Source organism: Epithele typhae (assembly GCF_022376455.1).
Source record: "Epithele typhae strain CBS 203.58 chromosome Unknown BXZ73scaffold_27, whole genome shotgun sequence".
NCBI lineage: Eukaryota > Fungi > Basidiomycota > Agaricomycetes > Polyporales > Epitheliaceae > Epithele > Epithele typhae.
The window spans coordinates 141,220-401,979 of NW_025954218.1; the positions used below are offsets into that span (position 1 = coordinate 141,220).

A 260,760-nucleotide genomic window follows, 5' to 3' on the forward strand; every position below is an offset into this window, starting at 1 on the left:
TCCCTCTGCTCAGGAACACTTTGACCTCGACCGCGGCGACGAAGACCGCAGTCACCTCCAGCCGACCATCATGTCTGCTGTCCTCAACCAACACCCCAACCTCTCCAACTTCCACGACCCAAAGGATGTCCCCTTCCCCCAAGACAGCCCGCCGCCATCGCCCTCGAAATTCGGCAGCAAGAGAGCACTCTTCAAGCGGTGGGAGAAGGCTGATGGCGAGGAGCATGGTTCCCTGGCTCTGAAGCTGTCCATCCCTCGACTGAAAAAGGTAAAGTCGTCGATGCACACTAGTTCAAGTGAGTACATCCTTCTTTCTATTTCACGACGGGAGCTTCGAGTGAGGGGACAATGGTTTTTCGACGGCGTGGAGGTTCCGACGATTCGAGACGACACAATTGTATGCGTATTCGTGACGTACGCAAGCTTCTGGCGGCTATGTCGGCTACCTTGTACCTCATTCCACACGTTTTGGATGCCAAGTTGACGTTGAGATGCTGACCATCCACCCGTATAGGTTCTGATGCGTCTTCCATAAGCCGCGCCTCCACAGACTCGAACCTACCTCGCGAGTCGCAAGAATCTATCCGCCCTCTCCAGGATTTCATGCCGACGCCGGTCACGCCCTCCGCCGATAGCCATTACAAGTCCATCCTCCGCGACGGGACCACGCCGGGGACTGGGGCTAGTGTGCGGTTCTTCTCTCGCGACATAGTGAGGGATATCACACCGGACGTCTCGAATATGAGCGAGACTCCGAGCGAGCCCTCCCCAGCGTCGTTTGCGGCGAGGCTGAAAGGGAACAGCACCAGTACACCTATCCGGCCCCCCCTCCAAGATGTGTTCTCCCCTCCGCCGCCCTCGTCTCTCAAGCCCCTTCCCCCTCCGAACGACACCAACATCTTCGACCTTTCGTCTGACTTTGAGCTGCCTCCGATCCCTATCAGCAAGGACGCCCATTTCCTCAACAACGCCATCGAGCTAACCTCGGACGACACAGACGCTACTGCCGCCCGCATCGTACCCGAGGAGGAGTTAAGGTCGAGCACACCTACCAGGGGGCACGACCGCAGTCAGTCCTTTAGTTTCGGTCAGAGCGTCTTTCAATCTCTCTCCGGTGGCGGTCGTGACTCCCCGAAACCCTCCCCGATCCTCGGCCCCGACATATCCAAGTCTCGCCGCGGCTCGCTTCGCCCGAAGAACCGCAACCGCGCATACAGCGACACGGTGTTCCACTCGATGCTCCAGAGCCCGCCTACGCAGAAGGAGAGCTCTCCTCCTGAGGCCGACATCGACGACCGTTCGAACAGGGCGGTCGTCGTGTACGCCGGGCCCGAGTCGCCGAAGAAGGAGAAGGACCCGTTCGGGGCGCACGCGACCGCGTACTACACCCCCGGCACCGGGGTGCCCACGACGCCCCCTCAAGCGCCTGCGTCGCACGCGCGCAAGGCATCGCGCGAGGAGGACATCATCCTGCACCTGCGCACGCAGCTCGCGCTCCAGACGGAGCTCTGCGCGCAGTACGAGATCGACCTGCGCGGGCGCGACGAGCTCGCGCGGATGGCGAACTCGCGGCTGGAGGAGGCGCTCCGGGAATGCGACCGGCGCAAGAACGTGATCCGGAGCTGGCGGAAGCGCGTCGCGGAGCTCGAGCGGTGCGTGCACACGCTGCAGGACGAGGTGGACCGGAGCCGGGAGGAGAACGTGGAGCGGAGCGTGATGGACGAAGCAAGTGGAATGGCGCTCCGGAAGCTGCACTGGCGCATCGAGGAGCTCGAGCGCGAGAAGGCCGCTCTGGAGAAGCGCGGACGGGACGCCAGTTTGAGCTCAAGTGCGAGCTCGGACAGCAGCGAGCTCGACGCTGCCCGTGCGGAGCTCATTGCGGCTAAGGAGGAGCTCGCAAACCGCGACCAGGCGGAGCGGGAGCTCCAGGCAGGCATTGCGCGCGCGCAGGAGCAGATGCAGTCGATGGAGGTTAGCCTAATCATGGAGGAGGCGGAACGGTCCCGGAACTTCTCGACGGCGGCCTGGGATGAAGAACGCAAGGCACTCCGGGCGGCCAACGAAGCTCTTCGGGCGGAACACCTACAAGCGGAGACCCAGCTCGCCGACGCGCGCGACGAGGTCGTCCAGAAGGACGGGGAGCTTGGCGTACTCAAGGCGGAGCTCGAGGCGCAGTGGAAGAGCACGGAGGCGCAGACGGAGAAAATCACCGAGCTGGAGAAGGAAAGGGACACGTTGCAGGACGATCTCGACGCGCTCAACGCTCGCATCTCGGACATGGAGGTCGAGTGGACGCAGTCGGAAAACCGCAAGAACGAGCTCGAGATGGAGATGCAGGAGGTGTGGGCTGCGAAGGAGGAGTTCGAGCGGGAGTACACCGAGGTACGTGGTTCATTGCCCTTTTTAGGGTTAGGGCTTATTTTGGCTGCAGCTCCAGCAGCAGCTCGATGCCGAGCAAGAACACGCCGAGCAGCTTACCATCTCCCTCCGCGAACGCGAAGACAAGGTCAGCGCACTCGAGCAGGAGCACAAGTACGCACTCGACCGCGCCACGCGCGTTGAAGCCCGCCTCCACGAACGTGAAGACGAACTCGCGCAGCTGATGAAGCGCCAGTCGGAGCAAGAGAACGACGTGGATGCGGCACAGAGCGAGCTTGCCCAGGCGAAGCGCGAGCACGCGCGCATTGTCAACGAGCAGAGTCGCAAGCTGCAAGATGTCGTCGCGCGCGAGGTCGAGGCCCGCGCGGCCATGGAGGTCATGGTTCGTGAGAAGGCCGAAAGCGATGTGCACGCATCGAGCCTCCGTGAGCGTGCAGAGAGCCTCGACGCGGAGTTGGATAAGTTGAGGAGACAAGTGCACGAGCTTCAACAGGAGAGCGCGGACAAAGAGGTCAAGCTCGTCCAACTCCAGAAGCAGCGCAGCCAGGACAAGGAGGACATCACTGGCCTCAACATCGCTCTCGACTCGAAGCAGCAGGAGCTAGAACTGGTGAGTGCCGCCCCGTCTTACTCATGAGCTCTCTGCTGACCCTGTGTACTCTAGCTCAAGCGGCGCATCAGCGTCCGTGGCACGGCCGGCAGCACCCCTGCCTCTACTGCGAAGGTTCCCACTCAACGCCGCGAATCCTCCATCTTCGGCACGCCCAGCGTGGCCTCTCGCCCTCCGTCTGTTCTCTCCGACACCGGCAGCGTCATGAAGGAACGCCGTGGCAGCGAAACGCCCTCTACCGTTAGCAAGGCACCCCTCAGCCGCAGCACTGTTCTCCGCACGACTGCACCCGTGACAAAGGCCTCGGTGACTGGGGCGATGGGCCCGCCGTCTGCGCGCAACTCCACCTCTGGCATGTCGTCCGCAACCCCCACACGCATTCCTGCGGGACCCTCGGCTCGCGGTACTCCCAGCACCATCAAAGCCCCCGCCAGTCAGCGGAGAATGTCGGCATCAATCCTCGAGCCGTCAAAGCTGCGCTCTTCGACGTCGAGCAAGGAAACGCTGCTGAAGCTGCAGAGGCTGCCGTCGCTCTCGTCGGCGAGCGAGACCGATGAGAAGGAGAACTCGGTGCCTTCACCCGCGTCAAGCACGAGCTCGACGTCGACGAAGATCACGCGGAGGATGAGCGCGATGCCTGCGTAGGTCGCCGTTGTACCGATGCTGCTACCACTATGCCACTATGCAAAAAACACATACCCGCCTTCCATCACACCTGCCTTTGTACTATACATCTCGCCTGCATCTGATCGTAGCATCTTGCATCTTGCATCCTCCACATCTACCATCACATCCTATCATCGCCCACACACGACCCAATACGTCTCATGCGCCTCGTCTCAACCCTGAGTTATGCACTTAGTTATGCACTTCGCTTTCGCTTTGTACCTGCTCTCGTCCCCGTCCCCCGTCCCCTTCCATTCCCCTCGTCCCGTTCCCCATCCCCCCGCCGCCCGTAATCGCTTTCAGATGTTGGAAGATGGGACGCTGCTCGCCGCCCGCCTGATCGTGGACAGTACTTGACTGAATGAGATGTGATCACTTTAGACCGCCGCGCCCGGTTTGCTTCGGCCTGCTTCCCACTGCAGTCTGCGCTGGATTGCACCTACCTTATCATCACCTCGTCTTGTCGTGGCTTTGGTCGATCCTCTGATGCTGTTCCTGTGAACATATTGTACAACGTTAAAAATATCTATCGTATCATCCGCCCACTGTGTCTCGGCGTGTTCAAAGTGCGCTCTAATCCTACACACAATAAAGAGAATGAGGCTTGACGCCAAGTCGACTGCGACCGCACTGAGGCCTGGAGAACAATCTCGCGTTTGAGACTCGTCGTCGAGGCTTCAGGACGTCGATGGTATACGCCGTCAACGCAGCCGTCCGAGTAGATGGAAGGTAAAGAAACATCGTTGCGTTGGTCGTGTGGTCTACAATACATGTCACTACTACTACCCATACAATGACAGATCCAGAAGCCGAAGTACATCAGTCGGGGTATGCGTCCACATCCACCATCCACCCAGCGCCCCGCGCGCGGCGCTCAGCAGCCCGAGGGGAGCGTGCTGTCGTCGTTGTAGCTCGCGGCCTTGGTGCCGAGGCCCTTGCTCGCGAACGCCTTCCAGAGCGTGCACTTGTTCGCGCCCGCGTACCGGTTCGCGTCCGCCTGGATCCACGCGTCGCGCGCGGTGACGAACGTCGGGTTGCACGGCTGGAGCGCGAGCTGGTCGATGAAGAGGTGCATGAACACGACGTTGCCCGCGCTGCCGCTCGGGTCCGTGCGCGCGGCGGCCGAGAAGCCGTGGGCGGCGACGAGCGCGGCGTAGACGTTGTGGAGCAGGTTCGCCCAGACCTCGCCGATGTTGTGCACCTCGTTCAGCGTCTTGATCGACGAGTACCGGAGCGGGTTCGTCGACGCCGAGGTCGAGTACGGGTAGTTGCGGATCCCGGCCGAGTCGTCGATCACGTACTGGCCCATCACGAAGTCGGGCACGGACGAGGACGTCTTGTGGAACCAGCTGCGGGAGGGGAGCGGGTTAGCGTCGGGCGCGGTCACGATATGGGGAGGGACGTACTCTGCCATCGAGTCGGACCAGCCCTCGCCCATACCGCCGGCTTCGGTGCTCTGGAGGCAGCGGCCGGTGCCGCCACCGTGAGGCGGTTCGAGACGCCGTGCGTGTTCTCGTGGATGACGATGTCGTTCTCGAGCGCGCCGTCGCGGCGCGGGCTCGTGTACGTCCACGTGAACATGCGCATCGCGCCGGACTGGCCGTCGGGCGGGGTCGAGAAGTCGGCGTTGTTCGTGCCGGCGGAGTCCTGGACGGAGACGGTGACGCGGTCGCCGGCCTTGCCGCCCTTGCCGAGGTTGTCCGCCTGGAAGTTGTACGCGGCCTCGGTGAACCCGTACTTGTACGTCATGTCGTGCACCGAGTTGACGATGTAGAACGCGTTCACGCGCGCCGCGTTCACGTTGCCCGTCGTCGTCGGCTGCGAGCTCGTGCTGACCGCGTAGTCGAAGACGAGGCCGGAGCCGGACTGGGACGTCGTCTGGCTCTGCGAGGACTTGTAGGCGATGGCGTTGTTGCCCTGGGTGTCCGTGCCCGTGTGCCAGCCGTTGGGCGAGGCAGAGGTGTCCTGGGGGTCGGTGACGAGCTCGAGGCCCTCAGTGAGGACCTCCTTGGTGATAGGGAGGACGCGGTACTGCCAACGCATGTGAGCTTCCTACAACGATGCACGGATGACGCAGAACCCACGGAAGCCTTGGCCACGAAGTCGGTGACGGAGACGAGGTCGCCGGAGTGCGCGTCGACGAACGCCTCGTACCACGTGCCGGCCTCCTCGTTGCGGACCTGGAAGACGTGGGTGAGGACGATCGAGCCGTCGTCCTTGGCGAACCACTCGAGCGTGGGCTCGGGGAACTCCTCCGCGTTGAACGCGCCCGACAGCGCGTCCTCGGCGCTGGAGATGGCGTCCGCGGCGGGCACCGAGGGCTCGGTCGAGATCTTGGCGAACGAGCTCGGGGTCGAGACGAAGGAGGAGCCGAACGCGACGACCTTGCCCTCCTTGTTGAAGGCGACGTTGGCGACCGCGTTCGCGAAGGGGATGCCCGCGAGCGTCTGCTTGACGTAGACGTGGCCCGCCGCGTCGCTCTCGTGCGACGACTTGACGGTGATCGCGTCGGCGGCGAGGCCGCTGATGCGCGACTGGATGAAGGCGACCGCGGAGTCCTCGATCGAGGCGTCGGCGCGCTTGGACAGAGGGTGGTCGACACCAGCACCGAAGGTCTGGGGAGAGCGCGACATGAGTGACTGACGAGGGCGGGGCGGCGGCATGGGGCGGACGCACCTCGTAGGAGGACTCGGGGTGGTAAGTCTCAAGCTTGAAGTCCCGGGAGATCTCACGGGTGCGGTGGGTCGCGAACTTGGAGCTCGCGGGGAAAGGGACCGCGGAGGCAGATCCGGCGCAGAGGACCGCGAGGAAGACGGACGCGAAGACCTTCTTGAAAGCGAACATGGTTCAAAGAGGGGGTCGGGGAAGTGCCGTGGGCTGGGTAGCGGTGGCTGCGGGGAGAAGCGGAAGAGACTGAGACTGGTGAAAGTCTGTCTGGAGCGAAGACGGGATGTCGAAGTCGCCTGGGGTCCAAGGGGGGTGCGGGGTAAGGCTTTATACACCCGCGCTATCGACAAGGGGACCTGACGTTCCAGAGGATTCGTGTGCTCGAGTCGGTCGACGCCCGTAACCGCGTGGCTGCCCGGTGCAAGCGCAGGGGAGGTGCGTGGTTTGTGAGCGACCCTCGACTTCTCGAGGATGCGTCACAAGGGCGAGCATGATAGTGTCCCTGTGCAGGTCGTCTGGTCTCCATGAGACGCTGGCTACATTTCATCCTAGTCTGCTTCTGAACCAACTCTGATGATTAGCATGCAATCTAGGTGTCAACAGGGGCCCCGCACACCTGCATTCCATCGCATGCACAAATTCAGCCGGGTGATGAGCCCCCGAACTCTTTGACACCCTCAAATGAGCTCATTATCGTCCAGGAGCAGCTTTCAGGAGAGTCAGCGAGTAGATAGCGGACGAGAGGGACGCTGTGAACGCACCCAGAACACAACGGTTTGCAGATACACTCGGCCTCCGAAGCTGCCGGTAGGACAACACGCATACGCCCAGACGTGGCTGATGGATTCTCCAACGGCGCGTGAGAGACAGAGCCACATGGGTTCTTGCAGGTGAGCAGCTTGGCGGCATGGCCATCGTCGCTTCCTTGAAGCACAGCAACTGAATACAGCACGACTGAGCCGCCGGCATACACACCCCGCCGGCGTTCTCCGCCGCGATCTTGATATGGAGGCCTGGGCAAAGAATCCCGTGAATATAAGCCTATGGGTAGTGAAGGAGCTTGTAGTTACCCAGCGGGAACGAAGGCGGCGGGACAACTCTCTCCGCAGCCAACATGTGTCGGGTCCTATCGAAGGAAATTGAAGGGAAGAGAGACCCGATCGGAGGCTGGACGTTGGCCCAGAGGTTGCCAAGACAGCCGGCGGCCCCGCCAAGGCCATGTAGCACACTACTCCGAGTCCCGACTGATAGACCCGGAAGAACCTTGATCACCTCTGGGGGGAGATAAGTCAACATCCGGGCATGTGGTTCTGTCTCCATGCGCATGCGAGTGTGTTCCCGGTGGCAAATGATTCATGGTATAGTCTACTAGCATTGGCATGCTCGTTCAGCGCCGCACTCTTCAGCGTCAAAGGACGACTTACCACTTCATTCCCGTAATTTCATCTTCAACATCTGGCTCTTCAACAATCATGCGGGGGGAGTGCGCACCACAAAGGGCTGATGGATGTATCAGTTGTGTGGTTCAGCAAAGAAAGACCTCAGACAGACGACGGCAATCAATCCCGATCGGCATATACGCAATGGGTATGTTCACGCACCAGCTCAACCAACTCTATTTCTCCCGGCCGGTCCTTGCTCGGTGCGTGTTGCATAACGAAGCTAGGCCTTGACGGTCGGAAACACCTGAGTCGTGACACTCGCCACATTCCACGCCTATTGCAGCTGCGAACTTGAAGACGGGGGAATCGCGACGCGACGAGTGGGTGTATGTCGACCCGTACAGCCACATGAGCGGGCGCCTACTCACCATGTTGCGCTGTGGTCCAAAAATAAGTAGCGTCAACGGACGAGCGTTCAGCGGACCTGCCGCGGACGTTGCACCTGTGTTCTCACAGCGGGCAATTTTCAGCCGAGAAAGGAACGAGGGCCGGCTGCGACTGCGGCACTAAGACCACCTTCTCTGTTTCGTATTATCCCTATAACTCAACACCCTCCACCCATTCCTGCCTCCTTCTCTTCCCATCCTCCCTCCTCCCTCCCCGTCCCCCTCGACGGCCCCGATGCTCATCAAATTCACCGCAACTGCGCGCTATATCGCCCTTTCGGTGTTTATCATCGTAAGCCTCCTCTCTAATCTTTCTTCACTCCGCCTGCTCCAACCCCGTACTTCCCTCCAGTTCGGCTTGCACGCAATCCTCAGCGTCACCATGAAGACTACGGCCGCGCGACCTCACCAAGCAACATCGCCGCCCAAATGCCGTGGAGAAAAGCAAAGCCCGGATACGTCTACCCTCACGAAGGCTACATACCCCTCCCCGAGTCCGACGCCGCCACACCGGCCGACCAACACCTGAGGCGCCGTGCCAACGCGACCCTGCTCATGCTCGCGCGCAACACGGATTTGGAGATGGCGCTGCGGAGCGTGCGGAGGCTGGAGGATCGATTCAACCGCCGCGCGCGGTACCCCTGGACGTTCATGAACGAGGAGCCGTTCACAGACGACTTCAAGACGTGAGTAGCTGCCTCGTTGTATGCGCATGTGCCCTTCGCGTCCCCTGTCCGCCCGTGCGACGAGCTGAGGGGACAGCCTTGCACTGCATTCTGCGGGCGTTCTCGCGCTCGTCCGCGCCTGCCGAGAACACCGCCGGAGTGTGCCGGGCCGGGTATATGAGGCGAGCGCTCGAACGAGAAGAGGGCGCAGGCGTGGGGGTCAGAGAGCATTTCATTGAAGCGTGCCCACACGCCCCTCTTGTCCGATCTATGCACTCTCGCTCACACGCACCCCCAGCCGCATGCGAAACATCATCTACGGCGAGGTGACATTCCTGCAGGTCCCGAGGGACCACTGGTTCCAGCCAGACAGGATCGATGAGGAGAAGGCTCAGGCTCATCGCCAGCAGATGGAGAAAGACAACGTCCCCTACGGCGGATCCCTCTCGTACCGGAACATGTGCCGTTTAACTCAGGTGTCAGTGCCGTTTTCCATTGCCATTCGACGTCGCTCACGTTCCACGCCTGTGCGCCAGTTCTTCTTCCGGCACCCGGAGGTGCAGAAGTACAGGTGGTACTGGCGCGTAGAGCCCGATGTGCACTTCCACTGCGACATCACCTACGACCCCTTCGTCTTCATGGAAGATCACAACAAGACGTATTGTGAGTGCCCCGTCTCCGCGCCGTCTCACCGCAATCTGACGCGTTATAGCGTTCACTATTGCGCTGTACGAGTACGTCGCGACGATTCCGACGCTGTGGGACACGGTGAAGGAGTTCACAAAGAAGAACCCCCAGTACGTCGCGAAGAACAACGCGATGGGCTTCATCTCCGACGATAACGGCAATTCCTACAACAACTGTCATTGTGCGTATCTCCCTCCCCTCTCTGTTTATCCCCCTCCCATCTCGCTGATCTTACCACGCATACAGTCTGGTCGAACTTTGAGATCGCAGACATGGACTTCTGGCGCTCAGAGGCGTACACCAAATTCTTCGAATACCTCGACAGCAAGGGCGGCTTCTACTACGAGCGTTGGGGCGACGCGCCGGTGCACTCGATCGCGGCCTCGCTTTTCCTAGACCGGAACCAGATCCACTTCTTCAATGACATCGCTTACGAGCATTTCCCGCTCACGCACTGCCCGCGCGGCACGGTCGCGTACCAGATGGGCAAGTGCGGATGCGATATGGCGCGCAACTTTGGTGCGTGTCGTTCCACTCTGCACCGAGCGGGGGCGATCGGTCCAAGTCGCTGACATTGTTTGTTTTTTTAGATTACGACGGGATTTCGTGCATGCGCCAGTGGGACCGCATCCAGGACGGTCCGATCCCCGTGTAGAGTACCATTAATGCCCGCGGTTACGATTCATGCTCAGCATCTCGCTCTAAATTATCACCTTCTATTCTTTCTCTCCCGATTCCACACTGTCACATACATACCATCGATCCATATCCACCAAGATCACTTCAAACCCTACTTTTGCACACCTTATGCTCCTTACCCCGTGGCTCTAGCCCATCCCATAGAAACTTACCTATAGATGTTGTTTGGGGTATCACTTGCTAATCCCGCCACGAAAATTGGGCTCCCTACCAAGACCCTACGCTCGTTTCCGCAATGCCACGGGTGTTGAACGTTGATTGATGCTGTGGGTCTTTTCTTGAACCGAACGTGCTGCAAAATGCCCAGTTTGATGTGGAATCTCGTACTGAGATGAGAGCAATATCGTGGTTACGCGCTAGCGCTAGCGCTCTCGTACGTGCTTCGGCAGTGGTGACACACTAGGTTGTGACGAGACCTATTGCGTGACCAGCTAGTCTTGGCCACCCCATCTCCCTGCCCTCCTACGCACACAGGATCCCTCCCACTTTTCGCTGCACTCGCTTGGGATAAACATCGCACTCGTTCCCACAAATGCCTCCATCTCGCAGTGCAAGACGCACGAACGCCCAGTCAATTGGTTGGTACCACCCACCTTTTGCCACGATGGGATCCCCTGTTGTTCGCGCGATGCGTAGGAGTGTAAGCTGTAGTGAGCGGGCACTCAATTTTTATTGGCACGCGGACGACTTCGTACACATGTCTTCTAAACTCCACGCCATACCCTCGTGAATACATGCGTCGGTGTATGCGGATATATCTGAGCCCGTTTGTTTACAATTATCGTACGACGCTCCTATACTTATTTTTCTGTGATCTAGACTCTAGAGATACGGCAACATCACGACGAGGCGTATCTCCACACACAGCGCCGACGTCCGTCAAGCTCTCGCCGACCGCATCTACTACTCCAGGTCCGCCTCGAGCAGGTCCCACCCCTCGTCCTCCTCCACGATCCGCTCCGTGCGCACCTCCCGCCCGACGCCCTTCCCGCGCGCCCTCGCCCGCGCAGGCGCCGCCGCCGCCGTCTGCAGCAGCTGTGCAAAGTCGGGCGGGAACTCGGGCGGCGTCGGCGGCGGGAGTGTCGGGCGCTTCGCGTCCGCGCGGCGACCGAGCTCCGGCGAGCAGCAGACGGCCCACAGGTTGGCCACCCGAGCGCGTCGCCGGCGTGCGCGAGCGGGACGTCGACGGCCTGGGTGTGCGCGAGGGAGCAGACGTCGCCGCCCGCCCTCGGGGGCATTTGTTCTGATGACGCCATTTCGAGGGCGGTCAACGAGGACGACCAAAAAAACGCGCTCCCGGGCGAGGAGGCGCTCGGGGGCGGGCCGTCCGCGAGGTGCGAGTCCGCGAGCGAGGCGCTGAGCGCGGAGGGGCGTGTGGAGGAAGTGGGGGAGGTGGGCGCGCCGGAGGAGGCTGCGGAGGTTGCTGAGCGGGTGGGGGATCGACGAGACGACGAGGGGGAGGACGTGGGTGAGGGTACTGGTGCGGCGGGAGGTGCGGAGGTAACGTGTAACGGCGTTTGGTGGACCATCTACGGACGATTCAGGACATGGGACGTGGGGGAGACTGTGGTGCTCGCCTAATCACCATTTAGAGAGGCCGTTGAACCACTCGCACGATAGCCCGTCGTGGATCTGGATGCCTAGCCCTTCACTCTCAGGCGGCGTGTGGGAGTGGAGAGTGCACAATCAAGCGTCGTGTAGGCCTGACGAGGTAGTGCAGTGATAGTTACACGACTCGTGCGCGTCATCGGCACAAAACGACATGTGGTAGCATTTTGAGCGGGTGGGTGGGTAGATATCGCTATACATCAAGTGCCGTCAGATTGTGAGGGGACGAGCTTATTGATCGCTGCTCACTCGAAGAGACGGAAGACACCAAGTTATCCCCAACAAATAGCGGTAAAGAGTGCAGCTCTCTCATCCTGTATGTCTCCATCTCGTATGAATACATGTGCATATACCCACCGAAAAGAGCAGTTTACCCGATTTTGAACGTTGCTGGACGTCACGTCGCCAATGGAACCGCGTCCAGGAACCGCGTTGCAAAGCGAAGGGGACTGTCGGGACACGTTGTTTGTGGCTTCACTCTGGATGGATATGCCCTTGTCCTATTGGCGGCAAAGGATTTCCGAACGGGCTGATAAATAATCGCGCAGGAGTAGAGACTGTGTAGAGAGTACCTTCAGCGTGGTCCAACAATCTCCACCGCCATCGGAACCGCCTCCTCCACGTCCCACTCCACGATCTCCTCGTGTGCCCGCGCCGTCTTTAGCAGCACCGAAATTTTGAATGACACACCCACGAAGGCGGGTACGGTCCAGTGTGCGAATGAGTTGTCCGCCGTCAGTCCTGCGGTCTTGGATGAACCCGCACTCAAGGAGGATGAAGAGCAAGAGCGTGTTTTACGGGGAGCGCTGCAAAATAGTTAGTACGGGACGAGGCTGGCCCAAGAGTGCTGAGAACCGAAGAGTCCCGTACCGTGAATGCGCTTCAAGATCTGGCAAGCCATCCTCAGCGCTCAATGTTGGGTGGAAGTGAGGAAGGGATAGCAGCGGTTGACGTAGGGCAGTGAGGGCACGTAAAAGCGGTCAAGTTCGGTAGGGCTTGGCGGAGCGCTCGCTGGGGTCGAATCAAATCGACCGTCTATGACAGGCTATTATGTAATAGGGCCACCGCGCGCGTATGTGTATGTCGCCGTGCGTTGTCTACCATCGGAATGGTCCACGTGCGCCAAGAAGGAGGCAGCGGAATTTCATGGATGTGATGGCTATGTGGTTTCATAACTGATCGCGGTTCTATGTCCAAGATGGCCACGTTCGAAATGCTGACCAATTATCTGCGCCATCATCTCGGTTGACGACGATGTCGTACAACGTCGCCTCTCCGCACGCAATGCACCCGCGCCGTACTTAGGAGAAGCTAAGTTGCCTGACCGATGCGCTCGAAACGCCGCGCCACTGTGGCAGCGTGGCTTTGGGCAGACAGCTCCATCCGTGAAGACGACCACAGCGCGTTTGTCCGCCATTACTCTTCGAGGTGTGGTTTCAGCTGACCTTCGACCCAGGCCTCAAGCTCATCCGAGCTCTTCCTCAGGTGCTCAAGGTGCCACTTGAGTCGTCCGTCAAACAGGTCTACCACCCGCGCGCCCGGGCGTACCTCCGTGTGGAGCGGGGCAAAATCCAGGACCGAGAGGTGAGTCCTCCGACTGTCCCTGTATTGAAATTGAATTCTCAGTATGAGCAAGGACTGGGCCGTGCTTGCTGCGCGCGCGCCGTACACGCACACGTGGTGATGGAAGGTTAGCTTGTGGTCCAGATAGAAGCCCAGGTGCGGCAGCACTTCGACCGGTCGCAAAGGTGAGTCCGACCCGGTGAAGGGTGCCAGGTCGAGGGGCGGAATTGCATCCGTCCTTTTCTTCGTGAATGGCACACTTCTTTCATTCTCGATCACGAGTCCCACACGCGTGAACTCACGCAGCGTCTGTTTGTATAGGTACACTAGCAACTGCGTGTTGCTGTGAAAGCTGCTCGACGAGATTGACCACATCCCGTCGTCCACGAAGAACTGCGGGAATGGGTATCCCCCGCTCTGCATTGATTCACCGGGCAGAGCCGATGGATCACGGGTCCGATGTACAGGTTCGCGAGGGGCGGCGACAGTGCTGAACGTGAACCTTGCACTACTACCCCGGCGGCGTCGGAGGCTCCCGAGGCGTGCGCGCCCCAGCGGTACGCCGTTGTTCGTCCGTGTACGTAATGCTCCAAAACGTTTATCAGTCGTGTGCTGAAGCCCTGTTTGCGCAGGATTCCAAGCAGCATCCAGGGGTTTATCGAGGGGCAGAATTGCGCTACGTCGAAGCCCAAGACAGACGTGTCGAGGCCGTGCTTGCACCCCTGTCGAATGCGATGCGCGAGCACCATGCCCGAGGCCTTGGTCGAGTGCTTAGCGCTTCTTATTGCACCCGAACTGCACCAGGTGAAATGCGCCCGACTTCTGATCTTCGTACTGAGTGCATCCGCGCCGCGAGCATTATCTCGCAGAGCTTGCCGACAACGGAGGGTTTTTGTAGGGGCGTGGGTGCGTGTTGCATAAAGAAGCTAGGCCTTGACGGTTGGAAACACCTGATTCGTGACACTCACCACATTCCACACCTATTGCAGTTGCGAACTTGAAGACGGGGGAATCGCGACGCCACGAGTGGGTGTATGTCGACTCGTACAGCCGCACGATCGATCGCCTACGCACCATGTTGCGCCATGTTCCAGAAATAGTGTCACAGGACGAGCGTTTAGCGGACCTGCCGCGAAGCAGCCAAGATGGAGGAAGTGCGCGCACGTCGCACCTGCAGTGTTCTCACAGTGGGCAGTTTTCGGCGAGGGAGGGAACGAGGGCCGGTGGCTGCGGAGGGACGACGACTGCGGCACTAAGAGCACCTTCTCTGTCTCGTATTATCCCCATGCCCATAACGCAATGCCCTCCCCCCAATATTCCTGCTTCCTTGCCTTCCTATCCCCCCTCCTTCCTCCTCGTCGCCCTCCTCGACGGCCCAGATGCTCATCAAATTCACCACAACCAGGCGCTATATCGCGCTTTCGGTGCTTATCATCGTAAGCCTCTCTCATCTTTCTTCACTCCACCTGCTCCAACCCCGTACTTTCCTCCAGTTCGGCTTGCACGCAATCCTCAGTATCACCCATGAGGGCTACGGCCGCGCAACCTCACTAAGCAACATCGCCTCACAAATGCCGTGGAGAAGAGCAAAGTCCGGATACGTCTACCCTCTCGAAGACTACATACCCCTCCCCGAGTCCGACGCCGCCACACCGGCCGACCAACACCTGAGGCGCCATGCCAACGCCACGCTCTTCATGCTCGCGCGCAACTCGGATTTGGAGATGGCGCTGCGGAGCGTGCGGAGGCTGGAGGATCGATTCAACAGCCACGCGCGGTACCCCTGGACGTTCATGAACGAGGAGCCGTTCACAAAAGAGTTCAAGACGTGAGTGCCTCTCTCGCCGTCGTGCATATACGCTTCGCGTCCCTGTCCGCCCGCCGACGAGCTGAGGGGACCGCTGGTCTCGCGAGCGGCCAGGGCAATCGCCCAGCCCCGCACTGCATTCTGCGGGCGTGCTCGCTCTCCGCGCCTGCTGAGAACACCGCCGGAGTGAGCCGAGCCGGGTATTTGAGCCAATCGGCGGGTGGTGACCGCGCGGGCGAGAAGAGGGCGCAGGCGTAGGGCTGGAGAGGCTGGAGCGCACTCGTGTGCGCCCCTACGGTCCGGTCGCCGTCTGAGGGTCAGAGAGCATGTCATTGAAGCGCGCCCACACCCCCTCTTGTGTGACGCACGCACTCTCGGAATGTTCGCTGACACGCACCCCCAGCCGCATGCGGAACATCATCTATGGCGAGGTGGCATTCCTGCAGGTCCCGAGGGACCACTGGTTCCACCAGCCTGGATTGATGAGAAGAAGGCGAAGGCTGGTCGCGAGCAGATGGAGAAAGACGGCGTCATCTACGGCGGATCCGTTTCATACCGGAACATGTGCCGTTTCAACTCAGGTGTTAGTGCCACCTCTCGTTGCCATCTGACGTCGCTCACGTTCCACGCCTGTGCGCCAGTTCTTCTTCCGGCACCCGGAGATGCAAAAGTACAGGTGGTACTGGCGCGTAGAGCCCGATGTACACTTCCACTGCGACATCACCTACGACCCTTTCATCTTCATGGAAGATCACAACAAGACGTACTGTGAGTTCTCCGTCTCCGCGCCGCCCCATCTCAATCTGAAACTTGATGCTGAAGCGTTCACCATTACGCTGTACGAGTTCGGCGAGACGATTCCGACGCTATGGGACGCGGTAAAGGAGTTCACAAAGGAGAACCCACAGTACGTCGCTAAGAACAACGCGATGGGCTACATCTCCGACGACAACGGCAATTCCTACAACAATTGTCATTGTGCGTGTCTCCCTCCCCTCCCCTCTCATCCCGCTGATCGTATCACGCAAGTCTGGTCAAACTTTGAGATTGCAGACATGGACTTCTGGCGCTCAGAGGCGTACACCAAGTTCTTCGAACACCTCGACAGCAAGGGCGGCTTCTACTACGAGCGCTGGGGCGACGCGCCGGTGCACTCGCTCGCGGCGTCGCTCTTCCTGGACCGGAACCAGATCCACTTCTTCAATGACATCGGTTACGAGCACAACCCGCTCACACACTGCCCGCGCGGCACGGTCGCGTTCCAGAAGGGCAAGTGCAAATGCGATATGGCGGGTACCTTCGGTGCGTGTCGTTCCACTCTGCGCCGAGTGGTGGCGTGCTGTCCGAGTCGCTGACCTGGTCTGGCTTTCTAGACTACGACTGGCGCTCGTGCATGCCTCAGTGGGACCGCATCCAGGACGGTCTGATCCCCGGGTAGAGTGCCCTTAGCTCCCGCGGTTTCGATTAGCTCTTGCTAACCATCTCGCTCTAACTTATCACCTCTATTCTTACTCTCACGATTTAACACTGTCACATACATACCCTCGTTCATCTCCACCAAGATCACTCGAAGCCCTACTTTTGCATACCTTATGCCCCCTACCCGCGGCCCTGGCCCATCCCACGGAACTTACCTATAGATGTTGTTTGGGATATCACTTGCTAATCCCGCCACGAAAATTGGGCTCCCTACCAAGACCCTATGCTCGTTTCCGCAATGCCACGGGCGTTGAACGTTGACTGATGTTGTGGGTCTTGTCTTGAACCGAACGTGCTGCACAATGCAAGGGTAATCCCCGTTTGATGTGGAATCTCGTACTGCGATGAGATGATAGCAATATCGGGGTTACGCGCTAGCGCTAGCGCCCTCGTGCTTCGGCAGTGACACACTAGGTTGTGACGAGACCTATTGCGTGACTAGCTAGTGACGGCCACCTTTTCTCTCTGCCCTCCTATGCACACAGGATCCCTCCCACTTTCCGCGCACGCCCGAGATACGCATCGCACCCCTTCCCAGAAATGCCTCCACCTCGCAGTGCAAGACGCACTCGCGCCCAGTCACTTGGTTGATATTACCTACCATTTGCAACGATGGGATTCCCTGTTGTTCGCGCGATGCGTAGGAGTGTAAGTTGTAGTGAGTGGGCACTCAATTGTTTATAGGCACGCGAACGGCTCCGTACACATGGTCCTATAAACTGGACCGCCGTACCCTCGTGGATACATGCGTCGGTGTATGCGGATATAACCTAGCCTTCCATCTAAACGTTGGTTTACAATTATTGTACAGCGCTCTTACATCTGTTGGTCCGGGATCCCAAAAGCTAGAGATACAGCAATGTCACGACGACGCGTATCTCCACGCACAGCGCCGACGTCCATCAACCTCTCCCCGACCAGCATCGCACCTAATCCTCCAAGTCCGCCTCGAGCATATCCCACCACTCCACGACCCGCTCCGTGCGCACCTTCCGCTCGTCCCATGCGCCAGCGCCCGCGCCCGCGCGGGCGTCGCCGCCGTCGCCTGCAGCAGCTGCGCGAAGTCGAGCGGCGTCGGCGGCGGGAGGAGCGGCCGCGTCGCGTGCGCGCGCCGGCCGAGCTCCGGCGAGCAGCAGACGGCCCGCAGGTTGCCGAGCGCGTCGCCAGCGTGCGCGAGCGGGACGTCGACGGCCTGGGTGTGCACGAGGTAGCAGACGTCGTAGAGGAGCATCGCGGACGCGCGCGGGGGCGGGCCGTCCGCGAGGTGCGAGTCCGCGAGCGAGGCGCTGAGCGCGGAGGGGCGTGTGGAGGAAGTGGGGGAGGTGGGCGCGCCGGAGGAGGCTGCGGAGGTTGCTGAGCGGGTGGGGGATCGACGAGACGACGAGGGGGAGGACGTGGGTGAGGGTACTGGTGCGGCGGGAGGTGCGGAGGTAACGTGTAACGGCGTTTGGTGGACCATCTACGGACGATTCAGGACATGGGACGTGGGGGAGACTGTGGTGCTCGCCTAATCACCATTTAGAGAGGCCGTTGAACCACTCGCACGATAGCCCGTCGTGGATCTGGATGCCTAGCCCTTCACTCTCAGGCGGCGTGTGGGAGTGGAGAGTGCACAATCAAGCGTCGTGTAGGCCTGACGAGGTAGTGCAGTGATAGTTACACGACTCGTGCGCGTCATCGGCACAAAACGACATGTGGTAGCATTTTGAGCGGGTGGGTGGGTAGATATCGCTATACATCAAGTGCCGTCAGATTGTGGGGGGACGAGCTTGGTTATCGCTGCTCACTCGAAGAGACGGAAGACACCAAGTTGTCCCCAACCAGCAGCGGCGAGGACTGCAGCTCTATCATCCTGTATGTCTCCATCTCGCACGAATATATGTGCATATACCCACCGAAAAGACCAGCTTACCCGATTTTGAACATCGCTGGACGTCACGTCGCCAATGGAACCGCGTCCAGGAACCGCGTCGCAAAACGGACGGGACTGTCGGGACACGTTGTTTGTGGCTCCACTCTGGATGGATATGCCCTCGTCCTATTGGCGGCAAAGGATTTCCGAACGGGCTGAGGAATAATCGTGCAGGAGTAGAGACTGTGAAGAGAGTACCTTCAGCGTGGTCCAACAATCTCCACCGCCATCGGAACCGCCTCCTCCAGGTCCTACTCCACGATCTCCTCGTGTGCCCGCGCCGTCTTTAGCAGCACCGAAACTTTGAATGGTACGCCCCACGAAGGCGGGTACCGTCTAGTGTGGGAATGAGTTTTCCACCGTCAGTCCTGCGGCCTTGGATGAACTCGCACTCAAGGAGGATGAAGAGCAAGAGGGTGTTTTACGGGGAGCGCTGCAAAATAGTTAGTACTGGACGAGGCCAGCCCAAGAGTGCTGAGAACCGAAGAGCCCCATACCGGGAATGTGCTTCAAGATCTGGCAAGCCATCCTCAGCGCTCAATGTTGGGTGGAAGTGAGGAAGAGATAGCGTAGGGCAGTGAGGTCATGTAAAAGCGGTCAAGTTCGATGAGGCTTTGCGGAGCGCTAGCGGTCCGGAGAGTCCGGGGAATCAAATTGACCGTTTACATATGACAGGCTATTAATAGGGCCACCGCGCGCGGATGTTTTCAAATGGTTCTTACAATTGCAAACGTCGTGCGCCGTTTGCAAAAAATGGTCATCGGAACGGTTCAAGTGCGCCAAGACGGAGGCAGCGGAGTTTCATGGAATGTGAATAACTGATCCCAGTTATAGTAATTCCTATCAATCGGAGTCCGAGTTGTCACCGAGACTGACAAACAACGGAGAGGTTCCTATAAGATGCGCGTTGCATAAAGAAGTTCACCTGTGGAGCTGGAGCCGGCGTTCACCGTTGTTGAGGCCTTGGCGGTTGCCAGCAACACTTGATTCGTGGCACTCACCGCATTCCACACGGGTTGGAGCTGCGAACTTGAAGACGGAGGAATCGCAACGCCACGGGTGGGTGCATGTCGACTCGTACAGCCGCACGATCGATCTCCTCAGCACGTCGCGGAGGGACGAGCGTTTGGAGGACCTGCTGCGCAGCAGCCAAGACGGAGGGACTGCGCGCACGGTGCACCTGTGTTCTCACAGCGGGCAGTTTACAGCGAAGACATGATCCATATGGTGTCTGCCAGCTCCCCGAGTCCCGATTCCAGGTCCCATGGAACAGATGGCTACCCGAAAAGGAGCGAGGGCCGGTGGCTGCGGCGGATGTCCGACGACTGCGCACCTCCGGAGAAGGTTTGACACTAGAGCGCACCAACAGCGCCTTCCGTCTCATTTATCCCCGTGCCCCTAACGCAATGCCCTCCTTACTGCAGTCTGCCACCCACTCCTACCTCGAGCCCCTTGTCTTCCTCTCCTCCCTCCCTCCCCGTCGCCCTCCTCGACGGCCCCGATGCTCATCAAATTCACCACAACTACGCGCTATATCGCCCTTTCGGTGTTTATCATCGTAAGCCTCTCTCATCTTTCTTCACTCCGCCTGCTCCAACCCCGTACTTCCCTCCAGTTCGGCTTGCACGCAATTCTCAGCGTCACCCATGAAGACTACGGCCGCGCAACCTCACTAGGCAACATCGCCTCGCAAATGCCGTGGAGAAAAGCAAAGTCCGGATACGTCTACCCTCTCGAAGACTACATACCCCTCCCCGAGTCGGACGCCGCCACACCGCCCGACCAACACCTGAGGCGCCATGCCAACGCGACCCTGCTCATGCTCGCGCGCAACACGGATTTGGAGATGGCGCTGCGGAGCGTGCGGAGGCTGGAGGATCGATTCAACCGCCGCGCGCGGTACCCCTGGACGTTCATGAATGAAGAGCCGTTCACAGACGAGTTCAAGACGTGAGTACATCTCTCGCTGTATGCGCATGTGCACTCCGCGTCCCCTGTCCGCCCGCGCGACGGGCTGAGGGGACCGCTGGTCTCGCGAGCGGCCGGGGCAATCTTTCGGCCCCGCGATATCCGCGCGCGTTCTCGCGCTCGTTCGCCCCCGTGCTGACCCAGACACGTCGGGAACGGGCCGCGATTGTGAGCCAATCAAGCGTTCTGGTGGCTGTGATCCCAGTCCTTGGTAGCCGCCCCGCGCGAGAACGGGCACGCTGATCCGTGCTTGGCACGGGCACGGGTGGGGACGCGCGAGACCGTCGTCCGTTGCACGCTGAGCTGTTCGCCCCGTGCACTCTCGGACCGATCGCTAACACGTACCCTCAGCCTCATGCGAAACATTATCCATGGCGAGGTGACATTCCTACAGATCCCGAGGGACCACTGGTTCCAGCCATCCTGGATCGATGAGGATAAGGCGAAGGCTGGTCGCGAGCAGATGGAGAAAGACAACATCATCTACGGCGGATCCGTTTCATACCGGAACATGTGCCGTTTCAACTCAGGTGTCAGTACCACCTCTCGTTGCCATCTGACGTCGCTCATGTTCCACACCTGTGCACCAGTTCTTCTTCCGGCACCCGGAGATGCAGAAGTACAGATGGTACTGGCGTGTGGAGCCCGATGTACACTTTCACTGCGACATCACCTACGACCCTTTCATCTTCATGGAAGATCACAACAAGACGTACTGTGAGTTCTCCGTCTCCGCGCCGCCCCATCTCAATCTGATGCCTGATGTTGAAGCGTTCACCATTACGATGTACGAGTTCGGCGCGACGATTCCGACGCTATGGGACGCGGTGAAGGAGTTCACAAAGGAGAACCCACAGTACGTCGCGAAGAACAACGCGATGGGCTACATCTCCGACGACAACGGCAATTCCTACAACAATTGTCATTGTACGTGTCTCCCTCCCCTCTTCCTTACTCCCTGTTCATCCGACTGATCCCGCACGTATAGTCTGGTCGAACTTTGAGATTGCAGACATGGACTTCTGGCGCTCAGAGGCGTACACCAAGTTCTTCGAACACCTCGACAGCAAGGGCGGCTTCTACTATGAGCGTTGGGGCGACGCGCCAGTGCACTCGCTCGCGGCCTCGCTCTTCCTGGACCGGAACCAGATCCACTTCTTCAATGACATCGGTTACGAGCACAACCCGTTCACGCACTGCCCGCGCGGCACGCTCGCGTTCCAGAAGGGCAAGTGCAAATGCGATGTGGCGCGCAACTTTGGTGCGTGGCGTTCCACTCTGCGCCGAGCGAGCGTGTTGTCCGGGTCGCTGACCTGGTCTGGCCCTCTAGACTACGACGGGTACTCGTGCATGCGTCAGTGGGACCGCATCCAGGACGGCCTGATCCCCGGGTAGAGTGTCCTTCGCGCCTGTGTTTAGAACTCCACTCGCTCGCTGAGCGTCCGCATCGCCCGTGCGCTGTATTACCATCTCACCCTAACTTATCAGCTTCTATTCTTGCTATCAGTATCACATACCCTCGCTTCATCTCCACTCAGATCACCGTTCCAAGCCATACGCTCCCCATATGCACGTCTAAATATCGCCCGTCCCACAGACACTTACCCATAGATGTTGTCTAGCACGTCGCTTGCTGATCCCGCTACGAAAATTGCGCTCACTACCAAGACCCTACGCAGTATCGATGCACTTGTAATTTATCTCGTCTCGTTCCGTAATGCTACGTCGGGCGCTGAACGTTGATTATTATTGTGTGTTTTTTCATGCGAAGATGCTCCAACATGCAAGGACGATCGCCGTTGAACGTGGACTGTTATCATCTCGCTTTACTCCGCATACTGGGATGAGATGAGATACATAAGCAGACTACACTACACAGGGATCGATCCGAGTCCGATAGCGTCACGCTGCGACAATTCGGCCGTGACGCAGTAGGCTGTGACGAGACCCATTGGGTGGTCACGGCCACATCTTCTCTCAGGGTATCCTCGACACACGCTTGAGATACACATGCAACGTCTTTCCACTATCTCGCACTGCAAGACGCACGCCGCATCATGAACGCTCAGTCAATTGGTTGATATCTTCTACCTTTACAACGATGGGATCCGGTGTTGTGCGCGCGGTGCGTAGGAAGGTGCTATGGACGGGACGTCTCCTCCCTCATTCGCCCGTTTGGTGCGCACAAGAGGGCACCTCGAGGAGTGCGAGCGCGAACCCGGTATGCCTACACTATGAGTTTCTCGTCTGGCATGTCCACATCCCACTCCCCCGTTCCCACACTGCGCAAGGTTGACCGACGAGTGACGAGACTTGGAGCCTGCTGCAATCCCATCGTCGGTAGTGCGGCTTGCGAATGGCGATAGCGAGGGTGCGTGTGTCGTCCCACCCATGGGCATTGAAGCTTATACTGACCGCGCCGTTGATGGTGTTGTCTTCGACAGATCACCAGACGGCAGCTATTGCTACCGTCGTTTTCAAACGCCCATCACTGCGTTCCTTCGACGCATTTACCCCGCTTGCACCGCATGCCCCTCTCCTCGATCTGGCCAGCGCGACACTTGGGAGAGTGATTGGGGAGCTGTGAGGACTCAATCTTCTATTGCAATACGTCGACATACTGACATCAGACTTTCAGAAACCCTTCACTACTTCTGGCAGCTCGGTGGGGGCGATTCTGCGGCATTGAAAATTCGGACAAAATTGACGCAGGTTGAGACCAGTAGACGTCCGTACATGATAGGATCTTCTGAGGTGAGCGATCCGCCCAAAATGACCGGTCTCTGTGGGAGCCCGGAGATGTCGGGGTGCTACTTACGTGAATGCACAGGTCAGTCTAAGCCGCATGGAGCCCAGTCGATTGACATCGCTGATCTATGCGTAGGTGGGAAACAAAACCTGTCATATGTATACAGTGGGTAAAGTTCCGCGCATTCAGCGCTCCTCTCCCCTCGTCGTCGTCCCTCTCAGGCTCAAGCCTGGGCTAGTCGATCATGTCTTCCCGCCCGGCGCATAGCCTGACGCTCAGCGAGTAAGTATCAGTGGAGTCACTACATTGGCCGTGCTTGACCGATGTCACTTGCAGCCTCCAGGACTCGTGGCTCTCTGTCGCATCGCTAGGTGTGTCACCTCATCTCAGTAGCTTATCGGCGTACTGACTTGTTTACATGCCTGTTAGTTTTGGTTCTTTACGACTACCTTCTCACTCTCGACCGAGAGATCCACTACATTTGGCGTCGGAGTGTCTCCAGCGCGAGCATACTCTATCTCGTCTTGCGATATGTGTCGCTCGCGGCAGTGGTGGTCACCATGCTCAACTTATTCCCTTTCCCGGGGAAGGCGTCTGCTGTGCGTACCTCCATCTCTTCGAAGCGACGAGCAAGCGACGAGGCTGGACTTTTGGTTGATGTTGATCTTAGTTTGCCAGGGGTACGAGGTTGGCGCCGTCATGCGAATGATGTCCCTACTGACCGGCGACCCCCAACAGATGCAACGTGATCACTCGATTGGACTCGGTGCTAGACGCCAGTGTTTTAACGGCAGCTGCAGGTGACCTATCACTGTTCGTTCTCACAGGGCACACCCTCTGACAAATGGCGTAGTGTTTTCCGCCTTGAGGGCTTTCGCGCTATGTAGCAAGAAGTGGATTACTGGGATGGTCGGCTTCCTCGCCATTTTGAACGCCATTCCTTCACTGGTGAGCAGCTCTCGGGTCTGATCTGATACTCTTCTAACGCCCTTTTCAGTATGGGGCAATTGCAGTGAGCTCCGCATATCATCCGTCTCCTTTTCATAATATATGCGATTCCACTGCGACATCGACGGGTCCCTTGCAAGCGTGCGTCCGTCTTTGTTTTTGGCTCGGAGGTTCAGATGCTGATACGCCCGTGAAGTGGTTCGTTGCAGGTCCTTGATTTCTCCCTCAACCAAACTCTGACCTCGCTGGGACGCGTCCAGGCATCTCCGTCGGGCGTGCAGGCGGCATCCTCGCCGATCTCATCGTGCTCATCCTGACTTGGCAGCGAGCTTGGCCCGTGCGTGTACGTGGCAGGGTGTCGCACCAGTTCGCCCTTACGTCCGTCCTCTTCAACGACGGTGAGCCGCGTTCTGCCTCATTCAACCGTCTCGACTCTCCGTTTCTGATCGACACACCCCCGCCCAGGCACAACATACTTTTCGTGCGTACCGAGCTCTCTCGAGCGGCCGCGAGGTCCCTAATGCCCGCCTGGGACCGCAGCGCGCTCCTCGTCGCCAACCTGATGAGCCTCGTGTTCATCAACAACATCCAAGTGCGTCCATCCACTGTGCAGCTCCCCAGTCTTTGCTCACGAGCCATCGCAGCTCGTCTTCGTCCTAATCGGATGGACCAGCGCGTGCGTCTTTCGTCCTTTTTTCGCCCTTGCCGCATTGCGCCTCTCCTGAGCCGACGTGCCCAGCGCGACCGTCATCTTCACTTGTCGATTCATCCTCGACCTCCACGAAGCCGGGGCGTCCGCGCTCAGCAACCGCACGTCCGCGGGCGGGCCCTCGCCGTACTTGACGACGGTCCCGAGCCCGAACCGGGCCGTGGCGCGGTCGATGGAGTTCCGCATGCCGCGGGGAGGGCCGGCGCGCGGATTGGTGGACACACAGATCACTTGGTCGACGGGCAGCTTTTCGGACGGCGACCCAAGAGGGGCCGATGTGTGCGCAGGTTCTAGTCGTCCTTCAAGTTCAAGCGAGATGCATGTGGAAGGGGGGTTAGCCTTGTAGTGAGCGTGCACGTAATTGTTTATTACGGCTTCGCGCACGTAGCCGCATGAAGTCAATGTTCATACCCTCGTGGATACCTGCGTGTTTCCATCGTGTTTATTTCCCAAGAATAAAGGAAGCAAGGCGATAGTCGGACGGGCTTGACAAATGAGCTCAGTGTAACCGGATATAAATGAGCCTTCCATCTGAACGTTTGTTTACAATTATTGTACAACGCTCTTGTATCTATTGGTCCCGGATTCACAAAGCTAGAGATACAGCAATACCACGACCGGGCGTATCTCCACACACAGCGCCGACGTCCGTCACCGACCGCACCTACTATTCCAAGTCCGCCTCGAGCAGGTCCCACCCTTCGTCCTCCTCCACGATCCGCTCCGTGCGCACCTCCCGCCCGACGCCCTTCCCGCTCGTCCCGCGCGCCCTCGCCCGCGCGGGCGTCGCCGCCGTCGCCTGCAGCAGCTGCGCGAAGTCGAGCGGGAACCCGGGCGGCGTCGGCGGCGGGAGGAGCGGCCGCGTCGCGTGCGCGCGCCGGCCGAGCTCCGGCGAGCAGCAGACGGCCCACAGGTTGCCGAGCGCGTCGCCGGCGTGCGCGAGCGGGACGTCGACGGCCTGGGTGTGCGCGAGGTAGCAGACGTCGTAGAGGAGCATCGCGAGCGCGCTCGTGAACGCGCTCCCGGGCGAGGACGCGCTCGGGGGCGGGCCGTCGGCGAGGTGCGAGTCTGCGAGCGACGCGCTGAGCGCGGAGGGGCGTGTGGGGGAGGCGGGGGAGGTGGGCGCGCCGGAGGAGGCTGGCGAGGTTGCTGAGCGGGTGGGGGACGGACGAGATGGTGAGGGGGAGGACGTGGGTGAGGGTGCTGGTGCGGGTGGTGCGGAGGTGACGTGTAAGGGCTGTTTGGAGGACCATCTGCGGACGATTCAGGACGTGGGACGCGGGGGAAGACTATGGCGCTCACCTCGCCCAACCACCATTTTCCGCACCTCGAATCGCACCAATCCATGGGATTCCCACTCCGAGTAGTCCGCTGCCTTTGCCCGTAGTCGGCGGGATGGACGATCTACTCCACACGATCTCAAAGGGAAGCTTGATGCCCAAGTAAAACGCAAGCAGCGTTACGAAGTGGATTGTATGCGTCAACACCGCGTTGATGTGGTCGGGAGGATATCCTACGCAACAAGATCAAGAACTGAGCAGGCACGTATGATCTGCACTCACGTCGGATATCTCCCGGCACGGGGAGGACAAGCCCCCCGATGGTCCACTCTCCCTTTGTCCCCGCCTTCCCGCCCAGAGGAGGGCGCCCGCCGACCTCCACGACGCTGAACACCTCGACGAGCTCCTGCACGAGCCCCGACCGCGCACGAGCGATCGTGTCCGAGAGCGCGGTCATCTGCGCTTGCAGCTCCTCGATCTGCCGTGCGACCGGGTCGATGCCCCGCGTCGAGATCGGTGTGCCATACGGCGCGCTCCCAGAGATCGTCCGTCCCTGTGCGAAGCCGTACGGGTTTGTGTGTGCCCCGGAGAGAAACGAGGGGCGCGAGAAGTTCTGCGGGGGGCTGGTTCCGATGGAGAGGGGTGATCGTGCGGATTGCGGGGACGACGCGGTGAAGAAGTTGGAGCTCAGCGGGCGAGAGATGGACGTGGGCCGTGTTGCGGATGGCGGGGGAGTGGAGGAGTGGGAGGATGAACTCGCCCTGCGAATCTGAGGAGAGCTGGACAAAGCATGCGGTGGGGACGCAGATGAAGATGTTGAAGAGGCGGAAGAGGATTGAGTGTTGCAGAGGGATGAAGCATTCGCAAGAGTCCGACGACGAGTGGCAAGAGAACCCCTTAAATTATGGATCCGTTCTCGAACTGTGTAACACCGAGATGAAGGTTGGGAGCGGGGGGAGGAAGGAGAATGCTCACGTTGATCGTTTGTGGACCTCAGCCCGTTCACTCCATCCCAAACCTCCTGGACACGCTCTTCGAGACTCTTCAGTTCAGCACGTCTCAACCGTGCGGGCTCGACTGCGGTGGCCAGGGATCTCTGTGCATCGGCAATGCGAGCATCTCGGTCCGTTGCGGCATGCTGGGTCTGTAGGCGGAAGGAAAGCAAACTGCAAGATGTCATCCATCGAGTACCCCGAGGAGAATTATTAGGTGCTCACTGCTGTCTGAGACAGTTCTCGCAATAGAATTGTCGCTGCCTGAGTTCACAGTTGGCACACTCCATTCACCGCGAAGGGGGCAAGTCGAGCTTCTCCACTAACACCCGGCGCGGCAGTCGAAATAATCACACAACAGAGAGGAGAGGGGGATGTGGAGAGAACGCGGCCGTGATTACTCTCCAAGACAAGGGCAAGGGTAAGATCGGGGGAAGAACGTCGGCTCGTCCAAAGCCTTCGCAAGCCAAAGTCACACTCAGGCGCAGAGCCGCGTGCCGTCACGAGCCGTCACTTTGTAATGCGACGCGTCTCCAGAGTCACGATGACGACATTGATCACCATGTACACAACTATCTATGTTGGTCTGCTGTTGGAGATCGTTCCCATACGGCGGCTGTAATAAGACTTTTAGAGTAGCAATATATGGCAAGAGGTCATCAAGAAAGTCCTTCAATCACCAATCAAATCTCGGTTGTAGTACGTAGCACAGAACGACTATCCGTTGGCCTGCAGCGCAACTCCAGCCACAAGTTGGTGCAAGGGTCACCACGACGCGACCTGAGCGTCCCATTCTATCAACTCTATAGGCGGCCGTCCCGGCGTCGAAGTCTCCGCCACGGCCGTCCACCCAGCGTCTGCCGCGATGGTCCTCCCCCAAACGCACGGCGCGGCCACGACCACCCGTCTAACCTCGCGCGCCTCCCCACGCGTGTTCTCGACGATGAGTTCGGCGACCGGCCCGGCGAGTGGAGGATGCCCGACGAAGGTGTGGGTGAGGACGCGGATGCCGACGACGGTTCCCTCGACCTTCGCGTCGTACGCGGAGTACTTGTACCCCTTCGAGGGACAGGCGCAGGGCTTGCGTCGGTATTCCGCGTCCGAATGCTCGGGGCACGGCCCGGGGAGCTTATGGCCGATGCCTAAGACGCGGATAGAGGAGCCGATGCGGAGAGGTGTGGCAGGGGGGAGTATGAGGTCGTAGACGTCCAGCACGACGGAGCGTTTGCCTTGCGCGTCGACCACCTTGTTTGTGTAGCGGAACCTCCATTTGGCGTAGAGCGCAATAGGAGGGGCATGCTTGGGTAGGCGTGCGGGGGTAGTTACAGGAAGGGTGGTCGAGGTAGACATGGGGGACCAAGTGTCAGTCCGATGTGGCTCTTGGGGCCGATCGCGACTTATGACTTGGGATCGAAAGGGAACAGTGGTCGATACGAATGCACGACATGACTACATTTGTTGTTGTGGTAGGACAAAGCGAAACTTTTTCCTGCTGGAATTGTCAGTGGTCGCGGAGTGGCGTCCCATTGATGCATAGTGGTCGACTAAGCTGTGACACTGGTACCGAATGCATGATACCACCCATTCGATGGACATTATGTAGCTGGGCCTTTGATTGACATAGTGAGATGCATGAGAGACCATACGCCCATAATACTGTACACACCTGGTTAACGAACGGGACAAGCCTGATAGGGACGTGCGCCCCCCACCGCTCTCCAAACATCCACGCCGACTTCGCTTGACTTGAACAGTGGCACAAGCCCATTCGGAGGCAACGAAGTATGGGGCCGGACCGAGTCGAGGAGGTACGCGAGGTTTCCGGCGGCGACAAGGAGCCAAGCGGGTACTGAACGACGGCATACGGTGACGAGCCCGTGGGTGACTTGCGCCGCGAACTTCCACGTGAAGTGCCCGTTAACACCACACACGGACTTGTCCACCGAGAGTCGCACAGACAAGGCCGGCGACAGAGGGTGAGAGAGAAGATCCCTTCTGCACAAGATAGGAATGTCGAGATGAGCCCCCCAGGCTGACACTTACTTGATCGGCCATGGTATCGGTGGTATGACCTGTTCAAGTCAGGCGGACCGCGAGCATAGCCTCCAGTGCGGGGACACGCCGACTGGTCGCGAGTAAGGAAGTGCCATACGACGAGGGTTAGGGTTGGCTTACCATTCTGCTCGGCCGTGACAAACTTTAGGCGCTTTTGAGGCCGAGGTTTTCAACCGTTCTTCGGGCTGAACAACCACCAGTACTGGTCTTGGCACTCCCTCGACTCTCTTCCCAACCCCCTACGCCGCCCATCTCTTCTACATCCGACGATGAAAGCAGGGGTGGTGGTTTTTCTGAGTTCCATGCAGATGTTCAACGTGAACACCGTGGCTGCGCTACTGCACCTTGACAGATAATCCTCCAAATCTTCGTCTGTCGACGTCGGACGGGAGATTTCCGGGGAGCTGGGAAACATAATTGCTGAACAAGCATGTTGCTGACGTGCCTTCGTTCCAGAGGCATTCATGATGTTGATCCGCAGTCCCGCACGGTGCTGACGCATACTATAAGACGTCCCATCATGCGCCGTCTTAGGCCGTGCACGTCTCCTCGAGATTCTATCTTGACCTCCTTCCAAATGCCTGAGCAAATCACTCTTTACGGCCATGGGGTACGTCTCACCGTGGTTCCGACAAGTTTGACGAAGACTGGCTAATGCAGATGCTCAGTACTCGCCTTACTGTATAAGCGCATATATCGCATTCGATGAGGCGGGTGTGGATTACACGCACCATGTGATCGATGTCACCAACAAGCCGGCGTGGTTCATCGAGTCCGTCAATCCCGTAGGCAAGGTGGATGCGCCCTCTCTCTTCAATCATCTCCGCCCCGCGCCCCAGCTCACTCCACACGCAGATCCCCGCCATCACCTACGGCGGCCCGTCCGTGCCCCCCGACCAGCCCTCGCCCGAGTCGCGCAAGATCTCCGAGTCGCGCGTGATCGCAGACTTCGTCGCGGACCTCAACCCCGCCGCGCACCTCGTCCCCGCCGACCTGCTCGCGCGCGTCGACATGCGCCTCGCCATCCTCGACTGGGTGCACCATGGGCTCGGCGTGTGGAGCGGCGTGTTCTCCGGCCCCCGGCCCACGGAGGACCTCTTCGTCTGGCTCGAGGACCTGCAGCGGCGGCTGCCCCCGACCGGGTTCGTGGCGGGGACGTTCTCGCTCGCGGACATCGTCATGGTGCCGTTCTTGAAGCTGCCGGTGTGGTTTTGGGAGAACGGCCTTGCGAAGGGAGACGGCAAGAAGTACTTGGAAATGCTTCAAGAGCCTAAGTTCGCGCGGCTGAGAAAATACCTTGAGGACCTGGACGCGCGGCCGAGCGTGCAGAGGTCGTGGGATGTGGTACGTCAAGAATTGCTTGACGAGTTATAACGAGCCTGTTCTGACTCGAAATCTTCCAGGAGGCTCTTCTTGAGAGGTGGCCGGATATTCTGAAGGGCAACTAAATACGAGTTGAGCCAAATGAATGTTGTCGACTCGCGGAGAACATGCTTACTTGCAGCCAAATTTGAGTCAAATGTGCGTTCTAGAACATGTTAGCATCATTTCCCATAGCTTCATGAGCGCACAAAGTTTTGATCGGACGAGCTGGTAACGCGTCTTCGTGTTTGTTAGTTGGATAAATCGTCTTTCTGCCGGAGCACTGCCATTGAGAACACGAGTCGAGGTGAAGAATACGGTTAGGGTCAATTCCCCAGTCGCGGGCCGACGCGTCCCTCCCTCCCTCCATCATCCATTATGTGGGATGACTGGTTTCCCTGCCGAAACGCTTGATGTCCCGGGCAGGTATGAGGTTCCTGCGCGCGGGTGGAGGCTGGGGAGGCGGCAAAGGTAGCACAGACGCCGGAGTCCGAGTTCGCTCCCCGGGCCCGAGGACCTTGAATGATTATTTGCAATCGCGATGAGACAGTCCAAGCTTGTGGAGCAAAGGTTGCGGACGGTGTGATGCCCCAGCCCAACAGCCTGGGATCACCCACGATTGGCTGTGACGGTCACCCCGACATTCAGAATGATCGATCAACTGCGACTCAACTCCTGACCTGGCCTCCCTCGCTGGCGGTATACGCGACGAGCACCGGGGACTCCACCGCGCCGGTCGACGCTCATGCCGCGACGTCAGTCCGAGCCAGGCTGGCGTGGATACCACCGAACAGCCGCGTTAATATGTCACCAGCTGCTGAGGGCAGATGCGCAGCCTTTGCAGGTTGATCCTGCATGAGGCTGAGGAAGACGTGAGCGCGCGATAGTCGCCTGCGGCACATCCATTGAAGCGAAGGCAGAGCACGACTAGATATGTTACATGATATCTTCTCGAGCTTCGAAAATACGCATCGGGGGAACTGGAAACCATCCCGTGCGACCTCGACACTTTGAGGCAGCGCGTCGGCGCAGTCAGATCGTAGACCATAATTCGAAAGCTCGCACGCACCTAATAGATGAAAGGAATGACGCTGTAAGGAACACGCTCAGCCCACGCGTCCCATCGGTCCCCAAACGTCTCCCTCATCTTCTCGTCTTCCCGGTCCATCCTCGCCATCAGACCCGGAGTCACAAGCCCGGCCTGGAACACCAAAACCGCGATCGCCGCCCTTCCCAAGGTCGTCTTCGCCCATCCCGAGGCGATCAAGTACGAGGACCGGTCGAGAAGGTACGTGAGGTTTCCGGCGACCATGAGGAGCCAACCGAGATAGCTCGGGTGGCGGACGACGGCGTAAGGGCCGGAGGTGATCAGCTCGTGGTCGTCCTGTACGGTGACGGTCCACGTGAAGAACTTTCCGAGGGAGCGGTGGCACCATATGCGTATCTGTCCTCCGAGCGTCGCGCAGGCGAGACCGACGACGGACACGTAGGAGGGCCGGAAGGACGATACGGAAAGACCTTGTCCGAGGAGAGAAATGACGCTGTCAGAGATGGCGTTGGGGGGAGTGCTGTGGGCCACGAGGAGCGCCGCTTCTGCGAGAGCTAGTCCTCCGACGATGCACTGTGACGTGAATGAGCGGGGTGTACGGCTGTGGACTCGGGCGATGGCACACACCTTGCATGTCGTCGCGAGGGCGTAACTTAATTGAACACTCCGGGTGATGAAGTCCGTCTGTGAGGTACTTGATGGCTCTTTCTCTGGCGACGGCTTTGCTGGAGGGGTCATTCCTCCGTACACAGACGTGGCATAAGTAACTAGGAGGGGTATCTTGAGCAGCGGCGTGTTAATGACCAAAGGTTGTAAGATCAGCATGAAGGAGAGACGACGAGGAGGGAGCGTGCGTGCAACGGAAGCTGGGGGAGGGGAGAGGCGCGAGGGCGATGCGAGGGACTTCTGCGCTGCGAACGGGGGCGGATGAGGCTGTAGGGAGGGCACGAAGACGAGTCGAATAAGTACAGGAGCTGAAAATGCGAAGTCCGGACGAGGGAGACAGGGCCGAGGCGGAAAGGAGGAAAATGGGGTAAAACAAAGCAAGATACGGGGCGCGAAATCATACTGCAAAAAGTTACAGCAGCGCGGTGGGCATGCGGGCCAGAGATGGAGGAAAGGTAGCCATGATCGACAGAAGGTCGGGCGAAGCTTAATTATAGGACTAGGGCGCGTCATTGGTCGAGCTCGCGGCGCGACGTCGGTCGGCGGTGGAAGGGTAGGGTGCGCGTGATGCGCGGGGGACGCGTGCGGCGGGGTGCTGATGGTGCGCTGGGCGGGGCGGCTGTGCGTCGGCGGAGGTGGTTTGGTACAAGGCGCATCAGCTCCCACGACTGGTCGCAACCGCGTGACACATGACGGTCCAAAAGCGTGCTGCCAGTGGGAGAATATAAATCAATATAGCTTCCAGAACACACCTCCACCGAGCCGCACGCACCTAATACACGAACGGAACGACGCTGTAAGGAACGTGCGCAGCGTATGCTCTCCACTGGTCTCCAAACGTCTCCTTCAGCTTCCTGTCTTCCTGATCCATCCTCCCCAACAGACCCACTGTCAACTGCACGGCCTGCAGCACCACAAACGTTGCCGTCGCCCTTCCTGCTGTCGTTCCGGCGAACCCTGAAGCGGCGAAGTACGAAGCTGGGTCGAAGAGGTACGTGAGGTTCCCGGCGGCCACAAGGAGCCAGCCTAGATAACTCGGGTGGCGGACGATGGCGTAGGGGCCGTCGGTGATGAGCTTGTGGTCGTCATGTACGGAGACCTTCCACGTGAAGTACTTCCCGAGGGCTTGATGGCACCATATGCGGATTTGTGCTCCGAACGTAGCGCAGGCCAAGCCAACGAAGGAGATGGGGGATGGTTGAAGGGAGGATGCCGTGAGGCCCCGGCCGAAGAGTGCGATGATATTGTCCGAAACAAAGTTCTGGGGAGCATGGTACGACACGAGGAGGCACGCCTCAACCACGGCTAAGCCGCAGAGGAGGTAGTGCGACGTGGATGAGCGAGGCGTGGGGCTGCGGGGGGAGATGAGACGAACCTTGCAGGGTGTCGCGAGGGCGACCTGCACTCTCATGCTCCGGGTTATAAAATCCGTCTGAGTGACATCAGATTGAACCATCTCTGGCAACGCTTTTGTCTTTGGAGGGGTCCACGCAGTGTACATGGATGTGGCGTAAGCGACTAGAAGGGGTATCTTGAGCAGTGGAGTGCTGACGACTAAAGGTTGGAAGATCAGCATGTTCAAAGGCAGGCGGTGCAAGGGGGCATGGGGTGAACAGCACCTATCCTTTATATACATAGGAAGGGCCTGCTGGCAGATCCATTGCAGGGAAGAGCATCGCCTCACTTAAACGATGTCCTCTCACGACAGCGGCCATCTAACAACACGATAGCTCTTTTCGGACTTCACAGCGTCTGGAGGCTTCTCGAGGGCATGTGTACAGGGCTGCAAAGCTTATCTGTCGGCCAAACAAGGACATCGGGTCTAAGCAAGCGGGGCAGCAATGAATCCACCAGTCACTCACGGTACGTAGCGCCAGGATAAGTACAGCAGCCACATGTCTTGATGGTTCCTGACCCTTAGTAAGCTTACTCCGTAAACCAAACACGATGGTTTGAGAGACCTTCCCGCCGTAATCTCAGGAGATGCAGAGACATAGCATAAGTTAATCCGTGTTGTACATAAGCGCAATTGAGCTTCTGGACTCCAAAACCTCTTACCGCAGCCATCACCGCGTGGAAGTCAATGCAGCATCTCACCAGCCCCATCCAGCCTGCTGGAGGAGGGTGTTGGTCAACTTCTCCTGCGGCGGAGGCATGGGTAGACTGCTCGTTCCACCACTATGAATGAGGTGAGTCGTTGTCATGTGACACAACTCAGAGGGGAACACACGTGTAAAAGCCCTTGATGAGTGCTTCGACGTCCTCTGGAGGCATCTTGATGTCTAAGATAATCAACAGGACTGTCAGTAAAAGCCTGGGTCTTCTGCCGAATATACGACACACATTTCTGCGGATCTGGACGAGGTGCACATCAGCACTACACATAAAGACGACGATACAGAACGTACTCTTGCTGAACTCCTTCCCGAGATTACGCTGGATGAACCGCTGAAGAGACGGCACGACGAGCTTCCCGGCCTCGTCCGCGACCGTCGCGCGACCCTCCGGATCGTCAACGAGCACCCGTGCAACCATGTGCCGCTCCGAGACTTCGTCGAGCAGGTCGAAAAAGCGCGTGAACTTCTCCTTGACCGCACTCTTGCCCTTGTCGCGCTCATCGACAAGCGTCTGGAGGAGGGGCGAGAAGTTGGCGTCGAAGTAGCCGGCCTTGGCGGTTCGGAAGTTGGTGTTTAGAAACTCCACCGACGGGCGCGAGAGGATCTGCGTGATGGAATTGCGCTCGACGAGCAGCTGGGTGCGCAGGAAGGAGACGTTGTTGAGCAAGAATATCGCGCCGTATGCTGGGCGTTTGTTCATGCGTGAAAGCGCGAGGAGAGCTTGGATCGTCGACTGCACGACGTCGACTGGGGGGAGGGTTGGTGGGGACGCGGTAGAGAGGCCCGAGGACGTACACGTGAAGTGCTCGAGCACCATCTTCTCATCGACCTCTCCTGGTTTTGTCTTCCCAATCTGAGTACCCTGCCCCATCTTCCAATTTCCGTCACCTAGTGTTAAAAGCGCCGCGGAAGCACCCTCCTGGACGACCAAGAGCTGCTCGAGGTATATTACAGTCTGTAAAGCAGTGGCTGTCAGCTTCCAGGCAAAGTCGTCATTAATGGGCGGCATACTGTGATTGTGAACTCGGCAAGCCCGGTTCCCACTTCCCCTCCCTTGGGTCCCATTCCCGCCACCTTGATGTCAGCCAGGAACTCCGGGAAGCTTCGCAAACATGACGCGCGAATCGAGTGAAGGCCTTCTTTCAGCTCGTTCTCTTTCCGGTCCGCGCGTCGGCACATGGAATCATTCCAACGCAGCTGGAGGGCAGTAAGGGAAGAGTAGGCGGAGAGAGCGAGGAATGTGTTCTTGTTTAGATTGCGCTTGATCAGCGAACCGAGCGAACCGAGGGTAGAAGTGAACAGCAACGTTAACGGGGAGATAAGCGCCGCATATGTTGAGGCGAGCATGTTGGGTGTGTTGAGAGAGGCGAGTTCGAGAAGAAGACTGTACTCCTCCTGCGTCCGTCGAGATCAGACACTGTCAGGCTGCGCAGGGGTAAGCACTCACCTCGGCGACCGTAAGCATGTTCTCTGTCCAGACGCCAACCTCGCGCCCGGCCGCCACACCCTCAATAGTCTCTGCCCTGTCCACCACACGCTTCCCGAATGTTTCCAGGCATTTCCGCACCCACGACCCACGCATATCTCCATATCCCTTTTGCGCATCTTTCAGTGCCGACTGGATTCCTGGTGCTGCCGGATGGGAGGGGTGCGTGGCAGGTAAGGGGAGTGTGCGGAGGAAAACGACGAGAGGCTTGAGAGTCACGAGGAGTTGTGCTGGGAAGGGAACGGAGGTAAACTCGGTGCCGCCTGGAGGTACGCCGGAGGAGCCCTCGGCGACGATCTTGGTGTACATTTGTATAAGCTTCTTAGCACCAGTCTCCACCAGACGAGCCTAGAGAACAGATATCAGAGCAATGCAGCACGGTAGAACATGAGACATACCTTGTCGCGAGAATCTGTACTGTTGAACGCGACACTAGCGTTCATGCGTTCAAGAACCTCGGTATATGCGTTCAGCTGACCGGGCTGTGGTCTGTGTGAAGGAATGATGAGGCGTTGTGCTGTATCAGGTAGCATGAGACGTGGTCACCCTCGCAAGATCAATGCTTCTTCTGCAGCGACACCCTCATGGTAACTTGCGATCTCGTCTATCTTCTGCAAAGTGTTCTCAATGTCTGAGATGCAGATTGTGTAAACGCATGAGAGAAGTGTTGACGACGTGATTTGCTTACTATTTGACCGCCTTGTGAGAAGTTGTGTGGAAGTGTACAAGGGCAGAATAGACTTCTCGAGTTTCACGAGACGAGTGTCGAAACTAGACAGGATTGCTACCCAATGATTCGTATGGGTATCATCGATGTCGTAATAAACGCGCTCACAGGTCATGCGTTGAGATATTTGTCTCGTCTTGTTGAGGTTCTGCTCAAGCTATGCAGGGCAATGTCATAATAGTCCATGGCTGAGGACCGTGAAGCGCATACCAGCTCAATCTCTGCGGTCTCATCATCCATCACAGCACGCTATAGCACAACCAAAAACAATCGAGGACAACGTATGCGCCTGGCCAGGCCCAAGTCGGCGGCAGGGTGAAGAGAGGAATCGGAAGGTTCGATGGCAAGGCAACTAGGCCGTGCGGCGACTGCTGCAGCGCTGGAAGAAGCTGGCAGGTGTACGAAAGCTTAGGGATGCCGTGGTTTTGAATTGCGCGCGCTGTGCAAGTTGGGATGGAGGGAGAGGTGAGGTGGTGACCGGTGATGGGTGGAAGGCAGGAGAGTAAGTCGGATTCCGAGAATCCCGGACCGACGCTTTCGCCCTGAGGCGCCCGGTGCCGCTGAGCAGAGCCTCGACGTCGCTTCGTAACCGCCACCACCACAACATGACAATGAAGTGACTCCCTTTCGACCGCCGTGAGTCAGAGCAAAGACGCATATAATCACCACAACCACGCTTTCATCCTTCCACATCACCACTCTTGTATATCTAAGACGTCTCTTTGCTCTCGCTCTCCCAACATCCTCCATACGCAAGAGCTCAGCAAAATCCGTTAGGTCTGCTCACCACTTGTCTCATCTGTGCAAGATGGCCGCAGTTACCCAAGACGCCACCCCAGCCGCTTCCCCGCCCGCTATCTCAGGTTCAGAGACTGCCGACGAGTTCTCTGAGCTCCTCTTCGACGAAGATGACTCGGATCTCGTCGAAAAGCTCAAGCAGATCTCGAAGGAGGACCCGAAGCTTGTCAAAGCTAGCGACTACCAAGCCCCTGCCGACCCCGGCATCATCATTCGAAGCTGGAAGATGAACGAATTCAAGTACTACAACGTTCCGACCCCCTTCCCCACTCTCGCTCGCGGGCTCTTCACTCAGGATATCAAGAAGGGAAAGAAGATGATGCATCGGATAGTGGTGAGGGGATACGACAAGTTCTTCAACATTGGCGAGGTGCCTTGGAACACGGTACGTCCCTCACCTCTCATAGCGCCGTTAACGAGACGTGCTTATTGCGTTGTATGTAGTGGAATGTCCTCGAAGAACATACTGCTCCACCCTATACCCTCACTCTCAAGTCCAATGGCTGCATCATCTTCATCGCCGCGCTCACACCCACCAAGCTTGTCGTGACGTCCAAGCACTCGCTCGGCGCTGTACCCAGTGGCCAGGCCCCGACAAACGAAAGTCATGCGCAGGTCGGACAACGTTGGCTTCACACGCACCTCCAGTCGGTGGGCAAGTCCGAGGAGGACCTTGCGCATACGCTGTGGGAGAAGGATTGGACGGCAGTGGCAGAGGTGAGTTTTCGCGCACCTTCGGCATCCATCAGTCTATTGCTCTCTTTTTCTTGCCCATACTCCTCTAGTGGGGGATACGCTGCATAGGCGCATCTCGTCTATGGACTATGGGTGAATATGGGCGAAGGTTGCCACACCTACCTATGCAATACATCTTTCTTCTCCTGATAACCTGTTGATCACTTTTATCCCAGCTTTGCGACGACTCGTTCGAAGAGCACGTGCTACCCTATACCGCTGAGAAGACGGGTTTGCACTTGCACGGCTTGAACGCTTGCACTGGTGCATTCCAGACCCAGCCCCAAGACGTTGTCGATGCCTTTGCGCAAACCTGGGGTTTCATCGTCACGGCGTCCACTGTCCTGCCCACCATCCCTGCCGTCAAATCCTTCACCGAGGAGATCTCGCGCGCCGGAAGCTGGAACGGCGAACCTCTTGAAGGCTTCGTCGTCCGCACACGCGTCACCACCCCGCTGCCCAACGGTCCGTACCCCGCCGGCGCGTCGTTCTTCTTCAAGGTCAAGTTCGACGAGCCGTACCTGATGTACCGGGAGTGGCGCGAGGTCACGAAGTCCCTCCTGACGCACAGCCCCGACTCGCAGAACGTGCCGAAGCACAGGATGAGGCGGCCCGAAACACGGCTGTACGTCGACTGGGTGTGCCGGGAGATCAAGGCGAACAAGTCACAGTTCGACAACTTCACGAAGGGCAAGGGGATCATCAAGACTCGGGAGCGCTTTCTCGCGTGGCTGGAGACCGAGGAGGGCCAGAAGGCGAAGGCTAACGGTGGGCTCGGCGGGGAGGCGCAGGAGAAGAGGCCGAAGGAAAAGGAAAAGAAGGTGATCATCGTGCCTATCGCCATCCCCGGCCTTGGTGAGTCTTCCGCCTGCCTCGCTGCCTGCACCGAGGCTGACGCTGCACAGGCAAGACGACTGTCGCCGTCGCGCTCCAGGCGCTCTTCGGGTTTGGACACGTCCAGGCCGACGACATCCCGGGCAAGAAGTCGAAGTCTAAGGCCGGCGCGTTCGTGAAGGAAGTGGAGAAGGCCTTCAAGTCGCACGACGTCGTCATCGCAGACCGCAACAACCACCTGATGCAACACCGCGAGCAGCTGCTCGGCACCGCGAAGAAGCAGCGCGCGCGCCTCGTCGCGCTCTACTGGCCGCTCGACGACGACATCGACGGCACTGGCGCCGAGTCCGCGCGCGACGCCGTCTTCCACATATGCGCGGAGCGCATAGATGCCCGCGGCGCGAACCACCAGTTGCTCATCCCTGGGGACCCCGGCGCGCACGAGGCTGTCCTCCACCAGTTCATGCGGCAGCACGAGCCGCTGGCATCCGCACGAGAGGGCATCGACTCGGACGACGTCGTGTACATGGACGTGCGGGACACGCTGGAAGACGCAGTCGCGCGCGCGGCCGGGGCGATCGCAGACAACCTTGGGCTCGAGAAGCCGGACGCGGAGAAGATGGGTGCGGCGCTCGCCAAAGCGCGCGCGTACGCCCCGAAGGTCACCGCGGGCGCGCCGGCCGCTCGGCCCCACCAAGCAGAGGGGCAAGGTGCGCTACTACGCGATCTCTGGCGAGTTCGAGCCGCAGCCAATCGTCGAGGCGGCGTTGGCGGCGGTGCGTGCGGGCGACGTGCCGCGGGCTGCGCGCACGATGTGGACGAAGCTCGTTGAGAACGGACGGGTTCAGGACGAGCCGCATGTGACGCTAGCGCACACCAAGAACCTCCCCGGGGACCAGCCGCTGTGGGACGCGTGCGCGGCGTTCGTGAGCGAGATAGCGGCGGGGGGCGGTGCGGTGCCGCTGGAGTTCAAGCTCGGTGAGCTCGTGTGGGACGATCGCGTCATGGCGTTTACCGTCGAGGATCTGAAGGCGGCTGAGGGGTTGCCGAATGCGGAGGTCCTGGCCGCGACACGTCGGTTTGCGTCTGGGCTGGGACCAGAGCTGAAGCAGAGGCTGCACGTCACGGTGGGGACAAGGGACCGCAGCGTGCCTCCTGTGGAGGCGATGAGCTTGGTGCAGCGGTGGAGGAAAGGGGAGTCGGGGATCTGGTCTGTCCCGGTGGGTGAGACGGTCAGAGGGAGAGTTGAGGGATTAACCAGCTGAACGGCTTGAGTGCCTGCTGAAACCCATCGCATCACTATCCACACATCGAATTTGTTAAAGGTCAATGTATGTATCAATAGCTAGAAATCCCCATTCATATCTTTGAGACAACGCACGATACGAGACGCTATATGGCGCACGGCCAACTCACGAGCAAATTTGTAGTAGGTCAACAAGACCTGCGGTTTCAAACGCCGCAGCAGCAGACAAGTCAACCACAGGCCTTGATATGTCCCTTCCAAGCTGTTTTAATGGTTGTACCACAGCCGACTTTCGCTTTTTTCCTCAGAGACAAGGCGCTGAAGGCTGCTGCCACACCACTCTCCTTGGTGTTGCTTCCGCTGGCGACGAGAGAGCTTGCCGTGGCGGTTCCCCCTACACAAGTGCAAGTATAAATCAGGACGGCCCGTCTTGAGGAAAAACTGCATACTCACCCTCCGCCATGTCTACTTTAACCACTTCTCAGGCTCTGGCCATTCAGGCGCCTCTGCCGTCGCCCCCATCCGCCGTCGTGCTCTTCGCACGAATGCAGTTCCGCTACGAAAACAAAATCCTCGACGCCCAGGGAAAACGCTCGGTTTTCTGCGACGTCTACGACCTCATCATCCCGCCCACGTCGCCCCTCAAAGTGGGCACCTTCGTCCACATCTGCGGCGTTGGGCCCAAGGTCCCTCATCCCTGCCCCGTCCATCCGGGGCCCCACCGCCGCCGGGGTGCCGCGTGCGCCTGCGCCGTCACAGAGCAATTCTGCTACACCGCCTACGACGCCAAGATCTCTGGGTTCGTCAAGCTCGTCAACGTCCTTGACCAGACATGCATCGGGGATCAGCACAACAACGGGCCGATCGTTGAGTTTATGGTCGAGAACACGCACCCTGAGGCGAGCCAGGTGAAGCATGTCGTCGTCGCCGCGACGTGCATTCACGGGAAGACCGTCGCGGCAGACGCAGAGTGGGGCAGTGGGGCGGACACTCTGACGCCACAGCGGAACCCGATGCAGTTTATGGATTGGGAGATCAATATCGCTGTGCTCCCCGACTGGTGACTGGTGATGCTCGAACTGCTCAGCTCGTGGCGACAGAAGTTACTATGAGATCGACGGTAGAGACGATGGTGGAATCAGATGAGATGTTCAGTTCCGTCCGTGTACGCTAGACCTGCAGATTCAGTCAGCAACAGAGACAAGAACCTCACATAGCACACTATTCTATTCAAATACTGTACAACTGGTATGTGAACACTGCCTTCAAATCCTTCATTCAGTCAAAGATAGGCTCGATGACGACGCCCTTCGAGAACACCTTCTTGGGGTCATATTTCGCCTTAAGCCTCCGCAGACGCTCCAGGTGATCGCCCCACACGTCCTCCGGCCGTTCGCTTCCGTGGCACATGCTATACATCCACGGGAGCTTCTCGCCCGACAGCTCTGCGTTCCGCTCGCGCATGAACTCAGACAGCTCATCCGCAAACTTGCGCGCAGCTGGGACGGACTCGTCCGTGGTGGACCTAGATCGGCTTCAACACACGGGACCAGAGGAGGAAAACATGAACACGCACCTTCCCTGAACCGCAGCCCAGTAGTGCGGTGTCCGTACTCCGAGCGCGGCGTCATTTTTCGGCACTTTCACCAGAGCCGCGGGGCTCGTGATGTCGAAGATGACTCCAGACGCGCGGACGTCCTCGGTCTCGGTGAACTCCGCCCAGCGCTTGAAGGTCTCCACGAAAAGGGTTGGGTCGAGACGTGAGAGGAACGCGCCGCGAATGACAAGTCGCTTCGGTGCTTTCGCCATTCCAGCGTCTGCGGCATGCGAGAGAGTGTTCATGTCCGGGGTGGGGCCGACCTTTGCGACCACAGGCGCGACCCGGGTGCCGTTCATAAGGGGTTCAAGGACGGTGGTAGCGCGGGAGCCGTCGGTATCGTGGAAGACCTGGGGAATGACTACGACGCCGGGCTAGGAACACAAGAGGGCGTCAGGAAGACGAGATGCGAGAGAACGCACATGAATATCTACCTTAAAGTGTGGTGGTGCGCGAGAAAATTGGACCATCAACCTCTCTGCACCGGACTGAGTGCTCTGCCATTCCTGTAGAGCGCAAGCTTGACGTCAACTGCCGGAACGCACGGATCAACAAGAGGAACGGACATACGCTGAGTGTCTTGGCGAGGCTCTCCACGGCCGAGCCGGGGAACGCCATGAAGCCCGCCGAGATTGGCCCGACGGAAGGAAGGACTTTGAAAACGAACTCGACGACAATGCCGAACTGTCCACCACCGCCTACCCAGCGAATATAGGCAGCGTTCAGTCTTGGCGCGCGGGCAGGAGAGAGACACAAGTGATCCAGACTCGAAGTGGAGACTCACCGCGAATGGCCCAAAACAGGTCCGGCTCCTCCTCCCGACTCGTCTTGACGATGCGCCCATCCGCGAGCACGACCGTCGCGGCGAGCATGTTGTCGATCGTGAGCCCATACTCGCCGCTCAACGGGCCATAGCCCCCTCCCAGCGTGAACCCTCCGACCCCAACGAACCAGAGCGGTGATCCGACCACATCAACCTCCTCCTTTGCGGTGACCTCGTATACGTCGCCCCAAAGCGCGCCGCCCTGCACGGTGATGCTCTTCTTGTCTTCCGCGAGCGTGACGGCCTTCAGTTTACCGAGGTCGATGACAATGCCGCCCGCGGTGCTTGCCCAGGTGGACGAGTGCGCGCCGCCGCACTTGACCGCGATCTCGAGGGGTGGAGACTGGGATGCAGCGTGGGCGAGAACTGGGGGGATGTCGGCGTATGTTTCGGGCTGAATGATGTATCCAGCTGGGAGCGAAGAGAGGTCGGAAAGCCGTTTGAGGGCGTCGGTGTATGTCTCCCCGGATGCCGGGGTAAGGACGGTGGCTTGAATGCCCAGGTGTTCCATGGTGTTGGTGTAGCTTAGAGCAGTGAATAGGCTGAGATAGGCTGAGATGGAGGGAAATATCAGTATATAAGCACGTGAATAGGGCTGGATAACGAAGACCAGATGCGTGGGGCTAGCGTGGGCGGAAATGGTCTAGGGCATGCGAGAGCGTTCTACGCAGGCTTTTCGCACATCTTAGCGTCACCTTGACGTAGCCGTTCATGAACGGTCTATGCAGCTGTTATACAAGGCAAAAAAAGCTACCATCACCTGTAGTAGTGGTCCGAACCAAAGACGAAAGGCGGGAGTATGTCGGGGAAACGAGACGTTGGATGCAAAGTCTGAGGCACTCACTACAAAATTTCAGACAAGCAATATTTCTAGCGTTTTGCCGCTATCCTGATGATTGGATAGTGGCATATTGGAGACATAGAGAGTTTGCATGGTGGCAGTAGCAGAAAGAGGGGTGTCTGTATGCTTGGTACCAGGCGCCGGTACATGGCGTCGCCCATGACAGCTAAACGCCCGCTTGGGACTTGCTCTCAACGTCCATGTGTCCGTTGTCGACCAATCCATCTTCATCATCTCCTCTCTCGCACAAAAATTCCTCCCCAGAAGCTCACCCAACACACCAGTCATGCATCATGTCTGGAATTAGCTGCGTCCATGGCAACAGCTGCAGTACTTGGGTAATCAGGAGATGTATGTGGGTCGGTGATGATGTCAGCGATGTCAGCGATAGGAGCGTTTACCCACACTGCGTCTAGTATAAGATGCCCTTAATCCGTAGTCTTTGCACCTATCCTGTTCTCGCTCTCCTCAAACAACATGTCAAGGCTGATGATTGACTCGACTGTACACCTTCCTCGTTCCGGTGAGCCCAGTACATGCATGCGACTTCCAAGAGCCTGAAATGCTGACAAACCGATATCTAGGAATCGAGCTTCCTTTACTGGGACTTGGTGTGTTCCGCAATGAAGACCCCCAGACCGCGTGCCTTGCGGCTTTGAAGCGCGGGTACAGGTAGGTTGATCGGCATGCAAACCAATGCATTTCGACTGATTGTTTTGTGTACATAGGCACATTGACTCTGCGCGCATGTACTACAACGAAGCGCAGGTCGGTGAAGCCGTCCGCAATAGTGGTTTGCCCCGCGAGGAGGTGTTTATCAGTACGTGTGCATCCTCCGACCCGAGCCGAAACGAACCACCTAGCTGACGCCGTCCTACAGCCTCCAAAATAGGAAACTCAGAGCACGGTTACGAGCGCACCAAGGCCGCAGTCGTATCATCGCTCGGCAACTTCAAGTTCGCATATATCGACCTCATGCTCATGCACAGTGCCATGTCTGACAAGGAGCGCCGGCTCGGGTCCTGGCGCGCGTTGGTGGAGGCTAAGGCGGCCGGCCAGCTACGCTCCATCGGAGTCTCGAACTAGTGCGCGCCCATGTTCAGTCGATGTTCTTCTCGAGGCTTGCTTACAGCCTATTTCAGCAACGTGAAACATATGGAGGAGATCCGCATTGCAGGATACGAGATGCCAGACGTCAACCAAATTGAGGTAGGCGTCGTTTGGTATATTGGCCATGCTCCCTCTACTAACGCCGCTTCAGCTCCACCCTTTGTGCCAACAGAAGGAGATTGTAGACTACTGCAACCAGCACGGTATCGTGATTGAGGCGTACACCCCCCTCATTCGTGCAAGGTGGGACTATCCTGTGATCCTCGAAACTGCCGCCAAGGTGAGTGATAGTACAGTCTAAACAGTCATTCATTCCACCTCATGTTCGCACTCCTATTTTCAGCTCAACAAGGGTCCGGCTGAAGTGCTCGTTCGCTGGTCTCTACAGCGCGGGTATGTACTTCAATGGTCATCCCTCATGAGCTGTTTTCCGACGCGCATATTTGGCAGGTTCGTGCCCCTACCTAAGTCCTCAAACCCTGACCGCGTGGTTTCGAACGCCGACGTCTACGACTTCGAGCTCAGTGACGAAGACATGAAGCGCCTCGACGCGCTCGACCGCGGCCAGGCCGGCGCAGTCACCTGGAACCCCATCAACGTAGATTAGAAGCCTTTCCCATGTCCGTGTAGCAGGGTTCTGCAAATGTATAACAACCATTCCTACGCAATCTATTCGAGCCCCCTCCCCTTTGTGGTCCATATACACGCCTTCCGTTCACCTCCACTCAGTACACCCAAGGCACAAGCCTATACGGCGTCCTCCTCGCCCACCGCCCCCACTCCTCCCCGAACTCCTCCCGCATCATCCGATCCTCCTTCCCCGCCCGCCCACACAGCGCCACCGACACGGCCGTCATGTGCACCGCCAACGCCCGCGCGCCCCACCTCCCCGCCGCCGACCTCCCCACCGCGGTCCGCGCGAAGTACGAGCCCGGCCCGAAGAGATACAGCACGTTGCCCAGCGCGATGAGCGCCCACCCGGTGTAGCTCGGGTGCCGGGCGAGCGCGTACGGGCCCCCTGTGACGAGCTGGTGCCCGTCGCGGACCGCGAGCTGCCAGGTGAAGGACGCGCCGAGCGTGCGGTGGCACCACACGCGCGTGAGGCCGCCCGCGGCGGCGAGCAGCGAGGCGGCGAGGGAAGCGGCCGACGCTGCGCCACGCACGGATGGAGGCGGGAGCGGGGAGGATCCGCGGCCGCCGCGGCCGAGGGCGTGGAGGAGGATGGAAGCGGCCTCGGCGGCCGGGGTCGTGCACAGGAGGATCTGTGTGGGTGCGATAAGAGATGCGGGTGATGGGCGCGTGGAGGGTTTTGGGCGCGGTTCACGGGACGGGCACGCACCTTCACAATCACTGCGACAGCGGCAAAGAGGCGTGGGGCTTTGGTGAAGAAGTCGCCGGGGGCGAGGTACTTGAACTTGGCTGGTTGAGGGTCGGCTGCTTCGCTCTTGGGGGTTGGGGGTGTCATGCCTTGCCAGGTGTAGACGACGTGGCAAAGCAAGAGGGCGAACTTGGCGGTGAGGACAGTGGACGATGGAGGGATCAATGGCAGGGACATGGTACGTATGCTGTGGAATGTCTTCCTGGGGCACAGTTGAGCATCTCACTCATGTTATGGCCGCGGGGATGCGGAAGTAATATGGGCATAGCAGTGTCCCTAACCAACAGGACAAGGGTGACATACTGTGAGATTCGAAGCCTGTACTCTCAGGACCGTGAGTGCGCACTCGGCCTCATGCTTCCCTCCATCTCTGAATACCTGTTCCGGTACACTTCTGGAGGTATCCCGGTCAGTATGAGGGCTTTGAATCGGGCCATTAGTGGGTCGCCGGCTCACCGTCTTTCTCCCGAACTCGCACCTGTCAGTATACCCCAGGTATAAGGACATACGGCGTCTTCTTCGCCCACGCGTCCCATTGCGCCCCGAACTCCCTCCTCAGCACATCGTCCTCCACCTTCATCCTCGCCAGAAGCCGGTTGCAGAGCCATGCCAGGTACACCACGCTCGTGGCGGCGAACGCGCGCCCCACGAAGCCGTCGGCCGCGCCGGAAGCGATGAAGAGCGAACGCGGGCTGGCGAGGAGCGCGACGTTGCCCAGGCTCATGAGGACGAAGCCGAGGTAGCTGGGGTGGCGAGCAAGGGAGTACGGCCCGTCGGTGACAAGCTGGTGGCCTTCGCGGACGGCGATATTCCAGGTGAAGAAGCGGCCGAGGGTCTGGTGGCACCACGACCGGATCCCGCCGCCTGCAATGGCCAGCAGGCAGCCTCCAAGGGCGAGCCCGTCGATGCCGAGCGGCAGGGCGTCTGGGAAGGAATCCGCAAGGCTTGATGGGACGTATGAAGGGAAGGCGTGCACGAGGATCGCGGCCGCCTCGGCAACCGCGAGGCTGCACAAGCCGTACTGTATGTGGAGTCCATGAGACTGGCGCAGGACGGAGTAGGGACTGCAACTTACCTTGACACCAGCAAGAATTGGGGCGGTGATGGGCGTGTTCTCCGTCTTACTCATCCGTTCCATCTCCTCCTTGGCCGGCGGTTGCGTAGGAGGGGTCATGCCGTAGTACGAATATGTTGCGGTGGCTAGGAGGAGAGGGACCTTCATCAGAGGCGTCACGACGATTGGAGTGATCAGGATAGACATGACGATTGAAGGGAATGAGAGGTTGCGAGGAGAAGTGCAAACTCTCGCACACCGAGGATGCACCTTATGTAAAAGCCAAGTACATACAAACGGTACGGGGACCTCGGGGCTTACCTCACTGTCTGGCTCGTGTACGTCCAGCCGATGGCATTTGGCGTCGACTCTCTGATGAATGAATGGAAGATACAAGTCCCAGGGGCCATTCTTGCTTCTTAGAAGCCAACAGAACAACCAGAGGCGTGGATCAAGCCTGGGAAGAGTACACACAGTAAGTACTAGCAGAGCTATTACTTCGACAATTCGACGACAGTACCTTGGCAAATGATTCGACGATGATCGGGGCGCGCGCTCCATTTATTCGACAATGCAGTGAGTGTTCCTGGAAGTGCACCTCACCTGCCTGGACGCCTCTATAGTTTTGGGTCTCATATGTTGTTGAACGGAAGTAGAGTAATTGATGTGCAAGCTGTTAATGGAGAGGTGGACGAAGTTGGCTGCTAGTCTATCTGTTTGTTCATGTTTACGCACCACGTGGATCGGCCGACGAAAGTGAAACGCCGACCACTGTGGCAAGCTACCACCGTTCTGACCACACGCCGAGGCGACCATCTCTCTACATAGTGCCACATTAAAGCCGAGAGAAATACAAGTAAGGGTTTCTCTCGCCCATAGAAACCCATAGAAGTGCTTTTTCTGACTGCACGTGGAATTTTAATCCTTATAGCCTAACGGCTCCCAGAAAAGCCTGCTCCCAGAAAGATGGTGGCTCCGACGCACCACTGTTAATTGTCTGCTATTCGATTGTGTACGTCTGCTTCCTGCTTGTTTATCCCACAACTTGTTGCTTGGTGCTTCCTTTTGAAAGCTCTTCCAATCAGCAGAACTCCTCATACATGCGCGCATGCGCACGCAAGGGCGCTCTAGAACACCTATTACGCAACTCACGGATTACAATCCGCTCCAATTCCGCGCGGCGCGCACACCCACGGCAAGGGATTGCTTCGATTGGGGGAACTTGGCCCGCGCACGTGCATACCCACGCCCTCGTACGTCGGGCAAGGGATTGAATAAATGTGAGCAAACATACCGCCGATAGAGTCACGAGTCGCTCAAATTCTCCTACTACAGAGTGCAGTAAGTTTCAACGGCAGGGAGCGTCACCATTTTTGACGTCGTCTTTTTTAGAAGCGTTCACACGAACAATACACCCCGTCGTAGTGAATGGGAGCGTCTTGAGTTCCTCGAAGACTTGACTGTCCCAAACTATAAATCGCTCTTATCGGGGGCGCGACCTTCCCGTCCATGTGGACATGCAATCAACGCCATTCATTTGTATTCGCACTTAAACTCTGTGGTTGTCACCAGTGAGTTGACGGGTGGCCTGCTTAAAGCCGCCGACCGCTGACAAAGGGCCACCTCGCCTGCCGCCATTTGTATACACCGGATTCATCGACCACAGCATTTCAGGCGGGCCAGTGCGCTTGGATCCTGTTTTGAAATACGCAGAGTCCGTGCCTTTTGCGTCTGCTTCGACAAAAGCCTTCACAAAAGCCATCAGGCCTCAGGACCAGCAGAGGCAGCCCCACTCCGGGTCGGGGAACAGGACGAAGGAGGTATAAATACCTGTCATGAGAGGCGACGAAGCCTGAAATCTATTCCCAGCGTCCCACAGTACCAGCTTCGCCAAACTCCACGACCATGTCTGTCAACACGGAACGCATCACTTTGTATTCTGCAGTTGTAAGTGTATCCCCACGTATGCGCTGCCCGAGGATCCTGACGACCATCCTTCCAGAACTCGCCCTTCCCTCGCCGAGTGGCTATCGCCTTGGAGGAGATCGGTGTTAGCTATGACGTAATCGACCTGAACTTAGTCGAAAAACCCGATTGGTATCAGGAGAAAGTCACCTCTCGCGGCCGTGCAAGTGCTTTCTTCCGAGCAGCATCCCTCGCCCCATACTCACCCACATCACCCCACCCAGGTCCCCTGTCTGGTTTACGGCGGCCCCAAACTGAGTCCAGACCAAGCGCCCTCCCCAGACGCCGTCAAGCTCATCGAGTCCGTCGTGATCCTCGAGTTCCTCGCCGAGGTCTTCCCCTCCGCCGGCCTGCTCCCCGCGCCGCCCAAGACCCGCGCCCACGTCCGCCTCTTCATCGCCACCGCCGACGCCCACTTCCGCCCGTGCCTCTTCGGCGTCGTCAGCGGCGGGCCCGCCGCGCCGCTCGTCGCGATGCTCGAGGAGCTCCAGGCGTTCCTCCCCGCCGACAGCGGCTTCGTCGCCGGGCAGTGGAGCATCGCCGAGGCCGCGTTCCTCCCGCTGCTGCTCACGCTCCGCGTGGTGCTCAGCATCCCGCCGCCCGCGTCCGCGCCTGCTGAAATCGCCGCGTTCTTCGCTGCGCTCGACGGGGACAGGCTCGCGCGCCTCCGGAAGTACGAGGAGGACCTCATGGCGCGCAAGAGCACCAGGACGGTGTGGAACGAGGCGAGTGCGACCCGGGTGCACGGGGACGCTTGTTGACGTGCGTTGCGGTTGTAGGAAATCGCCCGTAAAGTCCAGACCGTATTCTTGACGCGGCTCGCTCAGACGCAGGCGGTGGGGACGCGCTCTTGAATGGCCGATGCTGGTACAAGGCGGGAGCGGCGAACGGATTGGGCCATGAGAAGTAGCTTACCCGTCCGCATGCGAAGTCACATCGAATTCCGAGTTCAAACTGTCTTTTCCCGCCCGGAAATGTGAGAGGCCGAGGGGGTGCTTCGGGCACGCGAGAGCGTACTGAAGATGTAGGACGCTGTGGGTGCTCCCCGACGATTCGCGCGCGGGCGCAAACCGACTTTCGAGCCGCCACTCATGCGGGTGGCCAGTTACCAGTAAAGATAGGGTCAATCATGGCATGTGTGCCGACGTTTCATGGAAGAAAAGAGGCACAAAACCATAGAGCACGGCTCGACGGTGGGCTGTGCGGCGATCTCCACCTCGATCGTGGCCACGCGAACGCCCCAATCATTTTTGGCCGTCAGCTCTTCTCGATCATGACCTGCTCCTGTCCGTCGAATCTCGGAGGCGATCAAAGGCTCTCTCGCGTGGCTGAAACGTAGGGGCGCCCGAACTTAGCCGACGCGGCGCGACATATCCCAACAGAACGATCGATCCATTCATACTACAGACAGGTACCGTCCTCCGTGACCCGCATTGCTGGCTGGTCGTGTTTTCTGGGCGAACACTTCGATTGACATTATTTACTGGGCTAGTTCATCACGTTCGGTTCGTCTTTCAGGGTTCGCGGCGGCATGTCGATTAGGCAGAGCCAAAAAAACAGGGGCCAGTCTCCCTCTTTTAACGCCCTCGGAGGGGCCGATTTCGACGGTTAGAGCGACCAAGTAAAGGATGCAGTGCACACATCTACCGAACACATCTTACAATCATACTTCTCAGTATACACTTCACATTCCGGCTAGAGAAGCACGCCCACAGGCTCAAGCCCCTTGAACCCATCCGCTTCCGCGGCGTTGTAGACCATCTTACCGCGCACGAACGTCTTGAGCACCTTCCCGGTCAACTCGAGGCCCTCATACGGCGTCAGCTTGTTCTTGAAGTTCAGCGACTCCTTCGTCACCTGTCCCACCCGCCCCATCAGCACCCACCCACACCCCTCTCCCGCGCACACGCACCTGGAACGTCGCGTCCGGGTCCCACACCACCAAGTCCGCATCGAACCCCTCTGCGATCCTCCCTTTCCTCTCCGCGAGCCCCGCATGCCTCGCCGTGCGCACGCACAGCCACTCCACGATGCTCTCAATGCCAAACCCCCGCCTGCGCGCCTCCGTCCACAGCAGCCCGAGCCCGAGCCCGAGCGTGCTGATCCCGCCCCACGCGCGCATCACGTCCCCGTCCTCGGTCCGCTTCAGCGCCGCGACGCACGGGCTGTGGTCGCTCACCACGCAGTCGACGGTGCCGTCCGCGAGCGCGGCCCAGAGCGCGTCGCGGTTCGCCTCGTCGCGGATCGGCGGGCAGCACTTGAACTCGGGGCGGCCGCGCGGGACCGCGCCCGCGGCGAGCGCGAGGTAGTGGAAGCACGTCTCGACCGTGAGCGGCAGGCGCGCGGCCTGGGCGGCGCGCACGAGCGGGAGCGCCGCGGCGGCGGAGAGGTGGACGACGTGGAGGCGGAGCGCGGGGTGCTGCGCGTGCAGGCGCGTGATGAGCGCGATCGCGGCGACTTCGAGCGAGGGCGGGCGGGAGGCGAGGAAGGTCGAGTAGAGCGTGGGGTCTGCGGGCTCTGCGGGCTCTGTGGGGGCCGCGGGCGCGGGCGTGGTCTCGAGCTCGGCGTGGAAGCAGAGCACGGTGGAGGTGTCCTGTGGGCGGAATGGCGGTGAGCGGCGGCGCGGCGGTGCGGGGGAGGAGGCGTGCCTTGATCTCGTCCATTGCGAGGCGGAGGTCACTCTCGTTTACGCAAGGGAACTCCTGTGGCGGGCGTTGCGTGGGTGAGTTTCGGCGCGTCCGACGGATGGAAGTAACCGACGTCGACGCCGCTCTCGATGAGAAAGCACTTGAAGCCCTTGACACCCGCGTCAATGAGCGGCTTCAAGTGTGCCTGTGAAGCAACACTGTGGTCAGCATTTGGAGCGCACGTATAATCGTGTCTCATTCAAGTGTCGAGCGGATCTAGAAGGGGGCATCGCTGATTGTTATGAGTGAATGTCACTTTCTGGATGGTAGGACCGCAACGTCCCATGCTTTCTCGCGAATACCGCAGCTATATGCGACATCTAACCCACGGGCAGTGCATGTAGGTGGACCATCGAGAACAGCATACCCACCTGGTTTCCAGGAATGACGCCGCCCCAGAAAGCGACATCAGTCCAGCATTGGCCACGGGCGGCGGCGCGCTTCTCTTCCAAGTTGGCCACCGTTGTGGTGGGCGGAATGGAATTGAGGGGCATGTCGACGACGGTCGTCACACCGCCGGACGCGGCCGCGCGCGTGCCCGTCCAAAAGCCCTCCCAGTCGGTGCGCCCGGGCTCGTTGAGGTGGACGTGGGCGCTGTGGGAGGCAAGGTGGGGCTGATTAAACCTGGGCGGGGCGGGAAAGCGGTGCTTACTCGACAATGCCTGGGAGGATGTACTTGTCTGCGGCGTCAAGCCAGTCCGCATCGGTGGTGTCTGGGAAGTCGGTGCGAGCACTGGTGCCGTCGCGTACCTGGGTGATCTTCCCCGTCTCGGCATCGACAATCACAGTCGCGGGGCGAGGCTGTCCGTCGAGGATGACGTTAAGACCGGTGAAGATGCGCTGAGGGGGCATTGAGGACGAGGTGGAAAGGAGACAGGAGGTCTTATCTCGATTGGCCCAAAGAGGCAGCTGGTGTTGTGGCCCGAGGCAGTCCGCCACGCGTCTGCGCGGATGGGAAAGTGGATGGTGATCGCTCGGCAGCTGATGGGCGCGGCCATCGGCCCGCCCTCGTCCTCCTCCTCTGCCTCTCCGTCGATGGCCACCGCTCGCTGTTCACCGCTACGGTGGCCAGCGGTGGCCAGCGCGCAACATTCGCGGAGAAACCGAGGCTGTCGAGACGCGTCCGGACTCGCCGGCGTCCGAAGCGCCCTCTCGCCATCCCTGGGAAAATGATGCTTCGCCTGTGCCCGGCGAGCGATCAGGCCCGGCGCACTTCCCATCCTCTCCTCTGCCCGCCTCATAGACCACCTCGCCCACCCCAGGCCCTCGACCACTCTCGACCTCCGCCTCGCGCTTGCCCCATGTCAAAATACAGCGGCTCCCCCACATTACCGCCCATCCCAGCCGACGTCGTCGACTCCGCCGTCTACGTCGGCCCTCCACGCATATACACATGTCTCGAGTGCGGTATACGAATAGCCCACACCTCACGGATCGTGTCTACCGTGCGTACCCCATACCTGCTGCGATCCTCGCATCTCTTGGCTGGGTCCTGACCGGCTACTCCGGCTGAATGCAGGCGTATCGCGGACACGCCGGCAAAGGTGTCCTCCTCTCTGAAGTGTGCGTCTCTCAATCCTTCTCTACCTACCCCCTCTCTGCGTTGCACATTCTCCATGTTTCCACCCCACACAACTCGTCCCCCTTCTCCCCATGTCCCCTAACCCCACTCGTCCACCGTTTGCGCGACCGATACTGACCTCATCTTCGATCGGTGGCGTCCCTCTCCATTCTCCTCTATTGCTATCCTTCGCAACCCTCGATGCTTTCCGACGCCTCTTCCGCGACCTCGCGCCTTCCCACAACCTCCCCACACCACCCGCCTTACCTCCGCACCCGCCCGTGCCTGACCACAGTCGCAACGTCTCCCTCGACCCGCCCAGCATCCAGCTCATGGACTCGGGCGCGTACACGATCCAAGAGTTCATCTGCAAGACCTGCGACGCCTACCTCGGCTGGAAGTTCGCGCGCGCGCACGACTCCCCCGAGCGCTGGAAGGAGGGCCACTTCGTGCTCGAGCTCGACCTCGTCGCCCCCCTCGACGACGACGGCTCCTTCCCCCCGGGCCCGCCCGCCACCGCTGCCGCGGCCGCCGCGCTCCTCAACCAGTCCATCATCCCCCTCCACAAGCGCACGATGTCCGGGCCCGTCGGCGCCGGCCCGGGAGCTAGGCCGATGGGGCCCAGGCAGAGCGTGCGGAGTCTGCAGGCGGCGCCGAAGTCGACCGGGCCGCCCCCGCCGCTACCGCAAGCACGGGCGAGCGCGGGGATGGGGAGGCCGGGAGTGGAGGACTTTGAGGACGGGCCGTTTTGGACGCCACGGTGAGCGCGACAGTGTGGCTCTCGTTCTCGGCCCGTCGGGCACGGGCGTATGGTGGTGGTATGGGGGCGTGATGCTCGTGTTATCTACTGATACCCCCGCGGGCGTGGTGCGGGGCCGGGGTGCGTGTGTTCGCCGCTGCTATCTTACTGCTCACGCTGTATTTTGTACATCGCTTAATTCGCCGTGCTATCGGTATGTACCCGCAAGTCGCATTGCCGCGACATACCCCTCCGTTCGCTCCGAAGCTCTCACGTTTGCTGCGGTCTTCCAACATGCCCGGATTCGCGTCCTCCCCACGAACGACAGCCCTGACGACACTGGCTTCCGACCCCGTCGGACACATGGGGCGACGGGCGCACTGGAGAAGACTGCAAGCCTTGGATGCCGGCAATGTGCATCTCAATTGGCGCCCTACGCTGCTTATTCGTTTTGAATGTCGGCGGCAGTCGATATGGCAACCCACACGACGCGGTTCTGCACATTCGCGCTTCGGGTGCCGTCAGTGCTTTGTGCTCCGGTGAGTTCCATCAAATGTTTAAGCTTGATCGTTGACGTCCCCGTCCTGCATCATCTAGCATCGGGTTTTATTCAGCGTCACGACCATCTGGCAGGATGCCTCGCGTTCCACCTCGGCAGGACCCTCGCGCGCTCGAGGGCTGAAGCACCGATAAGCCGGCTTCCCCAGAGCTTTAGTTGACACGTATGTCAGGCGGTAAGTTGCGGCTGCATCGTGCTGGCTGCGGTGGTATCTGTGGCAGATCGGCCCTCCGTCGTTAATGAAACCTGACGGTGAAAGCCGCGTTCCGATCTGAATCGCTGCACAGGCAAATCGTTCAGACGACGAGGACGATCGCCGGGCTGGTTGCTCTCTCAGTGGAAGTATTTGTGACACATCGACGCGGTCACGACGATAGCCTCCTGATCGTGCATTGTGATACTTGCACGCCGATCGTTGACAAAACGACCGTCGGTGTGTCCTTGCGCACATGCACAGCCTATCGTACTCTCGAGGCCCGGCAAGTCCCGGCGAACGCTCACTAGCACTCGCCGACCTGCCGGCATCCCTGCCAAAGTAGGTGCTGTTCGCTCCGTCTCTGCACCTGCTAACCTAGCACTGTAGAGCACTCCCCCGAACGGCGAAGCTCTCGAAGCGCAGCGCGCTGCGCCTGCGCGCGCCGGAGCGCGGCGGCCCGGCCGCACATCACTCGCGAGATGCGCACGCATCAGCTCGCGAACCTGCGGCCGCACGACACCGAAGCGCGGCCCTGCGCGCAATGACCTCACTCCTCCCTCGGGGGGGGGGCTTCTCGACGGTGGCGGCGGCGGGGGCCACGACGACGACGAAGACGACGACGATCGGGATCCTGCAGGGGCCCCCTCGCGGCGAGAAGGCGCCGCGTGCGCAAAGGGGCGAGGCGGGGCGAGGAGCGGGGGGGAGGGGGTTAACGTACGTCATGATAGACGCGCGGGCCCAGATGTTCGAACGTTCAGTTCGGGGAGCGGCGTCGTGCGCTGGTTTTGCGCTCTGGCCAGATCTGCGGTGGCCGTCCGCGTCAGAGCTGCAGAGCGGTTTCGACCCGAGCGTTCCTGCCAGCGCGGTCGCGGTCGCGGTGCGTGCGCGTGCGCATGTGGCTCGCCGCACCGGCGAGCACACGCGCTCGCGGATCTGAGCTGCGCGACGACCCTCCCGTACGCGATGCAGCCCCTGCCGGCGACCCAAGTTCGCCGTGCCCGCCGCTCCCCCCGAGCGCGATCAGACCGTCGCGTCCGACCTGCTGCTTCCGGCAAGTGGTAGGACCCACAGCTGGATCCACAAGTGCGGATGTCGTCTGCGCCTACGTGCGTGGCATCCCCTCCCCGAGCACGCACACCCCCCTCGCGGTCTCGCTTCTCGACGTCCGACGTCCGACGTCCAACGTCACCGGCGACCGCGAGCGCTCCCCCCGTCGAGCTGGATCCAGGCCCGCCGTCCCCCGGACGTCTAGACGCACCCGGCATGCGGACGTGCGCCACGCAGGGCCGCGCTGCTGCTGCCAGGTACCGTCCCGTCGCCCGCCACGCAAACGCAAAGCCTCCGAGCCTCGCGAGCGGACCCGGGCGACGGACAGGCAGCCCTGCGACGTCGGACCGTGCGACGCGCGGACTCGGGCTTGGACTCGGACTCCGGAAGCTCGCGGGGAGCCCGATCGCCTCGATCGCAGGGGCCGCATGCGCGCCCGCACGCGAAGGGACGGGCTGGAGGCGTCGCGCAGCTGGCGGTGTTTGAGTCCGGCGGGCGCTGCGGCTGCGCGTCGTATATTGCGCGAGGGGGGGACGGCGCCAGGGTCCAGAGTCGAGGCGGGCGACGGGGCAGCGGTCGTTCATCTGCATTAATCATGGGGGGCACGGGAGGAAGTGGACACCCAGCTGCGTCCGTGCACGCATTTAGATGTGGGTCGGGGCTCGGGTTTGTCTGCACATGCCAGCGCGACGCTTGTTTGATCGACGCATCACGCGAGCGAAGCCCGTCCGTGATACATGTCGCTCGTCGGTAAATGCGGCCGGGGCGAGACTCGGGACGGCGGCGAGGTCGATCACGAGAAGGCGTTCGATTCGAGCTGCGTCGGGGAGACGCGAGCGTGGCACGGTGCCTAACGAACGTAAGACGCCCAGGGTGGCGTAGTCGAGTGCGAGCGACGTCGGCTGCGAACGCAGCGGACGCAAGCCGTCCCCCACAGCCCGAGGACGAATTGGGTGACGAATTGGGTGTGTGATTTTGACAAGAGCTCGCTCGCGGGGGACCTGGGGATGCGCATCACCGGAATGTGGCGAGGCGCTGATAAGGTAAAGGCTGGCGGCGGCCTCTCAGCCACCAACATCGAGGGTGAGCTGCCAGGACGGAGTGCAGGCGGGAGTGCGTACGCGAGACAGGCGGGAGAGCGGTATTGCAGAGCGCCGCGTTCCAGGCGGGGCGTGGCGATCTTTACGTTCCTCTGGTGAGCACCCCAGGCCCCCGGCACGTCCCCCCAGTTGAAATGTCGAGGGCGAGGTGGGAAGCTCTGGCCCGAACTGGGGGAAGCAGCGAATCCCGACGTCGCGAGCCGTCACCGAGAGCGTCTTCTTTCCGCACACGTGAGCGGCACAGTCAGCCTTGCCAGTGCGAGGTTCTCGGAGAGCGGGCTGACGCCACCTCGCTCGGCCGCCGCCACCTCTGTTCAGCACCACCTCCCCCTGCGCTCCAGCGTCCGGGCCCCGGGGCGGTGCTGCGTGCGTGCGTGCAGCACCCCGCGAGCTCGCGACGCTGTCACCGAAGGAGCCCAATTTGCGATCGTGGCGCTCCGCGCACGGCGACAGGACTGCACGCGAGCATCGCGACCACGCGACACCTGGTTCTCTTCCGTCGACCACACCACGGCGGCCGGGGCTCGTCTCGCAGATGCCGCGCACGGCGCGAGGGAGGGAGGGCGCGCATCTGTCTAAACAACGCCGGTCGGCCTTCGCCAGGCGCCTCCGTGCGCGGAGGACAAGGGCCGTCGGCCGTCAGCCGCTCGCGAGCGCCGAGGCCCGAGGGGCACCGCGGAACCACCGGCTGGGCGAATTGTGGGTGCACCGAGGTGTCACGGCCGCGCGGGTCCCGGCGGGCAATCACGCACCCCTTCACCTTCTTGCGCTTCTAGTAGGACGCCGGCGCGGGGTCGCGGAGTATCCGCGGGGCTGCGGTGTGGTTCGGACGCTGGGAGGGCGGCGGGGGAAGCAGGGGGGTCGGAGATGCGTCGGAGTGCGGTGGGCGTCCGAGGTGGAGGTACGAACGGGTTCGAAGTCCACTTGATGGGCCGCTCCGCGGTGGCACGGCCCCCGGCGAGCCTGGAGGTCGCGGCTAGCCGTATATCTCCAGCGGAGGGTTGGGGGAAGGGGGCTTCTAGCCAGCAGAACACATGCAGTGGTCGTCTCTGTGTGCGATGGCAGGCGTCTCGAGTCGCCGCCGGGCTGGCGACTGTCGAACTGAGAGGCTGGATCCGAAAAAGCGGAATGTGTGCTCGGAGATGCGGTGCGGCCGCGCGTGGTAGCGTCTTGCGAGAGCACGGTTTGTGGATCTAGAAGGGCGGACGACCCTTCAAACTTCATTCTGGATGGTAAGTCTGGGATATGGCAGATGATGCCCGCGCCGTGGCTGGGGGTCGTGTAATGGAAGTGCAAAGGTTTGGGGGGCCGAACGGTAGCCTCGTGCCGCCACCGTCAGCCACAATCCAATGATGCACAGCGAGCGGAGCGTACCAGGACTGAGTCGATACGCACGGTGAGACCAGTGTGCCCGGATGAGCGCCGGGAGGCCCGTCGTCGTATCAACGGGCAAGTACGTACCTCTCTGGATCGGTGCGTCGGTGCGGGAGGGCGAGGTTAGGCGCCAGATGGAAGCGGGCTCGGCTAGCCACCAGTCGAACGGCTGTTGGACCCGGGCCAACCTCGCACCGTCGCGTTTGCTGCGAGTCCGACTCGGCCGTGGGCGGTTTGGACTCTTGGGCAGCGCAGCGCGGAGCGAATGGGAGAGCGACCAGCTGTGATTCGACGCTTCGTCTTCCCTCTCTCCGCCACGCTGGACAGCGCGTTGGGCCGTCGGGGCTTGGCGTCTGTGTTCGCGTTCTACGTGAGACGGGCCGAGGGTGGAGCCGTGCATCGGACGCCTGGCGGTGATCCCTGTGCTATGCTCCGCATGGTTAAGGACAGCGGTGGAGTCCTCTGCCTGCGCGAACGCTCGCAGCTCCAGAGTGAGTGGTGAGTCCCGCATGCCCCCCGAGGGGCCAGAGGGCGGTTCGAAGGCCCGGGCACCCAAACGTGATGAGTGATCCCCGCGCGTGCACGCCGACGGGCTGGCGCACGAGAGCCTGGCCCCGCGGCGTGGCAGGGGGAGGCGAACAAGACATCCGAGCGGGCAGGGTCGGGCAGGTCAGGGCGGGTGGATTGACACCAAGTATATAATTCGCGCTCTCACCAGGGCTGGTTTCGACGTTCTACGCGACGACGGGAGGAGCGCATCATATTGCGCGGGGGGCGCGCCCGGCCGGGGCAGTGATTCGTTTGTGTGCACCGCGGCGCGGGGTGGTGCCTTGGGCACTCCGCCCAGGGATAGCGTGCGTTGCGGCCGTTTCAGCTGCTGGACGAGATCGAGGACGAGTGCTTGGGCAGTGGACTGGAGCTGCCCGGCCAGCGTCGAGGGCCAGGAGCGCGACGCCGTCATCGCTGCGCACCACAGGGGCTCGGCGATCGCCGGCCCGCGCCCTTGCACAGAGCCCATAGGTTGGCTTAGATAAGCAGACGCCCCGACAGGCGTGCGCGGCGGCGACGCGAGCCTCCTGCAGCAGCGCGTCCACGCCTCCCTCTCCCCCGATGTCGATGCTCGCGACGCAGACAATGGCAGACCCACACGCAGCCTCCTCTTCCGCGGCGTCTCAGCCGCTAGTGATGCCCCCGGAGCTCGAGCAGACCCTCACCGTCCTCACCTCCCACCGGTCCGTGCTTGGCTACATGCTGCTGTCAAGAGGCCAGCCGGTTACGATCATCCGCCACTCTGGCGTCGTCTTCGAGGGCGAGCAGGGCAAGAAGTACGCGAGCGCGATAGCGCGCATCGTCCAGAGCGTCCAGGTCGGTCTTGAGGAGATCACCAGCGGCCAGTCGGACACGGTAAGTTCTTTCGGTTGCGTTCATTGTCCCGTGTCCGTGTCCTCCTCCTGCAAGTTCATATTCTGTCCTGTTCCGTGTCCGTTGCGAAGGAGCACAAACCCACGTTCTAAATCCAACCTTTTATCACCCTAGGATGAGATCCGATTCATGAGGATACGAACGAAACGCCACGAGATTCTGATCAGCCCAGGTGCGCGTCATGCCCTCTCTGCGCGTACTCCACACGCCCCCTCTCCCTCGATACTCAATCTCCACGCGCAGACGAACGGTATCTGCTCGCTGTGCTGCACGACCCCGCGACATGATCTCATCCCTGCCGAGCTCAAACGCGATCCTGCGCCCGAGCCCTGCCCCTCTCCCGCTCCCTCCTCCCCCACTCGCCGCATCGTGCCTCCACCGCCCCTTTCCGTCCCCCCCACTCGCGTTTCAGCACGCCCAACCCCCCGCCGTCGGGTCCACACCCTGTAGCCTCTGGAAACCGATCCGGTCTGTAATATTGCATGTCGCCCTCGAGGGCACTGCTGTCTATGTGCGCGTGCGCGTGCTCATGCGTGAGCGTGGCGGTCGAGTCTCCATCGATGCGTACCTGCCCGCCGCGCCTGGTGGGGCTGCGGCCGTTCCGGCGTCGCAGCCCCTGCGCCCGCGCCCGACAGCGACGGCGCGTAGTTGGACGCGGGCAGCTTGCAAGACGTCCGTGCTGGCTGCCGCCGGGAAACGTGACAGGCTTGGAGCGTGGAGCGCAGGCCGCAGCGCCCGCCCAACGCTAACGCTAACGCACGCGGCGCGGGCCCGACGACGCACGTCTCCTGTCTGCCGTCTGCCGGCGGGGCCGCGGTTCGCGCCGTGCAATGGAAACCCAAAACGCAACGCGCACGCGGCGCGACGGCGTCGAGCGTGACGCGCGAACGCTGGGCGGGGCGGGGGCGTGCGCGTGCCGGTGGTGGAGGCCGAGCCGTCGAGCGTGGGCGATCGAATGGCTTAAGTGCGCCACATATAGACGCACCCTGCGAGTGCCTGGGGCGATCGCGCGCCCCAGAGACCGTCTGCACCGTGGCTGGGAGCGGGGGCGCGGTCGAGAGGGCTACCGGTCGGGGCTCGTGGCGTCGCCTGGGGCCGACACGGTGCGCGAGGGAGCCGCAGGAGCTGGAAGGGAGAACGCTGGAGGCTGGAGGTGGTTGGACGGGCGGGCGTGGTGGCGGCCACGCGAAGGAAGCGTGAGGAGCCCTGAATGTAACCCGAGCGGACGAGGGCGCTCCTCGAGCTCGTGCTGGCCGAGAGCAGGGATCGGGGGCGGGGGCGGGGGCGGTGGGGTCGTCGGTGTCGGGGGCGGGCGCCGTGCGGGCCGGGGGCGTGGGCGAGGCAATTATTGGCAGTGGACAGGACGATCGGCGTGGGCATCGAGGGCGTGGGCGTGCAATCGAGCGGGGGGGTGGTCGCTGGGGGGGACTCGCTCGGGGAGAAGGCGGGAGGGAGCGCTGGGAGGGCGCAGGCGGCAGGCGGCAGGCGCGCGGGGGTCGGGGAGAGGCGCGGGAGCATTAGGAGGGAGGGAGCTGGCGCCGGGGTTCTCCGCCGGGGGATCTCGATGGGAGGGAGCGTGATAGGCTCTGGGCATCTAGCGGCGAAGAACATTCTCCTGCCCGATTGCGACCTAGGGCAGATCCTGCCGTCGATCTCGGCGCTCCTGTCGCGCCCTCGTTTCGTCCAACGCTCCCCCGCGCACGACCGCCGTCGAGTTAAAAGATGCTTTCCGCCCGCCTCGGCCCCCCGCCGCCCTGCCCACCTCTCCCGCCGCCCGCCCGCCATGGCCCATCTCCGCCACCACCCCCGCCCCGACTCCGACCTCACCATCATGTTCGAGCACTGCTCCAACCACGGCTACTTCCCCGACCGCCCCTCCCCCTCGGGCCGCTCCTCCCCCTCCAACTCCTCCCCCTCCACCCCCATCGAGCCCTACTCCCCCGCCAGCCTCGACCTCGCCGTCGCCTCCGAGGACTCCTGGAACCTCATCCCCTACGACGTTCCCTGGGGCTGCGAGTACTACCACTACCGCGCCGGCACCCTCCCCGGTCCCGACGGCGCCTGCATCTTCCTCCGCTCCCCCACCCCCCTCAAGAACAGACGCACCCAGAAGGCGTGCAACAAGTGCCGCCAACGGAAAGCCAAGGTGAGTTCTCCTCTCTCGTCACACCCACCTCCTTCTGAACCGCCACCCGCCACGCAGTGCAGCGGCTCGCGCCCCGCGTGCAACCGCTGCCTCGCCCGCGGCTACATCTGCGAGTACGTCGAGGAGGACAAGCCCGCGCGCCCACAACAAAACGCCTCCCGCCAGCCCCGCGACCGCCGCCTGCGCTCGGACTCGGAGTGCTCCGAGCCCGCCGGTCCGTCCTACCCGCCCTCCGAGGTCGACTCCTCCCCGTACCACTACGCGCACGCCAAGTCCGAGAACTCCGGCACGTCCACCCCCGACCTCCTCTACTCCGAGCAGGACTCCCACATGTTCGAGTCCACCGCGTCCCCCGCCGAGTTCGCCTCCCAGCAGTGGGAGGACGCCCAGTACGCGATCCCGACCTCGTTCGGGTACGACAACGTCCACCACGAGGGCTTCGCCGCCGAGCAGGCCGCGATGGCGGACTACTACGAGGCCTCGTCCTCCGCCTACGCGCACGCGGCCGAGGCGCACCCCGCGCCGGAGCCGTTCCACGACTTCGTCGAGCACCACGCCCCCGCGGCCGTGCACGCCCCGCGGCCCGTGCGCTGCCTCGGCTCCCCGACGTTCCTCACGCCCGAGCAGCGCCTCGACGCGTTCGGCATGCGCGTCGACGCCCACGGCATGCACCACAACCCGATGCTCGTCAACCTCGCGAGCGCCGCCGCCGACGGCGCGCCGCACATCGCGCTCCCGCAGGTGCCCCCGATGCAGCCCTCCGAGTCCTCGCTCTCCGACCACGGCATGGAGTGCGCACCCTTCTCTCCCCCCGCACACCGTGTCCAGCGCTGACGCCCTCTCCTCAGCTACGCGCCGCACCAGGACGCGTTCTACTACGCCGCCGACGCGGGGCACGGCATGCCCGCGTACCCGTACCTGCACTACAGCTACGGCGTGCCCGCGTACCCGCAGCCGGACGCGCACCCGCAGGAGGTGATCGAGCCGACGATGCTCTATACCATGCCCATGCTCTCCGCGGGCATGACCGCGTAGCGCGCTGGCCGCCGCGCCGTCCCCCTCCGCCGCCGCGTGCCATACCCTAACGCGCGCGCACCGGGCGCGCGCGGGTCGCCCAGCGCCCCCGCCGCGGACCCCGATTCCCCGCTCCCCCGTGCTGCTCCAGCCCAACGTTCGCGTCTCGTTCTTGGACCGTTCCCTCTGCCTCCATACTTTCGTCTTTCGTCTTCGTGTCCGTGCCCGCATACTGTACACCCTTACCACCCTCGGCCGACGGGCGCGATTGGTTCTCCTTCCCTCTCCCTCCTGGTCTCATCTGGATCCCCGGCGCCGTGTCTGTGTCTCTAACCACTGTATCGTAAATTATCCCCTCCCTCTCACTCGTCGCATCTGCTTCGCTCTCCTCTCTCTCCGTCTCTCTATCTCTATATCTCTCCGAAGCACGCTCACTCGGCATCCGCACATCTCGCATACGCCCCGCGCCCCACCACACATACGCTACATGTACCATTCCCCGCCCCGACCTGGAACCAGCCCGACTGTACCGCTAGACCGCCCGGAACAAAATATATAATGTCCTTGGCCGCACTCTCTCTCTCCATGCGTGTGCCGTGCGGAGTGCGGATCGACTTCAGGAGCCCACGCCGGACTGGCGGCCTCGAGGCGCGTGCGCACGCGCGTCCACCAAGCTTCGCCTTAGCATTCCAGCCCCGAACCACCCTCGGCCGAGCGCCCGCCCACCTGCCCGCCCCGAATCGAGCCCACCAGTTCGATCAGCCTGGCCCACGACAGACTCGGACGGGGGCGGGGCGGGTGGACCACACCACAGCGAACACTGACACTGACACAGCAGCCACCCGGCGCCAGCCCTGCCCAGCGCGTCTGGATCCGGCAATGCAGGTCCGTGCCACCCCCGCGGTTCCCCCCGAGTCCCACGCGCGCATGTGCGTGCTCTGCGACGCCACAGAACAGAGCATCTATTCGGGTGGGGGGGAGAAGAAGAACAAGAAGAAGAACGGAGGGCCGCGGCAGATGGACGCGCGTTCGGGGGGCGCGTTCGGTCCATGCCCGCGACCGCAACCACCGCGTGCGCAGGTACCGGGGGGAGCGGGAGGGGGGCCCCACTGACCGCGCGTGGCCGTGGAGATGCCGCGGCGGGGGCGGGGGCGGGAGGTGCGGGAGGGCAACTACAGGGTCCGCGCGACATAACCGGTACCGCGCGGGGCGCACGCGTGCGCGAGCGAGCGAAAGAGAAAGAAAGAAAGAAAAAAAGAAAGACAGACAGAGCGAGGTCGACGCGCGACGGGATCCCTGGGTTACCGGTCGCGACGCGCGAGGGAGGCGCCGAGGGCGATGCAAGGTTCTGACAAGCTTTCTGCGTTGGCACAAGGTTAGCCACGACCACGAGCGCGCCACGCGAGCGAGCGCTCGCGCACGCGGGCGGGCGGGCCCCCCTCAGGCCTCGCGCCCCCCATCGCCCCATCGCGCATCTCAGACTCTCTCTGCGTGATCGCGCCGCGCCATCTCGCATATCGCATATCACGCCGCGTGCTGCAGGCCGCGGTGGACGCCAGGGGCGCGCGATGTGGGTTGTGTGCGACGCCGGTCGGCAGCGTGCGTGCGCGGGGGCCTCCCGCGGCCGTCGTCTTCGCCAAGTTCCAAGCTCCAAGTTCCAAGTTCCGAGTTCCAAGTGCGGCTCGGAGCTCGCGGACGCTGCAGGGGCTGGACTCCGCGCGCGCGAAATCCCGGGGGCTGTCCTGCGCTGATCTGCGCCGCGCGCCGTTCTGCACCGGGCTTCTGCTACGCCACCGCATCTGCTGCACCTAGCTGCACCTTGGTCCGCGAGGCCTTGCGCCGCGCTGCCCGGGACCGTGGTGGCCCACCCCCCGATCCCGCCGCGACCGTTGCGGTCGTCATTGTCGTTGTCGCGGTCGGAATCGAATGTGCGTAACGTTATGGACGGACGGACGGACGGGCGGACGGACGGGCCTGGACGCGCGGGGGGATCAGGCGGGAGAAGAAGCACGGGGCCGCGCGAGCGACCGCGACGACGTCAGCGACCGCAGCCCGGGTATGTCAGTGCGCGCGCGCCGCGACGCACTGCCGTCGCTCGTCCACTGCAACTCCAGAGTCCAGCTCCAGCTGGTGCCGCCGGAACAGATCTACCAGCACACGCCGCCACCACCACCGCGCCGTCGTCGTCGTCGCGGACGGGGGAGGGGGCCGTCCGTCCGAATCGAAAGCCCAAGGCGACGACAGCCTCTCCAGCCCCCAGAGCGGCGGCGGCGAGCGACTGCGTACCTGGGCACGGAGCCCACGCAGGCTCCAAAGTTGCAAAGCTGAAGCCCAGCGACGGATGCAAAACGCGGGGGCCCCGCCCGCCCCTACCGTTCTCGCGGGGCGCTAGCGCGCGCGGCCACGCGAACGAGGACGGGAGCGAGGACCGTGAAAGTTCAGCGCTTGCGCGTTAGCGTTCAGCGTTCGGCGCGCGTTGAACGTTCCCCCCGGACGTGCGTGAGTGCGCGCGGCGGGGGCGCGCTAGGCCATACCCGGCGCGCGGGGCGCGGATCGTTCGGGGCGCGCGTGCGTCGCGTGGCGCAGGGTTCGCTGGCGGCTGGGCTGCTAGCCTGAGGCGCGCGCTGCCACCAACCAGGGTTCGGTGGCCCTTCTGACACTGTTGAACCAGAGTTCGGTGCCCGTTCCGACTCAGTGTCCTGGACTGCCTTCCTGCCAGCCAGAGCGCCGGCTGCGACGCGCCACGGCGACGCGACGACGCGCCTCGGATCCCCCCGCCCTGTTCCAGGCCCAGAGGCCCGGGGATCCGTACGTCAGGCCTTCGAGCTTCAGCTTCAGGCCTCCAGGAAGGGGGGGGACGCTCGCGTGCGCGCGTCGCGTCCGATGGACCCGCGCGCCCTTCTGGTCGTGGGGCCGTCGCCGCGGACGGAAGCAGAGGACGCGGACGGCGATCGATGTCCGCAGACCAGACAAAATGGATTCGCGGGCGCGGCGCGATCGCCATCGGCAGCGCTCTGCAGGAGTCTGGGCGCGGAAGGTTGAAGTCTGACGGGAGGGCCTGCGCCGGCCGGGGCGAGCCGCGCGACCGCGCTCGCGGGAGGCGCGGTGGCCCGTGGGCCGGGTGCGTGCGCGTGCGCGTCCAGCCGTCGGGGCGGCGCGCGGCGACGGTGGGACTCTGGGAGGGCGGAGGCAGATGGGACGCGGGAGGGGCGGAAATGGGCCTGCGGCCCGTCGTCGTCGTCGTCCCGCGGCGCGCGGGTATGTGGGCGGATCGAACGCGGGGTGGTTGAGGGGCCTTCCGCGTGGGAGCGGGGAGGGAGGGGCGGCGTGTGGATCGTGCATGGGCTTGCGACGCCTGCTGGAACCGGACTGCAGAACGGCCGCGGACGAGTCGGCCAGCCGTACGTCCAGGCCCGGGGCGGGCACGTCTGCCACAAATGCCGCCTTGTCTCGTAGTTCCACACGGGCCCCGCTCATGATGTCGAGCTCAGGAGGGGGCGCAGACGGGCGAACGAGATCTCACCAAGCGGTCCAGAGCTTTGCCTCCGCACCCGGCAGGACCTGATTGCGGCGCTCCCTGCCAACGCACGCTTAAGCGAAAAAGGGCCAACTGGCCTCGGGCGCGTGCGCGAGGCGGGCCCAGTGCTTCCCGCTATCTGCTACTAGCGGGCCGGGCCCTGGGCGGGTCTTCCATGCGCCCGCCGCGCACCCCGTACGGGCGAAACGTCGGGCGTCGGGCGGGTCGCGAGCCAATGACGGACGTGCGGGGGCGTGATGGTCTGTGGTTGGCTGGCGGAGGCGCGGTGCGGGGCTGCGGCCAAGTGCTGGTGGCGGAGACCGCGGGGGAGTGGCTGGCTGGCTGAGGGCCTGGGGTGTGCGACGTCCAGGTCCGAGCCTGGCGGCGCAGGGGGGCGACGGGGACGGCGGGGACGGGGACTTGGGGGGCGTCGGCGCAGCGTGTGGTTGGCTGCCTGGGCTCACTCCAATCTCGCGCACGCGGGGGGCGCGGGAAAGATGACTGACGAGCTTACGCTCGCGTGGAGCCTGGCGGGAGGTAGCCCTGAGCTAATGAGATAACGGTTTAAGCGGGGGGTGGCCTGAGGCGGTGGACCCACAATACCTTTCACCACTCTTCACCCGTTCTTGCTCGCATAGCGGTGAGGCCGACGGGAACGCACACGGAAGATTGCGCGGTGGACATGTCGCTTGGCGACTGAGGGGGCGGCTGGAGGCGAGACGTGTGGGTGACAGGGAGGGTCGAGCTCGCAGCCCTCGTCCCAAACGCGAGAGGGAGCGGACGAGAGGCGCGGCCGACGAGTCGCCAGGGACGACGGGAGCCAGCTAGCACGGGCGACGTTCGGATGTACGCATCTCCCTCCGCGGCACGCCAGGCGCTGGCCCGGGAGCGTATTCGGCTCCTTGCACGCTCCTCTGGCAGCGCGCGCGCCAGTCGGCCGCTTCTCGCCTTCGCTTGCCGTATGTCGCCTCCACCGCCGGCGAGTCCAGCAGTGCCCCGCTCGTTTGCCTTCGTTTCACCGCAGCCCATTCGCGATTCTCTTTGACGCACTCAGGCCAAGGTTCGTTATCGTTCAGAGCGGGGTTCGAGAGCAAAACTGTCGCCGACAATGACAGATCAGACACCACGCCTCGAGAGATGAGGAGGACATGAATCACCATCACTAAGCTACGCCGTCCTGCGTCCGTTTGAGCACAAGGCGTGTCTCTGCCGTCCTCCACTTCGTCAGAGCGCCATCGCCGCCGTTGCCAACCAGAACTCACCCCCAGCGCCAGAAGCAGCTCCTACGACTTGCCCGACGAGCCTGATGACGGACCCGGGGGGTCCCTGAGAGGGTTCTCCTTCCGCGCCTGGTCGAGGAGGTCGGTCAATCCTTTGTCCTGGACCGCTTTCTGTCACCGCAGCCCGTCAGCGCGACGTGAGCACATGCACCTCTCCCCCGACCGACGCACCTGCACGCACGCCCGGTACTCCTTCCACAGCCGCCCGCAATTGCGCTCGAACTCGGCCGCCTTCTCCTGCGAGAACTGGCTCCGCTGCTCCGCCGTCGCCGACGCCGACACCGCCGGCTCGAGGTAGCCCTCGAACCACGCGTTGAAGCAGCCGTCGTACTTCCGCTTCAGCTGCGTGCACTCCTCCGAGAGACTGTGGGCCATCCTGCTGAGTGCTCGATCGACGGGCAGGGGCGACGTGGTGGTGGTTCGGCACGCCCAGCACACGTGTCCCCCGCAGTATGTTCCCCGGCGCCTGTTGCACCCTCATGACATACACGCCACGTGGCTGGCCCTCGCCCCTCGTCCCCTGGCGTCTGTCGGCCCTGCAGTGGGTGCGGCGGCGCCGGGCGCGGGCTGCTCGCTGTTGGACACGGCGACCTCGACCGCACTCCCCTCCGCTGCTGCCCCCACCATGGTTCTCGTGCTCGTCATCGGCGACCTCCACATCCCCCACCGCGTCCACGACCTCCCCTCCAAGTTCAAGAAGCTCCTCGTCCCCGGCAAGATCCAGCAGATCCTCTGCACCGGCAACGTCTGCGACCGCGAGACGTACGAGTACCTGCGCACGGTCTCCCCCGACGTGCACGCCGTGCGAGGGGACTACGACGAGGTGCGCCGCGCGCCGCCGTCCGCCGCGCCTCCACCCGCTCACCCCCGCCCCCTCGCGCCAGAGCTCCTTCCCGCTCTCCGTCACCGTCGCGCACGCCCCCATCCGCATCGGCGTCGTGCACGGGCACCAGTCCGTGCCCACCGGCGACCTCGACTCGCTCAACGCCGTCGCGCGCCAGCTCGACGTCGACGTCCTCGTCTCCGGCCACACGCACACGTGAGTCCCCCCGCCCCGGCCGAGAGTGCTAGTCAGCGCTGGACGCGAGCGCGCCCCCCTTCCCCCCCGCGCAGCTTCCAGGCGGTCGAGTACGACGGCCGGTTCTTCGTCAACCCCGGGTCCGCCACCGGCGCGTGGACGGGGAGCTTCAACGGGTGCGTCGTCGTCCTCCCGTGCGGATCGCCCTCTGGGTTGTGGTGGTGACCTCCCATCCCCCCTGCAGCGACGCCACGCCCTCGTTCGCGTTGATGGACATCCAGGGCCCCGTCGTCGTCACTTACGTGTACCAGCTCATCGAGGGCGAGGTCCGCGTGGAGAAGATCGAGTACAGGAAGGAGCCGGAGCCCGTCCGGGAGGCCCCTCGGCCGACCGCGATGCCGCAGAGCATCCCCTCCAGCCCGGGCCCGGCGCAAAGCGTCTGGTGAGCGCGTGGCGCCTTCTGCGCCCTTTGGAACCCCTGGAGCCTTGCGGCTTGCACGTTGGAGCCACGGCGGCGGTTCGAAGCTACAGTATGTCCCTGTATTTTTACCTGTCGACAAGATGGATTGTATCTTCTGCTCGCGGCGCAAAAATCTCCTGGCCCCTCCGTGCGATCTTCTCTGCATCTTTCTTGAGCTCTACCGCCGTCGCAAGGCCATCCGCGGTTCTATCCTGTTCCCCTGCCAGCTTGAAGACATGACGCGATTCTTGCGACGCTTAGCGCGCACACATGTGCGGTCCAACGCCTTGGACGCTGCACCGGGCCAACGGGCGCTGTCCGCCCGTGGCTTCGCGACAGCCCCGCGCGGTCAAGCATATGTGCGTAGGGACGTCTAGAACACGTTTGCAGCAACGGGTGTGTGTTGCGGACGCACGCAGAGCGCTCCCGAGTGCGCATGACGTATTACTCTTCCGCGAGCAGGGGGTACCACGTGGAATAAAGCACGCGGGTTCCAAAGTCTGATACCAATGGAAGGCGGCTCACGAAGCCTCCCGTAAGTGTCCCCCGCGCCCTCGCCGACCGACAGGGGGCGCATGGTCGGGAGAGGTTCGAGAAGGGGGCGCGATACGCGGCAGAGATCCGACGTGCAGTACCTACCGGCAGCTTCGGCCGTTCCGGCCTTCTCACCACTATAGATGCTCAATTGACGTCTAGAACTCCGGCGCCGCTCGAGTCTCGCGGGGACTCCCACCGGCGGCTGCCCATGCCGCCAGACTCCAGTGCCCGTGGCGGGGGGCGAGTCGGTGTTGAGTATACCCGCTCGGGATCGGCCGGTACGGGCGCCACGAGGCCCCCCTCCGCCGGGAGGGAGGCAGCAAATGCGGCAATGTGCCGCCCCCGAACGTCTTCTCGCAGCGCGGGCCCGCTCGGGTATGTCGACCGTCGCGCCGTGCGCCGCGGCGCTGCTTGAGGTCGGCACCAGACAAGCTTCGTCGCTGCTGATGCAGATGCAGATGCTTGATGCGCATCGGGGGCACCCGCGCCGACGCAGAGAGACGCAGAGAGAGCGACGTCGTTCCTCCGCGCGACGTTCTCCTGCTCGCCGCGGAGCTTGGGACGCGTTCTAGTGCGGACGGGTCGGACGCGCGCACGCTCGCCTCGCCGCACCGTGCGCACACGGCGCAGGTGCTCGCCCCGAGCCCCGCGCCCGCGGCCAGGGCCACGTTGCAGGGTGCCCGTCGCGAGATGTCCGATTCGACGATCGCGCGCGCGGGGCAGGCAGGGTCGTCGGGCGACTCGGAGCACGCACGCACGCAACGACGCGGCGCGGCGCGTGGGGGGTTCCATCGGGGCCTCGCGGCCTCAAGCTCGTGCGTGGTCCGCTGCTTCCGGTATGCTGGGACGGCTTGCCCGAGGCCCGCTGCCCGCTGGCGGTCTGGCAAGGGGGTCTGGACCGTGGACGGCGGGATCGCCGGGAGGCTGAGTCCAACAGTTGATCTGGAGTCTGACTCTGAGGTCGGTCGCACAGAGTCAGACGAATCATTGGAGACGACCACGTGGGCGGCTGGTACCTGGTCGGGACCGCGTTTGGGGCGGGCGGGCAGCCGTGTACTGAACGCCCTGCCCGTCTCGCGCCTGAGAGGCCTGCGGCCTGAGACACCAGCCAGATCGTGCGCACTCGCCCGGCGCGTCGGGCAGATCGCTCCCCTTATGTAAAGCTTGAGCCTTGACTCTCGCCATCCGACGGGACGCGGACGGTCGTGCGAAGGTCGTCATCATCATCACCACCCCCAACTCCAACGACCCCCGCCGCCATCTATCGCGCGCACACCAGTGGCGCAACCCCCGAGCGCGGACGTCGAATGGGCCACGTTTCCGCACTTGCGGGCGCGCCCTGGCCCTCTAGGCTCTCCAGTCGGGGGTCGACGCACCAATCCCGCGCGGTTCCATCGAGAACGCGCCCGCGCGTGCGTGCAATGTGCATTAAGTGCATCAGATCCACAGAGCTTCAGACGCGGTCGACGTCCCGTGACCGGGGTGCGGCGGGCGTCGTGCTGCGTCGCGCCGCCGGTCGCGGCTTTCTGCCTTATCCTCCCGGGCGATACGGAACGCCGCCGCCGCTAACGCCACGTGTCCCTCAGGGCCACGCGCAGGCCGGGCCAGCTCGTGCGCTCGTGACTTGATTGGCTGGTGTTCCCGCTCGCACCCTCGCAGAGCAGCGAACGCTTCTCGAATTTCGAGCCCCTGGCACATTGTACAGGTCGGTGGTGGTGTAGTGGTGCCAGGTGGTGGTGGTGGTGGCGTGGCGGCCGTCGGCTGATGAGAACGCGCGCGCTGAAGAATCGTGAGAGCGGGGGGCGCTCTAGGCTCGCTGGCGCACCTCCGGAGGCAAACGCAGACCGGAACGACGGAAGCAACCAGAGCGCGAGACCCCTTCCACGACGTGGCGCGCCCTCGCCCGCCCGTGCAAAGTTCATCCTGATCGTCGAGCTCTAGTCCGACCACGAAATATATTATGGTGCGACGAGCGTCGTGCGATGAGCGCCCGTGGTCCTCCGGCGCGAGCACATTCGCGGCCGTCCGTGAACGTTTGAGAATTTGAACTTTGGGTCGGAACAACGCAGCACCTGGTAGCTACAGCCTACGTGCGCGCGCGATCAAAGTCGGTGAGCGCGCGTGGGGGGGGGGGGACAATACGACACAATCAGCCCCGTTCGTTTTCCCGTGCCGCCGGGATGCCCGGTGTTTCGTTTCGTTTCGCGCCGTGCGGGCTGCTTGTTGCAAGTACTTCACAGCCGGCGGCGAGAAAGCAGAGCCGTCAGGTTTTTTGAATCCGGGCGCAAAGCTCGCGCTCAGGCCGCGGGTAGCACGGCTGCCGCGTGGCGCTTGTCGTTTCGTCCCGCGTTGGGACTCGCGATGTCGTCGCTTGCTCTGGGACTTCGAGTGGGCAGCGAGCCTCAGGTTTGACTTCTGGCGTCCGAGACGGCCGCATCGTGGTGATACGCATGCGGAGCCACGATCGTGACATTGGGCATGGAGCCGGCGGCGGATCCCTCCACCCCGGACTCGGTCGCGGTGATCCAGCGCTGTTCCTGTCGCGAATTATCCTGAGAGGACCTGAGTGCAAGCTCCGACGTGAAAGGAGTCCGTGCACCGAAGAGGCACGCCATCGGACGCCAGACACACGGCACCAACGGGTCGCGGAGAAATGGTTGCTGTCGGAGAGCCAGACGACGGCTGGAAGCGCGAGGCGACCCGAGTGCGAGCTAAAGTGGACGGATACAATATTCAGGACTCGTGAGCGAAGACGCACGGCGTCGATCGACGAAAAGGCGATCGGCGCGACGACGGCGGGCGCGCTCGCGAGAATTATCCCGCGAAAGGGCGCGCCGAGGTGTACGCTCGCGGTGAAACCCTTGTCTGCACACGCGTGTACTCGCACTTCAGATCTCATGACCAAGGACTCACCAGCTAGCTCACTGCCGTCGTGCTTGCGCTCCGAGACCTCGTCGGAGACGGCGTCCGAGTGCTGCGCTCGCCCTAGCCTTGGAGTCTTGTGCATTGAGCGAGGGACGCCAGGATCGCCAGGGACAAAGGCCCGGATCTGGAACGGGAGCTTAGCTGCATATGCCTAGCGAGCGGCGTGCGGATACTCAACGCCGTCCGGGCGCGCACGCTATGGCCCGCTGATGGTGGGGTCGGGGCCCGCGCGTGGCCAGGGACTAAGAATGAGGGTGGGCGATGTGCGGTTCTCGGGTGCGCATGGGCCTGTTGAACTGCTGAGCCTTTCGCTGGGGTGGGGGCTCCATGTCGCTGGCCGATCGACAGGTGCACTGTGTGATGATGGTGCGGTAGCTGGGGGCCGGTCGGATGGGTGCAAGCCTGTCTGGTCGCCGACATGTGGACTGTAGCGTTCGTGGTGGTCAACGGCTGAAAGGTGACGATGGTGCGGGTCTAGTATCGTGCGCGGCAGGGTGTCGCTTGCTCTGCGGCCCGCCTCCTGCCGGCTCATGACGTTGACTCGTTTGTTGAGGGAGGAGTACACTCACGAGTGTTTCCACCGGCGGCGCAAGGGTCGCTGCAGAGCGGTTTGTGCGGGGTGTTGGTGGTCCGTATCCAAGCCCCGTCCGCTAAAGTGGTGGGCACGCGCTGAATTGCCTTTTGCGTTCCCGCGAAGGGGCTGAGCGCTGTGCACGTGGGGCCGTGATGTCGGTGGCGACGCTGGATCTACGATGGAACAAGAGCATCAGAAATCAGATTGTGCGTTCTGGCCACTTACTGAGTGTAGAGACTGGGGTACGGTGGAAGGGAATGGCTATGCTTGAAGAGCCGCCAAGTTTGTTTCAATTGTTTGAAACATAAGCACCAGGATTCACCGGCAATCACAGGTGTGAGTGGTGAGTGATGGTGTGCTCATCCAACTGCATATCATTGTCAAAAGAAGTTGCGGTGATCTATTGACCACAGACCGGAGGTTGGAAATCAAGGGCCGATAGGCTTCGAGCATGTGAGCAGGGCACGAGGCGAGGAAACGGCGTGCGTAAGGCGCGAGGGCAACGAGAAACGCGTCGATCAACGGGGGTGCTGAAAGGCAGGAGCGTGCAGCTCGCCATCAGAGTCGACGATGGCTCGCAGGCATGGGACTTGAAAGGTTGATTTTCCGACGCTGTCCGACCACCACCACGACCTCTCCTGCACCGCGCTCGCCTTGTGTATCTCTTTTGACCCCCGAGCACGACATCTGCCACCCGAATCCAGTGTCCGCGCTGCGGTGCCACGAGGCTCTGCGGGATCAAAGCTTGCGGCTTGCAAGTTGCAGGGGCTCGCCCCGAGTCTCGTACTTTCCTGTGCACACCTTGGCTGAGCAGTCAAGGAAGATTAGAGTAGCGGCCGTGCGCAGTGCGCACCCAGTCGGCGGCGGGCGGCAGGCGGGCGGCCAAGGCGGGTGGCTCGCCTGCGCCGATGCCGGCCTCGCGTCTGCCTGCCGCGCTCCCGCCCGCCGCGTGCCGCCGAGCCCACTGCGCGCCCAGTCCATCTCGTTCTCCGCCCCCCTCGCCCACGGCATGCCCCATGTCGCGTCCGCTCACCCTCCACGTCTCCGCGCTCAACGACGCAGAGTATGCTGCCTACACTGCGTCCCTCCACGACATCGTCGAGCAGCCCCCGCCCGCCGTCGACTACGATAAGCTCCAGCTCGGGGTCCGCGAAGCCAGGGCATGGCTCCGCGGCCGCTACCCCGCCCTCACCCCCGCCTCCATCGATGCGGTGAGTGCGTGCGTGCCCTCGTCGTCCTCTGCTCATCCCGTTCCAGATCCTGCGCCTCTGGTCTCCGGATCTGGCCCCCGCGGACACCATGACCGCCGGCCAGTTTTTCGCCGCCCTCCGCCTTGTGTACCACGTCCTCGGAGGAAGGGAGATGGACCCAGCGCTGGTTTTCATGCAAGGTCCGTGTCTCTGCGTGCCTGCTGCTCTCGTTCTGTGCAACTCCGAGGGCATTCAAGGCCCTAGCCTCCCCTTCCGAGCCACTGTATGCAGCGGGCGGATCTTCCGTTGGCCTACGCGGAAGGAATCTTCTCAGGTTCATTACGTGAGAAGCGCAGCGCATGGGCCCAGTCACTGCGGGGCCTTTGTGCCCTCCACGCTAGTTCCTCCTCGCGTGAGACGCTACCGTGCTAGGGTATGACCGCTTCGTACATACGCCGGCGAGGCGCTAGCAAGAGAGTCGTCGATTGGAAATCTGTGACGCTCTGAACATGTGCTCGAGATATGTGCGTCGTTTGCCCTGGGCGTATCCCTCGTTGGCACGCCCATGGCAGACCCCACCGTTGAGGCGATGGCCTTGCGGCTACAGTTTAGGCTGTGGGACCCTCGACCTTCATGTGATTGCGGTTTCTTGTCATCTCTGCGGTCTGGTCGTACGCAAAGTCCGTAAGCTGACAACTGCATCTCCTAGCACATCCAAAGGACGTCACATCGCGTTCTCCTTCACCACATGGAACGCGATCTAGGATCCCTTCGGACAACAATCCGTTTCACACCAATGGTACTGTCTCTGCGAAACCCCCTCCGCCATCGTTGCCTCCGAAGCCCACCAATCCCTTCCTCAACCGACGAGTGTCGCAGGACGGACCACCACCGCAATCCGCTCCTCCAGGTGCTTCTACTTTTCCCGGAATGCGCCCATCACTGGATGGCAAAGTCCCGCCATTACCTCCTCGGAAACCTCCCGTGCTCCCACCCCCTCGTCATGCGTCTTTGAGCGCAAACGCCATGAACATGCCGCGGGATCCTCCGCCGCCTGTACCGGCTTTCCCCCGCAGTGCTTCCTCCAACAACACATCGAACACGTTGATTCAGCAGTCGCTCCAAGCCACACGCATCGCTCAGAGCTTGAAGAAGGCGGAGCAAAGGCTCGAGCAGGAGCGCGTGATGGAGGTCCTCAAGAGCAGTGCTGTCCCTCCACGGCGTATGCGGAGCACCTCCCCCACGAAGCTCACGAGCAGCTCCGCGTCCTCGACCACAAGCTCAACTCCGTCGCTCCATGTCCGTAACACCACCGTCCCCTCTCTCCCCCCTCGACGCAACCTCAGTCCTCCCGCGTCTACCGTCGGTGCGGGGACCGTACACTCGTTCGAGCAGGTTGCCACCGCCTCCCTCACTCCGTTCAACAAGAAGCGTATGACCCTTCCCCCCGGCTTACCCTCGCCATTCCCTCCCGAGCCCCCAGCACGGCGCAGCTTTGCGTCCCCCACCGTATCCCCATCTCGTACCCCTCCCCGTTCGCTCGCCGACCTACCCAACGAACCTCCCCCACGGCATCCCGATCGCAAGCCGTCGACATACGCCGCCTCAAGCGTGAGCGCCGATGAAGGGCGTTTCAGCACAATCTCTGGAAACGCACGCGTCGGCCGCTCCAAGTCGATGCACCAGGCCAGTCCCCCACCGGTCCCTCCTCCCCCACGCCGGAAGCGCCCTGAGAGCGTGCAGATCTCGCCCTCCGGATCTCCGCTCGACGCGACCCACTCCCCCTTCGCGGACGTCGTGAGCCCGCGTCGGGAACCGAGCCCGGGCTCGCCCTCGCACCTCATGCTGTCGCGCCACCTCTCGCTCACCTCGCACCGCTCGCGCGAGCGCGAGCAGCAGCGCGACGGCAAGGAGCGGGGGCGAGACCCGAGCGACAGCCCCCTGGGGAGCCTGCAGCGGACGTTCACCTCGCTCTCACTCCGCGCGCAGCCGGCGCTCGACACGGCGCGCTACAAGGCCGAAGGCGCGTTCTCGCGCCGTGGGTTCGTGCCCCACCACGGCGCGGGCGCGGGCCCGTTCCGCCGCGAGGGCGACGTCCGGCGCGGGCTCATGGGCGACGCGGACGGCGTCGGCGACTGCGCGAGCCCGGGCCCGGACAACGACGACGCGGACAGCAGCGTCGACCAGGACTCGGTCGCCGACGGGCTCGACGGCCGCGCGCGGAACGGGGCGATGGGGATGTCGGTGGAGGAGCGCGCGCGGCGGTGGAGGGAGGGCGGGGTGGACGTCACGGTCGAGGAGGGGAGCGGCGGGCGGAGGATGGTGCTGGAGAGGGACGAGCTCAAGTGGCCCGCAGGCGACGGGTGGCGGCCGCTGTGAGCGGCGAGGTGCGGTGTCCCGCGCTGGACGCTTTGGGCCCCCGTGCCCGTGGGTCAATTTCTCGTTCGGATGCCAGTCCCGGTGGAGTGGAAGTTGGTCAGTTGGTCGGGGGCCCGCGCGCGGCGTGCGGCGGGCCCGAGCCAGCGATTACTTGTATTATATATTACGCCCCCATTTCGCTTTCCCCCTTCCGTCGATAGCGCCTCCACTACTCTCCGTGTTGTGTACGTACCTTCCGTGGACTTTGCATCCCATCCGGCCCTCACATCCATATCCCCACATCTCATCCTCGCTGTCGGACCCCCGGGCCCTTCCCATCCTCCGCCGTCCCCGCCAGCATCCCTATCTTCTTCTGTGCATGTGCGCATCTCCTATGCTACTAGACCAAGCAAGCGCGCCACGCACCTGCGCCCCAGCTTAGACCCCGATTTGTATCATAGGCCGCGCCCCGTGCGCCCTCTCATGTACATGTCATATAGACAGCGCCTTGGTTGCCCCCGCGCAGCACGATTGACTCGACATCCACAGAGGGCCTCGCGAGGTGGAATCGTCCACCGCTGCCGCCGCTTGGATCCTTTCGAGAATCGAGAGTAATTGCTGTCGCGTCGCCGCGCTGTCAAGTCCGCCCAGCCTGACTGGTATATACAGCTGCGTGCAGAAAGCTTGTCCAGGCGCTGAAAAACGCGACGCGCGTCGCGAGAAATGGGAAATTAAATCGAAATGGTCGAAAAATCGCCAGCAGTGACGCGAGCGCGTTTCTTCTCCCCCTCTCCCTCGTTACAGCTGTTTCCGAAATGATTACCCGACCAACTCCGATGATACGCGAGCGCACATCACACGCGAGCTGCACGAACGCACACGAGAAAATCGAAAAAATCGAAAAATCGTCCTCGTCGCCTGCAGCCTCCGTACAACGCCTTTGTGCCCTCCAATCCACTCCATTTGTCTCTGCTTCACTCCCTATCATGCCTGGATGCTCTATCTCGCAAGATATCGAGGCTGGTGCGATCTACTCGGTTGATTCAAAGCCGGTCGTGAGTCGACCTTGCTGAAGCTCTCGGAGTGTCCACACGCTCCATGCGACGACGAAAGGACGACTACAAGGCATTAGAGTAACTTCAAAACCGCCGGATTCGTCGCTCCCCGGCCCCTGGTCCTCGAGGATTTACGATATCTCCTCCCCCACCCTTTGTTGTACCTCCACGAAGGCGTCAAATAGACTCGCCGCTGCCCGCCGTATCCTCGTCCGACTCGGGGTTTCGCACAAGAAGCTGTGAAAGGAGCCAGCTGAACGCGACGGGATCGCTCGGCATCAGTGGCACGCTCAGATCACCTCCCAGTCTTTGGCCCCACAGCTCGTGTTCGCGGACGGCTCGAGCAAGGACAAGCGAACCGTTCAAAGGCGGTATGAACGCGTTTTGAACGGGCAGCATGCTGTGGAGAGGATCTTGGCTGAGCGGCCTGCAGGTGACGCTTCTCCATCCTCCCCGCCCTCACATTGAATGGCATTTCGATCACCGCGCGGGTGCCAGATGGTGCAGGCCTCAGGCCTCAGGGTTTGGTGGATGGTGGCAGGTGCTGAGTTCTACGATTGGGCTCTCGCGGAGCCATGGTACGTCGTCTCAAGTCGTCTCGGTCCTCGTCCCGTCTCAGCAGCTGCTTTGATAGCTGCCCAAGATGAAACTGTTCCCGGCCCAAACGGTCTTCCCCTTGTCGACATTCACTGCACACACAAGAACTATGGAGTTTGGTAAGTTCCTTTGTCGGGGGGCTTGAAATTATGGGCCTGCCGCAGGTCTGCTAGTGCCATAGCGCCGACCAGCACGATGACAGTATCTCTGTCGTCCATGGATTGCAAAGGCATGTACATGCAGCGCTCGAGCAGGGAACAAGTAGAAATAGTAATGTATGTGTGCTGGCAGCCTCGCCCTCGCAGTCTCCCAATTTCCATCATTTTTCGAATTTTTTGTGGAGCTCGCGTCTGGTCGCGCACGCGCGGTGGGACTTTTTCGATTTTCCCCGAATTTTTCGGAGTGTTCGTGCGTGTTGCCGCTCGCGTATCATCGGAGTTGGTCGGGCAATCATTTCGGCAACAGCTGTAGATTCCCCCGACGGCCATAGAATGTTGAAGAGCGCATCAGGCGCGTGTTTGGGTACGATATGACGCTTTTCCGCGTCCTCAACGGCCGAGCTGACGTGTTTCGCGGCAGACTGTAGTCTAGTGGTAGTACGCGACGATCTTATCCCCGTCTGTCACCTTGGCGCCCCTTGAGCCACCCCGAGGCTGAAATCGTGCCCATGAAGCATGCGTCTGCGATGCAAGGAACTTGTCACATCTATGGCGACTGTCGAGATGGCGTTGGCGGAGGTGCAGGAGCGGGCGGGTACGTGTGCTCAAGAGAGGATGCCGCCTTCGGTGAGTGCCCCATTGATATCATGTGTCCCCCCTGTCGTCGCAGCGTAGTTATACTGTCGCTGTGATCTATGGCGTAAGACGTTTGTATGCCCAGATTTTTGTGACTACATTGGGAGAGCATCACGAAACGCGCCCGGACCAGAACTACAGATGGTCGAGGTAGGTCATGTACAGTCTGCGGAGATCATCCCTTTCTTTGTCGAACGGACAGTGTCAATTTATGACAGAAAATCGTCATGGTAGAACAGGACCGAGCATCCCAGACTGGGATGATGAGCAGTGACGAACATTTGTAAGGGGATGAACGATAGGACGTTATCATGGCTGGGCTTGGAACAGTTCTACAGTTATCATTTGTATGCGGGAGATAGAACGGAGCCGGTCGTCCACCCGGGTCGGGCTGAGCAGGGCCGGTCGTTCACTCGGGCCGAGATGAACGGGGCAGATCATCTGCAGGGGACACCATGTTCGACAATGAACATGTTCTCTGAGAGCGACAATCTGGCCTGATCGTCCTTGGGTGTATAGATGATCTGAGACGAGGTGTGCAGTGATCAATGCTGAGGTACGATATGACCATGGCTAGTTCGTGGCACAGGGATGAGATGAACATGAGCTCACTTCAAAATGATCATTTCCGGGTGGTGCAATGACCTGAAAAGACCGATTCAGATGTGCCGAAATGTTTCGCTGTTGCCGGTCGACCACAAACACCCATATATGCGCAAAATCCGGTATTATTCAGGTCTATAAAGCATGGGAGGTACAATATGGATGCGAACGAGCGAGAGACAGATGATAACAGTGACACTGGGGCGACAGCAGCAGGGTTATTCTAACTGAGGCAGGGAAATCTAATGGGCATGACTGTGTGCTATGAACTTCAGATACGACGACAAGGGAGACTGTAGCAGACAGAAACACGGGTGAGCCGCACCTGTGCCTCACCCACACCCACTCCGGATGGTGATGGCTTCGAACGATGACGCCACGCGCACCGCCGGGTAGTTCATGGGCAACTCGATGGCAGGGTGAGTCCACCCCGGAGCGCAGCGACACCCAACGAATCTCGAGCCGACGGCAGAGTTCGTCGCGCGCGTGACACGCTGGTGGAAGCCGGCCGGGCAGAGCGAGGACGAGGCGGAGCCGGCCCACGCCCTTGTGGTTTTTCACGGCAGGTTGATTGGGACGCTGATGACGGCGTTGCTCGGGAGCCGGAAGGTGCGCGCGAGCAGGGGTGCCATGCTCGTAGGCCGGTGCTTCAGCGGATCGATCCCGGTTTTCGAGCTGAACGGGTGGGAAAAGGGTGCATTGGTGAGCGATACGAGCACAACACATCTCGACAGGGAGAGAAATGGTGACTCATAACAATCTCATATCGCTATCATTACAGCGAAGGCGGCCTCTGGGTCAGCACCCATGACATCGTCGCGTGCCTCCGCAACGGGCGAGAAGATCTTTCTGTCGTCACTCGTCAGCTCACAGGCGGAAAGATCGCATGAGCAAACCAGCACATACCGGGAAGACATCGCAGTACTGGAACATTGTGTTGCCTTTCATGGCGGTGACAGCGAGGCTGAACGACGTTGTGCAGTGATTCGGAATGCAAGAGATAAAGTATTACTCACCATACTTCCAGGTCTCTGCCATACTCGACGATGGCTCGGTGATGTGCAGGGCAACCCGGGGGTCGCGCTAAGGGTTGAAAGTCGTCGATGGCGAAAGGGTGGCTTGAGCGAGGGTATTGATGGGGAGATGCGGCGGTAAGAGACAAGGGGGAATAGTGCGAAAGAGAACGGGGCTGGGAGTGTGAAACGGCGGAGCGCGAGCGCAGATCTTGGGCGACAGGCGGTGCGCGCGAGGACGAGGCGAGACCGTGCGATGAGGATGTTGATGCGGACCTATGGGCACGGTAGGCGGTCGAACCGCGGCGTGGTGAAAGACATGCGCGATAGCGACTTCGAGGGTACGGAGGGCGGCGCCGGCGAGCGCTGGAGGCTGGAAGTCCGGGTCGTCTGAGTTGCGCGCATCTTTACATAGCATGCGCGCGGACGTAGTTGGATGGATACGATAGGAAGGGGGGAAGAGGGGGAAGACGCCAAAGAAAGAATGAAAGGCGTACTCAAAGAAACCGACGAATTATGATGTCTCCACATGGGCTGCTTCAATGTGAGTCGTGTTGCCGTTGGTATGAGTCCGTTTGGGCGTGTGGCCGGAAGCAGGCAGCCGCACAATCGGCAGTGCGCTTTTCAGGCCGAGGTGCCTTGTGTGCATGAGGTGCTAGTCATGATGGTGGTATAGAGGGAGGATGGGGATGGAGAGGAATCAATTCAAAGCTGTGGATGGGTCGTCAGCGGTGGAGAGTATCGTGAGGCTGAGGTACTGTACAGTGGCAGATTTAAGGTTGAAACTCCCCCAGAACGTGCTTGGCATTTCGTTGGGGACGGGGATAAGAAGTGCAGCTATTGGCGTATAGAACGAACGTTGACATGAGATGAAGGAGAAAGCGGGGCTGGCTAAGCGCGCACGCCAGTCCGTGTCGTGTCGCGTCGCGCGCGCGGGCAGGCGCTAGTTATTCTGAACGGCTCCTCTCCGACTCTCACCCTCACTATCCACACCGTGTGTATATGCAGTATCCGAAGCCTAATCGAGCGTTCCAGATCGTGTGCGTCACATGGAAAGTGGTATATGGACCTCGCAGACGAGCTGCATACACAGAAGAGGATGATTGGCCGCCGGCCGGTGAGTCTTGCGTTTTGGGAGACGTCTCGTGAGGATATCGGTGGTTGCATGCCCGTGTCACTGTGCTGTGCCCGGCGTGTGCGTGCGTATGCCCTTGGGTGGCCTTGGCAACACCAGCACTTATGCGCCCACAGTCCTTCAGAAAGGGCAGGAGTTGTGTCTCTACAGTATGCTGACCCATTGCTCTCGGTTACTAGCTTCTCGGCTACACCTCTCATGGCGAAGCTTGAACAAGTCCCGGGCCATTTTGCAAAGGAGGCTGGGAGTGATTGGTGCGTCTTCCTGGTGCTCGCGGCTCGCCATCCTCCTCTAATCTTAAACTCTGTGCTTCGAATAGTTCGTGGTCTCCCATGTCCGACACCCTTCCTCCCTCGACACGCCCGTGCCTTTCATATATCCACAACAATACGCGGGATAGTGGTTCATCGCGGCCCCCAATCGCGGTCGTGTCCATCGCACCACGTGGGTTCTCAACAGGCTCGCGATCGCTGCCACTTCCTCCGCGAGTGTGAAGGAGCACGAGGTTGGGCGCGGTATGGCCCACAGTTCCGCTACGTCGAGTCCCCCGTGTGCTCTCCTCTCGCGGTGACCCCGGCTCACCGACCTTATCGCAGGGCCCGGGTTTACACGTCCCCGCGCACGCGCATGCGCCGGCCGCGCCGCCCAGCGATTCGCCCCATGCGTGCGGGAAGGGCAAGCCTCTGCAAGCCTGCTATCGCGCAGCCGCAGCACAAGAGCCAGAAGCCGGCGTTTCTCGTGCCTTTTGAGGTGTTCTATGATGCGCTCACGTACGCGCGTACGCTCAAGGGCTGGCCGCACGAACCGCCGCAGAAATCCGCTGCGCTCACGCAGGCGCCGCAGCGCCAGCAGGAGCACGTCGCCGCCATGGTCGAGCGCTGGCTGGGCCCTTCCCTGCCAATGATTCAGATCTTCTGCCGTTCCACGCCCTCTGTCTCTCATAATCACACCCTCAGGTATTCGTTCACGCATGTTCTCTCGCCCTGTTCTGCCGGTTTTGTCTGCACTTCAGTCCTTGTCTCGGTCAGCCTCAGCTCGTTGAAGCCTCTTCTGCATCTCATAGATGAATCCGCGCGCGAGCATGCTGCTTGTAGTAGCACTTGCAATCGTAAACTGTAATACTTGATTGCAAGTACGACATCGACCAGGTTTTGGCCGCATCAAGAGTCCGTGTGAAATGCCTCATCCATTGGTGAAAGGATTGGGGGCTATTCTAGAGTAGAAGAGCGAAGATGTAGGCACAGAGAAGAGGAATCCGTCTTGAAGCACCAGGCAGACGCTGCCTGAAGAGCCTGCGACGCGCATTAGATCACGTGGTATCTGGTACTTCCCAGTCACTGGGGCTTGATCAGCAGCCGATCGTCAAATGGTCGTTTACTGATCATCTAATGTTCTGCACTCAGTGTCCCCGCGTTCATTTGCACATTGACAGATCTAATAATTGTCAGGTAGATTACAAAATGATTGAAAATTTTCAGCTCAAGACAATAGTTGATCACATTTCGTCTACTCGACGAACCATGATCATGCGTTATATCGATGACGAAAACAGTTCATGCCGTGATCAACGAGCGCTTTGGAGATCGTGCCCGTTCTATCTCGCGCGCGTTTCGTGATGAGTCCGTGGTGGTTCACGGTGCAGCTCGCGCTCTCACAGGCGCTGCCGTCCTCGCTTCGTGCTCCCAGCTTCATTGTCACGAGGATGCTTCAAGTCCTCATTACGCGGAACAGTTGGTTGGGTGGTAACGAGCTGGAGGGCTCTCATAAACCCATAGATAGAGGGGGATGTACAGTACTTGTAGGATGTACATGCCTTCCAGTTTCGCCTTGCCATTCGAGTGTTCACCCAGCCCTCCGAGCGACACCTGTTCAATAGGCACCTGTTACTTATGCGAAACTTGAGAGGCCGTCTGGAATCAGGGACCATGTGGTTGCGCCCACGATTCTGGAAGTAGGCTCCGGTCACGGGGAGTACATGACGTCTTCGGTGTGGCGCAGGAGACGTCAAACCGCCCAAGAACTCACCCATAAGAATATATTCAGCTTCCTATACATCGTCAGACACGTTTCGAGGGGTGGCAAGGTGGCAGACGGGTCGTGTACCACCACCAGACCACAGTCTGCCGCGAAACACGTCAGCTTGGCCGTTGAGGACGCGGAAAAGCGTCATACCATACCCAAACACGCGCCTGATGCGCTCTTCAACATTCTATGGACGTCGGGGGGATCTAACGAGGGAGAGGGGGAGAAGAAACGCGCTCGCGTCACCGTTGGCGATTTTTCGACCATTTCGATTTAATTTCCCATTTCTCGCGACGCGCGTCGCGTTTTTCAGCGCCTGGACAAGCTTTCTGCACGCAGCTGTATGTCCAGGAGTGTCACGGTTTGCCACGTCCATGTGCCCCAAGTTTCCTGGAAAATCCAGATATCGATGTCACACCCTCAGTACTGCGTACGTGCGTAGCGGTGCTAGTAGCGGCTGGCGTCGACGTTGCTGAGTACTGACTGAGTATACTGAGTTACAGTACTCGAGTTGAGTCGATCAGATTCTCGTGTCTCGCACAGGCGCCAGATGAAGACGTGGACATCCAGGCGCTTTTGGCCTGAACCTTGCTCGATTGCCTCTGTATCATCCTCCCGCAGCGGGTACGTTCTCGATCCTGGAATTCACTGAGCTAATTTAGGGCCTCACCGAGAGATCCGAGTACGTGACACGTACATGGGTACCTGCACAGGTGAACGTGTGATTCCTCGGTTACCAACAGTTGTGCAAAGCAGCGGCCATCATGTTCGAAGAAGTACACTGTTGACCGCTGTGAGAGAACCATAGCAGTGCTGCAGGCGTATTGTCTCTGCCCTTATCTCCTCCTTTCACTAGCTAAGGTCTTTGTTATAGAACGAATACGCCAACGGCGGCGAGCTTGAAGGAGTGCCAGGTGTCTCATTGCCAGCCGGCGCCCTTCACTTTGATTAGTCCGGCATTCTGGTCAAGCTCTGAGTTTCCAGGCTCTTGGGAGTCGGACATCCGGTATCAAACCCAGATTTCCTTTGCATCAGGCTGCGCCAGAAACGATGGAGTTAGAACTTGGATGTCGCGAGGAGGGGAGGATATGCTACCCATGCTGATCATTGCCGACATCCTTTCTCTCCTCCAGGTGCTCGTGAGGCTCAGTATGCTGCCTCTTCTCCTTCTGGCCGTCCTTCCGCTCTTCGTTTGCTTTAGCGTACACGCTGCTTCCTTCGCTCCTGCCAGCATCCCTCTTGCAGTCCGCGCTCCCTACGTCAACGCCTGGCAGAACTCGACGAATGGATCGGCACCAATCTCCAATTCGTGGGCCAAGTTCTGGTCTCAAACGGTACGCCTTGTTTGTTTTGCGGATGTTTTCCCTTCTCGAGCATGAAGGGCAGGGCCCGGACCTGGGTTGGAGAGGCTATATTCGAATCGACAGGACAATGTACGTCTGGATGGGCGACGACCCCGACTCTTCGGCGTTGGCAAACATTACTGCTGTGCAAGTCACTCCAACAAGAAGTATCTACACCATGCAAGCGGGCCCGATGAGCCTCACAGTCACCTTCCTTTCCCCTCTCGAGGTACGTTGCTGTCGTCTTTCACGCATCTCACACGTCTTACGCGCCCCAAGCCTTCCGACTGGGTTAGGCAGTCCATTCCTCTGTCATACGTAGCCCTGGAGGCGACCGCGAATGACAACGCAGCCCACACCGTGCAAGTATACAGCGACATCACAGCCGTCCGTGCGTCCCTTTGACATCGCCACATGGGTGTTTGTTGACGCGCTGCGACCTGCCAGGTGAATTGGACCTCGGTGACGACGAGCAGCAGCCTCTACCACGAAGTCGACTTCATCACCCCAGTACCCTTCACAGAGTTAAGCGACCGCGCGATGGACGGACGCGCGTTCTACGCGACAGCAGCAGTGCGTACAGTTGCTACCAAGTTCGACTCGCGCGTCGGCGCCGGATATTTGACCTCATCTCGCCTATCAGGTACCGAGCCTCTCGTGGCAGATCGAAGAGGATCAGAATGTTCACGACAACTTCAAGACCGACGGCCGTCTTCCCAACACTGTCTTGGACACCCAACCACCCGATGGGCTGTAGGTTGCATGATTGATGTTTGAGCCATTCAAGTCGCCAACTCGTTTGTTACAGGGATCATCTCGTCTTCGGCCTCGCCATCGACCTGGGCACAATCAGCAAGACTTCGCAGCCTGTGTCCTGGGTGGTGGGGAACCTCCGCAATCCGACTATCCTGTATGTGACACCCACCGGAGAGACCGAAGACCGAGTCCCTTACTACACCACGCAATACTCGTCTGCCGCCGATGTGGTACGTGCCGCGTACTGAGCCACAATCGCACCCTGCTGACGTGATCCGCGCAGATCGACGCGTTCACCACCGGCTATTCGGATGCTCTCGCGCGCGCGATTGCGCTAGACGACAGAATCACGGGAGACGCGGGCAAGATCTCGTCCGAGTACGTTGACTTGGTGTCGCTCAGCACGCGTCCGACGCTTGCAAGTCTCGACATCACCGTTTCTCAGAACGCAGATGGTAGCGTGAACGCGTCGGACGTGATGGTCTTCATGCGCGACGTTGGCACCTCGTCGTACGTAGTTCCTCTTCGCCTCTCGCCTGCCAGATCATCTTGTTCATTTTGTGGACGATTATTCTAGGCGTATCAACCTTGTCGAGCGCATGTACGCCTCGTTTCCGGCGTTCCTGTATCTGAATGCGTCGCTCGCTGGCGCCATGCTGCAACCGCTGCTGCAGTCACAATCACAGAAGACGTTGCTTCCTTATGCGGTACAAGATCTCGGTACGCGATCCCATCGTCGGACTGTCGCGGACTCAAAAACCGATTGATTTGCTCAGGCTTGCAGTACCCCATCGCTTCGGGGGGTCAGGGAGGGCAGTCCGAAGGCGTGGAAGGTGTGACCACAACGGTCCTCTTTCGGCCCCATCTGACCTTATATTTTTGCAGAGACCGGGAACATGCTGATCATGATGTACGCGCACGCCAAGGCTTCTGGCGATGGCACGCTGCTCGCGCAGAACGTACGTTCAGCATTTCTCTGGGTTCCCCTCGCGTTAATGCTACACGTCTGTGCAGTACCATCTTGCCAAGAAGTGGGCTGACTACCTTGTGTCGAACAACAACGCCGTCCTCACACCCAATCAGTGTGTTGTTTCTGTTTGTGCGGCGACAGAAAGTGAATGACCGATCGTTACTCAGAGTGTCTGCCGATGGCGTGAAAGCAGCCAACACAACAAACCTCGCGATCAAAGGTATCATCGCAATAAAGGCCATGGCTGAGATCAGTCGCGTGTTCGGCGCGCTCGGCGACGCAAACATGTACGACGTACGTCTCTCTCCTCACCTGGTCATGTTGCTTGTTTTCTCACCGGAATTGTTCAGAGCAACGTGACAGCGATGGTCCAGACATGGACGTCCCTTGCGACGTCCAACGACTCTAGCGGGCGTATTCTCGGACAGTACGGAAACTCGGGCTCATGGGCGCTCATGTACAACCTTTACCCCGATGTGCTGCTGGGGACAGGCGTCGTCCCGCAATCAGTCAGTACCGCTTCTGCGTTTCCCGGACAGAGTCTCTGTAGCTCAATCTCCGCAGCTTCTTGCTAGCCAGACGCAGTACTACAAGTCACTACTTCAGACCAACGGTGAAGCCCCCCAGCTGTTTTCCCTCCATGAATCATTTCTGAACACCGTTCCGTCAGATGGGACCTACGGACTCCCTATCACTTCGACACCAAACAGCCCGTGCAGCTTATGTACGTTCTATATCATCTTTACTACCTCTGCTGCGCTTTGTTTTGATTGATGTCATTTAGCCTGGCTTTTGTTCACTAGCGCCACTCTCTCCGAAAGCGACACATCGACCAGAGACTCCATGATTTCCGGGGCATGGAATCGGACCTCCTACAACGGTGTTGTGGGTTCGATGCCCGACGACTATCAGTGCACGACAGGGGCCGGCATGAGTGGCGCGGCAGGGTATGTTACGACCGGCCTTGTATGCGCGCTACAAGTATTGACCTCAACTCCGAAGGCCTGCACTGGGCGCAATGTACGCCCATCTCGCCCTGAACGTGGTGAACAGCTCTTTCATCAACGTTCCGTTCAACGGCTCCGCCGGAAGCACGGACTCCGGGATTGACAATGGCAAGTCCAGCGTTGGCCCCATCGTCGGCGGTGTTGTCGGCGGCGTCGCGGTCCTCGTCGTCGCGGGCGTTCCCTTCTGGTATTTCCAACGGCGGCGACGCCCCCTCTCCGACGTCGTTGTCGACCTAAACGGCTGCGCCACACCGCAACTCTCGCAAGCGCACTCCGAAGGTAGCTTGCCACCATCCATGATGCCCCACCCGTCCCCCCTCAGCACCGAACCGTACCCCCTTCCCGACGGCCAGTCTTCGGTCGAGGCGCAGATGTCACTCCTGAGCTCTCCCGCACAGTCGCCCCAAAGCGCGACGGGGAGTCCCCCGGCGTACGTCTCCAAAGTCTCGGAGGGAGTCTCCCCACCCAGGCTCGTGCCGAACCGCCGCCCTGCGCCACCGCCCCCGACGGCCGGACGATACTCGAAAGCGCGCGAAGCTGCCAGGCCACACCAGGCGCAGAAATACGTCGTAAACGCCTCCGCCGGGCTGGACCCTGACTCGATTTCGCCGGACGGCCTGAGCCGGCGGGCGCTCGCGCCGCATTTGGAGACGGACTGGGAGGATGGCCAGTCGGCCACGTCCGGCGGGGGGGTGTCGGTCCTGCGGGAGGAGGTCGAACGCCTGCGGGCCGTCGTGGAGGAGCTCCGCGAGCAGAGGCTTGCCCCGCCGCCTCGGTATGATTCGTAGGAGTGGCTGGTGATCGCGTTGCTTGCCCGGACATCCATCGTGACTGGAGGTCGTCGTTGTTCTGTACTTATTTTTTTCGCTATCGCGGGCACTGTCTTCGCCCTTCGCACTTTTGACAACGGTGTGCGAGCGGTTTGGACCGCTGGGAGGACGCGGGCTGTTGGACGTTCCAAGTGGCTTCGAAGTCGGTGAGAGTGCCCTTGAACTGTTGGAGCGCGATGCCGAGCTGACCAGTCGGTCGCTTGATGGCAGTCGTCGTGAACCTGCGCGGTATTTGACAAATAAGGCGTTCGAACCATTGTACACATGTTAATTCGACGAAGGGCCGAACCAATGGTACAGCGATACGACGTATACACCAGGAGGAGAACCATGGTACTATGCGGCGCGGCTGGTGCGCATGCCACGAAACAGGAGCACCGTGACACGCTAACTTCCCAGAGAGCGAGGACGGTGGCGACGCGCGCGACGAGGGAGAGGAGGTCAGGAGGCGGCCGGTGCTTCGTCAGGTTCGGTGGAGTGAAAAGATATGCGCAGGGAGTCGATGGCATGTCGTCTGGCCGAGAGAGTGCGCTTCCACCTGCGACGCACAGAGGGTGGTCAGTGATAGCATCGCAGGTGACCCGCATCACACCGCCTGCTCAACAAGCTTGATCCTTCGTATTTCCTCGTGGTACATACCAATGGCTGCTCAAGGTAGTATCCATGGTAGCATTTTCAACCGCTCCACCATCATGGGCTTCGGCGGATCCAACCGCAGTGTCGGTTGAGTCGAGCTGATGGCGGCTCCCAGCACCTCTTTCATCGCCTCGATCAAGCGGTCCTTGATAGCCTGCAGGATGTCGGTCGACAACCCGGGCGGAGGGTGCCAAGGGAAAATGGTTGGGTGCGTTCCTGGGAGAACAAAGTCGAGGTTCGTGGATCCACGGTGTGCGATCAGTTGAGAGAGGAGGTCGCAGCAAAAGCAGCTCCTCTTTCCGACACCTATGGCAATCTCCTCATTCTAATTGCAAGAATGTCAACGTCGTGAATCTAGCGCCGGCGGGTGCGAGAAGGACTCGTACCTCGAGAACCTCCTTCACTAGATCCGAGGCCTCTTTCGACAGTTCCGCGGAGGGTGTCGCCGAATCCGGGTTCTCATGCACAGACAGTGCGCGCGCCATGAGCGCAGACTCGGCATGCACGCTTGCAGTATTGACGCGTTCAACTGCATCGTCCAACACTTGTTGGAGCTTTGCAGACTCAATGTCGAATCCCTCCCTCTTCAAGACGGCTTCGATGTCCTTCCGAAGACTGTCAATGAAAGGTCCCGATGCATCATCCAATGGCGCAAGATACCCATCGTTCACAAGTACAGCCTCCACGCGCGGATGGTCGACCGGCGACGACAGCGTCATAAAAATGTCGACGATGTCGTCGGGGATGACAAGAGCCTTGAGATGCCGGACGAGGGGGTCCTCACCCTCCCCATCGTCGGAGAACGCCTCCGCAACTAAATATTATGATTGAAAGTCAGCGAGGGATCCAGAAAGTGGAAGGTGGGGGCGAGTCTTACCCTCTTGCTCCAGTTCGAGGGCAGACTCGAAATCTGAGGCAGTAACATCGTCGCCTGAGATTGTCATAACGGATGCATCGACTATACCATCCGGACGACAACACACCTTGTCCAAAGGTTTGACCGGCGCTCGTTGAATGCTGGTTCTTCCCGTAGATGAGGCCTGAATGGAGGAGATCAGCGCGGCTGTACAACAAGGCGCTACCGCGACTTACGTACCCTCCAGGTTAGAATACTTAATTTTGCGCGCCCTATTCAACTCTTCCTTGATGCTGCCTGCGACGATATGCTCGAGGACACCGCTTCCAACGAGATACTTCAACAACCACATTGCACGCTCGAAATCCAGGAATAGTTGTGCAGTGACGGTTTCCTCCTTGACTGCCTTCAATACTCTCTCCATGGTGTCGACGGAATTCCAAAGGAGCTGAGCCCAGCTCGCCGCGTTCTCCCTCGTGACCGGATAGGAGTCGTAGTCTGAGGCGGCTGGTCGAGAGGGATCCATGCAGAGTCCTCCATCTTCGAGGTGTGATTGCAAGAAGCTTGGCATGGGAACCACTGTTCCCGTCTGAATGTTTGGCAACTTGGTCGTGGCATCGAGAAGCTTGTTGTAAATGAAAGCTGCGGGATGTAGTCGTTCATCGTCTCGGACTTTGTCAAGGCCAGGCCACATGGTTCTGCCGAGCTCGATACGGGATGCCAGCTTGATACAGCAACGATGGGCAATGAAAGCCAAAAGAAGGACGCGATGCGCGCCGTCTAAAGGACCAGGAGTGCGTGTGACGTAGAACTGGGCCACGTTCACAACGTCTTGAATGTGTTGCTCAGGCTTGACTTTGAATCCCCTGTCCACAGCGGTCAGGCCCACCGTCGTCAAACCGCTATGATACACAAGAAAGAACGCACTTCTGCTCGCACCGCAAAATATGAAGCATGGCTTGGTAACCGTGGGTTCTATTGCCCAGAAAGGGGGGAGAAGATGGGCCAGGAGAGAGATGGGCGGTGGCGTCTGCGCGCTGAGAGAGGTTGCGAGAGAGAAGCACACCGATCTCTTCACGAGTTCTGCGGCCAGTGATGGCGACACCCTTGGCTCCCACCGGATCGTTCTCATCTCCGGTGGCCAGGATAAAGGAGGTGCTGTGCCATACGCCGACTTTGATTTCGGTTTTGATCTTGTTATATGTCCTTGTTGATTTGTTGTAGAACTTGACCCTAACGGCGGGACGAGCCAAGTGGAGAACGGTGGTGATGAAGGCGATTTGAGATTCCAGGGCGCGGAAACTGGGGGCAGAGTCTGACATGGTTTATGATGGATATCCACCAACGAGACGGGAATGGAACGTCGGGACTCGGTGCGCAGATCAGGTCTACGTGACCGTCACGCCACCGTTAACAGCACGAATGCCTCTAGCTCTCCCAGCACCCTCGGCGAGTCGGCGACCTAGGTGCTGTTCCTTTGGCCAATCTCTCAGTCGTGCCCCCTCAATCCCCACAGCTACGCTCGCAGCCCAGAATGATAGATTTAGATTGCCGCACCCAGAGCGCCATTCAAACTCGTTAATAGCTGACGTCAGATCTTGCGAAGACTATCCTTATTTGAGCTTCACACTCGCGTCCGGCTCGTCTCGTGACATACTTTGTCGTATCAATAGCATCCGTGGCAAATGAAGAGGGTACATGTCTCCACGTCCCACTTGACCTTCTGCTCCCCCCACTCACCGTTCTTCGCCTACAATGTCTTTCCTCGCCGTCCCCATCATAACGACGCCTTTACTGAAGGTCCCACTATTGGTCTCCAGTGCCTTCTTCACCTACTCTGGCTTCACACCCCCAAGGGCCCATCCCCGGAAAGATGAGCGTGACCGAGCAGTCAGGACGGACATCAACACGGCCACGATACCCGTCCTTGCAGCTATTAAGGCAAGCACTTCCAGCTCTTAAGTCTGCCGTGGACGACTGTAACACTCCTACAGCTGTCCATGTGCGGCCTCGCGCTTACCGAAGCCGCCCTAATCATCACAGACACCTTCCCCTCCACCCTCTCCTCCTCCCTCCCGCGACCCGCGGCGCCCCTCGGCCTCGACGGCCTCTCCGTCGCGGGTTGCCTGCTCGCGACCGCCGGCGGCGCCCTCCGCATCTGGTGCCACCGCGCCCTCGGCCGGTTCTTCACCTGGCCCGTCGCGCTCGTCGACGACCACGCGCTCATCACCTCCGGCCCGTACGCCTACGTCCGCCACCCTGGCTACTCCGGCTTCGTGCTCATCGTCGCGGGCAGCGTCGCGCTCCACGCGAGCCCGCGCTCGCTCTTCGTCGCGTCCGGGCTTGGGACGTCGCTCGCGGGCCGGCTCGCGGCCGCGGGGAGCACGGCGTTCATGCTGACGATCGCGACGATGCTGCTGCGGAGGATGGGGAAGGAGGACGAGGTGCTGAGGAAGGGGTTCGGACGCGAGTGGGATCAGTGGGCCGAGCGGACGCCGTGGTTCGTGTTCCCGGGCCTGTACTGACCGCTTTCCGGGGAGCAGGCGAGCATCAACAGGTGGAAAGAGAGACTGTACTCATGAGAAAACAACTGTAAAGAGGTCTGGTAGAAGTTGGAAAAGAGCATGCGCCAATCCAGGTGCTCCGCCAGATATCATTGCATTTGGACAGTGGCGTGACCGTCACGCATACCTGATTGCCGCCAATGAGCTTGGGGGAAGAGCTCGAGCAGATCGAGATGTCCGCGACCACATCATCCTCGTCTCACTTGATATCCATACTAACCGGCTACTCGTCCGGACCCACTCCCCCTCACATCCTGCGATCCCACATCGCCTTCATCACCACCTTCTTTGATTTGGCTCGCCCCGCAAAGGTACCTGGCGTCAAACCATACGATAAGAAGACATATGACAAAAAGGCTGGCGTGTGGCATAGCACCTCCTTCATCCTGGCCACCGGGAATGAGACGACTGGTCGGGTGGAAGCCAAGGTCATCGCCCTGACGGGCCGCAGAACTCGCCATGAGATCAGTGCGCTTCTCTCTCGCGACGTCTCCCAGCGCGCAGACGCCTCCCGTACCTTTCCCGGTCCCTTTGAGGGCTGTGTGGACGACGGCTATGAAGTCATGTATGATGTCTTGTTCGGGATACAGAAGTAAGTACGTGTTTTGTATATCGCCGCATTTTGACGACCACGGGCTGAACACCGTTCTCAGAGATTTCGCTGTCACGTACGAGACGTTGTGAACGTGACCCAGTTCTTCATCGGTTGCACTCCGGCCCCATTCCATCGCACGCTTCTCTTGGCCTTCATTGCCCATCGCTGTTGTGTCAAGCTTGCCTTCCGTATCGAGAACGGTAGAAACATGTGGGACCTTCTCGACGACAACGATGAACGACAACATCCCATAGCTTTCATCCACAACGAGATGATGAAGGCCACCGACACCCTGTTCATCCCGACTGACACGTTCATTCCCATACCACGCGTCCTCCAATCAGACCTCGAAGGCGGAGGACTCTACAAGGATCCGTCTCGTCCAGCCGCCCCGGGCTACGACTCCTATCTGGTCACGAGAGAGAACGCTGCGAGCTGGGCCCAGTTGCTTTGGAAATCCGTCAACACCATGGAGACAGTTTTGAAGGCAGTCAAGGAGAAAACCGTCACTATAAAATATTCCTGGATTTCGAGCGTGCAATGTGGCTGCTGAAGTATCTCGTGAAGAGCGGTGTCCTCAAACATATCGTCTCAGGCAGCGTCAAGAAAAAATTGGATGACACGCGCAATGTAAGGTGTTCTCAGCTGGAGGTACGTTCACTGTGGTTTCGTTTTGTGTACATCCGCGCTCATCTACACCCTTGCCAGCCATCATCCGTGGAGGAACAAGAAACCAGCGAATGCCGGTCAGATATCTGAACGAGGTGCGTTCGCGTCCATTGCTTTACTCGACGTATCCCTTACGACCATCTCAGGCGACGATGTTCCTGCCTCAGGAGTTGAGTCGTCCCTCGAAGGGAGGTGTCGTTCCTCGAAGGGGATGAATATGTGAGACTCGCCCCGCCTCCCATCCGCCAAATCCCACACTGAGCTCAACCATAATGTTCAGCTGCGGAGGCATCTCCCAATAACGGGGAGGACGAAGACGTACTTTTCCGCCACCTTAAGACTCTCTTCATCCCGATGATATCGTAGACGTTTTCATGAAGTTGTCGTCGCCGATCGACCTCCTCAAGTGACGGCTGTAGTTGTGGACACTCTTGCGCCGTCGGATAATCGAGCGAGCGAAAAGGCTGCACTTGGAGGGCCTCTCGCGCCGCTGGATGCTGCGCCGGGAGCTTTCGTTGATAGTCTTCGGAAGGACATTGAAGCCGTCTTGGAGCAGAAGAAATTCAACATCGACACTGAAGAGCTCCAGAAAGCCTGAACGGTGCAGCCAAACGCGTCCAGACTGCGAGCGTGCATGCCGATCTGGCTCATGGCGCGCGCACTGTCCATGCATGAGAACCCGGCCGGCGACACCCTCCAGACAGCTGTCGAAAAGGTCGGATCTGTGAAGGAAGTTCTCGAGGTACGAGCCTTCTCGCACCGCGGCGCCAATTCACGACGTGACCTTCTTCAATTAGAACGAGGAGATCGCATAGGTGTCAGCAAGAAGAGCTGCTTCTGCTGCGACCTCCTCGCTCGACTCATCGCAGAACGTGGATCCAAGAACCTCCGGTTTGTCCTCCCAGGCACACACTCGACTATTCACCCTTGGTCCCTCCGCTCGGACTGCCGACCGACATCCTACAGGCCATCAAAGACCGCTTGATCGAGGTGGGAAAAAGGTGGTGGAAGCCGCGATCGATACTGAGGTCGGCTCGACACAAGCGACACCGTTACATTCTACCTCCGAATTGCCCCCGCCGGTTCTGGCCTGAATGAAGCCCCAAGGCTCCCAAACCCAAGGGCCGTAACTAATAATTTGTAACTATAATGAGCCAATGCAAGTGGTCCAAGCTTATAGAGCACAGTGACGCCGGTCAAGTAGGCACCATCACAGCTCTGAGCTTCCCGCGATGCCGCCACCGACCGTCGTCTGCGCGTCGTAGGTTCATATCTTGGGCTGGGAGGTAGGCCATCGACCCGCCACGCACATCGTCTTGTCTCATCTCCAAGTCCTCCTGCTCGGCAGATCCGAAGGCACAGAACCCGACCCGGAAGCACCGGCTTCCTGCTCCCTCGCTGCGGACGTCGGCGCCGTCCTCGTTTTCCCGGCGCGCATTCACAGACCGCTGCTACGCGAGGAGGTGCACCTCGCAGAGCCCGCGAAGGATGCGAGCCACTCTGTGGGGGTGCGGCGGAGAATGGTGCATTGAAGCCTGGTCGCGACCGGGTAGACTGTCTTTGAGTCGGAGGCACCGCGCACAGGCCGCAGACGGCGATGGCATTGGTCGGTGAGCTTTGCTGGAAACGACGGCCGGCACAGAAAAGCCCCGGGATGGACACGCCGAGATCACGAGGGGGGTACCGTGACGATAGTGGCCAACAAGCCGTATTGGAGGCTCCGACGCATGGGAGCTGCAGGTGCGCTCTGTCGTTGTGGACAGATATAGGATGGCGCTTCAAAGCTTCAGGCCCGACGTCAACTGAACGCCGGTCTTCTCCCGGTGTCGGAACGGTGTTCTTACTCACACTTCAAACGGTCATGCAGGTGCGTCGGGCTCGGGGATTGCTCCAGACGACGTGCTTGCCCTTAAGTGCGGCGAGAGGATCCCGCTCGCTTAGAATGCGGCATGGAGTACACACAGCCTTGAGCATGCTATATAGCGTCGAACCCTCGCGACTCAAGCTCAGCACCACCTCACCTCGACATTTTCTCTACTTTCGATAGTACTCACATTAAAAACCATGAAGACCCTCTTCGTCCTCGCCTCCCTCGCGCTCTCCGCCCTCGCCCAAAGCGCGACCATCATCTCCCCCGCCGACGGCTCGACCGTCACCTCTGGCGAGACCATCGTCGTCGACGTCCAGCAGGAGGTCAGCCCTCACGCGCACGGGCGGGCCCGCCTCTCCAACCCGCGCGTCCCTCCCTTGATCGACACTGACCAAGGCTCCGACAGAACTCATCTAGCGACCTCGTCGAGGTCGCCGTCGTGCTCGGCCTTCAATTCTGCCCCTCCAACGACTGCGCGGCGGTCACCCCCGGCCAGCCCGGCGTCGGCACCGTGCTCTTCAGCGGGCCGTTCGCGCCCGTGCACGACCCCGCGCCGCCGTTCAGTTTCCACCAGAACTTCACGGTCGAGATGCCAGAGTTCCTCACGCCGGGAAGCCAGATGATCTTGACGCTCACGCATCTGCAGCTGGTCGGGGTGAGTGCGCTCCGTTGGTGGTGCGCGTGGTTGACGGTATGCATGAGCTGACGCGGGTGGGACAGGCGGTCAAGGTGGCGGTCCTTGAGCAAAGCGGGATCGTCCTTAACATCGAGTAGGAGCGTGTTCGAAGGACGCTTCGTGTGTAGTCGTACGTGGAGCGATTGTTAAAGTGAGCAATCGAGTGAGATAACAAGTTGTGCCCGGGTACAAAACGAGACGTCAGAGTACAACATAGGAGCATGGTATAAGATACACAACCGTAGATCGTCTGGCAAGCAGGCTAGAGAATGTTGTCGACCTCGTCGTCGTCTTCGTCTGACGACGAGTCCATAATGCTGTCCTTCGTGACGTTACCCACGTGGGCGTCGTCGTCGCTGTTCTCCTCAATGGGGCTCGGGCGTGCCTTTGCTTTGGGGGCCTTCGGTTTTGGGGGTGGCGCTCTGTCGCAGAGTGGCGTTAGTCCCACATGGACAGCTCAGCAGAGACGGCGACGAACCGTGGTCGGCCCCTGGCTTTGGGTTTCGGTGTGGGCACACGATCTTCCTCCTCTTCGTCATCATCACCGTCACCGTCATCGCCGCCGTCGGGACCGTCCTCCTCTTTTTCCTCTTCGTCCTCGCTAATAACGATGGGCTGTTTGATCTGCGCTGTCGTCTTCTTTTTGGACTTCTCAGCACTACGAATAAGAAGTCAGCACGTTTACGCTCGACCACAACGGAAGGTACCCACGCATTCCTTCTGGGCATTGAACGGGTAGCGACCGGAGTAGCCTCTGGCGAGTCCCTCGCAGCCGTGGAACGATCGTCATCCGAGGCGTCGTCGTCGGACGTTGACAGACGTCTCCGTCTGGAGAAAGCAACCGGTAAGCATCTAGATATGTATGATGTCTGCAGTGCTTACTTCGACTTCGTCTTGGGCGATGGAGAACGGGAAGTCGTACTAGTAGTCGCAGTGATAGTCGTCGCCACGCTCATGGAGCGCCTGCATTGTAGTGAGTCACAAGCAGCCCAAACCACCAGAGAGTGCGCACCGCTTCCTGCCCTTCTTCGGTGGTTCATCCTCGTCCGAATCGAGCGGGATGATGTCGTCGAGGAACTCGAACATGTCCTTGAGTTCCTCGAGCTTCCGCAAGTCGTCCTCGCTGAAGTCTTCGAGTTGCTTCTCGTACTTCTTCGCCAGCGAGGCGTCGAACTTGGCTAGTGCGTTCTTCGACGTGGTGTCCCGTGGCGGGCGGCGCTGCGGAAGCGTCAGAGTTGATGAGGTTGAGAACTGCAAGAGTGACTCACAGTGCGAAGGTTGGAGACCAGGACTTTGAGGGCTCGGATTTTGTCATCATCGATCTCGTCGGGCAAGTGGAGCTTGCCGAGCATCTGACAGAGCGCCTTCTTGTCCTCCTCTACGATGCGATCAGCAGGTCGCACATTGTTGCGAATCGCCTCCACTCACTCTCCATGTCGGCGCTGAACAGCTCACGGACGATGTCCGCAGCGAGTTCTAGCTGGATAGGATCCTTTTCAGCGTCTTCACGGTGTTTGCCTCCAATTGCGTCTCTATAAACTACAATCAGAAAGAGAGAGCAGGAGATGCTGGGCAGAATATACTTTGCATGCACTGGATGAGTCCAGTCTGCGAACATCAGAGAGACTTGGGCTGGCGTGATCATTGGATCTTCGCCCTCCCAGTTGTGATATACCTCGGCAATGCGGAGGAAGGTGGGAACAAAAACCTGTGAAGTGTGCCATCAGCAGATGCCGCTTGTCTCTTGTGAAATGAAAACTCACGTCACGCATACGACGCTGATTGGCAACACTGGAGTACGAATACACGGGGAAGAAGTAAGACAAGCACTGCCGCAGCTCCTGGTTATCGACAGTCTCCGGTGAGATGAAGACGAGAACAAGTGTCTGGAGCACACGTTCGTCCGCGATCATGCCCGAAAGCATCAGCTTCGACAGCCCCATGGCGATCAAAGCTTGAATGCGGTCCGAGTCCTCTTTCTCCATAAGCTGCAGGAGGAACTGGATAACGTTGTCCCTGTTCCCGCTAGTCTCGCTGAAAAAGGCGTCCTCGTGGACCATGAGGATGTCGAAGATGATCTGCAGGACGCGGTATTTCAAGACTTCAGGGGAGGAGGCCACTTGACCGAGGAAGAGTTGGAAAGAGCTAAGGGCCATGTTCTGGAAAGGATTTGAATACGTGCTAACCGAACCAAGGAATGTAACGTACCCTGGCGATAAGACAGCATAGACCAAGTGCAATGAGGCCTTTCTCGCGGAGGACCATCTCCTTTCGCTTAACGGAAGGGACGATGAGTTCCTTGAGAACGCCCTGGAGCATGGAATTCTCTTCAAAGGTCTGGGCTCAAAGTTATGAGCACCAAGTAGAAATACGGAGACAGAGGAACAACTCACACTATTAACACGCTCCAGCATCACGACACACAGTGACAAGCACCGTGAGTCGATTTCATCTGCACGCTGCTTCTCCTCTGGCGACATATCTTCAACCCTCCGCTCCGGTTGGGGAGCACGAGGCCGACGTGGGCTCCCGAACTCTGTCATGCTCTCGTCGCCATCTGGCCGCGGCTCAACCTCGTCCTCTGGTGGATCGCGCAATTCGTGAACGATCTCGACGACGACTCGGATGAGGTCTTGCTCCTTTGGCCAGATCTCGCGAAGGACATCGAGCGCGCGAGCGAGGACGGGTTCCGGTAGGACGGGTTGTGCGAGCATGCCGCGCACCGTCTGGAACATCTTGCGCCGGCCGATCTCGTCCCCATAGTCGCAATTGACGGCCGCGCGAAGGAGCTCACCGATCGTAGACTCGCGTTCTGTGCGCTGCTCTTCACGCTTCTCGCGTGCCTCCTCGTCCTCTTCGTCTTCGTCGAGCGCTTCCTCCGCCTGGATGTGCTGGACGAGCACGTTATATGCGTCTTGAACGCGGAACGCCATGGCTGTCGTCAGCGGCAACTGCGCTTCCATCTTCGAGTGATCGTCCCCTTCTTTATCTCGACACTTCTCCACGAAAACGCGCCCGAGGAGTGCGCGCTGTTGAGTTGGGTTGACCCAGTAGTCCTCTGCGTGAGGTTAGTTCATGTGTATATGGGGAGGGTGGTGACCCACCTGGCAACTGGAGACGCTCGTAGATGTCCATTCGAGTGTCGAAGATGCTGCTCAACGCGTCCTCCGCAACGGTCCCTTCCGATAAGTCGAAGAGGCCGAGGAACACGAGGAGGTCTTGGATAGTTTCCTCTCCGCCAACCTCCTTCTTGATATCTTCTTCCTCCTTCGTGCCGGTCGACCGCACGATCTCCGCCCAGTGTGCGAGGAGTTGCCCGGCGGCAGACTTCACGGTGGGCTCTCGGTCGCCTAGGCCGTTGCGGACGATGAGTTCGCGTTGGGCGACAGTGAGGATACGGGGATGGGTGAAGCCAATTGCCTTCTCCGACACTGTGCAGTACTTCTCCAGAACGTGGGCGTAGACAGCTTTACGTATGCTTGGATCGACGTCGCGAGTACGGGTGAGAATGTGGGGAAGCACACTCGGGCTGAGGGGAAGAGACTGCAGCGCGGATCGTCGCACTTCGCTGGTGGACAACGGATCGAGCGCAAGGTTTGTAACAGCAGCATTAGGAGTGGTGGGTGAACTCACACAGAGGTGTCATATGTCATCGTGTCCACCAACATCTCAACGATCGGGGTCTCGTCCGCCTCCAGTTCCGAGACGTCTTCACTAAATGACAGCTTCGCAAGAGCGACAGCAGCTTGCGCCCGCACATTCGACTCCTTGTCCGATAGTCGACCAACGAGAGCGGAACGAAGTTTGGCATATAGGTCCTCACTGGAGTGGTGAGTCTGTGAAAAGAATTTAGAGCTGAAGATATGCCACTCACTCGAGGCCGCTGAGATGGGGGAGAATCTCGGCTAAGCACTGCAGGCAGCGATAGCGGACGGACTTGTCTTTGGCCGTACATCCCGGTAAGAAGTTCTTGACAATGTACGACAGAAATCGCTCGGTAGTCGTTTCTTCGTCTTCATCGAGTTCAACTTTGGCGCGTTCCTCGTTCACTAGCGGCGGCGTCAGTATACTAAATTTAAGAGGTATAGACGCAACGCATAAGCCCATAGACCACATAAGCCCACAATGTATAGTCTGCGCCGTGTAATCATCTCATAGGGGCAATGATCTCCGCCATACACCCTGACCTCTTCATTTGCACACAGAGAAGATATCCTGAATATGTATAGCCTCCTGATGCACACATGGCGGTGATGCATGGCAGGGGCCCGGGTAGAAACATGCCAGAACGATCTCGTAGCGCAGGAAAGCTCATCATGCATACGATCTTGGCGACCATATGCATCACAAGAATCCTTCTGTACGCGCAGGAAAGCAGACTGGTGTAAAATACGCACTTTTATCCGTGATGAACTTAGCATAGCCGACCAAGAACTTGACAACTCTGTCGGCAACACCTGCACCTTTCTTGACTTCTATCATGCGGAGCACCATGTCTTGGCAAGCTTCATGGAACGCCTTTTCGCCGGTCAGCATAGAGCTCTTGCCGTTCTGCACCGGGGTCTGGACGGCTGCCGCAGCATTTTGGAGCTTGTAGAGCGCGACATAGTTCTTCTGGTGGTTGGCAGAGGTGTTCTGGACCTGATCGAAGATCTTAGGAAGGGCGGACTGGAGAGATTCGAGGTCAAATGGAGCCGGGGTGCGTGCAGGCATGACTGCCGGCTCGCGGGGCACGGTGGCGGAAACACAAGTGGAGGGATAGGGAAGAGAGCAGGACGAACTTGCACGCGTCGCGTCGCGTGTGACATGTGGCACGTGCGCGCGTAACGTGGGGCATGACGTATGGTGAGGGCGTGCCGCGCGCGTCTGAGCTCGTGCTGCGACCGCGTTTTGGCGTTTCCCAGTACTTGAGCACGAGTTTCGCGCTCGGACGATGACTGGCGATCTTGTTCTCGTCCACGTTGGTCTCTTCTCTCGCTTGTCACCCAATGTCCTCTTCACAGCCAGGTCGCCAACGACAGGACGTCGCCCCCTTCCTCACCCATGTTGTTACACACCATGGGCAACTCACTCTTGTCCCGCCTCAGAACGCCGGCAGGATACGCAAGTCCACCAAGAGGAAGAAGCAGTCTTCGAACAAGGAGAGAGATGAGGAGGAGCCCCGTTTCACCACTGCGGTACCCCTTTCTTCCTCTCGAAAACTGCATCAAGCCCCAGTCGTTCGGGCAAGGAAACATGCCATATCGACCTCGACGCCTCCCGCTTCTCCTTCGACGTCGCGAAGATTTGAGCTCTTGCCAGAGTGTGAGTTATATGCGTCTTTTTGCTCGATCCTGCTCATTTTTCTTCAGCCCAGCTTGTTCCTGACTACCCACCCCCATCTTTCGAGGATGCCATTGCCGAGTCCCATGTTCCTCCCCTGTTGTCTTCTCTCCCAGACCAGTGCGTTACTGGGCCGGAATCGGACCAACCATCGACGCAAGCTAGTCGGCCTATGATGCCATCACCTACCTCATCCTCCACCCTTATGCCCATCTCGGCCGCTGCAAGTGTCGTTCATGGATTTCCCGCAGCCTCCCCCATGATGCATTCCAAGTCCGTAGATCCCCCACCCCATCCTGCGCGATCGACCTCTGCTGCGCCCTCACCCTTGGCAGTCTCCTCGACCACAACGCGGTGCGATGCCTCGCCGGTAACGCCAGTCTCTACCGTGTTGTCGGACATGCCTCTCCTTCAACCTCCTCCATTTCGCCCTGTCCCGCAGCCAGATGTGCCTCAATCTGGACTTCCTCCCTGCGAGCCGTCGCCAGGTGCTCCGTACCGTTTGACGTCGCCGTCCACCACCACTTTGTTTTCTCCCACCCACGCGGTCCGCGTTCCTCCCGCAGTTCCTCATGCCGTCCACATTCCTCTGCCGCGGACTCCCTCCCCCGAACCGGATTCTGCGGTTGCCGAAGTTTCGCCATCCCCACCAGCATCCCCCTACTCCCCTTCACGCGCATCCGACGCCACTGCTACCGATATTTTTGAAGAATTCACCTGGGAGCCCCGTCAGCGCTGGTCCGCGGATCGAAGGCTCGGTCTCTCCCTTGAAGAGCGAGTTCAACGCGAATTTGAGCGGCGCAAAACAGAAGAGGCCCTGACAGCGTTCGTTGGAGGTTCTGCGGAGGAACCTGTCGACCCTCGTACTCGACTCTGCCATCATTGTGGTTCCCACCGTCCCCTCAACAGCGGAGACATCCAGAGCATCAACGAGGAGAGTGAAGAGGACATTGACGACGACGACGTCTCGGAATTGAGCCGGGAGAGTCCGTCGTCTACACGAACCAAGGGCAAGTCACCGTATTTGCACCCGTTCTCTTCCCCCTCGATGGCCAAGATCATGTCGCATTCGAAGTCTACTCTACTGCTCAAACCACAGAGCCCCGAATCAGCCAGTCCCACGTCCACCATGCCTACATCGCCACACGGCTCCACGTCGTTCTTCAAGATGTCAAGCGCCTGGGCAAGCAACGTCACTCTCTCCCTTAGCACAGCCATCGGACATGGACACAACGCCGACAAGGGACCCGCGTCAAGTTCAGAGACTTTCGGACCGAACAAGACGCTCAAGCGACGGGAGAGTTTTGGCGTTAAGAGACTCTTCGGATCTCTCAAGGGGAAGGAGCGCGAAAGGGATCATGTACGTTCACATTCTGTGCCCAATACGCCCATCATCCCTGCCATTCACCCGGAGTCAAATGCAAGATCGTCGTCGGATTCTTCCGTCGCCGAAGGATGGGAAGTGGTCAGCGTCGAGGCTTCAAATTCAACACACTCCTCTCATTCTACCCCCAGCTCGCGATCGACTTCAGCCTCTACCGCCCCTACCTCTCCATCTCACTCCATTCCAGAGTCGGTGAACGATTCGCCCATTGCTTCCGCGTCTTCGCACCCACTACTTCCGTCGCCCACTACCTCTCCGACATCGGAGGGGTCCTACCCTGCCTTCTTAAACAGGCCTCTTCGTCCACGAACAGGTCCAGGCATCCTTGATAGCCTCGTCACTCCAACTTCATCTCCACCATCTACCCCAAGGACCCTGACACCTGCCATGTTACCACCTCCGACGCCGACCTCAGCACGACCGTATCTCCCTGAAAAGTCGCTGTTGCGAAGGCTAGCCAGTACCAATCAGGCGCGCATCCAGACGCAAACGCTTGCCCCGAGTGCGAACCATGTCACTTTTCCTTCGGTTGTTCCAGCGACGCCGATTTCCTCAGCTGTTTCTCTGGGAACCCCAATCACACCCCGAACACCCCGACCCACACCTTCGGTCGTGTGGAAAGTCCCATCACCCACAGGTCGTTCTCCACTTGCACAACCTCCCTCTTCACCGCTTGCCATGACCTCCGGTGGACCTTTTACTCCGACCTCCCCCGTCGTTTCTCCTCTAGTCCACCCATCGATCTCCATTCTGACAAGAAGCGAGAAGAGCGCTCTTCGTCATCAATCCGTTCCAACACCATGCAGGTTGTCGGATTATTCTCAGGAATACCAGGTCGCCGCCCCCGTCGCCAAGCCTCTGTCCATTGCGCCACGAGACGGCCAGGTTCATCTCCGCCGACGGCGCGCGGCGACACCTCCACCTTCCCATCGAAGGGCGATCGTTTCGTGCGAAGCGCGGCCGCTCTCCGATCTTGCGTCGTACGAGGACGTTGACTTCGCCGCTACCTGGGTTCTTAATGAGGTCGAAGAGGAGGTTCAAGAAACCGTTACTCCGGGGCCCGTCATCTTGGAGCCAAGCGCCTCGACCGAACAGCTCATTGCAGCAGAGGAAGGTCGCGCTACCCCCGACCAACTCAGCCCTGTAGCGCCAGTTTGCGCGCCAGTGACCTTCCCAGCCGTTCTTGACGCAAGTTCGAGCCATACCAGCCAAAGCTCGCACTACCCAGGACGACCCCTCCCTTCAGTCCCAGCGGAGCCTGTCGTGTCCACACCTGTGAAGCGGGTGCCAGACGGTTATCCCGTCGCTCGCCTGCCCGAGGCGAACTATGGACGACCGCCCCACGCTCAGACGTTCATGCCCGCTCCCTCTACGCCTTTACTTACTCGCGCTACGCCCCCATCGCCGCAGACGGTTCCCCGCTCTGTTCCAGCGCTTGAAAGCCCGATGGTGTCCGAAATGGAGCGTACCGAGTCCGGTGGAAGTATACTCGAAGACGCCCAACCCGCAGAGGAGGGCGCTCCCAGCAGGTTCCTTCCGGTCACGGACTTGGACGTGCTCGCTGCACGCGTGTTCGACGGCCCGGTCGACGGCCGTCATTATGAGGTGTGTCCCCCGCCTCGATCCCCTCCTCCACGCCTCCAGCACCCTCGAAAAGCCTCCGTTCATTCCCCCACATGCCTCCACGCCGCCACGAGCGCATATTCTGACCTCATGTTTTACAGGACCTGCTCCTCGTCTCGGAAGTCATCGGGTCGGCTGCCGGCCCACGTTCCAAGCCTCGGAAGAGCGGGAATGTGCCCTACACCGGCGTCGTCGAAGTCACGCGGCGACGGGTGCTCAAAGACGGTCGCGTGAAGGTCAAGATGGCGCTCCTTGGGGTACCCGTGTCGTCCTGCACTATATGTCAGTCGCAGTTCCGACGCGAGGAGCGCGCGGCTCTGGCCCCCACGTGCAAGCATCCGTGAGTACCCCCTCTCCTTTTTTGCTGAGGAGACTGGTCGTTGGAACGCGGAACGTCCGCGTGCCATCGATGGCGTCGATGAGTACAGAATGTTTACATGTGCACACCCTCGTGTTGGGGTCATACGCGACATAAGCGCAGGTGCACGCTGTAGACCGAGTCCCCGCTTGGTCGCGTGAGCGACGGCGTGAACGGCGAACACGGAGCGCTGACACTTTTCACTATAGGTTCCACGAAGTATGCCTCCGCCGTGCCCTGCGCATCAAGCCTGCCTGCCCCCTGTGCCGTGTTGAGCTCGCCTTCGACAATTGACCGGTCCTCCCGGATTTGTGCGCTCCGTCGACCCGACCAGGTCACCGTCTGCGAACATCCCTCTATCTCTTTCACAACTTCCTTGCACAACTTCCTCACCCGTTAACGCTCAACGTTACATCTCCATCATGCCTCTATCATACGTCCGGTCTTCAGCTGCCTATATTCACCAGTGTATTATTTCGTCATATTCGGTCGGATATCATGTAGCGCTATCACTTCCCCTCCCTCACGTCCACCCCACTCCATCCATCCGCCGTCGTGCAACCTCCCACGCATCACAATCACCATGCTCCATCCGCTTCTCGCCACGCATCATCGTCTTCCTTGCACGTCGTCATCGCGTCAGGGTCTGGTAGCGCTTCCCATCGGTCCGGCAGGTCGTGACCGCTTATTCTTGTTCGCCCTCCTAATTCTCGTGGTAGAATATTCCGTCGGAGAGCCGGTTTCCCATAGTGGGCTGGCATACGCGCGTTGACATTGTTACTCACATCCAGGCCTGGTTAGCTGAGCTTCGCGTAGTTGTTAGTGTAGTAGGTTTCGTCGTCCTGTACCTCTTCCGAGCCTGGTCTCAGATTAGCATTGCGGCCAAATAGCATGTCGCAGCGTTTGTGCTTTCTTCTAGTCACTGCGTGTGCTGTGAGATGCGGCTTCTTGGGACCAGATCACAAGCGGGCGGTGTTGAACGGTGAGAGGGGGAAAAACGGGTCGGTCAATGCATCAGATCCTACTGACCAAGCGTCATTGCCTATATTGTACCACAAAAATCCTCCACTAGATAAGAGCGGCTGCGAGCCGTTAGGGGCGCTCGAATCGTCCGTGAAATATGCGCGCGCCAGCTATAACCACAAGCATCATAGCGACATTGAGGCCGACGCTGGAAGGATGAAGCGCTGAAGCCTGAGGGGCAATAGATGGGGAAGTTGTCAGCTCGCGCGATCAGATCCAAGTACGGCATCCACACTCTCGCGAGCACCGCGGTCCGGCAATGCATGCATACCTTGCAGGGTCCGTGCTCACCGACCCGCGTGCGCCGCCCATGACCTATGGGGGGCTCCTCGCCAGGACGGTGACGACCGCCATGGACGACGTGTCGAAAGTGCCGGCCTTGAGCGCGTCCACGCGCTGCTTCAGCAGCGTGAACTGCCTGGTCTTTTCCGGGAGCTGTCGTACCGCGGCGGGCGTATCGAGCGGACCGTTAGCATATGATACACAAGACGATGAGCAGTCTGCGCGTACCTGATGGCTCGCGACGAGTCCCGAGGTGCTCACGATAACGAAGAACAGAGTCTCGCGGACGGTGGTGTCGTCTGGAGGGCGACAGGAATGACCGTGAGACGCAGTAGAAGGGGTGACAGGGACCCCGTACCTGCGACGTGCACTACCTTGTACGGCTGGAGGTCGTAGTCGAATGGCGAGCCGGGTTCGGACTTGGGCTGTGCTTTCGACTTGGGCTTTGCCTTTGACTTGGGCTTTGCCTTCGACTTAGTCTGTCCCTTCGTCAACGGCTTGCTGGGAAACTCGATCTCGACCTCGACTTTGACTTTTGTCTCCGTCCATTCTCCATCCGTTGCAGAGACGATACCAACGTCAGGAGTCTTGTCCTTTGCAGGCGGTGTCGACGGTGGCGGCACGACGGCTCGAATGAAGGAATCCCATATGCCCTTGCCAACAAAGCAGACGACCCTTGGTCTGTGCCGATAGATCTTGGCGAAGAGGCTGGGAACTCCCGCCGCGTATTCAGACGCGTGTAACTCGGCGGCCTGCAAAGGAGTACGTGGGTATGGTACCGAAGTGGGAGTTCCATGATGGCGTACTCACTTGGGCAGTAGGACGGTCCACTATGTTTGTCTACAAGAGTCGTCAGCTGGATGCAGCACCGCACATGTGAGAGGCTCTTACCAGACCCAACCCGAACTCGGCAGGCAGGATACCGTCTTCTTCAGGTTTGAGCAGTCTATTTGTGAATCCTGCGTAGAAGAGTGCGTCAGGGTATGGGGATGACCTCGCTTGAGAGGTTACAAATCACCAGAGCCGTGGAGACATCGCCAGAAGTGATTTGACCGGTGAGCGTAGTGGTGTCCGGTCGTGGCTGACATTTGCCCTGGACTGGCGTGAGATGGAGTGAAACGTCAGCAAGCCACGATTTTGTCCTGACTTCGCTCGCGGCGCACTTTATACCACAAAACATGACTAAGGATGCGTCAGACGAGCATTCTAACAATGCAACGCGCGCTTACCATCGAGCCTGTCCGGAATCTCCCCCAGATGATCCGGAACCCCGTTAAGGTGCGCATACTTCTCTGGAGGAGCTACAGCCGGCCTTGCCTTGCCCTTGACAGTGGCCAGAGAGGCCACGCGACCCCTCTTTTTTGGAGTCTCTCGCTCGTCCTCCTCAAACTTGACGCCAGCTTCAGACGACGATCGCTTTTGGAGTTTCGGGGCCTGCGTAGCCCGAGCCCCGACGCCATTTATATCGGGTGGGACGAGACTGGGGAGGACAGAGTCGGCTTCATCGTCCTCGAACTTGGTGATTGTGGTCCGCTTCCGCGCAGATCGTCGGAGGGAAGGGGTCGAGTCGAAGGTGAAGCGGAAAGCGGAGAGCTTTTCCCGAAGAGCAAGCGTCGGGGTGCCCAGTGTAGACTGTGCCTCGCCTTCGAGTTCGGTGGGCTGTGAAGAATCGTGCTCATGGCTGGACATGGTGAGGATCAAGACCTCTCCGCGCGGCGCTCGTTCTATGCGGATGGCAGTTCTCAGTTCTCACGCCTAGTATTCGGATTAATGCAGTAACAAGGGAATTCAACAACTCCAAGTCCCAGTGATCGAACTTGGGTCGAACATCGACTCTGTTCCGTGCACGAATGGCCGAGGACTCCCTATACGCGTATACGCGAGCGACGTTTGACGCAAGTCCCTAAACCCACAAAACACGCATCACGCCCCTCCTCACCCGCGGTCCGTCTCCCAGATGGTCGTCACCTTCCCCTTCGCCCCTCCCTCTGCCTCAATCGCGCGCACAAACTCGTTCATCCCACCACCCACGCCAAAGTACACGAGCTTCGCTGCGACAAGGCACAGGCACGGCGCGCCCGCTAGCGCGCTCATCTCCTTCCCTCTGTCGTCATGGTCCTTCAAGCTCAGTAGCCTCGTCGCGTCTTCCAACGCCGCACCAGTCGCGGTCGCGCGCCGCAAGAGCGCGACGAGCGATGGCAGGCTCTCCGGGCGGTATATCGTCTCGGAGGTGAGGACGAGGTCGTACGGCCCGGCCGCGGCGCCGACGTCGAACGACGCCCACCCCCCGGAGAAGAAGGAGAGGGAGACGTGGTGTGCGGCGAGGGACGCGCGGAACGCGGCGAGGAGCGCGGGCTTGAACGCGAGCTCGCCGGTATGCTCGGGTCTGCTGGAGGTAAGGGGTCGCTGTCGCCGTGATCGACATCCGGAGTTGTGCCTGCGGCTTCACGAAAGGATGCGGAAGCTGGGGACATGTCTGGAAGGGAGGAAGGAGGTCGGCTGAGTCCGGAGATGGGAGGGGGTGATGGACTTACACCATGCGAGGACGATGTTTGGAAGTGTTACGAGACGGAGGACCATCTCGTTGTAGTCTTGAAGGTGTACCGTAACTTCGATGCCGTCGCCTTGTGGAGGTCCAGATGAGAATATTGAGTGCAGTAAGTAAAGAGAGGGACGGCAGTTCCGCAACCCAACTAGTCTCGATTCTTGGTCAATGTATTCTAAAGACTCGGCCTTTAAAAAATCAACTTACCTCTACCACACGTTTCCCTCGTAGCCAGCCTGCAAGACCGTCGCCATGTATTGAAGCGATGCAATGCACGAGGTCGAGACTACACTCCCATGTCTTGAGCCCGCCTTCATACACACCAGGAACAAGATCTGATGGAGCGTCGAGGAAGTCGATGTCTGACGGCCCGTCACTTGCACCCCTCTGAATCGTCGGATGCGATTATTTGCAACCTTGCGTCGAAGAGATCTCTGCGTGCGAGTTTTACATCCTCGCTCAGGTGATAGGGATAGAAATCGGAGAGAACGAGATAGACGGGGGGAGCGATGTCATCTGAAATCTCCCGATCAGCTCATGGACAAGAACGAAAGGATTTTCTAACCAATGTGTCCAGAGGTATTCTCGTCGACTTCCTTCGGAGGTTGTGTCGACTGTCTGGTCCGTGGACTGGTCTGCGAGCTGGGCGCTCCAAAGATGTCGGCCGCAGAGGGGTCGAGATCGTCCTCTTCGACGTCAAAATCGAACTTGAACATGGTTTCGAGGATCAGCTATGGAAGCTATGCGTCTCTTGTTCCCGAGTAGAGCGTAGTTCAGCTTTTGAAGGCCTTTGTGATAATAAGTACGTACTGGTAAAAAGCAGAGGTCGAGAAGCAGCGAGCGCCCGAGACTCAGCGTCGAGGATTTCAGGTTAGGGTTCTGCGCCCATGTACATATACCAAACCGTGCCTCCGAGACACAGCCTCTTTTTCCATCCACGAACTGTCAAAAGGATGCGCCTCTTTTGTGCATCATGCGGAAATCGGAGACTCTAAGCTTCTTTGGTCTCTCTCTATAATATTATGAGTCGAGACAGCGTTTGCTTCGCCACTGGCACTTCTCCAACAGGCATGTGGGCTGTGTCGACCGGGCGGGTTGGCCACCGGCCGGTGCGACGTTGGAATCCCGCCTGCGCCGCGCCGAGGAGAACGATTATACCTCTGCACACCACAGAAGACTGTTGTATCCTCGGAACCTGGCACGCTCACCCACACACCGGATATCCTGTGATCCACACCTTTCCTTTTGTGACATTCACTCATCATCAATCAGCAGGTATGCATATGCCGCGGCATGCGGTTCTCCAGTCCGGGTAGCTGTCATTCGATTCATCGGTTTCGGAGGCCACTGCAATGTCCTCTAGGTCGCCCGCAGCTCGTAAACGTAGAAGAGACACTAAGGTTGCCTCTCCGCGCGCATGAAGGAGGAGAGCCGGCAGAAGACACCCGTGGCCACCGCCAGGCAGGGGATTTACAGTGGCAACTGGCCACCCCAAGCGTGCGCGCGTTATATAAACGCAACCATCTCGGTCTCGCTCGTCTTCGCCCCTCAGTCACGCCAGCATCGCCGCCCAGCGCCCCACTGCCAACTATCCGGAGCACCCCCGGTGTATATATCCTTTCCTCCTTCGCTCCTCTCAGGTTACACGACATTTGCAATGGTGCGCAAAACATCACTTCAACCTGAAGCGCAAGCATACGTGATGTCTCAGATCGCCCCCGACCAAGGCCGCGCAGGCCTCTCCCTCCCTTCTCCCATAAATATGGATTGGCAACACCCCGATCGCGATGCGCCGCGCACGCTCTACCTACTCGTCCATCCGCCCACATCCCTTCTCTCCACCTCCGCCTCTGCGTCCCCAATTCTTCTCCACCCTCCTCCCCTTACGACTCCTCTCACCCAACATCCACCTGGCGCGACCTGCACTGGTCGCTCTCCTGGCGCCCTGCGCCCTCCCCACCCGATCCCTCGAGCCCCGGGCCAGCGCGAAAAGACAAGCCAGATCCAGACGCGGCCGGCGACCTCAGCGAGGCGTCGCCGGACGGCCCGTGGCGCCACATCGAGCTCGACACCTACAACGTCAAGACGGACCCATCGCCGCAGCCGCGGTACGTCTTCTGGGGCCCGCGCACCCTTTCGTCCTCGCACGCGCCGCGCGCGCGGCCGCTCGCGCTTGGCGTCGTCGCCCACAGGCAGCGCCGCGCGCTCGAGGCGCTCGCGTGGGACACGCCCGTCATGCTCCCCGACGGCCGCTGGGACGGGCAGGAGTGGGTGCGCGCGCTGCTCGGCGCCGCGGTCGACGCGGGCATTGTAGAGCGCGAGCGCGTCGACGCGGCGTTCGAGGCGGCTGAGACTGGTGGGTGGATGTTCGAGTGAACGCTAAGCTTGTGAGCTGACGATGCTTTAGTGCACGGTCAGATGCCACCACACGATGAATGAGACCTTAGGAAGATATAGGCGACGGGAGGAGACGTGCACACTGATGCACAGCATGTGGAGAAGATACATCAAAGTTTTGTGCGACCTGTAAACTAAAGCAATCGAACTGTATAAGCTACTCTTGAGCGCATGCCATGGTTATCCTACTACTTCTGAGTGTACTAGGTGGACCGCGATGGCGAATCCAATGCGCCGAAGGTGGTTTGGTAACTTGGAATACGAGCCATACTAGAGTTACATCCTGTTCCGTGTGAGAAACCTGTCAGGAAGCCACTCGGGCTGCTTCCACTCTTCTTCGTGAAGATCGGCCAAGATCATCTCCACTGCTGCTTGCACGCTGACGATAGTTGTCAGTGTCATGCGCTTAATTACGCTCGGGATAACAATAGCCACCTAGCGAACGTCCTAGGCATACCGTGTCCGGAGAAACCCGCAGAGATGTATTGCCCTTTGAAGCTACTGCCTTCGAGCGGCTCGAGAGGGCCGACCTGCACGTAATCAGCATCCGATGCGCGAAGATCTCCATCGAGACTTACGAAAGGATCACCAACGCTTGTGTATCCCATAATCCCGTCTGACAATGCCGCTGTCAACATCGTCATTGCAAGTCTTCAGCAACTCAGCGACGCACCCATTCCATCTCGGGCTCGTACTCCGGTGCGTCGAATACCCGAGGAAGGAACTTAACGAGGAAGTCGTGCTTGTTCTGCTCGACGACCGAGTCGTCGACCACCCCAGAGACGTGGCCTCCGCCTCCGAGGATGATTAGCGGGGTCTCGCCGCCGCCTGGGCGCGGGAACCAGTACTCCCCGGTGGTGTCCGTCCACGAGCTCATGCCCGTGTTGCGCGAGCGGACCGCCACGACCTGTCCTCGGGTGGGCACGATTCCCACTTCGCCGCTCATAGAGCGCAGGAGGTGCCCGGCGTATGCGTTCGTTGCGTGGAGCACGTATTTGCACGTCGTCGATCCGCGTGGGGTGACGAGCTCCCATTTGTCTCCGGAAGGCAAGACTTGGACCACGGGCGTGTTTGTGTGAAGTGAGAGCGAACCAGAGGACGCTTCGAGATGGCGCTTGGCAATGTGGTAGAACTGCGTGACGAGCTTGAGCGGCCAGAGGTTGTACGCGTCGAAGGTGAAGCCCGGGTGGGGCGTTCCGTATTTCTGCGAACCGTTTGCCTTTAGCTCAAGCATGTCCCACAAACCGAGGTAGGGGACGTACCTCGTGCATTTCTCCCTCGGTGAGCCATTTTACACTGCTCAGGTTCGTGCCTGCCGTTGCCGCCGCCTTGAAGTCGCCCTTGCGACGGTTCAGGGCCACCTCGGACATCAGGACGCAGGTGTGACCGCCGTGAATAAAGTCGACCGCGTCCGCGATGCCTTCGTCTTGGATGAGCTTGACCAGCGTACGCGCAGTGTACTGCTCGAGCTCGAAGCCGACTTTGGCCTGTTCTGCTCCATACTCGAGCGCAATCTTCTCGAAGCCTTGGAAGAGATAAGGCGTCAAATGACCGCCGTTGCGACCTGCAGAAGGTCTGAACGCGAGGGAGGCGCAGTGACATCAGTCGGCAGACCTGTGGCTCCAGAGCCTGTGTGTGTGTCAGCGTTTCGCTCGGAAGTGAACGAAGGGAGAGCTAACAGAAATCGCGTGCTTCAAAGACGGCAACATTCAGACCGGGCTCGCTCGCCAAGTTGTACGCCGCGGACATGCCCGAGATGCCTGAGCCGATGACGCATACATCGGCCGAATGCGTGAGCGGGCCGGTGCTGCCCACCTTCGCAAGAGGGTTTGCGCCTGGGCTGTCAATCCAGAACGACTTTGTCGAATTGGCCACGGGCAGCGGTGTCGGTCTCCATCTCGCGCTTTCGAACGCGACCTGCTCGAGAGGCGAAGCGGACCCGATAGCGACAGCGATGAGCCAGACAGCAAGCTGGACTCGAGTCATGATGATGGCAGAAGGCAAGGTGGACGCGCCTGATATCTCCAGTAAGTGCTTTTTACCACCCTCGTAGCCCGCGAGATAGCGCGGCGGCTTTGCAGGGCCCGACCTGAAGGCCAACTAAGATCTGTGAGGGGATGGGAAGAGTCAAGGTTATCCCGGATAAGTAGAACTTCTTATCTTGGTTGTATGATCACCTGACCGTGTGATGTTACGCGCGCATCCTGAGATCAGACGCGTCACAATTCTGGACCTCGACACCCCCATCTTCTCATCCTCTTCGTCGCGCTGTGTGCCCACCGCATCCAATTTGAACGCGTAGCTGGCACTTGAGCTACACATAATATAATGACAAGCCGTCCCAGCGAATCGCAACCGGAGAATGACTTCGATGGGCAATATCGTGGAGTCCAAGGAGACTCCGAGGACAAGCACACTCCAATCTCGATATCCGCGCATACACCTACATCCACTATTTCGACCTTCAGAGCGGACCAGGAGAAGCAAGTTGTTTTGATCCTTGTTGGTCTTACAGCCTCGGGAAAGGTCGTTTCGTTATCTGTCGTCATTATACCTTTCCTCACTAACAGGCATATATGCTGCAGTCTACCTTTGCCGGGGCTCTTGAGAGACACCTGCCCCGTTTCCGCCGGTGCAACCAGGACGAGCTCGGTGATCGGCGAAGCGTGGAGGCGCTCGCGAGGCGGACGTTACGGGATGGCTTATCTGTCTGCATCGATCGGACGAACTTTGACGAGAGGTAGGCTTGCCTCGGTTAATTGACGGCGGGTCACGCAGCTCACAGAACGTCACCGCGTCGGTGTATCACAGCCAACGAGCACATTGGGTGAACATTGCGAGAGAGGTACCGGAAACGGACGTGTGGGTGATCGTGTTCGACACACCGTATGAGGTATGTGTGGCGCGCGTACCTCGAATACGCCTCCGCTCAATTGGATTTGAACTCACCGACCGCCTTGTTTACAGGTCTGCGCCGCGAGACTTTGTAGTAGTGAGTTGCGTTATCTACGAAGCTTCAGCGCACGTTCATACTAGCTGTGAACAGGAACAGGACACCCCACAATCACGAACTCGGAGCTCGGGCTGCAAGTGCTCCGACGATTCCAATCACAGTACCGCCCACCCCTCGCCCACGAGGGATACACGCGCATCCTTCACCTGAGACCAGAAGACCTCCCGAACGTTGAGCCTACGGAGCAGGAGGTTCGCGAGGTCATCAGACGTGTCCAAGACGCACCAGAAGTCGTGCGGACCGAACGCCCCGCTCCTTGGAGTGGCTTCCGTGGCGGGCGCGGAGGGTACAACGGCCGCGACTTTCACCAGCGGGGGCCAGCTCCTCGCGGGGGGTACGCGTATCCTGGCGCGCCACATAACCGGACGCGGGGCGGTGGCGATGCGCAACGCGGCAGAGGAGCATACCAACCGACGTCGCCCTGGAACCAGCCCCCATCGCGCGGCGGGCCGCCCTCACGAGGATCACAGTGGCAGGGGGGCCCAGGAGGACGGGGATGGGGGCGGGGATCGCACGAGGGTACTCCGAGGAGCGACCGCACGGAGAGGAACTGGCGCGAGTGATCGTCTGTGGGTGTACGTACGAGCGCGAGGTCGTAGGATCTGGCCGCGTCGGGTCACATTTGTCACAATCCCGGAAGAGTGTGACAGGACGCGAGTGTGACGGGGGACACCAAATGCAGACGCGCAACGTGCGTCATAGCCGTCGATTGGGCCGTCCCCCGCGATTGGCTATATAGAAGGCCAGCGCGCCGTTCTGCTCCCCAACCTCTCTCTCCTTCTCTCTCTCCCGCCGCCATGTCCTACCAGGTCAAGGAGATCTCCACTAAGCCCTTCGAGGGCCAAAAGCCCGGCACGTCTGGTCTCCGCAAGAGGTGAGCGCCCGCCTTGATGCGTATCGACCACGATCAGTCCTGCTCCATCGCCCTCACGGAGGCGCATCCGGACACGCGTCGTGGGCTTCGATGCGTCGCGGGGAGGCTGCGGGAGTAGATGCTGATGGACGTTCAGGGTCAAGGTCTTCCAGCAGGAGGTGCGTCCATGATCCTCTCTCATTACGGCACTAGCTCAAGCGTCCCCGCGATCGCAGCACTACACCGAGAACTTCATTCAGGCCATCTTCGACGCCGTCGATTGCAAGGGAAAGACCCTCGTCATCGGAGGCGATGGTCGTTACTTCTCCCCCGAGACCGTCCAGACTATCCTCAAGATTGGTTCCGCCAACGGTGTGTCCAAGTTCATCATCGGTCAGAACTCGATCCTCTCCACCCCCGCCGCGTCCAACGTCATCCGCAAGTACAAGGCCTACGGCGGTATCCTCCTCACCGCGTCCCACAACCCTGGTGGCCCCAACGCCGATTTCGGTATCAAATACAACGTCTCAAACGGCGGCCCCGCTCCCGAGGGCGTCACGGATTTGATCTTCGCAAAGACCAAGACCATCTCCACCTACAAGGTCATCGAGCTTGACCCCATCGACCTCTCCAAGAAGGGCTTCTTCACCTACGGGCCCACGAACGTGGAGATCATCGATTCCGTCGCGGACTACGTCGAGCTCCTCCAGTCCATCTTCGACTTCCCCCTTATCCAGAACTTCCTCCAATCCCACTCCAATGACTTCAAGGTTCTCTTTGACGGCATGCACGGAGTCACCGGCCCGTACGGCCGTGCCATCCTCGTCGAAGCGCTCGGTCTTCCTGCCTCGTCCGTGATGAACGCAACCCCGCTCCCCGACTTCGGCGGCGGCCACCCCGACCCGAACCTGACGTACGCGCACGAGCTCGTCGAGCGCGTCGAGAAGGAGGGCATCCAGTTCGGCGCGGCCAGCGACGGTGACGGTGACCGGAACATGATCTACGGCAAGGGCGCGTTCGTGACACCGTCGGACTCTGTCGCAATCATCGCCGACTGGGCAGAGGCGATCCCCTACTTCAAGAAGGGCGGTATCAAAGGTCTCGCGCGCAGTATGCCCACGTCTGCGCAGATCGAGTATGTCGCGAAGAAGAAGGGCCTCGAGTACTTCTGTGTCCCGACTGGTACGTGCGATGATCTCCCCTTCCGCCCTGAGCGTGTGGTTCTCAATGCTTCTTCAGGCTGGAAGTTCTTTGGTAATCTCATGGACGCTGGCCGCCTCTCCATTTGTGGTGAGGAGTCCTTCGGTACTGGCTCGGATCATATCCGGGAGAAGGATGGTGTTTGGGCCGTCGTTGGTGAGTGGACCACTCGAGACTCATATGGCGGTCTGCTCACACTCCTGCAGCTTGGTTAAACATCATCGCGTACGCCAACCAACAGACGCCCAATGAGCTCGTCGGCATCAAGGAGCTCCTGCAGAAGCACTATGCCGTCTACGGCCGCTCCTTCTTCTCGCGGTACGACTACGAGGAGGTCTCGTCCGAGGGCGCGAAGAAGCTTGTCGACGCGCTCAATGCGCACATCTCCGCCGGCTCGCTCGCCAGCACGTCGCACAAGTCCAAGAGCACCGGCCAGGAGTTCTCGGTTTCGCGTGTGACCAACTTCGACTACACGGACCCCATCGACGGCTCAGTGTCTATGAATCAGGGCCAGATCGTCTCCTTCGCGGATGGGTCCCGCGTCGTCTTCCGTCTCTCAGGCACTGGCTCCCAGGGCGCGACGGTGCGCATGTATGTCGAGCGCTATGTCCCTGCAGACGCGGGTGCGGAGGAGCTCGCGAAAGACACCCAGGAGGGTCTCAAGGGCCTCATCGAGGTCGCACTCGAGATTAGCAAGCTCCCCGAGTTCCTGGAACGCGAGAAGCCGACCGTCATCACGTAGTGGGCGTCTTGAACGGACTGGATAGAGTATAAGGTGGGGTTGGAAGTATCTAGCATCAATCCACGGAATGTATTCATACTTGCTCTCTGGAAACAAATCAAATTTAGGTTTCTTTGACGTACGCGATTAAGCCGTTTTCGACAGTCCTTGTGATGACGCATTAAGATTGCCTCTCCTGCTCGTGACGCGCGAGCTCCGGGGGTCGCCACCGCCGTCGACGCGGAGAAAGTCTCACTCAAGGCCGCATACGCCTGGTGTGCACTGTTGGGTCCGATGGGGAGGGCGACCACCGGTGGAGGTTATAATTACATAAGGCAGACTTCGCCAACAATCGATGCTATACGCCCCCACTACATTCTACGTACTACATACGCTCCCACAGAAACTACAACTCCGAACGAGTTCCTTCGGCACATCAGTCACGGAGAGCAGCGGGATTCTTCTTCCACCCAGCGAGATTCGCCCCCTGCAAAAGAAAAACACGTTCTATGATCCCACTGTGCGCAGGCTGCATCCAGCGCGCGCGCGCACGACGTACCTCGTCGTAGGTGGCCTTGAAGCTTGGCCTCGCCTTCAGGTCCTCGATGTACTCCATCAGGCGGGCGAACCCCGGCTCCTTGAGCGCCGCGAGCGTCTTCTTGCCCTCGCCCGCCGCGAACGTGCCCATCTCGTGCTCGAGCAGGAGCACCATGCGCACGAGGAGCGGCGCGGCCATGACGTCCGCGAACGACCACGTCCCGACCGCGAACCCGGCGGGGGGCAGGCGCGCCTGGACGGCGGCGAAGGCGTCGAGGAGCGTGCGCGGGGGCGCGCCGCCGAAGAAGAAGCCCTTGTAGGCGTCGAGGACGCGGGCCTCGAAGTCGACCGCGAAGAGCAGCGCCCGGGCGCGGAGCGCGGGGTCGGCGGGCACGAGGCCGCTGTAGGGGAAGAGGTCGCCGACGAAGAGGACGAGGACGAGGGACTCGGCGAGCTTGGTGCTGTCCGGGGACGGGTCCTCTGGGCTTCCGATGGAGTGGCCGTAGGCCATGGCTGGGATCTGTGCAGAGTTGGTGGTGAGTCGGGAGGGTGTAGCAATCGATGCGCTACAGACCTTTCCGATTGGGTTGACCTTCTCGAGGAACCAGGCGGGCTTGTTGGCCAAGTCGATGAAGACCGAAGAGAACTCGGCTTGGGCCTCCTCGAGGGCCATGTGCACCCGGTGGCAGAAAGGCGATTGCTAGAGTACGAGATTCAGTCTGGTTGGCCAAGGATACGTAGTGATAATAGTGCTGACCTCGCGAGTGTACAACACGATCTGGCTTTGCTGGGGCATGGTACGTGTTCTAGCCGAGAGACTTTGAGTTGAGAAGAAGGAATAATAGGATGCAGTCATTCGAACTTGGACCTAACCTTTATACCACAGTGTCCACCCAACCAGGAGTCGCTCGGCACAACCGTCAGCCGAATTACCAGACACCTTACCGTCGGACTCCTCGGTCCATCTCTGACCCTAACGCAGCACTAACGCAGCAACGCCTATCACCGACGACTTCGGTCAATGCCGCTGTGACCGGGTCATAGAGGCTCCCTGCTCGGTTGCTTAACCATGTGCATGAGGACGGCGCCCCGCAGTCGGCGCTGTCGAGAATCCGCAGATGGGCGGTGCGCCGCATACAAGCCTCTGATCCTTAACCACTACCCACCGGTCGGTTCACCAGTTGCTCAGTCAGCTTACGGGAGCACTAGCATGTCCGCTTCCAACGGCGGGTTAGAATTACAAATGGGACCTCGCGTACACTCACTGCGACTTCTCCCCGCCGGGCGCGGTCCTCTCCCTGATCTTTCCCTGCTTCTGCGCACGCGCAGCCTCCTCCTGCACCTGCTCGCCCTCCCGCCGCCACTGCGCGCGCTCCCACGCATCCCACTCATCGCGCGCGTCGACCCAACGTTCCTGCACGTCCCGTGCGTCCGAGCGCGGGCCGCGGATCGGACCCGCCGCGGACGTCATGAGCGAGTAAGTGTTGGGGCGCTGCGACGCAGGCAGGGAGGAGGTGTCGATGGTGTCCGCGGGTTGGCTTGCTGCGGCCGGAGGCACGAAGACGCAGCCGGTGGCTTTGTCGATGACTCGGGTGAGGTGCAGCATAGATTCCTTGTCCTGTCGGGCAAGAGGATACGTCAGCATGCCAGAACAGAAATCATAGCTCAGTCCCCGTTCCAGTACTGATGAGCCTGTGTTCGAGTAATGACGCAGCGGTCGGTTCAAGAAGCAGGTATCCACGAAGACCGAGTCCCTTGCTCCCTTGCCCTACGGCCTCTGACCGCCACTGAACGTCCCCGCGTATTCCGTTTTCTGCGGAGCGGCCGACTCCGACTCACCACTGGTAACATTTCGAAAACACGCCTATCCTTAAGGCTACAGTCGGAAAGACAGGTATGTTCGAAATACCACTTTAAGCCCCGCGCAAAGTGATAACACTACGGCCAGATCGATAGGCGTGCTTTTGAGATCTCGTGCAGTAGCGACTACGAGTTCCGCCTGAAGCCGAATAGACAGCGGTATTCGGTTTGGCTCGGAGCGGGAAAAACAGCTGAATCAGAGTATGGAGTCGTCGCGCACCCCTGCGAGCGCATGTAAGTCCGTCTGATGCGTCGCGGCACAGCGCGCTGACTCATCCATTTGTCTCGCTTCGTATGTGCGCGGAACTCCATACACTGCTCGCCCGCAGAACGAGGCCATCGTTACTGGAAAAGATGTACGAACGCAGCCGTACAAGTTCGCGTAACAAAAACTACCTGGTTTTCGATCGAGGTCCAGCTTGGTCTGCCAAAAAAAGTAAACTCCGAGGGAGAGGCTTCTCCGGCGCTCCCTTAATTGGCAGACCAAACTCAGACTCGAACGGAGAAGTGAACAGGGCCTTAGTAATGTGGAAGAGAACCTACCTCAACCGCGAGGGTCTCGAACCCCACGAGGGAAAAGTCTTCGATGAGCGAACATATCGCCATGTTGAGCGCAGCATAGCGCGGAGTCTGTTGCGAAAGCAGATTTTCCAAATGAGAAAGATCTTGCACCTCCGTGTAGTAGTCAAGATTGAAGTCTGACGAGACGACACAGGACACGATTCCAAGGAAGCGCGGATGTTAGATACAGAAGCCTGGGGACATGGGTGGCATGCGCTCACCAAGATCGCCATACTGCCGAATGAGGTCGATCTTGGACAGGACGTTGACGTGGGGGAGCTCGAGGTGCAGCATGGCGCGCAGGGAGAGCATGAGAACAGATATGTACTTGGCGGCGTCGGTGACATAGTGGGCATCGCAGAGATGTACGGCAGCTAGCTGGTCTGGCGGGTCGCGTCAGCGAAGGAGAGGAGAGGAGCAAGAAAGCATACCCGGAAGCCGCTCTTGGTCAGCCGGCGAATAATGTTCTTGACACTCGGATGGTTCGTGCTGAGCTCTACTTGACCCGGAAGATCGAAGAGCACGTAGTCGTCCTTGTCCAGCTCCTTGAGGCGGTCTTCCAGCCAATCGTAGTTGGTCTCGAGGTATTCCATGCAGTAGAGCATGCCGCCGTTTGGACCGAGTCCGTACTCTTGCATGACTTCCTCAAGCTTTATGAGCGAGGATATGTCTACTGCACATGGATATATCACATTCTCGTTCGCAGGATCGAGGTTCACGATTGCGATGGGTCTGTTGAGAGCGGTGAAGAGCTGGTGCTTGCCGTAACAATATGTTGATTTCCCGCTCCCCGGAGAGCCGCATACGACCTCCCCAAAAGCCATTGTGAGTGTGCGTGCGTCAAGCCAGATCGCAGGGGCGAGTCTTCGTGGTTGTGGGTGAAGAAGTTGAAATTGAATGCAAACGCGTCAGTGGCACTGAGCACCGCCAGCACGTGATGTCTAGTCCTTCGCCGTGTCGCAACTTGTCGTGTCTCGCGTCCCTAGCCTTAGCTCTTCCCAACGGTGTACTTGTGACAGCTCCCCGTCGTCCTCCATTGCCTCAGTCCGTCCTCAGACGTCGGGACGACCCACCATGAGTCATATCATCCATGATCTCGACGAGAATGAGAAGCTCAAACAGGTTAGTTCTCCAGTTTCCAAACCTTCGAGCTCGTATATGGTATGCTGATACCGTGTGTGCAGAAATGGGAAGCCGAGATACAGACTGCGATGAAACAGTCGCTGCAGGACTCTCGCATACATCGTCCTAGCTCTAGTTGTAGCGTGCCGAATGGACGCCTCTCGAACCATAAGATGCTGCAAGAGCTAGACAAGGAGATTGTGGACGTCGAGGCGCAAATGGAGTCCCTTGAGATGTTGCTTGATACACTGCGCGAGAGGAAGAAAGTCGTAATGGAGCAGATCAAGACGGCCGACATGTACCTCAGTTCGAACAAAGGCAAGAACAAAGCGATCGCCGACATCGATTACAGGACAGAGTTTGAGTGGAGCCCTGCGTTACGTGAGAGACTGCGCTCGGTGTTTGGATTTCAGGAGTTTAGGTCCTGTCAAGCAGGGTGAGCGTTTTTTATATGTAGCGCATACGTGGTACGAACACCAGCCATACCTCAGTATATGCAATGCATGCATGGACAAGAGGAACATCGTGGTTATTATGCCGACAGGTGAGCACATTTGCTGCTCACTTCTCGATGCTCTTTGAGATGTAAATTAGGCGGTGGGAAGTCGCTGGGATACCAACTCCCAGCTCTCATGGTCGCTGGGTGTACCGTCGTCATATCCCCACTGCTTTCCCTCATTCACGACCAAATTCTCCATTTGCGGGAAGCAGGAGGTAACTGTGCCTTGTCCTCATTCTGCGTTTGATCTCATGAAACGAGTCCCAGTGAATGCTGTTATGCTCACCAGCACTACGCCGAAACCCGAGCAGACGCTGACCTTTCGTAAGCTGGAGGAGATGAGTGAACGCCGTTCAGACCCCTCTGATATCAAGCTGTTATATGTCACTGTGAGTGTGCTCTTGTTGCATCATATACTAATCTGATCCATGTCTTGCAAAGCCGGAGAAAATCGCCAAGAGCAATCTCCTGAAGTCTGTTTTTCAAAAGCTTGCCGACACGAACAGGCTCGGTGTGTACTGTGACAGTCTTCATGTATTGTGCTCTACTTACGTACTTATCCTCAGCCCGTTTCGTCATCGACGAAGCTCACTGCGTGTCCCAATTAGGCCACGACTTCCGGTACGTCTTTTCAAATCAAATCCCTCACAGTTCTCATTCATTGATTCATTGTCAGGACGGATTATGGCAAATTAGGTGTTCTTCGAGAAATGTATAAGAAAGTACCTATCACGGCTCTCTCGGCAACTTGTCCCGCTCCTGTCCTTCGAGATCTTTTGCACATTCTCCGTCTGCCCCAACAGTTGACTTTAGGCACGGGTAAGTCTGACGCAATAACCATTACAACCAACTAATAACTGGGCGTGCACGTAGCTGCGAACCGCGACGGCACAGTCCTATTCTCTGCTTCATTGTATAGGAAGAATTTGCATTACACTGTGTTGACCAAGCCATCGGAGTCCAAGAAGAGTATTCTTGTCATGCGGGATTATATATTGGAAAACCATCCTCACCACACAGGCATTGTTTACTGTCTGTCGAAGAGCGTACGTCGATCATTGCTCATCTACTGCATCAATGTTCAATGCATCGGCTCATGATCCGCACAGGACGCGGAAGAGGTCGCGAAGTCCCTGATGGAACTCAGCGAAGGGAAGATCAAGACAGGCGTATACCATGCGGATGTCAAAGACACTGAGAAGGAGGCCCTGCACAACAGGTGGCGGGATGGGAAAGTGAAGGTTGTCTGTGCGACCATAGGTACACATTGGAACGATGCAAGCCATACGCAGTCCGCTGACGCTCCGCAGCTTTCGGGTTGGGGATCGATAAGGGAGATGTACGCTTCGTTATACACCATACGGTGCGTGGTGTCGCCTTCATGGAAGCATTTCAAGTGGCTGACTCCGATATATGCGCAGGTTTCAGTATGTCTTCGCCGTGCATTTGACGTGGCTCGTACATTGACCTGAATCAATAGAAATCGCTCGATGGGTTCTACCAAGAGTCTGGCCGTGCGGGCCGTGACGGCAAAGACGCCGACTGCATCCTGTACTTCCGCCCTCAGGACGCCTTCCGCATCGCAGGACTGACCGCGGAATCACACGGCGGTGGATCCGGTGAGCACCGCCGCTCCTGTCCCACCTCGCACTGCCGCTCACGCCCACCCGCACTGCGCAGTGCTGTCCATCATCGACTTCGCAAGTGACTTCGAGGAGTGCCGCAAGATCCAGTTCGCGAAGTACGTTCGCCCCTCCTTCCCCTCACGTTCCTTCCGCACAAGGGGCTGACGTCCGCGCGCGCCCGCAGCTACTTCAACAAATCCTCGAAGCTCTCCTACGACTGCTGGACGACCGAGGACGAAGACGCGCGCGCCCGCTGCGGCCACTGCGACAACTGCCAGCGCCCTTCAGAGCTGCTCGATCGTCTCGGCGCCGCCGCCCGCCTCGCCGCCTGGCGTCTCCTCCGCGTCGCGCAGGCCGCCGGACGCGACCTCACGATGGCGCAGCTGTACGACCTCGCGCGCGGCAAGGAGACGCCCGTTTCCGGCGGCGGTGGTGGCGGCAGCGGGCGCGGGGGCAAGGGCAAGGGCAGCGGCAAGGGCAAGGCGCACGTCGACGTCGACGCCGTCGCGGGCGGGAAGAACGAGCTGACGCGCGAGCACACCGAGACGCTCGTCATGCGCCTCCTCGCCGGCGGCTTCCTCGAGTTCGCCTACCGCCCGACGGCGTACACGATCAACACGTACCTCCGTCCGGGCGCGCTCGCCGGCCAGTTCACGCGCTGGGCGCAGGCGGAGATCGAGGCGGGCCGCGGGCCCGACTTCGACCTCGTCCTCCCGCGCAAGGTGGCGGCGTCCCGCAGGAAGAGCGGCGGCGGGGCGGCGAAGGAGGCGGCGAAGAAGGGCCCGGGGCAGACGGCACCGAAGACGCCCGCGAAGGCCTCGAGGGCGAAGGCAGCGGCGAACGACACCCCTCCGAGCGCAGGCTCAGGCTCGGCCGGGCGTAAGCGCAAGCGCGCGCCGTCCGTCGTGCGGGACTCGGAGGACGAGCGGACGTACGACGACCTCGGGCGCGCCGAGTGCGACAGCCGCGACGAGGACGAGGGCGGCGACGGCGACAGCCTCGACGGCTTCGTCGTCCGAGACAACGGCCCGTGGGGCGGAATGGACGACGGCCACGACGACGACGACGACGACGACGACGACTTCACGGCCGAGCGGGAGGACATCGAGTCCTGCACGGCGGACGACGAGGGCGACGGGTGGGAGGCGAACCTGCGCGGGCAGCCGAAGGGACGCGGGGCCGCACGCGCGTCGAAGGGGAAGGCCGTCGCGCGCCCGTCGCCGTCGCCGCCGCTGGCGAAGCGGCTGCGGCGGTCGACGTCGGGGCCGAGCGGGTCGAGGTCGAGCCGGACGCTGCTGGACGAGGACGTGATCGAGCTCTCGTCGGACTCGGACTAGGACCGCTTGGGTGGTTGCAAGGTGTCGGGGCCGGCTGTCCGAGTTGTAGTTGTACATATGGACTGTCTTGCTGCCGTGCTGCTGCACACGGTGGTCTTGCTTACGCCGTCGTACGCTGTATCGCTATCTGCCACGTGTACTTTTCACCTGTATGTGTAGAATAGACCGCTCCATCGAACGCATCGGCATTTCCTTGAGACGCAAGTCGCCGACGACGCCTGGGAGCAGGACTGTGACCTGCTATCCGGGCGGGCAACCCACACGGCACGCACACGACCACAACCCGAGCGACGAAGAAAAAAACTTTTGATAGCATCCATCGTGAGAGTAGGGGACGGCGGCGGTGCTCTAATTAAGTTCACAACGTGTAGGGGTGCTGATAGTATCTCCTCGTCCACGATGCCGTCCGTCCGCTGTCAATGTCGCAGTAGCGTGTGTAGCGACGGACACCGCACATAATTTACATACATTCCGGCGCCCCCCGTCCCCGCCGAGGGAGGGAGGGAGGGAGGGGGGCGCTTTTCCGTGGGTCGTGAAGTACAGCGTAGCAACTCGTGACGGAGGGGCGTAAGAGCGTGAACGTGAAGGAAGCGTGGAAGAGGCGAAGGCGAAGTGGGGAGTGTAGTAGCGGTGGTAACCGGTAAGTAGTAGTGCGAGCGATAGCAGGGGAGCGACATCGATGCGGATAGGGATAGGGATAGGAGATAGAGGCGGGAGGAGCAGGGCGCGTGCGTGGGTGCAGACTGACCTGAGGCGCATTAAGCACCTCTGACGAATAAAGATAGGATAAGGCGGGTGACGGTGACGGCGGACTGGAAGCAGAAATGGAGGCGAAGGCGAAGGCGAGGGTGGGGTGGGTGCGACGGCTCGAGCGGGGCGATCCGCACCCCGCGGCGGCCGTCCAGTGTCCTTCGGACGGCGCAGGCGGGGCGGAGGGTTGGCGTCGAGACCCCCGGCCGAGCGGTCGGGCGGTGGGAGAGAGCGGCGCGGATATGGCGACGGGCCGTGCGCGCGCGCGGGGGGACATGAGATGCGCGCGGCGGGGGCGTGCCGGGCTGCGGGTGCGAGATGAAGGGGGCGAGCACGGGACGCGACCGGTGATCTTGGGACGTGCGTCCGTGCGGAGGAGGGCTGCAGAGGCGAGCTCAGAGGGTGATCTGGCGCGGCCGCTTGAGCGCGGGGCGGAGGGGCTGCTTGGGGACGAGCCGGTGCTGCATGTCGATGCGCACGCCCTCTTCGTTCATCCAGCCCGTGAGCGGCTCGGGGTAGTGCTGGGGTGAAGGGCGGATGAGCATCGGGTCGTGCGATACGAGAGCGATGGCGCGAGGGGAGGGATGGAGCGGCGGGGAGAAAGAGAGCGAAGGGAAACTCACCGCCAGCTCGAGCGGATACTCCGTCCCCGGCTCGGGGACCTTGTACTGCCCGTCGTTCGTCCACAGCTGGTCCCCGCGCTTGTTGAACCACCCCTTCCGCCGCCGGTCGCTCGGGATCGGGGACGGGCAGACGAGGTCCTCCGTCCAGCGCACGGACCGCTTGTTGACGGTCGCGACGACCAGCCCGCCCGCCAACGGGCCCGGCGGCGGCGGCGTGCCTTGGAGCGTGCTGCTGCTCGAGACCGAGGTGCTTGGGGGGGCGGGCGGGTTCGCCGAAGCCGCGGGGGGAGGGGGGAACAGCGCTGGCGGCAAGATTTGCGCGTGAGCCGTGGGTGGAGCTGGAGCCGCGTGCGGGGGAGACGGTGCCCTTTGTTCGCGGTCGCGGTCGCGTTCCCGCTCCCGCTCCCTCTCCCGTCGGGAAGACGGGCCAGAGGCCGGTGGGGCGGAGGAAGAAGAGGCGGACGAGGACGCAGGTGGGGAGGACGACGGCGGCGGCGGCGGCAGATGCGCAGACGCGACCGAATCCGCGTACCTGCCCGCTCCAGCCCCCGCTGCCCCACCCTGGCCGTCTCCCGCAGCGGTGGCATGCGCCACGCTCGAACCCGCGTCCACAGGCGGCGACCGGCGCGAGCTCGACCGCCTCGAGAGCCCGGATCCGGATCCGGACGCGGCGGGGGGCGCGGTGTGGAGGAGGCCGAGGCCGGTGGGCGACGTCGAGGGCGCGCGGGCGAGCGCACCCACACCGAGGCCCGGCGCGTTCCTGGGCCCGGCGGCGGCGGACGGCGGGCGGACGGGGAGGGGGAGGGACGCCGTCGGTGTGGGCGGGGGCGCATCAGCCGCCGTCGCGACGAGCCCCGGGGGAGCGCGGGGCTCGACTTGGCGTGGGCTGTCGTCCCGGTCGCGCTCCCTGTCCCTCGTGCGGTCGCGGTCGCGGTCACGGTCGGAAGGCCGTTCACGATCTCGGTCCGATGGGCGGTGCTGGGACAGGGAAAGGGAGGGGGGCGGCGGGGCGGGCGTCCGGGAGTCTCTGCGCTCGCGTTCGCGTCTCGAGCCCGACGAGGTCAGCAGTGGGGGAGCCGCGTTGGAGGAGGAAGACGAAGCAGCTTGGGGGTGCACCTGGCCCGAGCTCGTGCTGCGCGCGTGCGCGCCGTAGGCCGTCGCGCCGCTCGAGTGCTGCACGCGGCTGTCGCTCTCCCTGCGGAACGGCGTCGCGCTCCGGGCGAGCGAGGGGGGGAGGCGGGGGACCCACTGCGGCGGGGCGCCGCTGAGGACGTCGACGACCATGTCCGTGCTCGTGCTGCGGCGGGGGGCGGCGTCGGGGACGGTCTCGGAGTCGGAGGCGTCGGAGGAGGAGGGGGAGTGTTCGACCGGGGCGGACGCGAGCTGGATCGCGGGCGGGGCGGGGGCGACGGAGATGGGGATGGGCGGGTGGGACGCGGCGCGGGAGGTGCTCCGGGCGAGGGCGAGGGCGGGCGGGGCGGGGCGGAGGAGGCGGGGGAGGTGTGCGGAGGGGGGAGGGAAGGAGGAGGGGAACGCGCGGGAGAACGAGTCTTTGCGGACGCGGGCGGGGAGCGTGCTCTCGAGCGTCTCGGTGCTCGACGACGCGCGGGTGGACGAAATCTCGACGGACGCGAACGTGGCCGTGCCCGGCCCAACAATGTCCGCACGGCGCCCATCAGCCCGTCGCCGGGGCCCGACGTCGAGCCCGCCCGCCTCCTCCTCGTCGCTTGAGGACTCGTCGACGGGCGAGGCGGCGAAGAAGCCCTCGTCGTCCGCGGACGCGGCGGAGATCGAGCGTTGGTAGATGTACACGTCGCTCTCCAGCCCGGGGTAGATCCCGTACGCCCGCGCCTTCTCCTTCGATCCCGCCCCCGCCCCCGCGCCCAGCCACTGCACCTGCTTCTGCCCCGCCCCCGCCCCCGCCCCCGCGCCGACGAGCGCGAGCCGCCGGTCCTGCGACGCCTGCGCGCCGATCTGCAGCTGCAGCGGCTGCTTGCGCTCCACCTCGAACCCCTGCGTGTGGTAGCTCTGCTGCCGGTACGGCCCCGGCTTCGTCGCGGGCGCGGGAGGGAGCTGAGGCGCGCTCTTCAAATGGTAGCCTCCCCCGCCGTGCGTCGCGGGCGGAAACGTCGCGGCGCGCGCGGGAGGCGGTGGGGGCGCGTTCGATGCGGTGGTGTTGTTGTTTGCTGCGGTGAAGAAAGTCTGCGGCGGCGGCGGCGGCTGATGCTGTTGGCGTTCGTGCGCGCGTTGCGGGAGGTGGTGCGGGTGGTGTGGGGCGGTGCCGGGGCGCGCGAAGGCGAGCGCGGCGAGGGAGAAGGGGAACGCGGGGGGCGGAGGGTTGTCACCCGACTTGCTCGGCCGGCGGTATTGGAGTTGAGGGCGACTTACCCTTGCAGCGACCGCGCCCGGGGCGGAGAAGGAGGACATCGCGTTCACGGTCCGGCCGGCGCTCTTGGAGGTGTCGAAGCCGAATGCGGAGAGCATAAGGAGGCCGAGGGGCGCGCGAGGGGGTCCGCCACGGTCGCGAAAGAAAGAAAACGAGCGGGAGAGGGCAAGCGGCGCGTGCGGGTGCGAAAGAGACGGAGACGGGCTCGAAGGACGCGGAGCGAAAGAAAGCAGGACGGCGGGTCGGAGTCGGGGACGGGCGCGCTTAGCGTTTTAGCCAACGGGCTGCGAGCTGCCCCGACAATCGAGGAGGGGGCGGAGAGGTCAGGAGCGCAGGCGGCCCGCGGCCCTGCGTCTTATAGCCCACACCCCCCCGGCCGAAACGCGACGCACAGTCCGTGCGGTTCATACGAGCGGAGATGCGCACACGGCTCTCGCCAGGCAGGACGATCCACGCCCGCACGCATCCCAGCCGTCCGCGCGCACACGCGGCCGCGCCTCATGGCACGCCTCCCCCGGGCAGATCGCGTGCGGGCGTGACCGCGTCCGCGGAGAGCGTGCGCACCTGGGGCCTACTGACGACCATTGCGCGCCATCGACCCCGCCTTCTCCCCCGATCGCGTTCATACCTCACGCCCCGTGCGCACTCATGAAGCCCCCCAGTGGTTGCCACCAGTTGCACTTATGTCATCGCCCGACATACGCCCGCGCGTCAGGCTCTTCAGGAAAGTGGGGCGCCACGCGGCGAAGCTGCTTCCCCTACAGAGTGATGTGCGATTGCGAGCGCCCCGGAGGAAGGCGGCCAACAAGCTATGGAGGCCGAAGTCGGGTCAAGTCTACGTACTTACTCGAAACGCGCCCCCACTCGATCGTGCCGATCGAACGACTCAACGGGGAGAGGCAGATCGCTGGCCGCCCTCACCCCACACCGCTTCCTTGGATTCTGTTCCTCTGGCCGGAGGTAACGGGCACGCTGGGACCTGGATCAGCGTCCACAACCGACTGCCTCGGTCGTCGCTGACCCGGGAGCGAGGGCACGGCCGTCGAGTAGGCACGCGCCCCCCACGACCCTCGGACTCTGCCTTCGCGTTCGCGAACCCGCGCGCATCCGGATCCCCTTGGCGCGCAGCGGCACGCCCCCGAGGCGTTGGCAGCCGGGCCTCCCCACTCCCTCCCGCACCGTCCCCGGCTCGCGAGGGAGCTGGCTGCAGCCGGGGTAGCCTGGGGTTCTAGCGTGGGCGCCCCCGCCGGAACACGGGCTACGTACTCACTGGCATCGGCTGCCGCTTCGGCGTCGGTTCGGACTCGGGCGGAGCCGTGCAGATACGGCGCAGACGATATGGTGATAACCCTGCGGGCGCACACAGCGCACAACAAACACGGCCGGGTGGGTGCAAACGAGCGGGGCACGCACCCCTCACACCTCGTCATTCCGTCCCCCTTCTTCCTGTCACTCTCCCCTACGCGTCCGCCCATTTTCCCTTCTTCTCCGTCCTCTGTCCTCTCCGTCCGTTTTTGCGTCGTCGTCTCGGGCCTCACCACGCGCCGGCGAGCGCGACCCAGTCCTTGAGGACCGTCGCACGGTCGGTCCCGATCTGGCGTGTCACCTCGTCCTGCCGCGCGATCGGCAGCTCCGCGAACGTGGCGAGCAGGTTCCCGTCGAGAATGCCGCGCGCGAGCGGCCGCGAGACGTGTTCGTTCCGCACCATCCTGCGTGTGCACAATCACAGTCACGGGTCAGCGTCGGCCGTGGGGGGAGCAGGGTGATAGTGATAGTGACAGTGATGGTGATTGATCAAGGGAGGAGGAAGAGACGCACCGGAAGGCCCGCGGGTTCAGCGCCGCGACGTGCTGCACGGTGCGGACGAGCTGGCCCTGGAGGAGGTGCAGCCGCTTGAACGCGCCCTCGTCGACGGGCGTGAGCGTCGAGAGCGTGCCGTCCGCCGCGCCTGCGGTCCCGGGACGAGCCGGAAAGGGCCGCAGCGTCAGCGTTCACGTTCGTGCGTTCTAGGGTGCCCGGCCCCCGCGCGTCCGACCGTGTATCGTACAGCAGCCGGCGGAAGAGATCCGGTTCCGCGCACGGCCAGCGACAGCGGAACGGGGCGGGGGACGAAAATAAGGAACCGGAAGACGCACCGCACACGAGCCGGGCTTGCGGCAGCTCGCCGTCGTTGGCTTTGCCTCGCCGCGCGATGAGCAGCGAGCTCCGGTACTCCGTCTGTCCGTGGAACTCGGTCCGTCGCAGAAGGTGCTGGCCGCTCTTCGACTCGGGGTCTGTCGGGCCGACCGCCATTCCATGCCACGCGTCACGATAAACGCCACGATGCCAATACGAATAAAGCAGGATATGAGTTTCGGGCTGCAGCAGCGGCGGGGAACGGGGGCCGTACCGCGAGGGTCGTACGCGTAAATCCTGACGATGCCTTCCTCGTCACAGGTCACGATAGACATATGCCCGTCGGCAAAGAATGGGTCCGCCCGAGCGACGCACCCGCGCTGGGGGTCCTTGCCGAGGATCACGAGCTTGTACGGGTCCTCCTGCACAGCCAAGCGAGCACGGTGTCAGTGCCAGGCCCGTCACGGGACAGGATACTAGGGCGTGGTGGCGCGGGGGAGGGGTAAAGGGCCGGAGCGAAGCGAGGTGCGCAGAAAGCAGCAGGGACGGACCTGGAACGCGACGAACCACACGCTCTTCACCGCGTCGCCGATAACGAGCAGGTTCTTGACCGCCCGCAGGGACGTGACGTAGACCCCAACGTCCAGGAAGGCCACGCCGACGAGCCGCTCGTCCAGGTCGAATGCGCGCACGTAGATCTGGGTTGCGAAGAGTTATGAAGGGAGGTTAGAGTGTGCCGCCGGGTGGGGCTGTGCCATCAAGCCAAAACGTGCGCAAACACGCACCTTCTGCCCCATGGAAGAGACGAGGTAGCCGTTCATTCCGCATAGACACGTGACGGGCCCTTTAGCGTCGTCTCGGCAGAGCAGCTTCAAACGCCACCACCGGGCCATCTTTGTGCTCGTATCTGGAACAACGTCCACGATCTCGAAGATGTACACCTGCGTCACCGTTCCCGCCGAGGACGTCATAGAGGAGGTGGAATAGAAGCACCGCCCAGTGAGTCAACGTTCTTCCTATCCGAGGGTGAAAATGCTCACCGCGCCCTTGACGGCGAGGTCTTCTCCGCGGTTGATGGTGGTGCCCACCGCGATGAAGTCCTTCATGCCGGACTCTGTGCTCATCGTCTCCAACGGCAAGGACACCACGCAGCTCACGAATTCGTTCGCGGCAAACTCGTACCTAAACCGCTCGTTAGCACAGCATCCCCCGCCCGTGCGAGGTGGCCCGCTTCGGCAGACGGTCATGCGACGCACCCGTCCATCGTCAGCCATCCATCTGGCGATATGAGCTCGAGCGTCGATGTCTCGCAGTACGGATAAGAGATGTTGGCGCCTGCAGCGAGGGTCAGCAGGAGGGGGGCGGTAGCGTGCAGATGTTGCGCTCACTGTCCGGCTGCCAGACGACGTTTCCGTCCTCGTCATATGACGCGAAGCGGTTCATGAAGCTCGACGCCGCGACGACGAGCTGCGTGGAGGCGTCGAACACGACGTTCGAGTATGGCCGCGCACGCGGGACGGAGCGCGCGGGCAAATGGGCGTCCAGCTGCACGTCCGGCATCCACTCGACCAGGCTGGGGCCCTGTGCATCGTCCAGTCAGCGATCCAGGCCCTTCGCAGGCCCCCGCAGCACAGAAGGAACGTGTCGACGTGCGCGTGACTGACCTCTTCTGAGTAGAGCAAAAAGTCGTTCTTGGACTCCCACAGCGAGCACGTCGTGAACGCGTGCACGACGTTGTGGCCGGACGCGAAGACGCGCACACCGCCTTTGTCCGTGCTGGTGATCCAGCACGGGCGGTCCCCCGTGAAGAACACGCCCGAGAACGTCCGCCCTGGCGAGGGCGTCGTCACGAAGGGAAGGAGGAGGCGCGAGATGCGCTTCTGTTCGGCGAGCACAGACTTCTGTTCCTCCTCCGGGTGCTGGATGTCGAACGCGCGCGAAGCGATCTTCACGAACCTCACGAGGAGCGTCGAGGATCGCGTCGAGGGCAGAGGGTCTGTGGGGGGCGCCGCGGCCACGGCCTCGTAGATCGCCAGCTGCCCAGAGCGCAGCAGCACCTATGGGAGAGGATCATTGTCAGCACTTCGAAGCGCAGCGGCTCATTTCACTGACGATCAGATGTGGCCGAGGCTGCGACTCTCCGAGAGGGGCGATGACCATCTGGTCAATGTCAAGCTCCTGGGCCTTGCGAGGTGGGTCCTGCGGAAGCGAGGGCGCGGGCGGATCGTACGTGTCGGTCAAGACGGGGTCCAGGGTGGCCAGGAGGGTTGTAGAGAAGGCCAAAGTGAGTTTCGGCAGTGTCCAGACCTGCAACGCTTTGTCAATGGGGAGAGTTTGCTGCCGACCCGTCGCCCCGCCTACCTCAACTACACCTTGCGGCCTGACCAGCACCAGCCACTGTGTCCTCGTGCCTGCACTCATCGCACTCTGCAATGTCGACGTCGGTGCCTCCCCTGGGACGTTCGAGTTCGCGAATGACTGGAACACCCCACTAGTATCGGTGTAGAAGAACCCGGTAAGATAGCGAGATGTCTGCGATATACCTCTTAGTAAAGTGAGTCCAGCTGTGTATTGCATCAGCGACTCGCCTTGTCTCCCATCGGTGACATATCCTTCCGCCTGATCTTGCCTCGCTCGGGCTCGCCGATGAACAGTCCGATCGTGTCGTCTTCGCGGAGGATGAGGATGAAGGGGTCGGAAATGCTGCACGACCGCACCCGCGGCCGCGGCACATTCCCGTCCGCGTCTTTTATCATCTGTCGTTCCGTGCCGTCGGACTCGAGGACGCGGATCTGGTTCGCCGACACCCACATGACGTGGACGATGGCCGTCCCCTGGAAGAAGGGTGCCGCCCCAGGGTCAGGCCGGGGAGTCGGTGCTTGATGTTCATGTCGGACTGCGCGGAGGGATTGCGGATGACGATGCGGGAGACTCCCGGTGAGGGGTTGGCGTCCGTGCTGATGATGATGGTGTCGTTGTCTGCGTTGACTGAGGCGGAGGGGCGACGGATAGCCATAGACCATATCCCGCGCCCTCCTCCAACCGGGTGGACCTTGCGCTTTGCGCGTGTAGGCAGGTCTCTCTGTCAAATGCTGTCAGAGTCTTCTGAAACGAGCTTGGTTGCCTGCTCACTTGGAAGAGGTGGAAGCCACCAAGTTGCCCCGAACCAGTAGCGGCGATGAGTTCGGGAACTCTGCGATCCTGGAGGTTCACATTCCGCATCAGTATGCGCGCGTATACCCGTAGGAGAAGCAGACGCACCCCATTACGAGCGTACCCGAACGCCATATCGTTGATGGAACCATGCCCAGGGATTGCGTCGCAAAGCGACAGGTGTACGACAGTCCGAGTTCGGACAGAGTCTACGACACCATTCGTGGCCCCAGCCCCGTTGGTATTATCCTTGGTTTCCGATGGGCCATACAGATCTTCCGTCCGAAATGAGCAACGGCCGCACCAGAGCAAGATCGTAGACCACGCACCTTCGTCGTCATCCATCATATCATCATCCTTCTCCGCGTCCACCACCGCCGCCGGCCCCGCCATATCCACGTCCTCCTCCACGATCTCCTCCTGCACGCGCGCCGTCTTCAGCAGCACCGAGGGTCCACCATGCTTCCCACGAACACGTACTCTTCCTCGGCAGCACGCTTCACAACGGCGGGGATGGTCGTCCGCGCAAGGGCGTTGCCCATCGTGAGCTTGGTCACCGTCCGGCCGTCTTGGACAAGCTCGACCGGATACACGGAGCCATCCCTCAGGAAGAGGAAGAGCGTCCGGTCGTCGACGAGCGTGACGCGCGCGCCCTCAAGCTGGAGGTCCCGCGTCTGCTCGAGGGGGCCCAGGGCAGGCATGGCGAGGTCGGAGACACGTGGGGGCCAGCCGTTGACGGCGAACGGGACGCGACGGCCGGACTGGTCGACGAAGAGGACGGAGTTGGCGGCGAGGATGAAGACGCCTCCGGTGGCGGTCGCGCAGGGGGTGACGGCGAAGCAGTCGTACGGGAGGCCGTCGACGGAGGTAATGACCGGGTAGTTGTTCGTGACTAGGTCGAGCGCGAAAATGTGCAGGCTGACGGTGTCTTTGAACTCCTTCAGCCGTCTGAAGAGATCGTTGAGACGGGTCCCCACAGAGAAGTACTCTCGGGCAATGCACAGTATCATACGGGAAGATAGACATGCAACCGCTAAGGGTAATAAAACACTTCCTCTGACTGCCACTCACCTGTCCTGGCTCGAGGGGACCCATTGGCGTCAAAAAGAGCCTACGGGGATCACCGTCCTCTCTCTGGGCAGGCAAGTGGCAGGCAGACGAAATGAAGCATACCCAAGGCTGTCTCATGCCTTTCTTCCCGCAGGATATCGTATTTTGCCAGAGGTAAGAGGTAGTGACTCACCCGGTCCATGTTTGCTGATACTGGCAGAGAACGGCAACCGTCGGATTGTGGAAACCCGGTAGGAACGCGTAGTCGATGACGTTCCGGATCCGCTTGTCAACGTCATTCGCGAGGTCGAGGACAAAACTTGGAGAGTAGGGCACGTCGCGTGCTTGGTTCGCTTCGACCTCCATCAGGTCCAGCTCAGCTTGACTTTGGTAGAAGGGGAGGATGGCCAAGGAGTCCTTGGGGAGAGAAAGGGCGGCACATCGAGACAGAGGGTCGACGCGGAGCTCGGCACGGAAGAGAGGAGAGTCTAGTGCCATCTGCGTTGACGCGAATGACTATACGCTCTTAAGAACCGAATGATATCACGCACCAACTGCGGGGCTCGCTCGTATGTGTGGATAGACACGGTCAGGACATCATGTATTGCGTCCGACCATTCCAGAAGAGCAATCTGAAAGGAGTGAAGGTGAGAAGGGAAGACTACGAGGCAGGCTATGCCACTCTCGAAGTATAGAGGGACGAGCGCGAAGACAGAGGGTCCGAACAAAGCACACTTGCAGTGAAAGGCATCCCAATGTACCACGAAAGTGGGTAGACAACGCGACGCGGATGTAGAGGCGTACCTTTGCGTCCTTGAAGGAGACCAACAACCTATCCAGCCTATCTTCGATGGAGTGCACAGTCCGCACAGGCTCGAGACCCGTGACGGTACCATGAAGGCGATGCTCGCGAACGAGATAGAAGCGAGTGACGGTCTGGGGGTGGGCGACGCCATTCTGGCCGATAGACTATGAGTGAGAAAGACGAATGAAGTCAGCCCGTGGTTCTGTGAGCTGGACGTGCGACCGGACTGTTGGACAAGCTTCGCCACCGGGGAGGGAACAGGATACAAAAGATTGCATTCATGCACTGTCGACGGGACAAGAGCATGTATCCGAAGTGCATTCACCTTGACCGTACCCATGCTCACGAAGCCCTCTCCCGACCCATCCATCTCCACCTCGCCCTCGACCGCCTCGGTGCCTTTGCGCACGCTCGCGCGTCGTGCCTTTTCGTGTTCTTTTTGCGCGGATATGGGAGCGGGCTCTTCTCTAACTTCGAATATGCGCAAGAGGCTTGCACGCGCCACCACGACGTTGAAGAGAGTACGACCGGTTTGCGAAGACGAAGACGCGGTCGAGAGCGTCGAGGAGGTGAATTTGAGACATGCTGCGTACTCAACACCACTTGGAGGGAGGATCTCCTGCCGCAGCGAATGCATGTCGACTTGCAAGCCTGCGATGGGTATGGAAGGAGGACAAAGCCAGCGTTCAAGAAGAGACACGACGGCTGCTGCTGAAGCTGGCAAACAGACGCCCCATGTCCTCGTTTTGGAACTCTACTGAACGCGTGCCAGGCGCTCATTTCACATTGCAATTGTCTTGTCCTGAGTCTGATTGCGTGAGTGTCGCCTTGCTGCGTCATTTCACATTGATGTTATTGCATGCCTCATGTGATTCCCGATAAAGCGTGGCCATCAGCGCACTGGACTATGCTCACATGGATCTCTGACATCCACACTCGGGCGAAGCCTCGACGGGACTTCGGGTTGGACGGTGTCTGACATTCTGAACTCTCCTTTGCGACATTCGGGATATGTTCCGAGGGCTCGGAAAATGACCCATGTCCGAGTTTCAAGTGGGGGAGCGACGCCGGAGTAGTGACCGGTGGGCCTTAGAGTGCCGGAAGCAAATGCAAAAATGGCGCATGGAAAGGCCGCAGCCGGATGATTGCGGCCGGCCGGGGAGGGCTCAGTCAGCAAGATCGCACGCGATCGCCAGCATCTCACGCACATGACGCCATCTGCCTCCCACCGCACCTCGATCACGCTCCCCGACGATGTGGATAGCGTAATCACCCGCCCCCATATAACCCTCTCCTACCCCCTCCGTCGTCTACAGACAACAACCATGCCTGAGTCCATCACCCTCTACTCCGCCAAGGTCGGTTTCTCGACTATCTGAGCGACTCCCGAACCCATGCGCTGATATACGACTCCCCTATGTGTTAGATCTGCCCGTACGCCCACAGGGTGAGCGCGACTCCAACTGACCACGATCTCGACCCGCGTGTTGACGCGCCTGGCGCAGGCCGAAATCGCCCTCGCTGAGGCCAAGGCGCCGCACAAGCGCTTCGAAATCGATCTCTCGAACAAGCCCGAGTGGTACGCGCCCAAGGTCAACCCCGCTAGCAAGGTGCGCAACCGCGGCATGCTGCCTATCTTAATAACGCTAACCGGCTGTTCCGCACGCCCGCAGGTCCCCGCGATCGCGTACGGCGGCCCAGACGTCGCGCCCGACGCGCCCTCGCCCGAGTCGACCAAGATCGCGGAGTCGCTCGTGCTCGTCGAGCTCGTCGGCGACCTCTACCCCGCGTCCGGGATCGTGCCCGCGGACCCGATTGCGCGCGCCCAGGCTCGCTTCTTCATCGAGGGCGTCTCCACCAAGTTCGTCCCGCACTGGTACGCGTACCAGATGCGCAACGGCGCGCTCGACGACGTCTGGAAGGGCGTCGAGTACGTCCAGAGCCTCCTGCCCCCCACCGGCTTCGCCACGGGGGAGTACAGCATGGCGGACATCGCGATCACGCCCTTCCTCGCCCGCGCGCGCCTCTCGCTCCTCAACAGCATCGGCACCTTCCAGCCCGACGAGGCCAAGACTGTGTGGGCGACGCTGACCGACAAGAACGGTAAGTACGCGCGGTTCGCGCAGTACATCGACGACCTGTTCGCCCGCGAGAGCTTCAAGGCGACGTTCGACGAGGTGCCGCTCCTTCCTCGTCCGTGTGTTGTCCCACATGCTCATTACCCCCTCGCAGGCGTTCGTCACGGAGGCGTTCCAGAAGCGCATTGGAGCCATGCTTGCCAAGAAGTAAATGTTAAGCTATTAGGAAATATCCGTTTCATTGTAACACCAGGACTGCAATACCAGGGACATTTCCGCGACTTCGCGCCTGTGAATGATGCCGGCGGTGCAGTACGATTTCGACCAAGTCCGAACTCAGTGACCGATAACGCTGACGCTGAATGTTCCTTTTGAGGAGCCATCATGCCATCGCGAGTCGCGTGCGAAGAGCCAGAACAAGGTTGGAGTCGTCGGCGCGCGGGGGGCGATAACGCTGCGCGAAAGCCTGCGCGCGCCCCGTGCAGTACATAGTGGTACACGGTTTGCGGTTTGCGGTTCGTGGCAGGCATGTGAGGCTGTTCTTGAACGTTTGAACTCTGAGCATCTGCCACCACATACGCCTACCCTAAGGTCCAGAGCTTGCACAGATCGGAAACCGCACGTACGGTAATGTATCTCCTTCAATTCTTGCTGCTCATTTTTTGGGTATATCGATGTCTGGGCCGGGTGTGAACCTCCTCACAGGCCGATGGAAGCGACTTCAGTGCGGCATTCCCCCTCCCCTGCTCGACTCGATGTGAAATACAACGTGGCTTGAGCTTAAGACCATATATATATGCTGTTATTTGTATCCCGCATACGTGTACACAGGTGCGGCAGCTGTGTCTATGTACAATGCATTATGCGGCTTCCCGCCGATAGGGGCCTACATCTGGAGGCTGTGTGCTCGACTAAGACCATAAACGCAGCTGGCGTTCAGGCAGAGTGGCGTCCCAGATTCACAATCATGTGACCAAGGAAGCGACTTCAGAGTGGTTTCTTGGAGAAATAACACACGCGTAGGTCGACCGTTATATAACCAGGGACAAGTCTAGTATTGAGAGCAGCTACTCATACAGAAGTTCGACTATTCGACATTTCAAGCGACGCTCGGGGCCCCGAGCTCGCCACGACAAAACACGTAACCTACGTACGACACAACGGCGAAACGGGACGAGACGATATGTACAACGCGCGGGGCGCACAGGCTAGTGTGCGTGCAGGCAAGCTGCGCGGTGGCCTTCGGCGGGCGGACTAAGGGAAGATAATATGGACACAGAACGACGAGGGAGGGGAGTGGGGGTGAGTTCGAAAACGACGTCGAAGGACGGGCGAGAGATTGAAGGGGCATACAGGCAGTGAGAGCGGGGAGGGGAGGGGAAGGCAACGGATTCCGGGGTGGGGGACTACGAGCTATTTGGCTTTATAACCATTAAACGGAAAATACTTAAAGGACAAGGGGTGGGGAAAGGAACATGGACAATAAGGAGGGTGAGGTCGCTCGTCAGCGCGAGCGACAGAGAGCGTGAAAATGATCAAGATATTACATCCACCGTCATCTTTGAAGTCCTTCAAGAGTCGTGTGCACCGTTTACTTGCGGCCGATGCTGAGCGTCGCCATGCTCTCCGCGAGGAGGTCCGTGACGCAAGCCACGCACTCGTCGCGTTGGCTGACTGTCGACCGCACCGGGACCGCGCGGGGCGGCTGTGCTGGCGCCGACGTGGGCTCGACGTCGACGACGCGCACAACTGCGGTACCCTCCATGACACGGCGCACCTTGTCCGCGTCCCACTCGAGCTTGCCGGAGCCATTTGCCCCGAGCACGCTGCCTGACGGACGGGCGAACGCATCCCAGAACGCAGAGCCGAGCTTCGACGCAAGCGTTTGCGACGCAACTGTCGCGAGGACAGCCTGTTGGGGTGTGGGCAAGTCCGCGGGCTTGGAAGTGGGGGCGGTCGCGCGGAGAGGTGGGGTGTTCGGGGGTGTCGGGTACGCGTGAACATTGGAGAGCGGGGACTTGCCGGAGAGGTCCTGGGCAATACCGAGGGACGAGCCCTTGGTGAAGAAGTGTGGGCGGAGGACGCTGGCAAGACCGCTCGGGCTTGAGGGCTGCGAACCGGGAAGCTGAGGGCGCTGTGTGGGGTATTGCTGGGCCATCTTGCCCCAGAGTTGCATGCGGTAACTGCGTGTTTGGTCAATACTAAGATCCACAGGTCAACCGAACGGGAACGTACGCATCCATCGACTTGAGCGTGAAGGGGTTGACGTCCGCGAAAGCGTCGAAACCATTGAGCGACATGTGCTGCTGCGGTAACTGCTGCTCCCTCGCTTTCTCCTGGCTCTCCGCGTTTTCCGCTTTGCGAGCGGCAAGGAGCGCCGCGAGCGCCGCGGCCGTGGGACCATTGAGATTGGGGTTGATGTTCTCCTGGAGCGACGGGCTCTTGCGACCGGCCGGGGGCTTGCCGCTGAGGATGTTGCTCCACTCGGGGAGGAGGGTGGTGTGAACGGGCGTGAAGCTGCCAATGCTGCCCATGCCGTGTGCGCCACCCCAGAAGCCGCGGGCGCCCAAGCGGGGCGACGTGGGAAGGTCCTTCTGGGTGTTGGGCGTGAGGAGGGGACTGCGGGGAGTGGCAGGGGCGGGCGAGGAAGCAGAGGAACGTGCAGCGGCCGAAACGGGGGGCAATGGGCCAGGAGGCGGGAGAACGGGCGTGTCCGCGCGTCCACGACCCTCAAGAAGCGCCCTCTTGAGCGCGTCAATTTCCTGGCGCATGGCGACGTTCTCGCTCTTCATGGAGCCCAGCTCGGTGCGGATCGCATCGATGAGCCGGTCACGTTCTGCGATATCGCCCTCAAGCGTGGTGATATACTCTGCGGGCGAGGTCAGCACGCGCGAGAAAATTGCAAGACAAAGGATAACATACCCTTTCGGCGGACACGGAAGTTGCGGGCACTGATTTTGTTGCGCAACTGCCGCTTCTCCTTGGAGGACATCTTTTTGTACTCCTCTGGCGATGGCCGCCAGTCTTCGGGATCGACGGACGTGGTGGAGAGCATGTTCTCCTTCCTTTCGGCGCTTGATCGCTTGACAATACCACCGTCGCGCACGGTGCCCTTGCGGTTCGTCTTGCCCTTGCCGCCGACCTTCATTTGGGGAACGACAAAGTCCTCGGGGATCGTGTGCATACTATCGAGGTCGAGGTCGAGATCATCGTCCTCGTCCTCCTCTTCCTCGCCGCCAAAGTCGCTCGCAGCCTTCGAAGCCGCTGGAGTGTTCATCAGCTGGGGGTCGATGCTTGCCGGTGACTCGCCCGATGAATTCGAACCAGAGCCGGAGCCAGAGCCGGATGAGTCGGGGCTGCTCATCTGGGTGAGGTGGGAGTATTGGGCGAGGAAGTCGTAGCCTGCGGCAGTAGTGGCGGGGGGAAGGAGGGACGCGAGCTTGGATTGGTCGTCATCCTGGGCGAGAGAGAAGAAGGGGCTGGGGGAGTATGAGATGTCTTGGAGGGAGAAAAACTCGTTCGAAGGGGGAGTGGGGGGGAGGCCGGAGAAGGAGTTGGATGGCGACGAGTGGGGGGACGAGCCACTTGAGCCTGCGCCGTTGGAGGAGGGACCGTTGAAGAGGTCGAGGTTGAGGAAGTCCTCGATGTTGTTGTAGGAGCCGTAGGGAGATTGCTGGATCGGATTGTCGGTAAGCATGGTGTACGAGGGCAAGGTGAGTGTGCGTTGGAGTTTTGAGCAAGGAGAACAAGGTTCTCACCCAACCCATGCGCCTGCGCGCCCTTGCTGACGTAATATGGTTGGCAGAACTGTCCAGAATGGCACTCTCCTCGGCGCGGGATCTCAAACAAGACTATCTGATAAGGGGGCACACAAGACATTTTGAATCTCCGAAAGCAGGCTTAGCATACAACTGTATCCCCTAAGTATCAATGGGCCCTAACCCCAGCGCCGAGGAGCTGGTGCTGACTCATGATCGGTGCAAGGCTTGCGTACGCGTCGCTCGGCGACGGCATCCGCGCCTCCTCCGTCCGCGACCGGCGCAGTCGCCCTGACAGCCCGTCCTCGATGGTTCGAAGGCTGCGGCCACGTTCATGGCAATGAGCATGCTCCTGTCCCACTTCTTCGGGCATGCGCCCTAGTTCCAAAGCACAGAGCAGTTATCTGGGGTTAGTGATTTTCAGCGCCGCACTGGCGCAGCACCCGGCCGAGGGAAACGGATACTCAAATCTCGAACATCAAGCACGCGCGGGAGAACTCGGAGCAACACGCCGTGCATCGCGCCCATCTAGAGGCGATGGTAACTCGGTTTCTCCTCACTCGAACAGCACCTTTCAGATCCAGAGTCGCCACATGAGGTACCTACACGTATACCTTCACGTTGGACGCATGCACCCAAACCCGCCAGATTGTCGAAGAGGTCATTATTGTCACCGCTACAGCACGATACAGAGGGTATACACGAGCCCGAGGGTGACTAAATAGCTACACTAGTAGACGAATACAGATCCAAGCTCCAGTCAGTTTAAATATACGAAGCGCGAGATTGCAAACCACCAGTCATCTTTCGCAAACCCATGGACGAGAACATTCCCCCACGCAGCAAATGTTCCGTGTCTCTGCGCCCGAATGCATCAGCGCCCGCATCGTTTGACAGCCTGCGCTGCCGCCCAGATACTACCACCCGCACCGCGCGCAGCCAGTGAGATCGCCATGCTGCCGCCGTGCTCCGGGTTCTTGATTGCACTCCTTCGAGACGCACCCGCACGCATCTTCTCGTCGGAGGCGCTTACGACATCCTGACACCCCATCCCAGCACCTCGAACAGGATCGGGACGACCCCGGTGGCCACCATTCCGATGCCGCAGTACACGAACACCTTGGTGAGCACTGTGTGCCCGCGTCAGTTCGGCGCCGTCACCGCAGCACGGAGAAACACGCACCATCGGCGTCGTAGTGCTTGAGCTCACGGCGGCTCTTGCGGTTGTCCGTCGCGTCAGGGGCCCGCCCCAGGTGTTGCTTCTCGGACTCGCTCTTTCCGCCCCGCGCGATCGCGCGCTGCTTCACTGCACCGTACGTGCCGTTCGCCCGCGCCCCGCTCGCCGCGACGTCGTCCATCTCGACCTCCATCATCCGCGGTAGGTCGATGACGGACGGGATCGGCCGAAGTCCTTTCTCTGGCGGGACGGTGGTGTAGTCCGTCGCGGGTGTGTAGAAGCGGCGGTGGGGCAGCGTGACGAGGTGGGACAACAAACGGAAGATCGGAGGGAGGACGGAGAGGCAGAACGACTTCGCGACAATGCGCCAGACGAAGATCGCAAGGACACCAAAGACCATCTTGAGCGCGGCGGTGCCCCACCAGGTCGCAAAGTCCTGGTATGTCGCCCACGACGCGCCAGGCATGGCGTGCGTAAAGAAGCTCGCGTCGTATCCGTAGTTGTCCATCCACCAGCGAATCACGAACTCGCCCATGATGACAGAGTTGAACGCGATGGCGTCTTCGAAGCACGGGCAGTCGTCCACGGGTTGCGGGTGCCGGTGGACGAGGACCAGACACATGGGGACGATGAGGGCGGGGACTACATGCGTTTATCAGAGAGGAGACACGTCAATAGTGGTTGCGAACGCACCGATCCAGCCCTGCTCACGCGACCACGCGTCGACGGATTCGCCAATGAGGATGTGCAATCCCCAGATGCTTGCGCCAAGCACCACGCCGCCAACGCAGTCCGTGAACGAATGCATGCCGGTGTAGAGTCGCCCGAAGACGATCGAGAACACGTAGAAGCATAGGATGCCGATGATGCAGTTGTAACCAAATTGCGAGATGGGACCATCAGGATGGTAGACGTGCTGGAGGAGGGTGTAGAAAAAGAGGGCGAGGGAGACACTGTTTGTGGAGTGCGTCGAAGGGAAGCCGTACTCCAGGTGATGGTTCCCAATCGCTGATAGCTGCGTGTCAGACGGGGGACCCTGAGACTCGCAGGGACTCACTGAGTCGTGCAACCGGGGGTGCGAATGGCCGGGGTGCGCAACACAAGTCCTTGAGGAATGACGAGACGTAGACTCCCACAGCCAACATCAGAAGAAGCCTGTTATTGTTCATTTTCACAAGGGTGAGCGACACGGCCACAAGAAGCACTTACCCTCGACCAAACTTCGGTGCGCCGAAGAAGTAGAAGATAGGAAGCATGACCATGAAGAACGTGTGTGTACCAAGAGATGAGGTGTACACGAAGTACGCGTCCAGGAAAGGGTGCCGAATCTTCGCCTGGCGAAAAGATCATGTCAGCACCATTCTGTATCGTCTCTAGCATGGATGGACGGAACTCGGCAACACAAACTACTTGACTGCATGAGCGCCCCGCGGCGGACGTACACAGCACGGTTGTAGCACAGACGCCAAACCGCACGGGAAAAATAATGCGTACATGCGACGGTGTTCGCACGAATCCAGGCTTGCTGAACTCACCTGCATCCTCGCCAGCACTGGCGACTCCCGCTCGACGTTCCGCAGAATGGCCCGCCGAATACCCTGTCGCCACCAGCTAAGGGTGCGCTCGTACACCTCCTCGGGCTGCCGTCCGGCGACGCCGACAGCGACGGGGTCCTCGTTCCTCTCGTCCGCGCCATGGCGAAGCGCGGCCTTTTCATCGAGCGTACAGTTGAGGTCGCCCTTGCGGAACGTCATCTCCAACGCGGAGTCGGGGGTAGATGACCGCGAGTCATCGTAGTATGACACGGTGTTCGATGCTTCAGAAGTGTCTGAGCTGTGCGAGAAGGCGTGGCCGTCCAACGCTTTCGAAACGAGAGGATTGTTGAGAGTCGTCATGGTGGTGCGTTACAGGCTTGTCTAAGCGGTCATGAACGGGAGAGTGGCGGCAGAGGAGGACGGCGTAAAGGTGGGGGCGGGGCGCGGGGAGGGGAACAGGAGGTTGGACCAGTGCGGAGTCGGATGTCATATTCACGGATTTGGGCGTCTATCCTAAGCGACTAAGCGACCAGTCCAGCTGCCCCGACACATGTCCTTGACCCTTTGGTGGCTCACTGCGTATGCTGTTGTACTTACGAGAATTCAGAAGTACAGACGCGTACGGGCCGAGGGAAAAGGACGCATAACTTTAATTGCATAACTACATACAAACAACACGACCGGGATAACAGTAAGTCAGGTCCCAACATCGACCTGGAGAAGAGTTGTCAGTAAGAGCACCTCAGAGGCAAGAGGCAAGGTAGGAGGAAGTCTCAGAGAACATACAGTGTCCTACATGTACGGTTCGGACATATGCTTGTCAATTTTTTGATGTATTCATCACGGACGGCGAAGAAGAAGGCAGAGGGCAGTGTAGAAAGAGCTCACCCTTCCATCATCTCTGATACTCCGTACACTGCACGGAGCGCGCTGGGCTCCGACTGATCTCGGTGGTATCATCAACAACCACGACTGTGGCGTAGCGAGAAGGCCCAACACCCCATACGCGTGTCTGTCTCTGAAAAGGTAATCGAACGGTCTGTGAAAAGCGATAATCAGTTATCAGGTATGATAAACGATACACAAAGAGAAAAAGGGCTCAGTTGGTGATGCATGTTAGATGAGTGCGGCACATGAAATGTTCGCCAACTCGGATGTTTATGGAAAAACTATCTTCATTGCCCTTTGGTCAAAAGTGGGTGCTCACCAGGTACGTCCATTGAACAGCTTCATGGTTTCAAGGCCAGAGGAAGAAAGGAGGAAGTCCGAGACGTGGTGAGAAGAGCTGTGACGCGCGAACGCGTCCCGCTATCGAGTCGCGGAAATTTTAGAGCTCCGCTTTTTCAAATAGCCGCCTAATTTGAAGCGGAGTTTTCCAACTGTACAGTTTGCAAGGACCCATAAGAAGCGCCCGTAGCCACGCTCGCCAACGCGACGTCGTGCTCTCCTCATTTTTTTCACTGATCGTTCCCGACCCTCACATATGCTCTAGGTAAGTTCACCTTCCGTTCTGAGGAGTGCGCCTTCGCCTCCTGTGATGATTTCATTCAGTTCTGCTTCCGAAAGAGAGGGCAACCTCCTGGTGGACAACCTCATACCAAAACTCTCAATTCTGATATTCTCCTCGTCTCTCCTCGTCGACGATCTTGTGCTGACTTGTTTTTTTTTCACTCAGATACGACAGTGTGCTCATGTGGCCGGGCGCATGAATTGCTGGGAGAAACTTGGTACTCTAGGTGAGTGGATATCTCCTACGTCGCTCCGTCCGGGACGACAACAAGTTCATCCATTCGTTGAACGTCCCCTCATATCACTCCACCATCCCCGCTCGTGTTCCGCTCTGCGGCCGCGAGTCGTGCCTGCCCTCGTCGTCTTGATGTCGGCGGGTCGGGAGTGGGGGAGTCCCTGTGGGAGGAAAATGAAAATATCGGCTTTTCTGATCCTTCTACCGCTTTCGGTTGTTGTTCGAACCTGGCAGCTGACGTCTCTCTTCTCTCCAGGTGGACTGTCTAGAGTACGCTCTTGTATGTTGTAGTGTAGTCATCGTCTTATTATAAGCTATTGTCATCTTCGCCCAATTTTCACCGTTCGTGACTGCCGTGTTCTACTCAAGCTCAGGGGCCGTGTGTATGTGCACCGACCAACTATACTCACTAGATGACCTTAACGGTCTGAGACCCGATCAGTCAGGACAGCTGTCGATGCTGTTTGTTCGCGCAAGTTCGAAAGCGCTGCAGGAGAATGCCCCAAAACCGGCCGAGGTCCAACGTCGCACACTGAGCAGGATAGTTGGTTCCGGAACGACGTTATCATTACTAGGAGTGACATAAGAGTTCGACCCAGTCGACGCGTTACGGTAGCAAAAACGAGAGTGCGAGCCCGGGCAGTCTAAAGGGGGGGCGCCCGGGAGATATGTACGGCGTGCGAAATGACGGCCATAGCGCAATTAATGACTACAAGGTAGAAAAAAGCAGGTGCCAGACGAGATGAGGGGATAAATATGTGCAGGGAGGATGAGAGGCGAACCACGGCGCCAGAACGAAGATGGTCTTGGGATGCTACAATGTGAGAGAGATGGGGTGGGTCATGAAGGACGAATGCTACATAATTAGAGACGGGATACCGGATAACGAAAGATGAAGGATGCAACGAGTGGTGGCTATGGATACAGTTCGGACGGACAGCAGCAGGAACCCGGGGGCGAGCGAGCGGAAACGTCATGAGAGGTCGTGAGGCGAGATGAGGGAGGCGGAGTGCCCGCCCCCGAGCGAGAGTCACATAGTCATCGAGTTCTGGGGGGCGGACATCGCGAGGAGCGCCATCGGGATCGGCTTGCGCACGAGCCCGGAGCTGCCCGTCGACGCCGTGCTCTCCCCGCTCTCGCTCGCGGTGTCGCTCATGCGCGAGGAGCGGCTGTCGCGGCGGCCGACCGTGACGCCGCGGTCGGACTCCATCGAACGCTTGAGGGCGCTGCCCTTGACCGCGTTCTTGCGCTGCAGAGGCGAGGTCGCGGATGCGGTCGACGAGGTTGAGGACTTGTGTGCGTGCGACGGCGACGGGGAGTGCGAGGGCGAGCCGGTCTTGCCCTTGCCACGCTTCGAGGGGGAGAGCGTGAAGCGCGGCAGCCACGAGTGGGACGAGGCCTCCGCGAGCGAGCCAAGGGTGGAGGTCGACCAACGCGAGCGCAGAGCGCGCTCCGAGCTCCCGCTGCCGGACGACGGGGCGCGGCGGACGGGCGCGTCCTCCTCGCGACTGACGACGGCACTGACGTCGATGTCGACCTCCAGGTCGAAGTCGAACGAGGACAGGGGCGAAGCCGGCGCGGACGTCTGCGAGTACACGCTCGCGCTCATGGGCGTGGTCGGCCACTGCGGGACCGTGAGCTCGGCGTGCTCGACTTCGACGGGACTCTCGACCTCAGCGAGGCCGAAGAAGACGTCGTCCGGGATTGACGAGCGCGGTGGCGGGCGCGTTCCAAACGTTGGCGTCATGGGCAGGGGAGTGGTGACTATGAAGTGGCTGCTTGGAGACGGGGGGACCGAAAGCGAGAGCGGGGACGGGCACTCGTGCTCCACGCCGAGGAAGCCCGCGCCAAGCGCAGCATTTGCCAGCTCCGCGAGCAGATCCTCTGTCGCCTGCTCCATCTCGGACAGCTTGGGCGCCGTTGGCGGAGGGGGCGGCGGGCGCGTGGGGACGAGGTACGAGCGGCGGCGGAGCGGGAATGTCGGGTCGAGCTGCGCGGACGGGCCGTGCAGGCTCATGCTGCTGTCGACGATCGAGATGCGGGGGAGCGGGGGAGGGGGCTTGCTGAAGATTGAGGAGCGGCCGCGTGCACGGGGCGGGGGCGGCATCGAGTCCGGGCGCGCGCGAGCGTCGGGCGCATGGTCCGAGTCTTCGGAAGGGAAGGCGGGCGGGAGCGGGGTGGAGAGCGTGAAGACGTCGCCGATGTCCTGCGCGATCCAGTCGACCTCCTCGGAGACGTTCGAGGCAAGGGATGTAATCGACGCCTTGCGAGGCGCCTCGATGAGGTCAGGCATGGACTGCATGAACAGGACGGAGGCGCGCTGAGACCTGAAGGTCGGCGCGCGTTTGAGGTGAGAGCGCATGGGCGACTCGTCGTCGTCCGAGGTCGGTGGTGTTGAGCAGGGAGTCTTCGGGCTGGTGGTGGTGCAGGTATCGGTGCTAGCGACTGAAGGGCTTGGGGACACCTCGCGTCTTCTTGAAAGCGAGGCAAACGTAGAAGTGGTAGATGGGGGCGAGGGGAAGTCGAGAGAGATGCCGAGACCAGAGAAGCGAAGGTTGATATCATCGAGGGAGGTCTCGGACGAGGCTGTAGATGGAGCAGCGGAGCGCGGGGGAGTCTCTGGGCGCGGTGGCGGGGAAGGGGTGCGGGCGCGGGGAGCGCTTGATGGAGGGAAGAAGTCGTCGAAAGTCAGACCTTCGACACCGGTCAAGACGACCGTTCTCCGTGCTTCGTGCACAGGACGGGCGCCCAGGGTGGCACTAGTGCTCGCATGTCGTGAGGCGTGCTGTTTCGTGTTGAGAGGGAGGGAGTTGGTTGATGAGCAAGAGATGCGACTCGAGCTCTCGTCCTCTTCCGTGACGTTGGGTAGGATGTGCAGGGGTTTCGCCTTGGAGGGCGACGCTGCGTCAGGTTTGCTTGGAGTGCGACCACGGCGCTTCAGGCTGGGGAGTATCCGGTTGCTGGCGAAGACTGATATGATGAGATACGATTAGTACCTGTAAGCTGCTACTGCAGAGATGAGTACTCACGGGATGCCATCGTAGAGTTCGTAAATGGAATGGGGCTTGTATTGGTCGTCAAAGAGGAGACTGGCTCAAAGCAGAGAAGGCAAAGGCGACGGGGCGAAAGACAAGGGGAGGATCTGTCCGGCAGGAGGCTTTAGTATCCTTGGACGGGCACTCACCCTTTTGTGCGCTGGCCTCATTGTCTTCGCACTCTCCGTCGCCTGCTGCGTTGAACAATAGTCCTCGTCCTGTTTGGAACAATAGCCTGCCGATAGACGCCGGAGGCCCGCGTCGATGAGGTAACAGGACTTGAACGCCGGTATTGACGTCTATTTGGCTGCCGGCTAATTCCACATCAAGGCATAGCGGCCCATAACCGCCCCATTGTTTTGATTATAAATTTATAGGTGCCCATTGCGTCACAACGCCACGCGAAGCTAGAGCGGCCCGGCTTTTCGCTGCCCACGCGTGCCTTGTTCCCGATTGCTGCTCTTCCTTCCGACCACATCGCACTCACGTCTTCGCGGACTTATCGTGCTTCCTCCATCGACATCCTCGCGAGACTGTCCGGCGACTCCCAACGTAATCTCTCCGGACGCACTGGCCCTTTCCCGGGAGACCCGCACTTTCCCCGCCGCACGCCATCACCTCTCCACGTACTATGCTCAACCCAGTCAGGTTGCGCCATGCTCCGGGTCACGAAGACGCACCCAGACACGCCTCCAAACCTCGCCCCCTCCGAAACACGCGTCTTATTGTCTCTCAGTCGTCAGTCGTCCATACTCCCTTTCCATAACAACCGCACCGCTTTCCTCCGTCCTCGTCCGTTCTCCATTGTCCCGCGTGCCTCGCGGCGAGGTTATCACCACATCTCTCAATCCCGAAGAGCTCGAGGCAAGTTCGAGGCTTCTGCCGCGTCCACGCGACGATCCTCAAGGGCGCCCGATCCTGAATCCTCTCGCCGTCTGAAGCGCCGCCATTGTCCGACCTCAATAGGGCGAGGGACCCTGCATCAAATGGAGCGCATATATACAGGTGAGTCCGTCGGCGTAGCGCGAATGCGAGCACTGGCTCACGGCCGACCTCTGCATGTACAGCCATGAACGTAAACTTTGCTCGTATCCTGTGTCAGGCCACTGCCGTCGTCACACCATGTGCGGCCCTTAGTCAACGACCCCGACAGTTGACGATCCAGCTCTGCTGGTGCGAGCCCACGAACATGGCGCACGTCCGGCGCGCCCCTTGATACCCTCCACGTGGTCTCCACCATCTGACACGACCAGCTCTGTGTTGGCCGTACACTGATATCTTTCCCCGAGGTTCCACACCATCCGGAAGCGAGCAAAGATGCTGTGTTCTGTAGCCTGCTGTCGTCTTGAGCAACCCACGGCTTTCGGCCGAAACGGTACGGAGCCCCGCTCACTTATTGGCTGGGATTCATTGCCCAACATTTCACCTCGGTGGTTGTAGCCGCTAGCAGGTGAGTATATGCTCTGCATCTGCGAATGACTTGGCGCTAACAGTCGCCCAATGGTCATGGCACCTAGGTGCGGCGACGCGCTACCCAGAGTCCTAGCTGCGCACGCCAAATTTGGGACTGGGTTGGGCGCGCGTTAACCAGTCTGAATTCAGATTCGTTGAGGTCCATAGGGCTGCGGAGCCGTCAGCACACCTCCCTGTCGCCCCACCCACGCTTTGTGAGCGTCACCCAGCGTTCGCAGTCGCTTGTGTTCCGGACCAGTGTACTCGTATGACTGTCCTCGGTCTGTGCGGCATGAACACGCGTATGGGTTCATAACGCGCTCTCGCTGTGCAGGGCTCCCCGGTGCCATTATATAGCAACCTCTCCCCGAGCCTCAGCCTCCCACAAATCATCCTTGGACTCCTCCCGCCCGCTTCTTTTCCGCCTCCCACCCAACGGGCTCCTCCATAATGATCGATGGCGATCCGATGCTCAAGAACCCCTACGAGTTCGAAAAGCCTCAATTCCAGCCCGAGCCAAACACGCCCGACTCCGAGCTCCCTCCTCCCTCGTACTTCAGCCGTCCAGGACCGTCCTCCTCTACCCCAACCTTCTCGCCCACATCCGCGCGCTCCCAGTCTTTCCCCTCCCCCGCGTACGCCCCGTCCCCCGACGGCACGCCCGGCCCTCCGCTCTCCGGCGACAACGTCAAAGGCTTCATGGGCCACGTCAAGAACTTCGCACCCGGGAAAGCCCCCAAAAAGCTCCTCGACCCGCCTCCGGAAAGCTTTGCGCGCTCACCGCCCCTCGGGCCGTCGTACGGGCCGTTCCCGCTGCTGCTCCTGGTCGGCAAGGGCACAACGCTCGACCGCGGCTTCAACTACGCGCCCCCGGAGCTGCCCGGGCTCGGGACGGTGGGGGCGGTGCCGGTGCCGCACCCGTTCGTAGATCACGACGTGAACGAGCAGGACTGGCGGCGGTTCGTGCACGACGTCCGCCTCGCGGGGTCGCTATCGCCGATGAACCGGGTCGTGGCCGGCCTCGCGCCGCTCGCGCTCCCGGGCGTGGGCATCATCTTTGGTGAGTGGGTGCGGGCGGTGGCGCGGGCGGCGGCGCGCTGACTGCAGTAACCGCGGCCGGGCAGGGTTCTTCATCGTGAAGGGCATCGACAGCGTCGTGAAGCGGAACAAGAAGGGGCCAGTGTCGCAGCTCATCGACCATTGGAACCACGTAGGTCGCGTTCGCGTTCGAGCTCGCGCGGAGGGCGCTGACGGCTCGTTGCGCTAGTTCTTCTTCCACCCGCGGTGCATCCATGTCTCGATCTCCCAAGGCCCGCCGAAGGACCGCAATGGGAACAGGGACCCGGCGATGGGCAAGGACAGCAAGTGGCGGCTGGTTGTCACGTATCGCGCGTACGTCCCGGAGTAGGTGCTGTGGGTTCGCTTGTACATTGGCTGTATGTAGCGGCCTTCTCGATCAACGTCCGCGTACTTTCTCATATCGTGCGTATCGGTATTAGTGGTATATCATACCCAATACATGCTTCAAGAGCTTCCTTCGTGTCCAATACCTCGTCCGTGCCCTCACCTACGTCCTCGAAAATCCTCCCGCGCCTGCATATCCCTGCTGCTGCACATAGCTCCCGCCAGGCTGCCAGTACCGCAACACCAACACCCAGCGCTCGGAGGGCGGCGCCGAGCTCGGCGTCTCTAACGCAGAGCTGATGAGCCCAATGAGTCCCCCGGACCGACGGTCTCGCGCGCTCTCGCGCCGTCCCCGTCCGAGTCGGCCATGGCCACTGCGGGAATCTTCTTGGGCGTACGCAGCCTGCGGTGGGGGAGGCGGTGCGTCCAGGACCACTGCGGCATCGATGTTGCGGTGGTGGAAGAAGTTCTGCGAGAGGCGCGCTACGTGAACGAGATTCCCCAGCGAGCCGCACTGCAGGAAGCCTGGGACGTACGTTGTTCCACTCCCTGAGAACCTCGGTGACCGAGTCCGCGCCCTTCTTACTGTCCTTCGGCGTCCCCAGCTGCGTCGCGAGCTGCCCGAGCTCTGCGCGGGCGCGGGTGTGTGTCAGCCCCTTCCCCTCACCACCGGAAACAACCGAGCGCAAGCAGCGTACTCACGTTCAATCAGCCCGCCGCCGCCGCGCCCGCCTCGTCCCCGCCCGAACCCCCGCCCCAGCCCGAAGCCCCCTCCCGCGCCCTGCTCCGGCGGCGTCGGCGGCGCAAACGCGGTGCGGAGGGCCGGCTCACCCCCGCGCGCGCCCGCGTGCGCGAGGTCGGCGAGGAAGCGCGCCCAGTCCGCCTCCGCGACGTCGTGCGTCCCGAACGGGTGCGGCACCGTCGCGCTCGGCGGGAGGTGCGCGGGGAAGCCCGCGGCGAGCGCGGGGCCGGCGCAGAGGACCGTGAGGGGCTCGAAGGGCCCGCAGGGCATCGCCGGGTTGCGCGAGCGGGTGAAGGAGGCGGAGGGGGAGGAGGAGGGCAGGACGTTGGGGTTCGTTGGATTCGGCGCGGGGGCGTGCGAAGAGGAGGAGGGCGAGGGGGAGTGAGTGGGTGCTGTGACGTAGGGGTTCGTTGGGTTCAGCGGCGCGGGGCTGTGGGAGGACGGAGCGCTCCGAGCGGCGGGGGCGAGGGGGTCGTTGTAGGATGGCGGAGGTTCTGTGGGCGGGTAGAGGACGGTTTCGTGTGGGTAGGACGGGCCAGAGGCGCGGTCGCGGGTGTCGGGGTAGCCGTTGTAGGGGGACTTGGTGTTTGACATGGTGTCGGGGAGTTTGGTGATCATGTGGCAGGAGTGTGAGGAGAGCGCGAGGTGCGCTCTGATCATGCAAGCACTTATATATGTACGCCCCAAGCAGCTGCGCGCTCACGCAGTAAGATCATTGAATAGCCACAGCGAGCCTACCTACTTACGCCGTGGTGGCAGCGCTCTCACTTCGGGTGCGTTCTACAAAGCCGACGCTCCGCGCTCAAAGGAAAGGATCCTGAGCAAACAGCACCCGGGCCGAGTCTCACTGTACTTAGGCCTCGTCTGTGTATGTCCGTCATTTCGATGCCAACCACGTGCACCACAGCACGCAATTCAGCGATGCGCAGCCCCCGGACCGAGTCGATAAGGTCTTCGCTAAGCCCTATGTGAACTAGGCGTGGGTCCGTGCTGTAACCCTCTCATCTACGAATCCCGAAGAACGCCTGACGCACTCGCCCACACCCAGCCGGCAGCCGTGCCACTGCAAGCGACGCACAGCAATGCACACCCGTCGAGCTTTTTGACTGATGTGGCACTGCTCATGGTCATGGTGCTATGACAGCAGGCCAGTGATGAGAGGAACGCGTTGATCGGAGAATAGAAATATACACCGGCCTCCAGGATATACACAATGCAGAGGAACTACCTTGCCCGTTCTCACCGGACACCCTCGTCCGCCCCGCGCTCCTCCCGGGGTCCATCCCTGACACAGGCCAGAACGGCAGGCGGCGACGGCGGCGGCGCCCACGACACGTGATTAGCTCGCGGCCGCGGCCGCGCTCGGCGTGGACCGCCCCGAGTCGCCCTTGTCCTTGCCGGTGCTGCTCTCCGCGATCGAGTCCGCGAGCTTGACGAGCTCCGCGTCCTGTAGCGGCGCCTTGCCATCCCACGCCTCCTGGATGAGGCTCATCGTGCTCTCCAGGCTCCGTCGGCGCGTCGACGGCGAGGTCATCGTCGTCCCCAGGCTCGCCTGCCGCCCGTGCCCGCGCCGGAAGGGTGACACGCCAGAGATGGGCGACGAAGGGGACAGCGGCGTCCCCGGGGACGGGCCCGCGTCCGAGATCACGGGCGACGGGTTCGAGATGACCTGCTCCAGTGCCGCGACGACACCGTTGGGCGAGATCGGCACTGCGCTCTCCTCGGCCGGCGTCGCGGGCTGGGACGAGATGAGCGCCTTGCCCTCCTCAGTCTCGAGGTCGTACAGCTCGGGCGGCAGACGCTCGTTCTCGATGTCGGACTTTCGGCTGAAGGGAGACATCGGTGAGTGGGTGACGTCACAAAAGTCCGTATTGTGACGTACGCGTCCTCGAAACCGGTAATGGCATCCTTGATGCCCTCCGCTCCAAGAGCAAGCGTGCCGTACGGCAGCTTCGCGGAGCCAGACACGCTCTTGAGCTCGGACACCTTTTCAGACTCCTCACTGTCCATACTTATGAGTCATTATTGTGGGGGCTTGAACAGAAAGAAGACTCACCGCAGGAGGGCGAAAACCCGTGCCATACGTCCAACGGCAAGGATCTTGTTCTTGATGACCTTGCGACGCTCGCCGGGATCTTCCGACGGGGTGGGGGAGATGAGAGTCTCCTCGTCTGATGAGCTCTCCTCCAACTCCTCCTTCGTGCAGCAGTTGAGCATTGCCAACAGCATATCGGTGACTGAACGACATGATGAGTAGGACAGAGTGGTGGAAAAGTACAACACGCACTCTTCTCTCCAACGAACGGCAGACTCCACGTGAATGCGTCCATGAAGTTGGGGAGCCAGTAGGGATGTGGGGTCGCGTTGAACTGGCGGATGTTGAGCACGTTGCTCTCATACTTGAGGATAGCCGCCTTGTTGTTGTAGACATCAAGGTAGTTGGGAGCGGAGAAGAGGGTCATGACGGACGGGAAGCCAGTGGTGCGTGTCTTCCGGTACATACGATATCTGACGAGATGTCAACGTCACGACAAACACTGATTCGTAATAGACTAACCCCGCGTCCTGCGCCTCGTGGGCACGGATGATCGAGAGTAGCTTGTTCCTCTCCAGGAACTGGCATGCGGCTTGGTATCTAGGGAAATCTCAGCGATTACGTCCTTGGTGTCAAGATGGGATCACCAACGTGAAGAAGTACGAGCATCCTCGTACATGATTATGGACGAAACTATCCGACGTCTTCTCTTGGCCGAAATCTTCGACCGGGTCCGACCAGAGCATATCACACATGAGGCCCTGGGTAGGCGGCTCCCGGAAGCGGTCAATCTGCGTAGAGATCACCATTAGTCCTTGCAATTGACGATGATAAGTGCAATACACTGACGTTACGGATATCGTCGAGGGTATTGAGCTCAGGAGACAGACCGCCGTGGATACAGAAGAACTGCTTGTTCATGATCGCAGCGAGTGGTAAAGCACAGAAAGAGTTCATGCATGCGTCGTAAATGCGCTCGGAGTACTTGCGTTTGCCTGTGGTGCCATGAGATGAGGGTTCGCGAGTTCGATGGAGAAGTGGAAGCGCATACATTCGAGTTTAAAGGTGAAGTAGTCAGTCAAGTGGCGGCATTCGTGATTGCCACGGAGGAGGAAGAGGGTTTCCGGGTACCAGATTTTGAGCGACCACAGATACAATACACACTGTACCGGCGTCAGAAATGAAACAGTCGAAGTGAACTATATGACGCGCCTCGATGCTGAAATATCCCCGGTCAACGTAGTCTCCCAAGAAGAGATAACGGGTCGTTTCCGGATTCCCGCCGATCTCAAACAGTTTCATCAAGTCGTACTGTCGATGTAAGGGCGCATCAGTGCGCGGCGCCGAGAGAAAGATACGAGGTACGCACATATTGTCCGTGGATATCGCCGCAGACTAAATTTCATGGTCGCCACAGCGTCGAGGTAGGAAGAATAGAAGTTAGAGAGCGTGCGAAGGGGGCGATGGAGTCCAAGAGGGAGGACGCACCGGTCACGGGAGCATCTACATGCAGGAGGTTGGGCTCACTACGGAGGATCTCGGTGCCCTTCTCCAGGATGTACAACGCATGCTCCTCCGATATGCGTCCTTCGCGGTAGAAGTGGTTCTTCAAGAACGCCACGTCTGGCTTTGTGGGGTCGGACTTGGAGAAGAACTGGGCATCGGTCGGGATGCTCATGGCCGGAGCCTGGACCTATCGACGACGGTGGGTCCTCAGTACACCTCGCTACACTCTGAAGTAGTCTCTCAAAGACTCACCTCTTTGACGACACGCTCCTGGGTACTGATCGTGAAGCCATTCTCGAGTTGGTGCTGGGTGAAGTCAATCTCTGGAATGGCTGTCTTGTCCTGGATCTGGCCAATGGCCTTCTGAATCTGAGATTGCGTCCCAGTCATCATGGGGTCGTTTCTCGTCGCTGGGTCGTGAACGAGGGCCGTGGACGGAGGGCAGGACTGCAGTGAGGAAGAGGATGAGTGGAGGGCGGTGGAGGCCTCTTCGGCGGTGCCATCGACGCCCATGCGGCGGAGTTTCAATGTGTTACGCGCGGCTAATACCTTATATCGGCATGACTACAACGCACATTATAACACATTGGATCAATAATATTAGGACGATGTGTACGAACGTGCAGTGGGCCGCTGCTACGTGTCATGACCCGAAGTATAGTGGCAACACGTGCTGGGCGACATTGAACCCAAGTAGAGATACTATGTACCCGGTGAGTAAAGGGAGCAGCGGCGCAAGTAGTAGCTCCGTGCGAACGAGGAACGGCAGAGCTACAATCCAATCCGTGAGAGACAGAACATGCCAAGCGGACTTCAGACACACCATTTAGCCCCAAGTACACACCATAGATGTACTGCGCGAACCTGAGTAACGGTAAGCTCATCGCTACAGCTAATGATATCATACACACTCACCCGGCGAGATAGAGCGTGTTCGATATGAACAAGCAAACCCAGTTGTTCTTCAGGATGATCGACACCAGAAATAGTTGGGCGAGGTACAGCGACAGGTAAAATGGGAAGAACGCATTTGTGTGTACGTCAAATGCGTATGCCCATTCCACTCTCGCGTCTCCGGGGGTTGAATGCGAAGGGGGTGAAAGGAGAACGCGATTCGAAAAGAACCTTGCGTCGCAGCCGCATAAGTCAAGAACGCCACAGAGAAATTGTCTCGTACCAGAGGAGGGTGGCGTTGAAAATTCCAACGAGGAGGAAATCACGGAGGATCATGAGAAACGCGAGCATGATAATTTGGCGGATGCTGTATGAGTATACCACCGACCATGCAACTGCAGAGACTACGACCGTCTGAACATCACGATACGCATGAAAGGGTCTACTGTGCTCACCGCATAGACATGCTCCAATGAGAATGAGGATAGCGGGGTCGTCGCGTGCCCAAGTATTCTTCGTTTCTACAAGTCAACGTCAGGCAAAGCTACGGGCAGCTGGAAACGCGACATACGTTTATGGAAGTACACATTGCGATAACTTATATGAAGTTGAGCTCGGTAACGCGGAAATGATCATGGTATTCACTCACACTCTCTTAGGAGCCAAACACAAGTATGTCAACTGCCATGCGGCTTGCTCGAAGTCCTACTTCCACCTTGTGTCATTCGCGCAGTAGCCATGCCTCAGCGCTGTGTGACGCACCATTTGCTGAAACCGGTGTATCCTTCGGAATATAGGAGGCAGCTTGAACGATGTTGGAGAATTTCGGTGCATACCGTGGTGCATGCCCGGTGCCGGAGAAGTTACTGGGAGGACATCCATGCTTGCGCGGTAGGATGCTTGTGGACCGACAGAAATGGTACCAAAGTCCAAGTGCTGGCTATGGGGAGCCCACCGATAGTGCAGAGAAAGGTGGAGAAGGACAGTGGCGATCCCAGCAGTGGAAGGTCGGTACTAAGGCAGTCACCAGTGTAAGTAATGACGACCGCAGGAGGGGGTAGACGCCCAGCTACGCGTGGGAGAGAGATCAACTATTTCAGTCGGAGTTTAGAGGGTCCTGTCACCGCGCTCAGTCCCAGTCTTCGACTAGACCGCTCTTCAGCTCGTCCCATCTCCATTCCCCCCTCCGCCACCCACGATGGCCGACGACGAAGGCGAACGTCTTGACTGGGGCAACGATGATGACGAAGGACAGCATCCCCCCGAGCACTCAGGGTTCGCAGATGAGGACGCAGAAGATGCCGTGTCCCTAGGCGGCGACGACGAAGACGAGCGCGAGTTTTACGCCACGCACGCCGTTGAACACCCCTCCACTTCACATTCCAAGCCCTCATCCGCCGTCGCTCAGCCCCCAAGACGCGAACCCTCGCGCCAATCCGCCACACTCTCTCGGACGCCCTCTCGAGCGCGCGCCTCGCGTTCCCCGACCAGGGAGCCACGACCCCCAACTTCTGCAGGCAAGCCCTCTGTTGTTCCCCCCATCATCCATGCTCTTCCCGCCAAACCCGTCTTCGTCCCGCCCTTGTACGAGAACCCCTCTGAGCCGGGCATCCTGGCCAGTGCGTGGATCCACAGGCACAAGACTAATGGCTCCAACTCGGCGACGCCAGGTCTAGGAGCTGGCGACGTTCTTCCTCCTGACTGGGAACCTGTCCTTATGAAGGAAACAGGAGAGGTCTACTACTACAACGTGAAGACCCAGGCAAAGCAGTGGGAGAGGCCCGTGTTTCCTCCCTCCGGTCTGTCCTCTCCAAAGAAGACCCGCGAGAACGGTGACACTACGACTTCCTCGCGACGGTCTGAGGAGACTCGGGAGGAAGGATGGTCTGCAAGATCTGGACGCGGTCATTACAAAACGGAGCCCCCTCCGTCCGGCGCTACTGATAGGCGTGCACAGCGTGGCGGCGAGCCCTTCTACTCCACGGCCTCCTACCAGCAACCCCGGTCCCGTTCGCCATCCGGTGCCAATACCAGGCGTAGGACTCGGTCAACTAGTCCCCAATGGGAACATAGAGCTCCTCGCGAGTTCTCTCCAGGCGCTTCGGCGCAAGACCACACAATGTGGCGGGATTCACCTCGCGAGTATCAGCAAGCCCGTTCCACAGGAGGATCCGATTCTGGTTTGGCCCGTTCACAAGAGCAGCGCGTTCGTCGGAAGGACGATATAGAACCTCCTCTTCGTCGCCGAAAAGACGAGCTTGAGCGACGCAAGGACGACTTCGACCCTCCGGCTCGCCGCAAAGATGATATCGAGCCTCGGCTGATCCGAAGGGAGGATTACGAGCCAACCAAGCGCCAGCAAAGCACCCTCGAGGTGCCACCTAGAGGCAGAGATGAGATCGCGCCACCGGTTCGCCGAAAAGAAGACGTCGAACCGCGAGCCCGACGAAAGGACGACATTGAGCCTCGCTTGTACCGCAAAGAAGAGTTTGAACCTGCACCGCGTCGCAAAGAGGACTTGGAAGCACCTCGGCGCCGCAAGGATGACTTTGATCCACCTCCGCGTCCCTCCACCAGAGACTCAAACTTCCGCCACCCGAATGACGAGTTCCCAGCAACTAGTACGTTGTTAGCATCCTCCACCCCCCGTCTTTCGCCACACTCCTCCCGGGGCGGAAGACATACGCGGTCCGACTGTCTGGTGAAGCCTCGGGAGTTTAGCTTCCCTTCTTCTTCTCTGCGCCTGCCGAGTACCTCTTGTATATACGAACGGGAAGCCCTCGATCACGGATCTGCCGACTCTCCTACATCCCCCTATTTCCCTTCTCCATTCCTGTCATCACCTCAATCGCGTCTTTTACGAACCCTTCTTTCCTTCTCTTGCAGGACCTCATTCGCCGCCCTACAACACGCGGGACTCAACACAGTCAAGGCGCCCAGGATCCCTCTCGGTACCTGCCTATTCCGAACTGTCATCAAGTAAAAAGGAGCCTGCGCGTTATGAACGCGACGATGGTCCACCGCTCTCTAGTCGCTATCGCGATCGTGATCCAATGCGCGATTCAAACGGCATCCCTGCACGGAGAGGTAGAGATGGTGATGCTATGAATCTCGACCCGGAAGGTGCCAAGCGGAGACGCCTGAATGACGACGTCGGTCCTCGTGGTGGTGGCGACCATTCGTACGTACCTCCTCAAAACGCTCCCGCATATACAGCGGACACGCGTCAAATGGATGCTCCTCGTAAGTGAACGCGGTGGTGATGTCTCTGCCGGATGTTTACCGACTCACACAGCTCGCAAACGCGACTTCGCTCCCCGAGATCAACATTCTTGGCGAAGGGACTCTGATCCTCAGGTTCGAAGGGCCCGCACTCCACCTCCAGCGCGTACGACGGAGAGTTCTGTGTATACTCCTACTGCAGCCTACGTTGGCGGTCCACCGCTACCCCCGTCTGTCGACGACGTGAAGATGGCCGACAGCAGGGTGGGCAAGCGAAGTCGCTTCGATGCACCCATTCGTCAAACAGACCCCATGGACGTTGATATGCCTCCGCCGCCTAGGGCCGCCCCGCCACGCACAGGTGGGATGTATGCTGACCGTATGCCATCCACGACCCAACCGGATGTGGTCCCCCGCGCTCCCAAGGCCATGACCAAAGACACTACATTCCCCACTGGAGGGCCTCCCTTTCCGCCGCCTCAATCGCCACGATCCACGAGGTTTTCCAATGTACCGGCAATGGAGGCGCCTCTGCCTTCCGCTGGACGGGGCCCTCGGTACGATCAGCCTCAAGAACGTCAATGGGATAACCAGCCACCACCGCGCCGTTCCAGCTTCTCTGGTCACAGTCCTGTGGCGCGACGTGGTCCTGACGGCCCTCGAGATTTTGCTGATCGCCCTCCGGAAAGGTCGTTTGGTCGCAGTCAGGGTCCGATATCTTCCCCAGCAGAAGTATGTGTTTTGACCCCATATCGGATACCTCCCTCATCAATTGTTCGCAGGAGCGCCCATACCGGCCTGCACCCAGTCGCTGGGGACGTTCCGCGGGACCGAACGATGTACCGGTAGCAGCGAACCCTCTTCAAGGTGCTTCCCGAGATGAACTGCCTCCGGACGGCCCCTCGCATGCCCCTCGACCCAATCATCATGATTTCGAGCCGCGTCGCGGCCATGGGTCAGAGCGCCGAAATGATGGCGGCTATCATCCGGAGCGTAGAGGTGATAATGGGTATGACACCAGACAGGTGCGTGTTTCTGATATCATCTCGTTGGCTAGATCTGACAGTACGTCTGAAGGCGCGTTACCCTCCTTCAGATGAGTTGCAACAGCCGGTCAGCAGGCCGCCCCCGCCCCCGAACGATGAGGGGCTTGGTAGGCGTTTGTCAATGACGTCCCACGAAATTGTATGAGTTCCCTTCTTATCGCAGTATTCTCATCCTGACGCGCCTTCGCAGCGTGGTCGCGGGCCACCACCTGTGGCCAACGAGGGTCGCTCTTCTGGCGCTCCGCACAAGGTGTGTTACGATGCCCTGTGATATGCGCACAGACTGACGGTCATTAGACGCGATTTGGTCCGCCTCGTGACAAGATCTTGTGCTGTCTACGCCGGACCCTCCACCCCGGGAAGTTGTCCGCGAGGAAAGTTCGTCGATTAACGAACGCGAGCGAGGCCTTCGCGCATCAAGCTCTTGGGAGTGAGTTCTCGTCATCTGAAACGGTAAATGATATACTAATCCAATGCAGCAACGGTAACGCCCACCCAAATAGGTTTGGGGATCGGGACACCCGCTTCGGCCCCCTGAGTCTCGTAAATGGGGCGGAGCTAGGCTTCCTGACGGGCCTCCCTCCCAGACTCGAGTGGACGGTGTCCCAACAACATGCCCGTACCCGAGCGCGCGCCTCCCAAAATGCACCCCGACCGCATGCGCAACCTCGGCAATGACCCCGCGTCGATCGCCCCTTCCCCACGGGCGTACGAAGATCGCCCTCACCGGTCGCCAGTACGCAACGAAGATCCGCCTCGCGCACCTATCTCTCCTGCCACCCTTCGGATGCGCGACCACAACCCGCCCCGATGGCCCACCAGGCGTCGCACTCGCGGCCGTATTCGCACATGAACGCGAACCTGCCGCCCCGCCCGATCGACATGCCCCCGCCTCCGTCGCGCAGTTCGCCGCCACACATGGGGCACCACGCGAACGGGCGCCCACCGGTCAAGCGCGGGGGGTCGCTCCTCGAGCGGCTCACGATCACTGAGAGCACGGAGGAGGATGCGGGTCCCCGGACCCTTCGTGACCGGATGGGGGAGAGTGACGAGGGAAGGGGCATGGACGGTGACGGGGCGGAGGGCGATGATGGAATGGGTGGACCATATGGGCGTGGTGGCTTCAGGAAACGCGGACGGGGAAGGCGTGGACGGGGGATGAGGAGGGAAATGGCGTAAGGCCGAGGTTGGCCATCCGAAGAACTCCTTGAACGGGGGAGGCTCGAAGTGCTATGAAGGTTACAGTCGAGATGGAAGCAGAGGCGGTCGGTTGGCCGTGGTCATCTACGTTATCGTGCGCTTTCGCTTGCGTTCCCTGTTTGTCGATACACCAAGTTTACTGCTCTCGTCCTATTATATAATTATCGTCCAGAGGCTCAACGATGGCATGAATCTGCTTGCTTGTGACCCACGCCCTGTTGGATGCCGATAGAGCTGCTCGTGATGTTGGTCTGTGATCGAAGTCCAATTGGCGCCAGATTCTGTGGGAACAACGCCTGAAATCGCCATGTCCAAAGTTGTACATGCGAACCACAGCTGGTCAGTACGAGCATAGTACTTATACTGATAGGATACTAGCGATAATTTTTATCTAGACCTTGGCACCGTCACTGGCGCTCGACTTGTACTTGCATCTTGCAACCTCACGAAAGCCAGCGAGAGCTCCAAACCTCAAGCAACCTCGCTTGGGCTGGCCTCGAACTTGAGATCTTGAGACCCCAGCTCATCTGGCTCTGTCGGATTCACTGTGCCGAAGTCGCCGAATGCATGCATAAAGGGAGCGCACTGGGCTACTCCTTTACCTCAGCCTCTCCGCCTCTTCAACTTTGACGAGTCGTGACAGACCTTCATTGTACTCAACACGCCCGAACAGACCACCCTTTATGGTCACAAATTATGCCGCGACCCGACCGGCCTTTCACTGGTACTGATCCCTTGTTCAGTTCTCCGTCTTCAGCCATCGCGTCTTTATCGCCCTCAAGGAAGCTGATGCTGAACACAAGGAGTACGACATCAATGCACACCATAAACCCAACTGGTTTTCCGAGCACTGAGAGGGCACCCAATCTGTTCACCATTTCTCCTCTCTACTCGTCATCATGCCTCACTCAGATCCTTTGCATCACCTACGGCTGTCCCGACACGGACCCGGCAGACCCGTCTCCAGAGTCTCACAAGATTCACGAGTCTCTCGTGATCTGCAAGTTCATCTCAGACATCTACCCCAACGCGCGCCTCGTCCCCTCCGACCCCCTGCAGCGCGTCGCCATGCGCCTCTTCATCGCGATCTGGGAGTAGCAGGGCTTCCTCGCGTTTTGGTCCTTCCTCACCGGCTCCGGCTCCGTAGACGCGTTCCTCCGCCTCGCCCCCCTGGGTTCGCGGTCGGGCAGTAACGTTCTCGCTCGCGGACGTCACCGTAGCGCCGTTCATCCTGCGCAGCGTGGTCCTCTTCGAGCGCGAGATCGGCAAGTACTCGCTGAGGGACGGAAAGAAGTCGACACGATGAAGGAGCCCAAGTTTGCGCAGATGGCACAGTATAGAGTCGAGGGCCTCAAGGTACATCCGACTGTCAGCAACACGTGGGCGGAGGTGAGTGTGCTCTGGCGTACTTCGGCCTGATCCGTATGGACGTGTTCGTGAATTTACGTTGGCGCTTCGTGGGGCGTCTTCCTCGCGGGCGCGAATAACCCTTTCATGCAGCGCAGCTAGATGCGATGGACTGCTTTTAACAATCGTCGCCGGAGCTAGTGCTTTCGGTGTCCTTCGAGTTTCGCGACGGGTTTCGTGGATGTGCAGGGCTGTCTGAAGACCTCTCAAATGGAATGAATATTTGTGTGAGTACGGCAAGGAGGAACCAGACTTGGTTGCGCTCTGTCGCCGACAATATACTTAACTCGTTCTTAATGATGCTGATGGCTCCATTATTGTGGGATTAATCACATCAGAAAACGTAGTGTAGCTACTTCCGAAGCTAGGGAATTCATGAGCCTTAGAAGTAGCTTGCGAAGAGACTACACATAGGATATCGTCGGATGTCTTCTCATGCGTCGAAATTGTATCTAGAGTTCTCTCCTCTTCTTCTGCTTCTTGTGAACTTTGCAGATGACAGTCATTATGGAGTTCCTGCCACCAAGTATTACAATCATATCCCTACAGCGCCGCAACCTGTAGCAAAAGCAACTTTAATCGCAGACCCGCCTTGTTCACATGGAACGCGCACCTCGATAACCACTTGCGATGCATTCTCGATACGTGTTAGACGACCATGTCTTGGATGCAGGCAGATGTATGTTTCGATCAAAGACTTGCGCGGAGGTGACCATGTTCAAGACCGGTTCGGCCAGGACTTGAAGCTGCTTGAACGTCGCACGCTCGCTTAAAAGTATTGATGCGCTGATATCATTGCTGTGAGTGACCCACTCAAATGACTCTGAGAGAGTATATGCCGATGTTTCATTAAAATACAGTGGTTCAGCTGTAAGCTGACGACTGAGTAGTTTATGTGTCAGTGCAGTTTCGATAAGTTCCGCGGACTTGAGAGTCGAGGCGATTGTTTCACGCAGCCACTATTTTATTGCAAGATCTAATGAGGGCTCACTCAATACTGGACGTTCGTTTCAAGGATGTTCCGCGGGTCGCTGGGCGGCAGTCGTCGACCTCTAGTGGAAACAGAGAGATCTGATGTAGCACAAGTTCCACGACACATATATGTGTGTGTCTGGATGCAGCCAGACATGTCGACGAGATTGGTCATGGCGGTACTTGCAAAGTCTGGAAAGCGCCATGATATGTTGATGGGGCTGATGTGGCACGTGATGACACGTCGGTGCCATCGCGTCGTGGATGGGACTCGGAGAAATCAGTATCCTGCCTTCTCAACTTCCCCTCTCCCCTCTCATGAAACTCAAGGAAATCCACCGCACATCGACCTTTGCCTGGTCGCCCACGCCTGCGCTGCCGTTGCTGGCGACCGGCACTGTCGCGGGCGCACTCGACGAGTCCTTCAGCAACAACGGCCAGCTCGAAATATGGGCCCCGGATTTCCTCGACCGCAATCAGTACGACCTCGGAGGCGAGGGGCAATCCGGTCCCAAAGGCTCTGTTACGACAACATCACGGTGCGCACGAGTTACCTGCGGTCGTGCTGGGCAGTTGATTATATGCGGTGGAAAGCTGACTATATCCGACCAGATTCAATCGCCTCGCGTGGGGCTATGTTAATGGCGAACGTCCGGGCGGAGTCGTCGTCGCGGGCATGGAGAACGGCGAGCTGGACATTTGGGACCCGGACCAAATAGTCGCGGGGGTCGAGTGAGTGTTTTGCCTGTCCTTTAATCTCGTTTGCGGGTCTCGTAGATCTAAGCACGCGAACTTGTAGCACCCCCATCTTCCGCAACAAGACTCACACCGGCCCAGTGCGCGGTCTTGACTTTAACCCCACCACGCCTAACGTTGTTTCGTCCGGCTCCATCGACGGCGAAATCTACGTCTGGGATCTCAAGGATCCGAGCAAGCCCTACACCCCGGGTACGCGTTCCACCAAGCTCGACGAGATCACCGCACTCGCATGGAATCACCATGTTCAGTATGCGCTCGCTGCGGCCAGCAACTCCGGCTACACGGTCGTCTGGGATCTCCGTGGCAAGCGCGAAGTTGCGGCTTTGGCCTACGGCGGAGGAGCCGGGACGATGGGTGGGATGCAGGGCTTCGGTGCGCCTGGGATCGCGGTGGGCGGACGGAGAGGCATGAGCGATGTTGCATGGCACCCCGACATCGTACGTTCACTTTTCCTCCTGCACTCGCTATCGCCAATCCCGCCCCCAGCCTACGCGTCTCGTCACTTCGTCGGAGGACGACGCTTCCCCCGTCATCATGGTCTGGGATCTGCGCAATGCCCGCGCACCAGAAAAGATCCTCACCGGCCACGAGAAGGGCGTCCTATCGCTTTCGTGGTGCAAGCAGGATTCGGATCTCCTCCTTTCTTGCGGCAAGGACAACCGCGCCCTCTGCTGGAACCCTCAGACGTCCGAGATCATCGGGGAGCTTCCTTCCGCCGACAACTGGGCTTTCCAGGTCGATTGGTGCCCGCGCAACCCAGACCTTTTTGCCGCCGCATTTTTCGATGGCACCGTTGGCATCCACTCCGTCCAGACGACCAACGAAGCGAACGAGCTCCCCGCGGTGGCTCCAGAGGTGGATGCCAATGACATCTTCAATGCCCCTGGCTTCTCTCGCGCGAACCAGGCCACTCTTTCCCTCAAACACCCCCCGAGGTGGCTGCGCCGCCCTGTTGCAAGCTCTTTCGGTTTCGGCGGCAAACTCACCACGATTTCCAACCTCCCCTCGACCCAAGGCAAGAATCAGAGCAGCGTTGTGCACATCCGCAAGGTCGCCACCGAGACCACGATTGTCGAGCGCGCCCAGAAGCTACAGTCCTCGGTCGACGCAGACGGTCTGCAGACCCTCGCGCAGGAGAAAACGACGACCGACGAGAGCTCTGCAACCTGGAAGGCACTACTCAGCTTGTTCAATGCCAACTCTCGGGACGAGCTCATCACCCTACTTGGCTTCTCGAAGGAGGAGATCGCTGCCCGTGTCGCTGAGGCGGTTTCCAACCTCAAGAAGGCCGCGGCGGACCGGGCTAATCTCGCTCTGGAAAAGGAGGATGCTGATGGTGAGATGAAGGTGCACGAGCCCGTGGTGTCGTTTGTTGAGCCGGAACGGGAGGCCACACCGGAGGAGGAAGAGGAGGCTGAGGAAGAAGGTGAAAGCGCGTTGGGTGCGGAACAGACCCCCTCCGAGATGAGCGCGGGTGCTGCGTCGGACATGACGAACGCGACGCGCCATGCAGATGGCGAGTCGACCACGACCGTTCCGAGCATCTTTGACGACGACAACCTCATCGGTACTCCTCAAGGTGACGCTGCGGCCGATTTCTTCGGAAGCATCGGTACAGCTCGCAACGCGGAGGACGACAGCATGCAGATCCCCCACCACAACTACCCTCTTGACTCCTCCGTTGCCGCTACGATTGGTTCACGCCCATCCTCCGCCGCGTCGGAGATGCTCAAGGACATGACATTCCGCATCTACCCTAATGACGAGTCGGATACCGACCGCCTGGTTACGAAAGCGCTCGTTCTGGGCGACTTTGAGTCTGCGGTCTCTCTCTGTCTTTCCGCCGACCGGTTCGCCGACGCCATCCTACTTGCAGTCAAGGGCGGCCCTGAGCTTCTGGCGCGCACCCAGAAGGCGTATTTCGAGCGTCGCACCACTACATTCCCCTACCTTCGCCTCTTCCAGTCGATCGTCACCAATGACCTTGACGACATCGTCCAGAACGCGGACCTCCTGGAGTGGCAGGAGATCTTTGTCGTCGTTTGCACCTTCGCCGCCCAAGAGGATTCTCCAGTCTCGCGGAGCAGCTCGGCCAGCGTCTCGAATTCCAGTCCAACGTTGTCAAGTCTTCGGGTGCCCCTGACGCCGCTGTGAAGGGTACTGAGCTCCGCCGTCATGCAACTCTCACCTACCTTGCCGCCGGTCGCCTGGAGCGCCTCGTCAACATCTGGATCGAGGAGCTTGCTGAGGAGGAGAAGCACCTCGTTTCTGACGCCAGTCTCGACGGTTCCCTTTACACTGCACATGCACTTGCGCTGCAGACGTTCATCGAGAAGGTCACTGTCTTCCGGAAAGCGATCAACTACTCCGACGACGATCTCACCCTCAAGGTCGAGGTCCCGACGCGGACTTACAAGCTCTCCGGCTTGTACGACCGTTACTTCGAGTATGCGGACCTGCTCGCGTCACAAGGTCTCGTCGCTGAGTCGGTCGCGTTCCTTGACCTGGTGCCCAGCCGCTACAACGGTGCCCCTGGCTCCCCATACGACTTCACCCTTGGCCGGGATCGCCTTCTCAAGGGCGCTAACCAAGCGCCGGTTCGGACCGCCTCTCTCGGGGCTGTTCCCTCTGTTCCAGCAAAGACCGCGCCCGTCGCTTCCACGAGCACGCGTATGCGTACGGCCCGTACGCGCCCGCTCAACAGGCTCAGTCCATCGGCCAGGCACCGTCGACGACCTCCATGTATGAGCCATACGTGCCGCCCAGCCAACCCGTAGTGACACAATCGATGATGTCCCAGAGCACAAACCCGTATGGTGTCCCGCAGCAGTCTTACCAGCCCCAAGCGTCGTACCAGCAGCATCACCAGCCCGCTCAGCCCGCGTACAACCCGTACCAGCGTGGTCCTGGTCAGCCTCAGGTCACCGTCCCGCCACCTCCTCCACCTGCGCGCGGCTCTACTCCCTCTGTCCCTCCTCTCGCGCCGCCTCCTTCCGGCCCACCGAAGCGCGACGCTGGTGGTTGGAACGACGCCCCAGCGATGTCTGCACGTCGCACCCCCGCGAACGGCGGCCCGCCCAAGAAGTCCGCGATCACCTCCCCCTTCCCGAATGCCCCATCGCCGGTGTCGATGCCATATAGCCAGTCTCCTCCCCCCGGACAGATGGCTCCGCCCCCGCGCCCCGGTAGCGTCCAGCAGCGTCCGCCTCCGCAGGGTCAACGCGGTCCCCCGCCCCCTGGTGCCACCTTCCCTCCCCAGGCCCGTCCTCCTTCCGTGAACCCTCCGCAGATGGGCGTGCCCCCTCAGCGCATTGCTCCCGGCCCCCCTCCGCAAGGGCCTCCCGGCCCGAATATGATGCGCCCTCCCACGGGCCCCCTATACGTCGGGATGGGCCCCCCCGGGCAGACCCCGCCGCCGCCGCCGCCACACGGGCACATGGCGTACGCCCCCCCGAGCGGGCCCCAGGCCCCAGGCCCATATGCGCCCCCGCCGGGCAGCAGCCGCAGTCAGGTCATTACGGCTCCCCACTGGGACAGCAGCAGCAGCAGCAGCAGCAGCCTGGTCCATATGGGCCCCCACCAGGGCAGCAGCAGCAGCAGCAGCAGTTCGCGCCCCCGCAAGGTCCTGGTGCGCCGCCTATGGGTGGTCCGCCTCCCGCGGGAGGTCCGCCTCGCGGAGGCACGCCTGGAGGGGCTCCTGCTCCCCCGCGCGCGAAGCCAGGGCCACCGGCCCCGAAGTATCGTGAGTGGCTTGCTATGCAGCCTGTAGAGACGTTGGTGCTGATAAGTTCGTTTGCGTTGCAGCGCCTGGTGACCGGAGTCACATACCGGACGACCTCCGGCCGGTGTTCCAGGTGATCTCTGGGCAGCTCGAGCAGCTGAAGCAGGTGACGCCCGTGAGTCTCGAATCATGTGCGATATGCTGAGGTTGTTGCTGACCGCGTTATAATAGCCCCAGCAGCGCAGGCTGGTGGACGACCTCGAGCGGCGCATCAACCCTCTCTTCGACGCGCTCAACTGTGAAACGCTGTCGAAGCCGGTTTGCGAGCAGCTCATTGTTCTCTCGAGGGGTACGTTCGCCGTTTCCACGTCACAGCATGTACAAGTACCAATGTTGTATTACCTGCAGCTATGGACGCGCACGATCGGGACGCATCGATGGGGATCCACATCGACCTGCTCACGCGCGGCTCGCTCACCGACGACATCGGCTTGTGGATGTCGGGTATCAAGCAGCTCATCGTCCGTCTATGAGCGTGAGCGTTGGATACGGCACGGCACAAGAGATATTTATGACGATGTTGACGAATACGACAAAAGAGACGGGGCGTCTCAACGAACGCACGCGGAGGGGAACGAAGCTGTAAATGTTGCGACGGACGGACTGAATCTGGTATCGATAGCTGGTTCGTGTTACTTCGATGTCTGTCTATACTACTAGATCAAGATGCCTTTCCACCTCTTCCTTCCTCTTGGCTGCGCTGCCGAACCGACAGCCCGGTGAAGATTACAAGGTCACTACTGATTATGCGCAGAGAAAAGTAAGGTACAAAACATGATATGTCGACAGCACCACCGCAAAACACATCTGGCTGTCAGGTTACTACACAGTCCCCGCTCTCGTCTAGCAGAGGCGTCTCGGGCACTGGTTCGAGCGGTCCGTATGGCTGCTGTTTTCTGGGCGCGTTCGCGGTCTTCGCGAGCTCCCGGATCTCGTCAACTTCCTCCGGCGTGAGCTCGATCCTCGCCGCCCGCATGTTGTCTTTGATCTTCTGCGCGTCGAACACCACGTCAGCCGCCGTCTCACCCCCTACCGCCGCGACACCGCGAGGGAAGACTGACCTTGGGCGTGGTCGCACCCGGGAGCACGAGGACGTCCTCGCCCTGCGCGAGCACCCACGCGATCGCGACCTGCGACGGGGTCGCGCCGTGCGCGTCCGCGATCGCGCGCACGCCGTCGAGCGCGGCGAGCACGGCGGGGAAGTGCTCCGCGGAGAAGCGCGGGTCGAGCCGCCGGCCGTCGTGGGCGTCGAGGTCCTCGAGGGACTTCTGTGAGCCCTTGGTGGTGGCGTCAGCTTGCTATCGAGGGAGAACAAGAGGGATGGACGGGAGGAGTGGGGGTAGGGGGCGCTGTGCGTACAAAGAGAGACGCACGACGAAGAAGGCGGGGATGTGGTCGGCGAACGCAGAAGAGGACGGAGGGAGGGATGCAAAAGGGACACGCACGACGTTGCAAGAGAGCAGCCCGCGACCGAGGCGCGAGTGCGCGTTGTAGGCGACGATGGCGACCCCGAGCTCGCGCGCGGTGGCGAGCAGGCCGGTGTGCTCGATGTCGAGCGCGAGCGGGGAGAATTGGATCTGGACCGCGGTGATCGGGTGCACGGCGTGCGCGCGGCGCAGGGTGAGCGCGGTGACCTCGCAGAGGCCCAAGTGCTTGACTTTCCCGGCTCTGGGAGAAGAGGGGGTCAGGAGGAGGGTATGGGTCGAGCGTGGGGGTACTGACGCGACTTGTTTCGCCATGGCCTTGACGGTGACCTGGATGCATATCGTCGGCCCGTCGATGAACGATTGAACCCTCGCATATGCATATATCCTCACCTCAATGGGGACAAGTTCATCGGTTCTGTAGAGCGCAGACAGCCATTCAGTTTACGCCGGTGATAGTATGCACAAGCCCGTACCCACCGATGCAGGTACCATAGATCAACGTACTCCACACTAAGCCTCTCTAGCGACCGCTGCAGTTGCTGCTCAGCGTATTCGGGCGTCCCGTTCACGGACCATGTCATCCCGCCGGAATCCAGGACGATGCCGAACTTGGTGGCCAGGAATATGTCTTCCCGTTTGCCCGTCTTCTCCAGCCTATACGATACATGAGCATCTCATCGCGCGAAACTGATAAGGGCGATGAGGACTTGCCACTTCCGATGAACTCCTCACTATCCCCATAGATGTCCGCAGTGTCCCAGTGCCTGCATTGTAACGAATACGCGCCCTCGAGGACCTAGACAGAGCGTCGCGCAATGAGGATCCGCGCACCACAGGCAGCGTACAGCTTACCTCCAAACGACTCTCTTCCGACTCCGAAGCCACGAGGTTTATGGCGGGATATCCCACCACTGCGACCTTGGTGTCCCCCAGAACCCGGGCCCGTACCGGGGGCAGCATGACCGCGAGGGTGTGCGCGACAGGCGTGTGGTAATGCGCGTACCGTCAGCCCTCTTGAGCTCTTGATCGTATGAGCTTGTGGTTGCGTGTCAACCCACGCGCACTGGGTTCTTCGTCGTCGGCATGCATGTGGGTTCGTGTGGGTTCGGCGAGGCCTTTTGTTGCTGCATATATGCGTATGACACTATCGGGTTTGTCGGCCGAGGGATTTTTGGTCGAACAGCGTCGAAGTAACTTAGGAGGAGGAGGGCTCGGGGGTGGGGGGTCTGAGAACTGAGAGAGAGATGGAAGCTAGATGAGCGCCCCTCGAGCGCTCTTGCGACAATTGACGCATGCCCATACATCGACTCTACCGACAACCCAGCCAAACACACCAGCAGAAGTACAACACCCCCAGTCCCGCCAGCCCCGCGACCGCGCACACGGCAATCATCTCTGCCAGCATCTCCTTCCACATCCTCAGGAGCACCCGCCCCCGCTCCGGCTCCCTCTCCACGCTCTCCAACTCCTCCACCCCCGGCGCGAGCTCTCCTTCGCCTTCAGTCCGCGGCCGAAACGCCGTGCGGCGCATGCCCAAGTTGTACCGCACGCTCCGCGCCATCCCCTCGCGCATCACCGCGCGCCGCTTCTCGATCCACCCCCGCGCGGCCACACCGTCGCGAACACGTGCGGGACGCGCTGCACCGCCAGCGCAACGTGCATCCGCACGCGCGTCGCGAGCGTCGCAGGGGGCAGACGGAGGCGCGCGGCGAGCGCTGCCCCCAGGAGGTGCGCGGTGAGCGCGACGTTGAACGCGAGCGTCGTGTGCAGCGGGGGCCGGTTCGAGACCGCGACGAGGATCGGGAGCGTCGGCCCGCGGGGCGTCGGGCACTTGCGGTGGGGCGGTGGGCTCAGCCGGGAGCTCCTCGAGGAAGAGGTTGAGCGCGACGGTGACGGCGAACTTCTCCGCAGCGGGCACAGTCGCGAAGTGACGGAGGAGGATGGAGGGGGACACGCCCATGTAGAAGCCAACGTGCCGCCAGAGCGCGAGGTAGGCGCGTTCGCGCGCGGGGGTGGGCGGGACGTGGAGGCGTCGGAGACACCACATCGGGACGGTGGAAAAGCTCGAAAGTCCGCAAAACGGTGTGTTAGGCTGGCCAGCGACCGCGTACATGAGAGCGGGGTGCGCACGTCGCTGCCGTCTCCTGCTGGCTGATCGGGATCGCGTCTTGCAGAGCGACTGTGCGCCCTTCGCGCTCCCAGCGCATCTGCACACGCCAGCGTGCAACGGAGTGAAGGATCCGCACGCGGACTATCGATGCCCACCCTTGCCCGCCGGGTAGGAGATAGGCGAGCCTGTGTGCAGGAGGCTCTGGGTTCGCCGTGCATGCCATGACGTCAAGGACGAACTGCATCGTTTCCACGAGCCTGTTGAACGTTCGGTCCGAGGATGACTTCGGTATCTGTGCGGCATACTCTTCAAGCGTCGTCGGAGGTCGTGCGCAACTCTTTTTTTCGTGAGGGAGGACGTAAGATACAGCTTCCAGTGTTCTAACAATTCGGGGACTGTGGAGACTACGTCAGCGAAGTGAAAGGAATCGTAAATGAACTCTGTTACCTGGCCAGGCCGCCTGCGAGACTGTAGTGCAACAACGCTTGCATGATCTGCACAGAGTCGTCCAAGAACAGCTCTTGAGCGGTCTCGATTTCGTCTTCGGACGCAACGAGGCCGACTGGAGGAGCCTGCGAGATCTCATACAGGAATGCATGCACCGGCGACGACCGAGGACCGCCAGAGTTTACCTCTGCATAGTCTCGCATGACCTGTAGTAGATCTTTGCCCACGGTCTCTCCCGGGTGCGTGAACACCTGGCGCACCGCAGCGTCGCACGCAGCGTCGCCTTCGAATCGCCACCTACACGTCGCGTTCAGATCGCCGAAGAACGAGATAATCGCGAGACTCACTTCTCGCAGAGTTCGGGCGGGACGCAGTGGTCATCCCACTCGAATACGTGGCCGCAGATCTCGAAGAGGTCCCGGTGGCCGGCGTAGTGCATGTCGTGGTACATGGAGATATGCTTGACCTCGGAGGCGTGGTGCGCGCGCGGGTGGCCTATATAGAACACCATGACGTCGCGAGGATGTTAGGGGCGATTGTTGGCGGAGGTGAGCACGGATCGACTGGAGAAGGTGGTGGAGGAGGAAATCTTGAACGTTTGAACGGCGAGGGGCATGATGTCGTCATTCCGTGGGCGAGGGAAGACCGGGTGGCCCGCGCCGTCTATCCTTGTATATAGAAACGGACGCGTGGCGTGCCTCGGATGGGGAAAACAGTGCGTCGATGGCAAGAAAAGGGGTTCATCGAGGCCGTGCTTGCAAGTGCCAATTATGCAAGAAGCCTTCAACGAGACGTTAACTTGGGAGTATCAGATACACGTAACTTTGAGGTCTTTCGTCTGCTGAGGTGGTTGTTGCTTACTTTGTGATCTCGTTGAGAAAGGTATTTGGCGCTGCGACTGGTCGCCCAAGACCTCTGTCACTAGAGCTGCCTCCGGGGTCCCATTGTATGGACTGCCGCCGAAGGCTCGCCTCCAGGCTGTTCTCATGCCAACGTTAACGCGGCTCTACTCTCGATCCCGAGCTTGCGTGTGAAATGACCGTAAGTCCTGTCTACAGTCATGATGTTTTGACTATTGATATATTTGCCTTGATTTTCGAGCACGCTCAGACCTGCTCTCTTTGAGTCATGACATACTCCACTGTGGCCGTCACGGTTCTCAACTGCAATAAGCAGCAGCTCAGCTTCGCTGGTTGTATTGATATCGCTTTTACGCCGACCACCCATACTGGCTGACCTAGGCCCTAGGGCGATATCCCTCGAAACTTTCTCTCATCGACACGCCGCAGAGAGTCTGCGCGCTCACTTCACAGACGGCGTTCAAGCTGTTCTGAATACTGTCCTTCCAAAGCAAATTTATTCTGCGACATACTACCAGCACCAACAAACCATCGCATTTTGCTGGTGCACAGTCTACAAGGATACTTCGAAGCGAATGGCCTACGATGTCCTCACTGCATTCTCTCAGAGTTCTCAACCTCGTTCTCCTGAGTCCTCGACGACTCTGCTTTTCGTTCCACACTGAAACTCCGCCTTCCCTGCAACCTCGAGGCCGTCTCAATTTTCTACGGCCGCCAACCTTCACTCTCCTCTACCGCATCTTCGCACCCCTGCCGCACCTCTACGCCCTTTATAAATCAAGATTAAAAGCCTAGACTCTCCCTACCCGGATGAAGACCTGTCCCATGTTCACACCCACTTCCGTCTGTCGGCTACCTCTACGTCGCCGAGTCCTAACTACCCTCCGCAGACGCACCCATGGTGCACTGCACGAACCTCGCCGCTCTGGGCCTAACTTCCCCACCCACGCTTTCAGTTCGGGGACCGCTTCACCCCCGCCGTCCGCCCCCGTGGAGCGGCCCTTCCCGAGTGGCGCGCGGCTGTGAGAGGGCGTCGCGCGGATGTCACAGGGCATGCGGTCGCTCTTGCTACGGCTGGAGCGCCTCGTAGAGCAGGGAGGGGTGGGAGGACGGTGCGCGGGTGAGCGAGCGTGGCTGGTCTCTAGGCCGTGAAAGGGCAGTGCGCTGATGGATTCCCAGAACGACTAAGCTGCGAGAGCGCTTGCAGCGCTGCCGCTTGAGCATCTTGGCTTGTGGGCACCATTCGAGGACGAAGACGAATCGGAAGGGTCGCAATTCGAGGATAGCGCAGACCCCGTATCAAGGACTGCCGGGGCTCCCAAATCATTGGGACCGCCCACTGAGGCCGTGCCCTCCTCGACGCGCTGCCGCGTCTTCAGTTTGTATCTCGTCCTGGGCTGGGAAACGACAGCGCACTGACCCAGAGTGAACTGCGTCCTGGAACCAAGCTCATGATTCCAACTCCTCGAGCTGTAAAACGCAAGGGCGACGACCGATTATGGTCGAGTGGTGTAGTGGTTATCACTCCTGTCTTACATAAGTGCGCACAGGTGGTCGTCGGTTCGATCCCGGCCTCGATCATTTTGAGCCCTTCCATGCTGAAATTCCCCGTGAGCGGACGGAGGCTAGCCTTGGTGTTGCTGATGTGAACACTGAGGTAAACGAGGCGGGCGACATGTGGTGCGAGCGGAAGGCCTTGACGCAAACACAGTAAATCGAAGTGAAGGAAAATCATGTTTGAAACATACAGTTTCCCAGCATAGAACTTACTCAAAGGAGCTTGGCTGGATTGGTCCGCAAATGTAGTTCCTTGTCGTCTTCACGTCCGCATGGCACGCGAGAGTCGGAGTCTCAGAGACGTCTGAAATGTACAAGCGCCAAAGATTCGGAGTGCGCCCAAGCACGTCCAAACACCCCCACCCACCCCGCCCCACCCTCTCATTACTATAGCGCTACTGTACCCATACTATACTTGCTCCGGTTTTCCTTTCTCTCGATCCCCCACTCAAACACACACCCCGAGCCCTATAAGGCTCACAGGCACGCCGGCTGAAGCCCGCCGGCACTTCTCGATCCACTGTGCCCTCGGGATCGCTCCCGAGGGTGCATATGCAACGACGACGCTATCCATTGCTACGCGAAACACTACGTACGAACTTACTGTATGTTATGCCTACCATAGGGCTCCGCCCTCGAGGGCAATAAACGAGGATACAAAAAAAAAAAAAACGTCCAAACACCGCCACTTCCAGTTGGACACCTCTTGATCCAAACATGATACATCCTTCGCCATTCCCACTGTGCGCACTCGACTACGTCGCGTTCAACCCGGGCTCATAATTTTATGCTCCTCCTTCAAACGCGGTGGATTACATAGGCAAGTTCTGTTGCTTGTGGAGTGACAGATGATTCATTGATTCCATATCCCAAATGTGTCCGACGATCACATCATTGATCAGCTGCGAGAATCCAGGGCTAGCGGGAGTCGAACGCAGAATGAGTATGTATGTCAACGGGAACAGAGCGTTGGATACGTTCAGAACTCATGTTCATCACATACACACAATCCGGTCTCCAGAAAACATCCTAGGCGTCTTCTTCAACCGACAAGATCGGGAACTCCGCATCACCACCAATTCTATCAAACCCGGACGCTCGAGAATTCGTATATGAAACAGATGGTGATAGTGACTCAGAGGTGTGCAGCTCGCTTTGGAGTTTCAAGTCCACCATTAAAACTCCATCACCTTCAATTATACGAGGATGTCGTAAGCATTTTGGCCTCAGTGGAAGACGCCGATGCCAATTGGACATTTATTCCCAGCATCAGCACAACCTTGAGGCACGGCAATATCGGAAAATCAACAGAACCTAGATTCTACACGTACGGCAATCGGTCGCAAACCTATAGGGGAGAGCCATCTGGGCGCCATCCGGATTCTTTTAAACATTGCTCGTGGCCTCCTTCTTCGCCGACACTCACCATCCGAACCTTTCGTGCGTTTTCTCTTGTGAACGACGGATGGGACACTGACTGACTGATTTACTGCGACCACAGAAGTAACCCGACGTTCGACCTCTACACATCTGAGATGTCCGCAGAGCCGTCACCAAGCATCAGCCTGCCGGGCACCCTCGCCTTCCTCAACATCGACGTGCTCCTTGACATCCTAGCCCTCCTCCCACGCCGTGCAGTGGCGACGCTCAGCAGGACCTGCCGCGCACTCCACACATTCTGCCTCCGTCCGCTTTTCGCGGCGGGACCCATTATCCTCCGCGCCCACTCCCTCGCCGCATTCCATGCAGCGCTCCGCCTGAACAGGCCCGATTCCCGCGCACCCATGGTGACGCACGTCGTCGTCAGGTGCTCGCTCGCGCGCCCGCCCTTTCATGCTCCGGCACGTGTGGAGGGGTGCGGGCAACCCGCCTCTGTGGAAGAGCTCCTCGAAGACATCTTCCGACATACGCTCAACATCCGTCGCCTCGAACTCGACTGGGGCGCCGCCATCGCCATCAGCTGCGTCCCAAAACCATCTCTGCCCCCATCCGACTCCTGCGCCACCGCAGTCCCCCGTGTGTCCCCGTCCAGCACGCCACCAACTCTCTCGCACCTCGAAGACCTCCACGCGCCCTTCGTCTCCGAGCCGCTCTGGGCGGCGATCGTCCGCACGCGCGCCCCCTCCGCCGCCTCCGCGCCAAGTTCGGACCCATGCCCCGGACCCTCCAGCAGCGCTGCTGCTTGCACCCTTCAGGGAGACGCTCGAGGACGTCGACCTGGCCGTTGTCCACTGCGCCGACCCGGCGGACACTCAGCTGGGTGCAGCCATCGAGTTCCCCAGGGTCCACCGCCTGGCGCTCGCGGACACGTACTGCGGCACGCTCCGCGGCGCGTTCGTGCTGGGTCCGGCCATGCGCGCGTTCCCCGCGGTCACCGAGTTCGCGCTGAGCGCGACGAAGGCGACGCCGGCACCTGAGCACTGGCACGCCGCCACGCCGCCGGCGCGCGTGGCGGCGATGGAGTGGTGCCGCGCCGCAAACGCGCGCATACAGGAAGACGGGCACGGACGCGGGGGGTGGGACGGCCTCGCGCGCGTCGTCGCGGGGACTGTCGCGGATCTGTACATGCTCGGGTTGCGGCGCGCGGTGCGCGCGGTCGCCGTCGACGCGCTCTCGGCGGACACGCTGTGGATGCTCGGGCCGGCGCTCGCGGACGCGCGGCCGGAGAGGCTGGCGCTCGTGGTGTTCGCGCGCGCGGACGTCTTCGCGGCGCTCCCGGAGGTGGTGAGCGCGGGCGTGGGCACGGCGAGGCTGCGCGCACTCGAGCTCGCGGTGCGGTGCGACGCGGGGTGCGAGCTCGACGCAGAAGGGCTGATGGTGAGTGCAATGGATCGCCTTCTAGTGCTGACGCTGGGCTGATGATGGATCGCATCGCTGGCCTGACACTTGGCCGTTGGATCCTTGCTGTTGCTGTCGTCATCCCGCTGCTTGCGTGCTCGACGAATCTGGATCGTCTTCCGATTCCGATATCGCGACCTGACAGACACAGCTTGCCGCGATGCTCGCGCCGCTCCGTGTGGAAGAGGTCGTGCTCCGGCTGGTGCGCTGGGACACGGTCGGGCCCTATCGACTACCTGCCGAGGGGGGCGAACGATGGACGAGAGGCTGGCGTGTGGGTGTGACGAGATCGGGCGGCAGGTTGGGCTGCTCGCGGGCGTGGGCTCGGTGAGAGAGTTGACGGTGCTGGTGGAGGCGGCTGGAGAAGAGAGGCCGGCGTTGTACTGGAAATCTTTGCCATGCTGAGGTCCGCCGGTGGGTGACGATGGTAGTTCAAGGCAGTTGAACGAACAACGAGGATGAGCCGGGAAGCGAGATGATTATATGCTCGCCGTGCGGGCGTGATGGATGTGGACCGCCACCGTGCTCATCCTAGATGTCATTGTAGTCGACCCTATGCGGCAGTCGAGTGTTTACATTGTGCCATCCGTATTGGTTTTCAGCTCGCGGAATCTCGCAGGCGTGTAATCGCCGTGACCTACCGCGGCCCGCAGCGGTGATCCGGACCGTGGCCCCGCCCGCGGAGGAAAGGCTGGGTGGACGAGCAGCGCCTTCTTGTGCTCCTTCCATTTCCTTCCCACCTCATTGCGCCCATGGCGACCTCGAAGCCAGCCAGACGCTGCTCGTTTGTCGCTCCGGTGCGCATCCCCAGCACACTGTCCACTTGGAACCCCGCAGACGAAGCGTCGTGCGTCTCAAAGAGAGACCATGTCAGCTTCATGTCACCATGCACAGAGATCCAGTACGGCGCTTGGAGTTTCTCGGACAGATGACGGCTCGCTATCATGATCACCACCGCCCTGATCCCGCCGAATCCCATGTGCGTAGTCACCGCTGGCATTGTTCGTCGCCAGCCTTCCTACCAGGGCGAACGATGGATCGAAGCTCGCCGTGGCCACATTCACCGTGTCGGGCCATGGATGGACGCATATATTGACGACCGCTCTCAGCGCACACACGTACCCGCCCAAGCCGTCCCAAGCCACGGCCTCTCGACGGGCCCCACCTCCGCGGTTGTCCCAACTCCCCACTGTCCCCACGTCGCACGGCCCATCACACCTCCCCGGGCGCACCGCGCCGCGGTACATACGCATCAGCCCACTCTCCGCCCTCCGTTTCCCAGTATCTCGGGCTCCATCGCATACATTACGTGGACAGTGCAGAGCTCGCAAGCCGCGTTCTCCTTCGCCCTCTCTCCTTCCCGCCCCGGTCTCCTTCCCGCGGCCTCATCTGCGGCGTCCACTTCCTCTCGCGCCTGTGCGCCCCGCCGTTTCTTATTGTTTGTATCCTGGCGCCCCCCTCGAGGAATTTCCGACCATCTTCCGCTTCCTTTTATCCTTTACTTGCCTCTGGGCGGAAGGAACACTGCGAGGATCGACTTGACGAACGGCATATGAGGAGAGGCACGCCAGGTACTCCCACCATCCACACTATCCGGATTTCACCACTCTGCCCTTCTTCGGTGACTGAGCGCCGTCCGCAGTGTTTCGTATACACAGTGTTGTGTAACGCCGAGCCCCACTCCAGTGCGTCACCCCAAATATCTTCGTCGTCTGAGGTGCATATACTTACCGTCCCGCTCCGCTCGCAGTCCCCGTTTCTTGTACGCTCCCTTCACGATGGGCACTTCCAACGCGACAGTCGCCGGTGCCGTCGTCGGCGTTCTGGCCAGTCTCATCATCGTTCTCTCAGCCATCATCGTATGGTATCGTTGGCCGCATCTTCTTCCCAAACGCCTCCCTGCGGCAGTCTCCCGCATACTGCCGCTGTCAACGAGGGCCAGCAAGACACACGATGACTTTCTCCCCACCCATGGCCAGCACTCCCTCAGCACCGGCACCTCGCGCGTATCGTCGTTCGGCCCAGAGAAATATGGCACAGTGGGCAGCCGTGACAGCTCTCCACCATCTGAAGGCGATTTCAACGCCTCGTCGCGCACGACTCCAAGTATTCCGGACGCGCCCCCGCAAACGGTATCGTACGGCTCGCCCCCACGCGCAGGCGGCGTCGCTCTCCCGCTGCCCCCGCTGGCGCCAAACCGCCGCCCGCCCTCCGTTCGCGGCGTCCCCCGCCTCGAGCCGAACCGACGCAAGCCCTCCGCCGGCAGCGTCGACCTCTTGAACACCATTATTTCCCCCGTCCCCGCCTCGGCTTCGAAACGGGACCTGCCTCCGGTGCCCAAGCTCGACCTCACCGCGGAGATCGACCCGACACCGGGCACCAGCCTCGCGCGCGCGCTGACGCTGCCGCCGCCCGCGCTCCCCACGCTCGTCGTCCCGCGCCCCGTGCGGCACTCGCGCATGTCCGCGATCACCGCATCGACTGCGCTGGGCGATATGCCGCTCCTCCACCACTCCCCCTCCGCGCGCGCACGGACGTCTCTCCCGAGCGGAAGCTCTCACGGACACGCGCCCGACCGCGGCGACTTCGACGTCCACGCCCACCGCGCGCTTGCCCTCGCACGGCTCGACACCGTCGTCCCGCCGCGTCCCCCACGGGCGCCAGAACGCTCGCCGTCCGCGGCGTCGACGCGCTCGACCTCGACGTGCACAACGACGACGGCCACCACCAACGGCCGCGCGTCCGCGCGCGCCTCCAAGCGCGCCAGCACCGCGTCCTCCATCGTCCGCAAGCCCGTCCCCGCGCTCGACCCCGCGGACGAAGTCGAGCCGACGCCGACGCGGCCCCCACTGCCCCTCCCCCCGCACGCGTACGGGATCCCGGCCTCGTTCGTCGCCGCGCGCGCGCTCTCGACCTCGCCCCCGCCCCTGCCCCCGCTCCCGGCCTGCGCGAGCCGCGGAGCCCGAACCCGAGCGTGTACCCGGGCTCGCCGGGCACGGACCTCGACGGGGCGAGCGTCGCCGAGTTCGCGCGGCGGTTCTCAGAGGCGAGCATCGCGTGGGGCGGCGCGCGCGCGCTCGACTCGCCCGTGCCGTCGTCGGCGACGAGCCAGATGTACCGCGTCCGCGACTCGGCGTGGTCCGAGTGGGCGAGCGCGATCCCGACCGGGGGCTCTGGGGGCGGGCCGCCGGGGAGCCCGTGGGGGGACCGGCGCGCGAGCGAGAACACGGGCGGGTCGCGGAGCACGCGGCAGAGTCAGACGAGCTACTTGAGCGGGCGGGGCGGGGGCGGGGGCGGGGGCGGGTTTGGGGAGATGGTGAAGCCGATGCGGACTGTGATCCCGGACGTGCCGCCGTTGCCGAGGGAGTACTTACAGTAGCTATCGTCGCTTCGCGTTCGTCCGTTCGTTCTTGCTCGAGGAGGGACGCTGTGCTTTTGCTTTTTATGTATGTGTATTTGTACGTCTTTCCTTTACGCTCGCCTTCACGAGGACACACGACTTCTTTCAACGCCTCGGGGTCGGCGTGCGAGGGCTTGCGGTAAATTAGCAGGTGAGGGTAAAGTACATGCGCCGAAGCTCTATGCAATGTCGTCTGCGTCGGGCGCTTTTGGAGCGCGGTGCGCAGCCTCTACACCGGCGGTCGCCCTTGCCCTCCGCCTCGGCCAGCTCCTTCATCTTCTTCCCGAGGATCTTCGCGCTCACGTTCCGCGCGTGCATCGCCGCGCGCTCGACGCCGGACTCCTTGCTCTTGTTGTAGCACTCGAGCGACTCCTCGAGGAGGCCGCACGCCTCGAGCACCGCCGCGAGGTTGAACGCGATCTCGCCGTCCCCGGGCGCGAGGCTCGACGCGACGCTGTGGGGTGCAGGGCGCGGGTCGGCTCGTGGTTCGAGAGCAGGAGTGGGGGAAGCGGGGCGGAACGGGAGGAGGAGGGAGTGGAGAGGGGCAGAAAGGGGGGACGTACCGGAGGTGGTGCAGGGCGAGGTCGGGCCGGCTCACGGGCGAGACGATGTATGCGCTGGCGATGTCTGGCGTGGACGCGGGTGCGGGCGTGAGACGGGTCGCGCGCGCACGGGCGGAGGAGAGAGGGGAGGGACGTACTGGTGTGCGCGTCCGGGCTCGACGGCTGGAGCGCGATGGACTCCTTCCACACCGAGATGGCGTCGTCAAACTCCTCTGGCGGAGAGGACGCGTCTGCGTCAGCGCGCGCGGCGGCCTCGCTCGGGACGGTGGGGACGTACTGAGGTGGTAGTGGGTCACGCCGAGGTTGAATAGCCCACTAGGCGTCTTCTTGATGTCCACGCTGCGCCGGTACAGCTCCTATGTGGGCGCGTGCGGGGTGTGAGTACGCCGTCGAGGCGGAGGGCGGAGGCTGGGTGCGCACCTTCGCCGCTTGCACGTCGCCCTCCTCGAGCTTCTGCGTGCCCTCCTCCAGACACTGCATCGCCTCGGACTCGGCCGGGTTCACGGCGGAGGAGGTCGCGGTCGTCGACGTCGCCCATCCTGTACGTGCCCGGGAGGACTTGAGTTGCGTGTCAGGACGGGGGTTGAAAGGGTCGCGTACGCTTCGCCACCACGACCGCGGGGGATGTTCGGCGCGCTACTGTGGGCCGCGCGCGAAGAACATGCGAGTGCAGGCTCCGTCCGTGTGATAAGAGTGGGGGACGGGTTTGCACGAGCGGTCTGCTGCGAAGGAGGGACTGGGCGAAGCGGCGTGATGACATGGTGGCTGGTGAAGACCGTCTGACGATAGGCGCCACTACTTCGCTGTCGCAGAGCAGGTCACATGATCATGCTCGATCATCTATGGTGGACGCGCGGCGAAATCGCGATGTGGTTACTGTCTCGTTTTGTTGCTTCTTCATGTCAGAAAATTAACCATGGGAAACAGGAAGGAATTTTGTCATCGGGACGCGGAGTACAAGATATGTGCAACTTCTACCAATGCGAAACAATACTATTAGCAACGACCGCTTCGCTCCTATCTCTCTATCTGGCTGGTGGAAGTCAGGCATTTAAACGTTCAAACCCGGCTAACGACATGAATCAGAACTACTACGACAACTTCGATTGACTTCGCGCAAAGGCATGAGCCTGGCAAGGGCGCACCAGAGACTCCCTCGTTCGTCAGCCATGCAGAACATCAGGCTGTGTTGTCGTAACCCTCGTAAGACTGTTTCGCATTCATACGCACAGTTTAGCTTCTGAATGCATACGCATCCATCGTCACCTCCTGCTGGCAGTCGCGAGACGACCATTCAAGGCTATCCCTTCACGTTTGCCGCCTCCGGTTCGTCGCATTTCCCTGCTTGTTTCACGTATCCTGCCATGCGAGGTGAGCAAAACACAAAAAGCATCAACAGAATATACTCTACCCAGCTCAATCCTCCTCCTCGAATGGCCGTTCGACGTTGGCTTCAGCCTCCAAGTCCGGTCCATCCTCAAGTCGAGCCAACAGAGCGTCCATGTCGTTTGCGGCAGCCTCCCGCATCTCCGCCGCGTAGTCGGCGTTCATGTCCACCGGCGCGGCCGTGTCCCACTCCGGCGCGTCGCCGCTCCACCCGCCGCGCCGATGGACGTAGTTCAGGAAGCCGCGCCAGATTGGATCGATCGAGAGGACGTTCGAGTCTCCGATGACGATCAAGAGACCCTTGGCCCGGGTGACGGCGACTAGAAGGCGGAAAGGCGCGAGAGGACCTGGTCAGAACTGCGTGCAGGTAGAGTACCAAGAGCTCACCGTTGAAGCGACGCGGGTTCGCCACGAAACCTAATGTGAACTTGGCGTCGTACGAGAGCAGGTCTCGGCTGCTGCGCACGGTGGAGACGATGATCACGGGTCGCTCCTGGACCGGTTCGACAGATCGTCAGCTTGAACACTGACATCGTGGGGAGACGGGTTCGCACCTGCCCTTGGATCTGCTCGACGCTGCACACCGTAACCCCCTCGATGGTCGATTGTTTCAGGAGGAGGCGGATCTTGCGACCTTGGGCGTGATACGGCGTTATCACCGCGATGTCCTCGGGTCCTGAGAGCAGCGCAGCATGAGCGACATGAATGGTATAAGCAGTGAAGAGAGACTACACTCACGAACAGGATGCGCAGCGTCTGCGAGAAGGGACTTGATGCGTTCCATCACCTCCGTCGCCTCGAGGATATTGAAGTAAGACGGCGAGGTGTCTTCGCGCTGGTTCTCTCCGGGAAGATGCTGGAAGACGACGGGAAAGGCCGGGTTCACCAACTGCGGCGACCCGATGAACGCGTTGATCGCGGCTGGGTCTCCGCAGACTTCCAGGTCGCCCTCGTAGAACTGCTGGTTGGGATAATGCAAGATGGCGTCGTGCGAGCGGAAGTTCTTCACGAGCTTGACAAAGCTAGTAAGAAGCGAGGCGGTCAGCTCGAAGGGACTCGGGTCTAGCATGTGTGCTTAAACACTCACGCGCGAGTCGGGGCCGTGTCGCTGTTGTACACGGGCTGTTCCATCAGCCTCTCGAGGTAACTTTTGCCGAGCCCGAAGTGACGCGCGATGCTTGACCGAACAACTGGACCGAGTTGCTTTGGGTCGCCGGAAAGAACGACCTGGGTATCATTCCCAGAAATTGCCTTGATAGCCTGCAGTACCTCGGGCTCTGAGGCTTGGCCAGCCTCATCGATGAAGATGTGGGTGAAATGACCAGTGTCTATACCGACGTTATATGGGAATGAGGCATTTCCGCACGTCGAGATAATCAATTTGTACGAGTTGAGCTGTTCGAGGGAAGGCAAGGCGAAGCGGTGTCCTCGAAAAAGGGAATACTGCATGAGCTCTGCCGAGAGGGTGACTCGCATGCGGGAGATGGCGTTACATCGGAACATATCAGTGGGGGAGAACGCAATGGAGAGCCGCTGGGCCAGGAGATCCGCGGCGCTATTGCTAGGGGCACAAGCGAGAACTTTCGCATGAGGGTCTCGGTCCAGGACCTGGCGGATGGCTTCGACCATCGTGATGGTCTTCCCTGTCCCAGGGCTATACAGCAACGATAATTCAGATCGCTTCCCAAGCCACAATGACACACTCACGGTCCGAAGATGATGAACGGCGCCGAGCCGGGCTTGAGGCGTACGATCGACTTGATTGCTTGAAGCTGAGCAACATTCGTCGAAATGAGGGGATTGAACGTCGCAATAGGGCTTTGGAGTTGTTCATCCGTCATCGTGTTCGGGACGCCTTGGTCACCCAGAAGTGGGAATAGAAGCCGTTCGCTCGAGACCGATGGTGCTGTGAGTGCTTGATGTTGTCGGCATATAGTGATGCGATTGAACTCAAATCTGATATTATAGCGTGCAGTGTCGTCGAATGAAGAATGGAAGGAAACACGGATGTGGTCGAGCTGGATTCCGTGGACGAAGCCTTTGTATGTCCGACCATTGGACCGGTCGTTCCTCTGTGCCAATACAGTATCACCTGTGCCCATAACGGATTTGTCAGCGGCCCCCACTCAGCGCACGAGGAGTTGGTGACGAACGCACCGAAGACAACGCTGGGCCGTTTCTCCGAGAGACCCGGGACTGCCAGCCTGAAGACGTGCTTCAATATACGTGCAGCATGCGCAAGAAACGGCTACATACGTGTACAAACGACCTTCCTCCTCCTTCTCTAACGTGACGGCGTGCATATCGTAGAAGCGCAAGTCTTCGCTAAAGCGCTGTTCAGACACTAACGGAAACATGGAGCATACTAGTTCACTCACATGGTGCGCGCTTCTTCTGCCCAAAGCAACCGAGAGAACCAGATGGAATGTGAATTGATCGACAACTCGCCATGAAAGTACTCGTTCCGAAGCTGCTCCAAGGCCGCCCGGGTTGCTCCTTTGGCGAAGATATCGTAGAGTTCCTTGGGAATCGGCGCTTGCGGGAGAGACCGGACCCATGGGGCGGAATCGAGAGCGGGCGGACGCTCGCCTTCCAGAGTCTCCAGCTCCTTGCGCCAACGTGCACGCTTAGGTTTGACGTACGTCGTCGATGCCTTCAGTAGGTCATGGTCCGCGGCGCTTCCGACGACTGCGGTCAACTTCCTCGCAGGGACATTCACTATGCTGCCGTTCGATGTGTTCTTGACGACGAGGACAAGAACACCGATCAACTTGCCGCGTTGACTGGTTTTGAGAGTCACCGGGATTTCAATGGACTGATTGATCCCTAGTGTGCTCCCGAGGGAGACGATGAATGGGACATGAAAGCTGTCCGGTAAGGGAACTCAACGCCAGGACATACAGACGTGGAGAGATAACTCACTGAGGAGAATCTTGCTGCCCGACGCCTCTGGTAACGCGCAAACTGCTCAAAGCCAGTCCATGAGTCAGCGTGGTGAGCTTGACGAGGACCTGGGTGCCGTGATGAGCAACAGAGGTGTCAATGAGTCCGAAGTTGACTCCTTCTTGGTGTGACACTTCTACAACGTTGGCCAAGCTGAGCTTCTGCTCGTACTGAGTCTTATAGAGAGCAACGATTTGCATTTTCAAGTGCCCTTGACCGCTGCTATGGGATTTCCAAGAGGAGTCGCGAATGATTCTTGTACAGGGAAAACAGTAATTAACACGTTCGGATATGTGAGGGATGAGAACTTGAGGGATGACCTGAGGATGGGCGGGTTTGGAGATATGATCTCTCCAGTGCTGCTCATCCAACGGAATGTTATCAGAGCAGGACGGACAGAACCAAGTGTCGTAGTTTTCGTTCAGAGCAATGCGTTTGATGTGGTTCGCCACCATGTTGTGCGTTTCGAATGAAGGGTTTGAGCCGATCTCGATGATGCTTCCGCACGGACGGCATAGGTAAGAGTGTTTCTTGTAGGCGCATGAAGCGATGTTTGAGCATTGCCCAGTAAACAAGTGTTCTGGACACTGTTTTCTGATGGACTTTGACGTTGGCGGCATGATAGGGACGGGGAGCAGGAGGTATGAGGAGGGTCTGCTTAGGGAACACTAGCGAGAGGAGGGTACTATGCAGTCGAGAGTGCCTTCGACCGTCCAAGTCATAGTAGGCTAGAGCACTCGAGATGAGACGCGCAAGAAGCCTGGCCTCCCGTGTGCTGCGGTAGCTGCCAGCGTGCCCAGGGCACACGGACCCCAGTGAGCTTTTCGGCGCTAGAAAGACATTCTTCTACACGAACTCGACGAGTTCCGTTTGGTTCGTTTTGGACCGCGGACCGGTGGGATGTTGTTCCTGAGAAGGCAACTCGACCTGCGGTTATGGTGAAGTCGGGTGCTGAAGCGCTGAAGCTTCAGCTGTGGCTAAGGCGAAATTCTGGACGCAGTGAACGAAGTCTGAGACTGACGAAGTTTTAATCAAGAACCGTGCCAAGTCCCACGCGCTTCACCCTTAACAGCGCTCATAAAAGCGCTGGCGAAAGTCGCGCGTTCGAACCCGACTCACGGCATAAATTAGAACTACTACGACAACGTTGATTGACTTCGAGCGAAGGCATCCGTCAGCCACACAGAGCATCAAGCGGTGGTGTCGTAACCCTCGTAAGACTGCTTCGCATTCATACACACAGTTTAACTTCTATGAATACATACGCATCTATCGTCACCTCCGACCAGTCGTGAGTCGACGATTGAAGACTATCGACCCCTTCACGTTCGCCGCCTCCGGTTCCTCCGTCTTGTGCCGCCTCGACAAACGACCCAACACGTGAGAAGTCTTCACTTGCACTTTCGTCCCCTCCTCCTCGCTCGCCTCTTCCACCTCCCGAAGCTCACGATGCATCAGCGCCGCCACAACGGTCCGGCAACGCGTCATAACCGCACCGCGCTTCGTCTTGGTCGCGCCGACGGCAGCAAGACCGCCCTCCCGGGTGAGCGACGGCACGTCCACACACTCCACCTCCACCACCTCTACCTCCACCTCCGCGACCTCCACCTCCACCTCCACCTTCCCGACGACCTCCCGCGGCGGCGCGGCGGTGTGCGCGCGCTTCCGGTGCTTGAACGGGTTCTCGTACCGTGTCACGAGCACCTCGGCCGCCATCGAGTTCTCCGGGCGCGCGGGGCGCGCGAGGCGGCGGGGCGCCGCCGCGTCTGGGGACCGCAGGGTCATGCGCGAGCGCATCGACTTGAGCGTCGGGAGGTGCGCGTGCGAGGGCGACACGCGCGGGGAGGCTGGGGCTGGGGCGGGTGCGCAGGAGAGGCCGAGTCCGGGGGTGGCGGTCGTGGAGCGACGGTGCGTGCGCTTGTGGGGGCCGGGGTGACGGACTCTTGGGTGGGGAGAGCCGGGGCTGTTGAGGTTGGGCGTGGGGGCGGTGATGGAGATGTGTGGGACGGAGGCGGGCGTCGGGGTGTTGAGGACGAGGGTGGAGGCGGAGGACGTGAAGTCGCTGGACGTCGTGTAGTCGCTGGAGATCGTGGATTCACTGAACGTCGTGGTGTCGGGTATGTTGGACTCGTCTTCTTCAGGAGGGATGCCGGCCATGCTGAGCATGGAGGCGGGGACCGCCATGCGGGCGACGCTGATAATAGGCGTCGAAATGATGTCGGAGACTGACTTGATGTTCTCCGCGGAGAAGGAGTCGAGAGGGACGAGGGCTGGAAGATGCCATGACGAAGGACGGGATAACGATGGGGTCCACGGTCCACTTGAAGATATCGAGGAGGCGGTGGATCCCTCCCCAAGGTCGGCATTCAATGGTATCGGCTGTGGTGGGACGTCTTGCTTGGGTTGGGTGCAGGAATACGAGTGGGCAGGAGCTTCGATGAGCGGGGCCTTAGGTGATGGGCGTCGGCTGAAATACCAGACGCAGAAAGAGACATGTGCAGCACAGGTTGCCGTCACGAGCTAAAGTACATTCAGTGAGGGAGGGTGGCACGAGACAGAGAGCTTGACTCACGACAGGGATCGTGGGGAGTAGAGTAGTTATATCGGCTGACATTAGTTGACTTGGAGGCTTGAATAAGGTGGCGCGAATTGGTGTGAAGACGAAGTGGTTGAATGAGCGAAGGTGGGGCAGTCCGGTGAAGTGTCGCGTCGAAATCGAGTTGTTTATATGGGCCGCAAGGTAGGCCGGGATTAAGAATGGAGCTCGGACGACGAGGTCATCCGAAGCGCGGAGGCGCAAGCGCAGCCGGCTTCGACAACCCCTGAGCGGATGCGGATGTACATCGAATCCGTATACTTACCATCTGACGTCAGCCCGTCTTCGAATCGGTGCGCAGGCGTAGACATCGACAATCCGTGAGTGCTCATCTGTTGAGATTTCGTCAGTTTCATTTGCGCAGGTATGAGGCTTGCAGCCCCCCAACAACACTACAACTAGAGCTGGACGACCAAGTAGCTCACCCGACTGTACATTCTTCAAATTCAGAGCGGCAGCCGCATACGGCAGAACTGCGGGAACAGTTCCCACTCCGAGCCGCGTTTGCAGCCCCTGCCTGCACGGAGATCAAACTCCCGTACTCGTCATCGCGGCTGCTTTATTGCGCAAAGGCACTGGCCGCGGTGTGCAGATGCGATATGCAGCGGGAGCAACTCCAGGTCGCGCAAGACGGTGGGACGACCTACCTCCATGATAGGGGCAAATATCGGGCCGACACTACCACTGAGCATCGCCGTTTTCATGAGCGAGAACTTTGCGATACTGTAAGCACCGAGCATGTTGCATCGCGCCAGGCGCGAGAGAACAGGACACTAACCGCAACACAGAATTGACCTTTCATGACGTCATAACATAGGATGAGTCCCTGATCTGGAAATATTGCACGTCTAAATGATCGTGAGGCACTGCCATGGAGGACAATCGCGTCAGCGGCACAGAAAAGGCTGAACTTGGGGCTCCTGGGACAAGTGGGTCACCGGTTCTCGATACTCAACGTCCGGTGGCTATTCAGTGAGACGCGGGGACCAAACTGCCACCTGGACCGGAAGCGCCGAAAGGTAAGATATAAACACCAAGAGTGCCTCATTGGTCTGACATGACCATCAGTGGCTAAAGCTGGAACAGCAGGATCACCCCGAGCAACAGGATTACGGGATGATAATAGAACAATGCTATACACAGTGGGGTCCGGTATGTTGCGTACGTGAATCACGAGAACAGCTTGTTGACCGAGGTGTTTCCTTCCTGGTTCTTCTTCAATACCTGTTTTCTGCCGTGTCAGCAGACGCGTCTCGTAACACAGAAGCAAATAACGACAAACCTTGGCCACCGCAAACTCAAAGTCCTCCTGCGTCACATGTTGCCTCCGCTCACGGAGCGCGTACATGCCCGCCTCTGTGCAGATACCGCGCACCTCGGCACCCGAGCATTGACCCATCTTTTCTGCAAGCGCGCGAAGGTTGATGCCACGCTGGAGCGACATCTGTGGGAGGAAGTGGCGCTGTGAAAGGGGAGGGTGGGGGAGAACAAGCAGGGTCACGTACCTTGCGTGAGTGGATGCGGAGAATGGCGACACGAGCCTCAGGCCCGGGCGGCGGGAACTCGATCTTGCGGTCAATGCGACCTGGGCGGAGCAGCGCCGAGTCGAGGATGTCTATCCGGTTGGTGGCCATGATGACCTTGATGTTCTTCGTCGGCTCGAAGCCGTCGAGCTGGTTGAGGAGCTCGAGCATCGTCCGCTGCACCTCCGAGTCCCCGCCGCCGGACCCGCTCTCCCCGCGCGAGGAGCCGATGGAGTCAATCTCGTCCATGAAGATGATCGACGGCGCGTGCTCGCGCGCCATGACGAACAGCTCGCGCACCATGCGCGAGCCCTCGCCTATGTACTTCTGCACGAGCTCGGAGCCAGAGACGCGGATGAACTTGCAGTCGGTGTGGTGCGCAACCGCGCGCGCGAGGAGGGTCTTGCCGGTTCCGGCGGGCCGTAGAGGAGGACACCCTTGGGCTGGGCGATACCGAGGGACTCGAAGAGTTCGGGGTGCTTGACGGGCAGCTCGATGACCTCCTTAATCTCCTTGATTTGCTTGTCGAGACCACCAACCATCTCGTACGTGCTGTCCGGAACCTTCTCAACCATCATGAGCGAAACGAGCGGGTCTACTTTGTTGGGCAGGATTTTGTGTATTGTGTAAGAGTCGGAACGGAGGGCGATGCGGAGTGAAGGGGTAAGAGAGGCAACGTCGATCTCCGAGTCAAAGTCGACGACTTCACGACGTGCATGAGCACCCATAGAGAGCATAAGAAGAGCGCGACGTACTGTACTTCCCCTCGGGTTGCACTTTCACCAGCACCTTATTCTTGCCCATGACCTTGACGACCTCCCCGACATAGCTTCCGGGCTCATGGAGTAACTGCAACTCCTCGCGTAGTAACCGCACTATTGGGGAGTTCAACTCAGAGTATGCACGCGGGCAAGAAACATTGCCTCTCACCTCGCGCGTTGAGTGCATTGCGCTGTGCCTCTAGACGGCGGAGGTTCTGGGTCTTCTGGTTGATTTCGAGCTCCGCGGCTTCAATCTTCGCCTGGTAGTACGATTTGAGCCCGCCCGAGGGCTTAGGTGTAGCAACGGCAACAGGCATGAGCTGAAGTGGAAACGGAGGGTGGCGGAAGGAACAGGAGCGGTGTACAGTCGAGGACGACGAGCAGGCCATAGGACGCGACACCGAAGGGGTACGCGTCCTGCGTGACATATCACGTGCTATTAAGTCACTGTGACTTCTGCTCTGAAGGGTAGGCGTGATAGATCGTCGAACTTTGTTCCCACGTGGTTCCGCTAGGCAGTGAGATGATCATATACATTGAGTGCTGACTCTCCTGTAAAGAACCTTGTACAAGTATGGCTAGTAGATACGGCGATAAGGAGACATTGGAAGAACGAGTCTCTCATAACGTTAGATACAAGCTGCCGCATCATTATGACCGTTACGGCCCTGATATATGATACTTACATCAGCAAAAGGTGTTTTTCACGGTAGCGCCCGATAGCACGCGACACTGCCATATCGGGACAGGTCGTCTATTGTCCGCGCGACAAATGATGGCAGTAGAACGGTAGCAGCTGATATTCATTCGGCTTTGATATGACATTTGATCACATTCCGTGGCCGCATACAGGATATGATGGATCTACTACAGGCACTAGTAGTTTAGACAAAAAGCTGTAGTCGATGATATGTTGATGATAGTAGATGATCATGCGCTCCTCCAAGGGTGATCCATGGCGCGCGCGGGGTGCATGAGAAGTCTGCATTGAGCTATACGGTTGGTTCGTGAGCGCGCGAATGGTGCGCGCGGCAGAGAACGCGGTGCCCGTGAGCCTCGAGGATATAAGTATACGGCCTCACCGAGTCACCGCGCAGCCACTCCACCAACTCTGGCTTCCTAGCGCAAATACAGTCCTGCAAACATGTTGGAACTTGGGGCGCTGCCGGCAGTGGTCGGGTGCAAGTCGTGCACGACCTTGCCCGTCAAGCGACGCCGAGCCTAGTTCGGCCCAGCTGCCAGTGAACTCCCAATAAGTAATGTTCTGCTCCCGGGCCCCATCCTCCTCGATATCCAATGATTCGACAAGCTATGACCTCTGCAGCTTGAAGCTCTACCAATGCGACTGGGAAGAGGTCTTGAGATAAGGCCGTTTACGTTAGGCGATGGAAGATTGACGTTGAAAGCGATCTCACTCTCGAGAGCTGGCTGGGAAGCGTCAGATCTGGCGCATTGTTTGCAGATGGCACCATGAGTTGATTGCGGGTGAGGCGATGATGATCAAGACGCTCGGGCAGCAGGGCCCAGTGCACCTCCGAAGAGCGGCCGCCGGGTAGGTCAAGTACACGGTTCTCGTCAGCGTGGAGAATGACCCTGAGACGTAGGATTTCCTGCTGATAGTCACGGAGGCGCCGCAGTGGCGTCCTGCTTTGGCCTCCCTATTGTTTCCAGACACGGGCGCGTGTGCTGGGTTGCGCGCCTACTGGGCTTTATCCGCGACCACCATCATCCCCCAAGCACGATGTGCCACTCACACTCGCGCGCGATGTATCAAGACACGGTGAGTTCTTCCTCATTCCCCGCTCTCAGCATCTCGCTCACGTACACACTTGTGTCGACACATGGCTTTGAACACCTCACCCACACCGGCGAAAGCCCACACCCTCAAGACTGCGGGTACAAAGATACGCTTGAGTACGTCGCCCATGGCCACGGGTCGGTCACTTGTGAGGCCTGATTCCTCAGCCTTGCCGACAGTTTCAATGTGGCGCCGCGCGCTCCCATGCAAGCCAGCGACCCAACACCATTCACTTGCCACCGGGGATTCAAGGCGATGTGGAGGTGCGGCAGCCACCGGCTCCGTGGGAGCATGGTGTACAGGTATGTCTTCAGAACGTCCGAGCGCGGCAGGCGAGCAGGATATTACGGTGACCCGCATGGTCGAGCCCGCTTATCCTGACCTCCTGCTGCTAGATCTGCGCGCGACCGCTTCCGGTAGGCGTTGCTGAACGCGCGCGACGCGTCCGCCCCGAGCAGCCGCCCGTTCGGCAGGAGCAGCGGCTCACTGGTTTGTGTTCCTCTTCCTCCTCTACCGATATCTGTTCTGCAGCCGCTCATTCCACCAAGTCCATAGCGGCCTCGACCGATCTGGGTGATTGCCCCGCGCAAGCAAGGCGGTCTCGAGTCGGCCCACATGTCCATGTCCCACGAGTACGGCGTCCTCATCGAGGACGAGGGGATCGCCCTCTGTGGGCTTCTCATCAGAGTCGACCCTGTAGGGTGCCCTCAGGTACGTCCTTGGTGGAGCGGCACACGTCCGGGAATCGCGGCTGATTGTGCGTTCGGTTGAGCTGGACAAGCAAATTACGATCAACAACCTCCCCGTGGGCCGCTCCGTCGAGGGGATCCGGCTCGTGAAGGCATTCCAGTTCTCCTGCGTGCGTCTCTCTTCCTCCGCGTTCCCTGTGGCCGCACCCGCTGACTTCTTCCGCCTCCCTCCCCCTTCCCCGACGCGACCATCCACGCTCAAGGCGACCACCTCCCCGCGCCCAACCAATTCACCCTTTCGCGCCCATGGCGCCCCTCCATGCCCGACCTGTCTATCTTGCCACGCTCAACCGACCTTTCCGCGCTCTCCACATTGACTCCTCTATCAGGTAAGCGATCTCTCGATACGAATTTTCTACATTACTGACCACTCCGATAGTACTCACGATGGCAGGGAACCCTCCCTCAATTCGGGGAGACGTGCTGGGAGAGAGGCTTCAAGCTCGGCCACATCGCCGACCATGTAAGTTCTTTATTCTGCTCATGTGTCCGTTGTGTAGAACACCGGCTGTTTCGTATTTAACCCGAATGGATTATCGTGCGATTGGATCATACTACCTGTGTGATTATATGTACGCCCCTGTGTGCGACGGAAGGCGACAGTGTTCTGCAGTTATCTGTCATCTCCTCCGCTAACTCTGACCTCTTATAGTGTGATACTATCATCTCATGCGCTGCAGATGACCGATATACGGTCGCGCGCGCACTCAGACTTGATAGCCCTGCCCGCGAGAATCGATCATCAGTTGATAGCGGAAGAAGTAGAAGGCCGTACAATACGGGTTACTGCATTCTTTGGATACTAATCTACCTTCTATCGTCTTCGCTAGCACTAACTATCGTACGCTACAAATGCCCCAGTGCACGATCATACGCTATCGTTTCCGCACCTACTTTGCTGATGTACCCCGCCACACACTAGCCTTGGCCGTGGCCCCGTTGTAGTTCGCCGAATGCGGGATACCAGCCGTCTCTGAGAAAGCTCGTACTTAGCGTTACGAAGATACTTACAGTTCTGGCATGAATACATCATCATCATCATCATCATCATCAACGGCCCTGATACGGCTTCCGGGCTTCTGGACTGGGCGTCGAGGTGGGCGTCGCGCACGACTCGAGGTGGTGGTGAACGCATCAACTCGAAGCTGGGGTGGTTCCCCAGCCTCTATACGTAGATAAACCACCGTAGGGTACCACGAGGTAGATACAAAGACCGCGACGATGCACACGCTAGCAGTGGCTGCTCCGAGCTGCTGCTGCCCTTGGCTAGGGCGTGATAATCTAATCGAAGCGGTCCGGAGGCGGTCCGTGCCCGCGATAATCCAGGCGCGCAAAGCGACCGTAACACCGCGTATCCGCTGAAGCAGCTGCCACGACAAGAAATGCCGAATATTCGGTGCCCGAATAGGACCTAGAACATGGTACTGTCACGGTACCTGTCACGATCACGATCTTTGTCTGGTCCGCGCCGGACCGGACAAAGAACTGGAATCCTGGTTGGAGCACAGTCTGTGTCCGCCCAGAGTGACGAAAGGAGTCGTGCTCTGCCCCCGAACGCGCAAAGAACATGGTGAGCCCACTTAAGCTGTCTGAGTCGTGGATCCAGTCTGATATGCGCGCCACTGAGAAGCCTGGTCTGTGGCAGACCAGGCCATGGGCAGGATTCATGGCCTCCTGAGCCTCGTCGGCCACATACCCAGTTTCATGTTCAGTTCCGAGACTTTCGGCCCCCTACCTCTTCCTTGTCCTCCTCCTCCTCCCCCTCCCCTGCTCTCGTGCGCGTTGTGCTTGCGCGCGCGCGAGCGCCTCCTAATGGACGTGCTCTGCACGCTTGTCTGACTCGCGCGGGCTCAGCACGGCGTCCCGCTGCCAGTCAACCGTCAAGTTGTCCCCTCCGCTTCGCTTCGCCCTCCTCCGCTCGCGCGCGCGTTCGACTCGTTCGCGCGAGCACGTCCCACCCGCACTTTGCGCGCTCGTTCGACTCGTGCGGCTGCAGGGATGCGACGTGACCGTGTCCCCGCTGCCTCACTGGTTTGCCTCGCCACCCATCCTTCGCTTCCACTGCCTGCCCCGCTCTTGTCACCATGTAGTAGTGTACTAAGAAACATATTTTCATTACCATCACACACCCTGTGGGGAAACCACACAGGAACACGTAAAAAAGTGCTGTGGGCGAATGCGGAGCCCGGTCTGTGGCCGACGAGGCTGAGGCCATGAATCCTGCCCATGGCCTGGTCTGCCACAGACCAGGCTTCTCAGTGGCGCGCATATCAGACTGGATCCACGACTCAGACAGCTTAAGTGGGCTCACCATGTTCTTTGCGCGTTCGGGGGCAGAGCACGACTCCTTTCGTCACTCTGGGCGGACACAGACTGTGCTCCAACCAGGATTCCAGTTCTTTGTCCGGTCCGGCGCGGACCAGACAAAGATCGTGATCGTGACAGGTACCGTGACAGTACCATGTTCTAGGTCCTATTCGGGCACCGAATATTCGGCATTTCTTGTCGTGTGCATGAAGAGCTCACTGTTGGAATCTGCTCACGTGTATGGCAAGCTCGGTCGTACCTTACTTGTGCTTAGTCATCATGTAGATAGCCATCGTCCCTCGTCCCGCACTCGCCTCACGCGTTTGCCCTTCACCACCACCTCATCAGGAAAAAACGTTTGGTACGAGAGCCCCGGCCCGGACTCGGGATCGCTCACTTGCTGCCAGTGATGACCGAGAGGGCGCTCGAGCACCCTCGCGTAATGACTAATGATGTCGAGGTCCCTCGAGTATCGCCGTGTGCTCTGTAGGTCTCCAGAGTAGCAGCGGCTGCTCATGACACCTCGAGAGCCACAGCCAGGTCCGCTCGAGCTCTATGTTGCTGCAGTGGTGGCACGAGAGTCCTCGATATCGTCCTCCCACACAAGCAATAACGCGCGAGTTGTGCGCGAAACCCACTCACGCTCATATGATTCCCCGCAATCGGCGTGGGCTGTGTGTAAACATCGAACTGTTCACTATGAATGCGGGTGTCCAAGGTGAAGGGAAGGCCTGTTGGTTCCAGCTGTGGGAATGGCAGATTAAGGAAGCCGGTAACTGAGGACTTAGGAAACGCCAATGGCGAGTTTGACGGCGTGAGATGGTCGTATCCACCAGAACCATCGGTGGAAGGTTGTTCCCACGCACAGACCTCTGAGCCGCAACCGCCAACGGCGCGCTGCGCAGCTCTCGCGTTCGTCTTCAATCCCTTCTCGCTGTTTCCACCCCCACCTCTCTTTGTTTCCTCCCAAGGTTCGCCGTCCAGAAGTATAGTAAGCCCAAATCTGCCTCACATCCCTTGCCTGATGGAACATTCCATGAACAGGCTACCAAAGAAGGACGGCAGCTCAGTGTAGTCCCCACTGTCAACTGGACGCGTATCCTACCCCGCGCGAACGAGAGGACGTCGCGCCCGCACTGTGGGCCGCTCTGTGCGCGGCCGAAGCCGCCTGTGATGTTGGAAAACCGAAAGCGGACTGCGTGGAACGTACGCGCGCGCTCGTCGCCGCGAAGGAGGAAGAGGTCGGCGGTGCCGTCGAGATCCGCTTCGACTACATCAAGATGAACGACCTCGTTATCCCGCTCGTACGTGCCCCCACTACTTTGCCTCCCTCACGCGTGTGTGCTGAGCCTCCCGCTCAGTACCAATGGCTCGATCAAGGACCTCTGCCCGATCCTCAGCGGCATGTTCTCCTTCGTCCTCTTCGGCGAGTCCGTCTCGCTCCCGCGCATCGTGTGCGACTCAATTGGAAATCTGGGATCATAACCCCCACCAGGACTGGTCCTCGGTGCGCCCGGGCACAACCTTCTTCGCGTCCGAGCTCAAAGTGCTCACCCACCTCTGCGACGAGATTATCTCCTTCTCCCCCAGCCACATCTTCGACTCGTGCGGACGGCTCGTTGATGCGTCACTTCCGCCTGGCCTGGTGATATTCCGACGCGACCGCGCGCATGCTGACGACCAAGGTCGACGAGGTGGTCCGGAAGCGGCTCATGAGCTGGCTCGACAGCAGCCTGATCGCGTCTGTCGCCGCACGCGAGACAAAGAAAGTCGCGCAGGCCCGGCGGAGGCGCGCTGGCGGAAGCTGCAGGAGGCAAGGAGCGGGCTCCCGACGCCTGGTGAGGACGGCGTCGATAAAGTGCGTGCGTTTCTCCTCCCGCTTCTCTCTTCTCTTCTCTTGTCTTCTCTCTGTGGTGCGATGAGTGGGTGCTGACCATGACCACGCACGGCTGAGACTGAGACGACCCTGGCCTGGCCGCAACTACACTATTCATATGTACGAGTTATACACTGGGCTGTCCCCCAATAAAATTTATCGAGGCCGAATATATAGTATGTGCTATATGTGTGTGAGTATCGGGTACCCGCGCTAGGAATAGCCCAGCACGGATGCGCTCAGGAGATCTCCAGAGCACTCTCAAGACAATGCTCAGAGCTGCTCTGGAGTGCTCGCCGAGCAGGCGGCTGTGTCTCTCGAGCGCCTGCGGGGTGCCGGCTGAGCTATGGGGGCTACAGAAATGGCACTTGTCTACCCGTGATCGGACTGCTCTGGAGTCTCCGGAGCACTCCTGTGACAGGTCGTTTTTTCCTGATGCTCGTTCTCCCCCGCGTCCGTCTGTACTCGCCTCCCGGTGCCCATAGGGACCAACCGCCTGGTATCGATTGCCTTTACCCTTGTCCGACCTCGTCCGAGCCGCCGACTTCTAACACTCACTGCTGTGGCAGATACCAGTCCCTTGATAGCGGAAATGGAATGTCAATTTTACTTAAATGGATACTCCAGCGAACGGACATCTCGTGATCAGGTTCCAAACGCCAGAAAGAATACTAGCCGATGTTTGGAGACGCAGATCAGAAGCTGGGATGACGAGGGCTAGCACGCCTGGGCAAGACGTAAGAGACGTACTGCGCAGGTGTCAACTGATTCCGTGAAGCTATACGGCCCATATCAGGCTGAACAAGTTCGAACTGAGTGACTCGTAAGACGCCAGTCATGCCGCGGAAGCACGTTACCTCCACGAACAACCCCGGTCTGCGACCCTGTCTGACCGGTGATTCACAACATGAGGCAGCCCAGTCCTGCGCAAAATACGAATTCTCCAAAGCCTTCGCTTCCACCGATTCGCTCACCGGCCCGACGCGCATACAAACCCGCCGTTACAGACGTTCTTTCCCCCATCCATGAACGCCCTCTAGGCGTCCTGTGGCAGCACCGGCGGGCGATACGATGTCCCTCCTCCGGCTTATCTGATCGCTGTGGACGACGAGAGCCCCCGCGATCCGGCGATGTTCTCACCGATAGGCTTTTCGCGGCACGTCTATCCCTCCCAGCGCCGCGATTTCGACGACCCGCGCGTCAGCTGGTCATCACGAGCCCGCGCCCGCGCCCCCCGCCCCCGAGCAGCGTCCGCGCCAGGGACCGATAGCATCTTGCGCGCCCGTAGAGCCCCGCGTGCGGGGTCGCAGGCGGACTCCCGGGAGTCTGGAAGCTTGTTCCGCGCGCCTGCCTGCCCCGACGCCGTTCCTGGCGGCGCCCAGCGATGTGGACATTGGTCCAGACCGGGCGCAGCAGCACGCCTGGGGCCCGCCCCGCAGTGTGGGCGGCGTGGCGGAGTCGGCAGCTCAGCCCGTCACATGCGAATTGGGGTGCGAATGGCGAGGGGGCGGCCGGGGCCCGCAGCCGAGTCTGAACGTGGCTACGCACCTTCGCTGGGGATCCGCGGTGTGGCCAGACCGGGGATGGTCGAAAGGCTGCGACATGGATGACGCAATGGGTAGGCCTCACGGCGAGCCTGACGCTGCCGTACGCGAAGCACGCACTAAATATACAAGTACAACATTAGCTGAACAACCGTCCGTGGGGATACTTTTGTGCACGGCTATCGCCTGGAAAGTTAGACTCAGTGGGGCAGGAGAAGAACGGACGGCACGAGGCCATAGACGCACATGCCGTATTTCCGCTTCAGCTCCTGCCATGGCGTCCCCGCCGCAGGGAAGCGTTTTGCAAACTCGTTCATCTCCTGCTCTGGGATGCGGTTCAGATCGACCCGGTTCCAGTGCCGCGATAGCGCAAACACGATGTCTTGTGCGTCTCGCTCCAACCCACGTCTGCAAGACAAACATTGAGCGTCCGCAGGAACGAACGAAGGGAACGTAGAAGACATACATCGACCACGCCTTAATCTTGGCGCGGATGAACTCTGTTACGGTCAGGAACGGCACGCCTCCCAGTGTCGTTGCCGTAGAGGCATCCAGTTTCCGCGGACCGTCTTCCCCCGCGGGGAGGATTTCGATCTGATTTAATCCATGTCCGCGTTAGCAGCGTGCAGGGTCGCTATGCGCCGCGGAGCCAAATACTCACGTCGATGGGTGGAATCAGCCGGGTGTATTTCACGTGCAAGCTAGAGCTTCGTGAATGCGAGTCGTGCAGCCACGACAGACAGAGACACGCGGTGAAGCTCACCGGTTGCTCCACGGCGAGGCGACCACTAAGAACTCTTCGTTCCCTGCGAGAGCCTGCCGTACGCGTCGGAATGGGTGGACGGTCCCACCTTCCACGATGCAGCAGATCTCCTACGTGAGGTGTGAGCGGGCGAGGACTATGGCGTACAGCGAGTGACGTACATCAGCGAGCGGTGCTCTGGACAGCACGGCGGTCAGGACACTGCCATGGAAGGCGTGCGGAACGCCAGCGTCGCGGAGCAAACAGGAGAGGGCAGCGGCGGCCTGGAGCAGGCGGTTGACTTCGTGCATGGTCGGGGAGGCCGGGGAGTGGGGGACAGGGGACGAGGCAAAGGCAAAGGGAACACCCATACGAGGCGGGACGCGGGAGGTGAGTTCATGTAGTGGTGGCCGAAGGAGAACGCCTGTAGAACCCGGGAAGGAACGAGCTGCACTCGTGGGCTCGAAACTGGGACCGTGGCGGGCAAGAGGGAGCCGAGAGCAGCACGGGCATTGATGTGGGCGATGCGCCAATCTGGGGCCCGGGGACGGGAGGCAGGTGGCAGGGAGAGAAGCGACTCGTGTCGTGCGCCTGTGCGTCCCCGCGGAGGGCACGAGCGGGTGGGGGCTAGGCTTGTGTCACATGGCTTCGGGGCGAGCACGGCCGTGGTCCGTGGATGCGCGGTGACGGAATAGAGCAGCGAGAATGACCTAAAACCGGGAGGAACATTGACTAACTGGCAGGGGTCATCAGCAAATCAAGGCAGCACGGCTAATCTCTTCAGACACACCGTCTTGTGGCTAGGGTGGGGGATGGGCGAGGTGGGGGTGGCACGTCGAGCAATAATCGCAGAATAGGGGGCGCAGACGGAGAGAGATAGGCTGGTCGGAGAATAGAGACGGTAACGCCGAGGCAGAGCGTAGACCTGGAGCGGAGGAGAGTCGTCCGCTATTGAATGTGGTGGGAAGCAGAGGCCAAGCCGGTGAGCGAGCGCTGTCCAATTTCCGACTTGCGGAGCTCCGGTCCGGAGCGTGAGCGCTTACATCAGCGGCCCTGTGTGGTCATGGGTCCAGATGGGCGTCTCCGCAACGCGTACGCGACCGGGTCTTCCTCTCAGACAGCGCGTCCTCCTCGTCCCCAGCACGGGCCCCCTCCACCTCTCTCGCCTCTGTCCACGGCGCATGCATGCGCTCTCTCGCTCTCTGGCACACTGCCATGTAGCATGCCCGCTCCCCCGCGCGGCCCCAGAGCGCACCTCACACTCCCTTCCACCTGCCCTTGGCTCCGTCTTCCCCGCAGAACGTGCTCCTCGATCAGTCTCCATTCAAGCCCACGCACCTTTTTCCCGGCTATCCGAATCGACAATGCACGCCCTTCACTACTCGGGTCTTCATGCTGTCTTCCGTCCGCTCGGTCCTACTCGAGCAACTGGCGGGAACGTTTCGCCCACCTCCGATACCATGACCCAGAAGAAGATGTCATCGACAGCCACGAAGAGGCGTCCAAGCTGCCCTGTGGGAGAAGGCCATGAAGGGTAGGCAGCCAGCGGACCTCATGTTACGATGTGAGCCCTCCTCACTCTTCCTCCCCCACGTTCGTTAACCCTGGCAGGCCCGAAGGTACAATATTGGATGCAGAAGGTCAGCTGCGCGTGCTCCCCCCCTCTCTCTCGGCAGTCTCACCGACTGCGTCTGCTCCCCGTCGCGCTTTTACGTCTCAAGGAAACGTCAAGACCGTATTGGGACAGTTCAAAAAGGCGGACCTGTGTACGGAGCATCGGCTGAACGTAAGTCTGAATCATGCCCCCACGTCCGCACGTCGCTGACCCGTCAGCGGGCAGCCTCGTGATCTCCGCAAGATTGATTCGAGGATACCGAACCTCGTGCCTACGATCTTGGTGCGAAAAGAAGCCATCCTTGTACGTGGACACTTGCCTGCTCGTTGCGCTAGTTCCCGGTCCAACCGCCTCATCTCCCCCGCGGCAGGTTAATATCCTGCATGTCCGTGCCCTCGTCAAGGCCGACACCGTGGTCCTCTTTGACAGCTATGGCTCTGCAGACTCTCGCTTGCACTCGGTGTTCCTCTACCACCTTGAGGTGAGAGCATATATCTACCTCGAACATGCATACCCTTCTCAACATTCCGCCTTTGTTTAGCACAATCTGAGGGCGAAGACCCCGGGCCTGCCTTATGAATTCCGGTGAGTGTTCCTCGCCACCTCGCTCTCCACTCCTCTCTACACGCGTGAGCCAAGTCCTCCCCAAAAGTCCGGAGTGGCGGGCTCAAGCCCCCGATCATCGTTGCATGCACTTTGGTATGGACAAAGACGCGCACGTATGCGTCTCAAATTTGCGATGATTGCCTAGCGCATATGTTGCGTTTTGCTGCTGCCTGACGAACTCGCGAATTCGAGCCCACGGGCGCTTGTCGAGATACCGGCTATGTGGTTCATTCTGCCAATTTCCATGACAAACCCTCTCAGGTGTGATGATAATTGCTGACCCTGCTTTTAGTGCACTGGAATCTATACTCCTGTCGGTTCTAAGCGCGCTGGAGGCCGAGATGGTTTTCATTCGCAATCTCGTGGGCGGGCTTCTCGCGGAACTCGAAGATGACATAGACCACGACCGCTTCAAGCGCCTTCTCCATTACTCGAGGCGCCTCTCGAGCTTCCAGAATCGTGCAAAGTTGGTATGTCCGTTGTAGCACGTTCGTCGCACGGCGCACGCTCATGTCTCCCTTTGCTCAGGTTGAATCGGCACTAGAGGAAGTCTTGGAGCAAGGTGAGCTCTCATGGCCACCCCACGCGGCTCCGACGCTGATCAGGTTCGCTCAGACGAGGATCTCGCCGCTATGTACCTCAGTGACAAGCAGACCGGCACTCCGCGGCCACACAATGATCATGAGGAGCTAGAGGTCTTACTGGAGTCATTCTCGAAGCAGGTGGAGGAGATCGTCAACGAGGCAGAGACCATCCAGGTGAGCAATACTATCGGCGTGGGTTTTGCATGGGCCCATGTCGTCATTGTGGGCAATACCACCTGCTCGGACACGGCTTCTGGTGTTGTTGCATTGCCGGCTTTTATGCTGGGCGCTCGGGATCTTCACGGAAGCGTCACGGTCACCTGTGGGCGTCGTGACTTTAGAGTCAGGTTGAGCGAAATTTCCCTCGGACGTGGATGACCACCTGGAAGTGATGTCAGTCAATGTGCGCCTGCTCGTCAGACGCGTTGCGACGGTCGTTGGGGAGATCTATTGTGCATGGTTGCTTCGCCGTTGATGTGATACTAACATGCGCGGATCAGACCAACGTACAGTCTACGCAAGAGATTGTCGAGCTCATCCTGGACTCCAATCGTAATTCTCTCCTCGCCCTGGACCTTAAGATATCTATCATCACTATGGGTATTGGCATCGGCACGTTCGTGGCAGGTCTGTTCGGGATGAACGTAGGTGTCAATGCTGCTTGCGGCGTTTGCAGATCCCTCGCACGAATATTAACGAAATTGACGTCCGCAGCTGATAAGCCACTTTGAAGCCCACCCATATGCATTTTATGCCATGGCAGCGGTCGCGTTATGGGCTCGCTCGGCGGTGCTACGATGGCGATGCGGAGGTATGCACGCACAATGCCTACTGAGGGATGGTGCCTACCGCTGACGCCCATACTCTTGCAGACTCTCCAAGATACGCAAGGTCGGACTATCGAGAAACAACCGCAAACCGCCCAAACGGCGTTCGAAGTGGGCGATTCTGTCGCTGCGGGGGCGATACGAGGGCTGGTAGAAGGCCAGAGTTCCGGCACCCGTGACAGGCCGAGGGAGGCTTCTCGCATCGCTGCATTTTCCCTGCTCTGACCAGCTCTCATGCAAATCTTGTCGTCCCACACGCTCGCAGACCGATTCGCACGATGTAGACCTACGATAACACATTGTATAATCACATACCACAGCTCATAACATGCGCCTCATCAGCAGGCTCTGGACTAGGAACGAGGAATGGAGAGCGTTGGCCACAGGGGTGGGCAGACGGCACGCGCGGGATGATGACGAGGGGGGAAGCGGGCGGGCGGCAGTTGAAGCGGACGCTGATGTGGGGAACTGCCGCCGAGCACTCAGCAGGACCTCTCGTCCGCCCGCCCACGCGGCCCCCCGTCTCTTGACCTCCGCCGAACTCTCCTTCGAGCACCGCGGACGACGGTTGCCGGACGTGGACGGCGTCGCCCCTCGCCCTCCTTATCAGGCTCGCAGCGTACGCCTCCGCCTCTGGTGAGTCTCGGCTGTCCCCTTGCTCTCCGTTCGCCCAGCGCGCTCGTCCCCTACCCCCGCATCCGTCCCGCTTGAATTTCATGACGGCGAGCTGACCCCTGACGCCTACTATGGTTCATCTAGACGCGGTCGTGCGGCGGCAGGTCAATCTTCCCGGCACCCGCTTCTCCTCCCTCAACTCCTTCACCGACGCCCCCACGCCCTCCCTCCCTATCTCCTTCTCTACCCAGGACAGCTCGACCACCTCCGACTCGACGACCACACAGTCGCCGACGGACCCCGGCACCACCACAGCGACCTCCTCAAGCTCCGCCCCGTCGAGCACGATGACATCCCTCAACCCCTTCCAGTTCACCGTGGTCCCAAGCCCTGTAGATACCTGCACGCAGGACACCATCCAGTGGGACTTCACGGGCGTCGACATCACGTTCACCATGTCGATCCAGTCAAGCATCACCCCACGCACCGGCTTGGGGAATTCCGGTAGGAGGAGGGATGTCGCCCAGACGGTCATTGGCTCCAACATCCAGGCATCCGCCCTCAACTGGACGTGGCCCAGCGCGAACTTCACGCCAGGCCTCTACGTTCTCTCTGCCCAGGCCACCTCATTCACCGGCACCTCGTCTCCATTTTTGATCGAGACAGGTGCGGATACTTCATGTCTTACCGTGGCGTCGTCCGGCACATCCTCGTCCACCTCCTCGTCATCCTCGTCATCCTCGTCCACTTCGTCTCCCACCAACTCCCCCACGGCGGCCGCGGCTGCCTCCTCCTCCTCGAGTACCAACCACATCGGGGCGATTGTTGGCGGAGTCGTCGGCGGCGTCGTGATCATCCTCGCCCTCGTCGCCGCCTACATCTACTTCGGTCTCTGGCGCCGAAGTCCGACCCGCTCGCGCCGCGGAGGCGGTCCGGGCGGTGGTGGCGCAGACGACGCTGTGGGTGGCGGCAAGCTCGGAAAATGGGCTGGGCTCTCCTCCCGTGAGTCCGGTATGGACGCAGTCGCACACAAGCACCACGGCAAGACCGAATCTACCGCCGCGATGCTCGCCCCCGCGACGGGCCTCGGCCGGCTCCCCGCAGGCGTGCGGGGGACGTCCGAGGAGACCCTCACCGACATCGAGGACGGCAAAAAGCTCGAGTCACGCCGCGCATCGCGCGGCGGCGAGTACGTCGAGACCGTGCCCCCACTCGCGTACGTCGGCAGGCGGCGCTCGTCCAACTCCGGTGCCGTCGCGCTCCCGGAGCCCATCGCCACCTCGGGCTCGTATGGCCGCAACCGCGCGCCCTCCTACACCGGGGCAGGCGCGCAGAACCACCGCGCGATGGCCCTCTCGCGCCTCGACGGCGGCTCCAACTCGCGCCAGTCCTCCACCGACACCCGCCACTTCAGCCCGACGCCCGTTCCCCGCCGCTCTGTCGACTCGCCCACTGCGGAGTACGCGTACCGCGCGCGTCGCTCTACGGACTCACCAAGGACCCCTACGTCCCCCGCGTCCCCCGCCTCGCCCCCGGAGACGGGCGGCGTGTCCCGATCGAACACGCGGCGTGGCGCGGCGCGCAAGCCGGTGCCTGCGCTCGACGCCTCAGCTCCTCCTCTGCCGCAGCCGGCGTCCGCGTCCTCGTCCTCGCACGGCCACGCAGTTCCGATGGTGCGCGGAGGGAGCTCCGCCAGCACCCTTGCGTCTTCCTCGGCCACCGCCCGCCAGCGGTCGAGGGAGGAACTGCAGGTGGATTTGCCGGAGTTGAACCACAAGTCGAGTTTCGGCGACAAGCAGATGCACGTCATCATGCCCGACTTGCCGCCACCCCAGCGGTACTAGGTCCGTCTGGGCTAGCGTCTTTATTTGCCTCCAGTGTTGTACCGCTGTCGACGGTGAGTGCTTTGCGTCCGTGCGATGAGAGTATGCTGACGAGGGCTTCCCTTTGTTCCAGTGTCCCTGTGCACGATCATCTTCGCTCGTCTCGCTGTCTCTTCTCTCTCGCACGCACGTCTGTTCTCGGATCGTTGGAAGCACGGATGGATGTTGGGTCTGTTGGATAGATGGGGATGAGGGCGCTGGGATTGGTTAGCGGGGCCTGGGATGGGTGTCGGGGTGCCTGGTGTGTGCGTCGTTCGTGCTTTATCTATATCTAAAAGGTATCCCCCATGGACTCTTCTCCCAGCACCCTTCCTCCCACCCCCTCCCTGTCGCCGCCGCCCTCGTTCTCATCACTCCTACCTCCGCCTTTCGTCCCGGGCGCAGATCCCGTCCCGGTCTCCCCACCATCCCCAGCCATTCACACCGCACCTTCCTCCGCTTTCCCTCCGCTGGTCGCATTTTGTCCCCCTGTTGTATACGTATCTCACCCTTCGCCCCGTCCCCCCATCCCCCTGAACTCCGTCATCCCTTGTCATCATCGTCATCATTGCCACTATCGACGTCGACGTCGTCCTTCGCACGAACGCCCCCATTGAAGTACCGTACGGACTCTTTACGCCTACAGTAACGCCCTTGCGTACTCGTCGCCCCTCATATGCACACCACACGTTTTGCCTCTGCATGAACCTTCGCGTGAGACGGCGGTTAATCCCCGCAAGGTACGTTCGCTTCGCTACCCGAGTTCCCAGGTGCGGCAGTCAGCAGGCTGCGGATCCGGATAGTTTTAACGTGTCGTGGAGTATGAAGATCAAGGGTATGCGGAGACTTGAAAGGTGGCCAAGTGTCAAGACGCGTACGACGAGGTGAGTACGCTCGTTGGGATGTTGTGCGCCGGATCGACCTGGTATGTGTATTTCCAGCAGCGCGCCTGAGACCGAGAGTAGGTTGAGGGATTAATATGGATCTAGTATCAGGGAAAGCGTTTATCTACGGGCGTTACGGCCAGACGTTCGTTAGCATTCGACATTCAGCTCAATCTGCATAACTGCATGTTAGGCTCACACCTCTACTGTTCAATGCTACCACCCATTCGTCTTCTTGGCTTCGTCTACCGCAACACTCAGTATTCCAACTTACATAATGACTCCAAGCCATCCAACCAACATGATATTGAAGGGCCAGGAATGAGGTGTTCGGGCTGCAGGTGCTGCGGTAACGGGCTTTCCGTCTAGGTGCCGCAGGACCCAGGTTCAAAGCTTCTGTCGGTCGGAATTCCGTACCTAGCCATTCATACCGCATCCACCTCCGGTTTCCTTCCGCCCGTTCCATCTCCGACGGTCGCATTTCATCCCCCTGTTGTATATGTATCCCACCCTTTCTTCCACCATTCCACCAAAATCCGCCGTCCCCGTCATCGTGGCCGTCATCGCCTTCGCGTCTACACGCCCCCATTAAAGTACCATATCGCTCTTTACACCCACATACTCATCACCCTGATATGCACATCACACATTTTGCCTTCGCATTGGCTTTCGCGTGAGACAACGCCGGTTGGTACCCGCGTGGTACAATCACTTCGGTCCCCGAGTCACCGAGTGCAGCTGCCGTGGATTAAGATGTTATTAACGCGTCGGGGAAGCAAATGAGTGCTGGATCGTAGGGCGGCGGTATGCTACATGATGTGCTATTGCTGCACTGCGGATATGACGTACATTACGGCGACTCCGTAAAGAATGGAGGCGGGATGTGGCTACGTGAGATACTTAGGATAGAGGACTTGGGAGTCGGTCTCGGCGGGTGGTGTGCGAGCGCTGAATCAAGAGCAGGTCCGCTGGGACGCGAAATCACAAAGCGTAGGTACCGCAATTACGCGATCGGGAGCCGAATCCTCGGGGGCATCACTAACAGGAAGTCAGCACGGAAGGTCCCATTCAAACTCGAGGCCGAAGGAAACTCACCGAGCTCGGTACGACCGCGTAGCCCACGTCGACGCCGAAGACGCGCCTCTTGTACGACACCGAGATGGGGCCCGCGGCGATACGGCGCCGCGCGAGCGCATTGCCGTCCTTTCGTCGCCGGACGAGGAAGACGAACGAGAAGCGCGCATTCCGCGGCAGCCGTTTGCGGAACAGCTGGGGAAGGGCCGCACTGAGTTCCGCCCCGTCCAGCGCAACGGCGCCTCCCGCGCCCGCGGCCGTCGCCTCGCTGAGGAAGACGATGTGGGTGCGGCCGTTGGCGCGCGAGACCGCGATGGCGAGGTAGGGCGCGGCGTCCGCGACGGAGGGGACGACGAGCTTGCCGCGTGGGCCCGCCGCGACTGCGTCGGCCACCGTTCGGTAGACGAGGTGGTTGAGGTAGACCGGCCGCAGCGACTTGAGCTTGAGGATCGTCCGTTGAGGGAGCATGCGGCAGCGGAGCGGTTGGGTCTCGTAGAAGCGATTTGAGAAGGGGTCGAGGCCCGAGAGTTTGGCGGTTTCTGCCACGTTTTGCCGCCGCCGAAACTGAGCCGCGTCAAACGCGTGGGCGGCTGCTAGGTGGAGTGTGGGCGTGGGGATGTAGAGGACGAAAGGGTTGCCGAAGCTCTCGACTGGGTTCTGACAGCCACGGCTGATTCTATAGAAGAAGAAAGAGTGGAACCCGTCCATTGGGCACAAGGGACAGGACTTCTCGTCCAAGAACGCGTCCAGGCCAACCCTCATGTCCACCGGGACCGTCAGCTTGGGGAAGTGATCTCCGATATCTAGTAGAATGTTGCCCGATACTTTCCGAATGGGCTCCAAGCAGACGCGAGGACAAGGGCCCAGTACACTGGCGAGCTCGACCACAGACCAGTATCCTTTCTTGCCAGGACTAGGAAAGGTGAGCGTGCGGTTATGAGATCACTTTAGGCCACTCACCCAAACCAACCCAGTTCTTTCGACGTCCACACTGGCATGATCCAGCCCAGCGTGTCCATGTATTTCTGAAATTTCTTCAGTGTGGCCCATTCGGAGGTAGCGATCACGGCCCGAGATTGAATGGCTCCGACGTGGTGGATAGGACCCATGCGGGCATCCAAGAGCGCGAGGGCGTCGGTCGGAACGTCGAGAAAATGGGAACAAAGTTCGACGCTGCCCGCCTTAAAAAGGATGACCTCGTCTGGGGCGATGGAGAACGCGACGGTCGTCCTGGTGCGCAGCGCCTTGAGGAGACAAAATATCAGGAACATCGTCTTCCCTGTGGAAACGGTAAGCGGCACGTCGGGATGTGAGTTCGAAAGACGTGCCTATCCCCGATTGGCCGAAAATCACAAAGTGCCTTTTACTTTTCTCGATTGACGTCCAGGCGCGGTCGTACTCGACGCGCACGAACAAGGTGTCGAGGTCGCAGTCGCCGCGTCGATTGAAGATGTCGATAATCTCACGGCGAACGCGCGGCACGTGCGTATCTGGCTCGAATGGGTTCTCGTGGCACATACGGAGCCGATAGTGCAGTTCTCTCGCCCAGGAGAGTGAGTCGACGATGGTTGGTCCTTTGGCGAGATGTGCCGCCCGTTAGCCCGCAAAGCATCTGAGATCGACCAAGCCACTCACTTTGCGGCGGAAGAACGATGACGATGAAGAAGGTTTCATATTCCTGCACTCTCTCCACGAATGACCGGATGGTGCGTCGCCGGTTGAAGGTCTCGCATACGCTGTCTAAGCCTTGCGAAGCGATCCGCTCATCGAGAGCACCAGCCCCCTGGTATCCGACGGAGTAGGGCTGGCGGAGCTGGTGGCCTGTATGAGCCCACATAATGCAGTGAGAGATGTGGAGGCTGCATACCTTCTTCAGCAACGTCGACTCTCTCTCAACCCCTGGACTCTTTACCAGGAATGCGTCGACGATGGTGGAGACGTCGGCGTCCAGTGCGATGTTGACCCTGATGATGTTGGAAGCTTGGAGATAGTGGTGCGTGAAAATTGTAATCAGTACCATGACGAGACTGTAGGTCAAGTCGACGTGGTCAGACAGGGTTGATGGGCAGACGCTGGACCTGGACGAGAAATGATGCACTGTTATATACAAAGCCCGACGCCGCTCCGTCGCTCCATACTTATAGGAGCGCTTGGTTTAAGTCCACTGTTACCAGAGGTACTACCAGCCCGGAATGAGTCCAAGGACGAGCAGCACGAAGTCATAACGACAAAGTCACCCATCATGTAGCATGAATGAAACAATGTTTCTACTCCAAAGGACGTAAGGAGTCTGAGATCTAAGGCGTCACGAGCGGAATCTGAATGACTGGCTGACAAATCACCCTTGAGCCAAGCGCTGTGTTATGGCCTGCTCCGCCTAAGTATCCGTTTACGAGCGTCGGCGCGCACCCGTAAAGCTTTAAAGGACGTCTTGGCATACGATCATCGCCACTGATTATGTAGTGTGCACAGTTTATATCCCCGCCTCCGCATCCCCGCCTCCGCACGCGATTGCCTCAGGCTCCCTCGTCACGGTTCACCCCGCCCTTCCTTACTCTCCCGCTCTGCGAGCCAACGGGGACACTTGCGCCTCTACACTACCCGTCTACGTCATCCGTACCCGCCTAATCAACTCCTCTCCCGCGCGCGTGCGCCTGCCCTTGTCCGCGCCCCGCTTGACCTCGCCCTCGCTCCCGCGCTCTCACGCGACCGCAACACACTGCGTGAACGGCGTCGGAGGCTTGGCCTGGCCTGAAAATTTCCATTCTTCGATCGTTACAATTATGCGGTCACCCAAGATGCTGCGCAAGCGTGCAGCATCGCGGACGGGTCGCAAAACGCACATCAAGCGGCAGATGAACTCACCATTCCCTCAAATTCCACAACGGGCGCGCGTGAAGGCTTGCCGGCAGTGGGTAGGTGCTCCGAGCGTCGGGCGTCGGACGGAGGGCGCGTGTGGCCCGCAACTCCAAGTCCGCGGGCCAACGGCGGGAAGGGAAGCGTGCCGATGCGGGGTGTAAGAAAGGAGCGAAGAGAGTGGAATGAGCGGGAGAGAGCAAAAGAGAGCGACCACCTGAGGAGACGAGAGCAGCGAGAGCGAACAGGTGGGAGTGCAAGGAGGAGAGTCACGGCGGGAGGAAACGCGTGTAATCAGTGGCGGAAGCGCGCGCCTGAAGGACGGGGCAGACTCTGAGTGTGTTCCACTCGCGCGACCGCCTCGAGCTTGCCTATCTCAACCGCACATAATACCCTCACCTAGTGCCGCGGGTCTTCCAGCCTCGAGCTCGCGCCGGCGTTTTCAACTCGCCGTCGTCAAATAATTTCCCGCCCGCACCAGCACTCAGAGTCCACCAACCGGGACCGCAGGCTGTCCAACAACGCGCCCGAATACTGCCCCCGACATGGTACTGACGGCCCCTTCACGAGCTCATCAAATCTCCCCTCACTCCCTCCTCTCTCTTCTATTTACAAGTCCGACACAATCAGCACCGGCGGGCGTTGGGCCAATCGCGAAAGTTTCCGAGCTCTCCACTGCGTCCTTCCTCCTCCATCTATGTTGCCGTTCCCCCCACATCGATGTCGACCTCCTCCAGGCCTACGGCACTGCCGACACCGTCGACGCTGCACTATTCCCCCCTCGACCAACAACGTGACTCCTAGATAGGAGTCCGACCACTGAACCTAACCTGAGTGTGGAAGAAACCCGTTCACACTGTGAATGCCGCTCGGCGCTAGAGGCAGACCAACTCGTCTTCCACTTGTCAACCTCACCCGCTTGGATCCCATAATCCAAGAAAAGATGTACTTCCTTCAGCTTCAGCATTCACGGACTTGGTTCATGCTTTTCTGCCATCCCTTTCAATGCTTGCAACCACCACACTCAAGCAATGCCGAAGGCCATCAAGCCTCGTCGCCGCCAAGCTCGCAGTGCAAACCGGAGTCCAAGTTTCCGAACCACCACGGTCAAACATTGCCGAAGTCAAACAATAGCTTACCGACAAACACGGTATGCAGTCCTCTTGATCTTCTCTCAATCCACCCTTTGCTGATTGCTGTCACAAAGCGCGTGCCCATCTTCGTACTCCATCCTCACAGCACCGTCGTCACAACCGTCACGTTTAGTGTTGCACTGGACGCCAACGTCACCACCATCGTCGACGCATTCCGGGCAGAGAGTCCAGGTGTTGAAGGGGAGTCGACGTCGCTGAGGAAGGTATGCAGCCCCCACATCTCTCGCTGCATTATGTGGGCTCATCGAGGCCACCAGCTCCGCCAGCCGTACTCCGTCGGATTCCAGGGGGCTGATGCTATCGATGAGCGGATCGCTTCGCAAGGCTTGGACAACGTATGCGAGACCTTCAACCGGCGACGCACCATCCGGTCATTCGTGGATAAATTGCAGGAATATGAGAGCTCCTTTATGGTCATTGTTCTTCCGCTGCAAAGTGAGTGGCTTGGTCGATCTCAGGTGCCTTGCGGGCTAACGGGCGGCACATCTCGCCAAAGCACCAACCATCGTCGACTCGCGAGTCGCCTGGGCGAGAGATCTGCACAATTTCATTCGGAGAAACCAAAATGTCCCATTCGAGCAAGTTCCTGGTGTCCCTGTGCCGTGCGTCAACGAGACGGTACTCATGGATTCTGCCATCGGCTGGGCGAGTGAGCATGTCCCTGGTGTGTGTGTCTCGGAATTGACCTTCCCTGTGTTCCGTGCTGACAGAGTCTCAGGCCAGCATGTTCCAATACCCACCCAATTCTAAGTAGCTATAGTATACCACATGTAGCAGACTAGTCAGGAGCGATTATGCACTTCCATTTGAAGTTCTGCTTGTACGCTACCACAATATGGAAGGCTCGCGAAACTCCGCGCGACGTCCTGGCGATTACAACTATGACACATCCACCAGCGTACACGGCTCTAGGGTATGACAAGAGCACAATAGTCCATAGAACACCATCATCGAACACACCACTCACTGCATTTCCGGCAGCCTTCGCCGCCTGCGGAGGGGCGACAAGTTCCACCACCGTCCGCGCGAACGCCCTGACCTGCACCCTCATCGGGCCGTTCGCGCCCCCGACCTCTCTCGGCGGAGAGTGCGAGCGCTGAATAAAGAGCAGGTCCGCTGGGACGCGAAATCACAAAGCATAGATACCGCAGTCATGCGATCGAGAGCCGAATCCTCGGGGGACATCACTAACAGGAAGTCAGCACGGAGGGTCCCATTCAAACTCGAGGCCGAAGGAAACTCACCGAGCTCGGTACGACCGCGTAGCCCACGTCGACGCCGAAGACGCGCCTCTTGTACGACACCGAGATGGGGCCCGCGGCGATACGGCGCCGCGCGAGCGCATTGCCGTCCTTCCGCCGCCGGACGAGGTAGACAAACGAGAAGCGCGCATTCCGCGGCAGCCGTTTGCGGAAAAGATGGGGAAGGGCCGCGCTGAGGTCCGCACCGTCCAGCGCAACGGTGCCTCCCGCGTCCGCCTCGCTGAGGAAAACGATGTGGGTGCGGCCGTTGGCGCGCGAGACCGCGATGGCGAGGTAGGGCGCGGCGTCCACGACGGAGGGGACGACGAGCTTGCCGCGTGGGCCCGCCGCGACTGCGTCGGCCACCGTTCGGTAGACGAGGTGGTCGAGGTAGACCGGCCGCAGCGACTTGAGCTTGAGGATCGTCCGTTGAGGGAGGATGCGGCAGCGGAGCGGCTGGGTCTCATAGAAGCGATTTGAGAAGGGGTCAAGGCCCGAGAGCCTGGCGCGCGCGGTTGCTGCCAGGTTTTGCCGCCACCGAAGCTGAGCTGCGTCAAACGTGCGGGCGGCTGCTAGGTGTAGTGGGAGCGTGGGGATGCAGAGGGTGAGAGTGTTCCAAAAGCCCTCTACCGGGTTCCGATGGTCACGGCTGATTCTGTAGAAAAAGAAAGAGTCGAACCCATCTATGCGAAGTGAGAAGGGACAGCGCCCCTCTTCCAAGAACCATTCCAGGCCGTATATCATGTCCTCCGGGACCGTCAGCTTGGGGAAGCGTTCTCCGATATCTCGTAGAATGTTGCCCGATAGTTTCCGAACGGGCTCCAGGCAGACGCGGGGACAAGGACCCAGTACATTGGCGAGCTGGACCACGGACCAATGCCCTTCCCGGCCAGGACTAGGAAGGGTGAGCGTCCGGTTATGGGATCACTTTAAGCCACTCACCCAAACCAACCCAGTTCTTCAACCGTCCACACTGGCATGATCCAGCCTAGCGGGTTCATGTATTTCTGAAATTTCTTCAGTGTGTCCCGTTCAGAGGTGGCGATCACGGCGCGCGATCGAATACCTCCGACGTAGCGGTCAGGACCCATGCGCGCATCCAAGAGCGCGAGGGCGTCAGTCGGAACGTCGCACAACCTGGAATAACGTTCGACGCTGCCCGCCTTAAAAAGGATGACCTCGTCTGGGGCGATGGAGAAAGCGACGGTCGTCCTGGTGCGCAGCGCCTTGAGGAGACAAAATATCAGGAACATCGTCTTCCCTGTGGAAACGGTAAGCGGCACGTCGGGATGTGAGTTCGAAAGACGTGCCTATCCCCGGTTGGCCGAAAATCACAAAGTGCCTTTTACTTTTCTCGATTGACGTCCAGGCGCGGTCGTACTCGACGCGCACGAACAAGGTGTCGAGGTCGCAGTCGCCGCGTCGATTGAAGATGTCGATAATCTCACGACGGACGCGCGGCACATGCGTATCTGGCTCGAATGGGTTCTCATGGCACATACGAAGCCGATAGTGCAGTTCTCTCGCCCAGGAGAGTGAGTCGACAATGGTTGGTCCTTTGGCGAGATGTGCCGCCCGTTAGCCCGCAAGGCATCTGAGATCGACCAAGCCACTCACTTTGCGGCGGAAGAACGATGACGATGAAGAAGGTTTCATATTCCTGCACTCTCTCCACGAATGACCGGATGGTGCGTCGCCCGTTGAGGGGCTCGCATACGTTATTTAAGCCTTGCAAAGCGATCCGCTCATCCAAAGCATCAGCCCCCTGGTATCCGACGGAGTGCGGCTGGTGGAGCTGGTGGCCTGGATGAGCCTACATAATGCAGCGAGAGATGTGGAGGCTGCATACCTTCCTCAGCAACGTCGACTCTCTTTCAACACCTGGACTCTTTGCCAGGAATGCGTCGACGATGGTAGAGACGTCGGCGTCCAGTGCGATGTTAACCCTGATGATATTGGAAGCTTGGAGATGGTGATGCATGAAAATTGTAATCAGTACCATGACGAGCCTGTGCCGGTAGGTCAACTCGACGTGGTCAGTAGTGGTCAAGACAGGGTTGATGGGCGACGTTGGCGGACGAGAAATGATGCACTGTTATATACAAAGTCTGACGCTGATCCGGTCTCGCTCCATACTTATATCCATCCTTAGGGAGCGCTTGCTCCAACAGAGGTACTACAGCCGGAATGAGTCCAAGGACGAGCAGCGCGAAATTATAATGATACACTATCATGAACGAGACGATGCTTGTACTTCGAAGGTACGGAGTCACCGACTTACACGGTTCTAGGGTATGACAAACGCACGATAGTCCATAGAACACCATCGTCGAACACAACACACCACTCACTGTGCATTTCCGGCAGCCTTCGCCGCCTGCGGAGGGGCGACAAGCTCCATCACCGTCCGCGCGAACGCCCTCACCCGCACCCTCATCGGGCCGTTCGCGCCCCCGACCTCGCGCGCGTCCGCATCGCCTTCCGTCGCGAACCCGCGCCCGAGGTCCCGCGCGGCCTGACGCACGTACGGATCCGCCCGCGCGATCGCGCCCTCCTCCCGCTGGCGGTCCCAAAACGCCGCGGAGGCGGCACGGAGCGCGGGCTCGCGGGCCGCGGCGGCGTTGAGGAAACGCAGGGCGTTCAGCCGCGTTTTGGTGTCCGCGAGGGTGTTTTGTGCGGCGGCAAGAGCGTCGACAGTGGCGGGTGCGAGGGCTTGGCTCTGGAGGGTGGCGGCGGAGGGAAAGGGAAAGGGGAGGATGAGGATGAGCGGAGGCAGTAGGAGGAACAAGAGAAGCCGCAAGAGGCGGAGGTTGTCGTGCCACTGTGCAAGAGTATTTGGTTAATTAACGACCTTGACACGAGAGAAAGCCAAGGGAGGTGCTGGAAAAGGTTTGCGAGGGCAGGCAAACTCGCGCTTGGCACTTGAGGTGTACAGACAAACATTTCACAGGGCATAAGTTCATAGCTCATATCGGCTCATATTAATGAACGTCCTGAGCCATGTACAAACTGACATGCCCTGCCCTACACCCATTTCAATATGCTCGTTGTGCATGAGCGAAAACAATGGCCTACGCTATGCACTACGAGCTTTGCTTCTGAACCTGCGTCCGTGCATGGGGTGTACCACATTGAGAATGGTATAGTGACAGTAGCACTGCGTGGTGCATCAAGAGGTACCTCTGGGCATGAGCAGGCACAGGAACCGTCATACTCCTGCCAATGTGCCCCAGGTGCAACTCACCACTTCAAGTATCGGAAGCGCACTATACGAGCACATTACGGCGACGAAGAAATTCCGTGCCGCAAAGGGAAAAGTGGGTGGAAGCACTCACCATGAACACGCCCAATCCGTCGCGCGGGATGTCTATTGGCGCGGTGGCGAGCCAGAATGCCTCCGCGAGCGCGGCGCCGACGAGCGCAGCAACCCCATACGGCCGCCACTGCTCGCGACCGCTCCTGACGGCGGTGACCAGGCCTACCACGGCGCCCTCAACGCCGTATCCGAGTGCAAGTTGAGGCGCGGCGTAGAGTGCGAACTCGTTGAAGAGATTGCAGTACTCGCAGTCCTGGAGGACTGTCTGCCCGAAGCTGCGGCGGTGCGCGAAAGAGGTTCATATATGCGCGAGATGAGGTGAGGTGTGAGGAACGTACCGGACGTAGAGCGTGCGCATGTCGAAGGACTCGAGACGCGTGAGGAGCGACTCGAGAGGTTGCGGCAGAGCCGCGTCCCGAGCGAGTCCCGCGCGGTGGAGGAGGAGGGCGCGAATGTGGTCCGAGTGCGCATTTAGTGGGATCTTCAGTCGTTGAAAGACGTTTGGCGGCCAGCGGACGACGAGGACGTAGAGGACGAAGAGGGAGTGGAGGAGGACGAAGAGGGCGAGCGCATCACGGAAGCTGAAGGCCCGATGCGAGGCATGGTGGCGGAAGAGGACGAGGGCGGGGATGAGGACGGCGATGGCGAGAATGAGGAACGCGTCGATGGACGCGCTCACGAGCGGCATGGCCGCGACGGAGGAGTTGCTGAAGCGTTGGCGGCTGAAGACGAGGGCAGAGTTGGCGCTTGTATCTGGCGACCTGCTCTTTCCGCTCTGCCACACTCGCCATCTCGGAATAAGGTCGCGCGACTGATCTTCTTTCTCTACTTAGTCCCCTGACATACCCCGGCCGTGCTGATGCCAATGCGCCCTGCACTCAAGATCAGAGCAGTGGCGCTCTTGGAGATTGCAGTCGGGAGATAGCGCGTGGAGATAACCAGGCTTCGACAAGCTTCAGGCCTCGTCTTCACGCAGGAAGCCGCCAACGGGTGGGAGATAATCAGGAGCTTGGCCGGGAGCCACCTGACAGTCGTGGGGTGGAGTCCCTAACGAAGCTCCCTCGCCCCGTATTTAACACGCCGACCATTCACATCCCCGCGCGCGGCCCTCCTCTGCTCGCCCCCACTGCTTCGACCTCCCTCTCGACCCCCGTCCCCACCGTCGCATCTTCGACAGTCACCATTTCGAGGGTCCTGGCCACGGAGGTTAGTCGTCATTCCCCACTCCTTCCTCTCCACCCCTGCTCATACTCTCTGCATATATGAAGAGCCGCAATCGATCACCTATCCTTCATATCCCATTTGGGCGTCCTTCATAACCACCACCCAACCGGTGCACTGACAGTGTCGAAGCATCGACCATGACGTCCGGTTTCCCCTCCTTCAAGTGGCTCTCCATCCCCTCCATCGACGCCTGCAATCCGGACACCATCAGCTGGAACTACACTGGCCCCGACCTCCTCGTCAGCATCCACCTCTCGCCCACGAACGCCTCGAGCGATATTCCCACTAACGTTGGCACCACCCTCGCGACTCGGGTCAATGTAGCCGACGGCCGCTGGACATGGACGTCCGCGAATGTCACCGCGGGGCGTTACTACTTCTTCATCAACGATTTCTTTTACGCACGCTCGCCCTTTTTCACCGTCTCCCCCGGCACCGTCTCTTCCTGCACCCACACCGTCTCATCTGGAACTACGATCCCCGCCGTCACCGCGTCCACACCCTCCTCCGAGCCCCGCCCCGCCGGTGACGTTTCCACTTCCTCCTCCTCTTCTGCGTCCCGCCACGCCGGCGCGATCGCCGGTGGCACGGTTGCCGCCGGGCTCGTCCTCGCGCTCGTCCTCCTCTTCCTCGCGCGCGCCTGGAACCGCCGCCGCCGCGGCGCGAACCTGCGCGCCTGGCGCCGCCTCGAGGAACACCGGCGGCCCGCGCCCGCGCGCCCGGGGCACGAGAGGCAGTCTTCGATCGCGAAGTCGCCGATCGTGTGGGACGAGCCCGCAGGGGCGCGTGGGGGCGCGACGGCGCAGATGCCGCGGAACCCCCGAGCGCGTACAGGCTCGACTGGTCGCCGACGAGTCCGCGCTCGCCGTTCGACGACACGTTCGGAATCGGGGAGCGTGCGCCGCGCATGTGAGCGGGGGCGGGCTGCGAGTGGAGGGGCGCACATGCTTGTCGTGAGCCAAGAGCCCTGTAGGGCTCTTGACGCGATCGCTGCGCGTATAGAAGTTTTGTATACACATAAACGCATGTAGGTAGCTGTATTTTTATCAGAGAAGGGGAACAGGTATGGGCAGTAGACGAATTTGTATGTACGTTAATGCATGGGATGACATATTCTTAACGTATGTTGGTATGAACCGTGATCGTTTTGTTGGCTGTCTCTGACAGTGATCTTGTTTTTTAGATTATTGCCAAGCGGTTCGATGCTCAGTACCATCGAGTTTGTGCGGACTCTGCTGCCCCCGTTGTGTGACATGGACAAGTTGCTGATCGTACCCTTCAATGACCAGTATTGTTACCTCATGCGCCAGATATGTCGCATTAACTTCTGGCGGTACTGTTGAGAGCACCATGTCGTGCGTACTAGTAAGTGCTGGATGCTTGCAGCGGAGAAAGGGCTCGAGTATCGCCCCGTCTGAACCCTGCGCCCTTCCGGACTGAATTGTGACCTACGCCATCCCACAGAGACGAGGCTTGTTGGGAAGTGCTAGTGAGACGGGGTGTTCAGATCATCGTATTCGTCCGACGTCGATTGCACCGCCAGCGTGGTGCCCGGTAGCTTTTTTCATCCCCATCGTCGGCATATACAAGCTGACCAAGTTACTTTGCAGATCGATCCGCCTCAAGCCTCGACGGTATCGGGGAATACCTCGTTTGCTCTACCAGCAGTCCACACCAGTGGCGTAGAATCTTCGGCTAAGACCGAGGATGTCGGATATACCCCCGGTATCGGTATACAGGTTAGCCAATCCGTCCGGGACGATTATGAGAGCGGTACGCATCCTTCTTGTATCAGCGTCCACAAGGCGGGTATATAGCGGGCGGAAGAGCTCATTTCTGCCTCAGGATACCTCACCAGCACATCGCACAAACATCATTGGCACCTACTCCGCCAGGACCATTCTCTCTACAAGATGCCCGAACAGATCACTCTTTATGGTCGCAACGTACGCCCGATATCAGCTTAACACTCAGCTTGTGCTAATTCTGACACCGCTCGACAGGAATCTCCGTACAATCATCGGGTAGCCATAACCCTCGCTGAAGTCGGGGCGAAGTACACGATGTATATTCTCCCGGCTGGCGACAAGCCGGCATGGTACACTGAGAAAGTGAACCCGACAGGGAAGGTAACAGATTCCATCGGCTCAACCCCGTGCGGACCATTGACTCTACTCGGCGCCCGAGCAGATCCCGTCTATTAGCTACGGCGGGCCCGCGACCGACCCCGCCTCGCCCTCTCCTGAGTCGCGCAAGATCCCCGAGTCGCTCGTGATCGCCGAGTTCATCGCAGACCTCCACCCCGGCACGACACTGGTGCCCGCCGACCCGCTGAAGAAGGCCGACATGCGGCTCTTCATCACGTTGTGGGACGGGAAGGGGATGGAGCACTTCCGCGGCTTCCTGTTCGGCGCCGTCACCATCGAGGCGTACCTCGCCTTCTTCGAGGAGCTGCAGGCGCGCCTTTCTCCCACGGGCTTCGCGGTCGGGGAGTTCTCGCTCGCGGACGTCGCGATGGCGCCGTTCCTGCTGCGGAGCGAGATGGCGTTGAAGAACGAGATCGGAAAGTATGCGGTCGGGGATGGGAAGAAGGTCTTGGACGCGCTAGCGGAACCGAAGTTTGCGAGGATTCGGAAGTACACGGAGGACTTGAAAGAGTGGCCGAGTGTCAAGAAGACATATGACGAGGTGAGTGCGCTCGTTGGGGCGTTGTGCGCCGGATCTGACCTGCTCTGGGTATTTCCAGGCCGCCAGCTACGAGGCGTGGGCAAACCTCCCTTATATCCAGCGCGCCTGAGACCGAGAGTAGATTGAGGGATTGTCACACATCATAATGCAATGTCGGCAGTAGCGAGCGTTTACATGATCCGGGCGTTACGGGCCGGACGCAGCAAGGCTAGACATCCAGCTCTCCTACTGCGTGTTATCATCACACCTCTACCGTTCAATGCTACTACGCAGTCGTTCTCTTGGCTGTCTCTACCGCAACGCTCGGTCTTCCAACTTAATGGCGTCTAAGCCGTCCAATTAAACATGATGCTGAGGGGCCTGGGCAGTGGGATGAGGGCGTCCAGTGGCTGCAGGTGCTGCGGTAACGAGCTTTCCATCTGGGCGCGGGTTTAAAGCTTCTGTCGGTCGGATGGTGTGAGTCGCCACTATCGGCATCCTCTTCCTCCTTCGTCCCTCTAGACATACCTCTAGCACCATGGCCACCCTACAAAAAGACTTCTGTCCAAACGTCCTCTACGGGCCAGGCTGCCAAGACAGCTCCTGCGAGCTGGAACACGACGCCCGCTTGTGCGAAGTATGCGTCGCAGTATGCTCCCCCGAGTCCAGGTGGGCGGTCCATGAGAGGGGACCCCGCCACCAGGCAAACGTCGAGCAAACATCCCAACTGGAAACACTCCCCGCTTCTCTCAAACGGTGCGTGGTCTGCTCACGGGTCGTGCACAGCGACTCGTGGCGGGAGCACCTCGGGTCCGACGGCCATCGAAAACATCTGCGACTCGCTGCCCTCCGCGCGGCCTACGAACAAGCTGAACAAGACAAGCAAGGCATCGTCGTCTCCCACGCCGACGCGTCCGGGATTGACTTCGGGCTCGTCCCCTTGGACCAGGCGACTGCCGGGGTCGACGCCTCCGTCGACGTCTCCACGGAGGTGTACAAGGAGATCTCCCTCGTCGGGACTGAGGTGAAGTCCCGCATTCCCAACCATGCCGCTATGTGTGTCCCCTATATCCACCTCAAGATACGCCTCCTCGCGCGACGCTGACCCCGGAGCCGTAGGTTCAAAGTGATCGCGGACGACGAATCCTCCGTCGCCGTGACGCCGGCGCGTCCACTGAAGTTCAAGGTCCACTTCAACCACGGGCAACTAGGGCGGTACGAAGCGCGCCTCGAGTTCACGTTCCAGGGGACTCGCGGCCAACCTTTCGTGATCGCCCGCCGGCTGCTCGTTGTCGTCGGGGAGGCGGACGAGCGCGCCCTCCTCCGGCCTGTCGCACCGTACGAACGGCGGCGGCGAGGGAAGTGGGTCAACGACCTCGAGGTCAGGTCCGGGGAGGCCCCCAATCGTCCGCGCACCAAGTGGGCGCGGGAGCTCCCGCACTTCCCAATCCCGTCGCAGTTAGTGGACGTTCTCAAGGACGGCACGCGCGAGGATGCAACTGCGCAGCTGGCCGAGAAATGCTTCAATGAAGACCTTTCGATGGACAACTATGTCTTTTTCTTCCAGACACTGTTGTGGATCGAGGAGGACCGTACAATGTAACATGTTCTAGTCATATCTTTGTGAAGTTGTGATCGGCTGATATTGTGTCTTCTAGCAATGATCTCCGAATGTATGATATGGTGGACGTTGACTTCAACGTGAAGGAAGGCCGACTATATGCGTACGTCGTCAGTTTCACCACTCACCTACCGTATTCACTGACACACTGCTTAGTTTGCATGTGCATGGCCTGTCTGAAAAACGACCCAGTGTCGTAGTTGGTTGGCCCTTTCTCTACTCTCCTATACCTCTCTTTATTTACCATTTCGGTGATAGGCGATAACATCATGGTGCAATCAACGGGCGGAAATGAGTCCTTCAAAGGACTCGTACATGGTATCAGAGCTGAGCAGATTTACGTCAACTTCCACGAGTCGTTTCAGCCGCTCGGAAAACGCTTCCATGTCGATTTCAGCTGAATCGGACTCCCCTTCGCCGACAACACCAGGCGCTTCGCGCGACGGTTCCGCATCTGGAACGCGTTTTGTTCCCGAGCCGGGGCATGAGCCACTGCAAGCACCGGTTGGGCCCAACGACACCCCGATCATGCCGTTCAACAGCTCTATTGGAACGAATGCGGAGCAACTGCAGGCCGTGAAGTCAATAGTCAGCCTCCGGCCCGGACACGCACCATTCATCATCTATGGACCGCACGTATCTATTCACAATCCTTTTTTCGATTGAGTCTGACGACATGCGCTTGTAGACCCGGCACCGGGAAGACGGTGACTATAGTCGAAGCAATTTACCAGATTCTGCAGCGAAACCCGAGGCCCGCGTTCTCGCCTGCGCTCCCAGTAACAGCGCCGCCGACATTCTCGCCCAACGTCTTATCACGCTACCACAGAAGAGATGTTTCGCTGCAACGCCGCTTTCCGCGACCCGAGTACAGTGCCCCCAGAGCTCTTGCCATACACCCTACGACAGAGCGACGGAGCCTACGGCCTCCCGCAATATCGCAAATCATACAATTCAAGGTCGTCATCACTACCTGCAGCCACGCCTCCTTTGCATACAATGCTGGCGTCCCCGAGGGACACTTCACTCATGTCTTCATTGACGAAGCAGGGCAGGCCGCGGAGCCTGAGGTCATGACTGCCATCAAGCCTCTCGCTCATCCAACAACTAGTGTCATCCTGTCCGGGGACCCAAGCAGCTAGGCCCGTAATCCGTTCAAGTATGGCGCGCGAATTCGGCCTAGACAAGAGTTTCCTCGAGCGGCTTCTCGCTCGTCCTCTGTACAGCGACGATGGTGGGCGCGGTACTGCGTGAGTGCGATTGCGCTCATTTGATTGTTATTCTCATCTCACCACGTGCGCTCTCTGCAGGTACATCAAGCTCACGCAGAACTACCGCTCGCACAATGCGATCCTGCAGTTCCCGAACGAACGGTTCTACGACGGCGAGCTCCAGGTGTGCGGCGCGCCGGAGGTGATCAACTCACTCCTGCGGTCGCCGCAGCTCGCGGCGCCGCAGTTCCCCGTTGTTTCCACGCGATATCGGGCACGAACGAGCGCGAAGCATCTTCGCCCTCGTTTTTCAACGTCGACGAGGCGCTGCAGGTCAAGTCGTACATCACCAAGCTGATCGCAGATCGACGCTTCCCCGTCAGTGAGTCATCCAGGGTTCAGAAGGCTTCGCGCGTCTGTCCAGCCAGCTGATCACGCGTGCAGCGGCACTGGAGATCGGGGTCATCGCCCCGTACCATGCGCAAGTGCGCAAAATCCGGCGGCTCCTCCAGAAGGCGAACCTCGCGGACGTCAAGGTCGGCTCCGTTGAGGAGTTCCAGGGCCAGGTGCGTGGCCACAGGTGCTGTTGCCGGTCTGAGACACTCACAAGTCGCACTCCTTCATGCGTTGCAGGAGCGTCGGGTCATTCTGCTTTCGACGGTGCGCAGCAGCACAGACTTGCTGACGTACGACGCCAAATTTTCGCTTGGGTTCCTCGCGAACCCGCGGCGCTTCAACGGTGCGTCCTCTCCTCTCCTATCCTGCACCCTCTCGTACCATCTCCGTACACGCGCTGCGAGCTCACGCACCTCCGCCCCCGCAGTGGCCGTCACGCGCGCGAAGGCGCTGCTCATCGTCGTGGGCGACGCGCCCATCCTCTCCATCGACCCGCTGTGGCGGTCCTTCATGAACTACATCCACGCGGGCGGCGGCTGGCGCGGGGACGCGCCGACGTGGGACGTGAACGCGCCCGTGCAGGACGAGGCCGACTACGCGGACGAGCTCAGGGAGGCGGTCGCGGCGGAGATGAGCGCGGCGGTCGCGCTGCTCGGGCCGGAGGACGAGGAGGAAGAGATGGTGGACGAAGAGGCGGAGGCGAATGTTGATCGTGCCATGGAGTGGCACGAGAATGACGGGGGCGACGCTGCGGACTGGTGAGATGCGTGTGTGCGAGTGGACTTTGTATACCAAGTGCTATATCGGAATGTAAGAGGACGTCGGAAGCGATACGTGCATCATTACTCAGTCAGGACCTGGAGTTGCATGCGTCAAAATGAGGTTCCATGCTGCTTCGTTAAGTGGTGAATGCACACCTTCTCTCAGACAACGGTGGTCTTTTCCGTGAGCGCTTGATCGTCCAGCCCACCCAAAACAACCAAGGTGACTTCTGAGATCCTGACGGCCTAGTACGAGGCATTTACCGTAGCACCAGCGCTGGGATGATATATAGCTTTCCACGCCTATCTCAACTGGTCCGCACCCTTTCCCTCCCGCAGCCATGACTCTCAAACTACAGAAGTATTGCCCCTCCCAAGTGTTCAACCGCCGCTGCCCCCTACCGCGCGGGTCTTGCAAACTGTCCCATTGCATCTATTTCCTCTGCGAATTCTGTGGAGTACTCTGCACCAACCCGCAGGCGAAGAAATCTCACGTCAGATGCCAAGACCATCAGGACAGGCTTCGGCAGGTCAAGCTCGTCGTCGAGCTCTACTGTACGCAGTGTCAAGTCAGCGTCCCGAGCGCGAAGGAATGGGACGCGCATCTCGCCGAACGTCCCCACGGCCATGAACGTCCTTGCAACCCTGCAGCCCACGACGAGTTCTTCTGCCTCGTCTGCAAGAAGTTCATCCCTCCCTCTTCCGAGCCTAAGCAGGGCCACTCGAAGACGAAGTTCCACAAGGACCTCGAGGCGATCGCCGCCTTCAAGGCCGAATGGAAGGAAAGAACGCCCTCGACAGGCCGTCATCGTCTCGCACAGGGAGGGCGTCAAGTTCGGAAGCGTTGTTCCTGAGGACGCGACTAGCGGCGTGCTGCGGGTGGTCACGAGCCTGACTCCGAAGTTCGATGGGCTGCTCATGCAGAAGGTGCGTTCACCGAGTTGAGTGGGAAGGTTTCTTGTCCGTGAGTCGCTACTATCATCATGCCGTCGTTGCGCAGCTGACTCTCGGCGCAGTTTCATGACCGTCGACCAAGGGCTGCCGAGGGTCCTTGTGCGCGGGGAACCCACCGAAGTGGTCGTCCAATTCCGAACCGAGCCTAACTCCAAGCGCATCGAATACACCGGAATGTTCACAATCGAGTTGTTCACTCCACATGGGGGCAAGATTCTGAGCATTCGGCGAGAGCTGTATGCTGTTGTTCCGCGCGGCTACAGCCGACGACTTTGTGGCCGCTCAGGCTCCAGGTGAGTGAGCGATCTCGACTCATGAGACTGTGATCTGAGCCCTACGTCGTAGAAGCGCCGGGATGGAAGGATACGTGAGACGATCGAAGCGGTGGTGGTGGCCCGTGGAGTTGGTGGGACGAAGGCAAAGGCTGGGCGGAGTTTGCGGCGGGCCTTGACAATTAATATTCGAGCGGAGTGTCATGTCATTCGGAAAGACATGGAAACTCAATTCAATCTCCGCGTTCACGCGCGCGCTGGCATCAGTTCGGAGCGGTTCCCGCTACGTACGTCCGACGTCCCCGATAGCACTCCGTTGAGGGCATCCCGGCTCTTTGGTGGGATGTTGCTCTTCCCATCATTCGCATACCGAATGCTGACTCGGGCCCAATTGTTGTTGCAGGTCAGGTCGCTGCGGCCACGAGCGACTCTCACGGCGCCGAGGGTCGGATGGCGAGTTACCGCAGCACAACGCGTCCTCCGGCCATGGACGCAAGCTCGCTCGCTTCTCCGTGGGCACAATCCCGCCCGTGGGCAGAGAAGCACATCCCCTCCTTCACCGGTCCACGTCTACCATGGCCGCGATCGCACATATCTGCCCGCAGCACCTCTTCGCCGGCGGATGCACCAGACAAAACTGCCCACTGCAGCACAACGTCAAGTTCTGTGACTTCTGCAACATAACTTGCGTCCACGACATCTTCGCACAGCACCTTGCAGGCAAGCGGCACGGAGCGAGGTCCCAGGCTGGGCAGGTCGTTGCGGTACGTTGTCCCGTCTGCAACACCCGCCTCACCGGCAACGCCACATGGGTAGAGCACGTCACCAGCCCCGACCACCGAGCGCGAGCACAGGCAGCAGGGAGGTCTCCAGAGGTCTATCCACTCGACGCGTCCCTCGCCAATGCAAACGTCTGTCTAGCATGCAAGCGCGCTATCCTTCAGTCCGACTGGACCCCGCACCTCCGGAGCGCCGCGCACAAGCGCATCACGCAGAACACGGTTTATCAAGCCCAATTCGAACAAGCGGAGAGGGATCGCCAGGGCGTCTTCGTATCGCATGGAGAGGAGGGCATAGATTTCGGCGTTGTCGACTTCGCCGCTGGACAGCAGCCCCCTGTCGTGCAGCTGCGCGTGTCGGTGAGCGCAAGAGGGCTGGTCATATCTCGGGTCGAGACGTTTAAAGGCGCGACAAACCGGCCGTCGAGGTGCGTTTCTCTGCTCTGCTCTTCCGCGCTTCCGGGTTCCGACGGGGTCAATTCGGTTCAGTTTCACGGCCGTTGCGACGCAAGTGGGCGTTCCACTCGACGTCGAAGCGCAAACCACCATCGATGTTTCTGTGCAAGCCGCTCAGCGTGGCAAGCACGACGGCCGCCTCGAGGTCGTGTTCCAACACGTAGCGAGTGGACGAACGTTTACTGTCATGCGCCAACTGCGCGCTATCATCGGCAAAGCCACCGCCCATACACTACTCAAGCCCACAGCGCCGTTCGTGAGGAACCGACGCGTCGCTTGGCGGGGCGGAGGTCCTGTGTTGGAAGGCGAGCGTCCCCCGGCGCTCAATGTTATCACCTACATACGCAAACTTCCTCCGTCACAAATACCATCACGACTGGCCGCTATCCTCACAAGCACGGACCACAAGGAGATCTTGCACCAGGTGAAGACTCTTTTTATGCAAGGTAAGTTCAACACGAACTCCCACTGCTCGCATTTCCGGGCACTTCTCTGGATCGAAGAGATTCGTCTAGTGTGAGCGCGGATCTCGCTTTGCCCGTACCACGTTCACATTTCTGGATCACAGGGAGGACCTACACATGTACGATATCCCCGATGCACGGTTCACCAAGGAAGGAAAATTGCACACGTCCGTTCATACTAGAGCTTGAACACCCGAATGCGCGATATTGATCGATACCGTCAGACTGACCGTGCCCGGATTGGCCGAAAAGCGACCGAGTGTTGTCGTCGGTGAGCCTCTATCTCCACGCGCGCAACAGTTGGTTTCTGACTCTGACCTCCGCAAGGCGACACGATCCTTGCGCAGAGCGCCACGGGACGCACTCATCAAGGCTATGTGCATGAAGTCCGTCGACATGACATTCGGGTCAGCTTCCACTGCAAGTTCGCTGGCGGCGAGCCTCACAATGTCCGGTTCCAATACAACCGCACGCCCGAGAAACGGAAGCACCAAGCACTGCTCGCGCTCTCGACTTGCGCGGGGCGTCTACTGTTTCCGGACCCCGGTGATCACAGAATAGCCGTGGCTGTTGACGTTACCCAGCATGCTTTACAACTATTCGACACCAGAATCGCTACGAACGGTCCTCAACTTCTGGCAGTAGTGACGGTGCTAGGATGGGGCCCGCGGCTTCCACCCTTCTGCATCGACGGCCCGTAAGTCTCCCGGACGGTTGGGAGGAGCTCAGCTAATGGCGTCATCGAAACAGACCCGGGACAGGGAAGACGAGCGTGATGGTCGAAGCCATCCTGCAAGTGCTCCGTCGGCACCCCGAACGCAAGATCCTGGCCTGCGCGCCAAGTAACAGCGCCGCAGATCTGCTCGCTCAGAGGCTCGCTACCGTGCTCTCCACGAGCGAGATGTTTCGGTGCAATGCCGTACACCGCCCACATTCCACTATCCCTGCCGACGTTCTTCCCTATACGTATCTTCGCAATAATCTCTTCACCATTCCACCTCTCGAAACACTGAACACGTACAAGATCATCGTTTCCACCTGCGGAAATGCGCCTTTTGCGTACAACATTGGAATGCGCAAAGGCCACTTTGCCTACATCTTCGTGGACGAGGCCGGCCAGGCAACCGAGCCCGAAATCCTTGCCGCGATCAAGACCATGGCCGACGACGATACTCGGGTCATATTGTCTGGGGACCCCAAGCAGCTTGGCCCCGTCATTAGGTCGAGTATTGCTCGCGAGCTAGGTCTAGGGAAGAGCTACTTGGAGCGACTCATAGAACGGCCAGTGTACGCGCCGCCGGTCGCTCGGAATCTGCTGTACGTTCGTCTGCGCGCTGTGACAATTTCTTGCCCGTGCATTTCGGCTAACGACTCTCTGCACCATCAGATACGTGAAGCTTGTCAAGAACTTCCGTTCGCACCCGTCCATTCTTCAGTACCCGAACGAGCAATTTTACGAAGGCGAGCTGGAAGCTTGCGCAGACCCTGGTCACACCAACGCCTTCATTGGATCCCCTCAACTGGTCTCGCCGAACTTCCCTGTTGTCTTCCAGAACGTCGCGGGAGAGAATGAACAGGAGGCTACTTCACCGTCGTATTTCAACATCCTTGAGGCCACTGAAGTAGTGGAGCGTATCGAGCAGCTTCTCGCAGACACCGCCCATCCCGTTCGTGAGTACCATCCCGGTTGTCGTCAAGCCACATCTCTAACGCTTGTGCTTATAGGTCCAGAGGACATCGCCGTGATTACTCCATACTACGCGCAAGCGCGCAAGATCCGTCTGTTGCTCCGGCAGTCCACCATCAAGGGTGTCACGGTTTGCAGTGTCGAGCAAATCCAAGGGCAGGTGCGCATCAAAGCTTTCTCTTCTCGCGCTGAATCTGACGCCAGTTTTACACGTAGGAACGTCCGGTCGTCATCGTCTCGACTGTACGCAGCAGCAGAGATCTGCTGTCGTACGACGCGCGCTTCACGCTCGGCTTCGTCGCGAGCCCGCGCCGTTTCAACGGTACGTCTCTTCGCTCTCTCCCACGCGGAACCCATTAACCCTCGCGCACCCAGTCGCGGTGACGCGCGCGATCGGCCTGCTCATCGTCGTGGGAGACGCCGCCGTGCTGAGCATCGACCCACTCTGGCGTGGGTTCCTGAACTATGTGCACCAGCGCGGCGGCTGGGCCGGGGACGCTCCGGGCTGGGACACGACCGTGCCGGTGCAGACCAACGTGGACTACGCGGCGCTCGTGCGCGAGGCGGCGGCGGCGGACATGGACGCGCTCGTCGCGCGGCTCGCGGCGGGCGAGGACGTCGAGGGCGCGGCGAACGTCGATGTGCCGTTCGTAGAGGCCGAGTGAGCGCTGCTGCCGAGGTTGGAGCTACGGACATGGTCGCCGGTGTTGTCGTATGTAGTGTATGCCATCTTGTATAGGACCCAGCATTCGAAGCGACTCCAGTCTACCATCACGGACCTCGTCGGTGTTCGAGTGAGTGGCGATGACGTAAGCGCACGTTGGGTTCCTGCGGCCTCCGCCTGCCTCCGCACGTATCTTCTTGAACGTGCTCCGTCGCGTTATGTAACTTCGATCACCCAAGCTTTGGATGGAAGAGTGAGTTTTCGTCTCATGGTCCGCTGGAGACTGGCGTTGACATCCTTGCTATGTATCCTCCCTTCCCGTGCTTGTCCCCATTCACGGTGCGACTAGCTCTTTCTCGAGTCCATGAATGTCGTCTTCAGCCATGGTGTCATCAAGCACTCGCGCTGCATGATGCCAGCAGCTGCATGTGCGCAGCCCGACTTCTATTCTTCTCGCGCCGTCCTGGCAGGCAGACTGCCGCAGCACAATCCCGCAGACGCTGAGGTGCGTGGCAGGCGAAGGCCCCACTGGTGAGCCCAGCGACGGCGACGGCGTCCCACAGTCTCCCTCCGCTTTCCCCACCATGTCGCCTTTTCGCATCGACCTCTACTGCCCGGCCAAAATCTTCACCGGCCAGTGCCCGGAAGAAGCGACGTGCTCCTTGGACCATGACTTCCACTCAGTATGTGTCCCATGCGCCACTCTCTCCACCGGCGAAAGCAACAGTCTGGCGCACGAGCGATCGCCCAAGCACACGGCAAGAGTGAACAAGAGACACGTCCGCGTTGAACTACAATGCCCCACGTGCCAAGTCGTACTCCAAGACCAGCGGTGGTGGGTCAAGCACTACATCGAGCAAGGCCAAACTCACGCACGGACGGTCCCCCAACTCGCGAATTCCCCCAACACGCTGTTCTGTGTTCTGTGTAACCAGCTCGTCGAGCGCGACAACTGGCAAACCCATACCTCCTCGACCATTCACATCAAATCTCAAGTCATCGCGCTTTACAAAAAGGAGTACGAGCAGGAGAGTGTGCTTCGCGGCGCCTTAGGCGTATCACATGCTGCTGGCCTCGACTTTGGGACGGTCACCGTCGGAGACGCGTCGCGCGGTCGGACGTTGGCCATCACTATCACGCCTTCGATCGCCGGATTGGAGGTTCTCGAGCTGGCGGTTCGCGTCAACGTCGCGAGCGAGACACCGTCCCCGCAGTACGTCGCTTTCATTTCCATACCCCCATCTCTCCAACGAGACCATTTCCATTGCTAGCTTCTCTGTCTCGGCGAAGACTGTGCTTGGGAGAACGCTTGAGCGAGCGCAGCCTGTCCAGCTCCCCGTCCAGTTCAAGCATGGGCACCGAGGGAAGTTCACGGCGGTCTTGATCATCAGATTCATAGCTACGAGGGGCGGCCATGCTGGAATCATGCGCGCGAGGAGAACGCTGGTCGCCACTGTCGGTAACGCCGCTGATCTCGCCCTTCTCCAGCCCACATCGCAGTACGACAGGAAGAAGCATACTTCGTGGCGGCATGGCGAAGCCACCGTCGAAGGCGAAAAGCCTCCCTCCCTCACCGGGTCGGCTCGATGGACCAAGACTCTTCCTCAAGCCGCCATTCCTCAGGCTTTCCGCGCGCTTTTATCCAGGGGTGCCACCGACGAGGGGCGACAAGCCATTCAAAACCGGCACTTTTCCCAAGCGCTTTCTCTCGCAACACACCCGACGCGCTTCGCGCATCTGTTGTGGGCTGAAGAGATGCGCATCATGTATGTCACCTCGTCGCTTTTTTCCGGTAGCCTGTACTTACTCCGGGTGTAGCGAGGACTTGCGGATGTACGACATGCCCAACGTATCGTTCGGGCAAGAAGGCCGGCTGTACACGTAAGTCGAAACCCGTACGATGTTCCGTGGTGTTGACGACCTTTTGCAGCCTGGCCATCCCCGGGCTCGCCGAAAAGCGCCCCAGCGTGGTCGTAGGTACGATCATACGGTATCCTCTTTGATGCTGTGTTTGTTTAGGCTGATGCCTAATGTTTTACCAGGCGACATTCTGTACGCTCAGAATAGCGGCGATTCCGACGGCAAGACGTACAAAGGCTTTGTGCACGACGTCCGAATGGAGGACATCCGCGTGTCCTTCCATACTTCATTCAACCGTGCGCGTCGGTACAACGTCAGATTCGAATACAACAGAGTCCCAATCCGCCGGCAGCACCAAGCCATTTCGGTCGCGTCAACGTCTGCCCATAGACTGTTGTTTCCACTCGCGCAGCATCAGCCAGTGCCAAACACGGTCCCCGCGCAGCAGCTGCAGAGCCCCATTGCGACATTCAATCCCTTGATCGCCACGAACGCGCAACAGCTCCAAGCCATCAAGGCCATTCTCAACATTGCGCCCGACTTCACAGCGCCATTCGTTGTCTTCGGGCCGTGAGTGACACGCGCGTGTAGAATTGCCAGTCGAGACTGACCAACGGTCGATAGTCCTGGGACGGGAAAGACGATCACCGTCATCGAAGCGATCCGGCAAATCCTCGACCGGAACCGCGACGCCAAGATCCTCGCCTGCGCCCCGAGCAACACCGCCGCGGACCTGCTCGCCCAGCGGCTCTCTGACGCGCTGGGCCCCGACGACATGTTCCGCGCGAACGCCGTCTTCCGTGCCCCCGCCGGGGTCCAGGAGGCCGGTCTGATGCCGTACTCGTACCTTTCACCCGGCGAACGGCACTTCGCCCTCCCGAGCCTCGAGAAGCTCGTGTCTTACAAGGTCATCGTCTCGACGTGCGGCACGGGCTCCTTCCCGTACGGCGTGGGCATGCAGAACGGGCACTTCACGCACATCTTCGTGGACGAAGCGGGACAGGCCTCCGAGCCGGAGATCCTGCAGTGCTTCAAGACGATCGCCAGCCCGGAAACGCGGATTATCCTTTCCGGGGACCCCAAGCAGCTCGGCCCGGTCATTCGGTCGAGCATCGCGCGCGAGTTCGGACTCGCGAAGAGCTACCTGGAAAGGCTGATGGAGCAAGTGGTGTACACCAGTCCCACGGCGCCCTCTCGCGCGTGAGTGCTGCAGCTCCTACGCTTGATGCGGACGACCACTCACCATTTCCGACGTAGATTCGTGAAGCTCGTGAAGAACTTCAGGTCGCACGAAGCGATTTTGCACTACCCCAACGAACAGTTCTACGACAACGAGCTGCAGGTCTTCGGCGACCCCGCTGCGATCAATGCGTTCATCGGCTCGCCGCAGCTCGTGAACCCCAAGTTCCCTGTCGTGTTCCAGCACATCCCGGGAGAGAACGAGCGGGAGGCGTCCTCGCCCTCGTACTTCAACATCCTCGAGGCGACGGAAACCGTCGAGCGGATCAAGCTCCTCCTCGCAGACCGCGCGCGCCCCGTCCGTGAGTATCGACTTTGCGCACTCCCTATGACCTCGTGCTCACCAGAGCCGATCCTGCCCGTGCAGAGCCGGAGGACATCGCGGTCATCTCCCCGTACCACGCGCAGGTGCGCAAGATCCGGACCCTGCTCAAGACGTCGGGCATCAACGGCGTCACCGTATGCAGCGTCGAGCTCATCCAGGGCCAAGTACGCGCTCCCCTCTCTCCCTCTCCCGTGCGCAGAAACGCTCGCTGACGCGCCGACACGCACCTCCAGGAACGCCCCGTCGTCATCCTCTCCACCGTCCGCAGCAGCCGCGACCTGCTCTCCTACGACGCCAAGTTCACCCTCGGGTTCGTCGCGAACCCGCGGCGGTTCAACGGTGCGCACCCCGCTTCCCCCTCCTCCTACCTCCCCGTCCCCGTGCCGCCGTTCACGCTCACGCTCACGCCTCCGCACAGTCGCCGTGACGCGCGCCAAGGGCCTCCTGATCGTCATCGGCGACTCTTCCGTGCTCTCGATCGACCCCCTCTGGCGGGCCTTCATGAACTACATCCACCGGAACGGCGGGTGGTCGGGGGACGCGCCGGGGTGGGACACCTCCGCCGCGGTGGACATGGACGCGGACTACGCGGTGGAGATGCGCGAGGCCGCGGTCGTCGAGATGGACGCGCTGCTGGCGCGCCTCGCGGACGGAGAGGACGTCGAGGCGGAGGCGAACCTGGAGCAGCCGTTCGTCGAGGAAGATTAGCGTGGCGTGCGGCGGTTTTGGGTGGCGTGTTTGTAGTATATACGTCTGAGACGATATGTAGAGCTCGATGCGCTATGTTCTGCGGTTTGAGAATGTGTTGTAGAATTCTATATTCGTACGCACTCACGTATAGTACTGAATAGATGTTTCCGCCTTGTGGAGACAAAGGGTGATCACATAACCGGAGAGGTGGTTGATGTCTTTCAGACGCGGTCCTGCCTTCAGATCTCTCGCGGGTCGGGGAGGTAGGACAAAGGCTACAATGTCGCCACTGCAAATATTCCGTTCGGTCGCGGCAACCGCCGGCAGACGGCAATCGGGCCGCCCGAACACATTCACGCCCTGCACATTTTCGATTCCCCTCAGAAGCCTCGGCTCAAGCGCTCATCTCTGCGTCAAGGCGTACACCTTCGGTACTTCAGTCGTTCGAGAAGACGCCGACCGCGCCCCAACACACTTCGTCGTCAGCCCCGAACTCATTCCAATATATAGTGACAAGGGACACACGCATGACTCCTCCCCGCCTCGCTGTATCGTAACGCGGCCTCAAAACTCCAGACCTTCATCTCGACAAAGCTGCGCGAGCTTATGTCGACTGATCACTGGTTTCCTCGGTCTTGCGGAGTTCCGAGGCGTCCGATACGTGCAGTACAGCCTGTGTCGAACGAGTGGTTCGCGTTGTTGCAGGCTGTAGCTGCATCGTTGTCGTGCTGTGTTCGTTTCCGTGTGTTTTTGGTGATATGAAGAGAGAGTCGTAGGCGAGTAACGTTTTTCGTCCCCAGATGGCGCATAGTGCTGAGCTACAGATCCCCAGCGTACTTGTACTCTCCGCCCTTCTCGAGCGCCTGCCGAATCGTCAGTCAACATGGACCCCTAGCAACTCACAAAGTAAAGTTCAAACTCACCCGCTTGTACGCCGGTCTGCAAAACCAGCGGCGACGCCAACATTAGAAAGGTCACCTTCGCCAGCGGGGCTACGAACTCACCTCGCATGCGCGCGGTTCACGTACGCCTTCGTCTTCGGCCCGAGCAGGAACGGCGACGAGTTCCCCCACGCCTCCAAGCAGAACACCATCATGTAGTCCGCCGCCGTCGGCTCGCTGCCGCCCGCGATCCAGTCCCCGCACTTCTCCAGGTGCTTCTCGATCTGCACAAACGCGCGTTCGTCAGACGGGGGCGGCTCCCGGTGTGTGCGGCCCCAGGGGTTCGGGGCTCGCAGGCGCGAGGGAGCGAAGGACGCACCATGTCCGCGTGCAGCTTGAGGCGCGGCTCGATGAACCCCGCGCTGATCTTGTTGAAGATCGCGTTGAGGAGCGGGCGGATGAGGAAGGGCGCCTGGGCGGGGATCATCTTGAATATAAGCTGCTGTACGAGCATCGGCATCAGGGACGCCTCGGAGTAGTGGGTGACTGCCGGACGGTCGTTGTGGGGTGCGGGTGTGAGCGCGGGACGGGCGCGTCGCGCGAAGCGAAGGGGGGCTCACAGTAGAGGTTATCGAGCATGCCGGCTTCGGGAGGCTGCGCGCGCCCTTCGCCGTACTTGGAGATGATGTACTCTGCACGCATACAGGCCATCAGCGAATCCCCACGTAACGCGTCGAACGGCCTGGCTCCCTCGCGACCTCCACGAGAAGCGGGACCTGGGAGAAGGGAAGGGAAAAGAGGGTCTTGACACGCACCCACGATCGCCCCGCTCTCAGGCAGATTCCGCCCTCCGTCGGTGATCACTGGCGCGCCGCCGAGTGGGTTGACCTCCTTAAGCTCCTTGGGCGCGAGACGATCCGCGCCGCGTTCGTATCTCTTGACCTCATATGGGACGCCAAGCTCCTCCTGAACGAAAAGGCGACAAGACTGAGTGGAGCGGAACCAGGAAGAAGCGGGACCGACATACCACGAGCCAGAGAATCCGCTGGGAGCGCGAGTCGTTGAGGTGGTGGATGAGGAGCGTTGAGGACATGATGTAGGGGGGAGAGCAGACACGGGGGCCGGTCGAAGCAGCGACGTGGGGCGCATATAACGGGAGAATGGGCGTGGGCAGCTACGGACATGTCGGCGGTGGTGGTACCTTGCGAAAGAAGCAACCTACAGTTCGGAATACGCGACTCCCCACGGCGACCTCGGCACCGGCGATTGATACCCGTCCCCGGTCTATACTCAGTTCTCAGTTCTCAGGCCTTGCCTGTTCGTGCGTGTCATGAAGAAGCCTGAAGCATACCCAGCTATATGCACATTATGTCGAGTTCATCATGCGTCAGCATAAGTATTTGCGGCAGTACTCAGATGTCTTGGGCGCTAATACTACGCCCCCGCAACCAGCGCCGGCCCCTGGGCGGCGAGCACTCTGGGGCGGCCGCGCGACTCTCCTTTCCTCCACCCTATGTTCTCATCCCTTCTTTCGCGACGGTCTGCTTCGGAGGCTTTCTGTTCACCTCGGCTCATTTTTGCGTCAAGGCGTATGGCTCCGGGCGACCAGCCGCACAGAACACGATTGGTCTCAAAATGCGCAGGTTCTACATATGCACTTCATGCGCTATGACTTCGTCCGACACAGCCCCGAATATCCCTTGTCTTGGGACATGTGGCAAATGTTAGACGCATCGCTTCTGTCGCGCCGTCTGCTGTCGTTCAACGACGACTCAAGGTCCCCGGTCTCTACCGATTCGACAAAGCTGCACAAGCTTATCCCGCCATTCGTTCCCTCCATCGCCCTGCGGTCTTCCGGAGCGAAGGGGGTTCTGATACGTGAAATACCGTGCACCTCCATGGAATGAATGTGCGTCGAGTGACTGCGACGCTGCGAAGCACGAGACCATGCACGCCTAGTACCCCTCCTGAGGTACATCGAGGACGACAGGAGGAGTCACCATCAGCACGCATCGTAAGTCTTCTCCGTTGTGTCCACGACGAGACACCTGCCGTCACTGAAAGCGATAGTCCTCACCTTTTCCAACGATGTGGATGCTATGCCGCCCTCCGGTGCGTACGACATTCGCACGCCCTCGTGTGGTTGATCGCCTATACGATTCCCGAATCGCGGCGTCGACCTCAGCCAGCTTCGGAGTGGTCCGCGCTGATTTGTTCTGCCTCGGGCGGGCGTCTGTGAACCTGGCCAGGTCGCACTCGCATGGCTCAGGCGGAGCGAGGCCCTATATGGGCTGACGGGCGTGCAGGGTAGAACAAAGCCCGAGTCGGGGCATCGCGGATGCGCTGTTGGTACCTGGCGTCCGCCGAGGCTGGCGGGGATGCTGAGGCTCATCGCTTGAACAGGGCACTCCCGTCCCTCGCTAGCACATATTCTATGTCTCGTCTCGAGATCTGGCTCATTCCAAGTTGCTTCTGGGCTCAACAGGCGCCTGTGGCATGTGACCTGTGTTGGGATCGGAGAGAAGGCCTGTTGCCGCTGCCGACTCCCGAGTGCCAGCCTGGGCCAGCCTCTGCCTGATCCCGCGCACCACCGTCCACTCCTCCTGAGACCCGCCCGTTTCTCCATCCGCAGATAAGCGTCCAAAGCCCTGTGCGCGACTCTTTCTTTCATCTTCACTCAACCTTCGACAGTCTCTTAGTGGCCACGTAGACGCTCAGGGGATGGCATACAGCCGCGTGCGGTCGGCCACACGAGTGACAAAGATGTTCTAGTCACTGTTCGCGGCGGACCCGGACAGGGTGACGTCTGACCACGCTGATAGCGGCACCCCGGCGAGCTATAAAGCAGCCCTGACCTTCCCCGAACCCGTCTCCCGCATCTCTTCCCCACCCGCATACCTCCGCACACCTCCCGCCCATCCATCGGTGAGTGCGCGCGTTGAATCCCGTTTCCCCACCGCAGTAGCACGTTCTGACCCCCGTCCATGCAGAATCACCCACCACATCCATACCCATTTTATGGTCGAGTTCTCCGGACACAAGCCATCCCCGCACTCTCGGCCACCCCGAGCCTCGCAGACCCCGGACGACTGGCTCGCGCGCGACTCCGACGTCGAGCAGCCTCTCTACCTCGTCGTCTACCCCGCCCCCGCCACCTCCTCCGCCACCCACTACCACGCCGCCGACGCGCGCTGGTCCCTCGCCTGGCCCGTCGCCGCCTTCACCCCGTCCGCGTCCGCACCCCCCGCGGCGTGGCGGCACATCCAGCTCGAGGCCGCGTACGACCCGCTCGCGCCCGAGTACTCGGATCCCAGTACGCGTACTTGGCGCGATCACGAAGAGCGCCGGCCCCGAGATCGCGGCCGCGAAGGGCTTCGCGCTCGGCATGACGCGCATCGCGACGCGCCGCGCCCTCGAGCGCGTCGCGCGCGACACGCCCGTGCGCGCACCCGGCGAGGACGAAGCGCAGCAGCAGCAGGACCAGGGACAGGAGTGGAGCTGCCAGGAGTGGGTGCGCGAGGTGCTCGCGCGCGCGGTCGGGGCGGGGCTCCTCGCGCGGGGCGTGTGCGAGGAGGCGGTCGAGAGGGCGTGCCGGGTTGAAAGTGCGTACACGGAGGGCTTCTGATTCGGTGCGCTCTCGCACCCTGACGCCGAAGTTATCTTGGGTTGAGCTTGAAGGTTTATTTGGTGCCTTCACTGTGCGTCATGTCTCTGTCTGCTCGTCACATTGTTTTCGCCGTCTTCCCCTCATCCTTTGATACCCTCGCATTGCTATCATACTGTACGGATATAACAGATCGACTGGTTTTGAAGGCCGACATTGCAACACCTGCTTGACGGAGTTCCGGAATCCGCACGGACGTCTCGCGAGCGTGGGTGCACGTCGACGAAGCGTTCTCCAGCTCCCGCTCTATCTCCTCCATATCTAATCGTTCGGATGGGATGATTACTCGACATTCCTGGCACCCGCTCTGTGACTCACGGAAGCAGTGACTGAGCTTGGGCCGCTCCTTCTGAGTGGCCCTTTCCAAGTACTGTGGTACATGCTGCTCTAGACCTCAAATCTGAGCTCGAGCAGCGTCTGGACGACATCCTTATCAAACCCCGTGCTTGTATAATAAAGTGAGCAGACAGATGGCGCCATGCATTCACCGTCCTTGTGTTCTCGGCGCTCATTTAAACTCGGAGTGTACGCGAGGCGAAGCTTCTATTCTTCCCCAGAGCAACTACCGCAGCACACCTGGGATGCGCTGTCGAGGGCGAGCGAAGTGGAAGTTGCGCATTTTACCTTCGTTCCTCCACCACCCCTCCCTCACGTGTCTCTAGATTGTTCCATTCCTTGCATATGAAGCCGTTCAATCTCAAGAATCATTGCCCAGCGCAGGTGTTCACCGGTCACTGCCCGGATGGCGCCTCGTGCTCTCTCTCCCACAGCATTTATTCTTTATGCATCCCGTGCGCTATCATGTGTATGACACTGCCCGTCATCGCGACCACCAAAATCGCCCAAGCATCAGATGCGGATGAACGAGGTCCAAGCTCGCGTTCCACTTCAGTGCACGACTTGCCGTGTCGTCGTTCGGGACCAAACGATGTGGCTTCCACACTGCAGAGAGCGTCACCCCGGTCAGCAAGTGCTTCCCTTCTGTCCCACTATGCCCGATACTATCTACTGCGGCATCTGTGACAAGCACATCCCTCGGACTGCGTACAAGCCCATCAAGTATCCAAGTTTCACGTCAAGAGGCAAATCATCGCCCTATACAAAGCGGAATTTGAAGCCCGGCAAACCTCCCGAGAAGTTATCAGCGTATCCCACGCCGAAGGTATGAATTTCGGCATCGTGAATCTTCAACAAGGATCGACGGGCGTGGAGTTGCGCCTTGTTCTCACTCCGAGCGTCCCGGGACTTGCCATACAAGAGATAGAGGCCTGCTTGAACCCAACGAGCAAGCAGCGGTCGCCGCAGTACGTCGTCTTGTCTTTCCCAGCGCCTCTCGTGAATGTCCTCAACAAGACACACAGCTTCTTGGCGTCGCAACGCGATCGTGGAAGGATACTGGCAAACCTCAAGCCGTTTGAGGTCTCGGTCTTCTTCAAAGCTAACCAACGCGGCAAATTCACCGGTGTGGTAAATATAACCCTCAGAGCCACCGCGACTGCAACCACGGTCTCCTCCACCTGCAACGGAAGCTCTCGGCCACGATCGGCAACGCGGACGACCATGTCCTTCTCAAAGCTTCGACCCAGTACGTACGGCAGAAGCGCGCGCCGTGGCGGAGCGGAGAAGCGACTGTGGAAGGAGAGCGGCCGCCAGCCCTCGACTCCGCGCCCTGGGTCCGCAAGCTCCGCCAGCGCTGGTCCCGAAAGCGCTCTTGGACCTGGTTTCTAAAGGCGCCACAAAGGCAGCGCTGCAGCAACTCAAGACCAAGTACTTCGCCAATGCGCCGTCGATGCAGTCTCACGCTGCTCACTTCGCGCATCTGCTGTGGGCCGAGGAAGCCCGCACCATGTGCGTTCGTTCTGTTCCACGTCCGGCGTGTTCTGACTTGTTCTCTAGCGAGGACTTGCGGATGTACGACATGCGAAGCGTGATGTTTGGGAGAGAGGGTCGACTCTATACGTGAGTGCGGAGCATCGTTGAAAGCCATGATTCCAACTTAAGGCGGTGCTTAGCGTGGGTGTTCCAGGACTGGCTGAAAAACGCCCAAGCGTTGTTGTCGGTGGGTTATATACAGCCGCGTCCTCGTTATGGTGCTGATGTGGGGCATTAGGCGATATAATCCTCGCGCAGAGGAGCAACGGACCCAGCGGTCAAACGCATAGAGGTTTCGTGCACACTGTACGCAACGAAGACATCTGCGTGTCTTTCCATTCCTCCTTCGATGGAGGCTCCCGCTACAACGTCCGGTTCGAGTACAACCGGGTTCCCATCCGACGCCAACACCAAGCCCTGTCTGTGCCGTCGCCGTCCAGTCAACGACTGCTTTTCCCTCAGATGGCAGACCAAGGGGTACCAAACACGGTCTCGGCTCAGCAGCTCGCCGGTCATGTCATAACGTTCAACACCCTTGTGGCTTCCAACGCAGCCCAGATCCAAGCAGTGAAGTCCATTCTGCACCTCAAGCCCTCTGCGGCTCCTTTTGTGATCTTTGGACCGTGAGTAGCATCGCCATTAGAGCACATGGTTGAGACTAAACCTTGTGTCGTAGCCCGGGAACCGGGAAGACGATCACGGTGGTAGAGGCGATCCGCCAAGTCCTCCATCGCGATCCCAACGCGAAGATCTTAGCATGCGCGCCGAGCAACAGTGCCGCAGACCTCCTCGCCCAGCGGCTCTCTGTCGCGCTCAGCCCGGCCGAGATGTTCCGCTGCAACGCGGTGTACCGCATGCGAATCACTCTACCCGAAGCTCTCGTTCCATACTCGCTCTTCCAAGGGAACCACTTCGCGCTGCCGTCTCTGCAGAAAATCGAGTCGTACAGGGTGATCGTCTCCACTTGCGGCAACGCGTCGTTCCCCTTCAACATCGGCATGAAGACCGGTCATTTCTCGCACATCTTTGTCGACGAAGCAGGGCAGGCGTCCGAGCCCGAAGTCCTGCAGGCTATCAAGATAGTCTCGAGCTTGAACACCCGCGTCATTCTCTCAGGCGATCCGAAGCAGCTTGGCCCGGTGATTCGATCCAGTATCGCTCGCCACTTCGGGCTTGAAACGAGCTATCTGGAGAGAATCATGGAAGGACCGCTATACAAGAGCGCCAAGGCCCCCAACCGCGCGTGAGTATCCTTGACGTCGTCCACTGGGTCGGAAAGCCGACGAACGCACCCTTTGTCCGCTTTAGCTTCGTGAAGTTGGTCAAGAATTTCCGGTCTCACGAAGCAATCCTGCACTATCCGAACCAGCAGTTCTACGACAACGACCTGGAAGCGTGCGCCGATCGCGCAGTGACCGACGCGTTCCTCGGATCGCCTCAGCTGGCGAACCCGCGCTTCCCGATTGTCTTCCAGCACGTCTCGGGGGAGAACGAGCGCGAAGCGAGCTCCCCGTCTTACTTCAACATCCTTGAAGCGACTGAAACAGTAGAGCGTATTAAGCTGCTGCTGCGTGGCTCCGCTCATCGCGTTCGTGAGTACTTTTCAATTCGGAGCCGTGAATGCCTCCCCATGGGCGAAAACACGGTTTGACTGTGACTCACACATTACAGGCCCCAAGATATCGCCGTAATCACCCCATATCACGCGCAGGGACGCAAGATCCGCACGCTTCTCAAGAAGTCGAAGATCGACGGCGTGACTGTCTGCAGCGTGGAGCAGATCCAAGGACAGGTACGCACTTGGCTGTGCTCACCTCCAGACTCATGAGCCGCGCGCGCTCTGACCCTCGTCCGTCATCCCCCCCAGGAGCGCCCGGTCATCTTCATTTCCACCGTTCGAAGCAGCAGGGATCTGCTCTCTTACGACGCCAAGTTCACCCTCGGCTTCGTCGGCAACCCTCGGCGGTTCAACGGTACGCCGCCCTCTTCCCGTGCTCGCCGCACCCGGACTGACCTCGTTCGCGTCCAGTGGCAGTCACCCGCGCGAAGGCCCTCCTGGTCGTCGTCGGGGACTCCAGCGTCCTCTCGATCGACCCCGTATGGCGCGGTTTCCTCAACTACATCTACCGGCGCGGCGGGTGGAGCGGCGACGCCCCCGGATGGGACACGAGCGCGGCCGTCGACGCCAGCTTCGACTATGCGGCGGAGATACGGGAAGCGGCGGCGACCGACATCGACGCGCTCCTGGCGCGGCTGGCGGAGGGCCTCGATATAGAGGCGGAAGCCAACATCGAGAGGCCTTTCGAGGAGGAGGATTGAGGTGACGATCGCTCTGCCCGGCGGACCCTGTTGAAGGGGTGTGTGGTAGACATATGTTGGGACCGGTGGATGTACTTCGCTCTCTTGGATCTATTACGAAAGAAAATCTCTGTTGTCGTTCATCACACCTCTTGGTGCCCATTCTAAACGAGTTGATCGCTTCGTCCTCACATTGCGATCGGGAGTGAGCCTGCGACTTAATATCCACGACCGCTTGAACGGGCTCGAGACCTTGTGCCATGCATATACGTGATGACAGGATGGATGGGAAGGTAGACAGAGTTAAGAGGGAAGCAAGTTGTTTCGCGCCTCGAGCAGATTTCCGAGTCTTGGAGGACTGGCGCCGATCCAACGGGTGCTGCCGGCCCGGCTAGTGTCGCGGCAACGGAAAGTGGACTTGCTCGCGTTCATCGTGACCTGAGGCCTACCTGAATGGCCAAGAAGAAGACACTCGAAATCAGCGCCTTTTATACTTGCTCTTCAGCAGTGAAGGTGCTAAAGGTGAACACTCTTAATCATCGCATTCCCTACGAGCTAGAGCGAGATTACGAAGCGGACATCCGTGCGGGCACGATCTCCGACGTCGACGGGCTGATCGTGCTCACGGAGGCGAGGTAAAATATCGAGGGGAGGCGAACGTGGACCGTTCGTCCGAGGAGACTGCCTGAGGGAGGAGGATCTTCAGGAAGCGTGTTTGCATCTTATATATCTCCGCCGCTCCGCATAGGCACGCCCACCATAGTCCGTCCGAATCCATACCACGGCATAGCCCGCGCAGAACAGTATCCTACATAGTCGCGCCGTTTCTCTTGGTCCGCAGCCGAATGTCCTAAAGAGGCGCACACTCTCGCTTGAGCCACGCCGTCGCGCGCTCGTCGCCCTTCACCAGCGGGCCAATCTTCCCCATGACCTCCGTGTGGTAGTCGTTGATCCACCGCTTCTCCTTCTCGCTGAGGAGCCCCACGTCGATTAGGTTTTGGCCCATCGGGCACTGTCGAAACGCATTCGGTGAGGCGAAAAATAACATGTCAAGAAGACGCACCATGGTGAAACGCTCGAAGCGGAGGTATCCCTTGTCACCGAAGTTGTTGGGTGTGTCCGCTTCGCGGACGACGACGACATCCTCGATACGGATCCCATAGCGGCCGTCGGCGTAGTACCCCGGTTCTGTTCATACACGTAAGATAACGGCCACGACATTGGTGGCGTCACGGACCGTTCGAGACTGTCATTCCGGGCTTCAGCGGGGTGCTGTTGTATGCTGCGGAGGCACGAGTGTGAAGAGTGGAAGGCGCTTGTACAACGAAGAACACACACCGATCCGCACGCCGATTCCATGAGGCCCTGGACAGGAGGACGTCAACTATTATCCGATGACTAGGAGTCAGTGAATCCTCACCCTCATGTACGTTGAGGAAGTGCCCTAAATTATAAATGAACTTCAAGGAGACATGCGTGAGATATGCTCGAGTACGTACCAACACCGTGACCGGTTCCATGCCTTGCATAGTCGATGAGGTTGGATATGGTTCGAGGGTGATCTAAACTTACCGGTAATCTGCGCCAAAACACGTTTCAACATTTAAAAATGCATATTAGAAGCATTGAAGAACGTACCGAGACCATCTTCCCAGAGCGGCCTCCGGGCCAAGGGGTCACTTGTCTCACGTCAGCCTCGGAACATGTTGAGAATATCAAAGACAGTACTTACAGGAGGTACCCAGTCGTACCGTTCGGGAAAACCGCGACGTCGATCGCAATATGCCCTTGCAGGACTCGGGTGAATGACCGCTTCTCTTCCGCAGAGGGCGTGCCGAAATGCTATCAATGTTGTCAGATGAGCACCAGGCTTGAGTTATGGATATCAAGAACGTACGAAGGTCCGCGTAACGTCCGTTGTCCCGTCAAGGTACTGAGCTATATGTCGTGGTATGACTATCGAGACGTTGCGCGCCAACACATGATTGGACACGAACCACCGGAGTCACAAAGGTAGATCTAAAGCAAGTTTCAGAAATGCAGGCATGCTAGGAATACTACTGACGCACCTGATCTCTCTTCACGGCTGCGGCCGTTTCTGGTTCTGGTTCATAGTGGATGATCGCTTCATACGGCAAGTCAGGACCAAAATGCAGGCGAGCAGTACCGCTGAGGTATCACGTACCACCATTTGGCCCTGTCGCCGAGATTGTGGGGAACGAGAGGCCGATGAAGTGCTCGTTCTCTCTTAACGAGACTGATATGAGCAGCGAGGAGCAAGTTTAGTCTTTACACTTACTTGCGATACTCTTCGAGCTGGTCGGCGACTTGGCACTCGTTGAGCGTCTTGCCTGCATGCAGCTGTTCTTCGAGCCAAGCAAAGTAGCGCACAAGCGCAACACCATCGCGAATATGCGACTGCCTAAAGCCTAGAGCGGGTGATCAGCAGGTTTCCTTCGATACAATTCTACGGGGCGAGCATCACCTTCCATCTCAACCGAGTTCTTGATTGCCTTCATGTCGTTGACGGGCGAGCGAGCAATGGTGACGCGAGCCTGGACACAGCCATGAGTACGCACCCAACTTTGGTTTAGTCATAATGAGAACCTTGCCAATGGCTTCTGCGACCGCGAGGCTGGCCTTGTCACAGACAAGAACTTTCTGCACAGCGATCCGTTCGTCAGCACCTGGGTCATGCCAATAATGTTCAAGACGCACCGCATCACTCAAGCTCGAGCCCATTTCATTGAGGTAGACAAAGAAGGAGTCGTAGGGCCGGATTTCCACTTCTGTCCCCAAAGATGAGCGCCCTTCTGGAGTAATTTGGCCCTCGTTGATGAACAGGATTGCCTTGTTGGCATCGACGACGCTGTATGCGAAGAACACGGGGTTGTAGTCGATATCCGAGCCGCGAAGGTTGTACAACCACGCGATCTCATCGAGTACGCTGACCACGAAGGATCCAACTTCCTTCTTCTTCAGCTCTTCGCGTACTTGCTTCAGCTTGTTCGAATGGGATGCGCCGGCGTACTTGACGTCGAGCGGGAATACCTTGTTGGCGGGGCGAGCGGGCCGTTTGGGCCATACGAGGTCGACGAGATTCTTGGAGAGGGAGACGAGTTCAGACTCTTTTGATACGAGAGCTTTCTGGATGGTCTCCGCGTCGGCTGAAAGGGATTCGCGACCGAGCGTGTGCATGATGAGGTGTAAGTACTCACAGGCAGAGAGCAGCGTAGGGTCGACACCTATGCGTGTGTTTTTGCCCAGATTCTGTTGAACATGACGGGGTTATATGGGTTCTCGTTCTAGCAGCCAGCGATGGAAACCTACCTTTGACAAGAATTCTTGCCATGTGGGGACATCTTGCGGCATGAATGAGACTTCCAATACACAGTTCGCATGCATGGACTTCATTCACCTGGGAGGCCTTGCTTCATGAGGGTCCAATTTCTGGCAAAGGCAGCGATTCGGTATGTGACGAATATGCAAGTCTCCTCTGTACGCACTTGTCTAGCTGCTTCTCCGCCTGCAGGAAGTACCGTCCATCGGTGAATAGAAAAGCCTCCTGCGGAGTGACGACAGCACAACCTGGCAAAGACACACGGTATCAGCGCAAGCCTGCAGAACCTCCAAAGAACCTGGCATATACGCACCGGCCGAGCCTGTGAAGCCAGAGATGAAAGCCCGACGCTCATCGCACTGCGCAATGTATTCGCTGAAGTCTATGGTTGACGTAGATCTGTGAGATCGCGGGCACCCTAGCAAGAGAGGTGACTAGAGCGCGACGTACGCTGATCCTCGGTGGGAATGACGAGTGCCTGGACGCTGTTCTCCGGCTTGGCCATGAGCTCGCGCAAGGCGGCCAGGCGGGAGGTGGTGTCAACAGTCGCGTGTGCTGCCATAGATCTGAAGAGGAGACCGGGGTGTCGTGGTCGATTGGCGAGCGCGAAGGAGACGGCCCGTCGAGGGATCGCGAGCAGAGGATGAACACGCCGCGTGGCAGAGGCAGCGAGCCACATGAGATCGCAGGACGGCACAGCGGGACGTCGGGGCCGTAACCGGGGGAGCAGGGGCAGTCCGCCCAGACGCGTGAGACGCGTGGCATACCGCAAGTACTGTGTCCCGCACTCTCCTTCGCCCTCCTCGTTCCCCTCGTCCCCCTCCGCCTTTTCCTTGGCGGACAGCCGACGCGCTCCCCGCGCTCCCCTCTCTCTTCTCCAACGACGTCCCCCGTCCACGGATTCCCTTTCGTCACGACGATATCCCGACGCTCCTTACCTCTACAATCCTGGTTGCTGAACCCTCTCCGCCACCGTCGCTTCGTCTAACACAACTGCGCCGCGTCCTACCATGTGGGAAGACAAGTACATCGGCCTCGCGCTAGCGGTCTCTAGCTCGCTAGCCATCGGTACGAGCTTCATCCTCACCAAAAAGGTCCGGCATCTCGCCTTTGGAACCCTCTCTCCCTCACACCAAATTCCTTGCGCAGGGTCTGAACCAGGCCGGAGAGTCATCTGCATACTCCTCCGCATCCGACAACTATGCATATTTTCAAAACCCAATATGGTGGGCAGGAATGACGACATGTGAGTAACAACACGCTTGTTCGTGATGGAGATATTCAAAGCGCGAGGGATGCAGTAATCATTGGCGAAGGTACGTCCGCTTGTATGCGCGTGAAGACTACGATCTCACATTACTTTCGCATGCAAAGTCGCCAACTTCGCAGCGTACACCTTTGCGCCCCCGATCCTGGTCACCCCGCTCGGCGCATTGAGTGTGATTATTGGGTATGTCGCACCATATTTTGCACTGAGTCTCAAAACCCTCATTTCGTGCTCTGCACAGTGCGATTCTGGCTTCTTTTCTCCTGCATGAAGAACTTGGTCACCTTGGTCGCCTCGGATGCTCGCTCTGCCTACTTGGGTCTCTAATAATCGTGCTTCACGCGCCGCCGGACAAGGAAGTAGAAACGGTGGACGAGATTCTGCGTTATGCCACGCAACCTGGTGCGTCCCCTCTCGTGTCTGCCTTGTACACATGTTAACACCCCTGCAGGGTTCCTGATGTACTGTTTCACGGTGCTCGTGTTCAGTTTGGTGATGATCTACTTTGTGGTACCCAAGTACGGCCGGACGAACCCCACGGTCTACATCTCCATTTGCTCCCTCGTTGGTTCAGTTTCCGTGATGGCGATCAAGGGTTTCGGCGTTGCTGTCAAGCTTACGCTCAACGGGAACAATCAATTCACCCTTCTCAGCACCTACGTGTTCGGCATCACCGTGGTGGGCTGTATATTGGTCCAGATGAACTACTTCAACAAGGCTCTTGACACGTTCTCCACCAATGTGTAAGTCATCATCCTCTTTCTTGCCCCACCTCTTCACCAACCGGTAGTGCCTAGTGTCAACCCCATGTATTACGTCGGTTTCTCCACGGCCACCATCGTCGCCTCTGTGATTCTCTTCCAGGGCTTCAACACTGACGACCCGGCCAACTCCATATCTCTCCTTGCCGGTTTTGTCACGACCTTCCTTGGTGTCCACCTGCTCGAACTCTCCCGCAAGCCAGATCCAAACACGACCGCCGGTGCGCACTCAGCCCTCGAAGGCGGTCTCATGAATCCACGTCTATCCATCCACGGCCGCATGTCGATCGACGGCTGGTCTGGGGCAGCAGGAACCCCCATCGGAGGCAGCTTTGGCCCAACTGTACATGGACACGGCCGGCGAAGCTCGCTATACCGGAACCAGACCCAGACGCTCTTCAACGCCTTCGACGAGGACGACGAGATAGAGCGCGAGCGGGACGGCGTCGGACTCGACACGCTCCACGAGGCGGAGGACGACGAGCTGGAGGCGGACGAGCGCACCGCGCTGCGCTCAGGCGGTGGGCGGAGGGACCGGATCTCGTTTGGGAACGGGCACGCGCTTGGGAACGGGCACGCGCGGCGCGGGTCGCGCAGCACGAGCCATACGCCGCTCGAGTCGCGGTCCCCGCGGTGATTTGTCTGCCGGAGCTGGCTCGCTGGGGGGAGGGGCAGATGGAGTCGACGCCCTGGGATGTACATAGGTCGCTCGCAAGTACTCGGACTCTCTCGGACTGCAGAAGTAGCACCATCCTACCACCACCCTCTTCACGCACCCTATAACGACTTCCGAGACGCGATATAGTAGTGTATAATAGCGCACTGGTGGCCGTCATCGTCGTATAGTCTGCATGCTATTACCTGCGTGCTCGATATCTAGAAGGCAACAGGCCCGGGCGCATTTCGCACCTGCTTAATTATTCTTATAGATACCCATCTTTCTGCTCCTCCGTGGCCACTATCAACTGAAGGGAGCGATACAACCGGATTTTCAGTCCTGGAATCCGAATGACACTGACGCCTATGTTTCGAGCGCTTACACGTACTCGCGGGGATCGCGTCGAGTTAGGGCGCCTATACCTTGTCCTCCGCCATCTCGTCCACTTCGACCAGGCAGGTCCATTCCTGTTCCTCTGCCCGCCCTTGCTCACCGCCGTTTTAGTTATGCTTGCGGCTTTCAGGAATTCCGTAGCATGCTTAACGTCGCGGCGCGTGTTTGCAGTGCGCACAATGACGACCCTCCCTGAATCCGTCCCCGTGGCCTCCTCCTCCACTCCCGCCCTCGCCCCTCCGCCCCTCGCCAGCTCTACGACCCGCGGACGCTCCCGCTCTCGTCCATCAAAATCCCCCCGGCCGAGGACCCGCTCCTCGCGTTCTTCACCAACCTCATCATGCGCCACGGCAAGCGGCAGGACGCGGCGCGCGTCGTCGCCAAGACCCTCGTCCACCTCCACGCCTTCACGCACGCCCCGCCGCTGCCGATCCTCCGCCAGGCGGTCGCGCTCGCGGCGCCGCTCGTGAGCAGCTACGAGATCCGCCGCGCGGGCAAGTCGTACGTCTTCCCCCGCGCGCTGTCCGAGCGCCAGCGCACGGCCCGCGCCCTCAAGACGATCATCAAGGCGAGCGAGCGCAGGGGCGGGCAGCACGCGCCGGAGCGGCTCGCGCGGGAGGTGCTCGCGGTGATCAAGGGGGACAGCTCGGTGCTGCAGGTGAAGGAGCAGGCGCACAAGTTCGCGGTGCTGCACAGGTGTGTGGCTCGGCTTTCCAGCACATCCGGCGGAGTCCTGACGCGGTTGTGTGCAGAGCGAGCGTGCTCAGCCCACCGAAAGTGCCGAAGTCGTTCAAGGTTTAGAGAGCGCGGCTTGCTTCGTGTACCGGTATACTCAGTTAATATGTCCATGGAATGCCTTTACACCTCTGTTCGTTCGACCTCAAGACTAGATACACGACACGGCTCTGGAAGCGCTCTTTCAAGCGCGACCGGTCAGGCCGGTCACGGGTCGACCCAGTTTCCAAACGTATGTCGATCTTTCGTGTCTCTAGCATTCAGCTGCAAGGACGCAAGAGCTGTTTCTCCCGTGCTGTCCGTGTCTTGGTCAACGCCGAGTGAACCTTGTGGTGGGATGTTAGTTGACGTATAGATGTCCAGGCCATGAGCGATGATGCAGCTCGGCATGCGTTATCACAACATTCACATTACCTTCCCCGCACCGCTGCTGCAACTGCACACAATGTGAACAACCTTGTGGCAGACCAGGAAAAGCGGACGAATACCGATAGGCATACAATTGAGTACAAGATGGCCCGAGATCTCACTTCTTTGGTACTGCTCCTTCGAAGCTCGTCCCCTCCACCAGCTCAGCCAGCCGCTGGTGCGCCTCGCTCACGATATTCGCTTTGTATTCCTCCCTTCATTCCGCCACACAACGCCGCCCTTCACCGCTTCCGCGAACGCGTCCATCTTCCCGCACGATACAAGTACGTAGTCCGGGCTGACGCACAGCTGCCCCGCGTTCGTCAGGCTCGTAAGCCACACCCGCTGTCCGCATCTTCCCCGGGTCCGCCGCGACGTCGACGACGATCGCCACCGCCCACTTTCCGCCCAGCTCGAGCGAGAGGTGCCCGCCGCCGCGACCTACTTCCTAGTACTCAAGCAGAACCCTTCGACCTCGCCTTATTACGCGTGGCTGGGAGCGCGCTTGCAGAATTTCCGACACTTGCTCCATGGATTATCCGTTGATAGACTAGCTGTTGCGCATGGGCTTGGCTCACCACATTCACGCGCACCGTTGATTCCTTTTAGCATTCGCTGTGGCTTTATTGTATGACTCTAAATTCTGCATCCCTCACTTCCGCCACGCCCATGACAGGGTCCAGAGCTCCGCGTCTCCTATCTACAGTATTAGTACTCAGCTTCCGGGCCCGTCTCATTGTTATACAGCAGCGAGCAACACCGCTCTTTTCTCTCGCGACCATCACACTTGCGAAGCTGCCTCCTGTTCCTGTGCGCTCCGCCACATACCACCACGACGTACGGTAACATGCCATCCAAATATGTTCTATGCGCATATGTGCTAACTGAAACTATCCTTTTTGGCAGGTATATGCTCCTGATTCAGAGCACAACGTCGCAGGTCTGTTCAAACCCCTTAGACGGCACTCATCTCCCCATCAGGGCAAGTGATATCTCGCGAGTCTTACCCATGTTGACGTTCTAATTTATTCCTTGTCAGGTTCCCGCCATGGCACTCTACATCAACCTCCTCAACGACGACATCCTGCTCATCATTCTCTCCTATCTCAAGAAGCGAGACCTCTGCGCCTTGTCGCTCACCTGCAAACACTTCCATACGATTTCCTCTCCAAGGCTCTGGACGGCCGTTTTGATAAGCCGGGATTTCTCTTTCTCCTGGTGGCATGAGAATATCGGCACCAACGCTCGTTATGTCCGTGAGATGGTGATATATGTTAGCGAAAAGGCATCTACGCTCCCCGATGTCTTGTTTGCAACCAAGAACATCCGTTCCCTCGAGATATCCTATTCTTCTCTGCATTCTGACGACCCGCGTCTTTCTATGGCTCTTGTGCAGCTGTGCGAGCTACGCACACTCTCTTGCACCTGGGTCCAGGACAAAATGCTGCCGACGATCCAAAGCATTCACTCTCCTAATCTCACAAGCCTCCGTTTGAGGTATCAATATCAACGATGTGGAAACTTCTCCGCCCACCTCCCCTCCCTCATCTCCGCCATCAGATCTTTTCCTCGCCTGTACGATCTCGATCTAGAGGACCTTCAGCCGGCGATTGCTATCGACATTGCCAGCTACCCGCCATTCACCTCCATCCGGCAGCTCACCCTCACCGACGTCACTGAGCCTGCGACGGATCTTATTTGCCTCTGTCCCAAAGTGACCTCCCTGGAACTTGATCTCTACTGCCCCTTGCCAGAGGAGCTTGACAAATTCGATCAATGTCGACCAACATGGCACCTCTCAGCGCCGATCCCCCGACTCGCCCTTTCGGTTCCGTGCACGGAGGTCAGGGACATCATGGTTCCACTGCTGAAACGGCGAGCCTTGCGCGCGACGCACGTGCAACTCGCCATATTCTGGGATTTCATGGAGGACGGTATCTCGTTCACGCAGGGCGAATACGCGTCCCGACTGACACGCGTTCTCGACGTGCTCCAGCCGCACTCCCTCCACCTGGAGATATGCGTGACGTGGGGTGCTAAGCCGTCTGATTGCACGGGGACTCTCTGGCAAGAGGTCGCAGCAGTCGCCCCGCACCTGCGTGCGCTCGTGCTCTGTGTCGACTCTAGCGACCCCTGTGACGATTACGACCCCTATGACGATGACGACCCCTATGACGATGACTATCCTTATGGCAGGGGGCCGCCGTTGTGGACGCCCACGGTACGTCGTGCTCCTGGTCCGAGTACGCCCCTTGCTCACCGGACAATTTCCTCGCGCCAGGACGCTCTCGTGGAGGATCTCGCCCGGCTCCCGCTCGTCTGCGTCCATCTCAAGGCGGACCCAGAATGGTTCCGGTGGAAGGGGGACGGGGATCACCAACGCCTCCACGCCCTCGCCGAGTTCCCCTGGGAGCTCGCCGCGGCCATTCCCACCCTGCGCGTGGTGGGCGTATCGGATGGGTGGTCCTTCGCGAAGGGCGAGCGATCGACGCGGTGGTGGCGCGTCGAGTGCGACGACGGCGACGACGACGACGCGTCGTGGTGGCTGGTCGAGCTCTGGCGCGAGGACGGGGAGCGGGCCCTGCGACTCGCGCAGGACGAGGCGTTTTGCATGTCCGACCTTGACGGTGAGGAGATCGTGTGGGTCCCGGTTTCATTCCGCGGCTGACTTGCGTTCCTGCAGACATCTACTTGGACAAGTGTCGCTACGTGCGGGAGCGCAAGCGCGTTACCCCCCTTTTAATCGCGGCCTTCCTCCATTGCAAGGACGCTGTCCAATTATACATGTGCACGAAGCGCAAGCGCGTTACTACCCCCGTTTCAATCGCGGCTTTCCTCCACAAGTACACTGTCCAATTATACACGCGGACGGTGCTCCGCATGTGGAGTGCCGCAAAGCGTGCAGTGTCATTTGGGAAGGAGGAAAAGATTCCCTAGATGCCAGGGCAGAGCTACATTTGCGTCTACGTATGGGCGTCACGCACATCATAGCGGAATGGTCCCATGCCCTTATAATCGAGTCATTGCGGTGCCATTCGCACAGATCAGGTACATTACTTTGCTGTTCCACCAATATCACCTCACATTTCGGGCTTGCTAGAATACTTTGATATTGAATCATGATTCCGTCATAGCACAGACAAAACATGAAGAGCCGCATAGTACATTGTGTTCTCACTCAACCGTCTCTGTTTCCCCTTTTCACGCGACCTGGCTCCTAAAACGCATCTATACTTGCGCCGCCAGGCGATTTATCATAGAGGCAGCCCCTTCGGAGCGAGGCTTGATATCACACTCAAAGGGTATAGGATGACTGCAATGAATCGGAGATTAGTGGCCAGCTAAACACACGCGGACCGAACGCCACACCGACCTGATGAACCCACGGAAGTCGACCTCAGGCACAACCTCCACCCCGCGCTCGTCCTTGCGCTTCTTGATCTCGAACGTGTACAACAAGCTCGCGATCCCGAGGAAGACGGAGTTCATCGCAAATGCATCCCTGGACAGACGCTGCGTAGATACCCATTAGTGCGTTAGCAACAGCATGCATAAGCCCATCCACTCACCGCCGCCCGAACCCGAACCCGACGACGGACGGATCTTCGTGCCGCTCCAGCTCGCGCAACCGCCCCGACGCGTCCAAGAACCGCTCGGGCCTGAACGCGTGCGGCTCCGGGAAGACCGCGGGGTCCTGCAGCATCGACCAGATGTTCGCCCACACGACCGTGCCCGCCTTGATCGGCCGCCCGCGGTAGACGTCGTCGCGCGTGAGGCGGTGGGCGAGCCCGAGCGGCACCGCGGGGTTCCACCGCAGGACCTCGAGGACGATCGCGGAGACGTACGGGAGCGCGGGGCGGTCTTCGAGCGTCGGGAGCCGGGTGGGTGGCGCTCCGAGGAGCGCGTCGAGCTCGGCTTGGGCGCGCGTTTGGATGTGCGGGTTTAGGGTGATCGCGAGGATGAAGGCGTTGATGGACGACGGGGTCTGGGATCGGGGTTAATCGAGGCACGAAATGGTTTGGAGGGACTTACGGTGTCAGCGCCACCTGGAGAGCATTGTTCGTAAGCGATCGAGTGCGGTGGTCAAATCTGAGAACTCGCCGGAGTAGAGGGATGCGGCGGCGGCCTTGATGAGCTCTTCGTCTTCCGGGGTGGGCGTGCCTTTGCTCTCGAGGTACTCTGAGGTGAACGACGTCGGCGCGACGCCTTGTGCCTGCGATCGCACGCCGTGAGCTAACGCACGGTGAGCACTTCCAGGAGAGTGTGAACGTACCATCTGCCCCTTCACGAACGCAAAAGGCAAGTCGTACATCTCGTCCAGCTCTTGCCGCATCCGCCGCGCGACGGCCTTGAAGTTACGCTCGCCCCGCGGGATGCGAAGCAGCCACTCGGGCACTCGCCGGAGAGCGGGGAAGTAGTCGACGAGAAACGCGCCGGGCTCGGACGCGCCCGCGAAGCCCTGCATCGCGACCTCGACAACGTGCACGAGCGGATCCTCGGCCTGATCGCGCGCGACGACGTAGCCGTACGCGAGGCGCAGGATAAGCGCGCCGGTGGACCTGGATGCGCTTGTTCGTCAGCGGTCGCGGCAACATGACAAATGCCGACAAGCGCCCAACGGACGTCCTGCTTGCAGACGCGCGAAACATGACACGAACAGTTGGAAAGGGCTGCACTCACTCGCGCGCGTGCCGAAAGAAGCCTCGCGGATCGCGGGCGAAGCGCAGCAGCAGCCGACGCGTCTCCGCGTACTGCATCGCGACCACGGCGCCCGCAGGGTCCGCGCACGCGCGGGGGCCGATGGCGTGTTGGAACAGACGGCGGAACTCGCGGAAACGGGCCTGCTCGGGCCCATGTGCGTAGCCTAGGCCGCGATTCCAGCCAACCCTGCGCGGAGAGGAGAGACGTCAGCGATTCGGGTTCACAGGCTACGGAGGGTGACACAAGCGCGGGACTCAGCCACTGTACTAATAGCTAGGTCGGATGGTTAGCACGTTCCGCGTCACAGGAGGCGCATTCAAAGGCTACCGTGCCCGAAATCGCGGGTGCGATTCAAGTCCGAACTCCGCCCAGAATGGTGGTTCAAAGTTTGCACAATTTTTGGGGGCACAGCGCACATCACCATGTAGGCTGTCGGTTCTCCTCACACGGAGGGAGCAAACCTCGTGTGTGAGTTTGGACACCCGTCGCTGCCTACCACCCGGTGTTTTGTTTTACGGAACGTTGCCCAATATATATTGGCCCTGCAGGGGTGCGTACTGAATGCCCTCGCTTCTGCTAGTCGCGACAGTATCAGGGGGGCTTAGAGCACCAATGGCGCAGATGAAGTTTGTCCCAACGGGGGAGGGAATGACAGCTGGACTGAATGATAACGGGTGCACTCACAACTCGCCAGCCATGACGGCGTCAGGTCTATCGGAATAGATTGCGCCTAATGATCGCAGTGGCAAGGTCGGCAAAGTCACGAGAATATGAGATCATTTGAGTGCGATGTTTGGGGCGACAGATGTCAGACACACCTCGCGCGTCGAGAAGGTCGTTGGCGGCCCTGAACGAGCCAAGGACGAGAGTGGGCTGGCCCATGACGGTCACGCCGACGACGTCGCCTTGGGGAATGCATAGGTGAACTAGCACAAGCAGCGCCGATGCCGGCCCCAGAAGGTACGGTATACCAATGCCGTCATGAACCCATGAGGGCATCCGGCACTTAGCTCGACGCGACAAGCCGACTGCGGGAAGGCAGGCCGGAGAGGCCAGGGACGCGACGAGCATCGGACGCCAAGGTACGCGAGAGTTTCTCTCCAGCGGGCCCGCAATCCTCGGTCGGTTGTATGCAGATCAACGCACTCACCGTAGCGGCAAGTCCAGTCGTGGAACTTGAGCCACTGCTTGTCATCCGGTATTTGAAAAGCGACTCCGAAGAACGGGAGACCGATCGGCCCAGGGAAAGGCTTGGAATCCTGCTTGAATAAGCGGGCGAGGAGGGTGATGGAGAGCGCCGCTACTATCACGCCGGGGAGGACGGGGGAGATGCAAGACATGGCGGACGGGGAACCATGCTGGGACGAGAGCAGAGAGAGTTGAAGAACGTTCGCGCGGCATCAGCACCGTCCGCATCAATGAGATCCAGATACTTAGCAGATTCCCTTCTGATATGACGGACTTACCGCCGATCAAATAACTGTCGGCACCCTTCGGCATCGTCGACAACGCCACGTGACTGCACTGTTGGGGACATGGCCACATCGATTCACTGTTGTGCGGGCAACGTGCCCCTGTTGCTACACAATGCTGCCTCATCTGCTTCATCTCATCCGCACTCCTGCACCCTCTCGGAACGCATGGGATGCGCGGCGACGGACGGCTGCATGGCGGAGGGCACGTTAGTCCAGGGCGGGGCGGCAAGGGGCGGTCGAGGAGGCGTACCTGGGTGCTAGCAACGTAAGCGATTCCTTCGAATCGAAAGGCCGACGATGCACCTTCCCAATCCATGGAAATTATTTCTCTCGCGCCCCGGGGTCAATATTTAATGAGCCCGGCCCAACGTCCCGCCACGCAGGCCACTCCGCTCCCTCTTCGCGATGGTTCACGCGCAGAAGCTCCTGTTCTCCGCCCTTCTGGCTGCCGCGTCCATCGTGGTCCCCGCTTCCGCCGCCGACCAGGTCCTCAACGTCACCTTCGCCGCAGACCTCACCTCGTCCACCGGTCTTGACATCGCAATCGGCGTTCTCAACCTTACTCTTGGTGGCAGGGTCCACAAGGCGGTCCCTTTCGAGAAGCCTTGCTTCTCCACTTATGAGGGCAAGCGCAATACCGTTGACCGGGCTGCCTGCCGGCCGTCCAGGGCAACTACACGGACCCTACCTGGCGTGTCAACAACTTCGGCGCATATATGCTGGTGCGTACGCTGCTCAAATCATCTCCGTGCTCACACATACTCCTGCCACAGCCTCAATGGGAGACTTGTCAATCCTCTACCTCCACAGAGGGCTGTCTCCTCGATTCCGCGAACGCTTCCAACCCGCTCGCGATCAATGGTCACAACTGTCAACTCGGCAACATTCCTCCGTATTATGTGAGTACATGCGCGCGTCTTGCATTTGCACATTCCCAAACGCGCGCGCGCCCCTACAGATTCAGGTCGCATCGCCCTTCGACGTGCAGACCGCGCTCGTGTTCTCGGCCGTTACTGGAATGCGTCTGTCGGTCAAGAACAAGGGCCATGACTACAAGGGTCGCTCAAGCGGCAAGGGCACGCTCTCGCTCTGGATGACGGGCCTCCGTAAGGTACGTACAACTATTCGCGCCGCAGCACGTAGGTCCCCTGACCCGCATCCTTCAGATGTCGCACGACGCAAAGTTCACACCGGAACTCTGCTATGGGAAACATTACGACGCCATCACGGTCCAGGTGTGTGCCGTTCCCACATGCACCCGTCTGCGTGTGCTTAATGCCCACTGCGCCCACAGACCGGCGCATTCACCCAAGATGTTCTCAAGTTCGCCGACAGCGTCAACCGGACCGTCATCGCCGGCTATCACCAGACGATTGGATTCTCCGGAGGTTACGTGCTCGGAGGTGGGCACAGTATCTTGTCGAACAAGTACGGGCTCGCGGTTGATCGCGTGGTACGTCATTCTTTGGCGCCCATACGCATCCTACATTGTGACTTATGCCAGCATCAAACAGGTTCAGTTCAAGGTCGTCACGCCTGACGGCATTTACCGCACTGCAAACGAGTGTCAGAACAAAGACCTGTTCTTCGCGCTTCGCGGTGGAGGTGGTTCGGCGTTCGGTGTTGTCATTGAGTCGTCGCACAAGGTCGAGCCCAGATTCCCGATCCAGGCGTGAGTAGCAGCGTCCTTACAAACCGCCACCCAAGCTGAGCCTCCGTACAGTGCTGTTCTCAAGTTCACGCCAAAGGCGTCGACGGATATCGCTAACTGGTACGAGCTCATGGTCAACGAGTCTTACCACTGGGCCGTCGAAGGTTGGGGTGGCCACATTGTTGTACGTGCGCTCGCTCAAAATTCTCGATGAATGTTAATCCTTCTGCTCTTACAGGGGCCGACTTTGATCCACGTGAACCCTGACCTCAACACCACCGAGGCTGTGGCCTCTATGGCCAACGCTGCAGCGTTTGTGAACGCCCGTAACGGTTCAGTCGTCATCAAGCAATATGATTCGTACCTCGACTTCTTCAACACAGTGGTGCCCGCCGCTCAGGCCGTACGTAAGTCGAATCCTACGCCCGTATGCTTTTTTAACGTTCGCTTCAAGGCCGTCGGCCCCGAACTTGAGCTTGGGACGCGCTTGATTCCAACGAAGTTCTTCAACACTACCGACGGTCGCGCCGCGCTCACGTCCGTCATCAAGGAGACGCTGCCCTTCGCGTCTCCTTACATCGTTGTCGGCACACCCTTCAACTTCCAGGCTACGCCCGGTGCGACATCGGTGACGCCGCGTGGCGGGACTCCATCTGGCACTTGAGCATCAAGTGGCAGTTCAACTACAACGACACGCTTGCAAACCGCACGAACGGGTATGAGCAGCTCACCAGCACGTCCAGAAGTTCCGGGACTTGACGCCGGGCAGTGGCGCATACTTCGTGAGTACATCTACACTCCGGGTTTGAGTGTGAGCTTACGATGACACGTACAGAACGAGGGCGATGTTTACGAGCCGAACCACGAGCAGTCGTACTGGGGCGACAACTACGCCAAGCTGCTCCAAGTCAAGCGCAAGTACGACTACGCCAACCTCATTGACTGCTGGCAGTGTGGTGCGTGACCTCTGTCTGACCTTTTAAACATCTTCTGATTCGATCTGTGCAGTTGGATGGAAGGGCCCGAGCGACCCTCTTTACCAGTGCCACGTCAAGTTGTAGGCATCATTTAATTGTCTCAACATCTCTCTACGTAATCTCGGACTACGACCCCTCTCTCTCTACCCTTTCATCTACCTACCCTTCCTGCTAGTCATTCGTTACCGTCATCTCCCCTAGTAGACCTATCATACCCTCCTCTACTCACCTCATGGTTACCGTGCGCACCCTCTTTCCTCTCTCTCCTGCTTACCTCTCGCGATCACACTCCTTGGTTTGCGTGCCCGATGGTGGGGCTGCTTGCTTTCTGCAAATGGCCGCGCGCCGCACGCAACGTTGTAACGATTAGTGAAATAAGGGCGCATTTCTCACTGTGTACTCACACTGTACATATAGCAGCTACGTACTGACCCACTGCAACTCGTTTCTACGCGCTGTTCATGCACGTTAATTCGCTCTCGTCGCCTTCCGCCTGCTGCTTTTCCCATCTCGCCCGTCCGACACGCCCACACGCTCGTTCATTCGATACACACATACCCACGCTCGTTCGCCAGCCTCGCCTCGTTTTCCGGCCACACGGCTCGTTGCCTGTCAGCCCAGGGTCTGTTCCTCTGGAGTTCGCCTTTGATAAATGCCGGAGGTCTTACCCTCCTCGCACGCTAGCAGGCGCTAGCCCGTATGGC

The 260,760-nt window shown here is 60.0% G+C and overlaps 83 protein-coding genes and 1 non-coding gene across 84 annotated transcripts; 47 read left to right on the plus strand and 37 right to left on the minus strand.

Moving 5' to 3' along the window:
• Positions 1-4,529: 4,529 nt before the first annotated feature.
• BXZ73DRAFT_101816 (Fungalysin metallopeptidase-domain-containing protein) lies at positions 4,530-6,499 on the minus strand (the record flags this gene model as incomplete). Its single annotated transcript, XM_048015021.1, has 5 exons — positions 4,530-5,004; positions 5,062-5,111; positions 5,138-5,686; positions 5,740-6,270; positions 6,332-6,499. The coding sequence occupies 5 exons, from the start codon at positions 6,497-6,499 to the stop codon at positions 4,530-4,532; spliced, it is 1,773 nt and encodes a 590-aa protein (XP_047877417.1).
• Positions 6,500-8,385: 1,886 nt separating this feature from the next.
• Positions 8,386-10,157, plus strand: BXZ73DRAFT_101817 (glycosyltransferase family 15 protein; the record flags this gene model as incomplete). The annotated part of the gene is made up of 7 exons (XM_048015022.1): positions 8,386-8,442; positions 8,526-8,836; positions 9,114-9,291; positions 9,352-9,478; positions 9,528-9,683; positions 9,749-10,021; positions 10,093-10,157. The coding sequence occupies 7 exons, from the start codon at positions 8,386-8,388 to the stop codon at positions 10,155-10,157; spliced, it is 1,167 nt and encodes a 388-aa protein (XP_047877418.1).
• Positions 10,158-10,805: 648 nt separating this feature from the next.
• Positions 10,806-11,782, plus strand: BXZ73DRAFT_77889 (uncharacterized protein; the record flags this gene model as incomplete). Its single annotated transcript, XM_048022746.1, has 3 exons — positions 10,806-10,841; positions 11,028-11,341; positions 11,464-11,782. The coding sequence occupies 3 exons, from the start codon at positions 10,806-10,808 to the stop codon at positions 11,780-11,782; spliced, it is 669 nt and encodes a 222-aa protein (XP_047877419.1).
• Positions 11,783-14,751: 2,969 nt separating this feature from the next.
• On the plus strand, positions 14,752-16,617 carry BXZ73DRAFT_101818 (glycosyltransferase family 15 protein; the record flags this gene model as incomplete). Its single annotated transcript, XM_048015023.1, has 8 exons — positions 14,752-14,808; positions 14,866-15,200; positions 15,583-15,625; positions 15,673-15,762; positions 15,821-15,947; positions 16,002-16,157; positions 16,209-16,481; positions 16,553-16,617. The coding sequence occupies 8 exons, from the start codon at positions 14,752-14,754 to the stop codon at positions 16,615-16,617; spliced, it is 1,146 nt and encodes a 381-aa protein (XP_047877420.1).
• Positions 16,618-17,255: 638 nt separating this feature from the next.
• BXZ73DRAFT_101819 (uncharacterized protein) lies at positions 17,256-18,117 on the minus strand (the record flags this gene model as incomplete). The annotated part of the gene is made up of 2 exons (XM_048015024.1): positions 17,256-17,280; positions 17,648-18,117. 2 exons carry the CDS (start codon positions 18,115-18,117, stop codon positions 17,256-17,258), a joined length of 495 nt encoding a protein of 164 aa, XP_047877421.1.
• Positions 18,118-20,071: 1,954 nt separating this feature from the next.
• On the plus strand, positions 20,072-21,933 carry BXZ73DRAFT_77892 (glycosyltransferase family 15 protein; the record flags this gene model as incomplete). The annotated part of the gene is made up of 7 exons (XM_048022747.1): positions 20,072-20,128; positions 20,186-20,520; positions 20,890-21,070; positions 21,129-21,255; positions 21,310-21,465; positions 21,527-21,799; positions 21,869-21,933. 7 exons carry the CDS (start codon positions 20,072-20,074, stop codon positions 21,931-21,933), a joined length of 1,194 nt encoding a protein of 397 aa, XP_047877422.1.
• Positions 21,934-23,531: 1,598 nt separating this feature from the next.
• BXZ73DRAFT_101821 (uncharacterized protein) lies at positions 23,532-24,960 on the plus strand (the record flags this gene model as incomplete). The annotated part of the gene is made up of 8 exons (XM_048015025.1): positions 23,532-23,569; positions 23,624-23,658; positions 23,717-23,886; positions 23,966-24,032; positions 24,496-24,633; positions 24,701-24,716; positions 24,776-24,827; positions 24,880-24,960. The coding sequence occupies 8 exons, from the start codon at positions 23,532-23,534 to the stop codon at positions 24,958-24,960; spliced, it is 597 nt and encodes a 198-aa protein (XP_047877423.1).
• A 651-nt stretch (positions 24,961-25,611) lies between these two features.
• On the minus strand, positions 25,612-27,506 carry BXZ73DRAFT_47748 (UV radiation resistance protein and autophagy-related subunit 14-domain-containing protein; the record flags this gene model as incomplete). Its single annotated transcript, XM_048019930.1, has 5 exons — positions 25,612-26,197; positions 26,247-26,457; positions 26,507-27,145; positions 27,200-27,390; positions 27,442-27,506. The coding sequence occupies 5 exons, from the start codon at positions 27,504-27,506 to the stop codon at positions 25,612-25,614; spliced, it is 1,692 nt and encodes a 563-aa protein (XP_047877424.1).
• Positions 27,507-29,848: 2,342 nt separating this feature from the next.
• Positions 29,849-30,719, plus strand: BXZ73DRAFT_101823 (thioredoxin-like protein; the record flags this gene model as incomplete). Its single annotated transcript, XM_048015026.1, has 4 exons — positions 29,849-29,881; positions 29,940-30,065; positions 30,127-30,615; positions 30,675-30,719. The coding sequence occupies 4 exons, from the start codon at positions 29,849-29,851 to the stop codon at positions 30,717-30,719; spliced, it is 693 nt and encodes a 230-aa protein (XP_047877425.1).
• A 983-nt stretch (positions 30,720-31,702) lies between these two features.
• On the minus strand, positions 31,703-32,506 carry BXZ73DRAFT_47561 (ICMT-domain-containing protein; the record flags this gene model as incomplete). The annotated part of the gene is made up of 2 exons (XM_048019895.1): positions 31,703-32,254; positions 32,309-32,506. 2 exons carry the CDS (start codon positions 32,504-32,506, stop codon positions 31,703-31,705), a joined length of 750 nt encoding a protein of 249 aa, XP_047877426.1.
• A 613-nt stretch (positions 32,507-33,119) lies between these two features.
• Positions 33,120-33,923, minus strand: BXZ73DRAFT_77897 (ICMT-domain-containing protein; the record flags this gene model as incomplete). Its single annotated transcript, XM_048022748.1, has 1 exon — positions 33,120-33,923. The coding sequence occupies one exon, from the start codon at positions 33,921-33,923 to the stop codon at positions 33,120-33,122; it is 804 nt and encodes a 267-aa protein (XP_047877427.1).
• A 517-nt stretch (positions 33,924-34,440) lies between these two features.
• Positions 34,441-36,917, minus strand: BXZ73DRAFT_47591 (Cullin repeat-like-containing domain protein; the record flags this gene model as incomplete). The annotated part of the gene is made up of 12 exons (XM_048019906.1): positions 34,441-34,525; positions 34,578-34,629; positions 34,691-34,702; positions 34,756-35,211; positions 35,260-35,419; positions 35,476-35,859; positions 35,912-36,298; positions 36,349-36,439; positions 36,497-36,581; positions 36,639-36,734; positions 36,786-36,834; positions 36,888-36,917. 12 exons carry the CDS (start codon positions 36,915-36,917, stop codon positions 34,441-34,443), a joined length of 1,887 nt encoding a protein of 628 aa, XP_047877428.1.
• Positions 36,918-37,485: 568 nt separating this feature from the next.
• On the plus strand, positions 37,486-40,309 carry BXZ73DRAFT_77899 (RNA ligase-domain-containing protein; the record flags this gene model as incomplete). The annotated part of the gene is made up of 5 exons (XM_048022749.1): positions 37,486-37,860; positions 37,920-38,192; positions 38,387-39,065; positions 39,116-39,705; positions 39,746-40,309. The coding sequence occupies 5 exons, from the start codon at positions 37,486-37,488 to the stop codon at positions 40,307-40,309; spliced, it is 2,481 nt and encodes an 826-aa protein (XP_047877429.1).
• Positions 40,310-40,751: 442 nt separating this feature from the next.
• On the plus strand, positions 40,752-41,354 carry BXZ73DRAFT_77900 (uncharacterized protein; the record flags this gene model as incomplete). The annotated part of the gene is made up of 1 exon (XM_048022750.1): positions 40,752-41,354. One exon carries the CDS (start codon positions 40,752-40,754, stop codon positions 41,352-41,354), a length of 603 nt encoding a protein of 200 aa, XP_047877430.1.
• A 214-nt stretch (positions 41,355-41,568) lies between these two features.
• On the minus strand, positions 41,569-43,221 carry BXZ73DRAFT_47710 (FAD-binding domain-containing protein; the record flags this gene model as incomplete). The annotated part of the gene is made up of 5 exons (XM_048019922.1): positions 41,569-41,815; positions 41,867-42,261; positions 42,322-42,407; positions 42,454-42,585; positions 42,672-43,221. 5 exons carry the CDS (start codon positions 43,219-43,221, stop codon positions 41,569-41,571), a joined length of 1,410 nt encoding a protein of 469 aa, XP_047877431.1.
• An 807-nt stretch (positions 43,222-44,028) lies between these two features.
• BXZ73DRAFT_101828 (Aldo/keto reductase) lies at positions 44,029-45,268 on the plus strand (the record flags this gene model as incomplete). The annotated part of the gene is made up of 8 exons (XM_048015027.1): positions 44,029-44,074; positions 44,136-44,223; positions 44,280-44,371; positions 44,432-44,636; positions 44,694-44,760; positions 44,813-44,941; positions 45,005-45,054; positions 45,112-45,268. The coding sequence occupies 8 exons, from the start codon at positions 44,029-44,031 to the stop codon at positions 45,266-45,268; spliced, it is 834 nt and encodes a 277-aa protein (XP_047877432.1).
• A 118-nt stretch (positions 45,269-45,386) lies between these two features.
• On the minus strand, positions 45,387-47,300 carry BXZ73DRAFT_47598 (uncharacterized protein; the record flags this gene model as incomplete). The annotated part of the gene is made up of 2 exons (XM_048019908.1): positions 45,387-45,893; positions 46,995-47,300. The coding sequence occupies 2 exons, from the start codon at positions 47,298-47,300 to the stop codon at positions 45,387-45,389; spliced, it is 813 nt and encodes a 270-aa protein (XP_047877433.1).
• Positions 47,301-48,998: 1,698 nt separating this feature from the next.
• BXZ73DRAFT_47733 (uncharacterized protein) lies at positions 48,999-49,819 on the plus strand (the record flags this gene model as incomplete). The annotated part of the gene is made up of 3 exons (XM_048019927.1): positions 48,999-49,040; positions 49,096-49,203; positions 49,244-49,819. 3 exons carry the CDS (start codon positions 48,999-49,001, stop codon positions 49,817-49,819), a joined length of 726 nt encoding a protein of 241 aa, XP_047877434.1.
• Positions 49,820-50,753: 934 nt separating this feature from the next.
• On the minus strand, positions 50,754-53,084 carry BXZ73DRAFT_90282 (allantoinase; the record flags this gene model as incomplete). Its single annotated transcript, XM_048025580.1, has 7 exons — positions 50,754-50,915; positions 50,971-51,651; positions 51,707-51,760; positions 51,819-51,890; positions 52,117-52,339; positions 52,398-52,585; positions 53,073-53,084. 7 exons carry the CDS (start codon positions 53,082-53,084, stop codon positions 50,754-50,756), a joined length of 1,392 nt encoding a protein of 463 aa, XP_047877435.1.
• Positions 53,085-53,258: 174 nt separating this feature from the next.
• BXZ73DRAFT_47596 (uncharacterized protein) lies at positions 53,259-54,070 on the plus strand (the record flags this gene model as incomplete). The annotated part of the gene is made up of 2 exons (XM_048019907.1): positions 53,259-53,308; positions 53,602-54,070. 2 exons carry the CDS (start codon positions 53,259-53,261, stop codon positions 54,068-54,070), a joined length of 519 nt encoding a protein of 172 aa, XP_047877436.1.
• A 5,385-nt stretch (positions 54,071-59,455) lies between these two features.
• BXZ73DRAFT_47539 (uncharacterized protein) lies at positions 59,456-60,030 on the plus strand (the record flags this gene model as incomplete). Its single annotated transcript, XM_048019892.1, has 3 exons — positions 59,456-59,725; positions 59,858-59,915; positions 59,987-60,030. 3 exons carry the CDS (start codon positions 59,456-59,458, stop codon positions 60,028-60,030), a joined length of 372 nt encoding a protein of 123 aa, XP_047877437.1.
• A 1,496-nt stretch (positions 60,031-61,526) lies between these two features.
• Positions 61,527-62,924, plus strand: BXZ73DRAFT_47582 (uncharacterized protein; the record flags this gene model as incomplete). Its single annotated transcript, XM_048019904.1, has 3 exons — positions 61,527-61,889; positions 61,947-62,680; positions 62,738-62,924. 3 exons carry the CDS (start codon positions 61,527-61,529, stop codon positions 62,922-62,924), a joined length of 1,284 nt encoding a protein of 427 aa, XP_047877438.1.
• Positions 62,925-67,703: 4,779 nt separating this feature from the next.
• On the minus strand, positions 67,704-68,075 carry BXZ73DRAFT_101835 (mitochondrial distribution/morphology family 35/apoptosis; the record flags this gene model as incomplete). The annotated part of the gene is made up of 2 exons (XM_048015028.1): positions 67,704-67,811; positions 67,872-68,075. 2 exons carry the CDS (start codon positions 68,073-68,075, stop codon positions 67,704-67,706), a joined length of 312 nt encoding a protein of 103 aa, XP_047877439.1.
• A 250-nt stretch (positions 68,076-68,325) lies between these two features.
• BXZ73DRAFT_77908 (Metallo-dependent phosphatase) lies at positions 68,326-69,164 on the plus strand (the record flags this gene model as incomplete). The annotated part of the gene is made up of 4 exons (XM_048022751.1): positions 68,326-68,523; positions 68,585-68,739; positions 68,814-68,894; positions 68,963-69,164. The coding sequence occupies 4 exons, from the start codon at positions 68,326-68,328 to the stop codon at positions 69,162-69,164; spliced, it is 636 nt and encodes a 211-aa protein (XP_047877440.1).
• Positions 69,165-74,230: 5,066 nt separating this feature from the next.
• On the plus strand, positions 74,231-76,783 carry BXZ73DRAFT_90288 (uncharacterized protein; the record flags this gene model as incomplete). Its single annotated transcript, XM_048025581.1, has 3 exons — positions 74,231-74,425; positions 74,472-74,604; positions 75,114-76,783. The coding sequence occupies 3 exons, from the start codon at positions 74,231-74,233 to the stop codon at positions 76,781-76,783; spliced, it is 1,998 nt and encodes a 665-aa protein (XP_047877441.1).
• Positions 76,784-82,157: 5,374 nt separating this feature from the next.
• Positions 82,158-83,026, plus strand: BXZ73DRAFT_77911 (uncharacterized protein; the record flags this gene model as incomplete). Its single annotated transcript, XM_048022752.1, has 4 exons — positions 82,158-82,213; positions 82,419-82,508; positions 82,556-82,915; positions 82,972-83,026. The coding sequence occupies 4 exons, from the start codon at positions 82,158-82,160 to the stop codon at positions 83,024-83,026; spliced, it is 561 nt and encodes a 186-aa protein (XP_047877442.1).
• Positions 83,027-85,132: 2,106 nt separating this feature from the next.
• BXZ73DRAFT_77912 (uncharacterized protein) lies at positions 85,133-88,845 on the plus strand (the record flags this gene model as incomplete). Its single annotated transcript, XM_048022753.1, has 16 exons — positions 85,133-85,315; positions 85,368-85,553; positions 85,604-85,711; positions 85,772-85,897; positions 85,968-86,077; positions 86,133-86,310; positions 86,364-86,590; positions 86,658-86,800; positions 86,857-86,913; positions 86,966-87,039; positions 87,095-87,162; positions 87,218-87,344; positions 87,401-87,559; positions 87,615-87,774; positions 87,835-87,997; positions 88,053-88,845. The coding sequence occupies 16 exons, from the start codon at positions 85,133-85,135 to the stop codon at positions 88,843-88,845; spliced, it is 2,862 nt and encodes a 953-aa protein (XP_047877443.1).
• Positions 88,846-89,536: 691 nt separating this feature from the next.
• BXZ73DRAFT_101841 (uncharacterized protein) lies at positions 89,537-91,701 on the minus strand (the record flags this gene model as incomplete). The annotated part of the gene is made up of 6 exons (XM_048015029.1): positions 89,537-89,848; positions 89,910-90,337; positions 90,401-90,454; positions 90,507-90,563; positions 90,620-91,245; positions 91,307-91,701. The coding sequence occupies 6 exons, from the start codon at positions 91,699-91,701 to the stop codon at positions 89,537-89,539; spliced, it is 1,872 nt and encodes a 623-aa protein (XP_047877444.1).
• A 433-nt stretch (positions 91,702-92,134) lies between these two features.
• Positions 92,135-92,904, plus strand: BXZ73DRAFT_101842 (ICMT-domain-containing protein; the record flags this gene model as incomplete). The annotated part of the gene is made up of 2 exons (XM_048015030.1): positions 92,135-92,302; positions 92,374-92,904. 2 exons carry the CDS (start codon positions 92,135-92,137, stop codon positions 92,902-92,904), a joined length of 699 nt encoding a protein of 232 aa, XP_047877445.1.
• A 179-nt stretch (positions 92,905-93,083) lies between these two features.
• BXZ73DRAFT_101843 (uncharacterized protein) lies at positions 93,084-94,297 on the plus strand (the record flags this gene model as incomplete). The annotated part of the gene is made up of 4 exons (XM_048015031.1): positions 93,084-93,535; positions 93,599-94,080; positions 94,134-94,189; positions 94,247-94,297. The coding sequence occupies 4 exons, from the start codon at positions 93,084-93,086 to the stop codon at positions 94,295-94,297; spliced, it is 1,041 nt and encodes a 346-aa protein (XP_047877446.1).
• A 1,974-nt stretch (positions 94,298-96,271) lies between these two features.
• Positions 96,272-96,851, plus strand: BXZ73DRAFT_101844 (uncharacterized protein; the record flags this gene model as incomplete). The annotated part of the gene is made up of 3 exons (XM_048015032.1): positions 96,272-96,400; positions 96,484-96,732; positions 96,798-96,851. 3 exons carry the CDS (start codon positions 96,272-96,274, stop codon positions 96,849-96,851), a joined length of 432 nt encoding a protein of 143 aa, XP_047877447.1.
• Positions 96,852-97,631: 780 nt separating this feature from the next.
• BXZ73DRAFT_47676 (nuclear condensing complex subunit) lies at positions 97,632-101,466 on the minus strand (the record flags this gene model as incomplete). The annotated part of the gene is made up of 12 exons (XM_048019918.1): positions 97,632-97,716; positions 97,766-97,971; positions 98,022-98,131; positions 98,182-98,285; positions 98,337-98,461; positions 98,517-98,912; positions 98,962-99,090; positions 99,147-99,811; positions 99,858-100,321; positions 100,387-100,575; positions 100,628-100,822; positions 101,147-101,466. The coding sequence occupies 12 exons, from the start codon at positions 101,464-101,466 to the stop codon at positions 97,632-97,634; spliced, it is 2,988 nt and encodes a 995-aa protein (XP_047877448.1).
• Positions 101,467-101,741: 275 nt separating this feature from the next.
• On the plus strand, positions 101,742-106,631 carry BXZ73DRAFT_77917 (uncharacterized protein; the record flags this gene model as incomplete). The annotated part of the gene is made up of 5 exons (XM_048022754.1): positions 101,742-102,057; positions 102,105-105,064; positions 105,184-105,422; positions 105,945-106,189; positions 106,360-106,631. 5 exons carry the CDS (start codon positions 101,742-101,744, stop codon positions 106,629-106,631), a joined length of 4,032 nt encoding a protein of 1,343 aa, XP_047877449.1.
• A 168-nt stretch (positions 106,632-106,799) lies between these two features.
• BXZ73DRAFT_27580 (DNA glycosylase) lies at positions 106,800-108,050 on the minus strand (the record flags this gene model as incomplete). The annotated part of the gene is made up of 9 exons (XM_048017748.1): positions 106,800-106,898; positions 106,974-107,044; positions 107,074-107,164; positions 107,279-107,497; positions 107,556-107,585; positions 107,637-107,704; positions 107,764-107,843; positions 107,909-107,927; positions 107,975-108,050. Coding segments are annotated over 9 exons (753 nt in total), but the record flags the coding sequence as incomplete, so codon positions are not given.
• A 630-nt stretch (positions 108,051-108,680) lies between these two features.
• Positions 108,681-110,006, minus strand: BXZ73DRAFT_90292 (uncharacterized protein; the record flags this gene model as incomplete). Its single annotated transcript, XM_048025582.1, has 5 exons — positions 108,681-109,151; positions 109,195-109,244; positions 109,280-109,438; positions 109,494-109,677; positions 109,884-110,006. The coding sequence occupies 5 exons, from the start codon at positions 110,004-110,006 to the stop codon at positions 108,681-108,683; spliced, it is 987 nt and encodes a 328-aa protein (XP_047877451.1).
• Positions 110,007-110,992: 986 nt separating this feature from the next.
• BXZ73DRAFT_101849 (uncharacterized protein) lies at positions 110,993-111,729 on the plus strand (the record flags this gene model as incomplete). Its single annotated transcript, XM_048015033.1, has 3 exons — positions 110,993-111,218; positions 111,275-111,646; positions 111,698-111,729. The coding sequence occupies 3 exons, from the start codon at positions 110,993-110,995 to the stop codon at positions 111,727-111,729; spliced, it is 630 nt and encodes a 209-aa protein (XP_047877452.1).
• Positions 111,730-111,963: 234 nt separating this feature from the next.
• Positions 111,964-113,673, minus strand: BXZ73DRAFT_90293 (FAD dependent oxidoreductase; the record flags this gene model as incomplete). Its single annotated transcript, XM_048025583.1, has 7 exons — positions 111,964-112,066; positions 112,123-112,217; positions 112,266-112,315; positions 112,357-112,891; positions 112,950-113,251; positions 113,367-113,578; positions 113,627-113,673. 7 exons carry the CDS (start codon positions 113,671-113,673, stop codon positions 111,964-111,966), a joined length of 1,344 nt encoding a protein of 447 aa, XP_047877453.1.
• Positions 113,674-114,015: 342 nt separating this feature from the next.
• On the plus strand, positions 114,016-115,263 carry BXZ73DRAFT_47715 (P-loop containing nucleoside triphosphate hydrolase protein; the record flags this gene model as incomplete). Its single annotated transcript, XM_048019923.1, has 5 exons — positions 114,016-114,213; positions 114,273-114,427; positions 114,499-114,580; positions 114,655-114,679; positions 114,734-115,263. 5 exons carry the CDS (start codon positions 114,016-114,018, stop codon positions 115,261-115,263), a joined length of 990 nt encoding a protein of 329 aa, XP_047877454.1.
• A 234-nt stretch (positions 115,264-115,497) lies between these two features.
• BXZ73DRAFT_101851 (phosphoglucomutase) lies at positions 115,498-117,495 on the plus strand (the record flags this gene model as incomplete). The annotated part of the gene is made up of 5 exons (XM_048015034.1): positions 115,498-115,574; positions 115,711-115,732; positions 115,790-116,735; positions 116,793-116,909; positions 116,960-117,495. 5 exons carry the CDS (start codon positions 115,498-115,500, stop codon positions 117,493-117,495), a joined length of 1,698 nt encoding a protein of 565 aa, XP_047877455.1.
• Positions 117,496-117,910: 415 nt separating this feature from the next.
• BXZ73DRAFT_90295 (thioredoxin-like protein) lies at positions 117,911-118,807 on the minus strand (the record flags this gene model as incomplete). Its single annotated transcript, XM_048025584.1, has 4 exons — positions 117,911-117,961; positions 118,034-118,531; positions 118,586-118,711; positions 118,769-118,807. The coding sequence occupies 4 exons, from the start codon at positions 118,805-118,807 to the stop codon at positions 117,911-117,913; spliced, it is 714 nt and encodes a 237-aa protein (XP_047877456.1).
• A 465-nt stretch (positions 118,808-119,272) lies between these two features.
• On the minus strand, positions 119,273-121,256 carry BXZ73DRAFT_47757 (cytoplasmic protein; the record flags this gene model as incomplete). The annotated part of the gene is made up of 4 exons (XM_048019931.1): positions 119,273-119,629; positions 120,415-120,569; positions 120,654-120,810; positions 120,864-121,256. The coding sequence occupies 4 exons, from the start codon at positions 121,254-121,256 to the stop codon at positions 119,273-119,275; spliced, it is 1,062 nt and encodes a 353-aa protein (XP_047877457.1).
• Positions 121,257-121,595: 339 nt separating this feature from the next.
• Positions 121,596-125,015, plus strand: BXZ73DRAFT_47681 (ATP-dependent DNA helicase; the record flags this gene model as incomplete). The annotated part of the gene is made up of 14 exons (XM_048019919.1): positions 121,596-121,990; positions 122,046-122,098; positions 122,149-122,268; positions 122,321-122,442; positions 122,495-122,564; positions 122,620-122,674; positions 122,730-122,842; positions 122,927-123,099; positions 123,163-123,313; positions 123,364-123,416; positions 123,534-123,672; positions 123,734-123,794; positions 123,863-124,576; positions 124,676-125,015. The coding sequence occupies 14 exons, from the start codon at positions 121,596-121,598 to the stop codon at positions 125,013-125,015; spliced, it is 2,559 nt and encodes an 852-aa protein (XP_047877458.1).
• A 1,145-nt stretch (positions 125,016-126,160) lies between these two features.
• Positions 126,161-128,872, minus strand: BXZ73DRAFT_90298 (uncharacterized protein; the record flags this gene model as incomplete). The annotated part of the gene is made up of 4 exons (XM_048025585.1): positions 126,161-126,286; positions 126,389-126,949; positions 127,505-128,437; positions 128,777-128,872. 4 exons carry the CDS (start codon positions 128,870-128,872, stop codon positions 126,161-126,163), a joined length of 1,716 nt encoding a protein of 571 aa, XP_047877459.1.
• A 1,436-nt stretch (positions 128,873-130,308) lies between these two features.
• BXZ73DRAFT_90299 (CPSF A subunit region-domain-containing protein) lies at positions 130,309-136,534 on the minus strand (the record flags this gene model as incomplete). The annotated part of the gene is made up of 22 exons (XM_048025586.1): positions 130,309-130,483; positions 130,593-130,722; positions 130,910-131,047; positions 131,164-131,311; positions 131,441-131,587; positions 131,675-131,830; positions 131,930-132,071; positions 132,146-132,224; positions 132,278-132,470; positions 132,554-132,946; positions 133,002-133,196; positions 133,251-133,421; positions 133,478-133,723; positions 133,810-133,971; positions 134,022-134,090; positions 134,151-134,317; positions 134,372-134,477; positions 134,501-134,990; positions 135,286-135,590; positions 135,644-135,724; positions 135,897-136,061; positions 136,229-136,534. The coding sequence occupies 22 exons, from the start codon at positions 136,532-136,534 to the stop codon at positions 130,309-130,311; spliced, it is 4,164 nt and encodes a 1,387-aa protein (XP_047877460.1).
• Positions 136,535-137,222: 688 nt separating this feature from the next.
• Positions 137,223-138,186, plus strand: BXZ73DRAFT_101857 (uncharacterized protein; the record flags this gene model as incomplete). The annotated part of the gene is made up of 5 exons (XM_048015035.1): positions 137,223-137,255; positions 137,324-137,344; positions 137,403-137,507; positions 137,571-138,074; positions 138,130-138,186. The coding sequence occupies 5 exons, from the start codon at positions 137,223-137,225 to the stop codon at positions 138,184-138,186; spliced, it is 720 nt and encodes a 239-aa protein (XP_047877461.1).
• A 1,380-nt stretch (positions 138,187-139,566) lies between these two features.
• On the minus strand, positions 139,567-141,672 carry BXZ73DRAFT_47651 (uncharacterized protein; the record flags this gene model as incomplete). Its single annotated transcript, XM_048019913.1, has 3 exons — positions 139,567-140,158; positions 140,211-140,844; positions 140,898-141,672. The coding sequence occupies 3 exons, from the start codon at positions 141,670-141,672 to the stop codon at positions 139,567-139,569; spliced, it is 2,001 nt and encodes a 666-aa protein (XP_047877462.1).
• Positions 141,673-142,762: 1,090 nt separating this feature from the next.
• On the minus strand, positions 142,763-144,664 carry BXZ73DRAFT_47619 (PAP2 superfamily-domain-containing protein; the record flags this gene model as incomplete). Its single annotated transcript, XM_048019910.1, has 6 exons — positions 142,763-142,863; positions 142,917-143,552; positions 143,604-143,918; positions 143,968-144,065; positions 144,120-144,244; positions 144,446-144,664. The coding sequence occupies 6 exons, from the start codon at positions 144,662-144,664 to the stop codon at positions 142,763-142,765; spliced, it is 1,494 nt and encodes a 497-aa protein (XP_047877463.1).
• A 2,555-nt stretch (positions 144,665-147,219) lies between these two features.
• BXZ73DRAFT_101860 (uncharacterized protein) lies at positions 147,220-149,228 on the minus strand (the record flags this gene model as incomplete). The annotated part of the gene is made up of 2 exons (XM_048015036.1): positions 147,220-149,159; positions 149,219-149,228. The coding sequence occupies 2 exons, from the start codon at positions 149,226-149,228 to the stop codon at positions 147,220-147,222; spliced, it is 1,950 nt and encodes a 649-aa protein (XP_047877464.1).
• Positions 149,229-151,375: 2,147 nt separating this feature from the next.
• BXZ73DRAFT_47564 (uncharacterized protein) lies at positions 151,376-152,084 on the plus strand (the record flags this gene model as incomplete). The annotated part of the gene is made up of 3 exons (XM_048019896.1): positions 151,376-151,736; positions 151,801-151,886; positions 151,944-152,084. The coding sequence occupies 3 exons, from the start codon at positions 151,376-151,378 to the stop codon at positions 152,082-152,084; spliced, it is 588 nt and encodes a 195-aa protein (XP_047877465.1).
• A 159-nt stretch (positions 152,085-152,243) lies between these two features.
• BXZ73DRAFT_101862 (uncharacterized protein) lies at positions 152,244-153,416 on the minus strand (the record flags this gene model as incomplete). The annotated part of the gene is made up of 4 exons (XM_048015037.1): positions 152,244-152,376; positions 152,479-152,549; positions 152,617-152,708; positions 152,783-153,416. The coding sequence occupies 4 exons, from the start codon at positions 153,414-153,416 to the stop codon at positions 152,244-152,246; spliced, it is 930 nt and encodes a 309-aa protein (XP_047877466.1).
• Positions 153,417-154,161: 745 nt separating this feature from the next.
• Positions 154,162-156,753, minus strand: BXZ73DRAFT_90304 (serine/threonine protein phosphatase 2B; the record flags this gene model as incomplete). Its single annotated transcript, XM_048025587.1, has 12 exons — positions 154,162-154,648; positions 154,705-154,824; positions 154,879-155,059; positions 155,110-155,330; positions 155,380-155,457; positions 155,509-155,648; positions 155,707-155,852; positions 155,909-156,020; positions 156,070-156,168; positions 156,227-156,252; positions 156,346-156,550; positions 156,616-156,753. The coding sequence occupies 12 exons, from the start codon at positions 156,751-156,753 to the stop codon at positions 154,162-154,164; spliced, it is 1,953 nt and encodes a 650-aa protein (XP_047877467.1).
• Positions 156,754-157,006: 253 nt separating this feature from the next.
• On the minus strand, positions 157,007-158,139 carry BXZ73DRAFT_47571 (UNC-50-like protein; the record flags this gene model as incomplete). Its single annotated transcript, XM_048019899.1, has 8 exons — positions 157,007-157,134; positions 157,187-157,227; positions 157,279-157,488; positions 157,541-157,661; positions 157,713-157,778; positions 157,829-157,854; positions 157,907-157,962; positions 158,020-158,139. The coding sequence occupies 8 exons, from the start codon at positions 158,137-158,139 to the stop codon at positions 157,007-157,009; spliced, it is 768 nt and encodes a 255-aa protein (XP_047877468.1).
• Positions 158,140-158,455: 316 nt separating this feature from the next.
• BXZ73DRAFT_101864 (uncharacterized protein) lies at positions 158,456-159,297 on the plus strand (the record flags this gene model as incomplete). The annotated part of the gene is made up of 2 exons (XM_048015038.1): positions 158,456-159,089; positions 159,215-159,297. 2 exons carry the CDS (start codon positions 158,456-158,458, stop codon positions 159,295-159,297), a joined length of 717 nt encoding a protein of 238 aa, XP_047877469.1.
• Positions 159,298-162,138: 2,841 nt separating this feature from the next.
• On the plus strand, positions 162,139-163,823 carry BXZ73DRAFT_101866 (uncharacterized protein; the record flags this gene model as incomplete). The annotated part of the gene is made up of 3 exons (XM_048015039.1): positions 162,139-162,261; positions 163,469-163,530; positions 163,583-163,823. The coding sequence occupies 3 exons, from the start codon at positions 162,139-162,141 to the stop codon at positions 163,821-163,823; spliced, it is 426 nt and encodes a 141-aa protein (XP_047877470.1).
• A 1,599-nt stretch (positions 163,824-165,422) lies between these two features.
• BXZ73DRAFT_101867 (uncharacterized protein) lies at positions 165,423-170,117 on the plus strand (the record flags this gene model as incomplete). Its single annotated transcript, XM_048015040.1, has 11 exons — positions 165,423-165,643; positions 165,717-165,836; positions 165,904-166,300; positions 166,350-167,903; positions 167,960-168,533; positions 168,586-168,605; positions 168,664-169,527; positions 169,581-169,605; positions 169,668-169,759; positions 169,816-169,933; positions 169,993-170,117. The coding sequence occupies 11 exons, from the start codon at positions 165,423-165,425 to the stop codon at positions 170,115-170,117; spliced, it is 4,110 nt and encodes a 1,369-aa protein (XP_047877471.1).
• Positions 170,118-170,458: 341 nt separating this feature from the next.
• Positions 170,459-172,031, minus strand: BXZ73DRAFT_90307 (Aldo/keto reductase; the record flags this gene model as incomplete). Its single annotated transcript, XM_048025588.1, has 8 exons — positions 170,459-170,635; positions 170,706-170,921; positions 171,090-171,312; positions 171,367-171,398; positions 171,462-171,486; positions 171,549-171,725; positions 171,779-171,867; positions 171,924-172,031. The coding sequence occupies 8 exons, from the start codon at positions 172,029-172,031 to the stop codon at positions 170,459-170,461; spliced, it is 1,047 nt and encodes a 348-aa protein (XP_047877472.1).
• Positions 172,032-172,380: 349 nt separating this feature from the next.
• Positions 172,381-174,139, minus strand: BXZ73DRAFT_90308 (uncharacterized protein; the record flags this gene model as incomplete). The annotated part of the gene is made up of 6 exons (XM_048025589.1): positions 172,381-172,659; positions 172,686-172,901; positions 172,960-173,134; positions 173,202-173,576; positions 173,629-173,925; positions 173,976-174,139. The coding sequence occupies 6 exons, from the start codon at positions 174,137-174,139 to the stop codon at positions 172,381-172,383; spliced, it is 1,506 nt and encodes a 501-aa protein (XP_047877473.1).
• A 1,849-nt stretch (positions 174,140-175,988) lies between these two features.
• BXZ73DRAFT_t111 lies at positions 175,989-176,069 on the plus strand. The gene has a single exon. It is a non-coding gene; the product is annotated as a tRNA-Val (tRNA).
• Positions 176,070-177,580: 1,511 nt separating this feature from the next.
• Positions 177,581-179,542, plus strand: BXZ73DRAFT_101869 (uncharacterized protein; the record flags this gene model as incomplete). The annotated part of the gene is made up of 4 exons (XM_048015041.1): positions 177,581-178,187; positions 178,219-178,862; positions 179,029-179,085; positions 179,486-179,542. The coding sequence occupies 4 exons, from the start codon at positions 177,581-177,583 to the stop codon at positions 179,540-179,542; spliced, it is 1,365 nt and encodes a 454-aa protein (XP_047877474.1).
• A 1,119-nt stretch (positions 179,543-180,661) lies between these two features.
• BXZ73DRAFT_101870 (uncharacterized protein) lies at positions 180,662-182,262 on the plus strand (the record flags this gene model as incomplete). Its single annotated transcript, XM_048015042.1, has 2 exons — positions 180,662-181,774; positions 181,837-182,262. 2 exons carry the CDS (start codon positions 180,662-180,664, stop codon positions 182,260-182,262), a joined length of 1,539 nt encoding a protein of 512 aa, XP_047877475.1.
• A 165-nt stretch (positions 182,263-182,427) lies between these two features.
• Positions 182,428-183,389, minus strand: BXZ73DRAFT_47643 (uncharacterized protein; the record flags this gene model as incomplete). Its single annotated transcript, XM_048019912.1, has 5 exons — positions 182,428-182,737; positions 182,847-182,910; positions 182,984-183,058; positions 183,124-183,202; positions 183,267-183,389. Coding segments are annotated over 5 exons (651 nt in total), but the record flags the coding sequence as incomplete, so codon positions are not given.
• An 873-nt stretch (positions 183,390-184,262) lies between these two features.
• On the minus strand, positions 184,263-187,795 carry BXZ73DRAFT_47581 (P-loop containing nucleoside triphosphate hydrolase protein; the record flags this gene model as incomplete). The annotated part of the gene is made up of 10 exons (XM_048019903.1): positions 184,263-184,552; positions 184,620-184,725; positions 184,787-184,908; positions 184,971-185,254; positions 185,320-185,886; positions 185,940-186,324; positions 186,390-186,436; positions 186,489-186,557; positions 186,611-187,099; positions 187,155-187,795. 10 exons carry the CDS (start codon positions 187,793-187,795, stop codon positions 184,263-184,265), a joined length of 3,000 nt encoding a protein of 999 aa, XP_047877477.1.
• A 655-nt stretch (positions 187,796-188,450) lies between these two features.
• BXZ73DRAFT_77937 (uncharacterized protein) lies at positions 188,451-189,789 on the minus strand (the record flags this gene model as incomplete). Its single annotated transcript, XM_048022755.1, has 2 exons — positions 188,451-189,695; positions 189,748-189,789. 2 exons carry the CDS (start codon positions 189,787-189,789, stop codon positions 188,451-188,453), a joined length of 1,287 nt encoding a protein of 428 aa, XP_047877478.1.
• A 1,152-nt stretch (positions 189,790-190,941) lies between these two features.
• Positions 190,942-192,372, minus strand: BXZ73DRAFT_90310 (26S proteasome regulatory complex ATPase RPT6; the record flags this gene model as incomplete). Its single annotated transcript, XM_048025590.1, has 6 exons — positions 190,942-190,995; positions 191,054-191,215; positions 191,277-191,696; positions 191,729-191,997; positions 192,050-192,169; positions 192,225-192,372. The coding sequence occupies 6 exons, from the start codon at positions 192,370-192,372 to the stop codon at positions 190,942-190,944; spliced, it is 1,173 nt and encodes a 390-aa protein (XP_047877479.1).
• A 2,051-nt stretch (positions 192,373-194,423) lies between these two features.
• On the plus strand, positions 194,424-194,709 carry BXZ73DRAFT_8345 (thioredoxin-dependent peroxidase; the record flags this gene model as incomplete). The annotated part of the gene is made up of 2 exons (XM_048023921.1): positions 194,424-194,564; positions 194,635-194,709. Coding segments are annotated over 2 exons (216 nt in total), but the record flags the coding sequence as incomplete, so codon positions are not given.
• A 2,106-nt stretch (positions 194,710-196,815) lies between these two features.
• Positions 196,816-200,395, plus strand: BXZ73DRAFT_77940 (uncharacterized protein; the record flags this gene model as incomplete). The annotated part of the gene is made up of 9 exons (XM_048022756.1): positions 196,816-197,047; positions 197,450-197,583; positions 197,628-197,880; positions 197,954-198,213; positions 198,271-198,416; positions 198,500-198,767; positions 198,984-199,384; positions 199,435-199,522; positions 199,826-200,395. 9 exons carry the CDS (start codon positions 196,816-196,818, stop codon positions 200,393-200,395), a joined length of 2,352 nt encoding a protein of 783 aa, XP_047877481.1.
• A 134-nt stretch (positions 200,396-200,529) lies between these two features.
• Positions 200,530-201,382, minus strand: BXZ73DRAFT_90311 (uncharacterized protein; the record flags this gene model as incomplete). The annotated part of the gene is made up of 5 exons (XM_048025591.1): positions 200,530-200,737; positions 200,796-200,923; positions 200,991-201,030; positions 201,093-201,202; positions 201,254-201,382. The coding sequence occupies 5 exons, from the start codon at positions 201,380-201,382 to the stop codon at positions 200,530-200,532; spliced, it is 615 nt and encodes a 204-aa protein (XP_047877482.1).
• Positions 201,383-202,598: 1,216 nt separating this feature from the next.
• On the plus strand, positions 202,599-204,857 carry BXZ73DRAFT_90312 (Mg2+ transporter protein cora-like protein; the record flags this gene model as incomplete). Its single annotated transcript, XM_048025592.1, has 10 exons — positions 202,599-202,635; positions 202,748-202,857; positions 202,912-202,989; positions 203,057-203,167; positions 203,228-203,271; positions 203,585-203,762; positions 203,898-204,050; positions 204,377-204,520; positions 204,591-204,665; positions 204,759-204,857. 10 exons carry the CDS (start codon positions 202,599-202,601, stop codon positions 204,855-204,857), a joined length of 1,029 nt encoding a protein of 342 aa, XP_047877483.1.
• A 4,107-nt stretch (positions 204,858-208,964) lies between these two features.
• On the minus strand, positions 208,965-211,158 carry BXZ73DRAFT_77942 (uncharacterized protein; the record flags this gene model as incomplete). Its single annotated transcript, XM_048022757.1, has 6 exons — positions 208,965-209,012; positions 209,160-210,051; positions 210,099-210,417; positions 210,506-210,712; positions 210,774-210,951; positions 211,006-211,158. The coding sequence occupies 6 exons, from the start codon at positions 211,156-211,158 to the stop codon at positions 208,965-208,967; spliced, it is 1,797 nt and encodes a 598-aa protein (XP_047877484.1).
• Positions 211,159-211,936: 778 nt separating this feature from the next.
• Positions 211,937-213,898, plus strand: BXZ73DRAFT_101879 (uncharacterized protein; the record flags this gene model as incomplete). The annotated part of the gene is made up of 5 exons (XM_048015043.1): positions 211,937-212,053; positions 213,202-213,351; positions 213,406-213,583; positions 213,645-213,812; positions 213,867-213,898. 5 exons carry the CDS (start codon positions 211,937-211,939, stop codon positions 213,896-213,898), a joined length of 645 nt encoding a protein of 214 aa, XP_047877485.1.
• A 2,838-nt stretch (positions 213,899-216,736) lies between these two features.
• BXZ73DRAFT_47739 (uncharacterized protein) lies at positions 216,737-218,393 on the minus strand (the record flags this gene model as incomplete). The annotated part of the gene is made up of 3 exons (XM_048019929.1): positions 216,737-217,210; positions 217,725-217,980; positions 218,044-218,393. The coding sequence occupies 3 exons, from the start codon at positions 218,391-218,393 to the stop codon at positions 216,737-216,739; spliced, it is 1,080 nt and encodes a 359-aa protein (XP_047877486.1).
• A 2,449-nt stretch (positions 218,394-220,842) lies between these two features.
• Positions 220,843-221,726, plus strand: BXZ73DRAFT_90323 (thioredoxin-like protein; the record flags this gene model as incomplete). The annotated part of the gene is made up of 4 exons (XM_048025594.1): positions 220,843-220,875; positions 220,933-221,058; positions 221,120-221,617; positions 221,676-221,726. 4 exons carry the CDS (start codon positions 220,843-220,845, stop codon positions 221,724-221,726), a joined length of 708 nt encoding a protein of 235 aa, XP_047877487.1.
• Positions 221,727-222,134: 408 nt separating this feature from the next.
• BXZ73DRAFT_101882 (uncharacterized protein) lies at positions 222,135-223,618 on the plus strand (the record flags this gene model as incomplete). The annotated part of the gene is made up of 6 exons (XM_048015044.1): positions 222,135-222,352; positions 222,383-222,652; positions 222,716-223,195; positions 223,255-223,320; positions 223,374-223,420; positions 223,476-223,618. The coding sequence occupies 6 exons, from the start codon at positions 222,135-222,137 to the stop codon at positions 223,616-223,618; spliced, it is 1,224 nt and encodes a 407-aa protein (XP_047877488.1).
• A 760-nt stretch (positions 223,619-224,378) lies between these two features.
• BXZ73DRAFT_101883 (P-loop containing nucleoside triphosphate hydrolase protein) lies at positions 224,379-226,439 on the plus strand (the record flags this gene model as incomplete). The annotated part of the gene is made up of 7 exons (XM_048015045.1): positions 224,379-224,467; positions 224,528-224,684; positions 224,753-224,810; positions 224,873-224,994; positions 225,062-225,167; positions 225,252-225,582; positions 226,106-226,439. 7 exons carry the CDS (start codon positions 224,379-224,381, stop codon positions 226,437-226,439), a joined length of 1,197 nt encoding a protein of 398 aa, XP_047877489.1.
• Positions 226,440-227,386: 947 nt separating this feature from the next.
• BXZ73DRAFT_47705 (P-loop containing nucleoside triphosphate hydrolase protein) lies at positions 227,387-230,363 on the plus strand (the record flags this gene model as incomplete). The annotated part of the gene is made up of 8 exons (XM_048019921.1): positions 227,387-228,018; positions 228,080-228,562; positions 228,615-228,677; positions 228,735-228,781; positions 228,838-229,207; positions 229,261-229,827; positions 229,898-230,181; positions 230,236-230,363. Coding segments are annotated over 8 exons (2,574 nt in total), but the record flags the coding sequence as incomplete, so codon positions are not given.
• A 5,430-nt stretch (positions 230,364-235,793) lies between these two features.
• BXZ73DRAFT_47550 (thioredoxin-like protein) lies at positions 235,794-236,949 on the minus strand (the record flags this gene model as incomplete). The annotated part of the gene is made up of 7 exons (XM_048019894.1): positions 235,794-235,838; positions 235,899-235,914; positions 235,980-236,140; positions 236,236-236,402; positions 236,477-236,548; positions 236,672-236,822; positions 236,884-236,949. The coding sequence occupies 7 exons, from the start codon at positions 236,947-236,949 to the stop codon at positions 235,794-235,796; spliced, it is 678 nt and encodes a 225-aa protein (XP_047877491.1).
• A 1,925-nt stretch (positions 236,950-238,874) lies between these two features.
• BXZ73DRAFT_101886 (uncharacterized protein) lies at positions 238,875-239,481 on the plus strand (the record flags this gene model as incomplete). The annotated part of the gene is made up of 2 exons (XM_048015046.1): positions 238,875-239,155; positions 239,199-239,481. The coding sequence occupies 2 exons, from the start codon at positions 238,875-238,877 to the stop codon at positions 239,479-239,481; spliced, it is 564 nt and encodes a 187-aa protein (XP_047877492.1).
• An 840-nt stretch (positions 239,482-240,321) lies between these two features.
• BXZ73DRAFT_90324 (P-loop containing nucleoside triphosphate hydrolase protein) lies at positions 240,322-243,711 on the plus strand (the record flags this gene model as incomplete). Its single annotated transcript, XM_048025595.1, has 13 exons — positions 240,322-240,388; positions 240,548-240,756; positions 240,781-240,987; positions 241,050-241,193; positions 241,262-241,368; positions 241,417-241,479; positions 241,533-241,579; positions 241,631-242,015; positions 242,069-242,635; positions 242,701-242,984; positions 243,072-243,184; positions 243,260-243,365; positions 243,422-243,711. The coding sequence occupies 13 exons, from the start codon at positions 240,322-240,324 to the stop codon at positions 243,709-243,711; spliced, it is 2,589 nt and encodes an 862-aa protein (XP_047877493.1).
• Positions 243,712-244,540: 829 nt separating this feature from the next.
• On the minus strand, positions 244,541-247,592 carry BXZ73DRAFT_47655 (Creatinase/aminopeptidase; the record flags this gene model as incomplete). Its single annotated transcript, XM_048019914.1, has 22 exons — positions 244,541-244,702; positions 244,754-244,878; positions 244,928-244,972; positions 245,029-245,055; positions 245,111-245,134; positions 245,190-245,212; positions 245,325-245,369; positions 245,423-245,532; positions 245,588-245,628; positions 245,688-245,709; positions 245,760-245,815; positions 245,876-245,937; positions 245,990-246,119; positions 246,176-246,245; positions 246,298-246,377; positions 246,417-246,857; positions 246,909-246,960; positions 247,021-247,052; positions 247,109-247,140; positions 247,197-247,278; positions 247,344-247,412; positions 247,481-247,592. The coding sequence occupies 22 exons, from the start codon at positions 247,590-247,592 to the stop codon at positions 244,541-244,543; spliced, it is 1,842 nt and encodes a 613-aa protein (XP_047877494.1).
• A 448-nt stretch (positions 247,593-248,040) lies between these two features.
• On the plus strand, positions 248,041-249,695 carry BXZ73DRAFT_47567 (magnesium transporter NIPA-domain-containing protein; the record flags this gene model as incomplete). Its single annotated transcript, XM_048019898.1, has 7 exons — positions 248,041-248,124; positions 248,180-248,276; positions 248,332-248,346; positions 248,405-248,480; positions 248,539-248,699; positions 248,749-249,040; positions 249,095-249,695. 7 exons carry the CDS (start codon positions 248,041-248,043, stop codon positions 249,693-249,695), a joined length of 1,326 nt encoding a protein of 441 aa, XP_047877495.1.
• Positions 249,696-250,288: 593 nt separating this feature from the next.
• BXZ73DRAFT_101890 (ribosomal protein S7 domain-containing protein) lies at positions 250,289-250,910 on the plus strand (the record flags this gene model as incomplete). The annotated part of the gene is made up of 3 exons (XM_048015047.1): positions 250,289-250,309; positions 250,363-250,805; positions 250,862-250,910. 3 exons carry the CDS (start codon positions 250,289-250,291, stop codon positions 250,908-250,910), a joined length of 513 nt encoding a protein of 170 aa, XP_047877496.1.
• Positions 250,911-252,300: 1,390 nt separating this feature from the next.
• On the plus strand, positions 252,301-254,189 carry BXZ73DRAFT_101891 (uncharacterized protein; the record flags this gene model as incomplete). Its single annotated transcript, XM_048015048.1, has 3 exons — positions 252,301-253,473; positions 253,534-253,879; positions 253,936-254,189. 3 exons carry the CDS (start codon positions 252,301-252,303, stop codon positions 254,187-254,189), a joined length of 1,773 nt encoding a protein of 590 aa, XP_047877497.1.
• Positions 254,190-254,480: 291 nt separating this feature from the next.
• BXZ73DRAFT_90319 (cytochrome P450) lies at positions 254,481-257,293 on the minus strand (the record flags this gene model as incomplete). Its single annotated transcript, XM_048025593.1, has 8 exons — positions 254,481-254,565; positions 254,626-254,754; positions 254,822-255,237; positions 255,526-255,811; positions 255,933-256,139; positions 256,638-256,683; positions 256,772-256,858; positions 257,104-257,293. The coding sequence occupies 8 exons, from the start codon at positions 257,291-257,293 to the stop codon at positions 254,481-254,483; spliced, it is 1,446 nt and encodes a 481-aa protein (XP_047877498.1).
• A 540-nt stretch (positions 257,294-257,833) lies between these two features.
• On the plus strand, positions 257,834-260,140 carry BXZ73DRAFT_90326 (FAD-binding domain-containing protein; the record flags this gene model as incomplete). Its single annotated transcript, XM_048025596.1, has 12 exons — positions 257,834-258,067; positions 258,097-258,150; positions 258,202-258,327; positions 258,387-258,539; positions 258,595-258,663; positions 258,723-258,881; positions 258,943-259,100; positions 259,152-259,263; positions 259,318-259,482; positions 259,534-259,707; positions 259,915-260,035; positions 260,088-260,140. 12 exons carry the CDS (start codon positions 257,834-257,836, stop codon positions 260,138-260,140), a joined length of 1,578 nt encoding a protein of 525 aa, XP_047877499.1.
• Between the last annotated feature and the right edge of the window lie 620 nt (positions 260,141-260,760).